General features: G+C 44.5%; 1 protein-coding gene and 1 long non-coding RNA gene across 4 annotated transcripts; one reads left to right on the top strand and one right to left on the bottom strand.

Annotated features, from left to right (window-relative positions):
• The first annotated feature begins 59,852 nt into the window (after positions 1–59,852).
• On the top strand, positions 59,853–241,811 carry ELFN1 (extracellular leucine rich repeat and fibronectin type III domain containing 1). 3 transcript variants are annotated; one of them, XM_033962693.1, is made up of 3 exons: positions 59,853–59,981; positions 71,088–71,216; positions 238,350–241,811. In XM_033962693.1, exon 3 carries the CDS (start codon positions 238,801–238,803, stop codon positions 241,186–241,188), a length of 2,388 nt encoding a protein of 795 aa, XP_033818584.1. In that variant the 5' UTR covers positions 59,853–59,981; positions 71,088–71,216; positions 238,350–238,800; the 3' UTR covers positions 241,189–241,811. The 3 variants fall into 3 exon arrangements, with proteins under 3 accessions (XP_033818584.1, XP_033818583.1, XP_033818585.1); XM_033962692.1 differs by lacking the exons at positions 59,853–59,981; positions 71,088–71,216 and adding an exon at positions 134,769–134,856; XM_033962694.1 differs by lacking the exons at positions 59,853–59,981; positions 71,088–71,216 and adding an exon at positions 134,770–134,877.
• Positions 208,222–283,557, bottom strand: LOC117368918. The gene is made up of 2 exons (XR_004541035.1): positions 283,412–283,557; positions 208,222–208,764 (listed from the first exon to the last, which is right to left on the bottom strand). It is a non-coding gene; the product is annotated as an uncharacterized LOC117368918 (long non-coding RNA).
• Positions 283,558–288,358: the final 4,801 nt, after the last annotated feature.

Genomic DNA, 288,358 nt, shown 5'->3' with positions numbered 1-288,358 from the left:
ACAAAAATTAAAAACCTGCATGTCCATACGCTGTCCCATAACATAAACCCCAAAAGACAATTCAATAACAATACACCCTCATACTATCGCACGACTTGCACCAAAAGCACACTCAAATGACACAATTTTTACTCCTTTTCTGAATTGCCAAAGCACAGTCAATTGACGCAATGACAACAGAAAGGCATTCCACAGTGCCGGACTTTGAACCGACAACATAGATTTACGGTTGCCAGTAAGCTTCACAGTTACCACTACTGTCTATGCTCTCAGAAAGTATAAAGAGTAAGAGCTATGCCACAAATCTACTAACTAGTACCGTGTTTCCCTGAAAATAAGACAGTGTCATATTAATTATAGGCCCAAAAAACGCACTAAGGCTTATTTTCAGGGATGTCTTATTTTTTTCATGTCCAACAATCATCTCTCCCTTCCTCTCCTCTACCCCAATTCTTCCTCTTTCCTTTCTCCCCCCCCCCCCATGTACAGCCTCTTTCCTCCCCTCTCACCCATCCCCTTGTGCAGCAGAACCCCTCCAATGCTATCATCGTGATACTGACATACCTCTGCTCCGAGGCCTCTTAAAGCAGCAGAGGTGGGGGTTACTGAATCGATGAGTCCGATTTTTTCAGCACATCGGGCAGCACTAGTGTCAGGGATGGAGTCAGGGAGTGTTGGGGACATTTGGGGGGGGGGGGGCTTCGAGGTCAATCTTAAGTAGGGCTTATTTTCAGGGAAACAGGGTATATATAAAACACCTATGGCTTGGCCGCCCTGAGTAGGCCCACTCTTATTATTGGAACCTAAACACAGTCAAGCTTGGAGACCACCTGGGTTAGGGTTACCATATTTTTCTGTGGGAAACCCCAGACACAAAACCCCGCCCCATCCCACCTCCAGCCCCTCCCAGTTCAGCCCCGAGCCCCTCCCCATTCTGCTGCCAGCTCCGCCCCCACAAAGCCTCCTCTCTGCTTCCGGACGAGCTCCGGCCGCGTCTGGAGGGCTTGGAGCTTGCGCAGATGTGTGCGCCGCCATCCATGCAAGCTCAGAGGTCCTCCAGATGCGGCCGGAGCTCGTCGCGGCTTTCCAAAACCCGGACAAATGCCGGGTTTTGGAAAGTCCGTCCAGGAGCCTGGACAGTCCTCTTAAAAAAAAAAAAAAAAAAAAAAAAGAGGACATGTCTGAGTTTTCCCGGACATCTGGTAAGCCTAACCTGAGAATGCCAGGTGCTGTAGGCTGAGCGGTCCCGTCTTGCACTGAGTTGTCTTGCGCTGAATTATCTTGCGCTCAGATGTCTTGCGCTGAGTTGTCTTACGCTGAATTATCTTGCGCTGAGTTGTCTTGCGCTCACTTGCCGGCGCTGAGTTTTCTTGCGCTCAGTTGTCTTGCGCTCAGTTGTCCCGCTCGTGCACATTACGGAAAATAATTTGCGCTCAATTGTCTTGCGCTATGTTGTCTTCACGCTCAATTGTCTTGCGCTCAATTGTCTCGTGTTCAGTTGTCCACGCCACTTTGTCTGCACGCAATTGTCTATGAACCGGCAAAGGCAAGCCACTCCTGTAATCTGCCATGAAACATCACAGAATGTATTCCATGAGATAGTGGCATCATCCATCCATATGTAAAACAAATTGGATAAAATATTTTTTCACTCAATGCATAGAAAACTTGTTGGCTTAGCTGGATTTAAAAAAAAAAAAAAAGGTTTAGACAAATTCCTGGAAGAAAAGTACATAACCAGTTAGAATAGACCTGGAGAAAGCTACTGCTTATCCCTGGGGATAAGTGATATGATGTCTTGCTTCATTTTGGGATCTTGGATTGGTCACTGTTAAAAAAAGGATATTGGGCTTGTTGCACCTTCAGTCTGTCCCAGTAAGGAGATATTTATGTTCTCATGTAAAGAAGAGTGTTTAGGTGGAATTTGTTTTGGCATTTACATGTTGATTGCTATTTGATATTCCACCCTATCTTGGAGAGGTTCAGAATGGTGTACAATTTTTATTTTTTGTAAAAAGGTACTCTAAGTAGTTTTCCCTATCTGTCCTGGTGGGCTCATGGTCTAACCACGGTACCCGGGGCAATGGAGGATTAAGTGGCTTGCCCAGGCTCACAAGGAGTAGTGCTGGGATTGAAATTATAACCTCAGGGTGTTGAGGCAGCAGCTCTAACCACTGAGCCACTTTTCCTCCACTAGTCTAATGAAATATCATGTAACTAGTCTTTAGTTACATTAACGGGTGCTAGAACATATGTGTGTGTGTCTGTCTTTATTTCTTTCTCTCTCTCTCCTTAGCCGCTTTCTTTCTTTCTGCCTTTATTTTTCCTTGGCTGTCCATCACCACCCCTTGTCTGCTCCCCCTGTCCATTTTCCCTTCCTTTTACCTCCCCTGTGTCCACCCCCCCCCCCTTCACAGCTCTCCTTATGCAGCAGCAGCCCTTCTCCCTTTGTTTTACCTCCCCCCTGTCCAGCAGCACCTCTTTCCTTCTCCCCCTGTCCAACATTAGTCCTCCATTCCTTTTTCTTCACCTCCCCTGTCCATCAGCATCTCTTTCCTTCTCCCCCTGTCTAGCAGTAGGCATCCCTTCCTTTTTTATCTCCCCTCCTCCTTCTTATCCCTATGATACTCTTACCTTGCTCTGCCCCTGATCAGAGGTTCCCGACAGCCACCCAGTTGCACCCATTGGAAAAGTTCCCACTGCCGCATCCCGCACCCCTCCTGACGCGGCTCCCGCTGTCCTTTCTGTCTGTCTCTGTCCCTGGCCCCCTTTGCCTGTCTGTCTTTCTGTGTATCTCCCTGCCCCTGTGTCTTTCTTATTTTCTTTCTGTCTCCCTTCCTCCCTCTGTCTGTCTGTCCAAAGCAGCATTCCATCCCCCTCCATTTCCCTCCCCCCCACCAGTTCCCTGTGCAGCAGCATTAGCATTTCCTCTACCCCCCCTTTCCCTTCCCGCGGTCCGGACTACAAACGTGGTGATTCCAGCAATGCTTGCATCAGTCTCCACACGCTGCTTCGGGTCCTTTTACTGCCCTGATTTACTCTGGCACGTCCCTGATGACATCATCAGAGACGCGGCAGAGCAAATCAGGGCAGTAGAAGGGCCCGAAGCAGCGTGTGAAGACTGATGCACACGCTGCTGGAATCGCCATTCGGGCCCGCGGGAAGAGAAGGGGGTGGGCGGCGGCAGGAGGAACGGAGATCGTCGTCTGGCTGCTGTCCAGCTTGTGCTGGTGACTTATTAGCGCGCATGCGCACTACTTCGGCCACAGACCTACAGCGCACGGAACACGCAAATAGAAGTGCGCATGCGCGGCTAGCTCTTTATTATATTAGATCAGTGCTTAATTGTGAGCTTGCACTTTAGAGAATTACCCTGTACATGCTTATGAGGGGCTGCAGAAAAGTTCTCAGCCCAACCAAGAAGAGAATGATGTAGAGCCATGAAACAGAGAATGACACAGGGACAAATTTTTCCCCGTCCCCGCTGGAACTCAATTTCCCTGTCCCGTCCCCGTGAGTTTTGTCTCTGTCCCTGCCCCATTCCCGTAAGCTCTGCCTTAACCTCACAAGCCTTGAACACTTATGATTTTAAAGCGTTTGAGGCTTGCGCAGATGAGGGCAGAGCTTGCAGAAATGAGGCAGGGGCGGAAAAAGAACTCTGCGTGACAGGATGGGAAAATGAGTTCTCGCGGAGATGGGGAAAAATATGCCCCCTTGTCATTCTCTACCATGAAACTTACAAGTTATGCCACACTTTTCATTTCAGTGAGGCAAATGCATCTTGTAAATGGGCACAAGTACAGTGAAAGCAAGCCATTGTGACATCACCGATGTGGATGGCTCTTAGGCATTGGTGGAATGAGGCATTATGACATCACAATAGGAGGGACCACTGAAAAGTTCTCAGCCCAACCAAGAACAGAATGATGTGGAGCCATGAAACTTACAAGTTATTCCACACTTTTCATTTCATTTCATACCATTGAAATAAAAAGTGTCAAGTTTCAAGTTTATTAAAATTTTGATATAAACGCAATATCAAATATTTTCAATGCATATAACAATAAAAAAAATTTAGGGGGAGGATAACATAAAACAATTTAAACAGACAAACATACCTTCAATGTACACAAACAATAAGTGATACATAAGGAAAAAGGATTGAACTACAATTATTAAAGAAAGTAAGAGACATTGAAGGAAAAACAACATCAGGAGGGTAATTAAAAATGTTTTACAAATAAAACAAGATCTAAAAATGAAAGGGAGAAATTGTGAACTATATATATAGATCTGGTTAGATATAAATATTTGAACCTGAAATTGTTGAGAAAAGAGTTATCCTGTTTATGACTTGAATGCATCTTTGTATAGGTGGCTTTTTAATGTGCTTTTAAATTTTTCTAAAGAAGTTTCACCACGCAAATAAATTGGTAACTTGTTCCATAGCTGGGGAGCTACGATTGAAAAAGTTGTTGCTCTTCTGGTACCTATCATGAAGGGCATAGAGAGAGTAGAGAGGGACAGAAAGAGAGAGAGAGAGAAAGGAAGGGAGACATAGAGAAATAGAGAGAGAGAGAGAGAGAGAGAGAGAGAGAGAGAGAGAGAGAGAGAGAGAAAAAAAAAAAGATTGGAGGAACTGGGACTCTTTTCCCTGGAGAAGAGAAGACAGAGGGGATATGATAGAGACTTACAAGATCATGAAGGGCGTAGAGAGGGACAGAAAGAGAGAGTGAAAGGGAGACAGAGAGAAATAAAGAAAGAGAGAAAGAAAGGGAGAGAGACAGAAATAGAGATAGATAGAGAAAGATTGGAGGAACTGGGACTCTTTTCCTTGGCGAAGAGGAGACTTAGAGGGGATATGATAGAGACTTACAAGATCATGAAGGGCATAGAGAGAGTAGAGAGGGACAGAAAGAGAGAGATAAAGGAAGGGAGACAGAGAGAAATAGAGAGAGAGAGAGATAGAAAGAAAGAGAGAGAGACAGAAATAGAGATAGATAGAGAAAGATTGGAGGAACTGGGACTCTTTTCCCTGGAGAAGAGAAGACTTAGAGGGGATATGATAGAGACTTACATGATCATAAAGGGCATAGAGAGAGAAAGGGAGACAGAGAGAAATAGAGAGAAAGAAAGAGAGAGAGAAAGGGAGAGAGACAGAAATAGAGAGAGATAGATAGAGAAAGATTGGAGGAACTGGGACTCTTTTCCCTGGAGAAGAGGAGACTTAGAGGGGATATGATAGAGACTTACAAGATCATGAAGGGCATAGAGAGAGTAGAGAGGGACAGATTCTTCAAACTTTCGAAAAATAAGAGAACAAGAGGGCATTCGGAAAAGTTGAAAGGGGACAGATTCAAAACGAATGCCAGGAAGTTCTTCTTTACCCAACGTGTGGTGGACACCTGGAATGCGCTTCCAGAGGGCGTAATAGGGCAGAGTACGGTACTGGGGTTCAAGAAAGGATTGGACAATTTCCTGCTGGAAAAGGGGATAGAGGGGTATAGATAGAGAATTACTGCACAGGTCCTGGACGTGTTGGGCCGCCACGTGAGCGGACTGCTGGGCACGATGGACCTCAGGTCTGACCCAGCAGAGGCATTGCTTATGTTCTATAATTTTCAGAGACGGAATGGTCAGCAAATGCTGATCTATTGATCTTAAAGATCTAGCTGGGGAATATGGTATCAAATAACGATGGAAAAATATTGGTGTATTGGTTTGTTGAATTTTGAAGGTTAAGAGAAGTGTGGAATAACTTGAGTTTAATGGCTCCATATCATTCCCTTCTTGGTTGGGCTGAAAACTTTTCAACACCCCCCTCGTACTTCATCAGAGGAGTGTAATTTTCAGCTACGTTATTTCACATTAATGCTTTTAATCTTTGTCCTCATTAGCATTAGGCTAAAGATGCACTTTTTCACAACTGTGTAAGTAAACTGATTTGCAAACTTTTTCTGTAAAACTTAAATCTGGCCCTACAAGATAATTTTATAATAGGGCACCTAGAAGGAAAGTCCAAGAATGCATCTGTTTTCTAAAGAAAACATATGAGGTGTGATTAAAAAAAAAAAAATCCCACACCAGTGAATCTTTAAATTACAAATATATATATTTTACAGTAAAAGACAGATTGCCATTAATCCCCCTCAAAATACTCCTCCTCGCTTTGAATATACTTATCCCATCATTCTTGGCACTTTCTGAAGCACTTCTGGAAGTTCGCTTTCACAAGTGGCTTTAGTTGCGTTGTCGTGGCTGCCTCGATGTCCTGAATCGATTCAAAAAATTTACCTTCCATAGTCATTTTGACTTTGGGGGAAGAGCCGGAAGTCGCAGGGCGCCAGATCCGGTGAATAAGGTGGATGAGGACACACCGTAATGCTTTTATTTGACCGAAATTGCAGTACCAGAAGCCATGTGTGGCACGGAACATTGTCGGTATGCCAATGCTTAGGATCTAACCATCAGGTGATCATTCGTTAGTGTTTATCTCAACCTCAGTCCTTCTATACCAGCTCGAGGGTCAGCGGCTGTGCCCATTCATCGATTCTTTCCTCTCTCCTTAAAGCATGACATGGGTATGGTTTCCTGTGGTTGTCCGTGAGAATGGGGATGGTGACGATGACAAATTCTGTCGCCGTGTCATTCTCTACGGGATATCCTTACATTCCACCTCAACAACAGTCAGATAGTGTCGGGACAGTCCGTAGATGGGGCATCCATCCGGTTACCTATCTGAATAGTATAATACAATAAATGTCACCATTATCCTGACAGCCGCAACACTGGCTGGGATGGTTAAGAGGGGCCGGAGTGAGCTTTGATGGAGACTCCAGTAGATGGGACCTAAGCACACTACCGGGCAGGGCTCTGGGTTTCTGGACCAGAAATATCTAAGAAAATGGACCATTCATACAAAATAATTAATTTATGGAGCATGTATGGTCGGGCAGACTGGATGTACCACTCGGGTCTTTATCTGCCGTCATTTACTCTGGTACTATGTTGCTCTCTGTCCAGATATTTATCACTGGCCAAAATCTGCAAACTGATGCTGAATATCTGGATTTATTTTGACATCAGCTAACGTCAGGAGGAATATTTATTTGGCTATTGCCCTGCATCTGCTATTAATTTTCTGTTTCATGGGCTTCATTCGCATCAGCGAAGTGTCAGTATGCCAAGAAGAGACAGCCACTGCATGAATTAAAGGCCCTCTGTTCCTTTTCTGGTTTGGTTTTTGGTTTGTTTTTTTTAGCACTCTTTCTGTCATTGTTTTCCACGTTTGCCTACCAAACGAAAGTATCAAAAGTTTTCCAGTTCACCCAGAAGTACAATTTCTCGCCAAGAACAAGCATCTCCCAGCCAGCTGCGCTTCTGTCTGTACACGAAAAGGGATTAGTTTGATCTCATCACCATTTTGTGGAACAATGCAGAGTCGGGGGCCAGACCGTGAACATCTGTTCTGCTCTGGTAAACTCCTGTCAGCTTTTCCTGCGCCTCATAAAGTCCCCCATCTCGCACCCAACTTCCAGCGTCACTTTAAAGAATATGCAAATTGTATCATTTACTCTGATTCATTTTGCTGATAGAAGTATTTGAAATGTAAATGTCTCTTCCTCACTGTCTGGAATTTGTTCAGTGTTATTGTGTCATCTTGCTCCAATGAAGATAATGTTCTGTTTAGGATGTTGGGGGGGGGGTGGACACATATGCCACCAGGGTCATAGGAGCCAACTATGTGGGTACTTGAACACCCCCAATATTGAAAATACTCCCTTGACTGTATCCAGGGAGAGGCAATTTTCATTGGGTTTAACACCCCCTCCTCCCTCCTCCCTCCCCCCCCCCCCCCCCCCCCCCCCCCCCAATAATTTTGAAAAGTTGGCTCCTTTGACCAGGGTTATGATTTCTTTCCTCATAAACTGCATTTTCTGATTACAGCTAGATAATGGCAAGTATTACTCAGTGGAGCTCTTGATAAGCAAAGCTGAGTGGGAAGCTGGATTAATTAAATCTTGCAGAGGAACATTGAGGTTATTCCTTTCTCTCGGTTATATTACATCTGTTGGGAAATCTTCTCTCTGTGGAAACACGCTGCATGCTCCTTCCTTCTACTGTATCTCTTTGATTAGCATCTTGGAAGTCTGAAACCCTCAGGAACAGCTACCCAGGAGAGAAAGGCACATTATCTCTTTGTCATTAGGGATGTGCAAGGAGGGAGAAGATTTGCTGTTTTTTTTTTTTCTTTTTTTTAATCATCAGATTTATCTTTCATTTTGTTTTAGTGCATACTAATGGCAGTATGCATTAAAACCACTATTATTGAGAGAAAAATAGTGAATACAGTGGTACCTCGGTTTACGAGTGCACCGGTTATGCGAGTGTTTTGCAAGACGAGCAAACCATTTGCAAAATTGGTGCTTCGCAAACCGAGCTTGCCTCGATGTACGAGCGCCTCCCCCCATGATCCGGCACCCCCCACCCACCCGAACACTTCGCTTACCCTCCATCTGGCACCCGGCACCAACGCACAGGACATGCTGGTGCCCGAAGATCTGCATTCCTTTTTGCTGGGCCTCGAGCATCTGCGCATGCTCAAGGCCTTAGAGTTCCCGCATGTCCTGTGCGTTGGTGCCAGTGCCGGGTGCCAGATCGCCGTGTGGGGGGGTGCCGAATCGCCTGGGGGATGCCGGATCGTGGCGGGGGGATTCTGGATCACGCGGGGGGGCCTTCTTGAGCGGGGGGAGCAATGCCGGTTCTCGGAGGGATAGAGCAGTGCTGCTGGCCTCTGGGGGTGGGGGGGTGGGAACGAATCAAGCGAGTTTCCCTTACTTTCTATGGGGAAACTCGCTTTGATATACAGTACGAGCAATTTGGTTTACGAGCATGCTTCTGGAACGAATTATGCTCGTAAACCAAGGTTCCACTGTTGTATAACAAAAATTGAAAAAAGAATCCTGTCTCAAAATCTCATATTATAAATAGTTAAAACAATGATAATTGTGCTCAGTGAATTAACACCACTATTTACCAGCTTTGTCATACCACACATCACTGCACCCTCCCTACCTCCATAATTATAACCGTTGTAAACATTTCAAGATGGAAAAATGCAGAAACTTATCTTTGGTAGAGGTTCGTTTCGTCTCTCTGGGAGGCCGCGATTGTGGTTCAATCTGAACTGCCTCTACAGTAATCCCAAACAAAGTAAATCCTTTTTGTGAAATCACTTATCCAATATCAAGTGTCCTTCCACTGACGTACGAGGCGGTCATATGTGGAACGTTATTACATGTTAAACCCCCTATGGATTGTTATAAATGCCGCCTTTTTCTTATCATGACCGGGATAGCCAAGCAGATGGTAACCCGAAAATGGAAGAACTATGACCGCCTAAATTTTCCTTTCTGGTGGGCAAATTTGTGCTCCAGGTATAGATATGAAAAAATGAATGCCAATAGTTTGGGGCATAGTAATTTATTTAAGCTGGTTTGGGGGCCGTTGACATCATATAATTACCTCACTATAGTAGGTCTTTGATTATGAGTCAGTTTTGGTTTATTGTCGTACACATCCAGGAAAGGGGGAGGGGGGCTATTTCTGTCCTAATTTGACTTGAGTATGTCCACCTGGAGTGGGAGGAGGGTGGGAGGATATTTTTAATCTGAATAGGGTAAGGTTATTGGGATAGTCTATGTTTCTGTGTTTTATTGAATAATCACTGGATGGGGGGAGGGGGAGAAAATGGTTGGTTATCTATATTTGTAAGTTGAATGTGCTTTTATTAACTTACTTGTCTTATAGCCCGTTACATTAATGGGTGCTAGAATATATTTGTGTGTGTCTGTGTTTATTTATTTCTCTCTCTCTCTGTCCTTAGCCGCTTTCTGTAGTTCTGTCTTTCTTTCTGTGTTTATTTTTCCTCGGCTATCCACCCATTCTCCCTTCCTTTTACCTTCCCTGTGTCCTCCACCACACCTTCACTGCTCCCCTTATCCAGCAGCAGCCCTTCTCCCTTTTTTTTTTTTTTTTTTTTTCATCTCCCCCCTGTCCATCAGCACCTCTTTCATGTCCCCCTGTCCAGCAGTAGGCCTCCCTTCTTTTTTCTTCCCCCGTCTCTTCCCCTGTCCATCAGCACCTCTTTGCTGTTCCCATGTCCAGCAGTAGGCCTCCCTTTCTTTTTCTTCCCCCCCCTGTCTTTCTTTTTCCTTGGCTGTCCACCCATTCTCCCTTCCTTTTACCTTCCCTGTGTCCACCACCACCCCTTCACTGCTCCCCTTATCCAGCAGCAGCCCTTCTCTCTTTTTTTTAAATCTCCCCCCTGTCCAGCAGCACCTCTTTCCTGTCCCCCTGTCCAGCAGTAGGCCTCCCTTCTTTTTTCTTCGTCCCAGCACCTCTTTCCTGCTCCCCCGTCCAGCAATAAGCCTCACTTCCTTTTTCTTCCCCCCGTCTCTTCCCCTGTCCATCAGCACCTTTTTCCTGCTCCCCGTCCAGCAGTAGGCCTCCCTTCTTTTTCCTACCCCCCTCCCGTCTCTTCCCCTGTCCAGCAGCACCCCTTACCTCGCGTCTGCCCTCCGCCGACAGCCACTGCAGCCTGCAGCTACCGACAGCCGCCGCGGCCAACAGCCTCCATGCCGCCTGAAGCCGACAAAACCCTAAGCTGCGCATGCGCACTCCTACCTGTGGGGACCTACAGTGCACGGAAAACAGGAGCACACAGGTACGAGTGCGCATGCGCGGCTTAGGGTTTTATTATATTAGATATATATTTGTGTATTGCACTTTTGAAGTTTAGAAAATCAATAAAGAATTAAAAAAAAAAAAACAACCCAACAATATCAAGTGTCCGATGTGCAATAATCAGAAGCGTCTCTGAAAGGTTCCCGTCTCCATACGGAGTCTGAAGTTCCATACGGAGACGGGAACTTTTCAGGGATGCTTTTGATTATTGCATGTTGGACAGTATGTATGGTATGACAAAGCTGGTAAATAGTGGTGTTAATTTACTGAGCACAATTATCATTATTTTAATTATATTTATAATATGAGGTTTTGAGACAGGATTCTTTTTCAATTTCTTTTTCAATTTTAGTATGCATTAAACCCCCTTCTCCCCCCCCAATAAAAAGCCCAAAGGCTCACGCGCCTTAGTAAAAGGACCCCGGAATCAACCCCAGACCATCCTCTTCTCTTCCCACCCTCCCCTATCTTATTCCACATAACTATTGGTCCAAAGTAGGTAGGAGCTTGAGCATTTGGGGTTCATTGCTGGCCCCTGCCATAGCTACAGGGCAAGAAGCAGTGGAGGCGAGATGAAGAACGGCAAAGCAGGAGGATGTTTTAAATTTTGGCAGGAGGGGAGACTGGAGCAGGGTGTTCAAGGAAAATAACATGAAATAAAAAAAATCTGCGACATTTCCTTCAATTTTCTTTCATTTCCATAAAGAATCTAAATGAAATAGTTTATTTACCACAGGGCGTATATCTGTATACTTTGGAGGAAAGGCGGGAGAGGGGAGATATGATAGAGATGTTTAAATACCTACGTAATCTCTTTCATTTGAAAGGAAGCTCCAGAATAAGAGGGCACAGGATGAAGTGAAGAGGTGACAGGCTCCGGAGTCATCTAAGGAAATACTTTTTTCACAGAAAGGGTGGTAGATGTGTGGAACAGTCTCCCGGAAGATGTGGTGGAGATGGAGACTATGTCTGAATTCAAGAAAGCATGGGATAGCACGTGGGATCTCTTAGAGAGAGGAGGAGATAATGGTTACTGCGGATGGGCAGACTGGATGGGCCATTTGGCCTTTATCTGCCATCATGTTTCTATGTTTCTATTAATTCTTTGCAAGCAAAGCCACAGCCCTGTACAGTATGTTATCAGAGTTGAGAGTTTAGGTAAATGATTTGGGGAGAGGGAGGGAGTTGGTTTAATTATGCTCATTTACTTAGAATGATGCAGAGTATCAAATGGCCCAACTGGGAAAACAACATAACTGGTTTAATGAAGGAGCAAGATACCATAGATCAGTGATCTCCAACCTTTTTTCATGTACAGGGCCGCAATGTGAATATTAAAAAAAAAGCTCCGAGGGCCACCAAAAGATTTCAAGCCGCCACATACTACTAATTTTGTAAACCACCTTGATCTGCTTGTTCAGAGTTGGTATTAAACATTAAAAATTAATGCTAATATTGATTCTACAACTCTTCAAGGATATATTTTAACAAAGCACTGTATTTTGGATTGTCACCAGTAGCAAATTCCATAAACGAGACACCTGAGTAACACACTTAAGAGACTGTTTGCAGTTACTATATCAAGTGGGCAAGACTGAAGTTAACGCATTTACAAGGGCTGGTAGAGCATTTCAGCCAACTGTTTGAGGGCTGCAGTGGAGGACTTCAGGGACCTTGTGTGGCCTTGGGGCTATGCACTTGAGACCACTTCCATAGGTCCTCATTGCCCTTTATCTGCGCAGTGGTTAAAGCTGTAGCCTCAGCACTCTGAGGTTGTGAGCTCAAACCCACACTGCTCCTTGCGACCCTGGACAAAGGCCGGGATTTTCAAAAACCCAGGTTAAAAAGCGCCGGTCTGCTAACGCAACCGTTTCGATACTGAATCAAAAAAAATCCCGAGACATTCTTTAAAAATCGCGCGTGCAAATAAGATCGGCGGAGAGCAGCAAAGATTTCCTACATTTGCATGTGCCCATCACTGATGAGCACATGCGCCGAAAAACGCCGAAAACAACAACAAACCCCCCCCCCCCCCCCCCCCACACACACACACACTCTCCTGCTGCACTATTGGATGAATGGAAGAGAGAGAAGCAACGTTGACTTTTTTCAATCACGCTTAAAACATGTTTTTTTCTTCAAAAAACTACTAAAATCTTGTAATTTGTTTTTAATATAAAATTCAATCAAGACCCACAGCCAGAAGCACACAAGACAAGGGTACATACACGCACTCAAGAAGCAACATCAACTTTTATCAATTGCACACAAAGCATGCTTTTCTCTCCAAAAAAACTACTATAATTCAGGTAAATCTTAATTAGTTTTTAATGTAAAATCTAATGAAGACCCACAGCCAGAAACACACAAGACAAGGGTATCATACAAGTGCTCAAGAAGAAAGTTGGCTTTTAACAAGCCCGCATGAAACATGCCTGTCTCTCCCATAAACTCAAAAGAAGCGTGATTTTACTACCCTCCATTTATAATATATATATATATATATATATATACACACACACATTTTTTTTTCATTAGCCACAGTCAAAACACAAGTGCTGGCACTGTAATGGCACCCCCGGACCAGTCGCTGCTTTTTGTTGCCAAAAAGCCGATGCCGTTCTTTGAAAATGCCTCGGTGATTTTTAAGAAACGCCGAGGCATTTTCAAAGAATCCACCAGAGGGCTCATTTCAATGTTAAAGAGCATATTTGCATGCCATTGTCAGAGACGGCTAGAAATCTCACTAAAGACGGAGATAATCCGTTTTGATAATCCGCCGCTAAAATGCGTGCAGGCTAAACCGTCAGAAAACAGTTCAGCGACCGCGTTAAAGTTTTGAGAATCTTGCCCAAAGTCGCTTAATCCCCCCACTGACCCAGGTACATTAGACAGATTGTGAGCCCACTGGGAAAAATGCTTGGGTACCTGAATAAATTCCTGTTCTGAGCTCCTCTGGGAGAGCGGTATAGAAAATTTCAATAAATATGTTCTCTGCTGCTTATTTTTGAAACTTAAGAACTTCTCAAAATGCCCATCTAAAACATCCACTATCTCCTCTCCCTATTGGCTACGGCTCTTAACATTTGCATCTCCTCTTCCTATAGGCTAAGACTCTTTACACCTGCATTGTGATGTCATAGCACTTTATGGTTATAGAAACATTGTAACATGATGGCAGATAAAGGCCAAATGGCCCATCCAGTCTGCCCATCCACAGTAACCATTATTTCTTTCTGAGAGATCCCAAGTGCCTATCCCAGGCCCTTTTGAATTCAGACACAGTCTCTGTCTCCACCAGCTCTACCAGAAGGCTGTTCCCTGCATCTACCACCCTTTCTGTAAAAAAGTATTTCCTTAGATTACTCCTGAGCCTATCACCTCTTAACTTCATCCTTTGCCCTCTCATTCCTGAGCTTCCTTCCAAATGAAAGAGGCTCAGCTCATGCACATTTACATCACGTAGGTATTTAAACATCTGTATCTCCCACCTTTCCTCCAAAGTATACAGATTGAGCCCTCCAGAAACAGAAAAATACTTATATTATCCACCTGCAAGTTTGAAGGCTATTGAAGTGGTACCTGCTCAGGTACGGTAGCTATTTTTCTGTTCCTGGAGGGATCACAATTACAAAATATAAGAGTTAAAGTGGAATCTGCTCACGCCATCCCAGAAAACAGCGACGATCATCCATTTTAGATATTATGAGCTGGATGCCTATTCAAAAATGCCCCTTCACAGCTCTAATGCAGGGGTTCCCATACCTGTCCTAAAGGACACCCCCTCCCCAGACAGTCAGGTTTTCAGAATATCCACAATGAATGAGATAGCTCTGAATGTGCTGCTTTTATGTTCAAATCTATTTTATTAAGAAAGTACAACAGCAATAGAAAACAGTGTATACAATTTCACCCAACAACCGCGGAGGACTGGACTCTGATGTCCTCCACGATCAAAGCAACACCCCCACCTCACAGAAAGATACCCCCCCCCTCCCTACCCACCCAAAGAAACATACAACTCACAAGCAGGGAACAACAATGTCAAAGAGATGCACTGAATCAAAGGCGGAGTCTGTTCAGGATACGGCTACGACTCTCGGGGGACAAAATGTTCAAATATGGAGTCCAAGTGTTAACAAAGTCTCTGCTCCGGCGACAAGAAGAACAGGCCAAATGGGCCTCCCAGCCCATAAGTTCATGAAGTCGATTCCTCCAATGCCAAAAGGAAGGGGGTTCAGGAGAAATCCGTGCTGCTTTTACTGCATGCAAATATATCTCATGAATATTCATTGTGGATATCATGAAGGCTCGATTGGCAAGGGGGTCTAATAGGGCAGATTTAGAAACCAGAGATCTAGGGTTATGTGTGCATTTTATTATTCTGAGTTTAGACCTGTGAATACAAATTCATTAAAGTAGGGAAGTGATGAGTAAGACCCGTGGCACTCAGATTTTGGTACTGTGAATCCTGGAATTAGTCTCCTCCTGTGTAACATATCATTTCAGGTTCTTTTCTTTACCCTTTATAATGAATTCCACTCTTTCTTTATGTTCTCAGTACCCTTGTCATTTTCTTTCTAAATCTGCCTCCCTGCCCAGTCTCTCGTTCTCCCTCCTAGCCCTCTCCTTTCTGCTGATTCTGCTTTCCCGTTAATTCCTTTTCTCGGCTTCTTTTCATATTTGCTCTATCTTAATCATTTCATTTAGTCAGACGTGAACATCTCCAGTCCCTAGGTTTTCCTTTTCATGCTCATGGAATGATGTGTGTGGGACACATGTATGTGGGTACAAGTGTACTTCCATATTTGCGTGGGTGTGTGCATGTGCAGCTTTATGTGTATGTGTGCATGCATGCATGTGGTATGTTTGCTACAGAAAGTGTTATAAACAGTTTAGACACAAAGAAAAGCAAAGGCTGTGCTATCCTGGCTTCTGACCAGCTCTGTTTTCTATCCCATTTCTGTCTTCTGTTCATTAAATTCTTTGCTAATTCTAGTCTTTGCAGAGCTGGCTCGGATGTGTGGAATCTCACTGATGGCAGAGGCAGTGCAAGGGATACAGCTAGTGCCAACAGAAGTTGTTAGTGTAACAGGGGGTTGATCAGAAAGAGGTAAACACAGCTGTTTAGCACTATTGAATCTAATGTCTCTTTTCCTATAGTGAGACAAATGAGATGCATTGGGAAAAGAAACTCCCAATACAGAATGAACATCCTGTCGAGTAAGTCCTTTGTGAAACATAGAGAAGATGTCAAGAACATAAGAGCTGCCATACTGGGATTGACCAAAGGTCCATCAAGTCCAAAATCCTGTTTCAAACCGTGGCCAACCCAGATCCCAAGTACCTGGCAGAAACCCAAAGAGTAGCAACATTCCAGAGCTGAGATTGTGATGCCATAATGCCTCATTCCACCAATGCTAAGAGCCAACCTCATCAGTGATGTCACAATGGCTTGATTATCCTACACTTGGCTCACATAAGAACATAAGAGCTGCCATACTGAGACAGACTGAAGGGCCATCAAGCCCAGTACCCTATTTCCATCAGTGGCCAGCCCAGGTCCCAAGTACCTGGCAAAATCCCAAAGAGTAAAACCGATTAAACTGCTTATCCTAGGAATAAACAGTGGATTTCTCCAAGTCCATCTTAATAATGGCTTACGTAGTGACTGCTACAACACCATCCTGCAATCTGTTCCAGAGTCTTCCATTCAGGTCTCCCAGGGCGCTTGAGTTTCAAAATCATCTGATGTTAAAATTAGCTTCCAAAACATCTTATTTCACATATCATGCAAGGCTGAGCAGAAATGAATTGAATCCATTAAACTTAGATCTTCTGCCCAACAAGTTGTGAGTTCGAAACCTTTGAAGAATTCAATCCCAGCAGCTCATGAGCACTCTATTTCTCTCAGAGAGACAGGTATGATCCTTCCAACATATCTAAATAGCATTTGGTTTTGAGCTTCTAGTAGGATGTACCACTTGAGCACTTGCCCTGGTGTCCTCTTCTCCAGAAAAACACAGCAAAAATGACTAATGGTGCTACCAACTTTATTCACTCAAAAGGACCCGACACATACTTGTTTTGGCCAATCGGCCTAAATCAGGGGTCTTGGATTTTCACAAATTGCATTGTCGGTGACTGTTTCCTATTATACTATTCGTAGTAACGTGGTGTTTTCTGCCACACATCCAGAAGAGATACGGAGCTTTACTCAGTTCCCCTTCATTTTTGATCAGTATTCGTTGCTGTATGGATATTTGTTCAAATTCGGAAACCAAGCAAACATTTAATTAGTATATGTCATCAAGACCCCCGATGCAGGCTGATTGGTTGAAACACGTACGTCGACTCCTTTTGAGTGAATAAACTTGGTTGTTATCTTTGCTCTGTTTTTTTGCATCCTGATCCTGCACAGGTGTTCTCTTTCTTCCTTTGGCTCTCTTCTCAGAACATATTCTGGACTGTGAAAGTGGAGAGTGGAGAAGGGAGAGCAAGACTGAACCTAACACATTCTAACCAGTCTTGGTTCTATCCCTTTCCATTTGTAGCTTTAAATAGGATGCCTGGTCTGTAGTCATTGTTTGAATATCTTGTATCTTGCCTCAAGTAAATATCTACATTTCGCCACTTAGGACCAAAATATTTTCTTTCTTTTTGACTCCCATTCAGGGAGTAATTTTATAAAATCATTTTTGCACCAATATGGCCACATATGCATTTATTCTCTTAGGCTTCAGTGAATACCCTGAAGAAAGCCATAGCACGAAGGCTGAAACATCAGTTCCACTTATTCAGATGCGGCAAGACCCAGACGACTGCAACAAACATATGCATATAAATAAGCCTTTATAAAATTCTGACTGGTGTAACAGTGTGTACATTGACATGATGGCGTCTACTTTGCCAGTTATGAGAAAACTATAAATAGCACTATGAAATAGGTGCATTAAAAAATTTATTTATTTAATTCATTTTCTCCCCAAAGAGCTCAGAACAGGTTATAGATTGACATACATAATATACAGTTAATAGATTGCAATTTGCCAGTTACAGTACAAGATTTTCAATACAACGTTTTATCGTAACTCGACATACTAGGGATCTAATACCAATATATATATATTATGCAGTTTATAGGTTAGATTTGTTACAGTTAAAGTCCAAGATTTTATCCTAATGCGACACATACCAAGGATCTTGAAACTTGAAACATGTCAAGTTTCAAGTTTCTTCCAGTTTTTGATTAAACGCTTATTCAAATATGCAAAGCGATTTACAAAATATAAAAAAAATAACATAAAAACAGATAAATATTTTGACAAACTGACCATAGCGGATCAAGATAACAAATCTACTAGGGATTTGACAAGTAAGACATACATGTCTAATTGACAAGTACATATAGGGTAATTGGGACTAGGGAGCCCCAAGAAACAATAGGAAGGGAGGGAGAAATACAATTATTATAGGAAAAAAAGAAAACAATTAAGGTAAATACATCGGTCGTGGGCAGGGGTGTTAAGTGAAGAGGTATGTTTTTATTGCTTTCCTAAAGTTGAGGAGTCCTTTAAGGGATCTGATCTGTGGGGGCAGTCGATTCCAGTGGCGCGGCATGAAGTGGGAGTAGAAACGTCATTTGGCGGTTTGCAGTCGAAGGGCATGACCAGAGGGCGTTTTAAGGCGTTATCTCATCCTGGGAGTGGAGGGACCTGTTCAGCACGTACGGAGGAAGCTTGGTCATCATGTAGCCAGGCACCATGTCGTGCAAGGATTTGAACCCTAGCATCAGGCCCTTGAAGACACTAACAGGCGCTCAAGGTTGAGCTGCTAGCTTAGAGCTGATTTGCACAAAGTTGGGCGCCAGCATCTACCCCAGTTGAAACCTGGTATAAATGTCGGAACCCAACTCATTGCATTTGGGTGCAGAAATTAGAGAATGACACGGTGACAAAATTCATCACCGTCCCCGCGGATAACCGCGGGAAACCATCTTCATGTCATTCTTTAAAGAGAGAGGGAAGAATCAGAGTATTAATGGCCACAACCACTGACCCTCAAGCTTTGCTTTGAAGAATGCTGGTGTAGAAGGACTGAGGATGAAATAGACACTAGAAAATGACATGGGATTATTTCCCGCGGTTATCCGCGGGGACGGGAACGGTGATGGATTTTGTCACCGTGTCATTCTCTAGCAGAAATGTCACTACTCTATAAAACTGCTTGCAACTTTTTGGAATAATAATAATAATAACAACTTTATTTTTCTATACCGTCATAGTCAGACAACTTCTAGGTGGTTCAACATCAAAAAAAGGCTGGACATTCAGCGAATTACCAATGCATGAGGGGAAGTTACAGGAGAAAGGGTTGTAGAAGAGAGAAGTGTAAGAGGGGTTGAAAGTGGGAGGGAAAGTGAGAGGGGAAGGAATTGCCTGAGGAATGCTTCGAGTTGTAGGGGAAAAAGTGTAGTGAGCGCGGAATGGTCTGTTTAGGTGATGAATTTGTCAAACAGAGCAGTTTTGATAGATTTTCGGAATGCGTTGTAGGTCTGTCTGGTTTTATTTATGTAGTTTCCCAGCCAGGATTGTTGTCTGTTTGCTTGGAACATGAAGGTTCCATCAAGGTAGGATTTGTATTTGCAGCCAATAATTTTAGGATAGGCGAAGGTGTTTTTGTTTCTGGTTGATCGTGTGGGGTTGTGTAGAGTAAAGTGTGTTTGCAGGTAGGAAGGTGCTAGGCCCCAGATTTGTTTGAAGCAGATGCATGCAAATTTGAACTGTATTCGCGCTTCCATTGGTAGCCAGTGCAGCTTTTTGTAGTATGGGCTAATATGGTCTTGTTTTCTCAGTCCGAAGATTAAGCGAACTGCAGTGTTTTGTACTAATCTCAGTTTTTTAATTGTTTTTTGTGGGATACCCAGGTAGACGATGTTGCAGTAGTCCAGGGTGGATAGGATCAGCGATTGCACCAGTAACCTGAAGGATGTTGTGTCAAAATATTTTTTGATAGTCCTTAGCTTCCATAGAGTGTAGAAGCATTTCTTCACTGTTAAGTTTGTGTGGTCGGCCGTGGTTAAGTGCATGTCTAGAGTGACACCTAGGATTTTTATGGTTTTGGAAATAGGATATTCGTGAATGTCTTTGCCCCTCTCCTGGCCACACCCCCTTCTGAGTTGCACACTAGGGGATCGAGGCACTTGGTCTTCGAGAATAGAACTTGGGAAAAGGCATACACAAATTCCACTTACTGCCAAATAACTGCAATACCTAATTGTTAGCATCAATGAATTGCTAGTTAATGGCTCATTAAAAAATTTATTTTCATGTGCACCATCACTCGTTGCCAAAATTTCAGTGGTCAAGTTTGGGTGCTGTATGTAGAATCCAGGGGTTGGTATATACAGGGACAGAGTTTGGGGTGAACATGAGTGGAATATGCAAGTAGGTATATAGATAGATTTATTGTGAAGGGTGGTATATAAAGTCTTGACTAAACTCAGTGGTGTAGTAAGGGTAGGAGGGGGTGGGGGTGGTGGCGGCCCCCGTGCCCCTTCTCTCTGCACCCCCATTCCTTCCACACACCCCACTCCTTTTCACCCTCCACTCTACACTCGTGCTCTCCCTTCCCCCTCCACCATACCTCTAAATCTTCGCCAGCGCGAGTGGCTTCTCCAGCATGCTCCTCATGCCAGCGTTGGATTTCCCTCTGACATCACTTCCTGGCCCTGTGACTTGGGAGTGATTCAGGGGGGAAACCAGGCTGGCGGGAGCAACAGGCAGGAGAAGTTGTTCGCGCTAGCAAAGATCTACAGAGGTACGGGATGGGGGAGGGATGGCACAAGCGTGGTGTGGTGGAGTGGAAAGGTGCTGGCGCCTCCACTGACACAGCACCCAGGGCGGTCTTCACCCCCCCTTACTATACCACTGCCTAAACTATAGGTACCAGGTCTAAATACAGACATCCATCTTTTTAGATATGGATGTCCTTTCCTGCAATCAAATTTGAATGTCCATGTTTTCGCCCTTCCCAGATCCCACCCACAACATACCCTGACCACGCCTCCTTGCCATATTGTCATGCTACAGTGTTAGATGTCTCTGTCTTGGCTTTATATAATTGGAATTTGGATGCCCAAGAAATATGACTGTCTGAATGTCAGTTTTCCAATGTCCAGAACAAGATGAGAGCTTCTAAAATCACCATAATCATGTAGCTGAAAATTCACTTTAATCGGGCTACATATTTAGTAGTAGAGGTGTGAATGAATGGTAAATGGACTGAACGTGATCTTCTTCTGTAATCCTTTTTTTTTCTGATCATTGTTTGATGTGAGGAAGTGCACTGCACTTGAATGTAATTTGCCTTGAGCTTCCGCTGAAAAGGCATAAGATAAATCCAATGAATAAATAAACAGTTTTGGGAACAATCAACCTGCGTTGTATTCATAAAGCATAAAAAGTGGTTGTTTGCCAGCCCTGACCATAAGGCCTTGAAGCGTAAACACTCCACCCGTGGAAAAAAACTCAGCCTCTCTCTCAGATGGCACTAACATTTAACCACTGCTAAACTTACTTCTCATCAACATCCTATGTTATCTTTTTCACCTTCGCAGTCTTGCACCTTTGTAACTCAAAGCGCAATCTCCTTTCTCTTCTCCTACTTATGCTCTGAATATCGTCGAATGTATAATGCTACTCATTGTGAAACCATGTAATACACAGACCCTGTAACTCTCCTGTTACTATCACTAGATGTTCAATGCTATACTCTGTAATTCGCTGTCTGTACAGTTTCTCTTCATTGTAAACCGCCTAGAAGTCGCAAGATTGTGGCGGTATATAAGAATAAAGTTATTATTATTATTAAACTGCGCTGGCGTATGAACTGTTCAATGTTTGCGTCGGTTGTGCCAATCTACTGCTCCATCTATCCCCCCACATTCTAGCCAAGAGAAATGTACATGCCAACATTATTCCACAATTTGATCTTAGTCTAGACCAGGGGTGTCAAAGTCTCTCCCTGAAGGCCGCAATCTAGTCGGTTTTTCAGGATTTCCCCACTGAATATGCATGAGATCTATTAGCATACAATGAAAGCAGTGCAAGCAAATAGATCTCATGCATATTCATTGGGGAAATCCTGAAAACCCGACTGGATTGCGGCCCTCGAAGAGTGACTTTGACACCCCTGGTCTAGACGATAAGAATGAGGTTTAAATCTCTGATCTATTTATATGACTTGTGGCTGAATGACCATAATTCACGAAAGAAACATTGCAGACAGCTTTGGTACTTCAGATAAGGCTTGTTTTATTTCTGTTGTGTCGAATGCCACCGAAATACAAACGTAGATATTAGCTGCTATTTCTTCTGGATGAAATCAACCAATTTTGACCGTAAGGCCCAACTTCAAGATTTTATATCTCCTATTTCATCACATCCAAGGAACCATCATTCTCCAATTCTAGCGTCTAGTTTTGGGTTTTAAGACCTAGGCAATTCACTCCTTAAGTTACGTGTCTAGTTCTGAATACCATCCTGTTTGTGATGAGTCAAAGGAAAGCAATAAAGTTGCTGATTTAAAAAAAAAAAAAAAATCTTTTTGATACATCAAAAATATCAACTATCTGTCAGCAAAGCAAAGCTCACCAATAGACATGAATGAATTTTCTACAGTTGAACCCAGGCAAAAAGTAGATTTCAGATTGCCTCAAGCTTAACAAAGTCTGTGGACCTTGAAGACAGATTTCAGATTTCTTTCCCCCCCCCCCCCCCCCCTGCAGATCTAAAGGATATTCATGAAGGATTATGACAGGATATATTGATTAAGCTAATCACATAAGCAGCCGACCTGGAGATTTCTGCTAGTTCAATGATAGGGCCCTCTTGGCTTTGGAAACAAAAAGGTTGCAGTCCCATTTGGAGAATAGGCTGTGCTACTGTACAAAGTTCAAAAACAAAACACGGAGGAAAAACAATTCAAAAAGGAAAATGTGGTGGTAAGCGTGTCCACGTTCTTTTTTTAGGAGCCACATGTGAACATTAGTGCAAGACCTTGGAAAAAAAAAAAAAAAGAACAATCTTTAAAAATAGTCCATGGTAAATCTAGGCTTAGGGGTCCTTTTATCAAGCTGCGGTAGAGGTTTTAATGTGCGGAATACCGCGCATTAAACCGCCTGCCGCGCTAGCCGCTAACGCCTGCATTGAGCAGGCGTTAGTTTTTTAGCCGGACGCAGGGGTTAGCGCGTGATGAAATGTCCGACGCGCTAACCCCGCTAGTGCGGCTTGATAAAAGGACACCTTAGTGTGCTAAGTCCAAATTTTGCCTTGGCTTAATAAAAGGGTCCCTTAGACTATAAGACCTCTGGCGGTCAGGGAGGGAAATACTGTTCCGGAATTTTTTTTTTTTTTTAATGCCAGCTGCCATGGGCAAAAAGTAACAGATAGTGGTTGCCACTAAATATCCAGATACAGCGATGACCTGCTGGCACTATCCGGATGCGATGATATTCAACACGTCTAATCTAATCTAATCTAAACCTTAAGTTTATATACCGCATCATCTCCACGAATATGGAGCTCGACACGGTTTACAAGAACTTAAATAATAGGTAGAGAAGGGTAAAGGTTTACATGAAACTTATGTGTAGAAGGGTGGAGGAAAAAGGGGGGAGGATAAAGTTACAATTTGGTAAAAAGCCAAGTTTTCAGTTGTTTGCGGAATAATTGGAGGGAGCCCAGGTTTCGCAACGGGATGGTGAGGTCATTCCATAGTCCTGTGATTTTGAAAAGAAGGGATTTTCCCAGTTTGATAAAAGGGATGGAAAACCTTTCATACGCTGAGAGGTTGGAGAAACTGGGTCTCTTTTCCCTGGAGAAGAGGAAACTTAGAGGGGATATGATAGAGACTTACAAGATCATGAAGGGCATAGAGAGTAGAGAGGGACAGAAAGAGAGAGAGAAAGGGAGAGGGACAGAAAGAGAGAGAGAAAGGGAGACAGAGAGAGAGAGATAGAGAAAGATTGAAGGAACTGGTACTCTTTTCCCTGGAGAAGAGGAGACTTAGAGGGGATATGATAGAGATTTACAAGATCATGAAGGGCACAGAGAGAGTAGAGAGGGACAGAGAGAGAGAGACAGAGAGCGAGAGAAAGAAAGAAAGAGAAAGGGAGAGAGACAGAAATAGAGAGAGATAGATAGAGAAAGATTGGAGGAACTGGGACTCTTTTCCCTGGAGAAGAGGAGACTTAGAGGTGATATGATAGAGATTTACAAGATCATGAAGGGCATAGAGAGTGGAGAGGGACAGAAAGAGAGAGAGAAAGGGGGAGAGAGAGAGAGAGAGAAAGAGAAAGAGAAAGATTGGAGGAACTGGGACTCTTTTCCCTGGAGAAGAGGAGACTTAGAGGGGATATGATAGAGATTTACAAGATCATGAAGGGCGTAGAGAGGGACAGAAAGAGAGAGAGAGAGAGAGAGAGACAGAGACAGAGAGAGAGAGAAAGAAAGAAAGAGAAAGGGAGAGAGACAGAAATAGAGAGAGAAAGATTGGAGGAACTGGGACTCTTTTCCCTGGAGAAGAGGAGACTTAGAGGTGACATGATAGAGACTTACAAGATCATGAAGGGCATAGAGAAAGTGGAGAGGGACAGAAAGAGAGAGAGAAAGGAAGGGAGACAGAGAGAAATAGAGAGAGAGAAAGAAAGAGAGAGAGAAAGGGAGAGAGAGAGATAGATAGAGAAAGATTGAAGAAACTGGGACTCTTTTCCCTGGAGAAGAGGAGACTTAGAGGGGATATGATAGAGACTTACAAGATCATGAAGGGCATAGAAAGAGTAGAGAGGGACAGATTCTTCAAACTTTCAAAAAATAAAAGAACAAGAGGGCATTCGGAAAAGTTGAAAGGGGACAGATTCAAAACGAATGCCAGGAAGTTCTTCTTTACCCAACGTGTGGTGGACACCTGGAATGCGCTTCCAGAGGGCGTACTAGGGCAGAGTACGGTACTGGGGTTCAAGAAAGGATTGGACAATTTCCTGCTGGAAAAGGGGATAGAGGGGTATAGATAGAGGATTACTGCACAGGTCCTGGACCTGTTGGGCCACCGCGTGAGCGGACTGCTGGGCACGATGGACCTTAGGTTTGACCCAGCGGAGGCATTGCTTAACCACTCTCCAGATAGTGACAATATTTTGCCGGCACTATCCGGATGCCATGATATTCTACCACTATCGAGATGGTGATGATATTTTGCCGGCACTATCCGGATGCTTTGATATTCTACCACTCTCCAAATAGTGACGATATTCCACCACTTTTACACTGAGAGAGGACAAGTGCTGCCTGGGTATTTGAATGCTGCCTGAATTGTGTGTGTATAAAAGACATTGCTTGTAAGGGGAAGTGTGTATTTATCCCCTACTAGCATCTACCCCCAATGCAGCCAGAAGGGAAAACGTGGCCATGGCAGGTTTTGTTTACTAAAGCACAACTTTCTTGGTACTATTAGTCTGCTCCCTGCTTTCCACCTGTGCAAGTGCTTGCAGACCATCGCCTCTCCTGTGTAGTGAAAATATTCAGCCACTATCCAGATAGTTAGAAACCCAGAGAAATCTATATATATATAAAATCGGAGGTATGTGTGTGTGTATGTGCCACGATCACGCAAAAACGGCTTGACCTATTTGAACGAAACTTGGTATGCAGATCCCTCACTACCTGGGATGATATGTTCTGGGGGTCTCGTGGCCCACCTGCACACGTGGGCGGAGCTACAAACATAAAATCAGATTTCACCCATTCATGTCAATGGAAAAAATGTAAAAAGCTGCTATTCTCATTGTAATTCAAAAACGGCTTGACCGGTTTGAACGAAACTTGGTATGCAGATCCCTCACTACCTGGGGTGATATGTTCTGGGGGTCTCGCGGCCCACCTGCACACGTGGGCGGAGCTACAAACAGAAAATCAGATTTCACCCATTCATGTCAATGGAAAAAATGTAAAAAGCTGCCATTCTCACAGTAATTCAAAAACGGCTTGACCGATTTGAACGAAACTTGGTATGCAGATCCCTCACTACCTGGGGTGATATGTTCTGGGGGGTCTCGCGGCCCACCTGCACACATGGGCGGAGCTACAAACAGAAAATCAGATTTCACCCATTCATGTCAATGGAAAAAATGTAAAAAGCTGCCATTCTCACAGTAATTCAAAAACGGCTTGACCGATTTGAACGAAACTTGGTATGCAGATCCCTCACTACCTGGGGTGATATGTTCTGGGGGTCTCGCGGCCCACAACTCTATGTTGCTTGCTCAAGGCTGGGTTCACCCAAGAATTTATATGTTCTTGCTCCAGGAGGTGAAACTAAAATTGTTGTTTATAATCACGTTTTGCGTTAGTTGTATTGTATTCATTTTGTCAAATATTTCACATTATTATTTGAATATTGTACTTTTTATTAAGCTGTAAAAAAATACTTTCATTCACCACTATAAAGTATCTTTATTTGAATCCATTTACAGTGTTATTGCTATAATTAAATACCCGTGCAACGCCGGGGCATCAGCTAGTATATTATAAAACGATGGGTCCTTTTTGTAACAATGAGATATTTTCTTCGAGATCTTTCATCCTCTCTGTGCTTGCAACCAAGCACGGTGTAAAAATCCAAGAATGAAATAAGCCATCTTGCAGGCGAGATTTCAAACACATAAAAACATCCCCCCCAAATACACTCTAGTGCGTCTAACTGTGAGCAAATCGTTTCCCCTTTCTTCTTGTAGCAATTACTATTAAAATATTTTCACACATGCCAGGGAGGAGAAGACATCTCATTTATCACGGCGTCTTCATAGCAAAATCTCCTCTGGGGATGTGCAAATTTGTATTTACAAGCTCCCAATTTTTATTTAAATGAGCTGGTTACTGGCATTTCCAATGTTATTAGGAAAGTATATTTAATATTCTATCGTTAATTCAATTAGCAATTAATTGAAGTGCTGTGATTCATTCACTTTCCCTTTCCTGCATAATTTGTGGAGGTATCGGCTTTCTTTGTTTCTGCCTGTAATGAATGCATCCTGTTCATTTCTTGTCTTCGTACACTTCCGCTTTTGGGCACGATCTTTTTGTAATTACAGAGCAGCCTCTTATAATTAGGTTTGTATTTTTTTTTTTCCCCAGTCTAGAAACAGTAGAAACGCTGTCTTGCGGGGGAGGCAAGCCAACATTTCACTAAGATCTTTTGTTGATCTCTAAACACAACACTTTCACGCTTTAAAAATCAAGTTCATTGTATACCTGTAGGAAGACCAACTGGCTCAGGGAACGAAGCAGTTAGGTAAATTCAGAAGATGAAAATTGCCTTTCTGTGTGTTGAAGTACTCCAACTGTTTCACAGTACAGATCATTTTTGCCTGTGTTCAAAGGAAGGGGCTTATTAATGTGGCAGCTCGACCCCTAGTGGTCATACTGTGTAATTAGTTCTAGCAGTCAACCATTTTCACAGGGCCGGAGCCAGAGGGATTTGCAACTACCCTATTAGAGAATGGCACAGGGAGAAATTTTTCCCCGCCCCCGCAGGAATTCATTGTCCCATCCTGTCCCGTAGAGTTCTTTTCCTGTAAGCTCTGTCTTCATCTGCACAAACCTCAAACATTTTAAAATAATAATAATAATAATAATAATTTTATTCTTATATACCGCCATACCCAGCGAGTTCTAGGCGGTTTACATTAAATTAGATTAGGATCCGCATAGACTTGTTAAAATCCTAAGTAGTAGTAGGGGGAAAGAAAATTTCTGGCCTCTAGGGCGGGGGAAGTGTAGAGAGGGGAAGGAAAGATGTTAGCCATCTTTGGGAAGACAGAAAAGTGAAAGGGAGATATTGGCTACCCAACAAAGATGATGGCCACCTTGGGGTGGGTATAGAAAGGAAAAGGCAAGATGTTGGCCACCTGGGGAAATAAAGATGGGGAGATAACCTATAGGGGGGAAGGGGAGATGCTGGAAACCTGGGGAGAGGTAGAGGGAGGAAAGGGGGTGGGAAGAGAGGAAGGAAAAATGTTGGCTTCTTGTGGGGTAGGGGGGTATAGAGAAGGAAAATGGATATGCTAGCCTCTTGAGGGGTTAGAGAGGTGAAGGGAAGGGGAGATTCTGGCTACCTAGGGGGTAAAGGGGGAGATGCCAGCTATCTAAAGGAGTGTAAGGAAGGGGAAGAGGGTAACTAGACTATAGGTAGGGGAAGGAAAGGGAAGACACTGTACAACTGGGGGAGACAGAGTTTTGAGGAGGTCAGTGTGCTGGGGAAAATGGTAGGCCTAATGGAATAAATTCAGATTTTTTTCTCTCACTAAAACAGGTGCTATACTGTTAAGTTTTTTGGGGCTTTCCTCGGTCCCTTTTGTATTCAAATGCTCACATTTGCTGCAGGCAGTATCTTAAAAACGTTGCTCAGTCAGATATAAATGGAAAATGATCTGCTTAATGACCGCTGCAAATAGATCTTCCTCTCACTACATATGTGTGTGTTTATAAATCAACGAACCCGTATCCTCTCATTTTATGAGCTTCACAGCATCCCTTTTGTACATCAGAGACCTCTGGAAACAACCCTGTATCACATCCCCAGGCTGTGGTAGTGAAAGCTGACTGGTTGTCAATAACGAAACGAGAGATCGTAGAAATGGGTTGTAATGAAAGCATCTATTAGCTCCTTTCAATAAGGAATACTGGTGATATATAGAAGTAAAACAAAAAAACAAAGGAAATAGGTAATGCCTTTTTTATTGGACTAATTCAATGTAAAAACAAACTTGTTTAACCAATTTGTAACCAAGTCCTCTTAAGCCCCACCTCTCTCTAACTGAATTGTTCCCAAGATCTCTCATGCCTCACCTCTGTATCATGCTCTCCTATATTCTGATGATCTTACATTGTACCTACATTCGCTGATTGTCCAGCTCTTCTTTATTGTAAACCGCCTCGAACTACCACGGCTTTGGCGGTATATAAGAATAAAATTATCACCTGATAGTTTGAATTTATCACAATTTCTTGAATCCTCTAAGGATATCATTGATAAACGAGCAACTTTATTAGTGGTCTTCAAAACAGGCTATTTTGAAATTATATTTCTTGAAAAAACAAGACCTGTTTTGTGGCCAACGTGCGATAATCTTTCCAGATGTCTCTAGACAAACTCAGTTTAAAAAGGAAGCAATTCCTCCAGCTAAAACCTAAGGTGGTAGCATTCTTTCTTAAATTTCCGTGCAAATGCTTAGTCTCGTATGGAAGCGATAAGTATACTTTTTTTGAACCAGTCCAGTTAGAAGACTTTATCAAAGGAAAACTTTTGCTGAAAGTATAATTTCTAATATTAATAACTTTATATATATTGGAGGATGGTGTATTATCTATATGGATTAGCCAATTACTGCCTGCTATGTTAAATGATAGATAGATTTTTACTTTTTTACTTCTTACTTAATGCTGGCGACCATTATAATGTGGACTATATCATGGATGATTTATTTCCTTTATATGTTAAGTTGTATCTTGTATACAGATTCTGATGGATATTCGTGAATATTTGTTATTATAATGAATAATCAAATAAAGAATTAAAAAAAGAATAAAATTATTATTATTTTATGATGAGCTTTCAAAGGCCACCCTTCTTTAAATGTTGACAAATATCAGTATATATATATATATATATATATATATATATATAAAAGGAAAACATGAAAGCATTTCAGAGCTAGTTTCACAGGAAGAGGGAGCAGGAGACAGAAAGATTACAAAGCACTTTTAAATGTCTTCAGGATTCTTATCCTTTAAGACAATCCAAGAATGCAAGATCTTTGAAATATTTTGACACCCACCATACAGGACTTTGGGCTTTCTTTCCAACTACAAAGACATTTCAAACTGCTTTGGTCACCTCTCTGTCTCCTGCTCACCCACCCAGCACTCCCTCTTCCTGTGAAACTATTCCTGAAATGCTTTCATGTTTCCCTTATATATATATGATTATGATGACAGAGGTTCTATACCGCTACTAATGACGAGGGAGTCAAGTCAGAGCGGACTATATGAGCCTCTGCAAAGGCACTACACTACATGAGCTTCTGTAGAGATGTTACCACAAGGAGTTGTGAGGTGTTTCAATGCCATGGGCTCTATACTGAAATACACGGAGCTCTGTGGTGGTGTAACAGAGTTATCTATAATAATAAAATGCCAAGCGCGCATGCGCACTCTTACCCCATGTTCCCTGAGTCCTGAACTGTCGGGCTGTGGCCACAAGAGTGCACATGTGCGCTTACCATGCATCTCTCTCTTTCACTCGCAGCAGGCTTCCCGGCTCCGGCCTGACTCACAGCAGGTAACACGCCGCCACTCCAGCCCTCCCCAGCGCCGACCCTACCCAGCACACTCGAAATCCCCATTGACCCTCCCAGCCGCACCTCCCACCGCGAGACGAACACAGCTCCAGCTCCGGCAGCTTCCAGGCACAGTAAACATGCTGCTTCGTGTCCTTCAACTGGCCTGATTTCCTCTGCCGCGTCCCTGATGACATCATCAGAGACACGGCAGATGAAATTAGGGCAGTAGAAGGCCCGAAGCAGCGCGTTTACTGTGCCTCAGATGCTGCTGGAGCCGGGAGGTTTGTCGGCCGTCTAGCGGTGGGAGAGTCGGCTGGGAGAGTCAACGGGGGATTCGGGGGGGGGGGGTTAAATGGAAACATGGGAAGGAGGCAGGCAGGCTGGATTCGGGGTAGGGGGTGTTAAATTTAAATATGCTGCTCTGATGGGAAGGAGGCAGGCTGGCTTCGGGGGGGGGAGTTTAAATGGAAATATGATGCTCAGAGGGATGGGAAGGAGGCAGGCAGGCTGGCTTTAGGGGGTGGTTTTTTTTTATGGAAATATGCTCCTCAGGGGGATGGGAGGTAGGCAGACAGGCTGGCATGGGGGGGAGGGGACAAAGTCTGGAAGATAGTGATGGGGACACAGGAAGGAGGCACTAGGGGCACTAATGATATAGAAAGGAAGCTCTGGGCGTACTAAGGACACAGTACGGAGGCACTGGGGGCACTAAGGACATGGTAAGGAGGTACTGGGGGCACTAAGGACATAGGAAGGGGTACTAAGGACATGGGAAGGAGGCACTAGGGGCACTAAGGACATAGGAAGGAGGCACTGAGGGCACTAAGGACATAGGAAGGAGGCACTGAGGGCACTAAGGACATAGGGAGAGACACAGACAGAAAAAATGACAGACAGACAAGCAGCGTCCAAGGAGAGAGAGACCAAAAAAAAAAAACCCAAAAAACAGAGACAGACAGACTCTAGCACCCGTTAATGTAACGGGCTTAAAGACTAGTTAATACTGATATTTGTCAACATTTGCTCATTTCCGATCTGAAGAAGAAGAGTTATCTTCGAAAGCTCATCATAAAATGCATTGAGGAACAGCGGGATCTGGCTAGGCCCTGCTGTCTGCCTATATACTCACCCCCACATCATAACCTTCCCCCACCCATTTTACCACAAACACACTACAGTCTTTATAATGGTAAAAATTAGCCGCAGCTCAGTTTATTAAACCATAACACATAAAACATATCTTAATTTTAATTAACGTCATATCAAAAGAGCTTCTCCCGAGCTACCAAAAGTACATAGTTTCAGTGCCCTCGTCTCCGCGCCCACAGCAAGGGTCAGAGGAGTGGCCTGTCCCTCATGCCCCTTTAATCCAGGTCACCTGACCCACCGGGCACAGCTCCCCGCTGTCCCAACGCTCATCACCTGATGAACCCCATGACCCAGTATTTTGAAGAGATCTGCCCCCCCCCCCCCCGAGCTACCACCATCTGCCACAGACAACGGGTGGGTGGGAAAAAGCCACTCTGGAGGACCCCAGAAGGAGCAGAGTCCTCCAGGGTCCCGGCTTTATGACCTCGCCCCAGTGCCCTTCCCTGCCTTCCACCAATTAAAACAAACAAACTATATTGACAGGCCCACCGTCCAATCCATCCCCAATTACTTCCCCCACGCCCCACTAACCCAACAAACCCCAGCCGATGGGCAGCACGAGAGCTTTACCAGCCCCATGTTACATTCTGCCCATCGACAAGGGGGATCTCGGGCTCCCATTTAGTCCAATAAAAAAGGTATCATCTTATTTTCTTTGGGGGGTTTTTGTGAACGAAAACGGCCACCACAGCATTTCAATCAATAAGGAATACAGAAACAGCGCCAGCTGATACCACACTTATGTAAAGATTGAACCTGTTTGCTTTTGTTCATAGCTTGTTCTGATTTTTATAATATTTTAAGTACGTAACTTTTTATAAACCGTTTTGGGGGGAAAAAAATGGTATAGAAATTTTAAAAATAAATAAATAAACTTTAGATTAACGCCATCTGAGAAAAATGCCATAGTAATCATGAAAACGTCATTTCAGTGGTGTAGTGAGGGGGGGCGCTCTGCCCACTCCGCCTCGTCCCACTCCTCCCCTCACCATTCGCGCGCATCCCGTTTTGTCCCCCCGTACCTCTAGTTTTTCACTGCCGCAAGCAACAATTTCAGCATGTTCCTCGCGACCGCGCCTGCTCTCCCGCCGACACCACCTCCGGGGGGGGGGGGGGGCGTGTTTAGGAAGTGACGTCGGAGGGAGATCCACCGGGGTCGCGAGGAGCACATTGAAATTGTTACTCGCGGCGGTGAACAACTAAAGGTACGGGGGGAAGGGAAAGGGGCGGAGACGAGGGCGGAAGAGGGGCATCTCCTTCCCAGGTGCCTTGCAACCTCGCTACGCCACTGTGTCATTTCTATCCTTTATTAGCTCATACAGATATCATCTCTACTTAATTAACCTTTTAGTTTTTATATAGCTTATACAGTGGTACCTCAGAATCCAAACACCCAAAACTCAAACCACTTGGAATCCGAACGCTGCTTTATAATGCGAACGTACAGGAACTGCAAGCATTGCTCAGCTCAAAGCTTCCCCTCTGACGCAGCTTCCTATTTGCTCCTGGGAGAAAGCTTTAGGCTGAGCAGCACTTGCAGCTGCCATTGTCGATCTTGCTGTCTATGCCGGTGGGGGACCTGATCTTGCTGCCTCTGAGTTTGTGGAACCAAGGAACGGATTAATCCAGTTTCTATTATTTTCAATGGGAAAAATTGTCTTGGAACTCTAACGTTTTGGAACTGGAACGGGGTTCCAAGTTTCCAAGTTTATTATATAGTTTGATTAATCGCCTATTCAAAGTTCTAGGCGATGTACAAATTGTTGTGATATCTAAAATATGGGTAACAGATCACTCAGACATACAGTAAGTCATATTAAGTTAAAAATATAGACATTCTTATACAGATATTAGTTCATTTTAAGTTAAATAATTTATATGTACAATATCAAAACAAAAGGAAAATTATTTAATGGTTACAATAAATATTAAATTCAATATATTAAGGTAAAAACATTAGGAAGGGAGACAATAACATTTAATAAGAAATGCTAGGTAAAAAGAGAGAAGAGAATCGTTTATTCACTAAAGGCGTTCTGGAACGGATTAAGTTCAGATTCCAAGGTATCACTGTATTCAGTATTTGAGCTTTATCTGTGGTATATGCCATAACACATTACTATCTTATGAAACATCCTATTTGCATTTTTTACACTCTTTCATAGACACAGCCACAATAGGCCAGATTCTGCAAAAGGCGCCAAGTCGGCAACCAGCTACAAAAAAGGTGCCAGCCACATGTCATTCATCTTTAGGCGACAACACAAAGAAAGTGATCTACAAATACAATATACCCCCCCCCCCCCTGCGAATTTGCAGTCTGCAATTCACGGACTCAGTAATCCGTGGGTTTTTCCGTGCCAGCGTTACCAAGATATCAAGTCACTCGCGTTAGGCTGCCCTCACTCGAGCACAACGATTCGGGGACCGCTCTCCCCTCCCCGTGGTTCACCATCACTTCCTGGTCTCCTTCCCGGGGAGCTTAGGAAGCAACCTCAGAACCCAGAGATGGGAAGGATGCAGGTGATCTCGAGATGAGTTTAAAGTACTGTGCAGGGTAATTTACAGTATTCGCGGTTTTTCCAAAATTCACGGGGGCTCCAGGAATGTAACCCCCGCGAATTTCAGGGGAATACTGTACATAAAAAGACAAATGACACAAAAAGAGTACACAAGCCTACAGAACTGGGATCACAGTTTCGGCCCACAGCTTGCATCAGGGGTCTTTAAGAATTGTCTGTTGCACGATACTTTTCTAAAACAAGTTTTCCCAATATAAAATACCAGTACACACGTCTGAGCTTCTTTCTCTTAGACAGTGTCGGGTCTTGGTCAAATAAAGAATCTCTGGTTCCAGTTCTGTAGGCTTGTGCACTCTTTTTGAATCATGTTTCAAGAATCACGACTAATGGCGTCTATCACATAACTTAGGCACCCATAACCATAGAAACACGATGGCAGACAAAGCCATATGGCCTATCCAGTCTGCCCATCCGCAGTAACCATTATCGTTTCCTCTCTCTAAGAGATCCCACGTGCCTATCCCACACCTTCTCTGTCTCCATCACCTCTTCCGGGAGACTGTTCCAAGCATCTACCACCCTTTCTGTAAAAAAGTATTGAAGGAGTTTGGGACTGGTTTTCCCTAAAGCTGAACTAAGCTTTCTCTTTACTAAGGATGCTGCTTTGTGTTTAGTCATAGCATCTGACTTATCTCACATATTAGTCTGCCTGTACTATGTGCCTTAGCTGCTTCCTGTTTGTGCTGAAACATGACCATATATGTGCTTTGCCCTCCTGGATATGTAATAATGAAACTGCAATGCTTAGAAAAGTAGAGCTGCTCCCTATAGGACTATAAGGTTAACCCCTGAACTAATAGTAAGTGCGGGCTTAGGACCAATGTTTATTGAGAAATGTTAGCAAAAGTAGCAAATGAGAAACTGTAGCTAGCATCCAACCGTCTAAGACAGGAAACGTATAAATGTCTGTTTTCGGCACTTCTGAGGCAGAATCTTTATTGCACAGAAGTCCCGCATAAACTGAATAAAGACACCTGTTACTTTCTTCATGTCCCTGGTTTTTGTGACTGACCTTTCAGTATTTCCTTAGATTACTCCTGAGCCTGTCACCTCTTAACTTCATCCTATGCCCTCTCATTCCAGAGCTTCCTTTCAAATGAAAGAGACTCGACTCATGCGCATTTAGGCCACGTAGGTATATAAACGTCTCTATCATACCTCCCCTCTCCCACCTTTCCATCAAAGTATACAGATTGAGCTCTTTAAGTCTGTCCCCATACGCCTTATGACGAAGACCACGCACCATTTTAGTAGCCTTCCTTTTTGATAAGACGGGATAACAAAATTTTAATAAACTCGGAAGCAGGGAAAGGGCACATAGTTGCCCTCCACAAGGAGGCAACTTGTTAGGAAACTACCCTCCACCTATGCCTTAGCTGGCTATTTGGGCCGGTGTGGCTGAACAGGGTGCATGGAAAGCTGGGGCATTACACAGCACTGACCTACAAAACCAACAGAATTGTGCTCAGATCTGTTATATGCCACCAAAAGAAGATCTGATAACCAGTGGATTAAGTACGGTAGTCAATTTTTTTTTTTTTTTTAAATAAATCTTTATTGATTTTTCAAGCTACAATTGTGCAATAAACGAATCACCAATATGGGTATTACAAACCAATCACAACAAATGTATAACATTAATGCTCTATTATATTTATCCCCTCCCTCCCACCCAATACAAATACAGTGGTGCCTCACACAACGAACTTAATTGGTTCCAGGAGCAAGTTTGTTATGCGAAAAGTTCGTTATGTGAAACGCGTTTTCCCATAACAATACATGTTAAAAAAAATAATTCGTTCTGTAGCATAAAATATGCTAAGATGACATAAAAAAAGATAAATTTTTTGTTGTTATTTTTATTTAGATACATCTAAAAACATAATTGTTTTTTAAAACAACACACATTTTTTAAATTTAAAGACAGACTAAGTAGAGTCTAATTTTACAGTGAGAGAGGGCAGAGTCTCAGCGGCAAAAACTGGGACTTAACTGTTCATTTTTTTTTTTTTTCTAGCATCGGGGAAGCGGCGAGAGTAGCTCCGCCCCCCCAACGCATCAGCAGTAGGCGCCGGGCCCCTGCGAGCCGACGGTCCGCCACTGCACAGGGAGCCAGGCGGAGAGAGGGCAGTTAAGCGCAGTGCCTGCGCGGAAGGATGCAGCTCGGGCGACTTCGTTGTGTGAAACGAAGTTCGTTGTAGGAAGCAAGACATGAAGTTCGTTGTGCGCAGCGTTCGCTGTGCGAGGCGTTCGTTATGCGAGGCACCACTGTATACTAAAATCTTCATGAAACTATTCATAAATTCCTATATCAATACCATTTCCGTTCCCCCCCCCCCCCCCAGGATGTGTATACAACTACACGGTTTCCATATCACATACATAAAACCTTGTTTCCCTCCGATTATCACATATAACATAGACATGTTAAGACAACATCGTTAATCGTCCCTGTTATAATAGGGATAGAGCACAAATTCAATCAATTTTAAATCATACATTGATGTCGGAAAAATTCTAAACGGCGATATCGACTGAAAATATCCCTTAGCATAAGAAGGCATTGGAAAATAATTGAGCTTTCAGCATTTTCTTAAAATTCATCCTCCCCCACACAAAACCGCAGGATACCAGGCAAGGCATGCCATAGTTCTACGCCAAAAACAATACCGGCATTAAAAATTCATTTAACCTTATAAATAATATGTGTTTTTATAATAACTTAGTCTTCAGATCATGCCAACCACCAGCCAATTTATTTTTAGGCTTATGATTCATCATCAGACCTTAAATAAGTTTTTTTTAAGTGCTCTTGTTCAATTCATATGTGCATTTCATTATTAAAGTCCATTGCAAAATATATTTTTTTTATATGTTCGGGTTTTTTTGAGTTAAAACTTTTGTACTTAGTTCTACGCCAGCCACAGATATCATTGACGCTCAGATCCTAGCGTGCATAGTCGACATTCTACCCTCCAAACTTAATTTCATCCCATTTACATCTCTACTCGGTTTATAGATCTGGAGGATCTGCCTTTTAGAACTCTTTTGACAGCAATGTAACGATTTCAAGCTTAAGATCTTTGGGGAAGCATGATATAATGTCTGATGTATAATCGCAACAATCTTAAACTGCACTCTTTGTCGCATAGGTAACCAGCGCAGTTTCTTCAACACAGGAGTTATAGTGACACGCCGGCAAGGGAAGTCAATGAACGAGGTCCAAGTGTAATGCAAATCAGTAGATTACGTAGTCAATATGCTAACATCTTTTAGAAAAATGAAGGAAAAGAACCCCAGAACCTGCTGAGGCAGGCCAAATATTGTTTTTCTCCTGGCTCAGTTACAATCACTGGTTTAAAAAAAAAAATTTTATTGATTAAATTAATGAGTGCCTGTGCTCCTATAAAGTGCAACATTTTTGAAAGTGAAATACAGTGGTACCTCGGTTTACAAGTTCACCGGTTTACGAGTGTTTTGCAAGACGAGCAAAACATTAGCAAAATCGGCGCTTCAGAAACCGAGCGCGCTTTGATTTGCAAGCGCTCCCCCCGCGAACTGGCACCCTCCCTCCGCGATCCGCACACTCCCCCCCCCCCCCGCCACGACCTGAAATCCCCCAACCCACCTGAACCCTCTTCTTACTTTGCTGTAGCCTCCGCAGTGGCACCGGCACCAGCATGTCCTGTGCGTGGTGCCGGTGCCTGCTTCCTGTGCTGGGCCTTGAGCATGTGCGTATGCTCAAGGCCTGAGAGTTCACGTCGAACGTGAACTCTCACGTCGAACGTGAACTCTCAAGGCCCAGCACAGGAAGCAGATCTTCAGGCACCGGCACCACGCACAGGACATGCTAGTGCCGATGCCACTGCGGAGGCTACAGCAAAGTAATAAGAGGGTTTGGGTCGTGGCGGGGGGGTGCCCGATGGCGGCGGGGGGGGGGTGCGGATCGTGGAGGGAGGGTGCCGGTTTGCGGGGGGGGCCTTCGGGGGGAGCAAAGCTGGTTCTTGTGGGGGGCAGCGGCGCTGCTGGCCTCGGGGGGGGGGGAACCTATCAAAGCGAGTTTCCATTATTTCCTATGGGGAAACTTGCTTTGATAAATGAGCATTTTGGATTACGAGCATGCTCCTGGAACGGATTATGCTCGTAATCCAAGGTACCACTGTAATAGCGATATAATTTGCCATAACACAGCTTTTTTAGTAGTGCCACAAAATTGACTTTGAAAGTTTGAGCCAAGAGAGAACAGACGATATTTGGTCTGACTCAGCAGTTTCTGAGGTCTTTTTTTTTTTTTTGTAAAAGATGTTAGTCTATTGACTACATAATCTACTGATTTGCATTACACTTGGACCCCATTCACCGTCTTCCCTTGCCGGTGTGTCACTAGTGAGCGGGGTGGAAGCGTTTGGGGGCGTGCTGCACAGAGTGCATTCACGGCTTGCGACGCTTCTTGCCAAAGTATATTTTGACACTTTATGTGTCTGAACTGCCAATGCACAGACAATAGGCAGTGCGGTTATGGCCGATAAATCCAGCGGAAATATTTCAGAGTGCCATCTGCCTGCTAATTGCTCAGAGCAGGAGATTTAGCTCCTGTCTCCGGTAATAATAATTCCCTCCTCCCAGGACATTACAAAACAAGAGAGAGCATGGCAGTTTTCGCCTGTTTTTTGTTGGGGGTTTTTTTTTTTTTCAGTCGCAGGTCTGCTATCTGAATGATTTCCGGGAAGCGTGCTTCCGTTGTCCCTCGCACCATTTCATTTAATCTACAGTCCACCAGCTGCGACTCATGAATATCTATCCAATGCCTCGGAACTTGATAATCCAGAGACCTTGAGCGTTAAAGCAGGTAATCGGTTTCTGCGCATTTCATGGACGCGTTCACAAGTCAGCCACATTAGGCATAAACTGTGGGGCTCTTTGATAAAAAGAAATAAATCACCATGAAGCCTTCAGTTCATACTCTGTGATGTACATTTGCTCATATGAACAAGAGACAACCATCTTTTATTAATATGACAAGTTAAGTACCAGTGCAAGACTGACAAGCCCAGCGGTATATACCCCTGTTGCCTACTGACAAATTAGCTCTCGTGTTCTTGTTCTGACAAATTACTCCAGGCATAAAAGTGTAAACTCTTTGCCCAATGTCACAGAATCGTACAATACGATGGCAAAGATGCTTTTGATATCTAAAAAATATTATAAGTCCTAGAATCAATCTTTTCTCTTCTCTCTTTCTCCCTTAAAATTGTGAATTTTCCTGTACAATTATCGATATAGAATTTGCACGTGGAGGGCCATTTTCAAAAAGGACGTCTAAGTATGATTTGGATGTTTTCCGCTAAATGTCCAAAGTCGGAAGCACAGAAACTTCCATTTTCAAAAGCTGAACTGCCAGACGTTCCCAAAAATATATATATTTTTGAAAATTGCCTACCTGATTGTCTAGGCCGACAGGATGGTCTAACCCTTAGGGGGGGAGTTTTGGAGGGCTCACCATAGGGGGTTATTGCGAGATGTACTTCGGGCATCCTTTATGTGAAGTTCACAATAGAGAATGACATGGGGACAAATTTTCCCTGTCCTCGTGGAAACTCATTTTCCCGTCCCCGCGAGTTCTTTTCCTGTCCCTGCCCTGTTCCTGCAAACTCTGTTCTCTTCTGCACAAACCTCAAACACTTTAAAATCATAAGTGGCAACATTCTAGAGCTCAGATTGTGATGTCATAATGCCCCATTCCACCAATGCCTAAGCTCCGTCCTCATCTGCACAAGCCTCAAACACTTTAAAATCATAAATAGCAACATTCTAGAGCTCAGATTGTGATGTCATAATGCCCCATTCCACCAATGCCTAAGCTCCGTCCTCATCTGCACAAGCCTCAAACACTTTAAAATCATAAATAGCAACATTCTAGAGCTGAGATTGTGATGTCATAATGCCTCAGTCCACCAATGCTTAAGCTCCGTCCTCATCTGCTCAAGCCTCAAACATTTTAAAATCATAAATAGCAACATTCTAGAGCTCAGATTGTGATGTCATAATGCCCCATTCCACCAATGCCTAAGCTCCGTCCTCATCTGCACAAGCCTCAAACACTTTAAAATCATAAATAGCAACATTCTAGAGCTCAGATTGTGATGTCATAATGCCCCATTCCACCAATGCCTAAGCTCCGTCCTCATCTGCACAAGCCTCAAACACTTTAAAATCATAAATAGCAACATTCTAGAGCTGAGATTGTGATGTCATAATGCCTCAGTCCACCAATGCTTAAGCTCCGTCCTCATCTGCTCAAGCCTCAAACACTTTCAAATCATAAGTGTTTGAGGCTTCTGTGATTAAGGTAGAGCTTACAGGAATGGGGCAGGGACAGGGACAGAAACATAACTCTTGGGGACGAATTTGTCCCCGTGTCATTCTCTAGTTCACAGCAGTGCCCTCTAAAGTGCCCCCCCCCCTACTCTGTTGGGATGTCTGTGCGGCCAGTCCATTAAGATGTTGGCCCTTCCCACGTCCAAATGGTCTGGATTTGGACATTTCAAAATTTGGACATTTTTGTGGTCAAAAATGGGCAAAAAGGTTAGGCGTCTTAAGGTTGGATGTCCTGATGGCCGAGATGTCTATGTAGGTAATTAAAAAAAAAAAAAAAAAAACAACAATTGGATGTCTAACGGTTTTGAAAATGGGCTTTTCTCTGCCACAACGTTTGAACGCCTTACAGGAAATGTCCAAGCCCTCCACGTGACTAGGTGAGACGTGCATTTGTTAAATAAACTTAAAGAGTGCCATGAACAGTAGACATTAGTGCACTGTGTGGTGTGTTTCTTTGTCCAATTAACTATATCCATTATAACACTTAGGGCTCCTTTCACAAAGCCGTGCTATGGCCTTAACGCAACGAATATTACGTGCTAAATTGCCGTGCAAACTAGCCGCTACCGCCTCCTTTTGAGCAGGCGGTAGATTTTCGGCTAGCGCACGCTAAACCTTCGTAAAAGGAGCCCTTCGCTATACTTTAACATCATTCTATTTTAAATCATCAGGGTTTGGGCAATTCTTTCTTTGTGGTTGCAAAAGAGTTTACAAGTCAGTATTAAAAAGGACTTAAACTCATCAGCCACTGCTAAACGCATCAGCTTATGTCCCCCTAATTCTTTGAAGAGCGCTGCAAATTGTGGGCAGAAATGTGGGCATTCGCCCAGTTTGCATGTGCCAACAAGCCAATCAGCAGCAATAACTCAGTTCTAAATCAATACACCCAGGAAGCGTGCAGACCACGAGCGAAGGAGCCCTTCCACCGGCAGGGCTTGGGTAGGTTACCAGATTTTCCGTTTGGAAAATCTGGACTCCTAGACACCCGCCCCCCAGGCCCACCCAACCCCGCCCCAGTCACGCCCCCAATCCCACCCTAGCCCCGCCCCTCCGCTCTCGTCAGGCAGGAGTGCATCCGCGCAAGCACAGATGCGATGCGACGACATCGTGTACGTATGACATCATCGCATCGCATCCATGCATGCGCAGAGGCGCTCCTGCCTGACAGTGATTTGTTCCAAGCTTTTCTAAACCCGAACAAAGTGCCGGGTTTTGGAAAAGCCGGACCGACCCCAGGACACTAAGAAAAACTTGGCTAGATTATCACTGATTCAGAATACGGGCAGTCAGACTGATTTATGGCCTGAAGAAGTATGACCATGTTACGCCATTTTAATGTGAATTGCATTGGCTGCCGATGGAGGCTCACGTCCTGTTCAAGTTGGGTTGTTTCTGTTACAAGGTTCTGTATGGCACTGATCCAATTTTACCTGGTTGATAGATTTTCCATAGCATCGTACAAACACAGTTGAAAATCTCATGCCTTGTTTAATTTTCCCTCTGTACAGGGCTGTAAAAGCGATAAATTTTTTGAACATACTTTGGCATTTCAGGTAGCTTCCCATGACAAAGAATTTCGATTTATTCCTTTCTGCTTATTCCTACAAACTTTAGGACTCTGTTGAAAACTTATCTTTTTCCAAAATACTTGGTTAAATTATTTATTCTATTTTTAATAATATTGTTCCTTTCTTTTGTAAACCGCGTTGAACTTATGGCTACACCGTTAATAAGCACGATGTTATGTTATGTTAGGATATGTCCTCAAAAGGAAGACAGGTCCGGTGAAATCCGGGGGATCCTTTAGTGTCCAATAAGCAGATTTCCTCTCTAAATCAACCTAGAGGACAGTCATCCCAATGTAAAAATTTCCATCAGATGACCAACAGTCTGTTCACCAAGAATTGCAACCAACTTCTGGGGGGGCGGGGGCAGGGGAGGGGGGCGGGTCTCCACTTCAAAGTGACCCAACTCATCACTGTTCTGTTTGGCCAAAGAGCAGCGACTAGTTCAACAAACCAGGCCCCTCTAACTGTCCCCATAGGTTATATTCCATGAACAGCAAAATTTAAGATGAAGTGATCCACTGTATCCTGTTCCAGGCTTTGCTATTTTATTTGGTTTACTGAGAAATCGTCATTTACATCTTAATTCCCCTTTTACTTTTTTACTTTTAACTGCAAGCATCAGATGTAACAAGGTAAAAATTAGGGAAATATTGTGAAATTATTACTTCAGGAAAAGTAAAAGTAACAAACCTTTACTTGAGTAACATAGTAACATAGTAGATGACAGCAGATAAAGACCCGAATGGTCCATCCAGTCTGCCCAACCTGATTCAATTAAAAAATTTTTAAATTTTTTCTTCTTAGCTATTTATGGGCAAGAATCCAAAGCTCTACCCGGTACTGTGCTTAGGTTCCAACTATTGAAATCTCCGTCAAAGCTCACTCCAGTCCATCTACAGAACCAGGGGTGTCCAACCTGTGGCCCGAGGGCCGCATGCGGCCCAGTGAAGTATTTTCTGCGGCCCCAGTCGAGGACGATGCAGTGTTTTCTTCTGCTGCCTCTGGGTGTTTACCGTCTTGCCGGCTCCCTCCTCTGTCTTGCTGCAGCATTTGCGCGTTTGTGCGGCCCCAGAAACATTTTTTTCGGACAATGCGGCCCAGGGAAGTCAAAAGGTTGGACACCCCTGATCTACACCCTCCTAACCATTGAAGCCCTCTTCAGCCCATCCTTCCCCCAACAGACACAGACCGTGCAAGTCTGCCCAGTAACTGGCCTTAGTTCAATATTTAATATTATTTTCTGATTCTAGATCCTCTGTGTTCATCCCACGCTTCTTTGAACTCAGTCACCGTTTTCCTCTCCACCACCTTTCCTAACATTGCCTTTGAATCTACCACCCCTCAACCTCAAATTATGTCCTCTGGTTTTACCATTTTCCTTTCTCTGGAAAAGATTTTGTTCTACGTTAATACCCTTCAAGTATTTGAACGTCTGAATCGTATCTCCCCTGTCCCTCCTTTCTCAGTCTAGGGTAGACATATTCAGTAATTAGTTACACTTACCCCCTCTTTTACTAAGGTGCGCTAACCGAATAGTGCGCGCTAATCAAATTAGCACGCACTAAACACTAATGCATCCATAGACTAACATGCAGGCGTTAGCATTTAGCGCATGCCAATTCGATTAGCACGCGCTAATCAGTTAGCGCACCTTAGAAAAAGAGGGGGTCCCTTTTACAAAGCCACAATAGTGGGTCCCCTGCGGCAAATGCACCGAAGCCCGTTCAATTGCTAAGGGGTTTATAAAAGGGGGAATTAGTTACTGTACAACATTGAATGGATGTTATTTTAAGTGCCATGGCTGGTGTTTAAAAAAAAAAAAAAAAAAAATAGGATCACTGCCACCATTTTTTTTTAAATTATTTTATTAAATTACAACAGTGTAATACATTTGATTAAAAATAGCAATATTACAGAGAATACACCATTTCATATAAGTATTATATAGAAGCATAACTATATCCCCCTTCCATCAATTATCGATAACACTAAACATCTTCATTACTTTAATAAAAAGATTTAATATCCATTTTTCCAGTTTCTTTCCCTCCCTTACCCCTCTCCCGCCCCAGATGTGTAATGAAAAAACTCAGAAGGTAATACATTATCCTTTATTATGAAGCTACAAATAAAGTCAACGGACTCCATACTTTATTATATAAAACACTAAATCCTGAACATTCCGCGTTCATCCTCTCATACTGATATGTATTACATACATTTGTCCACCAAAATGTATAATTTAATCTATCATAAGAACATAAGAAGTTGCCTCCGCTGAGGCAGACCAGAGGTCCATCTCGCCCAGCGGTCCGCTCCCGCGGCGGCCCATCAGGGCCATTGCCTGAGCAGTGGTCCCTGACTATTTCTATAACCTACCTCTACTCCTCTCTGTACCCCTCAATCCCTTTGTCCTCTAGGAACCTATCCAAACCTTTTTTGAAGCCCTTTAACGTGCTCCTGCTTACCACAGCTTCCGGAAGCGCATTCCATGTATCCACCACCCTCTGGGTGAAAAAGAACTTCCTAGCGTTTGTTCTAAACCCGTCCCCTTTCAATTTCTCCAAGTGCCCCCTTGTACTTGTGGTTCCCCATAATTTGAAAAATCTGTCCCCGTCTACTTTTTCTATGCCCTTCAGGATCTTGAAGGTTTCTATCATGTCTCCTCTAAGTCTCCGCTTCTCCAGGGAGAACAGCCCCAACTTTTTTAGTCTGTCAATATATGAGAGATTTTCCATACCCTTTATCAGCTTAGTTGCTCTTCTCTGGACTCCCTCAAGTACCGCCATGTCCTTTTTGAGGTACGGTGACCAGTACTGGACACAGTACTCCAGATGGGGGCGCACCATTGCACGATACAGTGGCAGGATGACTTCCTTCATCCTGGTCGTGATACCCTTTTTTATGATACCCAACATTTTGTTTGCTTTCCTTGAGGCTGTGGCGCACTGTGCCGACGCCTTCAATGTTGTGTCTACCATCACTCCCAGGTCTCTTCCAAGGTTACTTACCCCTAGTAGTGATCCCCTACTAGGGGTAAGTAACCTTGAAAGAGACCTGGGAGTGACGGTAGACACAACATTGAAGGCGTGACTTTTCCAATTCTTTGTGATCAATTGAATCGCAATTCCAGTCAAAATCAAGAAAAGACGGCTTTTAAATTTATCAAGGAGAGGTACCATTAAAAAATTGTCCCATTAAGTAATTTTGCTTCCCAAGTAAAAAGTTCATTGCTGACCCTGAAAAGGTGATTGTGGCAAATCTCTGGACAGACCATGGCCACAAATTTTCCCGATAACTGCAAAAAGCAAAACATCTCAGCAATCTAATGCCAGTTTTTGAACTCGAGGCCCAAAAGAAACTGCAACCTTTATAACTAAATTGCTAAGTTAAGGTTCATCCAATTGAATTGTACTATAGTGAGAGAGAAAATTAGGCCATGCATATTCTGGAATGAAGCCAAGTTAGTCAGTTCCTCTCTCCATCTCTCTCTCAATGGAAACAGGATGGTTTTATTTGCAATGGACTCAGGTGTCTCAATGTGGCCTTATAATTACATTTAAAGCAATTCACTTCTTTGCTTTAAATTATTCATGCATCAGAGAATGTAAAGATGATAATTTTGAGATCCAGCCAAACCTGGAGAAAGTCGCTCGACAATGCAACGGAAGTCATCACGAAGCATGAAATTCAATGGAGCTTTAATTCCAAGACACCAGACAGTGAATAGTGGTTAAGTGGTAGGTTTCTCAGCATGGAAGTAGGAAGTTATTAAAGGCTGTACACGGATTTCTTTTGAAGCCAGAATTATTTAGTAGGTTGAGTGAAAGAGTGAAATGTGCCGACAATATGAGATGGGAAATAGCAGTTAACGCCATGGAGGATCAGACTGGGATGGAATCTCGCATATGGTCTTTTCAAAATCATTTCGTATTTTTATCTGCTCACCAAAGCTAGTTGTGTTTTGACCAGGGGGATGCGAGACCATGACTCAGCACTATTTATTTATATCCATTTACTAGCAATTCCAACTGCTTTTCCGGTTTTCAAAAAGCAACCAGATTCTTCCTTCCTTCTGGTGATTCATAGTCATTTATTCCAAAAAGGAGAGTGTGCCAGTAATAGGCTCTCACACAATCTCCATTATTTACTTTTATGCTGGATACAAAGAAAAATCATCTTTGTCATAACAATAACATTCAAAATATCTCTAATAAAAATCCCAAGTCACAATATTAGGCTTTATTCTTCAGAACCAAATAGTCTACTTAAAGTTTGATAGGAAGCTTTAACATTAGCTTTTTACTAAGTTGAGGTAAAAAGTAGCTTTAGTAGGGTTGCCAGATTTTACTATAGTAAAATCCGGACCCCCAGGCTGTCACCCACCCGGCCTCCGCTGGGAAGGCTGACTAGGCCGACTGATGTGCGCCATTCTAAAGGGAGAAATGGCCCTTCAAGGTGAAAAAATAAACTGCACTAAGTTAGTTTCAATCCACACTGCAAAAATAAAACAATTCTCGAAACAAGGAGGAGTTTTGCAAGGTAAGTTCACATTTATTCATTCCTATTAGGAAAGGGTCAGTCCTAGGCCTTTGGATAAGTTTATCAGGTAGGCCTTATAATGCTGCCCTAAAGAGCAAACAACTAAAAGAAAAAAAAGAAAAGCTCAAAACTCTGGCTTTCAAGTATCCGGCAAAGTCTTTAGCCAGACTCAAATAGTTCAGTTTGTGATGTGTCCACAGTCCCAAATAGGCTCAAGAAGCAAAAATTGTCGCCGTACCTTAAGAAGGACATGGCGTTATTCGAGAGAGTTCAGAGGAGAGCGACACGTCTGATTAAAGGGATGGAAAACCTTTCATACGCTGAGAGATTGGAGAAACTGGGTCTCTTTTCCCTGGAGAAGAGGAGACTTAGAGGGGATATGATAGAGACTTACAAGATCATCAAGGGCAGAGAGAGAGTAGAGAGAGACAGATTCTTCAAATTTTCAAATAATAAAAGAACAAGAGGGCATTCAGAAAAGTTGAAAGGGGACAGATTAAAAACAAATGCCAGGAAGTTCTTCTTTACCAAACTTGTGGTGGACACCTGGAATGCGCTTCCAGAGGACGTAATAGGGCAGAGTACAGTACCGGGGTTTAAGAAAGGATTGGACAATTTTCTGCTGAAAAAGGGGATAGAAGGGTATAGATAGAGGATTACTGCACAGGTCCTGGACCTGTTGGGCCGCCGTGTGAGCGGACTGCTGGGCACGATGGACCCCAGGTCTGACCCAGCAGAGGCATTGCTTATGTTCTTAAAGCAAAATAACTCAGAACAGAAAAGTTCAAAACATTCCAGCTATATTGTGAGCTGGCAAAAAGGCCTCAGCCCAACAAGATACCTGGACTCCAATAGTTCAAACACAGTCCTCTTCACCAGGTTCTTGTATGCAATTGCAAACAAACCACATTTCAGTCAAGGTAAAACAGTTATTGTGCCCAATGCCTGCCTTCCACAAACATGGGCAGGTGTTTCTGCTTCTTAGAACTAATTGTGGGGGCAAAGGTTGCTGTGTAGCTTCTATCACTTTTTCTTCATGAAACATACGAGAAAAAGAGTCCCTCAAAATTATCCCACCCGGAGGGCACAGCATGCACATCCCCACAGCCTTATGCACTCCCCAGCAATCCCAAACACTGTAGGTAGGGCCTTTGGTCAGAAACAAACAAACAGAAGAGAGAAAAAACAAACCTCTTCAAAAGTAGCAATCTCTTGCTAGCAGCAAAAAGTCAGCACTGCTAGTAGCACAAGTCTTTCCTACAGAGTCCCAAAGGTTCTGGGAAGCACCACACAACAAAACCAGCCCAAACTCTGTTTTCCTTTCCCAAGCAAAAGAGAAAAAAAAACCAAAACATGCCAAAATGGCTACTTGCCCACTGTGCACAAGTTGATCTCCATTTCCTCTGCCTGGTTAGGAACTGGCTCTGATTCCACAAAGTCCATACTTTCCACTCCTGGGTCTGGCTCAGGAGTTTGAGAATCTTCAGAATTCAGCCATTCCTTTGGGTCTCCTTCTTGGACCCACTGCTTTGGCTGGAGAGCTTTTCTGAGACACTGTTCCTCAACTGCTCTAGCCGTTTCTGTAAGCTAGGCTTAAATCTGTTGGAACCACACCCAGACCTAGCTGAGGTGGCAGCAGGCTTCAGCTCTCTCTGGCTCCCCCGGTGGTCATTGAGGAGATTTTCCTCCTTTCTGCTAAAAAGTGTCTGCCTAGGCTGAAATGGAGGATAGACAGCTCTGGGTGGTTTATATTGCCTTTTACTATAGATCTGCTTCGCTCTGTGGCATGGAAGCACAGTTTCTTGCCTCTCCAGTGTCAGGACTGACTAACAGGTCAGAACTGTCACAAGGCCCACCCAGTTCCATCCATCTCCGCCCCGCCATTTTTACCGCAGCTGGAAAATGGAAAGTTTTTTTTCCCAGTTTTTGATTAATGGCTATTGCGGCCGGGCCGGTTCCTAGGTAGGTGGGAAGCCGGGCTCAGACCACAGGTAGATTTATGTTGTAGCGCCTTTTATGTGGCTGGTAAAGTAAAAACCCAGAAACCGGATTTTCATGGAACTGAGATTAAGTTTATTAAAGTTCAAAGGAAAATTAGTTGGCAATACATTATCAGCTGTGCACATTCTCACAATTCATACATCTTCCCCAAGTCCTTGGGCTTGGCCTGGCTCCTCTAGGTCCACTCCCCAGTGCAAATTCAAACACCAAAATGAAGAAAAAAACCCACAAAAAAGTTTAGTTTCCACCTTGCTGCTTAAACTCTTCAGGTCAGGGACACTGTTTCCCTTGCACAAAGACTCCTCAATTCATTCCTTTCCTTTTTGGGTTGAGGAAAGGCAACTTAAAGTTTTAAGTGATACATTTTCCTGCTTGAAGAGGACTGGTCCTGCCCTTCTCTAGCCGGGCTTGGGTTTGGGAACTCCAGTCTGGAACTGGATGCCTGGGGCCAGGTTTTCCCGGGCCTAGGACAGGGTGCATGCTGGGTAGTGTAGTTCTGGGTGCTGGAACAGGGGCTTCCCTGTCACACTATGCACTAATTTTGCCTTTAGTACACAGTCATTAAAAAAATTAGGCCCCGATTCTGGAGCGGTGCCAGAAGATAGATGGCAGTAAGCGCCCTATCTCCGCCTAATTTAATTGGTTTAATTGCCTATATGTGACATAGCGACTGATCTTGTCATTTAAAAGCAATTCAAATGGCATTTAAAAAAAAAAAAAAAGATAGGCACCCGGTTTGATTTAAATCTTCTACACAGTAACTTCATAAAATACACCCTAATCCTAGTACTTTTGGAAAAGTAAACAAGTGATTCACATCTACCTGTTCCACTCCACTCAGTATTTTATAGACTTCTATCATATCTCCCCTGAGCCGTCTCTTCTCCAGGCTGAAGAGCCCTAGCCACATTAGCCTTTCCTCATAGGAAAGTCGTCCCATCCCTTTTATCGTTTTCATCACCCTTTCTATCTTTTCTAATTCCGCTATATCTTGTTTTGAAATGCAGTGGCCAGAATTACACACAGTATTCGAGGCGTGGCTGCGTCATGGAGTGATGTAAGGGCATTATAACATTCTCATCTTTGTTTTCCATCTTTTCCCCGATAATTCCTAACATTCTATTTGCTTTCTTAGCCACCATTGCATACTAAGCTGTTTTCATTGTACCCTCAACAATGACACTTAGAGCCTTTTCCTGGGCGATGACTCCTAATATGGAACCCTATATCATGTGCCTATAGTTCAAGTTCCTCTTTCCCATATGTATCCCTTAGCACTTGCTCACATTAAACATCCTCTGCCGTTTTGACACCCAGTATCTCAGTCTTGCAAGGTTCGCTTGCAATTTTTCACAATCCTCTTGTGATTTAACAACTTTGAACAACTTTGTGTCATCAGCAAATTTAATTATCCCACTAATTATTCCTGTCTCTAGATCATTTATAAATATGTTAAAAAGCAGTGGTCCCAGCACAGACTTCTGGGGAACACCACTATTTGGGAGAATGATATAGAAAATTGAATAAATAAAATAAATAAATATTTACTCTTCTTCTTTGAGAATATTGACCATTTAACCCTAATCTATGTTTTCTATATTTTAACCAGTTCTTAATCCATAATAGGACATTTCCTCAGAATCTTTCATGGGGTGCTTTGTCAAATGTCTTTTTAAAATATTGACTCACCTTTATCCACATGTTTATTCACCTCTTCAAACAATATAGTAGATTGGTAGGACAAGATTTCCCTTGTTTAAATCCATGTTGGCTTTCTCTCATGAATCCATGCTTGTGTATATGCTCTGTAATTTTGTTCTTTATAATCTACCTTTTTGCCCTGCATGGACATCAGTCTCACCAGTCTACACATTTCCCAGATCACCTCTGGAACCCTTTTTAAAAACTGGCGCTACATTGGCCATTCCCCAGTCTTCTGGTACCATGCTGGATTTTAACGATAAATTACTAACAATATCTCTGCAAGTTCATATTTCAATTCTATCAGTACACTGGGATGTATACCAGGTACTTTAGTTAGATTGTGAGCCTTCGGGACAGAAAGGGAATTTTTTTAAGTACCTTTATTATTTTCTTATTTTAATTTTAATGTATATTTTCTGTAAACCGCTTAGAACTTAACGGATGTAGCGGTATATAAGAAATAAATTACATTACATTACATTACCATTAGGGCCAGGTGATTTGCTACTCTTCAATTTGTCAAATGCCCTATTACATCTTCCAGTGATACAGAGATTTGTTTTAGATTCTCTGACTCATCAGCATTGAAACCCATTTCTGGCACCGGTATCTCCTCCCCTCCCTCCCCCCCCCCCCACCCCCTTCTTCCTCGGTGAAGAATGAAGGAAATAATTCATTTAATCTCTTTGCTATGGCCTTGTCTTCCCTGAGTACCCCTTTACCGCTCGGTCATTTAGCAGCCCAAATGATTCTTTTCCCAGCTTCTTGCTTTTAATATATCTAAAAAAAGTTTTTACTATGTGTTTATGCTGCAACGCAATCTTCTTTTCAAGGTCTCTCTTTGCCTTCCTTATGAGCACCTTGCATTTGATTTGCCATTCCTTATGCTGTTTCCTATTATTTTCAGTCACTTCCTTCTTCCACTTTCTGAAAGATTTTCTTTTAGCTCTAATAGCTTACTTCACCTCACCAAACTGCCAACATTTGGGCAGCTCTACAAAGGGAGCTAAAAATTAGGTGACCAAAATCTGTATACTGAGATAGCATTCTAGTAGCATCCGAGTGCTTCAATATTTAGGCGCCAAAACTTACACCTTGTAAAAGGCAGATGTAAATGTTAATACCTAAATTTTGGTGCTTAGGTGCACAACTTGCAGTATTCTATTAGTTTGGTGCCTAAGTTTGTGACCCATCGAAATTCCACTCACATGCACACACCAAAGGCGCCTAAGTTAAGAGGAAAATGCCATTTAAAAGTGCTTTTAAAAGAAATTTCAAGGTGCCTACCGGTGTCTAAAAAAAAACAGCACCAGAATCATGCCTATGGAGACGCTTTATGATGCTAATGCTGGAAGTGGCGTTTGGTGCCATAAAGTGCCTCCTTAGGAGTGATTCACCTCAAAGGTAGGTGCCAGAAATGTAGGCCTTGAAAAGCCTGGCCTACATTTCTGGCGCCTACCTTCCCTGAAGGTGTGATTCTCTAAACAGCACGGTCATATGATTGACGCATGATCGGTGGCGGTGTTTAAGGTGGCCACCGACCATGGCGCCATTCAGAGAATCTGGGCATTACGTACTAACTTAGGCATTTACTGCACTTAGGAGCTAGTCTATAACTGCCATTTACCCCTATTTGGGCGCCTCACATGTAGTATGCATGAGTGCCTAAAGTTATGCACCTAATTTGTGGCACACTATTTAGAATTAGGGGGTTTGGTTTCTGGGGGATTGGAGCCTGCTTGTAGCATAGCAGCCTGGACACCCAATGATTTTTTTCCTTGTCACTTCTCCCCCTTGATTCTGTTCTGCACGGAGGGAAAGAGGGTTGTTTGGAATACTGCACCCTCTCAATCCTGTTCCTCCCACTGCCCTCCATCTCTCTCTCCACTGTGCTTGAATTTCATCACAAAACTCTATGCCAGCTCTGCAGATGGGTTATTTCAGGTATCTATTTCAAGCTCAGTTAAAAAAAAAAAAAAAAAAGACATATATATGTATTTTTTTTAATGTTTCCAGAACATTTCTCTCTAGCTTTATATCATGAACCCTTATCCTCGAGAGTCTTTTTCTATTGAAAATTTCCCCTTCCAGTAATCTACTGAAACCTGTTAAATCGTTGAATGTTCACTTCGTATCTCCTCTTTCCCTTCTTTCTTTCCTCCAGTGAGAATATTTTGAGTATCTTTTTGTCATGCTGATGATATCATTACTTATATGACCGAGCATTGTGCTAGCTTCTCCAATTGCTTCATTATAATGACTGGGGCCGGGTGGCAACCTTGAGGTCATCTGAATTGAATACAGCTAGATCTTTTTCTTATTTGATGGTTTCCAGATCTTGTCCTTCTAAATAATAAGCTTGCTAATGAATTTTGTGCTCTTCAAATGCATATTTTTACAGGTTTATGACTGAAGCTCATTTCTCAAGACGTTGATCATTCTCCTTAGCTTTTTTCGAGTTCACTTTTTAATTTCTTTTTATCTGTATTGAAATGTTTTAATACTTACAGAAGGAAAAGAGCTTGTTACAGAAAAGAAATCTAGTCAAAGAATTAACCCTTTAATTGGCAGATGATGAAGCTGATGAGGATAATTGTATTATGCAGAATATAAGGGGGGCATAACTAATATGTATTAGATACACTTTTAGTTAAGACTTTAAAAAACACTACACTTCTTCCTCCGCATTCGCTGTGATAGGGGATTAACAGACCCACGAATACAGAAAAAGCGCAAATAACTTTTTCATATGTTATTTACTGTTTTCTATTAAAAACCATCGTGAATATGGTGGAACTGCGAATAACACGGTGGGAGACCTGGCCTGTACCTGAAGGAGAGGCAAAACACGGTGAAGAACGTGGCGGGAATCAGTGATTTTCTCTGTAAACGCTTGGAATCAGTGATATCTCTATGCAAGCTGATGTAATTTGGGGGGGAGGAGCCTGCAAGCTAAAAACCGCAAATAATCGAAACCGTGATTGCTGAAGCCGCGAATATAGAGGGAGAAGTGTAATATTATATGAATAATAGAAATTCATCAGACACTTGTGACACAGCAAAAGTATAAACAGCACAGCTAGCAGAGTACATATTTTTCCTTCATAGAACAAAATATTTTGGTTTAATGTCTGGAACAAGATGTTGGAGCCATGGCAGTGGGCCCCTGAAAAGGAGCTAAAAGTCACGCTAGCACATCTGTTTATAAAAACCACAGCTTTACGTAACTTGATGTTGAACGAGATCAACAATGCCAAGGTAACAGGCATTTGGAGATGCAGATTCATTAATTAATTAATTCGTTTTCCATCCCGTTGTCCCCAAAGAGCTCAGAACGGGTTACAAGTTAAACATACATAATTTCAGTATAAGATTACAATACAAGTTTTTATCCTAACTTGGCACATAAAAACATAAACATTGCCGCTGCTGGGTCAGACCAGTGGTCCATCGTGCCCAGCAGTCCGCTCACACAGCAGCCCTTAGGTCAAAGACCAGCGCTCTAACTGAGACTAGCCTTACCTGCGTATGTTCTGGTTCAGCAGGAACTTGTCTAACTTTGTCGTGAATCCCTGGAGGGTGTTTTCCCCTAAAACAGCTTCCAGAAGAGCGTTCCAGTTTTCCACCACTCTCTGGGCGAAGAAGAACTTCCTTACGTTTGTACGGAATACAAAGGGTCTGATATTAATATACATAATATACGGTTTACCGGCTACGATTTGCCATATTTACAGCGCAAGATTTTCAATCTAAGATTTTCCTAATGTGACACATACCAGGATCTGGTACCAATATACATTTCTTTGTAATCCGTCCGTCATGGGCAGGGGAGTTAGGTGAAGAGGTAGGTTTTTATTGCTTTCCTAAAGTTCAGGAGTTCATGGGATCTGATCTGTGGGGACAGTCGATTCCAGTGGCTCGGTATGAAGTGGGAGTAGGACCGTCGTTTAACGGTTTGCAGTTGAAGGGCACGACTAGAGGGCGTTTTGAGGCGTATTTTGTCCTGGGAGCGGAGGGACCGGTTAGGCACATATGGACGACGTTTAGCCATCACATAGCCCGGTGCCATGTCGTGCACGGATTTTAACATTAGCATCAGGCCCTTGAAAATACAACATTTGGCTACAGGCAGCCAGTGAGCCCACGCTAGAGCCTGGTAGCAAGGTTCGCGGGCACGGAGGTTTAATAAATGTCTGATCGCCGCGTTTTGAATACGCAGATCTCCCACAAGAGCCATAGAAAACACATGTTGCTTCTGAGCAACTATAGCAAATAAAGGGTTAATCTTAAATTAAAACCATAAACAACAACAATAAAAAAAAAAATCACTCATAATAAGAAAAAAAAAAAATAATGCAGGTCATTCTTCTCCAAGTTTCACCCGTCCATCAAGGTTTTGAGTTCACTTTTTTCACCATTTCCACAGTGTACACTCTTTCACAGATTCGTATATCATCTGTAACATTTTTCCCCCTTAAGTTATGCAAAGCATACTCTAAAAGTTAATGATATAATATAATAGGCAATTACAGAAATAACAATCCATATGAAAGATACAAATGAACAATAAAATTAAATAACCCAAATCCTTTCAGAAAAGAATTAAACATATTGTATCTTTGGGAAACACATGTTAAGAAAATGCTCAGTGAGCAAAATAAATAGCCTGACATTACAAAATCTCAGCCAAGAAAGAAACCATGGGAAAGGAACTTGTAAACCACCTTTTTGTAATTATACAACCACACTCAAAGCGGTTTACATACAGGTGCTTCAAGCATTCTCCCTATCTGGCCTGGTGGGCTCACAATCTATCTAATGTACCTAGGGCAGTGGAGGATTAAATGACTTGCCCAGAGTCATAAGGAGCAGCACGGGGTTTGAACCCACAATCTCAGGGTGCTGAGGCTGTAGCTCTAACCACTGCACCACACTCTCCTCCAATAATATCAGACGTGAGCCAAGTATAGAACAGTGAAGCCATTATGACATCACTGATGAGGTTGGCTCTTAGGCACTGGTGGAATGTGGCATTATGACATCACAAGATGAGCTCTTGAACGTTGCTACTACAGTATTTGGGTTTCTCTTAGGCATTATAACATCAGGGAAAGGGACTGGAACTTGTATACTGCCTTTTTGTAGTTTGACAACCACACAAAGAGGTTTACATAGAGGTTCTTCAAGCATTTTCCTTCTCTGTCCTGGTGTGCTCACAATCTATGTAATCTACCTGCAGCAGCGGAGGATTAAGTGACTTGCCCAGGGTCACAATGAGCAGAGAGGAAGGCGTGGGGGGCGCTAGCACCTCAGGCACCACCTGCCCTCGCTACGCCAGCGCCAGGAACCAATTGCAGCTGGCTAAGTCTCACTGAATATCGGGCCGTCTGTCTTGAAGAGAACAGACATACTATTTATTTACATAAATGGAAGGGGTGGGAGGGGGGCAAATACTCATAACTCTGCAAAGAAGAGACCGAAAGAGCCCTATTTTATGAAGAGTGTTGGTATCAGAACTGAGATGTCCAGATCAGGATATGCTTTTATACCTGGTGGTATTTTAGAAAAAAGAATCTACTGACAGACTTCCACCCCCCCCCCCCCCCCAATTGTCTGGACTATGGGTAAGACAGTGCTCTATGCTGCCGACAATGAGAGAATGCTCTGAACAGGCTTCTTACGGCCCGCCGGAGCCATCCCTCTGCTGCGTCACCGATGACATCACTGATGATGCAGCAGAGAGAAGCCCCGGTTGGGCAGGCTGAAAAAAATCTCATGGTGGGATGGGGTGATGAATTGGTCAGGTCCAGAGGTGCTGTACAGGGGGACGGAAGGGAGGGCTAGGAAACTGCTACACAGGGGGATAGGAGGAAGGGATGGAAAACTGCTGCACATGGTGGGGGAGAGAGAGAATTGTTGGACATGAGCTGGAGAAGAGGAAGGGAGATGTAGCAAAGAGGAAGAAAGGGGTGAGAGGGAGAAATCCTGCATATGGTGGAGGGGAGGGAGACATGCATGGAGAAGAGAGAAGGAGAAATGTTGGACCTAGGGTGGAGGGCAGGGGAAGATGGGAGAGAGAAAGAAATGTTGCACATAGTAATGGAGGGGAGGAAGGGAGAGATGCTGCATGGAGGGGAATAGAGAGGGCACAAGGCAGGGAGAGAGAGATTGTAGACAGTGGGAAAGAAACAGAAATGTTGGATATGGCAGTGGAAGAGAAGGTACAGAGATGGAAGATGGAAGGTGAGCACAGAGAAAGAAGAAAACGTCTAATGGACAGGAGACTCTGGTGAGCGAGTTAACAGAAGATAAACAGAAACCAGAGCCTGGGACCAACATGATTTGAATAATAAGTTGACCAGACAACAAAAGGTAGAAAAAAAAATCATTTTCCCTCTCCTTTACAAAGCCACGCTAGCGGTAAGAACTCTGACGCTCATAGAATTCATAGAGCGTGGTTTTGTAGTGGACGGCCATTATTTTCTATTTTGTGATTACAATAAGTCAGATTTGAAATGTATATCCTGCCAGAGCTGGTGTTAGACAGCAAGCATGAACTAGGACCTAAAAGAGAGAGGAAAGCTGGTGTGGGATTGGAGAGGTTGTAACCCTATGTAATATTATATTGTAACCCATTCTGAGCTCTCTGGGGAGGACGGGATATAAAAATAAATAAAATTATTTTTATAAGGGGGGTGTAAAAAAAAATGAGCAGCCCTTGGTGTCACTTACTCTAGGTCCGCCACTGGGTAAGAGTACCAAGAAATGTAGGGCTCCTTTTACTAAGGTGCGCTAGCGTTTTTACCGCATGCAGGAAATTACCACGCGCTATGCGGAAAAACTAACACCAGCTCAATGCTGGCATTAAGGTCTAGCGCGGAAACTTAGCATGCGCTATGCCATGCGTTAAAGCCCTATCGCAGCTTAGTAAAAGGAGCCCATAGTCTAAGACCAAGAAAATTTGGCAGAAAGATACATCATTTTGGGTGCCACAGGCTTGAACAAATCGAAATTGCAAGCACATTTGGAGAAGTTGCTTATACATGTTACATCTTATGAATTCCCCATAAGAACATCAGAATAGCCTTTACTGGGTCAGACCAATGGTCCATCAAGCCCAGTAGCCTGTTCTTACGGTGGCCAATCCAGGTCCCTAGTTCCTGGTCAAAACCCAAAGAGTAGCAACATTCCAGAATCCCAAAGAGTAACAAAAGATTCTAAAACCAAAAAGAGTATCAAAATTCCATGCAGAATCTCTGAGAATAGCAAGATTCCGGAACCCCAATAAGAGCAACATTCCAGAGCCGAGATTGTGATGTCATAATGCCTCAGTCCACAGTGCCTCAGAGCCAACCTCATCAGTCATGGCTTAATTGTCCTATACTTGGCTCACGTAAAAACATAAGAATAGTCTTACTGGGTCAGACCAATGGTCCATCAAGCCCAGTAGCCCATTCCCACGGTGGCCAATCCAGGTCACTAGTACCTGGCCAAAACCCAAGGAGCAGCACATTCCATACAGAATCTCAAAGAAAGGCAAGATTCCAAAACCCCATTGAGAGCAACATTCCAGAGCTGAGATTGTGATGTCATAAAGCCTCAGTCCACAGTACCTAAGAGCCAACCTCATCAGTCATGTTACAATGGCTTAATTGTCCTATACTTGGCTCACGTAAAAACATAAGAATAGTCTTATTGGGTCAGACCAATGGTCCATCAAGCCCAGTAGCCCGTTCCCACAGTGGCCAATCTAGGTCACTAGTACCTGGCCAAAACCCAAGGAGTAGCAGCATTCCATTCAGAATCCTAAAGAGTAGCAAGATTCCGGAATCCCCAGAGTAGCAACATTCCATGCTACCGATCTAGGGCAAGCAGTGGCTTCCCCCCCCCCCCCCCCTCCCATGTCTTTCTCAGTAACAGACTGTGGGCTTTTTCTCCAGGAAATTGTTCAAACCTTTCTTAAAACCAACTATGCTATCCGCTCTTACCACAACCTCTGGCAATGTGTTCCCCCCCCAAAAAAAAAAAGCTCTTTTGGGCACAATGCAAGTGCTACAGCCAGCGTTAGAGGCACATTTGAGAGACTGAGCTCTTGCTCCATGTACCCTGGCTTAGGAGCGAGGTTCATTACCGTCATGGTATGCGCAAAACTGATCCATTTGGAGAAATCGCCCCCGTGGGAGAAAGTTTTAGTCTCACCTTTGTGATTTCTTCTGTGCATGGCGAGAAAGTGAGAATGGGCCCGTATTACATGCCTCGGGGCAAAGATGGTGATGAGAGAGTGTTCAAGTGGAATAGCTGAAGATAACCTAGGAAAGTTTTCCCGTCTCAGATTTCAGTTACTAGTTTTATTTTCCAGATGTCAAAGAAAAACATTCTTGTCCTTACACAATGGTTCACAGAGCTCCATTGTCCCTTTAAAGTTGTGCTTAGTCATGGCGACTTTATACCTGAGCTCTTTAAACAACAATTCCTGCGGTTCACAATGCAGTTTCAAAGCTTGAAACTCTCTTCCTCAGATCTTCAAATCCTGCTCTGACAGCCTTGTCACAAGGTGATAGGAAACCACAGAATCTGTGTAGTTACCGCTGCACACATGAAAAAAAAAAATGGTGTCTTTTAAGAAATACTTTCCTAGATATGGAATATCAGAGAGAATTTGTCAAAGGGGTTCATGTCTGCGCATCCACCCAGGGGCAAATAACTCTGCAAAAAAGAGACAGAAAGAGCCCCATTTTACAAAGAGCGGAGATCGCAGAATTCAGATGCCCACGTCAGGAAATGCTTACTTGGTGGCATTTTCTAAAATACCTGTAGGAAGGCATGTCCCTTTACTGGCACATAGAAGCAGAGAAAATGATGGCCTATCCAATCTACCCATCCATATTATCTGCTTTCTCTTCCTCCCCCTAAGAGATCCCACTTCCTTGTCCCATGCTTTCTTGATTCAGATACAGTCCTCATCATCACCAACTCCACCTTCTCACACTACTTATTTATTCAGTCTACTATGCTGTTCTCCCGGGGGGGCTCAGACCGGTTTACATGAATTTATTCAGGTACTCAAGCATTTTCCCCTTTCTATCCTGGTGGGCTCACAAATCGACCTAATGTACCTGGGACAATGGGGGGATTAAGTGACAAGGAGCTGTATGGATTTGAACCCACAACTGCAGGGTACTGAGGCTGTAGCTTTAACCACTGTGCCACACACTTCCCTAGGCTTGTTTTGTTCTGCTGCTACTAATTATTTCTGTTGTGCTATTAGATGTATGCTGCAGCACTATACGCATGTATGCAGGTACCTGTCCCCGGGGGTCTCACAATCTAAGTGTTGTACCTACGGCAGTAGAGGGTTAAGTGACTTTCCCAAGGTCACAAGAAGCTGCAATGGGAATCAAATCCAGTTGACCAGGCTCAAAGGCCACTGCACTAACCATTAGGCCACGCCTCCTCCTAAGGCAGTATGCAGAGTAAAGCCACATCGATTGTATATAGTGCTATACTCCATGTTTCAGAGAATTTGAGAAGGCATCCAGGCAAGCAGCTGAACTGATACAGGGATTGACGGGCTTTACCGTATACATGGTGTTTATGGTCTGGAGGGAAAAAAAAATCACTTGGTTTAAATATTTACAGGGGTTACAGGAGGAGCGATAAGATCTGTTTTCTCGGATAGGGAAAGGCACAGTCAAAGGAAGGAATATGAGCTTCAGTGAGGGAGAGCAGAATCAAATTACTTCAAATCTGAACCCGGCATGTATTAGGAGAGAGTGTAGCAAGCACTTGAGTTGAAACTATGAGGCTAGTTTTGTGAAAGGCTGAAGAAGAAATAAAGGAATTTGATGAGTCACAGGTCCACCTCATCTATTTAAACTGAGAGCTGTTACTTCAAAGTTGGCTGCACTGCAGGTAGGCACATTTACCTTCTATGGAACATCTGCACTAGCCATTTTAAATATTAGGATAAGATCACTCAGACTTGTTGAAGACAAATTGGGCACTAAACTACCAAACTCGGTTACTCTGTTATAATTTGAAGAGGTAAGTGTTCAAAAGCCATATACTAGTGATGTGCATGCCAAAAAATGGGGGTGGGGGGGGGGGTGGGGGGTTCTTTCATTTCCTTTGGCATTTACAAAATTTCTCATTTTATTTAGCTTAAACAGTGGGGCTTTTTTTCATTTTGGTGGCAATGACATCATGAGTGCACAATATTGTTCAAAGGAGCACAATGTTACAAAGAGTGCACACTGTGGCTTCAATAGTGTATACAATTGTACAATGGTGCACAGAAGGGTGCAAATAGCTCATACTGTGGCCTCAATAGTGCATGCTAATGTGCAAAGATACACAGAATGACACAAATACACTATTGTGTAATGGTGTACAGAATGTCACAAAGAGTGCACACTGTGGCTTCAATAGTGTGTATAATTGTGCAATGGTGCACAGAAGGGTACAAATAGCTCATACTGTGGCCTCAATAGTGCATGCTAATGTGCAAAGATACAGAGAATGACACAAATACACTATTGTGTAATGGTGTACAGAATGTCACAAAGAGTGCACACTGTGGCTTCAATAGTGTGTATAATTGTGCAATGGTGCACAGAAGTGTACAAATAGCTCATACTGTGGCCTCAATAGTGCACACTAATGTGCAAAGGTACACAGAATGACACAAATTCACTATTGTGCAATGGCGCACAGAATGTCACAAAGAGTGCACACTGTGGCTTCAATAGTGTATACAATTGTGCAATGGTACACAGAAGGGTACAAATTGCTCATACTGTGGCCTCAATAGTGCACGCTAATGTGCAAAGGTACACAGAATGACACAAATTCACTATTGTGCAATGGCGCACAGAATGTCACAAAGAGTGCACATTGTGGCTTCAGTAGTGTGTACAATTGTGCAATGGTGCACAGAAAAGTACAAATAGCTCATACTGTGGCTTCAATAGTGCATGCTAATGTGCAAAGATACACAGAATGACACAAATTCACTATTTTGCAATGGTGCACAGAATGTCACAAAGAGTGCACACTGTGGCTTCAATAGTGTGTACAATTGTGCAATGGTGCACAGAAGGGTACAAATAGTTCATATTGTGGCCTCAATAGTGCACACTATTGTGCAAAGGTACACAGAATGACACAAATACACTATTGTGCACAGAATGTCACAAAGAGTGCACACAGTGGCTTCAATAGTGTACACAATTGTGCAGTGGTATACAGATGGCACAAATGGTACACATTGTAGCTTCAATAGTGCACAATATTAAGCAGTAGGGTATACTATTAAGTGATAATGTGCAGAACAAGATAGAGATAAATATACAATTGTTTAATCATAATAAAGTGGATTCAGCTCTGGTCATCTTGCTAGGCAGACTGGATGGACTGTGTAGGTCTTTCTCTGCTGACATTTACTGTGTTATTACTGTGCTGCTCTGTAAAATTCACAGACGCAGAACTGCTGCTGACTACATCTTTAGGATTTTATTGATTATCAGCTGTTAGACCTGTCATACCAAATATGTTCTGAATATAATTCATCGATACTATTTATTAACTCTGCTTGAGCTAGCTTCGTAAATTCCTTTGGATATTGTTGGCTTCCACCAAATCACGGCAGCATGTTGAGTCCTTATTGTTATCTGTTGGAACATTTCTCAGTATTGAATTTGAGATTATCATTGTTTACAGGCTGGACTTTCAATACACTTTTATATTTATATATACTTTGTGTGTATTTATATATATTTACAATTTATATTCCGCATAATCCTACGCAGATTACAAATTATTCAGCTACTCAAGCATTTTCCCCTAACTATCCCAGTGGGCTCCCACTCTATCTAATGTATCTAGGGCAATGGGGGATTAAGTGACTTGCCCAGAGTCACAAGGAGCAGTGCTGGATTCGAACCCACCTCCCCTGGGGTTCTGAGGCTGTAGCTCTAACCACTGCACCATACACTCCCACTCTTGTGGAACACCCTTCCTTTCGGAGTCTTTTCTCTCTGGGGCTTACCCTACTTTTTTCTGTATAGTGTTGCCCCGCGAATTTGCGGTTCGCGAATCGCGAACTCACTCATTTGCGGTTTGCTCTGTCCGCCTCTTCCCGTAGTAAAGTCGGGCTATACCAATCAGGAGCTGCGTGTCAAAACAGCTCCTGATTGGTGTAGCGCGACTACTACAGGAAGAGCAGACCGCGAGTGATTTTCTTCACCCGCCGGCACTCCAGCTGCCCTCTCCTGCCTCCCCTGGAACAGAACCCCTGCAAATTTCAGGGGAGTACTGTATTTGGAAATCTTCCTAGGGGAATTGCAGTATTGTATATTAACTAAGGGCTCTTTTGACATACCTGCGGTAGAGGTTTGTACCGCGGACCAGCAAGGTAAAGGCTCTGACCCTCATAGGTATTCTATCAGCGTTGGAGTATTTAACCTTGCCGGCCCACACTAGAAACCTGTACCGCAGCTTTGTCAAAGCCAGCATAAGTAAATATAACTAATTACTTTACTTAGGTGAAAGGTCTGATATATTTACTTGTAAAGAAGTACAGGATAACATTTATTCCTTTCACTTTTTTTTTATTTATTTAAAAATTTATATAGAAACATAGAAGATGACAGCCAGATAAGGGCCATAGCCCATCAGGTTTGCCCACTCTACTGACCCACCCCCAAGTCTACTATCCTAGGGATCCCACTCCTGGTGACAGGTTCCCTTGTCTTAACCCTCTAAGGGATCCCACATGGGCATCCCATTTGCTCTTAAATTCTTGCACGCTGTTTGCCTCGATCACCTGCACCGGGAGCTCGTTCCAAGGATCAACCACTCTCTCGGTGAAGAAATATTTCCTGGTGTTGCCATGAAATTTCCCGCCCCTGAGTTTGAGCGGATGCCCTCTTGTGGCTGAGGGTCCTTTGAGAAAGAGAATCTCTTCTTCCATCTCGATACGGCCGGTAATATACTTAAACGTCTCGATCATGTCTCCTCTCTCCCTAAGTTCCTCAAGTGAGTACAGCCGCAAATTTTTCAGCCTTTCCTTGTACAATAGATCCTTGAGCCCCGAGACCATCCTGGTGGCCATCCGTTGCCCTGACTCTACTCTCTTTTCGGTAGTGTGGCCTCCAGAATTGCACACAGTATTCCAAATGAGGTCTCACCATGGTTCTGTATAATGGCATTATGACTTCAGGCTTCCGGCTGACGAAACTCCTGCGGATGCAACCTAACAACTGTCTTGCCTTAGATGAAGCCTTCTCCACATGATCAGCAGTTTTCATGTTTGCGCTGATGATCACTCCCAAGTCTCATTCTGTTGAAGTTCTAGCTAAGGTCTCACCATTCAAGGTGTAAGTTCTGCACGGATTTCTGCTGCCGAGGTGCATGATCTTGCATTTCTTAGCGTTGAAGCCCAGCTGTCAGTTCGAGGACCAAAGCTCCAACAAATGTAGGTCCTGTGTCATACTATCGGGTGAATTGCCGTCTCTCACTATATTGCATAGTTTGGCGGTGTCAGCGAATAACGTTATCTTACCTTGAAGCCCCTGAGTTAGGTCCCCTATGAATATGTTGAAAAGACTGAGCCCTGCGGTACTCCACTGGTTACCTCCGATGTTTTGGAGAGGGTACTGTTAACTACCACCCTCTGACGTCTGCCACTCAGCCAGTCATTGACCCATGTATTTAGTGTTTCTCCCAGCCCCATTGATTTCATCTTGCTCAACAGCCTGCAATGCGGGACACTATCGAAAGCTTTGCTGAAGTCTAGGTATATGACGTCCACGGATTCTCCCAAGTCTAGCTGTTTTGTTACCCAGTCAAAGAAGCTGATGAGATTGGATTGGCAGGACCTACCCTTGGTGAATCCGTGTTGACTGGGATCCTGTAGATTCTCCTCATCCAAGATTGCATCTAATTTACGTTTGATTAGTGTTTCCATGAGTTTGCATACTATTGATGTGAGACTCACCGGTCTGTAGTTTGCAGCCTCTGCCCTGCAACCCTTTTTGTGCAGTGGAACGACGTTAGCTGTTTTCCAGTCTATGGGGACTCTCCCCGAACTTAGGGAGAGATTGAAGAGTCCTGATAGCAGTTCTGCCAGGACATCACGCAGCTCACTGAGCACCCTGGGGTGTAGATTGTCCGGTCCCATGGCTTTGTTCACCATGAGTCTTGCCAGTTCGTAGTAGATGTCGCCAGGTGTGAACTTGAAATTCTGAAACGGGTCTTCCACGCTGGGCCTTGCCTGCAACTGCGGACCGTGCCCCAGTGCCTCGCAGGTGAAGACCGAGCAGAAGTATTCATTCAGTAGTTCTGCTTTATCGGAATCTGATTCTGCGCAGTTCCCATCTGGTTTTCTAAGGCGTACTATCCCGCCTGTGTTCTTTTTCCTATCACTAATATACCTGAAGAAGGATTTGTCCCCTTTCTTCATGTTCTTTGCCAGAGTCTCTTCCACTCGAAGTTTGGCCTCCCTGACTGCCGTTTTGACCGCTGCAGACCTCGCCCTATGTTCTAGTTTAGCTTCCCTAGTCTCCGTTCGTTTGTAGGAAATAAATGCTTTTTTCTTCTCCTTGACGAGGTGCGAGATTTCTGTGGAGTACCATTGGGGTTTGTTGTTTCTCCGCCGTTTGTGTACTGATTTAATGTAGAGGCTTGTCGCTTCATGTATGGTAGATTTCAGGGATGACCACATAGCTTCCACATCATCGGTCGTAGCTTGGTTCTGCAGTGTTCTGCGGTTTCCATATCACATGCATAAAATCTTGTTTCCCTGCGATTATCACATATAGACATGTCTAAACAACATCGTTAATCGTCCCTGTTATAAACAGGGATAGAGCACAAATTCAATCAATTCAGAAATACAAGCAAGCTTTAAATCATACATTGATGTCAGAAAAATTATAAAAGGCAGTTATCGACTGAGCTATCCCTTAGTATATGAAGGCATTGGTAAATAATTGAGTTTTCAACATTTTCTTAAAATTCATCCTGCCCACATAAAACCACAGGATACCAGGCAAGGCATGCCATAGTTCTACGCCAGCCACAGATATCATTGATGCTCCGATCCTAGAGTGCATAGTCGACATTCTACCTTCCAAACTTAATTTCATTCCATTTACATCTCTAAGGTCTCTTCTCGGTTTATAGATCTCAAAGAATTCTTGTAAGATCTTTGGGGAAGCAGGATACAATGTCTGATGTATAATCGCAACAATCTTAAAACTGCACTCTTTGTTGCAAAGGTATCCAGTGCAGTTTCTTCAACACAGGAGTTGTATGAGTACTTCCTGGAACCCCTGTGATTAGTCTTGCAGTGGAGTTGATAAGCATTTGCAAGGCCCTCAACTTCCTTTTCACAATTCCTAAGTATAGTGAATTACACTAGTCCACCCTACTCAGGATCAATGTCTGAACCACCGTACGGAAATCATATACAGTGGTACCTTGGAATCCGAATTTAATCCGTTCCAGAACCCCATTCGATTTCCAAAACGTTCAAGTTCCAAGACAGTTTTTTCCCATTGAAAAGAATAGAAACTGGATTAATCCGTTCCTTGGTCCCACAAACTCTGCAAGATCGGGCCTACCTGGCAGAAACAGCAAGATCGGGATCCCCAGAGGCAGAGGCGGCAAGATCGGGATCCCCAGCGGCAGAGGCGGCATGATCGGGATCCCCAGCGGCAGAGGCGGCAAGATCGGGATCCCCAGCGGCAGAGGCGGCAAGATCGGGATCCCCAGCGGCAGAGGCGGCAAGATCGGGATCCCCAGCGGCAGAGGCGGCAAGATCGGGATCCCCAGCGGCAGAGGCGGCAAGATCGGGATCCCCAGCGGTAGAGGCGGCAAGATCGGGATCCCCAGCGGCAGAGGCGGCAAGATCGGGATCCCCAGAGGCAGCAAGATCGGGATCCCCAGCGGGAGAGGCGGCAAGATCGGGATCCCCAGCGGCAGAGGTGGCAAGATCGGGATCCCCAGCGGCAGAGGCGGCAAGATCGGGATCCCCAGCGGCAGAGGCGGCAAGATCGGGATCCCCAGCGGCAGAGGCGGCAAGATCGGGATCCCCAGAGGCAGAGGCAGCAAGATCGGGATCCCCAGAGGCAGAGGCAGCATGATCGGGATCTCCAGCGGAAAGACAGCAAGATCAGCAACGGCAGCTGCAAGTGGTGTTCAGCCCAAAGCTTCCCTCCCAGGCGGAAACAGGAAGCTGCGTCAGAGGGGAAGCTTTGGGCTGAGCACTGCTTGCAGTTCGGATTCCAAAGCAGCGTTCGGATTCCGGGGCAAAAATGAAGAAAAAAAAAAAAAGGTCGGATTCCAAATCGTTTGAATTCTGGGGCGTTCGGATTCTGAGGAATCACTGTACTAGCAATATTGGCTTCAAACTATAAAGTATTTGAAGTTGCATGTATCCCACCCTGATTATTTGTAATATTTGGTTTTCCATTATCGGACAACTATCTAAGCACTCTCCCAGGACAGTCATCTCCTTTTTTACTGGTAGTTTCCCCCCCATAACCACCACATTTTCCAACTCAAAATGTTGCCATACTTTTACCTAGTTACATTTGATGTTTGCGGTTAAAAGTAAAAGTGGAAGGGGGATGTAATTGACCAAATGAAACAGCAAAACCGGGAGCAGGATTTTGCTATCGCAAACCTCGTCGTGCCAAAAGTGGATCATTTCATCTTAAATTTTGCTGTTCAGTGAACCCAGAGAGGTGCCTGCGCCCCCACTGACTTGGCACCTGGGGCAGTCCGCATCCCCCCCCCACCACATCCCCCATACTCAGCCACTGTGGTCATCTAATCATTTGGGTACCTTTTCTGCTCGTATTTGTTTTTAAGACAGGCCTAACTCCATATTTCTTGGAAAAGGTTCGATTATCCCTGCAAGATGTCCAAGCTACAAGGCCTATCCAAACAACACCCCCCCCTTAACATTTAGACGTCCCAGAGGGCGAATGCCCTGCAAGACATCTAAAAGTTTAGCTTCGAAAATCGGCACTTGGACGTTTTTGGTGATTAAAACATCCAAATGCCAGTTTATGCCATTTTCTGGGCAACTGTATTTTTTGAAAATGAGCCCCCACCCCCCTCTGTTCTGACACCTGCGTATTCTTTTCTATGTTTTCTATTCTTATGCCATCAGGTTGATTCCTGTGGTTTGCTTTCTCTATGTCCCTATCTCTCTGACGGGACAAAAGCTTATTTTAAAGGGCTCCAACGGAGTGTGTGGGTGAAACACCTCCACCACCACTTTACTTAATACTGTTCGCGCTGCCGTGTTGGGGGAGTGTGGGGGGTGTAACCCCCCCCCCCCCCATTATACAGAAAACTTAACTTTTTACCTATTTTTTCGGGGAAAAGTAAAGTTTTCTGTATAATGGGGGGTTATAACCCCCCCCCCAAATCACCCCCAACGGCAGCACCAACACTATTAAGTAAAGTGGGGGGGTTCCCCACATCCCCCCCCCCACCAGAGCCCTTTAAAATAAGCTTTTAGAGGGGTGCGCTGAAGTCTTGCGCTCAATTGTCCGCTCTCAAATGTCGGCGCGCGTTTGTCTCCCGCGCTTCTGACTGTAAACCCTCTGATAGGTTACTTAGTGTTACAAAGTGTCTCATTTTGCCTTCTTTTTAAGACTTTTATCAGCATCTGATTCATTCCTACATCATTTAGATACAATAAAATGCTGGTGTCTCTGGCCCCACCCCCCACACTTTGATGGTGAATTTAGTTCGAGCATCTATTCCCTTTATTTTGAACCTTGCTGATACCTTGACGTAGCTTTCCTCCATCTGCCTTTTCGACACTTGCCCCACTTTGCAGCAGCTGATTGACTTAATTTTCCCCTCCTTCTATTGATTTAACAATTGTCTTTAAGGTTATTGCTTTGATTCTGACATCTTCACTATTCTTAGATCTGCCTCGTGTCTTCAGTATTAATGTCGTTATTTTAAACTCTACCAAGGTTGGTTCTGTGAGTCTATTCAAAACAAGCCCTTAGGCCTTGATTCTATAAACAGTGCCTAACATGTAGGTGCCGAGAAGCGCATTTATAGAATGGCGCCCAGCGGTGACTAAAGCAGTCTTCGGTACCAGGAGGTTTAGAAACCTTAGCCACGCTCTATTTAAGCCACGGAGTTCTTGGGCCCAAAGGAGTGGGCCTAAGTTAGGCGCTTCCTGTTGCCTAAGTCAAAACACGCCCAAGATCCACCCACAATCCGCCTCCTAACCACACCTACTTTCTGGTAGGCGTCTTGGGTAGACACCTACCACAAAGTGGTAGGCACCTACCATCTATACCGCCATTTAATTGTCATTTTCAATTAATGACACAGATTAAGGCTTTTTAAATAATTAACACTCCCCCCCCCTCCCCACACACACACTTTTTACAAAACTGCGGAAGCGTTTTTTAGCACAGGCCGGCAGGCTGAATGCTCTGCGCTGCTCCCGACGCTCTTAGAGTTCCTGAGCGTCGGGAGCAGCGCAGAGCATTCAGCGCACTGTCCTGTGCTAAAAATGCTTCCGCAGTTTTGTAAAAAGGGGGGGGGGGGAGGCCTAACTAATCTAGGCCTAATTTTAGGGGCCTTTTATAGAATCAGGGCCTTATTACCCAACAATTCTAATATCAGATTCAGGTATTGAACCTCTCCTGTCAATTCCGTATCTGATTGACTTCTGACAAATCTGGTATCTCATCGAGGCTCATAATTATTAAGGAGTCCTTTTACTAAGCTGTGGTAAGCACTAATGTATGTTTACTGCAAAAAAAAAAAAAAAAAGGACTTACCACAGATTGCCACAGTAATTTTTGCATGTGCGCCTGCTACCAGTGGCATAGTAAGGGGAGCGGAGCGCCCTGGGTGCCGTCTTGGTGGGGCCTCTCTTCAACCCCCCCCCCCACCACCACCACCACCACTCTTGTGCCCTCCCTTTCCCAACCCACCTACTCTTTAAAATCATGTCAGCATGAGCAGCTACTCTGTCCTGCTGCTTGTGCTGGCCTGGCTCCCTTTGAAATCACTTCCGGGTCGCAGGGCGTGAGCAACAGGCTGGAGAAGCTGCTTGCGCTGGCGAAGATTTAAAGAGGTACGGGGGTGAGAAGGGAGGGGGGCGAGTGTGGTGTGGGGGCCCTCAGGGAGCGGGGAGATGGAGAGGAGGGCACGACCCCTCTGGGCACCTCCCACCCTCGCTATGCCACTGCCTGCTACCAATGCACTAAAATCTAAAATTTATTTTTAGTATTGGGGGTGAATCTGGGGGTAGAGAGTGGATGTGTTATGGGCTTTGGGGCTGATTCTATACGGAAGCGATTTATAGCACCAGTTGGTACGCTGAATGCTCTATGCTATTCCTATGAGCGTCGGGAGCAACGCAGAGCATTCAGCATGCTAGCCTGTTCTAAAAAATGCTTCTGTGATTTTGTAAAAGGGTTTGAACCCACAACCTCAGGGTGCTGAGGCTGCAGCTCTAACCACTGCACCACACTCTCCTCCAATAATATCAGAAGTGAGCCAAGTATAGAACATTGAAGCCATTGTGACGTCACTGATGAGTTTGGCTCTTAGGCATTGGTGGAATGTGGCATTATGACATCACAATATGAGCTCTGGAATGTTGCCACTATTTAGATTTCTGCCAGGCATTATGACATCAGGGAAAGGGACTGGGACTTGCATGCTGCCTTTTTCTAGTTTTACAACCACACAAAGCGGTTTACATACAAGTGCTTTAAGCATTTTCCCTGTCTGTCCCGGTGGACTCACCACCTATCTAATGTACCTGGGGCAATGGGGAGATTAAGTGACTTGCCCAAAGTCACAAGGAGCAGTATGGGTTTTGAACCCACAACCCCAGGGTCCTGAAGCTGTTGCTCTAACCACTGTGCCTTACCCTCTCCCTAATGCCTAAATGGGTGTTTCTATGGGTGGAGCATGATTTAGACACTGCCCTAAATGCTCTTGGCCAAAAACCTAGGCACTTGAAATGTAGGTCTATATTTCAGGCACCTAAATTTTTACATAGTCAACGCTAGCTGTGATTCTGTAAACAGGGACAGCGACAAAACTCATGGGGACGGGATGGGGAAATTTGTCCCCTTGTCATTCTCTAGATGTAACTAACTGCATCTTATTATCTGTCATTCGGTGTACGCGGGGTCCAAAAAATATTTCCTCTGTGTTAACTGAATGGCAAAATGCAGGCAACGTCCCCAGCAGTTAGCAGAGTGGCTTTGCAGTCACCGCGCCTTGATTTTGACAATGAGCATGCAATGACTGCAAAATCTTTTATTATTTTAACCTTAAAATTCTGCGGGCCCTGTTTCCAAAGCCGCGGTAGCAATTCCCATAAGGCAAATGTGATGCAGACCATTCAACTCCCGTGGGCTGTCTCGCCTTTGCCATGGCAGGATTCACTACTGCGGCTTTGTAAAAGGGGCCCTCGGTGCGACTTCTGTTTGTATTTCAAGGTCTTCCTTATTTTTCTGAAATCCAGTACAAATCAGTCTTAGCTTCTCCGCTGCTCTTCCTACATCAGCCTCTTTTCTTTGATTTCTGTATCGCATCTGCCTGATCCTCGTTCCAAGTCTATAATTCATCTCTCTAAAGGTTAATATGGGTAGAGAGAACTAATCAAAGCTCTGACCCCAGTTCTCTAATATTTTATTTAGTTCTCTGATGTCTCCCACAGATATTTTCTGTCCTTTAGATGGCTCTCTTTGGGTTTTGCCTTTCCTATTTCCCTAATTTCTGGTTCACTAAATCCCAGCTCTGACTCTTGTCTTTGAAGCCTGGTCCCCATTTTGATCTCTGATTCATATAACTGAGCTCGACGATGCTTCTCCTGTGCAAATTTCTTTAGTCCACAGAGCTGCTTCTCCTTTCCACTTCTTCTTCTGTGGTATGTTTGTAGCGATGGCTCTGCAGTGCCTATGAAGATTAATCCATGTTTTCTTATCTTTTCTAACTCTTTCTTTTTTGCAGGTTCTGGGCTCCCTCATGTCGAGACTACTGTGCCCTTCAAAGACCAGCAGACAAGGCAGCATTCATGGTTTCTACGAGGAGTGGACCTTTTAGCTGCTTAGAAAAGAGCGTCAAGAAACAGAAACAAAGGTAAGAAGTCCTCATCCAATTCGAGGTACCTTAGGTCACGTCAGTGGCGTACCTAGGGTATGTGGCACCCGGGGCCCATCATTTTTTGACACCCCCCCCCCCCCCTCATGGAAAATTTTTTTTTTTTTTTTTTTGCAATAACCATGAAATGGAATAAATGGTCAGAATAGAAACAGGCAGTGAAAATTTTCTTTTATTGAACCTCATTTATGTAACCATTATTCCAAACATAACATAACATAAATTATGTCGGAATTGTCATGACATCAGAAGTACATATGGAGTAGTTGCAGGTGATGCTTGGGACAGTTCTGATTATGTTAGTTTGGTTTTATGTGTTTTTTGAATAGAAGGGTTTTTATTTCTTTTTTTAAGGTTTTGTAGTTTGTGGTCGAGGTCAATAGGTTGTAGAGTTGGGGGTCAAGTGTTGCAGCTCGAATGGCTAGGAGGTTGTCGAACAGTTTTTTTCTTTTGACGTTTTTGGTTGGAGGGTGTGTGAATGGTGCGTGAGTTCTCCTATGTCTGTTTGAAGTGGATTGAATTATTTAGCTGAAGAAATTAGTTACCCCCCCATTCCACACACATTAATTCTCTTCCATTTTTGTTCCCATTATAAAAAAAACACTGATAAGTTCCCAGGAAAAAAATACATTAAAATAAGAAGTGAAAACAAAGGCCCCTACAGATGAGAACATAACATAAGAATAGCCTAACTGGGTCACACCAATGGTCCATCATGCCCAGTAGCCCATTCTCATGGTAGCCAATAGTGCTGCCCGATTCAGAGAAAAATATTTCATTCGATTCGATTCACCCTGTTGAATCGATTTTTCGATTAGATTCACTGTTAATGACACCGCTTTTTAAGTTTAAACAAAGTATAACAATAAATTTCACAACAACAATAAATTTCACAAAGTACTTAAAAAAAAAAAATCACATTTTTCCATTAAAGCAGTTCTGGAGACATTTGCTTGAACAGTCTTTTTTCCCAGTCCATAAGCAAGCAATATGAAAAAGATTTCCTTAATTATCTACTCAAACATTTTTGCTATTTACTTTCATTGTACCTAGACTATTATTCAGTAGAAAAAATTTAGTTTGTTCAATCAAGCAGAACATTCACTCATAGAAGTCCAATGTCCACACAGGATTTGATTGAACAAACCATATTTTTTCTACTGAATAATAGTTTAGGTATACTGAATAGCAAAAATGTTAAAGCCACACAGAAAAGCAGTAAAAGTCAATAGGTTCTCCAAGTGGGAACAACCTGATGTCTCAGCACTTGAGGAAAAGACCACGTAATAATGTTTATAAGATAAATCATATAAATGATTATACTGAAGCAGGGTGTCCTCAGCGTGAGAGGTAAGCGAGAGGAGAGAATTCTCCAGTGCTTTACACAATAAGGCTCCTCTGCCTGCAGTGCACACCATCATAGGACACCTCAGGTGTGCTCAAATTAATCAATGTGATAAATTAAACAGTGATAAACAATTGGTCAATCACAAGAGTGCAAGATCAAACAGGTTGTTCCCACTCAGAGAACCTATTGACTTTACTGCTTTTCTGTGTGAGTAGATAATTAAGCAAATTTCTGATAGCCTACAGAACTGATTCTCACCTTCCATCCCCAGCCCCCAAGACTTACCAGACCCCCCCTGCCGATGCATTTACTTACTGCCTGAACTGGATATTAAATCGTGGGGAAGAGAGGAGAAATGCGGGGAAAGAGCCAGCCAAAACTAGTATTTGTTGCTGCTGAGTGCACCAATCCAGGGCAAGCAGACGCTTCCCCCATGTCTTAATAACAGACAATGGACTTTTCCTCCAGGAATTTGTCCAAACCTTTCTTAAAACCAGCTACGCTATCTACTTTTAACATAACTTCTGGCCACTTCATTTTTAAGCTTAGATCTTTCCTTCCAAACAGAGACCTTGCTAGATGTCAAATACAGCACAAGGTAACTTCACATGAACTTAACTGTGCAGGAAATGAATCTCCTCATACACCCACCATATAGTGCAAAAATGTACAAAGGTCTGTTTTTTTCTTTCGATCACTACATAGCCTAATGCCACACAAGCAGCGCTGTTACAAACATATTCTGAAGGTCAATGCTAAGGTTGACAAAGTTTCCTTCCTTGGACCAGAAGGAGATACTGACAAACCACTGGAAGAGATTCTAAAACAACTACCCAGAAATAACACCCAAAGACCCACTCAGTGTGTGAACCAGTTGAGTGGAGTGGACTAACTGGGGGTGGAAATGGGCCCAGAGTTTGCTCAGCAGAATTTCCCAGACTACCTCTTCCTCTCAACACACTGACATGCTACCACCACCACCAACACTAGGAACACCTCACCGAGTATGCCAGCAATGCTTATAAACTTTATAAAACACATTATTATATTTTCTTATAAAGCATATATTTTAACTGAACTCAGCCTTGCCATTCACAAAAATAGAAAAGTTCCCATTTCAAGCTGTCTCATGTACACTTTTCAAATCTAACATATTGTAATCACAAAACAGAAAATAAAATTATTTTTTCTACCTTTTGTTCTCTGATCAATATTCAAATCTTGTTGGTCCCAGGCTCTTGTTGTCTTGCTTGCCAGGGTCTCCTTTCTCCGTGCTAACCATCCGTCTGCCATCTCTGTTCTCCCCTTCCGTTTCCCTTCCCTCTCCCGGAGATCTGGCATCTTTCCTTTTTTTTGTCTCCATCCACAGATTCACCTTTTCTCAACTCCCCACCACCCCAGGATCCACCATCTCTCCCTTTCTGTTCCCAACTATCCTCCTATCCAGTATCTCTATCCCCCCTCCACACCATCCCCTGTTTCCAAGTTCTCTCCCTTTCTGTTCCTTCCCTCCCTAAATCCCATTATGCACCATCTCTCTCCCACTCCTCTGTTTTTAGACCCATTATTTCTAACCCCCAAAGTCTGGCATATGCACGTATCTTTGAACCCCCCCTTCCCTCTCTCCCTCTGTGTACTTTTACACCAGGACCCCCCTCCCCCGAAGGTCTGTCCCCCCTCAGAAGGGCTACACCCCACCCCTGAAGACCTGCACCCCCCGAAGGACTTTACCTCCCACCCGAAGGTCTGTCCCCCTCTGAACGCCTAAACCCCACCCCTGAAGGCCTGCACCCTCCCCGAAGGATTGTACCCCCCACCCGAAGGTCTGTCCCCCCCTGAAGGCCTGCACCCATCCCGAAGGCCTGCACCCACCCCGAATGCCTGCACCCACCCCGAAGGCCTGCACCCACCCCGAAGGCCTGCACCCCCGAAGGCCTGTCCCCCCCCCTTGAAGGCCTGACCCCCCCTTGAAGGCCTGCCTGCTTGTCCCCCCTTGAAGGCCTATCCCCCCTTAAAGGTCTGCCTGTCCCACCCCCTTGTAGGCCTGTCCCCCCTTAAAGGTCTGCCTGTCCCACCCCCCTGTAGGCCTGTCCCCCCCTTGAAGGCCTGCCCCCCCCTTGAAGGCCTGCCTGCTTGCCCCCCCTTGAAGGCCTGTCCCCCCCTTGAAGGTTGGCACCCCCCCAAAGGCCTGCACCCCCTTGAAGGCCTGTCCCACCCCCTTGTAGGCCTGTCCCCCCCTTGAAGGCCTGCCTGCTTGTCCCCCCTTGAAGGCCTGTCCCCCCCCTTGAAGGCCTGTCCCACCCCCTTGTAGGCCTGTCCCCCCCTTGAAGGCCTGCCTGCCTGTCCCCCCCTTGAAGGCCTGCACCCCCTTGAAGGTCTGCATCCCCCCCCGAAGGCCTGCACCCCCCCGAAGGCCTGTCCCCCCACTTGAAGGCCTGCCTGCCTGTCCCCCCCTTGAAGGCCTGCACCCCCTTGAAGGTCGGCACCCCACCTGAAGGCATGCACCCCCCCTGAAGGCCTGTCCCCCCTTGAAGGCCTGTCCCCCCCCCTTGTAGGCCTGCACCCCCTTGTAGGCCTGTCCCCCCCCCCCTTGTAGGCCTGTCCCCCCCTTGAAGGCCTGCCTGCCTGTCCCCCCCTTGAAGGCCTGCACCCCCTTGAAGGTCTGCACCCCCCCCCGAAGACCTGCACCCCCCCTTGAAGGCCTGCCTGCCTGCCTGTCACCCCCCTCCCCCTTGAAAGTCTGCCTGCCCGCCCGCCCGCCCCACCCTGAAGGCCTGATGCCCCGACCCACCCCGAAGGACCATTCGCCCCCCTGGCCTCCCCGCACTACCTATGAAGCAGCCGCAGCAGGATCGCGACGTCAGCTATCTTTGCGCTGCTTAGGAGCTGCTTCCTGCGCCGGGCTACCTTAAGCTACTGCCCCCCCCACGCCCGAAGGACCGCTCGCCCCACTGACCTTCCAGCACACCTATGAAGCAGCCCGCAGCAGGATCGCGACGTCAGCAATCCCTCAGCTGCTTGGGCGCTGCTTCCTGCGCCGCGGTCCCGCCCCCTCCTCTGACGTCAGAGGAGGGACGGGACCGCGGCGCAGGAAGCAGCGCCCAAGCAGCTGAGGGATTGCTGACGTCGCGATCCTGCTGCGGGCTGCTTCATAGGTGTGCTGGAAGGTCAGTGGGGCGAGCGGTCCTTCGGGCGTGGGGGGGGACTGAGCGGCAAGGCCGGGAACACCCCCTCAGGGCTGGTACCCGGGGCGGCCCGCCCCCCCCCCCCCCCCCCCCTAGGTACGCCACTGGGTCACGTGAACTGAGGTTATCGGTGATATTCTAGGATTTGCTGCAAGTGGATGCAACTAAGGTAGTAACAGCGGGATCTGGATGGTCCCTACTGCCGCCCATACATACACACACCCACTCTTTCTCCTGTCCCAACTAACTAATAAAAAAACACACAGAATTATGGAACATAGCCGCAGCTCTTTATTAATCCACAATAGCAAATAAAATAACTTTGCATATATTAACATCATTAACACATTAAACATTAATTGAATGACATCAGCAAGCTCCTCCCGAGCTACCCGGTGTAAACATCAACAAATTTCCCCCGACCCCGCCACAAACAGCAAGAGTCTGAGGGGTGGCATGATCTCATGCCCCTTTAACCAGGGTCACCTGACCCCAAGGCAGGGCTCCCAGCTGGCCCCACCGCTCATCGCCGGATGAGCCCCAGCACCAGTAGCTCCCCAAATGCATTACTCTGCATTTCTTTGCATTACTCTGCATTTCTTTGCATTACTCTGCATTTCTTTGCATTACTCTGCATTTCTTCTTCCTTTTCTTCTCATTCCTCCCTTCTCACTTCTCCACACTGAATGAGAAACTACAAACGTTTCCTCTCATTCCTTAGTTCACTTCTCCCTTCTCCACACTGAATGGGAAACTGCAGACTTGCTTTGTCTTCTTTCCTCTATTTTTATCCTTCCTTCCTCTTCAGTGCTGGGATACTTCCTTTATCTTCCACCAGCAGTATAAGAATAAGGAAACATAAGAACATAAGAAATGCCTTCACCGGATCAGACCGAGGTCCATCTTGTCCGGCGATCCACGCACGCGGTGGCCCTTTTAAGTACACCTTTTAGGAGACCCGGTTTTCCCGTATCCCTTTCAAGAAGATGTGCATCCAACTTGCGCTTGAAACTCGGAACAGTAGTCTCCGCCACATCCTCCTCCGGGAGAGTGTTCCAAGCGCCAACCACTCGCTGTGTGAAACAGAACTTCCTAACATTTGTCCTAAACCTGCTGACACTCAGTTTCAGGCTATGACCCCGTTGTGTCCGTGTCACCTCCGAAAATGTTAGTAATGCTGTTTCCTGGTCTATTTTATCAAATCCTTTTAATATTTTAAAAGTCTCTATCAAATCCCCTCGCAATCTTCTCTTCTCGAGGGTGAATAGTCCCAGTTTTCTGAGGCGTTCTTTGTGGCTCAAATTTTCCATACCTTTGACTAGTTTCGTGGCTCGCCTCTGCACCCTCTCCAACAGAGCTATATCCTTCTTAAGGTATGGAGACCAGTGTTGGACACAGTATTCCAAGTGAGGTCTGACCATTGCTCGGTAAAGTGGCATTATGACCTCTTCCGATCTACTCGTGATCCCCTTCTTAATCATGCCCAACATCCTGTTTGCTTTCTTAGACATCATGCAGAGAATTTTAAAAAGGTAGCCAAGGATGCCTCCCACACCCAGGGATGACTGATCCTGCCACCTCTACGAGGTTACCTCTTAAATCTCTGCCTCTGAAAACGTGCCACTAGGTACCATCGCCATGCCTCTATTCTTATTCCAGAGCAGTCCCCTGACAAAGGAACAATTATTTATACATACAGGAGAATGTTTTATCTCCTGGGCTTCTGCCAAGTCCGGCAAGCAAAACACAAAAAGTTGCATAAAAGATGAAATGTATCCTTAACACGTGATTGCTATTATGATCCCTTTTTTCAATGCGGTTAAATAGAAAGGATAGAATATCCTTGCTGAAACTGTTGGGGGGGGGGGGGGATCTGATACGTATGCCTCATTAATCCTGCATTTTATCAGTCGGGATATTCCAGTATCACTTGTGTATCTATGGAAACAAACACAGCAGGAATCCCAGCACAGGTAAAATAAATTGTTCTTGTGGAGATTTGAAGAAACAGATCTCAGTCTGTATACTTTGGAGGAAAGGTGGGAGAGGGGGGGCTATGATAGAGACGTTTAAATACCTACGTGGCGTAAATGCGCATGAGTCGAGTCTCATGCATTTGAAAGGAAGCTCTGGAATGAGAGGGCACAGGATGAAGTTAAGAGGTGATAGGCTCCGGAGTAATCTAAGGAAATACTTTGTTACAGAAAGGGCGGTAAATGCGTGGAACAGTCTCCCGGAAGAGGTGGTGGAAACAGAGACTGTGTCTGAATTCAAAAGGGCTTGGGATAGGCACATGGGATCTCTTAGAGAGAGGAAGAAATTATGGATGCTGTGGATGGGTCATTTGGCCTTTATCTGCCATCATGTTACAATATTTCTATATATAGCCACACCAAATTGATATTCAAATAGTTATACTGTCAGAAATCGAGTGCAATACACTTTCTCACTTTATATAGACGGTAAAAGACCTCAGTGTTTCTCAGAACTGAGAAACTAACTATGCCAGTAAAAATACTGTACTGGCATAGTTAGTTTCTCAATATCAATTTGGTGTGGCTATATATTTGAAGATATTCAGCTTGTATTGTGTATAAACAATATTTCTATAACCATAAAGTTCTATGACATCACAATGCAAGTGTAAAGAGCCTTAGCCTATAGAAGAGGAGATGCAAATGTTAAGAGCCTTAGCCAATAGGGAGAGGAGGAGATAGTGGATGCTGTGGATGGGTCATTTGGCCTTTATCTGCCATCATGTTACAATGTTCCTATATAGCTACATGTATATCACAATATTACACTTATTACCTTAATTTTTTCTTTAAAACTTTAATAAATTAAATAGTGCTCAGACCCACAACTTAGTGTTCAAGTGTAAAAAAAAACACAACACCGGCTGCCATCAGACCATCATAGCACTATTCATGTCTGTACCACCAAATCAATCTCAAAACCACTTTCTATAAAAATAACATCTTTTTATGGTGGTAGGTTCCCAACAGATGGTCATGTAACAGGCAGCTTAGTGTTATAAAGTGCTCATGCATCTTATAAAAGACTTCTGGAAGCCGAGAAACACAAGTCCTCCCTTCGACTCGAGTTTCACATAGTGCGTACTTCCTCATGAAGGGATAACTTGAATCAGCCTCCATGAATAATCAAATCCAAACCGCTCCAACAGAGCAGGCCACTATTTGAACACTTGAACACTATAGGTTGTGGGGCTGAGCACTAGTTAATATATTAAAGTTTTAAGAAAAAAATTAAGTTAATAAGTGCAATATTGTGATATACATGTAGCTATTTAGTATATCATCACAATTAGATATCATATTGTTCCCTACATTTAGTAAACAATGTTTCTATAACCATAAAGTGCTATGACATCACAATGCAGGTGTAAAGATCCTTAGCCTATAGGAAGGAGGAGGAGATCAAGGTTTCAAGGTTTATTAAAAATTTGTTATCCCGCTTAATCTGAAATTCAAAGCGGTGTACAATAAGAGATGCAAATGTTAAGAGCCTTAGCCAATAGGGAGAGGAGGAAATAGCGGATGGGTAATGGCCTTTATCTGCCATCATGTTTCTATAACCATAAAGCCCTATGACCTCACAATGCAGGTGTAAAGAGCCATAGCCTATAGGAGGAGGAGATGCAAATGTTAAGAGCCTTAGCCAATAGGGAGAGGAGGAGATAGTGGATGCTGCGGATGGGCCATTTGGCCTTTATCTGCCGTCATGTTTCTATGTAATGTTGAGAGCAGGGAGACTGACACAGAGTGAACCTGAGAGGGAACAACAAGAAGTGACGAATTTACATTGTGATGACATATTCCCAGATACTCTTTCTTTGCTTTGCAAAGGAATGTGTCATTGTGACCGCATTTAAATGCAACAAGCTTTAAGTATCCAACCAGAGACCTTTCTAAGTGAAAGCCAAATTAAGACTGAGCTACGCAGTTATGTATGGAAACATGTGTAGGCAAAACGTGTTATGAATGCGCAGATCCCGCTTCTTAGCCTCTCGTATTGATAGGATCGCTCTATGTCTATAAAGGAGCAAGGCGATTTACAATGTCAAGAACCTGTGCATATCGCAGGGAGCTACAGAGAACAAAGTTAGCAAAAAAATCAATGAAAGTTCCAGTAGACAGTGAACTCAGAGGGAATACAGATGAAAGTTATAGCAAACTAGTTTCGAATACCATTAACAGAGTACAATATGGCCTGTTTGTGATAGTGTCAGAACTAATGAATGGATGTTCCATATGGTGTCAGGTCAAAAGCGCGCCGGGACAAAGGCGCGAGCAGACAATTGAGCACAGCGCGGAGGCGTGCGCCAAAGAAAATTACTGTTTTTAGGGCTCCGACGGGGGTGGGGTGGGGGGGAACCCCCCCCCACTTTACTTAATACAGATCGCGCCGCATTGTGGGGGGTTTGGGGGGTTGTAACCCCCCACATTTTACTGAAAGCTTCACTTTTTCCCTGTTTTTAGGGAAAAAGTTAAGTTTACAGTAAAATGTGGGGGGTTACAACCCCCCAAACCCCCCCACAACGCCGGCGCGATTTGTATTAAGTAAACTGGGGGTGCTCCCCAACAAAAACCCCCGTCGGAGCCCCTAAAAACAGTAATTTTCTTCGACGCGCGCCTCCGTCTTGCGCTCAGTTGTCGGCGCGCGCCTTTGTCTTCCGCATTGTTGTCTATGAACCGTTCCATATACTCCGTTGGAAGAGTTTAAGGCAGTTGATGCTGGATCTGTCCTGGGTGCTTAGCTTCCTTCTGAATTTTAGGTAGCAAGTTTCCTTTCTAGTGTCCAATGGCAGGTTATTCCATGTGTTGATAGCAATACAGTGCTCCCTCGCGAATTCGCGGTCGGCGGTTCGCGGTCCCGGTTATTCGCAGTATTTTCCGACCACAAATGACGGGGCAGGAGAGGGCAGCCGGAGCGCCGGCGAGTGAAGGCAATCACTCGCTGTATGCTCCGACCGCCTCTTCCTGTACTAAAGTCGGGCCTTACCAATCGGGAGCTGCGTGTCAAAGCAGCTCCTGATTGGTGAGGCCCGATTTTAGTACACTGAGCTCTTATTTCTACATTTTCGGATTTGACCAACCAGGCTATTCCACAACTTAACCCTTGCACATGTAAAAGTCATGGCATCTGTTTCCACATATTTAGGGTTATCTTTCGTTTTCAGCACTGCTGAACTTTCAGAGCGCAATGACCTTAATGGTTGATACTCAGACATCAAACCCTTAAAAAATTCAGGGATCGTACCATATAAAAATTGGACGTTCCCGGACATCTGGTGATCCTATGTCACTGCCTAATTTATAAAACTGATTCACAAGAGGACTGGTTCAGTGGCAAACTCAGGGCTCCTTTTACGAAGCCGTGTTAGTGGTTTAATGCACGTAATAGCGCCGCGCTAGCCGCTACCGCCTCCTCTTGAGCAGGCGGTAGTTTTCTGGCTAGTACGGGGGTTAGCGCGCGCTAAAAATGTGCCTGCGATAAAGCCGCTAACGCGGCTTCGTAAAAGGAGCCCTCAGTCTTTTAAAATCCCCTCCTTCCCGCCCGGATTACAGAGCGCTGGGGTCAGGAACTTCATAAAGAACAGCCACTGGGACGTTTTACACGAAATAGTCCCTAGATGGATAACGGGAGCGGGTTTTCACGGGTGTTATGTTAGAGTGCTCTATAGGGGCCTATTATAGAAACATAGATGACGGCAGAAAAGGGCCACGGCCCATCTAGTCTGCCCACACTAATGGCCCACCCCCTAACTACCTCCATGAAGAGATCCCACATGCCAAATAGAAACATAGAACATGACGGCAGAATAGGGCCACAGCCCATCCAGTCTGCCCACCCCCTAACTTCCTCCATGAAGAGATCCCACATGCCAATCCCATCTTTTCTTAAAATCTGGCACGCTGCTGGCCTCGATTACCTGTAGTGGAAGATTATTCCAGCGGTCAACCACCCTTTCGGTGAAGAAATATTTTCTGGTGTCGCCATGAAATTTCCCACCCCTGATTTTCAACAGATGCCCTCTTGTTGCCGTGGGTCCTTTAAGAAAGAAGATATCTTCTTCCACTTCAATACGGCCCGTGATATATTTGAACGTCTCGATCATGTCTCCCCTTTCTCTACGTTCCTCGAGTGAGTAAAGCTGCATAAAACTTACATAAAACTGGGCGTATTGATTCTCCTCTCTTTTTGAAATGCGGCCGAGATCCAATTACCTTCGCTCACTCTTTCTGGGACTGTTGGACTATACAAGCTTTTTGGAAGTCCATCGTCCAGTATATACAGGGTTTATTTACCAGTCCCCTCTTGGGAACAGTGGAGCAATTGGTTTTAGACCTACCTGGGGCTTTTAGTGGGCTCCCTCGGGGAGGGGAGTCCCCAATGGTGTCATAAGGTGTGTCTTCTTGCTCGCAAATGTATTTTACAATCTTGGACTGTCTCTGAACCACCTTTCTGGAGATCTATGGCGCGTACTTCAGCCTCTTGGGAGGCCTGAGAGGCGGTGGGTAGCCCTCGTAGGCGGCACAGTTTCTTCATTGTTTGGGGAGCTTATCTGCCTTCTTTACCGCCTAGAGGTCGTAGTCTCCTTTTGAACCCTCTTGCTTAGATTAGCTGGGGTGCACCCAGCTCTTTCTCAGGATCAGACACTGTAGGACCCTTTCCTTTTTTTTTTTTTAGTTGTTGTTTTGTGGGGGTGGGATGTGTTCTTCTGCTGGGGGATAATTTGTATGGCTGCCCAGGGGCCACAAGAGTACGGGCCTCTGGAGCGCTTGAGACCTTTTGGTCGCCTTCTGTAGCCTTTTTTCCTAGGGGGGGGGGTTGTATCCTGGGACTTGGCAACGGGTTTTCTACTCTTTTATACACAAATTCTGTATTGTTGGCTGTTGGTTCCATTGTCTTTGCTGTTTGTATCATTTTCTTTTGGATTCACAATAAAAAATTAAAAAAAGATGTGAACATACAATCAATCCCCTCTTTCCTTTACTGTAGTACAGAACTCCTATAAGAACATTAGCTTCGATTAGTGAGGTCTATAGTTATAGTTATACACTTCTCCCTCCGTATTCACTGTGATAGGGGATTGACAGACCCACGAATACAGAAAAACCGCAAATAACTTTATGTATCATTCGCTGGTTTCTATTGAAAAGCCATCGTGAATATGGTGAAACCACGAATAACACGGCGGGAGACCTGGCCTGTTCCTGAAGGAGAGGCAAAACACGGTGAAGAAAGTGCTGGGAATCAGCTATTTTTCTCCGTAAACGCTTGGAACAGCGATTTCTCTATGCAAGCTGATGTAATTTGGGGGGAGGATCCAGCAAGCTAAAAACCGTGAATAATCGAAACCGCGATTGCTGAAACCACGAATACGGAGAAGTGTAGTTATTTTATTTAATATACCGTAATTTTTAACAAAAAAGTTTAAGTCAAACTGGTTTACAAGAATAAAACCAAGGCACAAATTAAAATTCAATTAAAAAAAAAACACCACATCAAAACAGACAGGGTATGGAGACTAAGCCAAAGGAATGAACTAAGCAGAAATTTTATATTATTGTAACATTGTATACTTATGGGCATATAAGAAAATACTACAAAAATCGAGACTGGTTTAGAATATGGCTGTTCGCCTCATTTTTGGATTTAAAAAATGGGAGCATATTACTCCTTTTTATCAAAAACTTCACTGGTTGCCGGTAGAGTCCAGAGTAGAGAATGACACGGTGACAAAATTCATCACCGTTCCCGTCCCCGCAGATAACCGTGGGAAATAATCCCATGTCATTTTCTAATGTCTATTTCAACCTCGGTCCTTCTACATCAGCATTCTTCAAAGCAAAGCTTGCGGGTCAGTGGTTGTGGCCATTCATACTCTGATTCTTATGTGAGCCATTGTGACATCACTGATGTGATTGGTTCTTAGGCACTGGTGGAATGAGGCATTATGACATCACAATATCTGCTCTGGATACCAGAGACTGTCATTCTGTAGTGTCTGTTTCAACCTCAGTCCTTCTACACCAGCATTCTTCAAAGCAAAGCTTGTGGGTCAGTGGTTGTGGCCATTCATACTCTGATTCTTCCTTCTCTCCTTAAAGAATGACATGAAGATGGTTTCCCGTGGTTATCCGCGGAGACAGGAACAGTGATGAATTTTGTCACCATGTCATTCTCTAGTCCAGAGTCCTGTTTAAGTTTTCTTGCATCTGTTATAAAGCAGTCTTCGGGATGTTACCGGATTATTTCGCTCCTCACTTTTCCTTGAGTCGCTCCAAGAAGAGTACAGGTAGGATTAACCTATTTAATTATCCCTCTATAAAATCATGTCATTATAAGAAGCTCTTTGAGAGAACTTTCCCATTCCAGGCCGCTAAACTGAATACGTGACTTGGAAAAACTGTATTAGAGGCTTCTTCTTATTTTGATTTTAGAAAACTGTTAAAGAAACACCTGTTCAATAGGCCGATATCTTAATGTGTTCCGTTTTTTAATATATCTGTTTCTAATTGATGTATTTCAATTTTAACTGCTTGTTTTTACCTTTATGTTATTTTATTCCACACTGTATGTATTAACTTTCCTGTTGGGTTCATATACAAAACCGCAGAAGACAAAGGCGCGCGCCAACAACTGAGCGCAAGACAGAGGCGCGCGCCGAATAAAATGACAGTTTTTAGGGGCTCCGAAGGGGGTTTTTGTTGGGGAGCCCCCCCCCCACTTTACTTAATACAGATCGCGGCGGCGTTGTGGGTGGTTTGGGGGGTTGTAACCCCCCTCATTATACTGTAAACTTAACTTTTTCCCTGTTTTTAGGGAAAAAGTGAAGTTTTCAGTAAAATGTGGGGGGTTACAACCCCCCAAACCCCCCACAACGCCCCCACAATGTGGCGTGATCTGTATAAAGTAAAGTGGGGGGGTTCCCCAAGACACCCCCCCGTCGGAGCCCCTAAAAACAGTTATTTTCTTCGGCGTGCGCCTCCGGCTACACTCAGTTGTCGGCGCGCGCCTTTGTCTTCCGCGGTTTTGACCTGACACCTCCTGTTGTGAACTGCTTCAAACCTTTGGTATAGCGGTATATAAAAATAAAATTAGTATTATTATTATTAAATAGGCTAGCAGGCGAAGGAAAGATTTACAAAGCTTAGGGAAGAGCAAAAGGAAAAACAACAAATGGAAAAGGTTATAAAATAAGATTTTTTTTAAAAAAAAAGAAAGAAAATAGGCATTAACCAAAGTATGAATAATCTAATTAGGAGGTCATGTCGAATGCCATTTTAAAACAGTAGGGTACCATCCTGTTTCAACAACAAATGCATGAGGTGAAGTGGAAGGAAACCAGCTTAGTTTATTATCGTCAAATCGTTTTCTTGTGCACATTCTGCTCGGTATTTGGCCCTAATAAATGCTGAATTTTGACGGGAAGCAGAACAGAATTGAAAGTCTAAAAGGAATCTTTTTTTGCTCGAGACACAGCTTATCAGAAGCAGAGCCTCAATCAGCAATACTTCACCGAGGACAGAGACAGATCAATTTTTAAAAGGCCGCTGAGTGTCAAAGATAAGCCATTATCTTTAGGAAAAATTTCAGTTGAACCTAAAAGGCCAAGTTTTCAGCAGAAAGGGCACTTAAATCTAGCTGGTGAAAGTGATTTAGTTTAGCTATTTGTGTGACTGATGTTTCCTGGCAAAACTTAACTGCTTATCTCCGAAAATCAATGCTCTCTCAGACCTAAATCTGCCCCAGGAATTCCCATGGAGATGTCCCTTTTGTAATTGGACTCCTGTCCACTTAAATCACTTTTGGCCACCTAAGTGGTGATATTTAGCAGCACTTGACTGGATAGTGCGGCCGGATATCACCACAGACCAGCCCTGCACTAATTCACCACAGATCATACCTGCGGCCAGTCCATGGGTAGCATGTGGGAGGAGCCAGGACATAATCAGTCAGCGGCCATTTTCAGACTGCTAACTGGTTAAGTAAGCAGCTAAAGTTAAGAAAGAAAAAAAAACCTGTCCTAGCTTTAGCCACAAATATAACCGGGCAGTGGTCTGAAAATTGGCTGGTGCCCAGTTAGCTACCAGGTTCATGCACCAGTTTTCCCGCTGACCCTTCTCTTTCCCAGGACTCTGATTCCCCCTCCCTCTCAGCCTGGACCTAAATAAGGGCTGTCTGAGCCCCTCCAACTCTCATAAGCCTCCCCCCCTCTCCCCAGGCAAGAGTGATCCTACCTGCTTCTGCCCAATGCAGCAACTACAGCGAGGCTGCCTTTAGAGCTGCAGAAGCCATTTTGCAGCTACTGCTGTGACAGAAGCGAGTGACCATTTATCCTGCCCATAAGGCCTCACTAGGCCACCAGGCCTAGGGAAGCATACAGGCAGTCCTTACGTACGTCCAGGGTGGGAGCGAGGGGGGATCGGGTTTGTGGGGGGGAGGGAGGGGTATTTGGAGGAATAGAGTGCACCTTATAAAAGTCCTGGCCAAGACTCAACCAGGGTCTCATCTTGAATTAATCCGGGATATTTTAATGGCAATGCTTGGACATGGCTTGGAAGTGACGATCCAGGGCTAATTCTTCCGACGGCAGTCAGCATTTCATAACACAGTGACCACTGCAGAGTAAATCAGTGGCGTAGCACGGGTGAGAGGCGCCCGGGGTGGTGGCATGTACGCAAAGGCTTCAATACATTATGGAAGCTGAGGTCCATAAGGAAATACTTTGAAATGGCATCATTCCAACTCCTAGTCCAGGCACCAAACCTAACCATCCTTGACTGCGCAAACACTTCCTGAAACCAAGTCATGTGTCCGAGGTTTCCTAGGGACAAATATAATAATAATAATAATAATAATAACTTTATTTTTCTATACCGCCATAGTCAGGTGACTTCTAGGCGGTTCACACTGTAAGAAGGCTGGACATTCAGCGAATAACAAGGTCACAATACAATACAATAAGTCAACATGCAATACAAGACAAAACAATACAATACAGTACGATACAATACAATGAGTGTATACAACACAGTACAATATAATACAACGAGTCTAAATATACTACAATACAATAAGTCTAAAGACAACACCATACATAAGTCTAATACAGTATCGTACAATGAGTCTAAAATATAATACAATAGTGAAGAGGGGAAAGTTAACAGATTGGGGTTCAATGGGTAATGAGTAACTGAGTATTTCTTTAGAACTTCCATTTGAATTGGAGTACTATGGATAGCGAATATCTGAGTACATGAGGGGCATCTTGAGAAAGAAAGAAAGGCGTTTAGAGGGAGGGGAGTCCTAGTGCAGGAGGGGACAATTTTAGTCCGTGAATTTTTCGAATAGGGCGGTTTTGATCGATTTGCGGAATGCACTGTAAGACAGGTTGGGTTCGTTTATGTAGTTTTTCAGCCAAACTTGCTGTCTGTTCGCTTGGAACTTAAAGGTTCTATCCAGGAATGATTTGTATCTGCAGCCCGTAATCTTTGGGTATGCAAATATGTTTTTGTTTCTGGTCGCTCGTGTGGGGTTGTGTAGGATGAAGTGAGTTTGTAGGTATGAAGGTGCTAGTCCCCAGACTTGCTTGAAACAGGTGCAAGCAAATTTGAATAGTATTCGCGCTTCTATTGGAAGCCAGTGCAGCTTTTTATAGTAGGGGCTGATGTGGTCGTTTTTTCTTAGTCCGAAGATTAGTCGAACGGCGGTGTTTTGTATTAATCTCAGTTTTTTTATTGTTTTTTGTGGGATGCCCAAGTAGATGATGTTGCAGTAGTCAAGAATGGATAAGATCAGTGCCTGTACCAGCAACCTGAATGATGTTGGGTCAAAGTATTTTTTTATGGTCCTTAGTTTCCATAGCGTGTAAAAACATTTTTTCACTAGTGAGTTTGTGTGGTCGGTCATAGTTAGGTGTGTGTCTAGGGTGATACCAAGTATTTTTATGTTATTAGAAGTAGCGGTATATAAGAAATAAATTACATTACATTACATTACATTGTTTATTTTTATCGATGTTCTCGTAATTTTGTCATTAGGACTAGCCAGAAAGACTTTTGTTTTTTCTGCGTTTAATTTTAGTTTGAAATTGGTGGTCCATTTATCGATTTCGGTCATTACGTTTGAGAGATTGTCTACAATTTCTTTTGTGATGTCATTTAAGGGGATTAGGATGGATATGTCGTCTGCGTAAATGTAGTGTATAAAGTTTAGTTTTTGTAGGAGGTGGCCTAAGGAGGCGATATAGATGTTGAAGAGTGTGGGCGATAGGGGGGAACCTTGAGGCACGCCTGATGGGTTTTTCCATGGTTTGGAATAATTTCCATTGCTGATTACTCGGTAGGATCTGTTTGATAGAAATTCTTGGAACCATTTCTTTGCCTTTCCAGAAATTCCCATTATTTCAAGGCAAAGTAGCATGATTTCATGGTCTACCAGGTCGAACGCGCTGCTGAGGTCTAATTGTAGAATTAGTGCGCTTTTGCCTTTGCTAAAGAGATCATAAAGGTGGTTTAGTAGGGAGGCTAAAACAGTTTCTGTGTTGTATCCTTTCCTGAATCCTGATTGGTGTTCACTAAGGATGTTAAATTTGTCCAGGTAGTTTACTAGTTGAAGGTTGACCAATCCTTCTTGTAACTTTGTGAAAAGGGGAATGTTTGCTATGGGTCTGAAATTGGATGTCAGAGCAGAAGAGGTTTTCTGATCTTTGGGGATTGGAGTGATTAGTATGTGTCCCAATTTTTTGTTTAGTGTTCCGCTTGTGAAGGCGGATGTTAGCCATTCAAATAGTTCCTTTTTAAATTCTAGAGGGGCAACTGTCATGATTTTAGGGGGACATGCATCAAGTAGACAGTTAGTTTTGGTGTATTTGTTGAAGAGATTTAGGAATTGATGCCAATTTGGATATTCGAGGTGGTCCCATATCATGTCTACTCTGGTGTCTTGGTCGTGAGGTTCGAGGTATTGAAGAGCATTTGTTATGGTAGTGGGTAGAGTTGCTCTTAAGTTAGCGGTTTTATTTTGAAAGAAGTTGGCTAGGGTTTGTGCCGATGGAGTGGGTTCATTGTCCTTTTTCAGTATTTGTGTTGTATCGGTTATTGTTTTTACTAGTTTGAACAATTCCTTGCTGTTTATTTTGAAGTACCAATTTTTTTTGCATAATGCTTAGTGCGTTTTTCTTTGATCAGATTTTTGTATGTTTTCATTTTTTGTTTCCAGTTTGTCTTGTCTAACTCATTGTTTGTTTTTTGCCAGATTCTCTCCAATTTTCTTAGTTCCTGTTTGGTGGTTAATAGTTCACAGTCAAACCATTCGTTTGGTGGTCTATTTTTCTTTTTGTATGTTTTATATGGTGCTATTTGGTCTAGGAGTTCTTTGCTGTAAGTTTCCCATCTTGTAGGGAAATCCTGATTATCATTAGTTATGGGATGTAATTCATAGTGGGTCCAGAATTCTGTTGGGTTAATAATGCCCCGGCTGGTTATTGTGTTCGTATTGACGTTTTTGCGTTTTTGTTGTGTGTTCTGTTTTAGCCAGTGTAGATTGAACTTGCCAATGAAGTGGTCTGACCAGACGCATTTTTCCCAGGGTCCTGGGTAGTATTGTATTTTGGGATCTGTTGTTTCTTTGTGGGAGAAGGTGATTAAGTCTAGTTTGTGTCCTTTTTCGTGGGTTATTTCTGTGTCAGGGTTTGGAAAGTCTAGTGATGTTAGGAAGTTGGCGAATTCGGATATTTCTATTTCTCACTGTTGAAAATATAATAGTAAGAACATAAGAAATAGCCTTACTGGGTCAGACGAAAGGTCCATCAAACCCAGTAGCCCGTTCTCACGGTGGCCAATCCAGGTCACTAGTACCTGGCCAAAACCCAAGGAGTAACAACATTCCAGCATCTCAAAGAATAGCAAGATTCTGGAACCCCAATGAGAGCAACATTCCAGAGCTGAGATTGTGATGTCATAATGCCTCAGAGCCAACCTCATCAGTCATGTTACAATGGCTTAATTGTCCTATACTTGGCTCATGTAAGAACATAAGAATAGCCTTACTGGGTCAGACCAATGGTCCATCTTGCCCAGTATCCCGTCTTCAGAGGCCAATCCAAGTTACATGTAGCTGGAAAAACCCCAAATTGTATCACCATTCCATGCCACTGATCCGGGGCAAGCAGTGGATTCCCCCATGTCTGTGAAACAGCACCTCTCACTGGCAGGACTGTGGAAGACTCCAGTTTAGCTTAAAGGGCACAGCACGCACTCCCAGAACCCAGCGGTATTCATTCACTACGTCTCTGAGCATAACCTGCTTAAAAGCCCTTCTTTTTCTCATATATGCTTCTGTTCCAAACAGGAAGCCCACCCTGGAGGGGGAGAAGCTAGACTGCCATGGGCAGGGGTATAGGTAAACATCCAATTTCGGGCAGGCCTGGAACCCAGTTAGGTAGACAGAAGTTCCCATCTCTCCCTCTCCTCCATCATAGATATGACATCAATGGGTGGGCCCAGGCCCATCCATGACCACGCCACTGCCATGGGGCCCATGAGTGGCTCTCACTCTCTGAGTTCACAGAAAAGCTGAGAGAGGCCAGGAGAGATGGAAAGACCCTGAACGGGTAGGGGAGTTGGGAAAAAGGGGGTAATGGAGGGGTAGGAGAGGGGGAAGGGAAATGAGAAAGTGTCAGTGACATAGGCTCACATGTGGGCGATGCCAAAATTTGAAGCTGCCCAAGGCTACCACATTCTTTTCAGTGGCCCTGATATGTATTACTACGTGACCAATATAGGGCATATATTTTTTATTTGCATATTTTACTGGAGAATTTTGTGGTTGAAGCCTCCCCCCCCCTCCCAATATCTGCATTTCTGAGCTTGTGAAGTTTAAAAATAAACTGAAAGGAAAAGCAAGGAGCTAATTAGCAGAGGTTGTTGCTGGGATCTGTGCGTGACAAACAGCCCTTATGAAGTTTTGCCTTCGTGCAGTCGGATATGTGTGTGTGACATTTCTTGAGCAACTTTTCAGAAATGTCTTGACAGCCCATAAGACAAAAAAAGGCATCAAAGACAAATACAGCCAAGACAGCCACAAACCCAGCTGAAATGGTTATTGTTGATCTTAATATTTTATACCTTCGTTCACATGTTTAGTGACTACAAAATCTTCCAGACCTTCGGAGTCAAATCACCTTCTTTCTTTCTTTTTTTCTTTTTTTTAATCAAATTTTTCATCATTATCATTTATACAGATAATAATAAAGAAAGGAAAATTACAAAGAAATAAAGCATGCCAGACTTTAAGAATAAATGGGATACCCATGTGGGATCCCTACGAGGGTCAAGATAAGGAAATTGGGACATTAGGGCATAGACAGGGGGTGGGTAAGCAGAGTGGGCAGACTTGATGGGCTATAGCCCTTTTCTGCCGTCATCTTCTATGTTTCTATCTCCTCAAGTCCACATAATGGGAGAATATATCCTGATATTAGCTAATCAATAAATTCAACATAATCCTGATCAAAAAATCAAACATTTATGGCGCATCATAAATCCGAACTCCAAACTAATATTAAATCAGATGCCGACCTTACTAGTTTCATGAAGTTGTAAAAATTGTTCCAGTTGATTAGAGTCCCAGTATACATATTCACATTCTTTAAATTTAACTAAACATTTACATGGAAACTTCAAATAAAATGTGGGTTTCAAAGCTAAAAAAAAAGCTTTTCTTCTCAATTGTGTAGCTTGGACCAAATCTGGAAAAATCAATACATTATCTCCACAAAATTTCATAAGCTTATTCTGAAAATAAGCTTTCATAATTAAGGATTTATCTATCTCTCTTGCACAAGATATCAATAGGGTAGATCTAGTTTGGAATTATATTACATTAGGGATTTCTATTCCGCCATTACCTTGCAGTTCAAGGCGGATTACAAAAGAATTATCCAAAATGTATTACAACAAGAACTTACAAAAAAAAAAAAAAAAATTGGTCATTTTCAAAAAGAGTGAGAAATGGGTAAGGTTATTTGTTTGGGGTAGTTGGCTTTAGTGAGAGGTGGAGTTTGAGACTTGCTGTATTATTTCTTTTTTCAGAGTTTTCTTGAAGAGTATGGTCTTTATTTCTTTTCTAAAAGTCTTGTAGTCGAGGGATGCCGTCAGTAGATTGGCGATTTGGTTGTCTACTTTGGCTGCTTGAGTGGCCAGGAGGCCATCATATAGTTTTTTCCGTTTGGCCTCCTTAATTGGGGGGTATGAGAATGGAGTGTGAGTTTTCCTATGTCTGGTTGCGGTGTTGTAGATGAGGTGGTTATTCAGGTAGTTTGGACTATCTCCGTATAAAGTCTTAAATAGTAGGCAGTAGAATTTAAATTGTATTCTTGCTGGGATCGGAAGCCAGTGCGATTGGAGATAGGCTTGTGTAATGTGATCATGTTTCTTTAATGAGTAGATGAGTCTTAGTGCTGTGTTTTGGATAGTTTGTATCACAAGATTCACAAGATAGTTTATATCTTGTGAATCTTCCAGGAAACCAGTAACAGCGGGATCTGGATAGTCTCTGTTGCTACCCATCAACACCCCTTTTTCCCCATAACCCACCCCTAAATAAAAACCAACACACTTTATTATGGTATATAGCCGCAGCTCTTTATTTAATCCACCACAACAATAAATTAACATGAATAACTTAACCTCATAAACATATTGACCCTCAATTGACAAACAACATCAGCAAGCGCCTCCTGAGCTACCCCATGTAAACATTAACCTTTGCCCCCGACCCCGCCACAAACAGCAAGCGTCTGAGGGGTGGCATGACCTCATGCCCCTTTAACCCAGGTCACCTGACCCCAAGGCACGGCTCCCAGCCGGCCCGCCGCTCATCGCCGGATGAGCCCCAGCACCCAGTAGCTCAGGAGACCCGTCTCCCTGAACCACCAAGGCCACCACCGAGGGAGGGTGGGAGGGAGAAAAACCGCCCTGGAGGACCTAAAACAACTGAGTCCTCCAGGGTCCCGATTTATCCATTCCCTCTGCCTGCCCCTCTACCTCGACTTCACCCTATCCTAGCCCTGTCTTTAGGCGGTAACCCCTCCCCTATTCCTTCTAATAAGTTTCCCTAACTAACGGTCCTCTCCCTCCCCCCCCCCCAACTTGCCTCACGGGCAACACGAGGCCTCCCAGCCCCGTGTTACCATACGCCCTTCGAGACAAGCTCTCGGGCTCCTTCTTAAATCAAACTCTATTTGTTCCAACTGGTCCACATCCAGGTCTGCGGGATTTTTCTTTTTCTGTGGAATATAATATAAATTTGTTATGGGCAATTTCTCTGCGTCGGCCAACCCCAACACTTGTCACCCTCTTTCTTTAATGCATCCTCTCAATAATGCCACTTCTGCAACATTAAGGGGCCCGTCTATTAAAGGGCATTATGCGCTTATCCCTGGACTCTACAAAGATCACCCAAATTTGTGCACCCAAATGTGCGTACGATCCTGAAACGCGCGTGCAACGTAATTGGTTAATGGGCCGATTAATGGCAATAACTGAGCACTAGCAATCAATTATAATTGACGCCAATTCTGATTTGCAAATGGGTCTGGCTTCCCAAATCCCATAGCAGATAACCCGAAAGGGGGTGTGGCCATGGGAGGGGCATGGGCGGGGGAGGGGCATTTTGAAAATTTGTGTTGTATTGGTTTTATTGGTTGGTTTATTCATCTTGTTATACCGCTCATTCATTTTGCTGGTCAAGTTTCAAGTTCTTATTAAAATTTTATACTATCGCTTATACAACTTCTAAGTGATTTACAGATAAAATAAAAATGCCAGCAACAATACAAATAAGACAAAAATGAACGAAACTAACATGATACAGAAGGAAGATGAAGTAGAAATACAATTGATATAGGATAGAAAATAATTACAGAATGGACAAAAGGAAGGGAAATACTGTGATCTGATTCTTTTGGAACAGGAGCAGAGTAACCTAGGGAAGATTTAAATATTAAAGGCATCTTTGAATAAATGGATCTTAAGAAGGCGGTTTACTTGATATAATCAAATAAAAACAGGATTAAAAACAAGAGAGAACTCCATTGGTAGATAGAATAGATCTAACTCACACGACAACAAACATACAGGAATACATTCACTCCTAAATAAAATAATAATATAATATTAATATTTCAATGTGCTGATAGCATGGGATCACATTGAAAGGTCACTTGGACACACAAAGTCAGAGGCATGAAGAAAGTACAAGAGGTTTATTCACAGCATGCCGGACTCTAGTGCAGTTAACAGCCTGCCTACTAGAGTGTCAGAAACAGGAAATGCACGGACTTTTATGCCCTTTTCGCAAACTAATATATGCAAAAACTACAATTTTCATTTGTTACTTCTATAACTTTCTACAATTATTATTGGTCCTAAGCCAGCACTTATGATAGGTTCAGGGATACAACTTATAGTCCTATAGGAAACTAGCTCATTTCTCTGCTTATCTAAATCTTACAGGTCTAAATGTTACATGTACAGAAGGGCAGGGCACAACATGGCTCAAGCTCTTATCTATTCAGCTTACAATGTGGTAAGGCAGGGACATACATTTCAGGCAGATGAAGTCAATAGATTGTACACTGTTTTCAGCTATGTAGGCCAGAGCAATATTTTAAACAACAGTTAACTATTTCATGACCCTACAACGTCTTCACGAGGAAGCATTAATTGCAAAGGACTGTCTGGGCATGCCCCTAACATTTAAGGCACATTAAGTTCAAAAATATTTGCACACTTTAGTATAAGGACCCCTAAGAAAAGCAGGTGACAGACATTCTTCTCTGACTGAAAGAAGCTTCCCATCAATATAATTACCAAAGAAGGAGCTCAGAATGATTCAAGGTGTTCTATCCACCTTACATTATCAGTAGGTTAAGCATCAAAGAGTCACAGTTAAGTTTAAGTTTCAAGTTTAATTAATTTTAATATGCCGACCATCGACGTGCACCTGGCTGGTTTACAATACTAAAAATGAAAGGTTAAAATAAATTTTTGTAGGGGGGGAAATGTGAACATTAAATAGACAAATTACAAATACGAACATGAGCTTGAGGGGAAAGGGGGAGGGGAAAGTTAATAATTACATCATTAAAAACAAATTAATTAAAGGGAAGAGGGGAGGAGGATGAAACACCAGGAATGGGGATCGCTTCTTAAAAGCGGTTCGTGTTTATTTTGCAGGCTGTTGGAAAGGAAATATTTAGACGTTATGGGATGCGTCTTGGAATAAGAACGATTTTAGTTTAGTCTTGAATTTGTCGAGTGAATTTTCGAGGCGTAGTTGAAGTGGCATGGCGTTCCATAAAGTTGGAGCTACAATGGAAAAGTTAGTTTTTCTAGTGTAGTAGAATTGTTTGATGGAAGGGATGGTCAATAAATTCAGATCAGCCGATCTAAGGGTCCAGGGAGGGCAAAAGGGGTAAATATTTAAAATTCAAAAGACTCAGGTACCTAGCTTTAGGTGTTATAGGTGTTGTCAGGTACCAATGACTTGTGCTCAAGTTCTAACGACTTGATGAATTGCGAATCGAAAAAGAAATCGGTTTTGTGCTAGTCTGGAAAAGTTCTCCAGCGTCATCCCCATGGTTGTTTCAACATGTCCAGCCATCTGATTGCAGGGCGCCCTCTTCACCTGGTTCTTCCAAACATGATATCCTACTCCAATGATCTCTCTCTGCTGATGGTATCGCCAAAATAAGACAGTCGTAACTTCATCATTTGGGATATTTTGTAAACAATGGTGTTATTGTAGGCGCCTCTTCTGGGAACTATATCTGGCATGTCAAAGCAGCTCCCGATTGGTGTAGCCTGGCTTAAATTCCCAGAAGAGGCAGTCAGAAAATCCCGCGAAAGACTGAGTCTGCGATTCGTGAACCGCGAATTCACGGGGGCGTACTGTAGTCTAAAATGACGAGAAAGGTGCTTTCTGTCTGCAGATTTAAAGTGATAACAAGATAGTTTGGTGTGAGACCATACAATGTCTTATAACAGATGCAACCAAGTTTGAATAATATTCTTGCCTCGACTGGAAGCCAATGCAATTTCTGATAGAATTTCATCACATGATCAAATTTTTTTTTTTCAAATTAAAAATGAGAAGAACAGCTGTCTTCTGAATTACTTGCATCCTTTTAATATTATTATCGCAAGAGGCTAGATAGATAATATTGCAGTAATCTAAATAATTTAAGACCAATGATTGTGCCAGAAGTCTGATGGAGGAGAAATCAAAATATGATCTGATTGTTCGAAGTTTCCATAACATTAAATAACTTTTCCTGACTAGAACATTAATTTGAGCATCTAATGAAAGATTTCAATCTAAATGAATCCCTAGAATTTTAATAACTGGCATAATAGGATATATAATCCTGTTCAATTTAAAAGTATCCTTTTTAATCATGTTGGATGGTGAAGCTATGAAAAATTTGACCCCTCTTATCCCAGTACTCTCTTACCTTAAACCTGCAGCAAAAGAACACTGCCTTTTGCTAACATCATAGCCTCAAGGAACTTCTCTCAGTTTCTTAAATTAAGCTTTGCCTACAGTGGTCTTAATGGTGCTGCTGCTGCAATTTACATCCACTTGATTTGACTCCTAGGTATGTTAGCAATTTGGGCCAGATTCACAAGAACATCAGAATAGCCATACTGGTTCAGACCAAAGGTCCATCAAGCCTAGTAGCCTGTTCTCACAGTGGCCAATCCAGGTCCCTAGTACCTGGCCAAAACCCAAGGAGTGGCAACATTCCAGCATCTCAAAGAATAGCAAGATTCCGGAACCCCATTGAGAACAACATTCCAGAGCTGAGATTGTGATGTCATAATGCCTCATTCCACAGTGCCTCAGAGCCAACCTCATCAGTGATATTACAGTGGCTTGATTGCCCTATTCTTGGCTCACATAAGAACATAAAGAACCTTACTGGGTCAGACCAATCAAGCCCAGTAGCCCATTCTCACGGTGGCCAATGCAGGTCACTAGTACCTGGCCAAAACCCAAGGAGTAGCAACATTCCATGCTACCGATCCAGGTCAAGCAGTGGCTTCCCCCATCTTTCTCAATAACAGACTATGGACTTTTCTCTAACTTAATTGGCAAAATCCCCTTAATAGCCTCTATAATTGAAAAAGAAAATTAATTGGGTGATAAGCGCCTATCCGATTCTATAAAAGGTAGGCGCCTATCACATGGTGCTTAGCAGCGTCTAATGCCTAAGTGGGCGTTTTTATGGGCAGAGTGCCAAAAACATAGGCGCCCGAAACGTCGGCCTTTAAAACTCTTGCCTGCATTTCCAACGCCTACGTTTTTACCTAGGTGCCACTAAGCACGATTCTGTAAACAGCGCACAAGCATGACTGACATGCGGCTGGTGCCATTTTTCTAGGTGCCAGCTAATTTAGTCGCTTTTTACAGAATCCGGGCCTTCGTCTTTTGCTCCATCCTTGAAGTTCTAGTACCTTTTCACCAATAGGTATGGAGCCCCATGCGTTGGCCATGAAGGGAGCGGAGTACAATAGGGATTCATTCTCTCCTCACCACAAACTGTAACCATTAAGGGGCCAATTCCATAAGAAGCGCCCAAAAGTTAGGCGCCGAAATAGGCACCGCTAAAAACATAGAAACATAGAAAGTGACGGCAGAAAAGGGCCAAGGCCCATCGAGTCTGCCCACTCCATTGACCCACCCCCCTAGTTAATCGCACTCTGATGACCTTTTCCCTCATAGAGATCCGACATGAGCATCCCAACTGTTCTTAAAAACTGGCACGCTGCTGGCCTTTACCACCTGTACTGGGAGCTTATTCCAGCTGTCCACCATTCTTTCAGTGAAGAAGTACTTCCTGGTGTCACCATGAAACTTCCCGCCCATTTTTTTCAGCGGGTGTCCTCTTGTGGCCGAGGGTCCCCTAAGAATGAAAACATCATCTTCTACCTTGATCTTTGGTCTTTGGAACGACCTCACCACCCCGCTGCGGAACCTGAGCTCCCTTCAGTTATTCCGCAAACAACTGAAAACCTGGCTTTTCAGCAAATTGTAGCTCTATCCTTCCCCCCATCTACACATAAGTTCATGTAATCCTTTTTCTTCTTCTCTACCCACTATTTTAAGTTCTTGTAAACCGTGTCGAGCTCCATTCTCATGGAGATGATGCGGTATATAAACTTAAGGTTTAGATTAGATTAGATTAGATTAGATTGATGCGACCAGTGACATACTTAAACGTCTCAATCATGTCCCCTCTCTCCCTACGTTCTTCGAGAGAGTATAGCCGCAATTCGTTCAGCCTTTCTTCGGATGATAGATCTTTGAGCCCCGAGACCATCTTGGTGGCCATTCGCCGTCCCGACTCGACTCAGCGCGAATCAAATAAAATTGGCTGCTGTTTAGTGAATCGCGCTGAGCGGCACCTATTTTGGAGGCGCCCGATCAATAGGCCAGCTCTAGGCACAACTAAAAGTTGGGCGCCCATGCGAACGCTTAAGCACGCTTAAGAGCAGCGATTCTGTAACAAGGCGCCTAACACGAAGCCACGTCCAGCCCTAACGTGCATATTTTTTTGAAGGCCGCCTAAAAATTTTTAGAGGCGCCTTGATACAGAATCGCTCTTTCTTGATAGGCACCTAAGTTTCAATTATTGCTGATTAAAAAAGCTTAATTGAGCTTGTTAATCAATTTAGATAGGGGCCGATCTAATTTGGTGCCTCCAAACTAGGTGCCTAACATTAGGCCCCAGTTACAGAATTGCTTTTGCTAATTGCTAATTGCTTTTGTAACTAGTTCTATGATATTTATTTTTGTATGTCCTTCTTCCCGTTCATTATCTCTTTCAAAAAATATTCTGCTGGGGCTTCTGGTGACTTCACTGATCAAGATGGAGGGTTAAAGACAGCGCTCTGACTCTGTATAGCGATTGCCTCCCGTTCCCCCCAGATAAAAGCCATCTCAGAGGGCAGCTTTGAGCGTCAGCGGCCAACACTTTGCGGTGCACTGTCAGAAGGCCGTCTAAACGGAAAACGGAGGATATTCGGCAGCTGGAGAAAGGCGGAGAGAAAGGGGACTTACGCCACGTGCGCGGGACCTCCAGCCTGTCCGCATGCGAATCGGAGATCCTCAGAGGAGGAATTGGAGAAAGGGCGCTTCTCCGAGGCTGCGGCGGGAAGAGCGGGCCGCGGCTATTACTAAGGCGGACCTACAACAGTGGGTCTCTGAAATCAAATATGAAGTGGCGGAGGTGAAGGGGAAAAAAATATTCTGTTGGCTCCATCCATTCTCTCTTCTTTGTTTCTTTTTTCAATTCCCTTTAGCTCCCCAATTCTTGCTCTCTCTCCATATCTCTTCATATCTTTTCCATTATCTCACCATCTCCCTTCTGCTCCCTTTGATTTTTTTCAAACATCTCTTCTTCACCCTTCTGTTCTCTCTCTCTCCTGGCTTTTTTTTTTTTTTTTGCTTTCTCTCTCCCTCCCTTTGTACTTTGCCTCTGGTACTGTAATTTTCTGTTCCAGAATTTTAATTTGCCTTTTAACTTCATTACTGAATTTGTCACTTTCTTGCAACTTACTTAAGTCAAATCAAAATGGTAAAGAGAGCAGTACAGAAGGAATGTGGCACTAGAAAAGCTTCAAAGTAGAGCGACCAAGATGGTAAAGGGAATAGAACTCCTCTCATATGAGGAAAGACTAAAACGGTTAGGGCTCTTCAGCTTGGAAAAGAAATGGCTGAGGGGAGATAGGATTGAAGTCTACAAAATCCTGAGTAGAGTAGAACGAGTACAAGTAGATCGATTTTTCACTCCGTCAAAAAATAACAAAGACTAGGGGATACTCAATGAAGTTACAGGGAAATACTTTTAAAACCAAGAGGAGGAAATTTTTTTTCACTCAGAGAATAGTTAAGCTCTGGAACTGATAGCATAGCTGGTGTTAAGAAAGGTTTGGACAAGTTCCTGGAGGAAAAGTCCATAGTCTGTTATTGAGAAAGACACGGGGGAAGCCACTGCTTGCCCTGTATGGGTAACATGGAATATTGCTACTCCTTGGGTTTTGGCCAGGTACTAGCGACCTGGATTGGCCACCTTGAGAACGGGCTACTGGGCTTGATGAACCATTGGTCTGACCCAGAGGGCTATTCTTATGTTCTTATGTGAGCCAAGTATAGCATAATCAAGCCATTGTAACATCACTGATGAGGTTGGCTCTGAGGCACTGTGGAATGAGGCATTATGACATCACAATCTCAGCTCTGGAATGTTGCTCTCAATGGGGTTCCGGAATCTTGCTACTCCTTGGGTTTCGGCCAGGTACTAGGGACCTGGATTGGCCACTGTGAGAACAGGTTACTTGGCCTGATGGACCATTGGTCTGACCCAGTATGGCTATTCTTATGTTCTTACAGGAGCCAAGTATAGGACAATCAAGCCATTGTAACATCACTGATGAGGTTGGCTCTGAGGCACTGTGAAATGAGGCATTATGACATCACAATCTCAGCTCTGGAATGTTGCTCTCAATGGGGTTCCGGAATCTTGCTATTCTTTGAGAAGCTGGAATGTTGCTACTTCTTGGGTTTTGGCCAGGTACTAGGGACCTGGATTGGCCACCTTGAGAACGGGCTACTGGGCTTGATGGACCTTTCGTCTGACCCAGTAAGGCTATTCTTATGTTCTTATGAAATGAGACCTATTGCTGGCACGCTTGTTCCCATTAGGCATTTGAACCTTTGTATGTATTGACTGTTATCTGCTTGCTGAGCGTATTTCCACCTTGCCTTGATAACTTGTATTCTGCACCGTATTTACCAATAAAGAGATTTACAAAAAAAACTAATAACAACAACATGCCTTAATAGCAGCCCATGTTGCTAATTCTCCCCTCCTTCTGAATATCACAGCTATTTGGATTGTTAGCGTCAGTCACTACTGAAGACTTGCAACTGTATATTCAGCACGGCCGCTTGCGCAACTTGCAGTACTGAACAGTCGTGGACAATTGCTGACCATGGTATTTGACCATCGACCCAAAATAATAATCCTTAACCGCTGCATATTTGCATTCCATGCTCTATCTGGCTCTCAGCACTGGCCCCCTGCCACATGTTGAAGCAGCTTGGTAAAAAGAGAGCTGCCTGGGGTGATTTATCTTCCTCTGTCCCCGTTTTGGGTTAGCAGATAGAAATTAGTTTCTATTGCACCCCTGCAGTGTCTATGCCTCTGCTTTCTTTCAGCGTTTGTAAAGTGCTCTGGGATTCAGGGATTATAAACAGCGGAATATAAATTTCACTAGTCAACTAAAATTTAAGAGAGATTGAGCTCCCGGTCCTGATACTCAGAACTTAACCAGCCAGGTTAATCAAATAAATAGGACCGACTTTTATGTGGTCCTGTGTTTATGCGGTGACCCACAGCTGGTTAAATTGTGAATTTCGTACTTAACCAGCTATGCATTAGTCAGCTCTGCAAACCTGGAGAGGGGAGATATGATAGAGACGTTTAAATACTCCTAACTACGAGGCAAAAATACACATGCGTCAGCTCTCTGAATGAGAGGGCACAGGATGAAGTTGAGAGGTGATAGGCTCAGGAGTCATCTAAGGAAACACTTTCTTACAGAAAGGGTGGTAGATGCGTGGAACAGCCTCCCAGAAGAGGTGGTGGAGACAGAGATTGTGTCTGAATTCAAGAGGGCCTGGGATAGGCACGTGGGATCTCTTAGAGAGAGGAAGAGATAATGGTTACTGTGGATGGGAGGACTGGAAAGGCCATTTGGCCTTTATCTGCCATCATGTTAGTATGTTTCTATAACTCAAAAAAGCGAGGGTAATCAAATTATCAAAGGTGATATGTAATATATGCACTATCATTGATCACCTAAAAATATGTTTCTATAACCATAAAGTTCTATGACATCACAATGCAGGTGTAAAGAGCCTTAGCCTATAGGAAGAGGAGATGCAAATGTTAAGATCCTTAGCCAATAGGAAGAGGAGGAGATAGTAGATGCTATGGATGGGTCATTTGGCCTTTATCTGCCATCATGTTATAATGTTTCTATACAAATATATTCAGGAAGAAGATTCACTACCTTAGAGGTATAAAGAAATAGTTTCCTACCATAAACGGAGAAAAGACCTCAGTTTCTTCCAGGGATCATCATCACCTGAAAAAACTCTATACTAGCTGTGTTGTATTGTATAGCTGCATAGTGTCACTGTGTATCACCTGGGCCGGGCCGCGCCCAAGCGGGAGTGACCAAAAGAGCCCAGGGCACACGGTGCCGACCGAGCGGATTATCAGTACTGATTGGAGTTGGTGGATCAAATGAAAAACACCCCGTTCTGCTTCCAAAAATCCAAATTCTTTATTCCATTAGAAACTTCAGCTTTCCAAAATCTACAATTTGCTTTCACAGTTCCAAAAGAAAAATAAACTTGTGTTCCTTAATAATAGTCCTCATTACATCAAGGCAATAATAGTCCATGGATTGCAACTACTTTCAAAATACTCTCTCCGAGTTGGATACAGTCTCTGCCGGCAATCACTTCTGGCGGCTTTAGACTGGACCTGCCTATGAGCTCTCTGGATGCAGAGCTCAGGGCAGAAGGGACCTCCTCCCACAATGACCGTTGGCTTTGGTCCCTTCCAACTAGGGCCCCACAATCCAGTCTAAGACAAAACTTCCAAAAGGAAAAAGGTCTCCCACTATTGCCAAGGCTGGGCAGTGCTAATTGCCTCAGCCTAGAAACTGTGGTTCTTGCTCAAAAGAATGCAAGGAACGCTCTCACCAAATACAGCTTTCAGTAACCTCCCTTCTGGCTTGAAGGTTACAGAGAGAGTCAGCCCATTAACTGGCACAACCCAAACTCAGCCTAACTTCTTTAAACCCCATTGGTTTCCATAGCCCACTGGTCAGAATCATCACTTCCTTCTTTATAGTCCATGACTTCTTCCTGGTCTACAAAGTCTTCACTGTCTGAAGCTTCTCTAATGCACTCCTCTACCATTTCAGCTTCTAAACAATTAGATCTGACCTGGGAGTTAGGCTGAGGTACATTGCTCTAGGTTTTTGGAACAGGTCTCCTGTCTCCAGGCCTTCCCCTCCGGTACAGCATGGGTTGGTTCAGTGGCAGCCTCCTTTTTGAACACTGCTGCTGGTCCCTATAAGCCTCAGGATAATAAGCAACAGGTGTAGCTTGTTCCTGCCTAACTTGAGGACTGGAATGTTCCTGGTGTTGCTTGGAATTGTGTTCCCCATGAAGGTCAGGCGATGTGTGGTGCATCCTCCCCCTAGGAACATTATCCCGAGTACCTTTAGTTCCCTTTACCCATTGTTCTCCCTTCTCAAACTCCGGCGAAAACAAATAGGTACTTTGCGCCTCACTGAACCTTCCCTGCCTGGCGGTAGTTCTGGGCTGAGGTGTTGGTGTGGGTAGTGTTTTATCTCTTTGGGTGAGTATTTTCCCTTGCCTAGCCCTAGGCATAGGCGTCATTTCACTACCCTGCTCAGTCGCAGGGCCTACCCTGTGACAATAGGAAAAAACATCCTTGGTCCACAAAAATTCCGTATCTTATTTCAAATTTCATATACTAAATCAATAATGTATAAAGGTCAAAAAAGTAGGAAAAACTTATCTTCAGTAGTGCTTTTATCCTCTAGGTGTGATCCAAATCTAAGCAGTCCACACTATACTCCCAGTGCAGTTGTCACACTAATGCACGGGAGAAAAAGTTCATAGAACTCCCGACAGGCCCTGTTTCGCGATTACCGTATTTTCACTCATATACCGCGCACCCGTGTAAAACGCGCACACGGGTATAGTGCGCGGGAAACTGTAATTTATGTAAAGAAATTTTTATATACTGCGCATGCCGCCCCGACTCTCCCGTCACTGCCCGACTCTTCTTTCGCCCGCCCCGACTCTCCTCTGGCCGCCTCGACTCTCCTTTTGCCCACCCCGACTCTCCTCTGGCTGCTCCGACTCTCCTTTCGCCCACCCCAACTCTCCTCTCCCCCTTGAAGTCCTGTCCCCACCCTGAAAGCCTGATGCCCCCCCCCCGACATCCGATTCACCCCCCCGCAGGACCTCTCGCACCCCCACCCCGAAGGACCGCTCGCACTCGCACCCGCACCCCTACCCCCACCCCGAAGGACCGCTCGTACCCCCACAGCCTCCCCACCCACCCCCATCATGGAGAAGCTCCTACCGTTGTCCTGCTGCTTCCTCTGCCAGCGGTGCCGCCCCTTCTGTGAGCCCTGCGTCTGCGCTGCTTCCTCTTCCGGCGGTCCCGCCCTTTCTCTGACGTCAGAGAAAGGGTGGGACCGCTGGAAGAGGAAGCAGCGCAGACGCAGGGCTCACAGAAGGGCCGGGACCGCCGGCAGAGGAAGCAGCAGGACAACGGTAGGAGCTTCTCCATGATGGGGGGAAGGAGGCTGCGGGTGTGCGAGCGGTCCTTCGGGGTGGGGGTGCGAGTGGTCCTGTGGGGTGATTCGGACGTCGGGGGGGGAGGAACTATGTAAAAAAAAGTTGTAAAACGCGCTCACGCGTATAACACGCATGGTTATGCACGGTTTGTAAAATCGTGTATAACGCACGCGTTATATGCGTGAAAATACGGTAGTTGCTGCATCAGGGGAAATTCCACAAAATACAAAATACTGTTTCAAACAACCTTTTCTATCGTTTGATAGTTGATTGGCAATTGTGCGGAGTGACACCTACAAGTTAGACGCCACCAGGCGCCGTTTACAAATTCGATAAACGGCACCTTAACTTAGGCGCCGGCTGGTGCCCTATCGGCACCTAAGTTAAGAGAGAAATGCCGTTTAAGAGGTCTTTTAAAAGAGATTTCTAGGCGCCTAAAAAAAATGGCGCCGGAATCACACCTCCAGAGGTGCCTACCAGCGCCTAACACCACTGTAGGCGTGGCCGACGCTGGAAGTCGCGTTAAGCACCAGCAGGCGCCGCTGTAGCTGCGATTCACGTCAATAGTAGGTGTTTGAAGTGTAGGCCTTGAAAACCCTGGCCATCATATCTGGAGGCGCGATTCTCTAAACAGCGCCATCGCGTGACTGAGCTACGCTCGGCGGCCGCTTTTAAGGCAACCTCCGGCAACAGTGCTGTTTAGAGAATCTGGGCCTCCGTGCGCAAAAATAATAAACTGAGCACTGAGGCCGTAAGCGTGAATGGTCCATCCAAGAACAAAAAGAGCATAAAATTGTCTCACTTATTCCTAGTACATTTTTCCTCTGTTCCATTTTCTCCCGCTCTCTTTCTCTCTCTAACACCATTTCTGCTCATTTCTCATGGACTGTTGTGCTCGATAAATGTGTTCTGTGAATCTCTCCCCTCCCCTCCGGTGAACTAACTGCGAGACTGTAAATCTGACAGTTAAAGTGGGTCACCAAATATGAACAGGGTCCCAGGGAACAGAGACAGTAAGGAGATGCAGAATGAGCGGTGAATTGCTGTTATGCATGAGCTGTATCTGGACCAGGATGCAGAAATAAAAAATTAAGAAGAGAGGGAAAGGGACTTGCATGCCACCTTTTTTGCAGTTTTACAACCACACTCAAAGCAGATACATAGAGGTACTTCAAGCATTTTCCCTCTCTGTCCTGGTGGGCTCAAAATCTATCTAATGTACCTGGGGCAGTGGAGGATTAAGTGACTTGCCCAGGATCACAAGGAGCAGGGAGGGGTTTGAACCCACAACCTCAGGGTGCTGAGGCTGTAGCTCTAACCACTGCACCACACTCTCCTCCAATAATATCAGACGTGAGCCAAGTATAGAACAGTGAAGCCATTATGACATCACTGATGAGGTTGGCTCTTAGGCACTGGTGGAATGTGGCATTATGACATCACAATATGAGCTCTGGAATGTTGCTACTATTTGGGTTTCTGCCAGGGATACAGAGGGAGGATACTAAGTCTCTGATTGGCTCAAACGCCTAAGGCCCCTCCCAAGGGAAAGGGCCTTAGGCCTCCCCGTGCATCACATGATGCACTAGGGAAGGAAAGACCCGCCATTCTGGAGCAGCGAGCCTAAGAGCAGGATGGACTGAGCTTCCGTCCTGCGCCAACATCTCTGAGAAGGTAAAGGGGGGCTTGGGGGTGGAGGGGAATGATGGAGGACCTCCGGTGGCAGGAGGGAGTGGGCATCCCTCCTGCCTTTTTGTGAGGGGGGAGCAAAGAGGAGGGTAGAGAATGTTTTTTGGGGGGGACCTTCGGTGACAGGAGGGAGTGGGCATCCTTCCTGCCTTATCACTGCCATGGGTGGGAGTCGCATTGACAGGAGGGGGTAGGCATCCCCCTGCCATTTTCACTGCTGTGAGAAGGTAGCGGTACCCTAACAGCAGTGATAGGAGATTGCTTCGCCTGTCAGTGCTGTTAGGGCTCTGTGCATGTGTCAATCTCTCACTGAGCGATTGATCAGCCATGTTTTCATGCAAATGATTTGTACCTCTGTGCAAATCATTTGCATGCATACTTGATAGCGCATCGATCGCTACTGGAGGATCAGCCGGAGAATCGGCCAACAGCGATCGAGTCGGTATCTTTAGTGCATCTAGCCCATAAAAGGGAGATTTTGGGGGAAGGGGGAAGGATAGAGATACAGAGAGGGCAGATGCTGAACACTAGGAGAGCATAGGGATCGGGACACAGAGGGAAGATGCTGGACAGGTTGACTAAGGGTGCAAAGGAATGATGGATGATCAGAATTGAGAGAGAAGAAATTTCAAAAGGACAGGAGATCCTTGAAAGAGAGAGAAGAAATAAACTGAGAAATGCGACCACAGCAATGCTCAGACAACAAACAAAAGAACATAAGAATAGCCTGACTGGGTCAGACCAATGGTCCATGAAGCCCAGTAACCCATTCTCATGGTGGCCAATCCAGGTCACTAGTACCTGGACAAAACCCAAAGAGTAGCAACATTCCAGCATCTCAAAGAATAGCAAGATTCCGGAACTCCAATGACAGCAACATTCCAGAGCTGAGATTGTGATGTCATAATGCCTCATTCCACAGTACCTAAGAGCCAACCTCATCAGTGATGTTACAATGGCTTGATTGCTCTATATTTGGTTCATGTAAGAACATTAGAATAGCCTTACTGGTCCATCAAGCCCAGCAGCCCGTTCTCACAGTGGCCAATCCAGGTCACTAGTACCTGGCCAAAACCCAAAGAGTACCAACATTCCATGCAGAATCTCCAAAGAGTAGCAAGATTCCGGAATCCCCAGAGTAGCAACATTCCATGCTACCGATCCAGGACAAGCAGTGGCTTCCCCCGTGTCTTTCTCAATAACAGACTAGGACTTTTCCTCCAGGAAATTGTCCAAACCTTTCTTAAAACCAGCTAAGCTGTCCGCTCTTACCACATCCTCTGGTGTGTGTGTGTGTTGGGGAGGGGAGGGCTTCTGAATTTGGGTAATGTGTACATATCTCTATATTTTGCGTTTGTTTCTATTTCTATTACTAAGGTTTTCCATATACAGTCGGTCTGGAATGTGTTTCGTTTTTTGCAGGGTTTATTTACTGGAGCTCTGCGGGGGGGGGGGGGCGTCCTCTCTCGCCCGATTCTCACTACCTTGGGAGAGATGGTTTTATAGGGCTTGGTTCAATGTTTGTGCCAGGGGCCCATCTGCATATGCCACTGATCAGACAGTAAAACATTTTGCTAGGCCCATGAAGAATTAGAGAAAGCGAGAGACTTATGCAGCAAATTCTGGAGAGTCTTGGATGAGGACATTCAGTGTTCAGGTGATAATTATGTGACAAGTAATGCTTTGTTATGAAGAAAACCACACTTTCTCCGTCTTAAGGCCTGAACCAAAGGGTCAAGTGCCTTTGATCATCTACCACCTGGTAACAATACTGATAATGAAGAACTATCCTTGAGTGTCTTATTATTTTTTTTAATGAAATGTGCTACTGACAGTCATAAAGGAAAGATGAAGGCCAACAACTTAGGCTTACATCATTTGTTCGCTGAAGTGGGACTCGATGTCCATCACATTCAAATTTCTCTTAATTACTCTGACAGGTACGTGCTACACTTTTTATTAACAGAAATGTTAACGTGTCCCTCTCGCCAGTCTATCAGTCCCATAGCTCGGCTGCATAAAGTGTTTCATTTTGCAACGCAGTAGCTCCTTTGTGTTCAATAATGATTATGGCTTTGGCCCCTCGCAAACCAATCACTCGACGGCTCTTCACACAATCCATTAAGTCAACACAAGAAGCCCAGGGACATAATACCACTTACGGATATTGAAGCTTATTGAAAAGGGTCACGAACCGCGCACCCAGAAAACAGAACCCAACAGATTTGATTCACTTTATTGCGTGGCCCACGGTTCTATATTTTATCCGTTTACTCTAGTGTTCCACAAATGCATGTGCTTATTTGGGCAAAAAATTGAAGCAGTGTCTCGGCTCCGCTGTCAGGTGTGACACTGGGGGAGGGAAAAGGCCATTCAGGCCTGGAAAAGTGCCAGTGGTTCTGCCTTCATGAGGCACTGTCTGCTCTAAAAGACTTTGTTCTATTCATAATTAATAGGCTTATAACATTTCTGATAGAATAATAAGGATATCCATATTTATTGTAAAAGAATTATTTTAGTCCTAGCCTCCTTTGAATATGAAGAATAAAACTGCTTGTTCAGGAAAGCAGTATATGTGTACAGTAAATGGTTATAAGCATATAGACGCTCACATTTGGTCACACAATCTGAGCCAATCGGAGTGAGGTGATTAAATTTGCAGATGGCACGAAACTGTTCAGAGTTGTTATCACGCATGCGGACTGTGAAAAACTGCAGGAAGACTGGGATTGTTGCAGGAAGACTGGGATTGTTCTCCCTTGAGAAAAGGAGACTGTGAGGGGATCTAATCGAGACTTTCAAAATACTGAAAGGAATCGACAAAATAGAGCAGGAAAAAGAAATGATTTACAATGTCCAATGTGACACGGACAAGAGGACATGGACTGAAGCTGAGGGAGGGACAAGTCCAGGACAAATATCAGGAAGTTCTGCTTCACGCATCGAGTGGTGGACACCTGGAATGCTCTCCCGGAGGAGGTTATTGCGGAATCCACCTTTCTAGGATTTAAAAGCAAAGTAGATGCACATCTCCTTACGAGAGGCATAGAGGGATATGGGTGACTAAAATTACGCCAGGTGTACACCTGGCTGGGCCTCCGCGTGTGCGGATCGCCGGACTTGATGGACCGAAGGTCTGATCCGGAGATGGTGGTTCTTATGTTCTTATGAATAGCAAGATTCCGGAATCCCAGAGAGTAGCAACATTCCAGAGCTAAGATTGTGACATGGAGAAGAGGACATGGACTGAAGCTAAGGGGGGCAAGTCCAGGACGAATATCAGGAAGTTCTGCTTCACGCAACGAGTGGTGGACACCTGGAATGCTCTCCCAGAGGAGGTAATTGCGGAATCCACCGTTCTAGGGTTTAAGGGTAAGTTAGATGTGCACTTCCTTATGAGTGGCTTAAGGTGCTTAAGGTGGCTTAAGGTCTCCCAGTCTGAGAATTTCCCATTTATGCCCACTCTCTGCCTTCTGTTCTCCAGCCATTTGCCTATCCGTCTTAGTATGTCTCCTTCTATTCCATGCCTTGCAGTTTCCTGAGGAATCTTACATGTGGAATCTTTATTGATTTTTAAACTTAAATAGTGTAATACAAATTTTAAAAAAAATCATACAAACTGCATGAAAACACACTATTAATTATACAAATATTACATTAAACAATCATTTTCTCTCCTTCTTATCTTCATTATTAAAATAATAATACAAATATGGTATGGTTTCAATATTATAATGAAATAATTAAATCCTAAAAATACATTTCCCCTCCACCCTCCCTGGATGTGTAAGGAAATAGAATGAAGAAACATAACCTTATCTATAATGCAATAAAATTAGTCAATGGACTCCATATATCATTAAAGGACTTATTATTTCCCCGACGTTCTTCCGTCATCCTTGTGTGCATGCGCTAGATACGCTCCTCCCCTTTGATTTCGTCCTCATAGCATGCAAATAATTTAAACACCACTGTTGGTTTTAGCGCTGAACCTTTTAGCGTCAGGGCCTGAGAGTCCTGTGTTGACTGCTGATGCTGTTGTTGCCACTTTAGGAGATGCGGAAACGGATGAGACACAGGTTGGGGGGGACATCTGCGTCCCTAAATAAAATTCTGGGGTCTGGCGGCTAAAACTTTGGGAAGCATTGCTTTATTAAAGAGGCTCCTAATTCTACCTAAAGCACTTGCCCAAGATCACGAGAAGATTTGCTCCCCTAGTTCTCAAACAAGGGCACCAGCAGCATCGACGGGGAAGAAACACCCATTGATCACCACCATCGGTTACTGCTGTTTCTCCATCGATGCAGCTGTCGCCTTTCCCTAGTTCTCAACCACTAAGGTACTTCTCCACTCCAAACTTCCTTTTCCAGCATACACACAAGTCATATTTGTTTGGCAATAATATACATTTTATATCATGGTGGATTTATTTTATTTATTCAGTTTTCTAAATCGTTCTCCCAAGGGAACTCAGAACGGTTTACATTAATATATTCAGGTACTCAAGCATTTTTCCCTGTCTGTCCCGGCAGGCTCACAATCTACCTAATGTTCTTGGGGCAATGGGTGGACAATATTCTTTCCAAACTGCACTGGAGTATCTTCCACCTACATTCCGACATTCTGTTAACCGGGAGTGGTGCACCAATATCATAGTTTTGATAATAAGGGGCAGGTGGTTCCCCCCCCTTGTGATTGGAACCGCAATATTGATGTGCCTCCTTACCAGCAGGAATGCAGATGGCCGACTCCCATGAACCTTAGAGGGAACGTTGGACATGAGAGGGAATAGTCATTCCTCAAAGTCAATATTATTCAGTACTGATCTTATTTCTCATATATCTATATGAAAAAAAAAAAATACGACAACCATTTCATGAGGTTTAACCCTTTAATTGGCAGATGGTGAAACAGCTGCTTTACGCAACTTGATGTTGAACGAGAGCAACGGCGCCAAGTAACAGGCATTTGGAGGTGCAGATCTCCCACAAGAGCCATAAAAAGCACATGTTGCTTCTGGGCAACCATTCCAAATAAAGGGTTAAGGAATACTTCTCTGGAATCCCATAAATGCAAAGATGTGAAACGTGTTACAAGAGGAGATGAGTCGTCAGAGAGTGTCAGAAACTGAGTGAGGTTCACACTTGGTGGAATCTCTCGCCACAGAGGAATTATTTTGAGATCTGGAACTTTTAACGTTAAGAGAGATTTTACGTTAGCTCAAAAATTCCAATCTCAGTAAGAACATCACCTTGAGAAACTGAATGCTGTGCTTTCGCCTCACTGCTCTATGAATCACCTAACATAAGCCGGAATTAATACAGGTTGGAACAGCCTGTACTGTTGTAGGCTTTGGGTCAAGATCTGGAACAGAGAGAGAGAGAAGGTGGAGGAGAAAATCATTTTATTCACTTGGAAACAGCAATTAATATTGCATTACCAGTACATAGTGAAGATTCTCCGGCCAATACACATATTTTGCCTATCCATTTACTTTTAGAAAATTATTCAGATAATACACATCATTTAAATTGCTGATCAACTTCATACTAACTGTGCAAAAGTAGGTCAAGAGTAGGGTAGGGAGAGAAAGGCCCTAGAATTATCTGAATAGCGGGAAAGGGAACTGTGGAAAGGGATTGGGACTTGTATACCGCCTTTTTGTAGTTATAAAACTACTCTCAAAGCGGTTTACATAAAGGTACTTCAAACATTTTCCCTATCTGTCCTGGTGGGCTCACAATCTATCTAATGTACCTGGGAAAGTGGAGGATTAACCCCAAATCCTATAAGTGGTACCCAAGATAGGCACACAGCTACAGAACAGAATCAATGATGCATGCAACAAAAATTACCAAGCCTTTAATACTGTCCATAGGGTGATTGACTATAAGTTAAGTTAAGTTTAAGTTTATTAGGATTTTATATACCGCCTATCAAGGCTTTCTAAGCGGTTTTACACTCAGGTACTCAAGCATTTTCCCAATCTGTCCCGGTGGGCTCACAATCTATCTAACGTACCTGGGGCTATGGAGGATTAAGTGACTTGCCCAGGGTCACAAGGAGCAGCGCGGGGTTTGAACCCACAACCCCAGGGTGCTGAGGCTGTAGCTTATTCTGCTCCAGGACTAGCTTGCCACATACACTAACTAAATCAGTTCCTTGTACCTTAAGGGGCAAATTCTATAAATGGTGTTCTGATTTTAGGCAGCGGTGGGCGTCCTACCGCTTTCTAACCAGACAATTGGGTCACACATTTACTAAACAAAACCTAGAGGCAAGCCGTCTACATTTTAGGCATCTGTCGCAGGTGCAGGGAATCGCATCGGGACACTTAAGCTTGCCCAGGAGCTTAAGTGGCCCTAGGCATCTCCCTAGGGCTGTGATAGACGCCTGAAATGTAGGCACCCACCCCAAGCCTACCTTTTAATGTCCCCGGTGGTCTAGTGGCTTCTTTGGGAGCAGGAAAGAGCCCAAATCTTTCCTGCCACTGCTAGAGCTGCTGGTCCAAACTCTGAAGATTCTCAAAATGGCTGCCAAGACTTCATGGGCGTCCTTTAGAGAATCGCGTCTTTTTTTTTCTAACACGTGCCTTAAATGTAGGCCAGCATTTTACAGGCGTCTGTCATGCACCTATGGAGATGCATAGGGATGCTTACAGAAGCCCAAGGCCACTTCCGGTGGATACTATGCCCGTGCCGGCCTTGGGCTTCGATAGGACACCTTTATTGCAGGCATCCTTCACGGCATGGATTTTAAAATAAAAATGTGGCCTGATTGGCTAGTGAGGCAGCAGTAGAACGTCTACCGCTGTCTACAATCAGGATGCCGTTTGTAGAATCAATCCCTAAGAGTTTTCCTTTCTTTTTGATTTAGGAACACTGATGCATGCCAGCAGGTGATACCCATGCTAAAGCAACCTAATGTAGTCATTATCTGTTTTTAAGTCCATTATTCCAATTTGTATTTTATCTGTATCCCATGTATTAGCTCACCTTGTTGTGAACCGCCTAGAACATTTTCGGTATGGCGGTATATAAAAATAAAATTACATTACATTACTGACTTCTATTCCGCCTGTACCTTGCAGTTCTAAGCGGATTACATCAGAAGATAACTGGACATTTCCAGGAAAAAAATTACAATTAAGGAGCTGGTTTCATAATAAAGTTTTGAGAAGAGGGAACAAGATAGGTAGAAAAATTAGGAAAAAGTCAGATGAAGCAGGAAGATTATGAGGTAGTTAAAGAGTGGAAGCTGGTTACATTGTTGAGTCTTAGGGGGATAATACAGGTAGAGATGGTGAGAGGGGGGGGGAGTTGCAAGGGGGGAGGAGAAGGGGGTTAGGCTATCTGGATAAATTTTTTTGAATAGCAGGGTTTTGATATCTTTTCGGAACGCTTTGAAGTCAGTTGTTGCTGTGAGCAGGTTGGAGGTGTAGGGGTCCAATTTTGCTGCCTTTGTTGCTAGTAGGTGGTCGTACATCTTTTTGCGCTGAGTTCCTTTGAGAGGGGGGGTAGGAGAAAGGGGCTGGGTTCTCCTTTGTCTGGATGAGAGGTTCCGATTTAGGCGGTTATTCAGGTGGGTGGGTACAGTTCCATTTAGTGCTTTGAATAGTAGGCAGTATAGTTTGAATTGAATGCGGGCTTGTATAGGTAGCCAGTGTGAATCAAGGTTGGCGTTGGTGATGTGATCAAATTTTCCAAGTGAGTAGATCAGTCTGAGGGCTGTGTTCTGTACGGTCTGTAGTTGTTTTATTAAGTATGTGGGGCATGGTAGGTAGAGGATATTACAATAGTCCACTAGACTCAGGACTAGGGATTGGACTATAAGTCTGTATTGATCTGATTATTATTATTATTTTTTATTAACAAACAGGACTAATTCTATTTATATATATGTATGTTCATCGCTTTGAAAAATGACAAAGCGATTAATCAAAAATTTTAATAAACTTGAAACTTGAAACTTGACCCAATCAGGCTCACAAACAGCTGTCATCATCACATTCCACCTGGCGATGTATAATGATGTCACCCAATGACCAATTCTACTGTCTATGCTTCTTACGTCCCTGTATCTTTCATTTCTCCTCTCCCAGTTGCTCTCTTTCATGCTGCAAAGTGGGGGAAAAATGAAATCTACTTTCCACTCTACCACTGCCCTGTCATTTCTCATAGCAGCTCCCTGCTAGGTAAAGATCTTATGGTGTAACTCCTTCTTCTTGCTCTGTAGTAATATTGCCTTGAGATTTCAACAGTGTGAATGCCCTAGAACTAGGGAGACTAGGTTTTACTTTAGTAAAATACGGACACCCCTAGACCCGCCTCCCAGGCTCACCCAGTTCCACTGATCCCCACCCTGTTACACCCCAGTCCTGTTCCCAATCCCGCCCTAGCCCCACTCCAGTTGTGCGTGTGTGTGTCCCCTCCCCCCACGATTTTGAGGAAGCTTTTCAAAACCTGAACAAAGTACCGGGTTTTGAAAAGCCGTCCGGACCCCGGACATGTCCTCGAATAGGAGGACATGTCCGTGGAAAATCTGAACTTCTGGTAACCCTACCTAGAACAGTGTTCCACCAACAGTTCCAGCTGAGATTCCAGTGCTGGAAGCTCTGCTTAGCAATACCCAGGAGAATTAGAAGTGCGAGCACATGCGGGTTTCTCACATTACATAGTAACATAGTAGATGACGGCAGATAAAGACCCGAATGGTCCATCCAGTCTGCCCAACCTGATTCAATTAAAATTTTTTTATTTTTTTTTTTTCTTCTTAGCTATTTCTGGGCAAGAATCCAAAGCTTTACCCTGTACTGTGCTTGGGTTCCAACTGTCGAAATCTCTGTTAAGACTTACTCCAGCCCATCTACACCCTCCCAGCCATTGAAGCCCTCCCCAGCCCATCCTCCACCAAACGGCCATACACAGACACAGACCTGCAAGTAACTGGCCTAGTTCAATATTTAATATTATTTTCTGATTCTAGATCCTTTGTGTTCATCCCACGCTTCTTTGAACTCAGTCACAGTTTTACTCTCCACCACCTCTCTCGGGAGCGCATTCCAGGCATCCACTACCCTCTCCATAAAGTAGAATTTCCTAACATTGCCCCTGAATCTACCACCCCTCAACCTCAAATTATGTCCTCTGGTTTTACCATTTTCCTTTCTCTGGAAAAGATCGTGTTCTACGTTAATACCCTTCAAGTATTTGAACGTCTGAATCATATCTCCCCTGTCTCTCCTTTCCTCTCGGGTATACATATTCAGGGCACTGTAGTGCCCTGTGCACGCCAGCTGAGATCCAAGTGGCCTCTGATTGCTCCAAATAGCAACTCAGTATAAAAAAGTTGCATCCTTGGTTGCACATTAGTTTTCCCGGCTCCAACTGGTGTCCTAAGGCTCTGCAATTTATCAGGCAGACTTTTAAGAGAAAGTTGCTTTTAGAACTTATTATGCCTTAAAAAAAAAAAAAAATCTTTTAAAACTCATTGCCGGTGAAAGAAATCAATAAATTCTTTAATGGCAACGTTCCAGAATGCCCACAGAAAAAAAAAAAAAAAAGCATTTCAGAAAAAGAGGACTGTCCTTGATTACTGCAACACTCCATGAAACTAAGCAACAATAGCCGTTCTCTTTATGTATCCTCAGACGATGATCAGTAGGTTTCAAATCTGTACTATGCACACTGAAAAGAACATTTTATATTGAATAATGGCTGAGCTGGAGGGAGATATGGGGAGAATGCATCACTTCAGGACACCGTGAGGAGGTTTTCATGTCCTGAGTTATGAATGGATATCATTCATGAGTGGCGGAGCTCTCCATCAACGACTTCACTCATTCAAAAGGAATAAAGTCAGGTATGTAGCACTGATAGGACTGGCTTCATGAATTAATGTCCACGGCGTGTCCTTTATAGGTGTGATACATCAAATAAAGTGGAATATTTTTACGTAGGGGACTTGGTCACATCAAAGACTGTAAGAGCATAACGTAGTCAATTTAAGATGTCACCAGAACTTAAGGCAGAGAAATATTTATTAATACGATATACATGTCCTATTACTTAAATGGCCCCAGGATCGGTGATTCTCCTGTGCATCCATTCTTTCTCATTTACTGCTAGGAATCACATCCAATGTGCTGAATTATAGGCTAGAAGAAGTCTAGGGGGGGGTGGGCTTTATTATAAATACCCTTTTTATGTTCAAATCTTTTTTTTTGTGAATGCCAAGCAATAGACATCAAGGAATAGAACAAAATCAAAAGAACCAGCATCCAACAATACAACATTTGTGGATAGATCATAAAACAAAAGCAGCAATCCCCCCAACCCTACCCAACAATGACCAAGAGGTCACTAAGATCCCAAAGGCCCATACTCTTGTGGCCCTTGGTAGCTACTGTAAGAAGTCCTTCCCCCCCCCCCCCAAGAAAAAGAAAGAAAGAAAAAAAAAGGAGCCTGCAGTGACCAATCCCGGCAGCTAGCATGGTGCATAGCAACAAAGGTAAACATGAGGGTTCAAAAGGAGACTATGTCCGTTAGGAGATAGGGAAGCCAAATAGATTCCCCAGACCAGCAAAAAAACTATGACTGTGGCGAGGGCGACCAACCGCCTCTCGAGCCTCCCAGGTGGCCAAATTATGCACCAAAGATCTCCAGGTCCAGAACAGAGAGTTGCGCGGGGACAGAAATCCCACCCATCCCCACCAGGATCCTCTCCGTCCCCACCAGGATCCTCTCCGTCCCCACCCATCCCCGCAAGGAATTGCCTCCATCCCCGCCCATCCCCATAAAAAGCAGCAATTACTTCAGGGTCATCAATTCCACAGTTTCTTTTGTGTTTGCGCTGCTGTTTTCCTTGTGGAATCTCTTTGGTGGAACCCTTTTTTTTGTTTTCTGTTCAGGTAATTCACTTATAAACCCCCTCTTTTACTAAGGCTGACGTGTCCATTATATTATATGGACGAACCCTGCTTCCAAAGCCTTCCATCCCCACGGGAGTCCCGTTGGCTAGAGGGGGGTCCCCATGGGAGTCCTGTGGGTTAGGGGGGGATTACTGCAGGACCTGTGGGATTCCCGCGATCCCCATTCCCGTGCAGACCTCTAGTCCAGAAAGGATTTCATCAGCACGTCTCCAGACTACTTGCTTTTCCCATCTGCTCAATCCATCTAATATCAGAAGGAAGTAATCTAAATTTAGCAAAGTCATTCCAACGTCACGGTGATTGAACAAAACCCCCTGATAGGTGGCCTGAGGAGTTCGATTGGTGGGAGTCCACGCTTTGTTGGAAGGATCTGGGTAGCTTTAGGTTAAAACTTCAGTGATATTTTTATAGATGGAAGACAGCGCAGTTGTTGTAACGCATACTGATGGCTACGGAACTTACAGTTCCATTTAATTTCAATATATTTCACTTGAGGGGAAAAAAAAAAAAAGCTATGAATAATTGCTGGGCAGAACAGGTTGCTTAATCTTCCACATCCTATTCTGCCTTTATTTACAAATGCCTAAGGAATCTAATTTTAAAACTGAATAATGAAAGATACAAGTAATGAATAGCTAAGTTTCTCCACTGGGGTGGACGTTTTGTTTTGGGGTTTTCTTGAGGTATCAGAATCGTAGCACATTTCTCTTCACTCGTGTAGAGTAGTAAAGTCAGGGATTAGAGTGAAGAACTTTACATTGAAAACGAGAGTCTACAGCTGGCAGGGTTTTGCTGTAACAGATTCTGTTGGCTTGTATATTTTCCGCTTTGTCAATCTGAGCTGTACCGGATGATTTGGGGGTTACAGCGCAGTCCAGCCGTTCCTGAAGAAGGGGGCGTTCACCCCCGAAACGGAGTCCCGTTGGACGAACTTGACATCTGCTGGCTGTCTTTTTCCACGGAGAAGCTAAGTACTTCCAGTTGGTTTTTTGCTCTGTTGGATATGGACGCTTGATATCTCTATGTTGGCCCCCTGGATAAGGGGTAGAGACAATCTTAGTGAATGGTAGAGTGTGGTTTTTTTTTATTTATATATATATTTTTTCACACTCAGCACTATTGGGTGCACTTTTATCACTTAAATCAATACGGAGAGAGCCCGGGGATGTTTCACAGTGAACACTCTTCTGGGTGTAAGCCAGTGACAGCCATTACTTCTGGGAGTCTCCAGTGGGTGGCTGTGTGACTGAGGGCTCTCCCTAACACTCAAAATTACTTATTTGGTTGCTGTCAGAGTAGACTTACTATTTGTCTCTCCCCCTTATCCAGTTCCATTTCTTGGGGTTTGGGAGGTTTTCTGTATTTTTGTGATTTTTTATCTCCCATTATTTTTTGGGTTTTGTGATTTTTCTATAGGCTTGTATATTTCAACATGCACTTCATTCAGCCATTGTGCTTATTGAGAAAGAGCGTTAATACTGGAATGAGAGAAATTCTCGCAGCTCCATCGACTTATTACACATCTGTCTCCAAAGAGGTTACCGAGGATTGACAAATGACTGAAAGGTTTTCTGCTGGGAAATCTTATTTGGCTCGAGGTCACAACATTATATATTTTTTACATTCTATACAAAAGTGTAATCCATGTGTATGAGGAAAGACTACAAAGGTTAGGGCATCTTCAGCTTGGAAAAGAGGCGGCTGAGGGGAGATAGGATTGAAGTCTACAAAATCCTGAGTGGAGCAGAACGGGTACAAATGGATCGATTTTTCACTGCGTCAAAAATTACAAAGACTAGGGGACAGTCGATGAAGTTACAGGGAAATACTTTTAAAACCAATAGGAGGAAATTTTTTTTTCACTCAGAGAATAGTTAAGCTTTGGAACATGTTGCCAGAGGTTGTGGTAAGAGCAGATAGCTTAGCTGGTTTTAAGAAAAGTTTGGACAATTTCCTGGAGGAAAATAGTTTGGGGTTCCGAAATCTGTTGTTACTCTTTGGGATTCCAGAATCTTGCTATTCTTTAGGATTCTGAATAGAATGTTGCCACTCTTTGGGTTTTGGCCAGGTACTAGGGCTACTGGGCTTGATGGACCATTGGTCTGGCCCAGTAAGGCTATTCTTATGTTCTTATGGGTTGCATCTGTAGAAATGGGAGTAGTAAGTGAATCAACAGCCTTCCCCCACATCTTTCGAGAAAAAGATTAGATTTGATAAATATTATGGAGCCCTAATACATGTAGGGCTTCTTATTCTGAGGTAATGAACTAACTCTATTTTCAAAACAATTAGAGGCTCTGGGAAGGTACTAAAATTTGGCCTTTATCCACCATCATGTTTCTATGTTTCTATAGAAGTGGTGGAGACAGAGACTGTGTCTAAATTCAAGACGGTGTGGGTTAGACATGTGGGATCTCTTAGAGAGAGGAAGACATAATGGTTACTGCGAAGGGGTAGACTGGATGGGCCATTTGGCCTTTATCTGCTATCATGTTACAATGTTTCTATAACCATAAAGTTCTATGACATCTAAGGCAGGTGTTAAGAGCCTTAGCCTATAAGAAGAGGAGATGCAAATGTTAAGAGCCTTAGCCAATAGGGAGAGGAGGAGATAGTGGATGCTGTGGATGGGTCATTTGGCCTTTATCTGCCATCATGTTTCTATGTTTCTATAACCATAAAGTTCTATGACATCACAATGCAGGTGTAAAGAGCCTTAGCCTATAGGAAGAGGAAATGCAAATGTTAGCCAATAGGGAGAGGAGGAGATAGTGGATGCTGCGGATGGGTCATTTGGCCTTTATCTGCCATCATGTTTTAAAGTTTATATGTAAAATTTGATGTATATTGGTCTTTTTACATTGCAAAAAGTACAGTTTTAAATGAATTCCATAATTTTCACATGACTTCCCCCCCCCCCACACACACCTTTTACAAAAGAGCAGAAGAGGTTTTTAGCACTGGCTGGTATGCTGAATTCTCTGCGCTGCTCTGACGCTCATAGGAACTCTATGACCATCGGAACATCGCAGAGCATTCAACGTGCTGGCCGCGCTAAATATCTCTTCCGCGCTCTTGTTAAAGTAGGGGGAGTTATTATTTAAAAACTTGTACAGCAGCATTCTCTCATCTTCCCCAACAGCAATGCTCCTTACCAGATCTCTCATTCTCCGCCACCCCTCCCCCCCATCTCTACTCAATTTTCCTCACTTCCACCGTTAGAATTTATCTCTCGCAGTCTCTCTGTCTCTTTCTCTCCCTCTCCATTCCCCCTCCTCTTTCTCTTACTCATCCTCCCTGCCCCCTATGGCTGATGTCTTTCTTTCACTCTTTCTTCTCCTTCCTTCAATTGCAATTATCTTCTAAGTGGTACCATTTACGTCTCCTATTTTCTCTTCTTTTTTTTTGCAGTGGTTTTATGCTGACAGCTTTAAGCACACACCTGCTTCTGCTACTTCACTGACCTGCTAAGATCCAGATGCAGATAATGCAAAAACAGTGAATCAAGGCAATTATTTTTAAAAAGTCAGGATGCTGTTAAAACTATGGCAGCTTTCCTATAACAAGCTCCCTCTCTACCTTCTATTCCTCCCCCAAATCTGAAATGTCTCGGGTGGGGCCTTATTTCTAAGGCACTCCTGTGGAGAAGGCACCTTGCTACTGACCAGCATGCCTGCTGGTCAGCTCTCTCTGTCGTCTCCCTTCGCCAACATCTACTTCTTCCCTCCCCACCCCTTTTCTCCCACTGCATGTCTACCTTGATTGTCTTGTAGAAGCACAGCGCCGCCCTGCTGCCAGCCCCGGCGTCTTCTCTCCACTGTGGCCCACCCTCTCTGATAACTTCCCGTTTCCACTATGTCTGGCAGCAGTGCAGAAAAGACTCCGGAGCCGGCAGCAGGTGGTATTGTGCCTTTACAAGACATTTAAGGTAGACATGCGGCGGGAGGTGAGGGGAAAGGAGTAGACGATTTGCAGGCACGCTGGCCGATAACAAGATGCAGTTCCAAGGCTCACAAGAGGTGCTTCTTTCCTGGCAGGATTACCATCAGGCCGTGTTACAGTACTACCGGCAATTTTCGGGGAGGCCATGGTCCCCGTGGCCTCCCCCCGTTCCATCCCCTATGCTTTGAATACTCTTACATGAAAAGAGAAACTAGCCGGCAATCTCTTTTTGAAAAAAAAAGTCACGCTCCCCATCTTTTACTAAGGTGCGTTAGCTGTTTTAACGCCCGCTAAACGCTAATGCATCCATAGAATATAATGGGTGCGCGCCTTAGTCAAAGGACCCCGTAATGCACTCATAGAAAAGTGTGGCTGTCCCTTCTGATTCCAGGGACTATTGAATATTGCTCCAATTATTAGATTTTACAAGGGAGTGCTAAAAATTTCTCAGCCCAACCAGCTTCTTAAATTCTGCCACTTTAGCTGAAAAGAGAGTTATTCTATTTTACAAAGTCCCAATTTGCAGAATCGTATTGCTACGTTTTGACATTGTTTCAGATCATTGATTGAAACATGTTAATGAAAAGTGTGGAATTTTCAAGTGTGGAATTCCGAGCCATCATGAAGTTCCTATTCCTGCAGAAGAAAGCTCCAAAAGAAACCATGAATGTTTGATGCAAACATTGAGTGACAAATGCCCATCATACTCCACAGTGAAGAAGTGGTGTGCAAACTTTCAGCGTGGAGATTTGGAGACCGAAAATTCAGCAAGGTCTCAGAGGCTTTAAAGGGTGTCAACTCCTGGAATTGTTGACCATGTCCATAACTGCAGATTGGCGAATATCAGCTAAAACAATTGCTGAGATACTACAGATATCCAGGGAATGTGTTGGGCGTATCATCTACAAGCAGCTGGATACGCAGAAACTGCAAGCCAAGTGGGTGCCCAAATGTTTGAATGTTGACGAGAAACGACATTGAGGAGACACTTCCAAGTTGATTTTGCAGTATTTTCAGTGAGCTGGTGCCAACTTTTTGGAACAAGTAACTGTTGATGAAGCATGGTTATACCACTATGATCCTGAGGCAAAACAACAGTCCATGAAATGGCATCACTGAGGTTCTCCAAGGCTACGGAAATTCAAGACCCAAAAGTCAGCAGGAGAGGTTACGGCTACAGTGTTTTGGGATCAGGAAAGTGTTTTAATGACTATCTTCCAAGAGGCCAAAGTTAATGCAGACTACTAATGTAATTTGCTGTGCTGATTAAAAGAAGCATTGAAAGAAGAAAGGAGAGAGAGGCTGCAGAAAGGAGTCCTCTTTTTGCAAGACAATGCATCTGTTCACAAGGTTGGAAAAGCGATGGCTGGTTTGATGCAGTTGGGGTTCCAGTGCATAGACCTTCCACCCTACTCACCAGATCTTGCTCCATCTGACTTTTTCATTTGCAAACCTTAAAAAGAACTTGAGAAGGCAACAATTTTCAAGTGATTCGGAGGTTGATTGCAGCAGCGGAGCAGTATTTCAGTGACCAGACGAGAGTATTTTTGGAAGGGTTATAGAAACGTCATATGGGCGCCAAGTGTGTTGAACTTAGGGGTGAATATGTGGATTAACTTGTAAGTTTCATGGCTCCACGTCATTCCCTTCTTGGTTGGGCTGAGAACTTTTCAGCGTCCTCTCGTAGGCGGATACAGTGGCGTAGGAAGGGTGAATGGCGCCCCTCCACGCCCTCTTCCCTGTCCCCCCCTGCTGCGTGCGCACCCCCTTCCTTTTCCACATTCCTTTTTAACTTCTCTGGTGTGAGCAGCATGCTGCCCACGTCAGTGTCGGCTTTGACGTCACTTCCTAGGCGTGGGTCCAGGAAGTGACGTCAGAGAGCATCAATGCCGATGTAAGCAGCAACCTTGCACCAAAAAGTTACGGGGGAAGGCAAGGGGGCAGGCATGGGGGTGAAGAGGAGGAGGGTTGCTTCTGCACCCTTAGGAAGACTGTGCCTGGGGCAGACCGCACCCCCCTTTCTAGGCCACTGGGTGGGTATACTGAGGGCTTTTCCTAATGACATAAATACATTCAGCGCTAGAGAACAGATCTTGGCTCATTTCTCAGGCATTTTTCCATAAACAAAATAACAGAAACATTTTTCTAAGTTCTGTGCTCTGGGGCCTAATGACTTCTTATGGGAAATATTAAAGGATGTGACAAATCTTTTGCATCACTACTGTTTTACCAGCGGCTAAATGGTTCAATATTTATTCTAATCTTACATTATTCAACAGCAGTGTGTGGTGATACTCTGCATTGGTTTGATTTGTCGCAAGAATCTAGTAAGATGGATCACCTGTGGTGTCTGTCATAGGACATTTTCCCAGTTTAGAATATGTTTCATATGTTTTATGCTTCCACTGCACATATATTCGATATATGACTTTTTCATAAAACCTTTCAGTTGTACAAATGTATTGTTCGGAGCTTGGTACAGTGAGCATTGATTGAACATTGGCTGTAGGTCATAAGAACATAAGCATCGCCGTACTGGGACAGACCGAAGGTCCATCAAACCTAGTTAACAACAGTGGCCAATCCGGGTCACAAGTAGCAGACAAAATCCCAAAAGAGTAAAACAGATTTTGTGCTTCTTATCCTGAAAATAAGCAGTGGATTTTCTGAAATCCATCTTAATAATTGGCTTATGGACTTTTCTGTTAGGAAAGTCTATGAAGGCATTATAAGGACAATTATAGCAAGGCCAACCAAAACTGCTTTTCTTCAGTTTCAGCCTGAAAATCTGACTGGCTGGGGTGCCTCCATGACCAAGTTTGGGAATCACAGGCCCATGGGCTTTTTAGCAATTAACACGTGCAAATAAAAGGGTCTCTTGGACTGTAAGCCTTACTATACCTGAATATAACTTACCTTGAACCTACCACTGGAAAGGCATGAGTTAAACACTAAACCAAAAAAATAGTAGAAACTGTTTTTTCTTAACTGTCTCCAAAGTCTCCTGTCCCATTGATGCTTCTTCTCTGTATATATATCCAGCACTCATCTTTTCTGTGTGTCCATATCTGTTCTGTCCAGTCTGCCATCTGTGTCCCTATCCTCCCCCCAATTTTTAGCATATCTTCTCTTGGTGAACGAGAGGGCACTCTCTAAAGTTGAAAGGGGATAGATTCAGTACAAACGTAAGGAAGTTCTTCTTCACCCAGAGAGTGGTGGAAAACTGGAACGTTCTTCCGGAGGCTTTTATAGGGGAAAACACCCTCCAGGGATTCAAGACAAAGTTGGACAAGTTCCTGCTAAACTGTAACGTACTCAGGTAGGGCTAGTTTCAGTTAGAGCGCTGGTATTTAACCAAAGGGCCGCCGTGTGAGCGGACTGCTGGGCACGATGGACCACTGGTCTGACCCAGCAGTGGCAATTCTTATGGGTCTCTTTCCTTCCCTTTATGTCCAGTTTTGACCCTCTATGTTTCTGTCCCTGTTCCCATCTTTTTTTTAATTTATTTATTTATTTATATACCACATATATATTAAGTGGTTTGCATTCAGGTACTTTATCATATTTTCCTATCTGTCCCGGTGGGCTCAAACTCTATCTAGTAGTGTACCTGGGGCAATGAGAGGATTAAGTGACTTGCCCCGGAGCAGGAGCCAGGGATTTGAACCTATAACCTCAGGGTGCTGAGGCTGTAGCTCTAACCCAGTGGTTCCCAAACCTGTCCTGGGGGACCCCCAGCCAGTCAGGTTTTCAAGATATCCCTAATGAATATGCATGAGAGAGATTTGCATACCTGTCACTTCCATTATATGCAAATCTCTCTCATGCATATTCATTAGGGATATCTTGAAAACCTGACTGGCTGGGGGCCCCCCAGGACAGGTTTGGGAACCACTGCTCTAACCACTGCGCCACACACCTTCTTCTGTATTCCTGTCCCTTCCCATATCCAACTAATCTTTTCCCTTCCTTCTATACCTCCACCCCTGACCTTTCCCTCCATTCGTCCTGTCCTCCTCCCTTCTCTGATCCAGTATTATTCTATCTCTTCTCTCTGTTCCCCCCTCCAGTCCAGCATCTGCCCCCTCTTTTCCCTCTCCTTTTGCTCCAGGTCTCTCTCTCTCCCCCCACCCCCTCAGGTACAACACCTTCACCCCTCTGCCTCCTTTCCAGTCAGTTCAGCATCTCTCCATCATCCCTCCCACTGTGCCTGGATCCCTTCCCCACCTCTGCCCGGGTCTGTTATATCTCTATTTCCCCCCACCCCCACACCTTCCCGGAAGCTAAAGCCTGAAAGCTGCCACACTGTCTGGATGAGTCTACTCTGCCATGTCTTGCAGAGGCAGAACATGGCAGAGGAAAGGCCCCGTTGGCCAGTACAGCAGCTTTCGGGCTGTCACTGCTGCAGTTCACATACAATCAACTTGCATCTGGATCCAGTTGCTCAGGTCAGATTGATTGAATTCACTTTGATTGAATTCACTTTAAAAAAAAAAATCTATTTCATTTCATGTAAATTTTAAACGTTAAACAGCCCCTTATCACATGAAACAAGCAAATAAAGTATAATATAAATAGGAAAAATAAGAAATGAACAACCTTCATAGCCCACAAAAGCAGAGAGGTCTAAGCGCAAAACCCTGATGGAGGAATAAAACAAATATAAAAAAAGTGACTAGACAAATGGGTGCTGAAAAGCCTGCTGCATAGACAGATGAGAGAGAGTGAGGGGACTGTCAGTCTGTTGATGCAATTTAGAGAAATACCGAAGAAAAATGGCTCAAAAACTGTATAAGAAATAGCTGGCAAGTTCATAATATATTTACAAGGAAACTGAAGTATATAAGTAGCACCAGGATATAACACTTCTGGGAGCAAAGCCAAAAATCTATTTCTCCGGTCCTGTGTCTCCTTGCTGAAGTCTAGAAACACCGAGATCCCAGGGATACGCATTTATTGACTACACACTTGATTCATTGGTGTGTCTTTAAAGAAATTATGTTTGTTAAATCAATTTAACATTCAATAGCATAGGAATTAATGTGCTAAAAAGTTCTGTGGGGCATTATGAAAAATTTATTCAAATAAATGTATGAAACAAACCAAGCAATGTCTAAATATCGGGAATTATTTTTTTTTCTATTTTCTGCTTTTTGAAATTAGCTTATGAATTGTAAAATCGCTTCATAAGAGAAGGATTTCTTCTTGTAGTCTGCCTTCCAGCCTTGCGTTAAAGACGGACTATAAGAAAATACACTGCGAGAAGAGAATAGAACTCAACAGTATTTTGTGCATTCACCTATGTACCAAAGCTTGTAACATAGTAACATAGTAGATGACGGCAGATAAAGACCCGAATGGTCCATCCAGTCTGCCCAACCTGATTCAATTTAATTTAATTTTTTTTTTTATTTTTATTTTTTTTTTCTTCTTAGCTATTTCTGGGCAAGAATCCAAAGCTTTACCCTATACTGTGTTTGGGTTCCAACTGCCGAAATCTCTGTTAAGACTTACTCCAGCCCATCTACACCCTCCCAGCCATTGAAGCCCTCCCCTGCCCATCCTCCACCAAACGGCCATACACAGACACAGACCGTGCAAGTCTGCCCAGTAACTGGCCTAGTTCAATATTTAATATTATTTTCTGATTCTAGATCCTCTGTGTTCATCCCACGCTTCTTTGAACTCAGTCACAGTTTTACTCTCCACCACCTCTCTCTCTCTTTCTTTGTCTTTCTCTCTCGCTTTCTCTTTGTCTTTCTCTCTCTTTCTCTATTTCTTTCTTTGTCTTTTTCTTCCTTTCTCTTTCTGTCTCTTTTTGTTTCTCTCTCTCATAGTAACATATAGTAGATGACGGTAGATAAAGACCCGAATGGTCCATCCAGTCTGCCCAACCTGATTCAATTTAATTTTTTTTTCTTCTTAGCTATTTCTGGGCAAGAATCCAAAGCTTTACCCGGTACTGTTCTTGGGTTCCAACTGCCGAAATCTCTGTTAAGACTTACTCCAGCCCATCTACACCCTCCCAGCCATTGAATCCCTCCCCTGCCCATCCTCCACCAAACGGCCATACACAGACACAGACCGTGCAAGTCTGCCCAGTACTGGCCTAGTTCAATATTTAATATTATTTTCTGATTCTAGATCCTCTGTGTTCATCCCACGCTTCTTTGAACTCAGTCACAGTTTTACTCTCCACCACTTCTCTCGGGAGCGCATTCCAGGCATCCACCACCCTCTCCGTAAAGTAGAATTTCCTAACATTGCCCCTGAATCTACCACCCCTCAACCTCAAATCATGTCCTCTGGTTTTATCATTTTCCTTTCTCTGGAAAAGATTTTGTTCTACGTTAATACCCTTCAAGTATTTGAACGTCTGAATCATATCTCCCCTGTCTCTCCTTTCCTCTAGGGTATACATATTCAGGGCTTTATTCCTCTTGTGACAAGTCCTCTTGCCCCATTCTTCTTTGTGGTGAATTCTCGTATTTAAACTACTGTGAATCACTTAACTATTGTGAATCACTTTGACTTTTTATTATGAAAGGTGTTATAGAAAGTCTGAATTTAAACTTATGAGAAAAGACTATGTTTACTGTAGAACATGTCTATTCTTAACACTATTAATATCATAAAGACACAAGAATAACCATCCTGGGTCAGACCAGTGGTCCATGTAGCCCAGTATCCTGTTTACATAGTGGCCAATCCATGTCACAAGTACTTAAGAACCTAAGAATTGCCACTGTGGCGGCGAAAAGGGCGAACAGAATGCTAGAAATGATTAAGACGGGGGATCACGAACAGATCGGAAAAGGTTATCATGCCGCCGTACCGGGCCACGATACGCCCTCACCTGGAATATTGCGTCCAGCACTGGTCACCGTACATGAAGAAGGATACAGTACTACATGAAAGGGTCTAGAGAAGAGCGACTAAAATGGTTAAGGGGCTGGAGGAGTTGCCGTACAGTGAGAGATTAGAGAAGCTGGGCCTCTTCTCCCTTGAAAAGAGGAGACTGAGAGGGGACATGATCGAAACATTCAAGATAATGAAGGGAATAGACTTGGTAGATAAAGACAGGTTGTTCACCCTCTCCAAAGTAGAGAGAACGAGAGGGCACTCTCTAAAGTTATAAGGGGATAGATTCCGTACAAACGTACGGAAGTTCTTCTTCACCCAGAGAGTGGTGGAAAACTGGAACGCTCTTCCGGAGGCTGTTATAGGGGAAAACACCCTCCAGGGATTCAAGACAAAAGTTAGACAAGTTCCTGCTGAACCAGAACGTACGCAGGTAATGCTAGTCTCAGTTAGGGCACCGATCTTTGACCTAAGGGCCACCACTTGAGCGGACTGCTGGGCACGATGGACCACCGGTCTGACCCAGCAGTGGCAATTCTTATGTTCTCCCAAGTTTCCCACTTCCAGGATGGAGACCTTTTTTTTGGGCCAGGCCTATTTCCCAACGCAATGCGATGTTTGTGCCTCTGCTCATTGAAACTGGTGTTGCCAGTCCTCTAAGGGGGTTGTTAGAAATCCAGGAATGACCTTAAATCTTCCTACTGGAACTAGGCATCTTGGCTGCTCTGTAAGATGTTTTGCTGCAGAAAAAGGATGTGCTGTATAGATATAAAATGGAAAGGCTTTGGTATGAGTTATGGGCCTGTTTTTAGATGAGACGTACAGCACCGTGGCCTGCACTCTGAAGTGTTTTGATGTCTAGGTAGAAAAAAAGGATCAGCCATTAAGTTATACAGGGTATCTTTTGATTGAACTAACTTGGCACATCTATGACAAGCTTCCAAGAGCTTAAGCTTCCTTAATCAGGGTATTAACATAGGTTCCATCATTAGGTCAGCGAAGAAACAGCGTAGGTACACTGTGTTTAAATAATACAGAGTCAGCAAGGCCTTAGGCTGTCTGCAAGCGCCATTTGTAACTCAATATTAACTATTTTATGAGCGTCTTTGGACAGGCCTCCACCTGGTGAGTGTTTTAAGAAAGAAAGAGACAGAGAGACGAGGGCTTGACAGAAATGGCTATGATATTAAAACAAAAGACCTCCACAGGATACAGGGCGAGAAAATTAATGTCCCTCTTACGTTCAGCTCTGTTTCAAAGCGTTTTTCATTTTATTTCAAACTAGTTTTTTAGCCCGTTACATTAACGGGTGCTAGAATAGATGTGTAGACTTAGACATTTCTTTCTCTCTTTCTGTATGTGTGTCTTTTTTTTCTTTCTCCCAGCCCCCTTTTCTTTCTGTCTCTCCCCCCTGTCCAGCAGTAGCCCTTCTGCCTTCTTTTTACCTACCAATATTCCCATTTTCCCTTTCCTATTTCCACCTTTTTCCACCCCATCCAGCATCATTAGAGTACCTGTTGCATTGTTGGTGTTCCAGTGTCTCCTCTGCCTTGGGTCTGGGCCGACTACTGTGGGCCAGGATTGCCAGGGGTGCCCTGTGGGACAGGCAGGGGCAAGGGTCAGCAGAGGTGGGGGAGTTCTGGGTGGCAGCATGAGTTCACTCTGGTGCGGGGCCTCTGCCGTGTCGCGGGGAGCTGGTGTCTGCACTTCTAGCCACTTCCTCTAGAGTCCCTACTGCAGCGCGCAGGCGTCGCATCATGCGGCGGTGACGTTCAGGCCTTGCACTGCCACGTCTCTCCTGAGCCGTGACGAAGAGGGCAGGGGGTGCTAGCGGCTGGCAGCCGCCGCTCCGCACCGCCTTTCGCCTCAAGCCGCCGCGGCCTCCTCCCGGCAGCCGCCGCTCCGCACTGCCTTGCCGCGGCAGCATTTAAAGACACTTCGACCCGTAGCGCCGTATTATGAGGTGGAGAGCAGGGAAGCTTGTCTGGCGCGCATGTGCACTCATGCCGCCGCGACAGATCAGGGAACACGTGGCGCGAGTGCGCATGCGCGCTTAGCGTTTTATTATATATGAATGATGAAATTGGCCTAGGAAGGGCTTGGCGCTTGAAACTGAATGTCTTGACTTTGGTTTAGGGTGTGGGACACCATAGCGTAGGACCACATGGGTTGGGGGTGACGTGTCAAAACCATGGAAGACAACGGCGCGCTGACATTTGAGCACAGGACAAATGCATGCCGCCGCTTCTTCCACTCTGAGGCCTTCTCTTTTGCGCACTAAGGGGGGGTGTGGGGGAAACCCCCCCCCCCCACTATACTTAGAAGTCCTTGCGCTCCTGGGGGGGGAGGGAACCCCCAAATACACTGAAAACTCCTGAACAGTGAAAAGAACGGGAATTTTCATTGTACTGGGGGTTTCCCCCCAACGGGAGCGCGAGCAGTTCTAAGTGTAGTCAGGGGGGTTCCTCCCCACAGTCCCCCCATAAAATAGCAGAAGCGTCAGTGCGCATTTTCCCTGTGCTCAAATGTCGACGTGGGATTGTCAGGGCGCCGTTGTCCTCTGCGTTTTTGACGGCATGGGTGTCGTGTATATAATTGTAACCTATGCTAAGCCATTCTGTAGGATCCATGTGATACCCTTTGTTTTATAATTAGAGAATGGAGGTGGTGCTCAACGGCATAGCAAGGGCGGGAAGTACCCGGGGCGATGGTGCCCCCCTCTTTCCCCTTCCCCTGTAACTCTTTAACTTTCCCGGCTTGAGCGGCATCACCAACTTGCTGCCCACATCGGCGCTCTTCCTGATGTCAGAGTGAGAGCCGACGCTGGCATGCACGCCACGGGGAGAGTAGTGGGAAGGAGTGGGTGGGTGTAACATAGAAACATAGAAACATAGAAATAGACGGCAGATAAGGGCCACGGCCCATCAAGTCTGCCCACCCCAATGACCTTCCCTATCTATCTTTGCAGATAGATCCCACATGTCTATCCCATTTGGCCTTAAAATCTGGCACGCTGCTGGCCTCAATAACCTGAAGTGGAAGACTATTCCAGCGATCAACCACCACCACAAGTACTAGGGGTCACTCGGAGAAACTGAAAGGGGACAGGTTTAGAACAAATGCTAGGAAGTTCTTTTTTACCCAGAGAGTGGTGGACACATGGAACGCGCTTCCGGAGGATGTGATAGGCCAGAACACATTGCAGAGGTTCAAGGAAGGTTTGGATAGGTTCCTAGAGGATAAGGGGATTGAGGGGTACAGATAGAACTAGTGGTAAGTTATAGATAGAACTAGAGGTAGGTTATGGAATAGTCAGAAATCACTTCACAGGTCACAGACCTGATGGGCCGCCGCGGGAGCGGACCGCTGGGTGCGATGGACCTCTGGTCTGACCCAGTGGAGGCAACTTCTTATGTTCTTATGTTCTTAAGAAGAACTTCCTAGTGTCACCGTGCAGTTTCCTGCCCCTGATTTTCCACGGATGCCCCCTTGTTGCCGCGGGACCCTTGAAAAATAAGATATCTTCTTCCACCTCGATGCGGCCCGTGAGATACTTGAATGTCTCGATCATATCTCCCCTCTCTCTACGTTCCTCGAGTGAGTACAGCTGCAACTTCCCTAGCCGCTCCTCGTATGGGAGATCCTTGAGTCCTGAGACCATCCTGGTGGCCATTCTCTGGACTGATTCTAGTCTCAGCACATCCTTGCGGTAATGCGGCCTCCAGAATTGCACACAGTACTCCAGGTGTGGTCTCACCATGGATCTATACAATGGCATAATGACTTCAGGTTTACGGCTGACGAAACTCCTGCGTAGAGAAGGACCGGTGCCGACACCCCCACCAAAACGGCACTCGGGGAGACTGCCCCCCCCCCCCGGGTTACCATATGGTTTCAGAAAAAGGAAGACGAATTGAGACGTCTGGGCTTTACTTCCACTGCTTTCTTTTTTTAGTTCAGTCTTTATTAAGTTTTAACACGTTTCAGAATAAACAAACAAATATATCATAACATGTAATTATACTTATTAGGAAATTATTAACAACACTTCAATATCTTATCCCTCCATCCCTCCCTTACCCCAACCCCCACCCTCTCTCCCTTCCATTTGTCTGGCAGGTCATTCATAATATCACACGTACTGTTTAACAAAGCCCTCTATAGGGCTCCACACATCTTTAAACGAGGCCCTGTAATTCGGATCTTGCAGCCAAGTTGGCTTCATATCTATAAAAGAGACATATTGTCTCCCACCAAAAAATGAAGTAAAACCCGAATATCTCAATCCGTCCTCCTTTTTCTGGAGCCATATGGTATCCCTAACACCCACCCACCCTTACTGTGCCATTGGCAGTGCTGGAAAACAGAAAACTCTGAGATTGGAAGTCTAAATGCATTAAATCCCAGACCTTCAAGCATTGCTTCTTGCCTGGAATGCAGATACTTTTGATTCATTACTGGGAGGTGCATCTAAACAGAATGAAAACAGAAATTAATAGGTCCGTTCTTAATGTTTCTCAGGGCAGAGAACCCTATCCCACAGATAGCATACCACAAAATGAAGGTTAAGCTAATTCCTCAGTGTTTCCCCTTGCGTGCCAAAGTAATTGAAATATATCGGTTATCTGATTCTTGCAGAACTTTTCAGCACTTACAGACGAATCTACTCTTTTAAATTAGGTCAATTAACTCAGTCCCGCTTGGGCTTGCTTTAATTCTACACAAGCCACCAGTAACCTTTAAAACTGCTGACCTAAGCTGTGTGATATTGCGGAAGGACGAAAGAGCGCCACATGTGTTCAAAGAGTACGAGCAAAAACATCCCATCAGATATCTCTCTGTAAAGACCTGACATTCCATGAAATGCAGATTTATAGTTTTTTGAGCCCAAATGTTGCCTAGCTATTGAACAGTAAGATGAGCCAGTACAGACTTTAAAGTACCAGAGCATGGTACAGCTCCCATCGACTGCTCATCAGGGCTTCTAAAATAGAGCTTTATTGCTATGCAAATTTTTTACAATCAGTATAAAACTGAGTGCATGTGTCTGCATTTCTATGCATACAGCGTACCAATCTGTAACACAAAGGTGCTCAGAAAAAAATTCGCATAGGCCTCGGCATGGGATTTTCAGAAAGGTGTGGCATTATCTATAAATGTAGGGTTACCGCATCCCTTCAGACAAAGGAGGACAGATTGAGACATCCGGGTTTTACTTCCAATGAAAGCAATGGAAGTAAAACCCAAATATCTCAATTTGTCCTCCTTACTTCCATTGCTTTGAGTAGAAGTAAAATCCAGATGTCTCAATTAGGGAGTTGCGCGGGACCTTGGGCAGGTTAGTGAATCTAGCCCAAAGGACCTTGGTACAGCTAAGAGGTGCTAAAGACAGCTAAGATTGCTAAGATGTGTTAATGTTTGGTGCTTACGATGGACAGCTTAAAATATACAGTAAGCCCAGATGCATGGTCTGAGGAAGGCGTTTTTGCCGAAACACGGACCGTGTAGGGTCCGGTTGGATTTTTATCACAATATGTTTTAGCACTGTACTTTTTTAATTGATTTTTCATGGTTTTATATGTCAGTGTTTAATAAATTATCTCCAGAACATCTGTATCCACAGATTTTGTTTTCATAGGTTAATCAGAAACCATTCAGAGGGATACCGGAAATTCTCCCTCTTTTCTTCTCCAATCTCTCACACCCCACTCACCTTATTCACCATTGTTTCAAACAGTTTACTGGGACATACAATAGTTTCTGTTTTTAGTATAAGACTCCAACTTATAAAAGCCCCCTCTCTGTAACACCCCTCCCCCTTCTCTGTCTGGACATCACCCCCTCCCTTCCCTCTCTTTCCTCTGGACTCTGTAAGGCAGGTAAACTGTCTTTTCTCTCTCATTCACAAGAGCACAAAAGTAGTCTCTGAATCCACTCTGTATTTGTAAAGCTTATGTCTATTTCTGTCTGTCCATTTGTAACCCAGTAAAGCTTATGTATCTTTCTAAAGATTGCCTTTCTGTAATATTAAGCCTTTTTCTACATTATATTGTTTATGTAATCACTTCTGGCTGTGCTTATTATTTGATTTCACTTCCTAATGAGAATCTTCTACGAGGGTATTGAACCCGGGACCTGGCGGATTGTAAGGCCGCTTCAACATTACCCCTCCAAAACCTTACATTTGGGGGGGGGCTAAACTAAGTAATGGAGGGATCGGTGAAGAAACGATGGGTAAATCCCTAGCAATTATGAAAGTCTGAATCGCTAACGGGTGGCATCGCTGAGATCCCTAAAGGAAACTGAAGTTTTTTTTAATGAATGCTTTGTGAGTTGATTGATTGTACGAGTTTTGCTAGCAGGATCAACTCTGGATTAATACATTATTGAGTGGCCGACTTATTTGAATAATTGATTGGTAGCATAAGCATCTCAGGATAGCAGCAAGTTGATGTGAGATGGGTGGGAGCCGACGGAGCTGACGGCCATGCACAGGCGGACCGCAGACCCGCAACCTCTCCAGCATCCCCATGCTCCCGGCAACTGTGACAGGCTGCCCCTCCTGCCTAAATTATATAGGGTGGGGTTACCAAAAGTCCGGATTTCCCCGGACATGTCCTCCTTTTGAGTCCGGATGGCTTTTCAAGACCCGGCACTTTGTCCGGGTTTTGAAAAGCTTCTAAAATCGCCGTCAGACAGAACGGCATCCGCGCAGTTCACGGATGCCATTCTGTTCGAAATCAGGTAGGCGGGATTGGAGGGCGTGACGGGGCGGGGATGGGAGGGACAGGGTGGGCCTAGGGTGTCCGTATGTTCCAAACAGAAAATCTGGTAACCCTAATATAGGGCCTACTTACAGGCATGAGCCAGGCAGGTGCACTGAGCCAGGGCACCATAAGCTTATCTCACTGGCTCATCTTTCACACCAATGAGAGTGTGCTGATTTGTTCTCCTACTATACTGTCTTCCCTGCACTGCTGTTGGCACCAATACAGGTTGAAAAGAACCGGTACTTCCTGTTCTTGGGAGAAACAGGAAGCACCTGTTCTTGCTTTTAAACCTACGGTGGTGTCAGCAGCAGCAGCAGCGCAGGGAAGAGAGCACAGAGGCGAGAGCAGAGCAACACACTCTCACTGCTGTTTAAAGACTGTGGTAAGGACCTGATGCATGCAGGTGGGCAAAGGGGAGCTGGCTGGATGGGAGCTGGATGCAGGACCCAAGATGGGACCAAAGCAAAGGCTGCCTCAGGTCACCGCAACTTGCTGAGCTTGCCTTGAGATTATATACACACTGGCCCATATTCAAAACGATTTAAGTGGCCGATAGCAGGAGAGTCGGGGCAGAGAGCGAGGCGGCAGAGAGCAGGATAATCGGGGCATAGAGCAGGGAGGCCGACAGCAGGAGAGTCTGGGCAGAGAGCAGGGGTTTTTGCACAAGCAACTGGTTCTCAGCAGTTCCTGAAATTGTTTTGTGAATCGCGTCCTTCCTACTTTGCATACCGTTCCCCCTCATTTGCATGCAAGGATCGGATCAGGAATAAGGTTAGGGAATCGGGTCAGTGTCATAAAGTGGTCAGGACACAATTGGTGTCCTTAGTGAATCTAGCCCCTAATATCCAAATTTGAAAAGGGGGCATGGTAAGGAGAATCGCTTGTCCGTGGTTAACCATGAATATTCAGTGGCACTTAATTAGCAATACTAAATATTTGTGGTTCGCACCTTAGCTGAAACCGGCTAACCTGTCGGCGTTCGGGGGCAGAGCTGGCACTTATGCAGTTAAGTGCTGAGATTCAGTCCTATCTGTACGCAGTTCAGTTTACGCAGTTAAGGGCTGAATTTTGCATCAACTGCACAAGCTTTAGTGACCAGCCTATAACTGGATACTCGATGCCTAGAAGTGACCTGGCATTGAATTTCTTTTTTTTTTTTTTTTTAATTATCTTTATTAGCAACTGCAAAGGGAACATACAACCAGGAGCAGAACAATATTTTTGAATACAGTTGGCGTCAGACAAAAAAAAAAAACCCGCTGGCCACTTATTGGACAGACATATTACACCTGTCACTCTAGTATTTTGGAGTCCTTTTATTAAGGCGTGATAACTGAAATAGCGCACACTAAATGCTAAGGCGCCCATAGAATGGGTGCCTTAGCATTTAAGGCGTGCTCATCTTTAGCGCACGCTAAATCAGTCAGCACGCCTTAGTAAAAGAGATATCTACTTTCTTTTGTGGAATAGGCTCCAGATGGCTGTCCTCGAAGAGGCTGCCTTTTAACAGAATCTCCATCCTAACATTTGCATACGATTGTCAACCGTTTTTATGCGGTCTGCATTACGGGTGTTTTAAGATGACACCTGGAGGAGCTGCTTGATAGCCCAGTGTCATTTATGTGTATTGGCATTTTTTTTCGGCCGGAGAACATTTATGGGAGGCATTATGGGTTATCCCCCCCCCCATGAAAGGGGAGCTCCGTCGGGAGCGAATTGTGAAACAGCACTAAGGCACAGCGCTATTGGACTGGGTGAGTACTGCAGTACTGGAACTGTTTTGCATGTTGGTTCTGCGCGTTTTGGATCTTACTGCTTACCATTTGAAACGGTGACCCGTCAAAACCGCACCGGGCAATAACACGCTGACAATTGCACGCCGACAATCCCATGCAGGACTTATAGAAACATAGAAATAGACGGCAGATAAGGGCCATGGCCCATCTAGTCTGCCCACCCCAATGACTCTCCCCTACCTCTCTCTGTGAATAGATCACACGTGTCTATCCCATTTGGCCTTAAAATCAGGCACGCTGCTGGCCCCAATAACCTGAAGTTATGCGCTCCACCTTAAAGCAGTTCCTGTTAGCGCAGAGAAAGGGGGGACATGATAGAAACATTCAAATACGTCATGGGCCGCATTGAGGTGGAGGAAGAAATCTTTTATCCTACGGGTCCCACGGCGACAAGAGGGCACCCGCTAAAACTCATGGGGGGAAGATTTCATGGGGACACCAGGAAATACTTCTTCACCGAAAGGGTAATTGATCGATGGAATGGTCCTCCACATCAGGTAGTTGAGGCCAGTACCATGCTCGACTTCAAGGGACGATGGGACCGTCTGGTGGGGGGTCGCTCCAGAGGAATGCTTAAAAGATGGATTCTCGAGGAAGGAGGGTTCTTGAGTGGGCAGACTTGTTGGGCCGTCGGCCCTTTCCTTCCATCATACTCTATGTTTCTATGAGGTGAACTTACAAGTGTTCGCGCTGCCATTGGGGGGGGGTGTGGGGGGACTACACTGAAAACTGCTGAAAACCCCAAAAACAAAGGAAAACGGCAGTTTCCACTGTAATGGGGGGTTCCCCCCAACACCCCTCGTTCCCTCCCCCACACATACCTCCAATGGAAGCGTGAACACTTGTAAGTTTTACTGGGGGGGGGGACCCCCCGGGGACCCCCCAAGCATCCTTCAGAGCACTAAGAGGAACTATTTTAAGGCCGCACGATATTTAACTTAGTTTGGGGTCCATTAACATCTTTTGTAAAATTGTTATAGTTTGTTTAGCCTTCTTTTATTGGTGTAATTTAGACACATCGGGGGGGGGATCTTTAAGGTAATTGGGGGGAGGGCATATATTGTTGTACTAATACTGATTGTATTTAAGTGTTTATGTATTATTACTGATGTGAACATTGTGTTGCACTTTTTGTTAGTAATAACAATTAATAAAGAATTTTTTTTAAAAAAAGGCCGCACGCGTAAGTCCTGCGCACGATTGTCAGCGTGCTTTTGTCTGGCATGCTTTAGTTACGGTACCTTTGAAACATGTCCCTATGCTTTCAAAAACTGTTCCATGGATAATAAGAACTGACCACCGCTTTGATAAGCATTTCTTATTTGTGCTGGATCCTGACAAAGATTTGGTATTGTTCTGGTTATGAATGCATTACTTTTGTAGCATGTGATTTTGAGAATGTTTATTGTTTATTGATAGCTTCTATTCACTGGGGAGTCAATTCAGAGCATTTTCCACGAGCTTCTGTAAAGGTGTTACAATACATGAGCTTCTGTAGAGGTGTTACAATACATGGGCTCTATACAGAGTTACAGTGGCTTCTGTAGTGGTCTTACAATACAAAGTTATTAATACCGGCCTAATTATGCATAATCTATCATCTTACTTAAGTTACCGGCACATTGATCATTCTACTTATATGCTTTGTAACATAGTAAATGACGGTAGATAAAGACCTGAACGGTCCATCCAGTGTGCCCATTAGTTATACCCATTAAAAAACACATGATTAAATTAACTTGTCTTTTCTTTGCTATTTCTGGGTCATAGGCTGTAAAGTCCACCTGGTATCGTCTTAGGTTCCAACTGCTGAAGTTGCCATCTAATCAAGCCATTGTGACATCACTGACGAGGTCGGCTCTTAGGCATTGGTGGAATGAGGCATTATGACATCACAATCTCAGCTCTGGAATGTTGCTACTCTTTGGGGTTCTGCCAGGTCACATAGTAAATGACGACAGATAAAGACCTGAACGGTCCATCCAGTCTGCCCATTAGTTATACCCACTAAAAATACATGATTAAATTAACTTGTCTCTTCTTTGATATTTCTGGGTCATAGGCTGTAAAGTCCACCTGGTATCGTCTTAGGTTCCAACTGCTGAAGTTGCCATCTAATCAAGCCATTGTGACATCACTGACGAGGTCGGCTCTTAGGCATTGGTGGAATGAGGCATTATGACATCACAATCTCAGCTCTGGAATGTTGCTACTCTTTGGGGTTCTGCCAGGTCACATAGTAAATGACGACAGATAAAGACCTGAACGGTCCATCCAGTCTGCCCATTAGTTATACCCACTAAAAATACATGATTAAATTAACTTGTCTCTTCTTTGATATTTCTGGGTCACAGGCTGTAAAGTCCACCTGGTATTGACCTAGGTTCCAAGCCCACTCCAGCCTATCCAACCATCCTGTTTGCATTTGCAGGATATCTACCATAAAGTCTGGCCAGTAACATCCTCATGTTCCAAGTTCGTGGAGATCCCCTTGATGCCCTCCCCAGCCCATCCTACACCAAACCACCACTTATGGGGCACAGACCGCGCAAGTCTGTCCAGTACAAATCAATCGTCCTACGTATATTCACATATGCAGTAATACTAGGTTTAGTATTGCAGCGAAGTACATAATATTTACACATGATATGCTGTTTATAGAACAGTGAAGATAGTTAAGATTCTATACATATATGCCCTTGGTGGAGTTTTTTCAGCCTCTGATTGAAGGTGAGCCTCCTTGTTTTACGTTCCCCGCTGGCGTTTTTACCTGAGGCTTTTTCTCCACCTTCTGATTGAATATATTAATGGTGGCTGGTTCTGTTATGATTGCCTAGCGTTTGCATAGTGTGAGTGGTTTGTCCAGTCTCCTCTGTGTAGAGTGTGTTTTATTTTAAGCCCATTGTTAAAAAAAAAAAAAAGGATGTAAAAGGTCCCAATTACAGCAATGCATGAACCATAAAAGACCTTTAAAGGTTACTGTGACAATTTACACACCCCACAGATGGAAGAAAAAAGGATCTCAGAAATCATAACACAGCACCTTGTAGATTAAAATGCTAGCGATATCTGGTTAATAGTGTCTTTCATTGAGCCTTTAAAAAAACTGCCAAAATTTAACAAATCATATGTGAGTATTGTGACATTTCAAATGTAACTCATTCTTCAGAATAATAATAATAACTTTATTTTTATATACTGCTACACCACAACAGTTCTAGGCGGTTCGCAAAAGAGGCAACTGGCAACCAGTGAAATCCAGCAATAGAGGATTATCAAGTGACTAATTTATCAAAGAGATAAGTCTTCACTAATTTTCTAAAAGAGAAATAGGACAGAGCTTTTGAAACTGTTTCACTTAACCAGGCGTTCATTTTGCCTGCTTGAAATGAAAGTGTTCTAGCCAAAAATATCTTATAACAGCAAGATTTCAACGTAGGATAGGCAAATAAGGAAAAACTGCGAATAGACTTGATGGTTTGAGCCAGCTCAAAGTGAGAGGAAAGCTAAACTGGAGCCAAGCCAGTTAAGGTTCTGAAACAAATACAGGCGAATTTGAGCAAAACTCTTGCCTCCACCGGCAGCCAATGTAATTGTGTATAGTAAGGGCTGACATGGTCATTTTTCTTCAGGCCAAAAATCAAACCGACAGCTGAATTCGGAATAATACTCAATCTTTTAAAGATTCTCTTATAAGATCCCAAGTATATTATATTACAATCATCCAGGATGCGTTAATATCATACATTGCACCAATAATCTAAAGCAGGGGTGTCAAAGTCCCTCTTTGAGGGCCGCAATCCAGTCGGGTTTTCAGGATTTTCCCAATGAATATGCATGAGATCTATTAGCAGACCATGAACGCAGTGCATGCAAATAGATCTCATGCATATTCATTGGGGAAATCCTGAAAACCCGACTGGATTGCGGCCCTTGAGGAGGGACTTTGACACCCCTGATCTAAAGGACGTTGAATCAAAATATTTTTTGATGGTACGAAGCTTCCTTAACACAAAAAAGCAATCATTAATAAATGCTTCCAAAAAATGTACTTAACTTGCATCGTCCATCACCCAATGGGACCCGTTTTAATGGGCTAATTCGGCTTCTTCAGGGGTCAATAGTTTCAAGTTTATTATTCATTTGATATACTATATCATAAAGTCTAAGCGGTTTACAAAGTATAATCTAATATAATAAAACGCTAGCCACGCATGCGCACTCCATCTGCGTGTTCTGTTTTCCGTGCGCTGTAGGGCACCGGTAGAAGTGCGCATGCGCGCAAAGCTCTCTCTCTCTCCCTCCTCCCGCGGCAGATGTCGGCCGCGGTGGCTGTTGGCGGTTGCAGGCCGCGGCAGCTGCTGGCCGCGGCGGCTGTCAGCAGCTGCAGGCCGCGGCGGCCGAGCCCAGACGGCATGGCTTTTCAAACCCCCCACCACCACCGCCGCCGCTGTACCTTTTAAAACCCTCCCCCCCCAGCTTTGTGGATAAGGCCTGGCTTCTTCGGGCAGCAGCAGCGTTTAAAATTCGCTGCTGTTGCCGGCTTCAGGCCTTCCTCTCTGGCGAGTTTTCATGAAGTAGCAGGACCCGCCAGAGAGGAAGACCTGAAGCCAGCAACAGCAATGAATTATAAATCTATCCTCTGCATCCCTATCCATTCAATGTTTTCCCTCTGTATCTCTTTCCCCAGCCTACCACATGTTCAGTATCTCTTCTCTGTGTCTCTATCTTACTCTGTCCAGCATTCCCCTCTGTTCCACTATTCCTCCCTTGATGTCCAGTATTGCCTCTCTGTGTTCCTATTTCTATGCTCCCTCCATACCCAGCATCTCTTTGCTGTTTTCCTGAACCTTCCCAAGTTCACTTTCTCTTCTATCTCTTCCTTTCCTCATGCAACCACCACCCCTGAGCCCCCCCCCCTCCATAGTCCAGCATCTCTTTTCTTTCCTTCTCTCCCTTCATGATCCAGGGTCTCTCTCTCTCTCCCCTTGGTCTAGGATTTCTCTCTTCCTCCCTTCTTACTTCAAGGAATCTCTCTGTCCCCCTCCTTGGTCCAAGGTATATGTATCTCTCCCTCCTTGGTCTAGCATATGTCTGTTTTTCCCTCCCTCCTTCCTTGGTCCAGGATGTCTCTCTCTCCCCCCCCCCCCCTTTGCTTCCATGGTCCAGGGTGTCTCTTTCTTTTCCCCCTTACCTTCTTAGTCAAAGGGAAGTGGGGTGGGAGGGAAATGCTGCAGCACAGGGAAATGGAGGGGCAGAAAAAGGAACGGAGGTGTACTGCTGGGCAGGGGGAGCAAGAAAAAGGGGTTGATGTATAGGGGAAGAGGTGCTGATGGACAGGGGGGGGCAGAAAAATGAAGGCAGGCCAACTGCTGGACAGGGGGAGCAGGAAGGAGGTGATGATGGACAGGGGGAAGGTAAAACAAAGGGAGAAGGGCTGCTGCTGGATAAGGTGAGCAGTGAAGGGGTGGTGGAGGACACAGGGGAGGTAAAAGGAAGGGAGAATGGACAGGGGGAGCAGGCAAGGGGTGGTGGTGGACAGCCAAGGGAAAAAAGAAAGAAAGAAAGAAAGAAAGACAGAAATACAGAAAGCGGCTAAGGAGAGAGAAAAAAAATAAAGACAGACACACACACACACACACACATATTCTAGCACCCGTTAATGTAATGAGCTATAAGACTAGTAAAAACATATATGATAAAAGGGAGTTAAAATCAAACAAAAAAAAAAATAGTAACATGATACAAAATGGGTGGAGGGAATAAGTTTACATTGCTGTCATTAAAAAAACTAGAGGGGGGAAGGAACGAAAGGAAAAGGGGAGAAGAAGATTTTCCTAATTACTATCGACAAAGAGGTCCTCTTATATATTAAATGCATCTTTGAACAGAAATGTTTTAAGATATGATTTGAATCTGGATACACAGTCTTCTTGTCTAAGACGATGTGGAAGGACATTCCGTAAGGTTGGCGCCGCAACCGAAAAACCGGTTTTATGCGTGGTGTCGCAAACAGTCCTTAAAAACGGGGGCAAACTGTCATTTCTGTAATGCCTAGATATTTACAGAATGCAATTTCAGAATATGGAAGACGACCTCAGCATACGTAATACATACAATAATATTAGTAATCTCCATGCGTCTGTATTCTACATGACAGCAACTGGAGGGTAATTTTATAACACAGCAGGCTACTGTGCACCGATTGCAAGGCGCAGTCCACACCCATGCAATGCATTTAGGGGTCCTTTTAGTAAGGCGCACTAAACGATTTAGCGCACCCTAAATACATAAGAACATAAGAAAAGCCCTCACCGGATCAGACCGAGGTCCATCCAGTTCGGTGATCCGCACACGCGGCGGCCCATTTAGGTACTCCTGATTGGAGACCCAGATATACCATAGCCCTCAATACAATTTGCAAGAAGGTGTGCATCCAACTTGCGCTTGAATCCCAGAACAGTAATACTAGGGAGCCCATTATATTCTCTGGGCACCTTAGCATTTAGCATGCGCTAATCTTTAGCGTGCACTAAATCAAATAGCGTGCACTGAATTGGTGAGCGCGCCTTAGTAAAAGGACCCCTTAATGGGTAAATTAGCATGTTAATGCACTTTAGCAAAAAGACCCTTTAGACTTGTTGGCAGAGAAAACACTTGTTTAAAAGCAGACTGAAAGCCTTTTTGATATAGCTTTCAATCCCACTGCCCTCCAACCCAGCCAGCAGATTAACCGTTCCCCTTAACTGGATCCATAACATCCTGCTTGTCTGTCTTGGCTGTTTAGACTGTAAGCTCTTTGGAGCAGGGACTGTCTTCTTTGTGACTCTGTACAGTGCTGCGTGCGTCTGGTAGCGCTATAGAAATAATTCATAGTAGTAGTGTGAAGAGTTTCAGTCTTTGGGAAGCAGAGCTGAGATTGTGATGTCCACCAATAAGAGCCAACCTCCTCAGTGATGTCACAATGGCTTGATTGTCCTGTACTCCCCTCTGCCCTCCAACCGAGTCAGCAGAATAACAGTTCCCCTTAACTGTATCCACGACATCCTGTTTGTCTGTCTTCTTTGTAACTCTGTACAGCGCTGCGTGCGTCTGGTAGCGCTATAGAAATAATTCATACTGGTAGTGTGAAGAGTTTCAGTCTTTGGGAAGCAGAGCTGAGATTGTGATGTCATAATGCCTCATTCCACCAATAAGAGCCAACCTCCTCAGTGATATCACAATGGCTTGATTGTCCTGTACTCCCCTCTGCCCTCCAACCGAGTCAGCAGAATAACAGTTCCCCTTAACTGTATCCATGACATCCTGTTTGTCTTGGCTGTTTAGATTGTAAGCTCTTTAGAGCAGGGACTATTTTCTTATTCTTTGTGACTCTATACAGCGCTACGTGCATCTGGTAGCGCTATAGAAGTAATTAATAGTAGTATTTTTGTCCTGTTTGGATCCCTCTATTATTTTCTAACAGTCACATTTCAGGGACACTCAGGTATAGATGATCATTATTTTTGCAGTATTATCATTGTCATTGTGAGTCCCTAATAATCACAGATAACACGCTTCCTTGTTTTGTTCAGTATGTATTGGTAGATAGATTTAGAAAAGCAGGGGATTTGGAGGTAGTGTAGGTAAAGGCCCAAAGTGCACTCCTAAAAAGTGCATTCCTCGGTTTCCCCACTGCCTGAGTCCTTGAAGACAGATATAAATATCCCAGCCTTCAGAGTATGTGCTCACTTCAGTCATTTGCGCAGAGCAAAGGGGCGTGGAAGGTAAGCACGGAAAGACGATGGCCCTCGCGTGCGCTAGCGCTCCGTCCTCGATCGGCAGCATTGCCTATCCAGGAGAAAAAAATCGCATGTGGGAAAGCAGGTGCAGAGATCAAAGCTGTGAAAGCCCCAGCAGTTAGGAAATTAATGTATTCATAGGAAGGCAGAATTCTGAAACGACTTAATTACAGCATCGTAAAACAAACTTATTTACCTAAAACATTACAGCGGAGCCAGCTCACTAGTATGCTGGTGATCAGGCAGGCTCTCCTTGGAGCCCCCAATAAAATGCTCTAATGATGACCTATTTGTTTGGAGCAATTGACAGTTTGCCAAGGAACTCGCTCTCTGTGCTGTTGGGTAAATGTATTTGGCTTATGATACAATAATTAACTTGTTTCAGAGCACTCAGTGTAGACAGTCTGCACGGTAACGTCCAAAAAAGCCCCGTGACTAGGAACTGTAGAGTCTCCTGCTCCCAGCCACAGCACAGAGAAGCTATGCAGTGTGGTAAACTGGGAGGGTGAACTGGTGAATGCTAAGCTCCCTCTAGGCCAGTGGTTCTTAACCTGGGTTCGACCGAACCCCAGGGGGTTCGGTGAGTCAGTCTCGCGGGTTCAGTGGAGGTCAAAACACACCTCCGACTCATATAGCACGCAATCCTTTTCGAGGATGCTGGACATAAAAATGAAGAAAAGGAATAGACTTTGTTGCGAAAATGACATGAGAGTGGCACTTGCCAAGGTAAAGCCACACATTTCTGAACTGGTCTCTGAGAGGCAACAGCAGAAGTCACACTGATTTGCAGTAAATTTCATTATTATGTTATTATTATTCGAAATATAGGAGAACTTTTTTGTTTTCAAAAATTGATATTATTTTTTCCCTCACTGTATACCTATGTTTTGAATTTGTAAAAATCATATTTTATTTTTCCAATAAAGAAGGGTTCGGTGAACACGCATATGAAACTGGTGGGGTTCAGTACCTCCAACAAGGTTAAGAACCACTGCTCTAGGCAAACAGTCGTTGGAATTTTGCAGCTCAACACTTCCCGAGGATGCCAGTGGAAAAATATTCAAATGAGGTCTCACCGGAGTCTTATGCAGAGACATCGGTACCTCCTTTTTTCCTACTGGCCATTCCTCTCCCTGTGCACCCGTGCATCCTTCTAGCTTTCGCTGTTGTCTTTTCAACCCGTTTGGCCGCCTTAAGATCATCACATACTATCACTCTCAAGTCCAGCTCCTCTTTCGTGCACAAACGTTCTTCACCCCTCAAACTGTACCGTTCCCTCGGGTATTTTTGCAGCCCAAACGTTTGACCTTGCATTTCTTAGTATCAAAGCTTGGCTGCCAAATTTCAGACCATTCTTTAAGCTTCACACTTCACTAGGTCCTTCCACACCATCAGGGGCATCTACTCTATTGCAGATTTTGGTATCATCCGCAAAGAGGCAAATCTTACCAGTCAGCCCTTCAGCTGCATCGCTTACAGAAATATTTTTTTTTAAAAACAGGCCCAAGAACTAAACCGTGAGGAACACCCCTTTCCTCAGAGTGATCTCCATTGAACACTACACTGTCACCTTTCACTCAACCGGTTTCTGACCCAGTACGTCACTTTGGGGGTCCATATCGAGGGCACTTAGTTTATTTAGTATACGTCTGAATGGAACACTGTCAAAGGCTTTGCTAAAATCTAAATACACCACATCTAGCACTCTCTATCCAATTCCCTGGTCACCCAGTCAAAAAAATTGATCAGATTTGTCTGACAAGACCTGCCTCTAGTGAACCTATGTTGCCTCTGGTCCTGTAATCCACTGTATTCCAAAAACGTCACTATTCTCTGTTTTAAAAAGTGTTTCCGTCAAAAATTGACAAAGACTAGGGGACACTCGATGAAGTTACAGGGAAATACTCTTAAAACCAATAGGAGGAAATTTTTTTCACTCAGAGAATAGTTAAGCTCTGCAATGCGTTGCCAGAGGATGTGGTACGAGTGGATAGCGTAGCTGGTAATATAATATAGGGTTACCGTATGGCTCCAGAGAAAGGAGGACGGATTGGAAACAATGGAAGTAAAACCCGGATGTCTCAATCCATCCTTCTTTTTCTGGAGCTACATGGTAACTAGAATAATGGCGTTTGTCAGGGATAAACACAACTATGAATAATATTTAGAAATTTGAATTATCGTATTTTCACTCATATACCGCGCACCTGTGTAAAACGCGCACACGGGTACAGCGCGCGGGAAACTGTAATTTATGTAAATAAATTTTTATATACCGCGCACACCCATATACCGCGCATGCCGCCCTGACTCTCCCGTCGCCGCCCGACTCTCCTTTCGCCCGCCCCGACTCTCTTCTGGCCACCCCGACTCTCCTTTCGCCCGCCCCGACTCTCCTCTCCCCCTTGAAGTCCTGTCCCCACCCTGAAAGCCTGATGCCCCCCTCCGACGTCCGATTCACCCCTCCGCAGAGACGTCAGAGAAAGGGCGGGACCGCCGGAAGAGGATGCAGCGCAGACGCAGGGCTCACAGAAGGGCCGGGACCGCCAAGAGGAAGCAGCAGGACAATGGTAGGAGCTTCTACATGATAGGGGGGGTCGGGAGGCTGTGGGGGTGCGAGCGGTCCTTCGGGGTGGGGGTGCGAGTGCGGGTGGGAGTGCGTGCGAGCGGTCCTTCGGGGTGGAGGTGCGGGTACGAGTGCGTGTGCGTGCGAGCGGTCCTTCGGGGTGGGGGTGCGAGCGGTCCTGCGGGGGGGTGAATTGGACGTTGGGGGGAACTATGTAAAAAAAAAGTTGTAAAACGCGCTCACGCGTATAACGCGTAAGGTTATGCACGGTTTGTAAAAATCATGTATAACGCATGCGTTATATGTGTGAAAATACGGTACACTGTGCTAAACATTAGATTTCAAAAATTATTTTGTATAAAAACATTCTATCCAGTAGGTAGCCTAGTGATCAGAGCACTGGGACAAGACCCAGTGAAACCAGGATTCAAATCCCTCTTCTCTTACTGATGCATCTCTTACATAAGAACATAAGAATAGCCCTACTGGGTCAGACCAATGGTCCATCAAGCCCAATAGCCCGTTCAAACAGTGGCCAATCTAGGTCCCTAGTACCTGACCAAAACCCAAAGAGTAGCAACATTCCATTCAGAATCCTAAAGAATAGCAAGATTCTGGAATCCCAAAGAGTAACAAAAGATTCCGGAACCCCAAAGAGTAGCAACATTCCATGCTATCGATCCAGGGCAAACAGTGGCTTCCCTCATGTCTTTCTCAATAAGAGACTATGGACTTTTCCTCCAGGAACTTGTCCAACCCTTTCTTAAAACCAGCTACGCTATCTGCTCTTACCACAACCTCTGGCAACACGTTCCACAGCTTAACTATTCTCTGTGTGAAAAAAAAATGTCCTCTTATTGGTTTTAAAATTATTTCCCTGTAACTTCCATCGAGTGTCCCCCGAGTCTTCGTAATTTTTGACGGAGTGAAAAATCGATCTTAGACAGAGCACTTCACCCGCCATTGCTTTAGGAACAGTTTAAGGTTTTAAGTCCATGCGACTTTCTGTACCTGACTGCAAATTGCCCTCAGCGTGGATTGGGAAACGGCAAGCAGCTAAATCCAAAAACTGTTTTCAAAATCAAAAACACGATCTTAAAAGATGTTTTAAATGCAAAGCATCAAAATCAGAGCAAAGCCAAAGATTTCTCTGTGTAAATGAGAGCGATTTTGACTGTTTTTTTAAGGGTCAAACGACTTGTTGGACTTGTTTACAGGAGTATCCGTCTGCTTATCGAAACGTGCCTCTTGTATTCTCTTAGCTTGCTAGAAGTAATTAGCTTTGCTTTGCAGTCTTTAAAATCTATGTTGGGCAAAAAAAAAAAAAAATCTTCTTGTTTACCAAAGCCCCCCCCCCCCCCTCCCAGAGCACATGTTTAATGATACCATACAAATAATATAGCTTATCTGTTGGGATCACAGAAGCACAATGCTGCGTTGTCTGTTCCCCCAAAGTAGGGCACAGGTCTTATTCTATTATACTCTTAGATGTTTCAGCACAAATCCTACCGTTTCTGTACCCAAGCCACCAGCGTGAACTGATTAAGATGTTTAGTATTAGATCACTTTAACTATCTTTGGTCTATGAGGCAGCACACTGTGTTAATTTGCTGAAGGAAGGGAAAGGGTCCATCTGGAGCCCTTTAATTATCCCCTGAAGTTACTGTCTGGCCAGCTGTCTGCTCAAGGTCAGTGGATTTTAATAAGCTGCTTCTAGTGAAAGCACCAGGACCACCTCAGTTACTGATGGGCAAAAGTGGGGAAAATAAGCCAGAAGAGGTTGGGGGAGGGGAGGGGGAGACAGCCCGCTGAAGAATCTCACGGAATTTATCACATATTTTGAGATGCTGGACACAACAAGGGGGTGGAGAGTAAGACAGAGCATCATGAAGCAGGATGTAAGTTGGGAGAAACCATGAGGCACTGTGGGGTGGGGATGGGGGTCAAATAGGTTGTCAGATACCCTTGGGTCGGGCCTGGGTGCTATCTGATAGTGCATCCCTGGCTGGAAAAGCTTGGGGTGCAAAGAAGGATGAAATTAGAAGCTTATAGAATATTTTTAAAGTGCAAGATATATGAAGTACCAAGAATGAGTTTAGAATGGTATTAAAATTAACAAGCTCGGTACGTTTATCAAACACCGTACGTCTTCATAATGGTAGTTAACAAACCCAAATTAAATAATGGCAAGACAACAAAACTGGAGCTTCAGAAAGAGAGAAAATATTGAAGAAGGCAATTACTGTATATACTCAAATATAAGTCGAGATTTCATTTTTTCCCCCCAAATAGGAGGATCTGCACCCAGTGTCGCCTCCCTCACACCCTCCCCTGCCAGGTTCTGCACCCAGCCCCCTTCCCTCCCATCCTTGCCATGAGAACTGGCGGCAGCCATTCAGGGAGCGGCGCAGGGCCAGACGGGAGCTCGAAAAGCTCGCTCCTCTGTGCCGGTTGCGCCGCTTGCCGCGAGATCTGAAAGAGAGGCTCAGCGCGGGGCAGGAGTGTGAATAGCTCTGTCCTGCCCATACACCACTGGACCGCCAGGGATGCGAAAAAGGTACGGGGGGGAGGTATAAAAATTGTTAGAATCGACCGAGATGGGAGACGGGAGGGATCCCTCCTTTCCCAGCCTACCAGGTCATACGGCAGGCCGACAGAGGCCTGCAGCAAGTCCAGGAGGGGGATCGGGTAGTCACTGGGTGATGTCCCGAATATAGGACGAGACCCCCATTTTTTGGGCCATTTTTTGAAGCCCACAAAACTCATCCTATATTCGAATATATACGGTAAATACAGTACATGGAAAAGCTAAATTGAAATGGCCTGCCTTGTGCCAGGTGCAATGGCTTCTGAAGTATTACTAGCCTTGCCTACAAGAATTCATTGTGCAAACACTAGGCTGAGCTGCTTAGGCCCTGAGGGGATACTGCATGACTGAGAGCAGAACAGGTATGGGCAGAAGGCTGTCATTGACGTGTTGCAGCCTCTGTGTTTATGTCTATGGTTACATCTGCCTGATTTGACATTCCGGCAGCAAAGTCAAAGGAACACCAACTGTGGTAATGCTACAGAGTCTTCTATAGATGAAATATCAATGCAGGCCTCAATTTGTCCTTTGCCCACAGATGTTCTAGCTGGAGTCAGTAATATAACCAAATCGCAGAGGTTTCTTTCAGGTCGGTGTTTATTTAATATCGAATTGGTCAATAGCTTTTCACTGAACCCAAAAAAAAAAAAGATTTCTCAGAGGATTTCAACTTTGTCTCAGTCACCGTCTTTAACATTTCTGTTCGTGCACTCTAGAATGAAACAGCAACCACGTAGAATTCAACACAACGGGGAAAGGAGGCGACGATTTCTGATAGTAACGTTTGGAATGAAGCGCTCCCTTAAGAGAAACCCCCAAAAGTCGGAATATTGCACAAAGGATTCAGAGTGATCTCTCTACAATATTACTACTGATTTAGAATAGCTGATATAGCTGATTACTGGAGATGTGCTTCCACCCCCACCCCCCACCCCCATCTTTTCTCCCTAACATAGAAACATAGAAGATGACGGCAGATAAGGGTCATAGCCCATCAGGTCTGACCCACCCCCAAGTCTACTATCCTAGGGATCCCACTCCTGGTGACAGGTTCCCTTGGCTTAACCCTCTAAGGGATCCCACATGGGCATCCCATTTGCTCTTAAATTCTTGCACGCTGTTTGCCTCGATCACCTGCACCGGGAGCTCGTTCCAAGGATCAACCACTCTCTCGGTGAAGAAATATTTCCTGGTGTCGCCATGAAATTTCCCGCCCCTGAGTTTGAGCGGATGCCCTCTTGTGGCTGAGGGTCCTTTGAGACAGAGAATCTCTTCTTCCATCTCGATACGGCCGGTAATATACTTAAACGTCTCGATCATGTCTCCTCTCTCCCTACGTTCCTCGAGTGAGTTCAGCCGCAAATTTTTCAGCCTTTCCTCGTACGATAGATCCTTGAGCCCCGAGACCATCCTGGTGGCCATCCGTTGCACCGACTCTACTCTCAGCACATCTTTTCGGTAGTGTGGCCTCCAGAATTGCACACAGTATTCCAAATGAGGTCTCACCGTGGTTCTGTATAATGGCATTATGACTTCAGGCTTCCGGCTGACAAAACTCCTGCGGATGCAACCTAACAACTGTCTTGCCTTAGATGAAGCCTTCTCCACATGATCAGCAGTTTTCATGTCTGCGCTGATGATCACTCCCAAGTCTTGTTCTGTTGAAGTTCTAGCTAAGGTCCCACCATTCAAGGTGTAAGTTCTGCACGGATTTCTGCCAGGTTCGCTTTAACATCTTGACTCACGTCTTCAGTTCTGTCGAAAATTTCACAATAAAGAGGTTGTCAAAAAATATGTCATACCGTAAAAGTCTTCATACCATTGTACCCTTTAAATTTTATTCTCTAAAAAATACAGTGCATTAAGTAGAAGCTTTACACTTATTTACTCAACATATACCCCCCCTCTTTTACTAATCCGTGGTAGAGGTTCCTACCGCGGCCCGGAGCGCTAAATGCGCTGACGCTGCTCCAGTGCTCATAGAATTCCTATGAGCGTCGGAGCATTTAGTGCCTCGGGCCATGGTAGAAACATCTACCGAGGATTAGTAAAAGATGGCCATAGTGCATTTTCAACATGAAAGAACATTTATCAAAATATTCAGAAATTAAGAATAAAAGATCCCCAAACTCTCGATGGCATAAGTAAGTCTTCCTGCCCCTTGACTCAGTACAGTAAAACCTTGGATTGCAAGTAACTTGGTTTGCAAGCGTTTTGCAAGACAAGCAAAACCTTTGATTAAATTTTAACTTGATATACAAGCAATGTCTTGCAATACAAGCACATACTGTATACACACGTGCCACGTCATCACAACTGAGACAATGGTTCTTCTCTCTATGACGCTGCGGGAGTGTCGTGACTGTTCTAAACGAGCAAAGTCTTGCAATACGAGTACATACAGTATACACACGTGTCACATCATCACAACTGAGCCGATGGTTCTTCTCTCTCTGTCGCTGCGGGAGTCTAGTGACTGTTCTAAACGAATGAGGTCTTGCAATACGAGTACATACAGTATTTTGTATTAGTTTTTGGGTTGTGGAATGAATCGTCTGAGTTTCCATTATTTTTTATGGGGAAATTCGCTTTGATATACGAGTGTTTTGGATTACAAGCACGGTTTTGGAACGAATTATGCTCGCAAACCAAGCTTTTTACTGTACTTGGTAGAAGCCCCTTTTGCAGCAATAAGTAAGAACATAAGAACATAAGAAATGCCGCTGCTGGGTCAGACCATCATGCCCAGCAGTCCGCTCACGCCCTCTGATCCTTATTCATTTTTAAAACAGGACTAGCCCCAAATGTCTAAATGGTGCCCCGGACATTTTGTGAAAAGCTTGATTATCCCTGCAGAACATCCAAGTCCTAAGCCTACCCCTAAGCCCGCCCAAAACACTCCTCCCTGGTAGGAGCCTGGGAAGAGCCTGGGAGGAGCCTGAGGTTCCTCAGCCAATCAGTGCCTTAGGCCCCTCCCCATGCATCAGATGATGCGCCGGGGCATAGCTTAAGGCTGTTATTGGGCGGCGGATGGACAGACTTTCCTCCTGCTCCCAAAGATTGGCCTAGGAGCAGGAGGTTTCCGAGCAACCTTCCTGCTCCCGAAGATGAAGGAAGCCTGGTCCCAAGGAGCAGGAGGGACTGAGCACCCCTCCTGCTCCCAACTTTATGGTGCCAGGGGTGAGTGGGCCATGCCGGGAGGGGGGGCGAGGGCCGTGCCGTGCCGTGCTGGTCACAGGCACGGGCCGTGCCAGTCGTGAGTGAGGCGGTGGGGCCAGTGGGCCGTTCGTAAGTGAGGCTGTTGGAGGGATGTCGGGCAAGGCCGGTGGGTGGGGCTAGTGTAGGCTCTCCTGCCTGCCCTACTATGCCCCGATCTCTCTTGCCTGCTCGCCGGACTCTCCTGCTCTCTGCCGCCATTCCCCACAGTGCGGACCCGCTTTAAAACCACGGGCTTGCACTGCAGAGAACGTCGGCAGAGAGCAGGAGAGTCTGGCGAGCAGGCAAGAGAGATCGGGACAGAGCAGGGCAGGCAGGAGAGATCGGGGCTGAGCCCTGACAGCAGTGATAGGAGGCTGCTTCTCCTGTCACTACTGTCAAGGTGTGCGCATGAACGGGGATCGTTCTCTAGTGATCCTGGCCGTGGGTAGGGGGGCGTGATAATGATCGTCCCCATTTGCATGCAGGCCTGTAGTGAATTTGTCGGCCTGCATGCAAACGGAAAGGGATCGCACACAGTTTGGAGAGTTAGTGAATCTAGCCCTTAGTTAACGTAGCAAACAATTGACACATTTTTCACTAGCAACTTAAAAAACACACATAAAACTGTGAGGGTTCTTGTCCTTTATAGAGAATCCAGGAATAGCAAGAAGGCACTGAGAAGACTGGGTGGTGTCGTCAGGGCCGCCATCAGGGCAGTACTACCAGTCCTGCATTCAGGGGCCCGGAGCTGACAGGGGGCCCGGGCTCCCCCAGGGTCCTAGGCCATAGTCTAGGGAGAGGGCGGTTCTGCCCCACTGCACAGGAGAGAGCTTGACGGTGAACCCACGGAGTTCAATACATCTCGAGCCGCGAGGCTCGTCTTCTGTTCCTACCTGCCCTGCCACTCACATATAGCCGATCGGAAGTGTTCCCCGACGTCAGCGCTGACGTCGGAGGGAGGGCTTAAGCAAAGCACTGACGTCAGAGAATACTTCCGGTCGGCTATTTCTGCGCGGCAGGGCAGGCAGGAAACAGAAGACAAGCCTCTCGGCTCGAGCTCCGTTTTGCTGAGAAAGTTGCAAAGATGGGCTGGGAGGCAAACGCGGAACACAAAAGGGGGAGAGGGAGTGCGTTTTGGACACAAGGCATGAACTTGGGAGAGAAGAAGGGAGGGATAGAGATGCTGAGGTGGGGGAGGGAATGGGTTTTTGGACACAGAAGGCATGGACTTGGGAGAGAGGAAGGGAGGGAAAGAGATGCTGAGGTGGGGGATGGAATGGGTTTTTGGACACAGAAGGCATGGACTTGGGAGAGAGGAAGGGAGGGAAAGAGATGCTGAGGTGGGGGAGGGAATGGGTTTTTGGACACAGAAGGCATGGACTTGGGAGAGAGGAAGGGAGGGAAAGAAATGCTGAGGTGGGGGATAGAATGGGTTTTTGGACACAGAAGGCATGGACTTGAGAGAGAGGAAGGGAGGGAAAGAGATGGTTGTGTATACGGGGAATAGAAGAAAGGAGAATTTTTGGTCATAGGGAGGGAGTGAGGTACAGATAGTGGCATACCAAGGTGGGGGAGGGTGGGGGGGAGGGCGGTCCGCCCCGCCCCAAGTTTACGTCCCAAGGGGGTGCACAGCTGGCCACCCTCCAGTGTTCTCCCTAGGCCGGCAAACTGCGGCTCTTTAGCCACTTGAGTGCCACCGCCGCCATCGGGAACAAGCCGGCGCCAAGTTCTCCCTGCTTTTCCCTGTGGGGCCGACCAACTCTCGCCACTTGCGTCAATTCTGACGTCGGAGAAGACGTTCTGGGCCAGCCAATCGCTGCCTGGCTGGCCTAGAAAGTCCTCTCTGACGTTAGAATTGACGTCGGGTGGCGAGAGTTGGTTTGCCCCGCGGGGAAGAGAAGCAGGGCGAACTCAGCGCCGGCCTGTTCCCGATGGCGGCAGTGGCAGCCTATTCCCCAGTGGCGGTGGCAGCATTTTCCCAATGGTGGTGGCATAGGGGAGGGCAGGGAGAAAGAAAGAAAGGGGGGGGACAGGAAGCCAGAAAGAAAGAAAGGGGGCAGGGTGAAACAAAGAAAAATGGGGCACGGAGAGAGAGAGAAAGACAGACATACAGAACGAAAGAGGGTGTGGGGAGAGAAAGAAAGAAGGGGGCAGGGTGAGAGAAAGAGAAAAACAGACATACAGAAAGAAAGGGGATATGGAGAGAGAGAAAAAGAAAGAAGGGGCAGGTGAAACAAAGAAAAAGTTTGGGAAGAGAATGAGGTCTTGAGGAGAGGAAGCATACAGGAGGCTGAAAGAAGGGAAGAAATATTGGATGCACAGTCAGAAGAATAAAGTGCAACCAGAGACTGATGAAATTACCAAAGGTAGGAAAAATGATTTTATTTTCAATTTAGTGATCAAAATGTGTCTGCTTTGAGAATTTATATATGCTGTCTATATTTTGCACTATGGCCCCCTTTTACTAAACTGCAATAGTGTTTTTTAGCGTAGGGAGCCTATGAGCGTTGAGAGCAGCGTGGGGCATTCAGCGCAGCTCCCTGCCCTAAAAACCGCTATCGCGTTTTAGTAAAAAGGGAGGGGGAATATTTGTTTATTTTTGTATAGTTGTTACTGAGGTGACATTGCATAAAGTCATCTGCCTTGACCTCTTTGAAAACCCGTGGAATATAAATGATAATTAACATTTTCTCTGCGTACAGCGTGCTTTGTGTTTTTAAAATTTTATTGTTGGTAGATCATTTTGACTTGGCCACAAAGGTAAGGGGGAGGGAGGGAAGGGAGCTGCTGAAAGACATCTAGTAATCCTTGCAGGCTTGACTGTACAGGGAATTATTTTTGTAAAATCATGTTTTGTTATGTGACTGGCATTATTTAGACTTTAATTTCTATGAATGAATAGAATGAAAATTATATAAATTACTTGCTTGTTTTTATGTGTGTGCGCTGAAGGAAAGAGTGGGCTGAGGACGCTGAAGGGAAATGGGGAAGAGAGAGTGGGGAGAAGACGCTGATTTATAAATTGACAATTGTACAGAATATTGTTTCTTTTTTTTATATTCATCCATAGCTGCATGTTAATGATGTGCTCATATGCACTTATTTATCATCATAACATATACATCATCATTAACATGCAGCTGTGGATGTGTAAGGACAGGCTGAGGAGAATGGATGGGAAGGAAGGAAGGTGCACATATCAACATATCGTACATTTTTAACATGCATGATGCAGCTATAGGCAAGCTGAGGAGGATGGGATCATACAGATGTGTATGTTCAGATATGCGCTCAGATGTGTAGTTTTTTCTGATATATTTATTAAGCTTATAGTATTTATAAAAACACATTTAATACTTGTTACAAAAAATATTGTGCAATTGTGATCTACTTCTGGCCTACAAAGGTCAAAAGCAATCCTTAACTGAGATTTTACATTCAAAAGTGAATTATAGCTACTAGCACTATTATTTATTAGTTATTTATTATGCAGATGTTTGTTAGTTTGTTATTAGTTCAGTATTAGACATATGTTAGTTTAGAATAGATAGGTATAGATTAGTTTAGTTTAGGTTAGGTTAGGGCCCTGCTGAAAGAGTCTACCTTGACGTGGTTGCAGGCTTACAAATCTTTTGGTCAAAGAGTGCGGCGACAGAGAAAAGTATGTGTGTATTCGGCCCATGGAAGAAGGGGGGGTCGGGGGGGGGGGGAAGGGGTGCGTGGGGGGCCCAATAGGATTGCTCAGTAAGGGGCCCAGAAATTTCTGATGGCGGCCCTGGGTGTCGTCAGTGTTCTACTTTGTTTAGTTAGTGCATTCAGCAGCTTGATATACCACATTTCAGATGCAAAGAATAAGGTGCTTCCACCTTCACAGGTTTATTTAGACAAGATTCTCCTGGGAGCTGAGCCACCTTCAGACCAGTGGCAGAACTTCAATAAAATATATTTCTGAACGCTTCATGGGTTCTATACATATCCATATCCATGCAGCAAACTGATCCATCACATTTATTTTGCTATTGGCATAAATGTGAATCACTTCCTCTTGTTTGCATTTGAGCAGTTTGGTACAAAACAGTTACAGCTAAGTAACCATTTTACCCTATCTTGCCACCTCCCCTTGTTGAATCAACCTTAAGACCATGCAAGCATAAATACATCCCTCCCCCAACATCCCTACTACCTTCATTCAATATCCCATTCTTCTGACACTTTGCATTCTCAGCATCCGTCCCACTACATTTAGTCCATAAATTCTAGGCCTCTTACAGAGTACATAAAAAATCAATCTAATTATACAGTGAGCATTAATTATGGCTGAAGGACCAAAGATTGATTTAAAGGAGAGCGCCAGTCTTTACTTAGACCCAAAGAGTAACTGAATCACCAGTGCTCTGACAGTCCTATAGGAAAGTAATATTTCCATGAGGGTCATAGAAGAAGTACATTTTCCTAAAGAATATAGCCAGCCCTTGGCAATGTTTCCTATAAGCTGTGTAGGTATGCTACCAGTGGAGGGCGCTGTTACAGTATCACGCTTTCAATCGCGAGGGACAGGCTCTGCGGAACTCCAAAGAACTTGCCTGCCCCCTAGCAACTAACAGCATGATATGGCATCAATATGGTTGGATAACTCCAACACAGCTTAGTAGGAACATTTTTCATTGGCATCTGGGATGAAACTGGGCACCCTCAAAGTTATTGAGACTTTTTAAGGACTTATTTATTAAAATGCAGTTACCAGTGATAAGTCCCAAAATTATTGAATGGCAACAGCAGAGCCTTAGCACTATTAGGGGTGTTTTCAGCATCTTGCCATAGAGCTAACAGACAATTTCCTTACATGCATTAGTCATATTGCCAATACTGGGGTACAGTTAGCAATTTCATTTTAAGAATAGCCTTATTGGGTCAGACCAATGGTCCATCAAGCCCAGTAGTCCATTCTCACGGTGGCTAATCCAGGTCACTAGTACCTGGCCAAAACCCAAAGAGTAGCAAAATTCCAGCATCTCAAAGAATTGCAAGATTCCAGAATGCCATTGAGAGCATCATTCCACAGCTGAGATTGTGATGTCACAATGCCTCATTCCAACAGTGCCTCAGAGCCAACTTCATCATTGATGTTATAATGGCTTGATTGCCCTATACTTGGCTCACATAAAAACATAAGAATAACCAAACTGGATCAGACCAATGGTTCATCAAGCCCAGTAGCCTATCTTCATGGTGGCCAATCCAGGTCACTAGTACCTGGCAAAAATAAAAGTTTTTAATTCCTTTTAACTTCATCGAATGTCCCCTAGTCTTGACGGAGCGAAAAATCAATCCATATGTACCCGTTCTACTCCACTCAGGATTCTGTAGACTTCAATCATATCTCCCCTCAGCTGTCTCTTTTCCAAGCTGAAAAGCCCTAACTTCTTTAGTCTTTCCTCATACGAGAGGAGTTCCATCCCTTTTATAATTCTGGTCGCTCTTCTTTGAACCTTTTCTAGTACCTCTTGTACTGTTGGTGCATGGAGAAGGCTGATCTTTGTTCGGAGTGTTATTTCCTTGCCTTTGAATACTTTATCGAGAGCCTTCATTTATTTATTAATTGCCTTTATGAAGAGATTTGCCTACGTTGATACAGAGCAACCACAATTCAACATAAACTTATAATTTTGTTAACAGTATAACAGTAGCAAATAGACCAAATATAAATACAACGAATGAGGCAAAGTCAAAATCAGTAAACTGAAACTTATTAATAGGACTACCGTGAAACAGTTTCAAAAATATACTTATAAGAGTAATGAAATTCAAATGAGAGAGATATAATACATTGTTAGCATAATACATATGAAACATCTAATAAATACACATCAGAACATTCAAATACGGTGATGGAATGATCCCAAGATGGCGGACGTCTAGCTGTGACGATCCAGATGCTCCTTTTGCTTCTTAATTTATTGCTTTTTGCTTTCCTTTGAGACGCTACTAACATGCCCCATACTAAGAGGGAAGGGGCCGTGAGCGTGCCTCAACTCGTGGCCCTTACATCTTCACCAAAACAGCAGACACACCAGCGTTTCTTCGAATCGCGGATTGCCGCTGACCCTCAGACATCCCAATGGCGGCAGACTTCCGCATTGGTTTTGAGTGAGCAAGCACTCGAGCCATTGGAATTGGAAACATTTTTGTCACCGCCTACGATCTCTGTACCACTCTGTCCAGCGGGTGGGCAGAGTAGCGACTCGTTCTCCGGAGGGGAGGAGGGAGTGACTCTGGAGCAGGTAGAGGGTGGAGCTACACTCTCAGCTGGAGAGCAGGGGAGGAAGAACTCTGAGGGAGCTGAAACCTCAGGATAAACCCCTGCGAACACCCTGGATATCCTCCTGGAGGCCATAAGGAGAATAGAGGAGAAGGTAGAGAAAACTGCTTCAGATGTTCAGACACTGGTAACTAAAGCAGACTCCTTTACGACAACTATTGAAAAGGTGAAACAGGAATGTTTAGAGAAGGTAGATTCTGAGACTGTTCCTTTGAAAAATTCCATTACTACTATAATTAGAGACCACACCACTATTTCACGCAAGATAGAAATGATTGAAAATTATAATCATTGACTCAATATGAGAGTACTGAATTGTCCTACAATCCTTACTCTGTCGCCGACTGATGTCTTTAAAAAATTTCTGGTGGAGGAATTTGTCTTTTCTACCAGAACAATTACCACCTATAAATAAGGCCTATTATCTTCCAACATTAAAAAAAAAAAAATAGTGGCTCAGAAGATTTACCAGTTTCTGAAAATTTACGAGTTTCTGAAAATGTGCCAGGTGATATTGACTCGCAAAATGTAACAGCAGTTTTGGAAAATTCCTTTACGGATATAAAAGACAGAGCTACGTTAATTGTAAATTTCATATTCGAACAAGATCTTAATTCAGATATGAGACTATTCTTTGGGAAAATGGGTACGCCTTTCTGTGGCCAACGAATATGGCTACACCATGATGTCACAAAATTAACACAAGAAAGGCGTAAGCTATTTTTAGCTTATCCTTGTAAGTGCATAGTCAAGTATATGGGTTTAAAATATGTTTTTTATGCACCTGATCATCTAAGGTCCTTTTTGGACCTTAAGGGGTTAATCAGAGGTGGAGAGCCTAGCTCTAAAAATCAAATTCCAAGGGGTTGATGTATTAAGCCTTTTTCTTATTTTTATCATTGTTACTTTGATTCTGTAATTTAGATTGTTCCTCCTAATTGGGGTCTAAGAAATAGTTATCTCCATTAAGATTTGATTTGTTTTGATTAATATTATGATCATTGTTTATATGATGGATTATGACTCTGTATTACGTTAACAAGTTGAATTACTTGTGAATAATATGATAAATAATTAAAATTTTTTTTAAAAAAACATTAAAATACTGTAATGTAGATATGACACTAATACTTTTGTACAAAACAACATAGCCAAGAGGACAAGATGGGTGGTACAGTGTCTGCTGGATGCTTTAAAACAGAAAGGTTTTCACATATTATGTAAGCTGCCTATCGTTAGAACATATTTTGATGTTCAGACTGTTGGTATAATCCTTGGTGGGGAGCCACAAGTACAAGGGGGCACTCGGAGAAATTGAAAAAGGACAGGTTTAGAACAAATGCTAGGAAGTTATTTTTCACTCAGAGGGTGGTGGACACATGGAACGCGCTCCCGGAGGCTGTGATAGGCCAGAGCACGCTACAGGGGTTCAAGGAGGGTCTAGATAGGTTCCTAAAAGAAAAGGGGATTGAGGGGTACAGATAGAAGTGGATGTAGATTACAGGAATAGTCAGAAACCACTTCACAGGACGTGGACCTGATGGGCCGCCGCGGGAGCGGACCGCTGGGCACGATGGACCTCTGGTCTGACCCAGTGGAGGCAACTTCTTATGTTCTTATGTTCTGAGTCAGCTGGACTATTGTAATATTGCTTATTTGGCAGACACTCAAAAAGACCTTTATGGATTATGCATTATTCAGAATGCAGCGGTCTGACTTATTTTTAAGTTTGATCATATAACTCCTTTCTTTCGCGAATTGCATCGGTTGCCGACAGAGGCCCGCGTGAAGTTTAAGTTCGGTTGTATCTGTTATAAGGGATCATCTGGCCCCACACCTAATTACCTTGTGGACTTGTTCACGTTTGCTAACTTTAAACATTCTAGATGTTTACATGTACCATTTACTTTTCCGTCTGTCAAAGGGTGTAAACTTAAATGATATTATTAACGTCTCCTGTCTTATCAAGCAGCATCTTGGGACATGGACTTAAATCTTTTCATCGTGGCTTCCAGTTATTTAGGAGACATTTAAAAGCGTATCTGTTCACTTTAAGGTTGATTTATAATTTGAAAAAAATCGGATCATGTCACTCCTTTCTATCGTAGGCTGCACTGGCTTCCGATTGAGGCCAAGGTTATTTTTAAATTCAGACTACTGTGCTACAAAGTGTTGTTGGCCTTACAGCAGATTATTTAGTGAAACATTTTGTATTTGCTAGGTCTGAACCAGTGTTAACAGCGGGATCTGGATAGTCACTGCTGTTGACCCAAACCCACCTCCCTTTTCTCCTTCCCCTTAAATAAAACCAACACGCCTTATTATGGTATAATAGCCGCAGCTCTTTATTTAAATTTACAATACCAATAAATTAACTTTGCATAAATAACATCATTAACATAATGAACCTTAAATTGAAAATCAACATCAGCAAGCTCCTCCCGAGCTACCTCGTGTAAACATTTGCCCCCGACCCCGCCACCAACAGCAAGCGTCTGAGGGGTGGCATGACCTCATGCCCCTTTAACCCGGGTCACCTGACCCCAAGGCACGGCTCCCAGTCGGCCCACCGCTCATCGCCGGCACCCAGGAGCTCGGGATACCCGCCTCCCAAGCCACTAGGACCATCAACCAAGGGTGGGAGGGTGGGACAAAAAAATGCCCTGGAGGACCTGCAACAACTGAGTCCTCCAAGGTCCCGCTTTAAGTCTACCCTCAACCCGCCCCTTTTTCCTAATCTAACCACTCAAAAACCTGCCTTTTGGCGTGAGCCCCTCCCCCACAGAACCTAGTCTAATTCGGCATCCTAACGGTTCTCCCTGCTTGCCATGCGGGCAACACGAGGGCCTCCCAGCCCCGTGTTACAATCCGCCCGTTCAGACAAGCTCCCGGGCTACTCTGTCTCAAACTGTGTGCCTCCTGAGATTCCAAGGGTGCCACGGCACACTGAAGAGGAAGAGAGGCGCCTGCCAGCTGACTTCCCTACGCGGTACAGTGCCAGCGCTGCTCGATTCGCCAAAGGTCTGCATGTTTCCCCCTTCTCGCTAGCATCCTCCAGCTTCCCCCCTGGCCTCCTGGTCTCACCTTTAAAGCTAAAATGATTTTATTTTCAATATGGTGATTGAAATGTGTCAGTTTTGAGAATTTATATCTGCTGTGTATATTGTGTGTATATGAAAAACCAGGTTTTGAAAATCTGTGATCGAGTGAATTGATTGAGCCTGTGATTTTGAGTATCCTGGTGGCCCTGACGCAGCGGATGATAAAAATTCCCGCGAAACGTGGCCACGTCGGCAAATTAGACACTGGTGACTGAATATGGTATAAAGACAAGTCAAGTTCTGAGATAAGTCTTTTTGGTCTCACATTTTTTCAAATCCTGGCTACTACATATGTATAATACCCCTTTAAAGTTGAGAGGGTTTTAGCTTCATTAAATTGCTTTATAAAAAATTTTTTCAAAAAAAAGATTAAACTACTGGCCAATGATTGGAGCAGGAGCTGTATCAACTACGCGGATCTTCTCAGTTTGTGATTCACTGCTGTGCGTAGGCTCCGATTCTGAGGCCAGAGCCTTTCAAGTATGTTGGGCCTCTAATACTGATATGTATTGTCCAGTATGAGCAGTATTATATACTATTTTCCTAGGTGTACACCTGGCGTAATTTTAGTCACCCATATCCCTCTATGCCTCTCATAAGGAGATGTGCATCTAGTTTGCTTTTAAATCCTAGAACGGTGGATTCCACAATAACCTCCTCTGGGAGAGCATTCCAGGTGTCCACCACTCGTTGCGTGAAGTAGAACTTCCTGATATTTGTCCTGGATTTGTCCCCCCTTAGCTTCAGTCCATGTCCTCTTGTCCGTGTCACAATCTCAGCTCTGGAATGTTGCTACTCTTTGGGGTTCTGGAATCTTTTGTTACTCTTTGGGATTCTGGAATGTTGCTACTCCATTGATGAGGTTGGCTCTAAGGTACTGTGGAATGAGGCATCATAAGAACATAAGAACTGCCATCTTCGGATCTGACCTTCGGTCCATCAAGTCCGGTGATCCGCACACGCGGAGGCCCAGCCAGGTATACGCATATCCCTCTATGCCTCTCGTAAGGAGATGTGCATCTAGTTTGCTTTTAAATCCTAGAACGGTGGATTCCGCAATATCCTCCTCTGGGAGAGCATTCCAGGTGTCCACCACTCGTTGCGTGAAGCAGAACTTCCCGATATTTATCCTGGACTTGTCCCTCCCTAGCTTCAGTCCATGTCCTCTTAACCGTGTCACATTGGACATTGTAAATAATTTTTTTCCCTGCTCTATTTTGTCGATTCCTTTCAGTATTTTGAAAGTCTCGATCTTATCCCCTCACAGTCTCCTTTTCTCCAGGGAGAACAATCCCAGTCTCTTAAGTCGTTCCTCGTATTCCAAGTTTTCCATAGCTTTTATTAGCTTCGTTGCTCATCTCTGCACCCTCTCCAGCAGTTTTATATCCTTCTTTAGGTTGGGAGACCAATGTTGGACACAGTATTCCGAGTGTGGTCTGACCATTGCTCTATAAAGCGGCATTGTAACTTTCTCCGATCTACTCGTGATTCCTGTAAACCGCATAGAACGTAACGGTGCTGCGATATAGAAGTAAATTGTGATGTTATGTTATAAACCACAGGCGTCAAAGTCGGTCCTCGAGGGCCGCCATCCAGCCGTGTTTTCAGGATTTCCCCCATGAATATGCATGAGATCTATTAGCATACAATGAAAGTAGTGCATGCAAATAGATCTCATTCATATTCATTGGGGAAATCCTGACAACCCGACTGAATAATCCTGGTGCAGAATGAGTGTATAGTCCATCACCCTATGTATTAAAGATGTCTGTCACCTGATTGCTGAAGCAGAGGTAGTCTGAGTTGGACGATTGTTTAAATCGAATACTTTAGATTGCTGGGTACAAGAGTAAGGCTGTTTACCATCCCTAACTCTAAGACATCTTAACACTCTTTACCTACCGCATTTTATGTACCGGTAATCTGCTCTGAATCTGAAAGGAACAGAGCAGAATATAAATCACCTTTAGCATAGCATAGCAGAGTAAATCAGCTTTTTCTTCCCAGTGGAAATGGCACCCAGCCTTTCTTTTTTTTTTTAATAATTCTTTATTCATTTTCACAAATTACATTAAGTGTTAATATTTTCATTCACAGTCATAATAAATACATCACTTATAAACAATCATTGGTATATTACATATATTCTTATCCCTATCCCTCACCCATCCCCCCCAACCATATACTCCATTATTGTATGATATATGTAATAATAAAATACCCCCCTCCCTGCCTCATAAACTAATAAACATAAGGGAAATAATTTTACTTAATCCTGACAATATTTTGTTAATGGTTTCCACACATCCTGAAATTTCTTAAAATATCCCTTTTGTAACGCAGTAAATCTTTCCATTTTATAGATATGGCATAAAGAATTCCACCAAAAGTTATAATTTAATCTCCTCCAGTCTTTCCAATTATATGTGATTTGTTGAATGGCAACCCCTGTCATTATTAGTAATAATTTATTGTTATTCGCAGAAATCTGACTTTTTGCTCTCATATCCATACCAAATATCACAGTATCATAGGATAATGCCACTGGGTTCTCTAATAAATTATTAATTTGGTCCCAAATTGATTTCCAAAAATTCATAATATATGGGCAATGAAACAATAAATGATCTAAAGTTCCTGCTTCTAAATGACAATGCCAGCATCTATTAGACAAAGAACTATCTATTTTTTGCAATCTAACAGGGGTCCATAACGCTCTATGCAACAGAAAAAACCAAGTTTGTCTCATAGATGCTGACACCGTACATTTCATCCTCCAAGACCAGCCTTTCTATAATGACCGCTACACCACTGCTTCGGTGTTTCTTCCAGTTCTGTTATCGCTCAAAAGCAACCTAAATTCTGGATCCTCCCTAGTCCTAGTCCAAAACGTGCCTCTCACATGCCCTCTTGCTATTTGGATGAACGGCAGTGTAAAATGTTCAAATTCCTCGTTTCAGAAATTGTGATTTGGCCGTTTTCAGCAGATGGATGTTGTTTTGGCCATTGTGAGATGTCCATCTGCTTTGAAAATGAACCCTTATGTCTCCAATAAAGTGCTAACTTCTGATTCCCGAGGGTTATATGTTTTATGTTTTATTGGGTTATATATCCATATTTCTCTTCTTTGGGAGAGAAGATGCCTTAGTCAAAATTTATATGTTCATTTGGTTTGACAGATTTATTGGTTTGACCATGGGCTCATTGCCTAGGCTGAAGACGGTAGAAACACTGAGTAACCCTTTGCCAGGCACGCCATCCAGACCTATTCAATGTTAGGGCAGAAAGCCAAAAGGACTTTCATTCTGAAGCTATTTAAAGAAACAGGTCAACGCAGGGCTTAATTTGAAGACAACAAACCCCGAAGTGGAACGGCGGGTCTAGGGAGAGGGGGTGGGAGGCAGAGCAACTGGAGAAGAGGGGGCTGGATAAGGGACACAATCCTCTGCTTTGTTCCAGGTTTACCTTCTCTGCGGACCGCTTGAAAGGAAGGGCTGGAGCAAAGCATCCCCACTGCCCTGCAGTCTGATATGAAGAGGAGGGGAACTGTGCTCTTTGCTGTTCCCCTGGAAATTAAGCCCTAAGTCAATGTGCTCAAACATAATACTGTTGCACCTTTATAGGAGGAAACACCATTAGAAAATAAGGGAGGGCGGGAAAAAAAAGCAAATGGATGTATAAACAGCCCACCTCTCTTCCTCTCCTTTATCTCATTGCCAAGAAAGCATTAAGGAGACAGCCCTTGGTGCAAGGATCCCTGATTGATACTGCTGTATATCAGACATGGTTTTGCTTATCTCGCCGAAGATTAACTCTCTTTAAAAAGCTCTACAGTGCCACCTGGTAGTGCCATGTACAGAAACAACAAAGAGGTCCTGAAAGAACAAAAGAATTGCCGCTGCTGGGTCAGACCAGTGGTTCATCGTGCCCAGCAGTCCGCTTACGCGGACCCTTAGGTCAAAGACCAGTGCTCTAACTGAGACTAACCTTCCCTGCATATGTTCTGGTTCAGCAGGAACTTGTCTAACTTTGTCTTGAATCCCTGGAGGGAGTTTTCCCCTATAACGTTTGACGGAGTCTATCCCCTTTTAACTTTAGAGAGTGCCCTCTCGTTCTCTCTACCTCGGAGAGGGTGAACAATCTTTCTTTCTCTACTAATGATTTTTATGTTGGCCTCCCTACGTATATCTAAGATAAGTTGTACAGTACTCCCCCGATATTTGCGGGGGTTCCGTTCCAGGAAATTAGACTATTGTAATTCCCTCTTAATTAACATAACCCAGAAAGAAAAAAGACGGCTTCAAATGATCCAAAACACAGCAATTAAAACAATTTACAAAGCAAAAAAATATGATCACGTGACCCCATTATTTATCAAATCTCATTGGCTTCCCATTTCTCACCGAATCACTTTCAAAATTTTATTTCTGGTTTTCAAAACACTAATTTCCAACGAACCTTTATTTATATCAAAAATGATTATTCCATATAACTCTGCACGTACTCTAAGATCATCCTCATCAAACTTACTTTCAATCCCCTCACTGAAAATTATCGGCACCAGACGGAATGATATTTTCTCCGTTATGGCCCCTACATTGTGGAACTCCCTTCCTAATTTTATTAAAAGCGAAAAAGATCTAGTCTCTTTTAAGAAAATTTTAAAAACATATCTATTTCAAGACGCATTTGATACATGATACGATATACTCAAATTTGTTCCACGACACGATATATCCAAAATTCTTACATTTTACAATATTTAAAAATTTTTTTACCTTACCCCTTTATTTCCTACTGTTTTTTTCCCTTCTATGTAATTTCTAACAAACAACAAAATTGTAACTTTCCCCTTTCTCCCTACTCATTCATGTCTGTCTAAAAATTGTCTGTCCAATGTCTGACTTATTTAAATTTTATGTAATACCAACATCTGATGGTTTTTAAATTGTACATCGCTTAGATATTGTAATAAGCGATTCATCAAATGTGATTAAACTTGAAACTTTAACTTGAATATTGAAAAACCGCGAATACATTATTTAGCAGGGGAGACAAGAGAGGGCAGCTGTGCACAGGCGAGTGAAGGAAATCACTCGCAGTATGCTCCGACCGCCTCTTCCTGTACTAAAATCGGGCCTCATCAATTAGGAGCTGCTTTGACATGCAACCAATGCTAGCGCGACAGGGAAGAGGCGTGCATGCATGGCAGTGGGGGGCGGGAAAGGAGTTGGGGGTGGAGAGGAGGACGGCTGCCTGCTCCCTCACCAAGACGTCGCCCGGGGTGAACTGCCCCCCTTACTATACCACTGGATGCGTGGAATAGTCGTCTGGTAGAGACAAAGACTTTATCTGGATTCAAGAAAGCATAGGACAGGCACTTGGGATCTCTTAGGGAGAGGAGAAGATAGTGGATGCTGTGGATAGGCCATTTGGCCTTTATCTGCCATCATGTTACAGTGTTTCTATAACCATAAAGTTCTATGACATCACAATGTGGGTGTAAATAGCTTTAGCCTATAGAAGAGGAGATGCAAATGTTAAGAGCCTTAGCCAATAGGGAGAGGAGGAGATAGTGGATGCTGTGGATGGGTCATTTGGCCTTTATCTGCCATCATGTTACTATGTTTCTATAACCATAAAATTATATGACATCACAATGTGGGTGTAAAGAGCTTTAGCCTATAGAAGAGGAGAAGCAAATGTTAAGAGCCTTAGCCAATAGGGAGAGGAGGAGATAGTGGATGCTATGGATGGGCCATTTGGCCTTTATCTGCCATCATGTTACAGTGTTTCTATAACCATAAAGTTCTATGACATCACAATGTGGGTGTAAATAGCTTTACCTATAGAAGAGGAGATGCAAATGTTAAGAGCCTTAGCCAATAGGGAGAGGAGGAGATAGTGGATGCTGTGGATGGGCCATTTGGCCTTTATCTGCCATCATGTTACTATGTTTCCATAACCATAAAGTTCTATGACATCACAATGCAGGTGTTAAGAGCCTTAGCCTATGAGAAGAGGAGATGCAAATGTTAAGAGCCTTAGCCAATAGGGAGAGGAGGAGATAGTGGATGCTGTGGATGGGCCATTTGGCCTTTATCTGCCATCATGATTCTGTTTATATAATACACTATAACAAGGGGTGTTTCCTTAATTTAAAAAGAAAATGGTTTGTGTGTAAACGGCAGGCTTTTACGTGATTTGGTCTGCAATTAACATCAAAGCTTTGACTTGAAGGCCTTTCTTTTGAAAGACGCTTTCGGTGTATAACAGTCCTTCTAAGGACGGTAAAGGAAATCAGTTCCTTGCCATTTTTTAATCATTTTAGCCTATTTTACAAAATACTAACTAGACTATTTATTTAATTGTTCCCCTTCCTTTTGTTTTGGTCCTTCTCCCCCTCTTTTTCTTTATACAAATTGTATTTCTGCCCTTTTCCATCCTGTATCGGTAAGTTAATGTTTGTCGGTGCGTTCGAATGTTTATAGCATCATTTGTAATTTGTTTTTATATTATGTAAAACCGCTTTGAAGTCTAATAAGGTGGTATATCAAATTTTTAAATAAACCTGAAACTTAAAATCTTAACAAATGGAGTGAACTCTATTACCAATGACATTAATAGCATTTCTTTGTTTCTTGGAGTCCTAATCCAGTGAAAATTCTGCCATGTATCCAACACTTCACATCCTCTCACAATGGAGAGTTTTATCGGCTATGGTTCAGCAACCTAAAATCTTCCGATGTATCACATCCCTTCTCTCCTGGGTTAATCAAATTGCTCGGTTATCTAGATGCTGGTTGAAACAGAGGTAAAGTCTGAACATCTGTCAACCTGTCTGAACATCTGTCTGGCTTGTAGTCTGGTCATTAGGGCAGTCGATGGACAAAGTAGTATCCAGGGTAAGGGTCGATTTTAGCATCCACTTTTCTAATCGAGCTCACATGCTCACAGGATAACTCAAAAGGAAAAGGGGCTCCCTTCCCCCTCCAGTTTAGCACCCGAGGCAGCCATCCTGTTTGCTCACTTCTGATTTCTCCAATAGATTAGGAGTTGTGTGTCTCTTCCCACTATGGCAGAGGTAGGCAACTTTGGTCCTCGAGGGCCACTATCCAGTGGGGTTTTCTGGATTTCCCCAATGAATATGCATGATATCTATTTGCATACAATGGAGACTTCCTTTCATCTAGCTGCCCACCCCCCACCCCCGGGTATGCCTGGAATAAACAACCTGAGTTTGTCCACCACGTCCCTTCCCTTGTTTAAAAGCAGACTGAAAACCCACCTTTTTGATACAGCCTTCAATCCATAACCCCACTCCCCACTGCTCACCAACCTAGCTGGCAAATTAACCTTTCCCCTTAACTGTATCCATGACATCCTGTTTGTCTGTCTTGGCTGTTTAGATTGTAAGCTCTTTGGAGCAGGGACTGTCTTCTTTGTGACTCTGTACAGCGCTGCGTGCGTCTGGTAGCGCTACAGAAATAATTCATAGTAGTAGTGTGAAGAGTTTCAATCTTTGGGAAGCAAAGCTGAGATTATGATGTCATAATGCCTCATTCCACCAATAAGAGCCAACCTCCTCAGTGATGTCACAATGGATTGATTGTCCTGTACTCCCCTCTGCCCTCCAACCCAGCCAGCTGATTAACCGTTCCCCTTAACTGTATCTATGACATCCTGTTTGTCTGTCTTGGCTGTTTAGATTGTAAGCTCTTTCGAGCAGGGACTGTCTTCTTTGTGACAGTGCAGTAGAGAGTTGCACGGGGACAGAAATCCCACCCATCCCCGTCAGGATCCTGGATCCTCTCCGTCCCCACCCGTTCCCGCAAAGGAATTATCTGCATCCCCGCCCGTCCCCATAAAAAGCAGCAATTACTTCTGACAGGATCATCAATTCCACAGTTTCTTTTGTGTTTGCGCTGCTGTTTTCCTTGTGGAATCTCTTTGGTGGAACCCTTTTTTTTTTTCCTGTTCAGGTAATTAACTTATAAACCCCCTCTTTTACTAAGGCTGACGTCAATTATATTATATAGACAAACCCTGCTTCCAAAGCCCTCCATCCCCGTGGGAATCCCGTTGGCTAGAGAGGGGTCCCCGTGGGAGTCCCGTGGGTTAGGGGGGATTCCCGCGATCCCCATTCCCGTGCAGACCTTTACTGTGCAGCTCTGCATACATCTGGTAACACTATAGAAATAATTAATAACACTAGTAGTACATGCATATTAATTGGAGAAATTCTGAAAACCCGACTGGGTTGCAGCCCTCAAGACTGCCATAGTGCAAGGTTGCCCACCCTTGCACTATGGCAACAAAGACAGGCAAATTCAGCCTGCCCCCAAAGCCATGGATTCATCTACGAAACTTCCCCCGTCTCCCTCCCACCACCATTTTCATCTGCTAATTTAAGTGATCCAGAGCTGGATCTTCTCTCAGAATAAATGCAGTCTGGAAAAAAAGTAGATTATTTTTTTTCTTCCTGGCTCTGAATGACCTCTACTGACCTCTACTGGTACTTTGATAACGGTATCCTTCACGGGCTCTGAATAATGAGGGATAAGCTCCCCACCGGCAGGCAGAGACACATTTCATCACAATGTAACTAACTCCATCAGAAAACCTCCACACGTTCACAGTATGAGGCCACTCGCTATCGCATTCAGAAAAATAGGAGAACTATTCATCTTATGATTTATGCTGTTGCTGTGTGAAAGGAAGGGCCTGTAAGAGTTCTCCTCCGTAGGAAGAAGTGCTGCTTTTTTATTTAAAATGAGCCTGTTCAGACAGGAGGGGGGGATGGGGGTGGTATTCATGCGTTACACAGACACTGCACTATCATTCACAAATCGAAAGGATTACTTCTCTCGCACAAAATCTATTTATCTTTCAAGTAACTGTGTGCGTGCATGCACGCACGCACCGCACGCACGTAGACCCCGTGTGAGCCTGTGCTTTGTCCTGAACTGTATCTTATCACCCGCGATGAACTCCTAGGTTTCTCCTTGGCGTTATGCTCTCCTCCGTTGTAACTTGTCTGCTCCGATTCTGTAGATTTATTTATTTATTTAAATTTAATTCCAGCAATCAGTGAGGGGGGAGGGGGGGGAATGCCCATCCAGGCAGGGAAAATAAAAAAAAGACAGAAGAGCACGCATTATATGACCTCAGCTCCTGCTGGAAGAAGCAGCATTTTAAAAAACAGGGCTTCCGCTCCAGATTCAGCGGGAGAGAGTTCCAAGTAGGGGGAAAGGGAATTGACAGACCACCATTCTGTGGTACAAATCAATGTGGTTTACATTAGAGGTCTGCACGGGAACGGGGATCGCGGGAATCCCGCGGGTCCCGTGGGAATCCCCCCATAACCCACGGGACTCCCACGTGGACCCCCCCTCTGGCCCACGGGACTCCCACGGGGATGGAAGGCTTTGGAAGCAGGGTTCATCCATATAATATAATGGACACTTCAGCTTTAGTAAAAGAGGGGGTTTATAAGTTAATTACCTGAACAGAAAACAAAAAAAGGGTTCCACCAAAGAGATTCCACAAGGAAAACAGCAGCGCAAACACAAAAGAAACTGTGGAATTGATGATCCTGTCAGAAGTAATTGCTGCTTTTTATGGGGACGGGAGGGGATGGGTGAGGACGGAGAGAATCCTGATGGGGACGGGCAGGGATGGAGGTAATTCCTTGCGGGAACGGGTGGGGGCAGAAAGAATCCTGACGGGGACGGGTGGGGATGGAGAGGATCCTGGCAGGGACGGGTGGGGACGGAGAGGATCCGGGTGGGGACAGAATGGATCCTGATGGGAATGGGTGGGGACAGAGAGGATCCGGGTTGGGATGGAGTAGATCCTGATGGGGACGGGCAATGATGGGTGGAATTTCTGTCCCCACGCAACTCTCTAGTTTATATATTGGGCTGGATTCAGTAAATGGCGCTCAAAATTTGGCACAAATAACAATTGGCACTAAATGGTATTCTATAGGGTTGCCAGATTTTCCTTTCGAAAATCTGGACCATCCCTAGCCCCGCCCCCAGGCCCGCCCCAACCCCAACTTAGCCCCGCCCTCTTGTTGGGCAGGGAGGAAGTACCGGGTCTTGAAAAGCCATCCTGACTCCTGGACATGTCCTCAAAAGGAGGACATGTTTGGGAAAATCCAGACGCCTGGTAACCCGAGTATTCTATAACGGGCGTTCCAGGATTGACGCTCTTTATAGAATAGCTCATAGCGCTGGGATCTGAGCTCAACGTTGGGCATAATCGGAACTAGGTGTACATCCTAGCGCACGTGTTGGGCGCAGATCCACACTACTGTATAACGCTGCGCGCATTTTAAGGGAACGCCCCCGACCTGCCCAGGCCCCTCCCACGGCCACATCCCCTTTGCAGATGTGTAAGGAAACAATCAGGCACTACACTCTAAAAGGGTGTGTAAGTGTGTTTTCGTCCAGATCTGCTTTTTAGCGCCGAAGTAGAGCCTAACATTCGACATCATATTTAGAAATCCCTTGATTATGTCTAGATACTTTTTCTGTCCCTAGTAGGCTCACAGTCTAAGAAATTTTGTTTTTTTTTTCTTTTTGGTGCCTGGGACAATGAAGGGTTCAACTATGTATCCAGGATTCAAGGATCTGCATTGGGAACTGAACGCAATCTCTCTGCTGGTGATTCCTCAGCCACACTAGTTTCTTATCAGCAGATGATTTCCCATTGCTTTGCTACCAACTAGAGAATGACACGGTGACAAAATTCATTACCGGTCCCGTCCCCGCGGATAACCGCGGGAAATAATCCCATGTCATTTTCTAGTGTCTATTTCAACCTCAGTCCTTCTACACCAGCATTCTTCAAAGCAAAGCTTGCGGGTCAGTGGTTGTGGCCATTCATACTATGATTCTTCTGTGAGCCAAGGATAATGAAGCTATTGTGACATCACTGATGTGATTGGCTCTTAGGCACTGGTGGAATGAGGCATTATGACATCACAATCTCAGCTCTGGAATGTTGCTACTCAACCAGCATTCTTCAAAGCAAAGCTTGCGGGTCAGTGGTTGTGGCCATTCATACTATGATTCTTCCCTCTCTCCTTAAAAAATGACATGAAGATGGTTTCCCGCGGTTATCCGCAGGGACGGGAACGGTGATGAATTTTGTCACCGTGTCATTCTCTACTACCCCCCCCCCCACCCCCCCGGTTACCAGATTTTAGTTAAATAAAATCCAGACCCAAAACCCCACCCAGCCCTGCCCCATTGCCCCAGCCCCGCCCCCCTCAATGTGTTCTCATCGGTCGGGAGGGCATTCTTTCATTGTAGTTTCTTTCCTCTTAACTCTGTAAACCGTGCCGAGCTCTGTGCTTGTGGAGATGGCGCGGTATACAAACCTAAGGTTTAGTTTAGTTTAGTTTAGTCATGCACGCTTGCGCCTGATGTCACCGTGTTGCATCTGTGCATGCATGGATGCCCTCCCAACGCAGTCCCAAAGAAGACGTTTTTCAAAACCCAGACAAAGTGCCGGGTTTTGAAAAGCCGTCTCAAAAGGAGCCATTAACAAAATATTGCAAAGTTTGAAAGTATTGTATAGAATAAACATTACATTTTTTTCCCTTTAGATTCATATACGTCCAGGGTGGGGGGATGGGAATATTTTATGATTTCTTTTACATAGGAATAACTATAGGATACAAGGGAGGGGGATTATTCGATACAGTTTAGAGTTTGATGATATATTAAGTGTGATTTAAGTATATGGGAGCTTTAAAAATGAATAAAGATTAATTAATATAACAAGTTATGGGGAAGGGGAAACAATTGTTGTAATGTATTAATTATGTATTTAAAATGCCTTCTTTGTAGTGTTTATATCTAAATTAACTGTATGACACTGTCAAAGATTGAAAATCAATAAAGATTAATTAAAAAAAAAAAAAAGAAAGAAAAGCTGTGCAGACACCTGAACATACCCTCTAAAACAGGGATCTCAAAGTCCCTCCTTGAGGGCCACAGTCCAGTCGGGTTTTCAGGATTTCCCTAATGAATATGCATTGAAAGCAGTGCATGCACATAGATCTCATGTATATTCATTGGGGAAATCCTGAAAACCCGACTGGATTGCGGCCCTCAAGGAGGGACTTTGAGACCCCTGCTCTAAAAAGAGGACATGTCCGGGTAAATCCAGATGGCAGGTAACCCTGACAACCAGTACAGGAGCTTGGATGAAAGGGACAGAATGAGCATGGGACTAGAAGGGATAATCTCCCAAATCCATTGATACATAAACTAGGGGCAGGTCTAAGGGTCTGGATTTAAAATCTGGTAGCCCTAGCTGTGTTGGCTTTAGCATCATGGCCTCTATGCCTAAAAATAGAATTACTTTTTTAAAGTCCATGATAAACCAAGACTGTACCTGGCTACTTTCAGGAGTTTCCAAGCCTATTCTGTAGAACCCCCAGCCAGTCATGTTTTCAGGAGAGCCACAATGAACATCCATGAGAAAGGTTTGCAGTTATTGCCTCCAAGAAATGTAAGGTCGTGCACCTTGGCAGCAGAAATCCGTGCAGAAATTACACCCTAAATGGTGAGACCTTAGCTAGGACTGCAGCACAACGTGATTTAGGAGTAATCATTAGTGAAGACATGAAAGCTGCCAATCAAGTGGAGTAGGCTTCATCCAAGGCTAGACAAATGTTGGGGTGTATCCGTAGAAGTTTTGTCAGCCGGAAGCCCGAGGTCATAATGCCGTTATACAGATCCATGGTGAGACCTCATCTGGAATACTGTGTACAATTCTGGAGGCCACATTACCAAAAAGATGTGCTGAGAATTGAGTCGGTTCAACGAATGGCCACCAGGATGGTCTCAGGACTCAAGGATCTCTCATATGAGGAGAGGCTGAATAATTTGCAGCTGTACTCTCTCGAAGAACGTAGGGAGAGGGGAGACATGATTGAGACGTTTAAATATATCACTGGTCGTATCGAGGAGGAAGATGATATTTTCTTTCTTAAAGGACCCTCGGCCACAAGAGGGCATCCGCTAAAATTCAGGGGCGGAAAATTTCATGGCGACACCAGAAAGTATTTCTTCACCGAAAGAGTGGTCGATCATTGGAATAAACTTCCAGTGCAGGTGATTAAGGCCAGAAGCGTGCCAGATTTTAAGAGTAAATGGGATGCACATGTGGTGGGATCTCTAAGAGGGTAAAGCTGGGGGGAGGGTCTTCAGGTTGGGCAGACTTGATGGGCTATATCCCTTTTCTGCCGTCATTTTTCTATGTTTCTATGCATGCAAATTTATCTCATTTCATATTCATTGTGGATATCCTGAGTTCCCCCAAGGCATGTTTGGGCATCCCTATCCAAGTGACTATCAGTTGACCGTAGAACTAGCCCAAGGGCAGTGCCGCAAGCTGGTTAGATAGTCAAGATATCCACTCTGAATTTGTTATATTGCATGTCCCTTTAAGATCTTCAATTTTCATAACTGCCAATTTTCCTTGTCCTCATTCTTGCCTCCTTCCTCTTTGGTGGGTTAAGAGGCTTAATTCGACGAATGCCCTTGTCTTTTGTTGAACTGCTTCTGAATAAGGGAGTATTTGGGTTGTTTCTTCTGTAAATGTCTTATCGCATTATTTAAAATCTATGATACGCAAATCAAAATCTTTATGTAAGGTTTTATACATCAAAAGTTTGAAACATCCGCTTGACAAATCTTCTCATACATGACTGAGGGTAACCACGAGTAGAATAATACCAGTGAACATTTAAATAATCTTTATATAAGGTTTCATTCACAAATATGTGAAACAGCTGCTTGATAACTCTTCTACATTCCTTGGCGTTACCATGTATAAAACCGTATCACTAAACAGACTGCACACCGTGTAGCTCCTGGAACACAGCCAATATCGACCAATCAGATAACAGTGTATGTCTGAGGTCATTAGTGGCACAATTCTAAACAATCAGATAACAGTGTATGTCTGAGGTCATTAGTGGCACAATTCTGAACGTGGCTGCTCCCTTGAACTTAGGGAAATTGCAGCCCAAAAGCATTTACAGGTATAGTCATTCTGATGTGACTAGTATTACCAGACATTACCAGACATTCTTTTGAGGACATGTCCGGGGGTCCGGTCGGCTTTTAAAACCTGGCCCTTTGTCCGGGTTTTGAAAAGCCTCCTCAAATCACGTCGCGCAGGGAGGAAGTCCGCGCCTGTGCGGATGCCATGCAATGACGCACGCGTGGACTTCCTCTCTGCCCCGACAAGAGCAGGCGGGGGGGGGGGGGCTAGGGCGGGACTGGGGGCGGGATTAGGGCATTACTGGGCGGGGATGGGCAGAACTGGGCGGGCATGAGGGCGGGCCTTGGGGGTCCAGATTTTCCAATTAAAAAATCTGGCAACCCTAGATGTGACGCCACCCAGTACTATTTGCTATGTATGAGGCTGGTTTGATAAGTTTGGGAAAAAAAGCAAGTTAAACCACATAGTCTCGAGAGTTATACACTTAGGCCCTCTTTTACTAAGGTGCACTAACCGATTAGCGCGAACTAATCGAATTAGCGCACGCTAAACGCTAATGCGTGCATAGTAGTCTATGGACGCATTAGTGTTTAGCGCATGCTAATTCGATTAGCCCGCGCTAATCGGTTAGCGCACCTTAGTAAAAGAGGGGGTTAGTCCAGCGAGTTTCCAGTTTTTTCATTCTCTCTGAAAAGTAGGTTTTGTCAAACTGCAAAATACTCATTACTGTCATTGATGACTTAATGGACTGTGGCGCCATCTCATGGACATTTACCAAACTTTTCAAACCACTCTCATATACTGAAAATAGGCAGAAAACACATTCCAATGTGAATTTCCCAGGAATCCTACATATGAGCTTCAACTGGTTTTATTATAGACTTTCTGGCAAATCCAGTCCATATATTTACGGGGAGGGGAAAAAAAAAAGACCTTATTCTTTTGTAAGTCAGAAACGGGCTGATTCTATAAATGGCGCCTAAATTGGCCGGCGCCTGGAAAAATGGCGCTGGCCGCACGTCAGTCACACATAGGCACCATTTACAGAATCACAGCTAACAACGCCTAAGTAAAAACCCAGGTGCCTGGAATGTAGGCGCCTAAGATTTTGGAAAATCGCACTTAGCAGTACCTAAGTCACGCTCCGCCCATAGAAATGCCCACTTAGGCATTAGGTGCCGCTAAACGCCAAGCGATAGATGCCTGTCTTTTATAGAATCGGTTAAGAACCTATCGCCCAATTAAATTTTTTCACAATTATTGAGGCTATTAAGGTTTTTTTTTTGCCATTTATTTATTTAATATGTTTTCTATTCCATCCTCCCCAAAGAGCTCAGAACGGGTTACAGGTTAACATACGCACATAATATATAGTTAACAGATTACAATATGCCATAGTTAGAGTACAAATTATGGGCTTTTTTTAATAGTACAAATTTTTATTCTAACTCGATGCATACTAGGGATCTAATATACAGTTTTCAGGTGAAGAACATAAGAATAGCCTTACTGGGTCAGACCAATGGTCCATCAAGCCTGGTAGCCTGTTCTCACGGTGACCAATCCAGGTCCCTAGTACCTGGCCAAAACCCAAGGAGTAGCAACATTTCATTCAGAATCCTAAAGAACAGCAAGATTCTGGAATCTCAAAGAGTAACAAAAGATTCCGGAACCCCAAAGAGTAGCAACATTCCAAGCTACCGATCCAGGGCAAGCAGCGGCTTCCCCCATGTCTTTCTCAATAACAGACTATGGACTTTTCCTCCAGGAACTTGTCCAAACCTTTCTTAAAACCGGCTACGCTATCCGCTCTTACCATATCCTCTGGCAACGCGCTCCAGAGCTTAACTATTCTCTGAATGAAAAAAAAATTTCCTCCTATTGTTTTTAAGAGTATTTCCCTGTAACTTCATCGAGTGTCTCCTAGTCTTTGTAATTTTTGACGGAGTTAAATTAGTCACAGTTACAGCACATGATTTTACAATTCAAGTTTTTGTCTTAACGTGACATATACCGAGGATCTTATATCAATATGCTTTTCTTTGTAATCTATTGGTGGTGGGAGTTAGGTGAGCAGGTATGTTTTTACTTCTTTCTTAAAGTTGAGGAGTCCTTTAAGGGAACTTATTAGAGAATGGCCCTTCCTTTTACAAAGCAACGTTAGCGGCTGCCACAGCGGGAAGTGCCCTGAAACCCATTGGGATTTAAAGGGCTTTGGGGCTTTTGTCGATGGCTTTCCAAAAGAGGGTGTAAGAGGCGCCTCATTTGAGGCGCTCTTTATAGAATCTGGCCCGAAAATGTTTAAAAGCATTAGCAGCACAAGTGATATATTGGTAACATACAGCTATGTGGAACGTTATTGATCTGAAACTTTTAAGCAATTTCTTTCTGACAATATTGGAACCGATCCCTAATTTGATCGTTTCTTGTTCAGCACTTGACGGACTGCATTTCATCAGCAGAAACCTGACATTGCTGGCCCAGGCCGATGGATTCTTTCCATTACAGGAAACAGTAGGAGATAGCCTCTGAATTTTCAGGCAGTTCAATTCAAAGGCAGAAGCACAGTCCATTATGCAAATGAGGCTATAAGATGTTTAAAAGTCTGAAAACCTCATATTTCTTTATTTCATTAACATAAATACAAGGCGGTAAGTTAATAAGACAGAATGAAGCCATTCCAACCGTTATAAAGACTGTCTCCCATGTAATTTAACAAGATCAGTGATTTCCCATAAAAGACCCTGAGAGCGACAAGTATGAGCAGACTGGAGAGCGCATTCTGCGTCATGGCACAGAGACAGAACACACAGCCAGCTATGAAACTACATGTGAGGCCCCAAAACACTACCTAAGATGGAAAGACATTATAATCGATGTATCACCATAGTCCAAGCTAAACAGAGATGATGGGAGATGCAGGGAAAAATGCTTGAGTGCCTGAATAAACTCATGTAAAGCGTTCTGAGTTCCCCTGGGAGAACAGTATAGAATAGTGACTAAATAAATAGTGTGACAAGTTTCAGCCTCTGATAACCAGAGCTGGTATTGTGACATCATAATGCCTCATTCCACCAATGCCTAAGAGCCAACCTCATCAGTGATGTCACAATGGCTTGATTGTCCTATACTCAGCTCACTTTTACTACATTTTGATTTCTAGAGTGGCGCAGTGGTTAAAGCTACAGCCTCAGCACCCTGGGGTTGTGGGTTCAAACCCACGCTGCTCCTTGTGACCTTGGGCAAGTCACTTAATCCCCCCCCAGGTACATTAGATAGATTGTGAGCCCACCAGGACAGACAGGGGAAAATGCCTGAGTACCTGAATAAATTCATGTAAACCGTTCTGAGCTCCTCTGGGAGAACAGTATAGAAAATTGAATGAATAAACAAATCTTTAAACATAAAAGGAGGTCTGGCTCCAATTTCCTGCGCACATATCTTTCTGTTTCAAAAGTCTCATGACAATTAGAATCAGAAAATAAGATTAAATATTGAACTAGGCCAGTTACTGGGCAGACTTGCACGGTCTGTATCTGTATATGGCCGTTTGGTGGAGGATGGGCTGGGGAGGGCTTCAATGGCTGGGAGGGTGTAGATGGGCTGGAGTAAGTCTTAACAGAGATTTCGGCAGTTGGAACCCAAGCACAGGACCGGGTAAAGCTTTGGATTCTCGCCCAGAAATAGCTAAGAAGAAAAAATTAAAAAATTTAAATTGAATTAGGTTGGGCAGACTGGATGGACCATTCGGGTCTTTATCTGCCGTCATCTACTATGTTACAAGGAACTGCCATGGTTAAGACGGGCAAACAAGCATAAACTTCACTTTCTGAATTCCTATATGCTGCCCTAGAACAGTGGCTTTCAAAGATTTTGGCCAGAATTTTACATCAAAGAGATGGAATTTGTCATGTGAGAATCAGACCTGTTATCCATCCCTTGTAACAAGAACCATCTTTTATTTTAGATCCAAAACTTGCAGCCAACCACAGAGGGGTTGCAGGGAGTGTTAAGTGAGCTGCTTCAAGGAAGGAGGCTTAGGATTTCTGACAACCCTCTCTGGAGCTTCGTAGTCAGAGCTCCTGGTGTCCTGCAATTCCAGGGTTGCAAAACTGGTTGGTTGGAGACCAGAGTCCAGGTGGAATCAGATGCTTCATAGATGGTATAGTCAAGGCATCTTCTCTGTTCCTGATGAGTTCCCCAATAGTTCAGGGCACAGATGAGAGCAGCAGCAGTGTGGGACCCTAGGGCACATCCTCCCCCTCTGCTCCCTAGGTCTGGATTGTTGCTCTTTGTACCACATGGTCCAAAGGGTTGCACTTTAGCTAGTCAGAAGATGAGGAGGATATAACTCATGACACTGTGATGCAACCATTCTCCTCTGAGCCTCAAACTGAATGGAACGATGAGTCACAGGGATAAGAACATAAGAATAGCCTTCGCGGTGGCCAATCCATGGTCCCTAGTACCTGGCTTAAACCCAAAGAGTAGCAACATTCCATGCTACCAATCCAGGGCAAGCAGTGGCTTCCCCATGTCTTTCTCAATAATAGACTATAGACTTTTCCTCCAGGAACTTGTCCAAACCTTTCTTAACACCAGCTACGCTATCCGTCCTTACCACAACCTCTGGCCCTGCGTTCCAGAGCTTAACTATTCTCTGAGTGAAAAAAAATTTCCTCCTACTGGTTTTAAAAGTATTTCTCTGTAATTTCATCGAGTGCCCCCTAGTCTTTGTCATTTTTGATGGAGTGAAAAATCGATCCATGGGTGGAGAGAGCAACAAGAAGGCTATAATGAATATATAAGGGGGCAGTCATGGTGGTAGGCCATTGGAAAGTAGGAGGGAATTGATCGAGGAAATGTAGAGGATGAAGTGTGTGAACAGAGAAAAATTATTGCCTCACAGTCCTCCCACAAGGCCAAATTATGCACCAAAGATCTCTATCCCCAAAAGGATGGTGGTTCTGACACAGTTCAAGATTGTAAGATACATTTACGAGCAAGGAGACACAGCATACGACACCAGAGAGGACCCCCTATAGGTAAACCTCTGAAAGCTCCCGGGAAGTCTAGGACCAATTGCTCCACTGTACCCGAGAGGGTGCATGGGTAGAGGCGTTGGATACAAGTCATTATAGATGCCCAAAAGGAACTAATAGTCCAACAATCCCAGAAAGAATGAACAAATGTATTAGATTCCCGGCCACACTTCAAACAGAAAGGGAATGAGAGAATGCCATAAAAGTGAGAGACTGCAGTAAGGGCATTGGATGGAGTGTGAGTGAGGGAAGAGATCAGTCTCAAAAGATGCATCCTTTCCCTCCCCTCCTAATTTTGCATTTCCCTCTTCTTATTAATTGATACCCCTTGACTGGTGACCCTTCCTCCCTCTAATCACGGATCCTCCTTTTCTGCTCCTTCCTGAGATTCAGTTTCCACCTTTCTCTCTTAGATCCCCTTCCTAGCACTGATCCCTAAGTCTCCTTGCCATCCTCAAAAACAACCAAAGAAATTAACCAGACACACAAGAAATGTCAGGAAAGGCATTTTTATAAAGAAAAATATACATTTAGATTAATATGAAAGTCTGTCTGAATTTATGCAAATGTGCCTCATAATTTTCAAAAATCTGCCACAAGAAATCAGGGGCTGTGATTATAATACCAGTAGCACTGATTCAAATGGATCAAATACAGGACTACAGACAACAAGAAGTCTTAGAATGCAAATCTTTCTCTCCTTGAATTAGGTCATTTGATAGGTCTGGAGCTGCCCCATGATTCACGTCTGACCAAATGATCAACTTAGGGTTACAAGACATCCAGATTTTCCCGATACATTCCCTGTCCTTAGTGGGCTCACAGTAAGTTTTGTCTCATTTTTTTACTGGTTCAGACCAATGGTCCATCAAGCCCAGTAGCCCGTTTTCACAGTGGCCAATCCAGGTCACTAGTACCTGACCAAAACCCAAAGAATAGCATCATTTCTTTCTACCAATCAAGGGAAAACAGTGGCTACCCCTATGTCTTTCTCAATAACAGACTATGAACTTTTCCTCCAGGAACTATGCCGGACAATCAAAGGACAGTGAGGAACTCCAGAGTGACTTGAGTCGATTGGAAAATTGGGCAGATAAATGGCAGATGAAGTTTAATGTGGAAAAATGCAAAGTCATGCACTTAGGCAGAAAAAATAAGGAACACAAGTACAGTATGTCGGATGCAACTCTAGGGAAAACTGAACAGGAGAGGGACCTTGGCGTATTAATCGATAGGACCCTGAAGCCGTCGGCGCAATGCGTGGCAGCAGCAAATAAGGCGAATAGAATGCTAGGCATGATAAAGAAGGGAATCACGAGTAGATCGGAGAAAGTAATACTACCGCTATATAGAGCGATGGTCAGACCACACTTGGAATATTGCATCCAGCACTGGTCTCCATACCTAAAAAAAGGATTTAAAAGTACTTGAGAGGGTGCAGAGACGAGCAACGAAGCTAATAAAGGGCATGGAGAACTTGGAATATGAGGAACGACTTAAGAGACTGGGATTGTTCTCCCTTGAGAAGAGGAGACTGCGAGGGGATATGATCGAGACTTTCAAAATACTGAAAGGAATCGACAAAATAGAGCAGGAAAGAAAGTTATTTAGAATGATCAAAGTGACACGGACAAGAGGACATGGACTGAAGCTAAGGGGGGATAGGTTCAGGACAGATATCAGGAAGTTCTGCTTCACTCAACGAGTGGTGGACACCTGGAATGCTCTCCCGGAGGAGATAATTGCGGAATCCACTGTTTCAGGGTTTAAAGGTAAGTTAGATGTACATCTCCTTATAAGTGGCCTAAGGTAACAGAACATAGGTAAGGTTAAGCTAGATGCACATCTCTTATGAGAAGCTTAGAGTATGGGGACTAATACTATGCCAGGGTTCACCTGGCGGGGCCTCCGCTTGTGCGGATCGCCGGACTTGATGGACCCAGGGTCTGTTCCGGAGATGGCACTTCTTATGTTCTTATGTTATGTTATGAACTTGTCCAAACCTTTCTTAAAACCATCTACGCTATCCGCTCTTACCACATCCTCTGGCAACGCGTTCCAGAGCTTAACTATTCTCTGAGTGAAAAAAAATTCCTCCAATCGATTTTAAAAGTACTTCCCTGTAACTTCATCGACTGTCCCCTAGTCTTTGTACTTTTTGACGGAGTGAAAAATCAATCTACTTTTACCTGTTCTACTCCACTCAGGATTTTGTAGACTTCAATCCTATCTCCCCTCAGCTGGCTCTTTTCCAAGCTGAAGAGCCCTAACCTTTCCTCATACGAGAGGAGTTCCATCCCCTTTATCATCTTGGTCGCTCTTCTTTGAACCTTTTCTAGCGCCACTTTATCTTTCTTGAGATAAGGAGACCTGGAGCAGTGGAGGGTTGGATGACTTGCCCAGGGTCACAAGAAGCTGCAGGGGGAATTGAACCCAATTCCCCAGGATCTCACTCTGCTACACTAACCATTAAGCCCAGATCTTAATGTGTTGTGGTAAAAGGCCCTTCAGATTATAAACCCTCAGGATTCAAGGAAATATCTGATCTGAAGAAGGGGTTACCTTTGAAAGCTTATCATGAAATGCATTGAGTTAGTCCAATAAAAAAAAGGGTATTACCTTGTTCTCTCTGGGTTTCCACAGCTAGCATCGTGCTTGTTGCAGGTTTTCGGGTCTCATTGCATCTTGTCAGGTAGTAACCGACGTTTCAGCCATCATGCTGTGGCTTTCTTCAGGGTATATTGTGAGATCTTTGTAAATAGTGGGTCTACCAACCTGATTGGGAATAGGGCAGTCAGTAAGCCATAAATTTGAATTTTGGTGGGAAAAGCAGTTGGTCTCACGATTTACAAAGACAAACAGAAGACCTCACAGTATACCCTGAAGAAAGCCATGGCATGATGGCTGAAACATCGATTTCTAGCTGACAAGACGCAGCGAGACCTGGAAACCTGAAACAAGCAAGGTATTACCTTATTACCTCTTCATTTTTGTTATATTTCTATGTATTACAAGGAAATATCTGAATGTAACTCACCTTGGTCTATTACCGGAGAGGCCTATTCTAATTATGGCAGAGTAGTCTCATGGTTAGCAAAGCAGGCTGAGAACTAGAGAAGCCTAGTTAGGTTAGCGGGGTTTAAAAAAGGTTTGGATAATTTCCTAAAAGAGAAGTCCATAGGCCATTATAGAGATGGCTTGGAGAAATGCACTGCTTATTCCTAGGATCAGAAGCATAAAATCTGTTTTACTACTTGGGATCTAGCTAGGTACTTGGGACCTGGGTTGGCCACTGTTGGAAACAGGATACCCAGTATGGCAATTCATTTGTTCTTGTGTGAGCCAAGTATAGGACAATCAAGCCATTGTGACATCACTGATGAGGTTGGCTCTTAGGCATTGGTGGAATGAGGCATTATGACATCACAATCTCAGCTCTGGAATGTTGCTACTGTTTGGGTTTCTTCCAGGTACTTGGGACCTGGGTTTGCCACTGTTGGAAACATGATACTGGTCTTGATGGACTTCCAGCCTGTCCCTGTATGGTAATTCTTATGTTCTTAGCATTATATTTTCTTTTAATTTCTGTGTTGCAAACAGATAACTGTCCAAGACATAACGCATTTTTCTTCTAGGTCCATGAGAAGAACTTCAGTGCAATGGGAAAATGTTCTTTTAGATATAAAAGCCAGGCAGCACTGGAGAGATCCCACACTGCACCAGGTGTCTCTCCAACCCATACGGAAGCATCGACTGCAAAATATTTAATAAAGCAATCACCACCAGTCCCCTCTGGTCCAAAAAGATAAGAAAGGGGAAAAAGGTGCCTTGTAAATTCCTGGCAAGGAAGTCTGAGAAAAGACAGCAGGAAAGTGAGTCAGAACTCTTGAAAAGAAAGAATGAAAAAAAAAGGAATTTTCTCTACAAGCTGAGTAATCCCCAAGGAGCCTTCTGAAAGGGAGTGGAAACAAAGAAGCAGGCTGTCTACTTTCAAGACGGCAACGAGCGCATCAGTCCGTTACATCTCACACAGTACTTACTCTGCTACAGAATTCGGAGGGTTCCCGGCACAGATCCATTGACTGCTTCAGAGGGAATTTGTGACCAGCCGCTACCAGAGGGCTCTAAAACCTGGACATTGGGATTGATTGATTGATTGATTGATTTCATTTTCTATCCTGTCCTCTCCAAATAGCTCAGACCGGGTTACAGGTTAACATAAATAACATACAGTTTTTCAGGCAGTGGCATAGCGAGGGTGAGAGGCGCCCCTCCCCCACCCCCGCTCCCTCCATTCCTTCCGCCATACCTCTAGTTGAAGTTGTTGCTTGTGGCGGTCAACAACGTGCTCCTCGCGACCCCGTCGGCTCTTCCTATGTGGGGCAGCCGGAAGCGATGTCAGCCTACTGGGCTAAATGGACCGTTGATCTGACCCAGTCAGGCTATTCTTATGCTCTTATCTGCACCTAATTTTGGACGCTCAGATTTGGGGGACGAAGTGTAAGGTTAAGCGGCAACAGCACTGTTTACAAGGAGATGGTTAACAGGGGTTCTCAACCCAGGCCTCAAGATGTGGTCATCCAGTTGGATTTTCAGGATGCATAAAAAAAAAAACCAGTGCATGCAAATCTGTCTCGTGCATATTCATGAAGGAGGTCCTGAAAACCCGACTGGATAGCTGTGCTGCAAGGACTCAGATGAGAACCCCTGTCCTAAAAGATAGCAGACGACCTCCTCAAAGTGTCTACAAAGGCAAACCTAATAGATTTTAGAAAAATCGCAGCACAGCAGCATTTAAAAAAAATAGTTAAGCTCTGAAATGTATTACCAGAGGATGTGGTAACAGTGATTAGTGTAGCCAGGGTTTTCTGGATCTCGGAGCAAGCTTTTTCTGTCCGTTTGGGCTTCTTATTTGGATACTATGCCCCCTGTGATAAAGAGCCAGGTGGTCAATCGCTTGCGGAAGCCAGTTGTCCCCGTATTGCCAGTGGGTTGAGGGAGGGGTTTTGGGGGTGGGGGGTGTTGGGTTGGGGTGGCTGGGTGGTTGCTTCTAGTTTGGATCTGGAGGGCTCCATGCTATCAGAGTACAGGCCTGGACTCTCACTGTTATCTGGGATTTCTGGTTGGGTGCTTACCTGGTATTTCGTATTGTGACATTGCAATGAGAAAATAATTGTGTTCTCTCTGTTCTGTGTGTATCTTTCATTTTGGTGAATAAAAAAGTTTATATAAAAACACAAGATAATAAGGGAGTCGTTCTCCTTAAATCCTCCATTGTTAATTTTTATCTGAAAAACGAAAGAAAAAAAAAACTGTGACTTCACTAATTACGCAGGGGGTGCTGAAAGGTTCTCAGCCCAACCAACTTCCTGAATTCTGAGCTTTATTTTGCCATCGCAACTGAAAAGAGTGTTATCCTATTCCATTAAGTGCCAATTTGCAGAAACAAAATTCTATGTTCTGACATTGTTTCAGGTCATCGATTGAACCATATTCACCACTTCCATGTGGACTTGCCAAAATGTCCATGTGGAAGCTGCTGGATTTATGCCACTCCTTTTGGCTGTTTGTATTTTTGTAAAACGGTTGTCCCCACTAGTTATTTTACAAAAGGCTCTGCATTCAGTAGAGGCCTTTTGTGGAATATCTCAATCTGGACAATCTCCATATTCTATGTAAACGAGGTCCTCTCGTGTGGTTTTAATTTCCTGGAATATGTTTCTCTTGAGAGAGGATGAAGACCTGGGGCTCCTGTGGAAGCCTGAATCTTCTCTCATTTTGTGCAGACAGCTCGGCTTATCAAGAGCTATCTTGAGGGGAAGCCTGCATTAGACCCTACCAGTGTTAGTGGCAGCTGTCAGTGAGCAAGTTATCACTAAAGACTGGATTATTTACCGAGCTGGCGGAAGGATACAGGCTCGTTTACTTCAAAGGTGTCAGTTCAAATTCATCTTTGGTGAACAGGGATTTGAACGCCAAATGAAAATCATCGGGAGGCCTTTATTAAATTAGCCAAAGGCCTCGCTCCATTTTCCAGGGCTCGGGTAGACTATAACAAATACCAGTTCTCTGTTCCATTTCTTGGCAATTTCAGTGGATAGGCCACGGCAGGATTGAGGCATCGTGACTGAAACATTTTTACTCAATGGATAGTATCGCACAAAAACATGATAACAGCTATATTTTAACCTTGCATGCTACATTATTTTTGCTTTACTGTCAGTGAATAAGAAAATGACAGCAAGAGAAGCTACATTAGACAAATTTGATCTCCTCCTGTGCAGAACAAGATGATGGATGCTCGCTTGCACGTTTGGACAATTTTCAGCTCCACTTTGCTTTACAACCAGAGTAATTCATTTCCACTTAATTAGGACGAACGCCACCTGTGATCCAGTCTTTGACGTAGGACGTAGTGCAGCGGAAAAAAAGTGAGTGAACGAGGAGGAGAGTGCAACAGAAACTGGGAGAGAGAAGGTGGCCACAGAATTATGTCTCTTCTCGCCCCTTTCCTGATATTTTCCAACCTATTTCTCAACAAAATGCTTCAATCTTGACCGGTTAGTCCAGTGACAAGCGGGGAGTGCACCTCAACCGCCAGAGTGCTTTAAATAAATCCAACCAGCTTTAATCAAGGAGGAGGTCAGCGGAATGAAGCAAGACTCCTGGGTATTAAAATACACAACTGACTCACTCTGTCGCTCCTCTTTAGAGGCAAAGATCCCATTGGAATTTGCAAGTGAAACTCGTATCCCCTTCCTCTGTGATGCTGGACCCCAGAATCACCGTTAAATCCATCAAATAGAATAACGAGGAGATGGGAAACAGTGTGGAGAGTTCCAACATTGGCACACTGCACTGGAATTTATTGGGACCAATGTTTCCATTGTGGATCGGCCGGGTGAATTCAATTTTTTTCTCACAAGAGCGACATGCTCTTACAAAAAACCCCAACCAACCAATTTTCCAGATTTGCAAGTATTTTTGTGAGTGGCCATGCACTGTAAAATTTGTGAGCGATGCTCCTAGAATGTACGACGATTGCTTACGTGATCGGTTTAGAGCAGTGGTCTCTAACTCAAACCCTTTGCAGGGCCACATTTTGGATTTGTAGGTATTTGGAGGGCCTCAGAAAAAATAGTTAATGTCTTATTAAAGAAATGACAATTTTGCAGGAGGTAAAACTCTTTATCTATATATATAAAATCGGAGGTATGTATGTGTGTATGTGTGTGTGTATGTGTCGCGATCACGCAAAAACGGCTTGACCGATTTGAACGAAACTTGGTATGCAGATCCCTCACTACCTGGGATGATATGTTCTGGGGGTCTCGCGGCCCACCTGCACACGTGGGCGGAGCTACAAACAGAAAATCAGATTTCACCCATTCATGTCAATGGAAAAAATGTAAAAAGCTGCCAACGCAAAAACGGCTTGCCCGATTTGAACGAAACTTGGTATGCTGATCCCTCACTACCTGGGGTGATATGTTCTGTGGGTCTCGTGGCCCACCTGCACACGTAGGCGGAGCTACAAACAGAAAATCTGATTTCACCCATTCAAGTCAATGCAAAAAATGTAAAAAGCTGTGGGATCGATTTGAACGCAAATTGGTATGCAGATCCCTCACTACCTGGGGTGATATGTTCTGGGGTCTCGCGGCCCACCTGCACACGTGGGCGGAGCTACAAACAGAAAATCAGATTTCACCCATTCAAGTCAATGGAAAAAATGTAAAAAGCTGTGGGACCGATTTGAACGAAACTTGATATGCAGATCCCTCACTACCTGGGGTGATATGTTCTGGGGGTCTCGCGGCCCACCTGCACATGTGGGCGGAGCTACAAACAGAAAATCAGATTTCACCCATTCAAGTCAATGGAAAAAATGTAAAAAGCTGTGGGACCGATTTGAACTAAACTTGGTATGCAGATCCCTCACTACCTGGGGTGATATGTTCTGGGGGTCTCGCGGCCCACCTGCACACATGGGCGGAGCTACAAACAGAAAATCAGATTTCACCCATTCAAGTCAATGGGAAAAATGTAAAAAGCTGTGGGATCTCCAGTTATTTTACTTAGCAACCTTGACCCACCAAAACTTTGCAATGGCACAAGGCTTTGTGTAAAGAGGTTACTGTCCAATGTAATTGAAGCGACTATCTTAACCGGAAAGGGACAAGGTGAAACCGTATTTATCCCGCGGATACCACTTATTCCAACAGATCTTCCTTTTCAGTTTAAGAGATTGCAAATTCCAGTGAGACTTGCATTCTCTATCACAATCAAGAAATCACAAGGACAGACTATTACATACTGTGGAGTGGATTTAAGATCCCCCTGTTTTTCCCATGGACAACTCTATGTTGCTTGCTCAAGGGTGGGTTCACCCAAGAATGTATATGTTCTTGCTCCTGGAGGTGAAACTAAAAATGTTGTTTATAATCAAGTTTTGTGTTAGTAATATTTCACATTATTATTTGAATATTGTACTTTTTATAAAGCTGTAAAAAAATAATTTATTTCACCACTATAAAGTATCTTTTTTTGAATCCATTTACAGTGTTATTGCTATAATTAAATACCCGTGCATCGCCGGGGCATCAGCTAGTAGTTTATAAATCTTTCCTTTTGGCTAAGTCTTAATAATAATATTGTCATTTATAGCTAAAGAGACATATTACTTTTGTAATTATGATAAATATACCGAGGGCCTCAAATTAGTACCTGGCGGGCTGCGAGTTTGAGACCACTGCTATAGGCTAAGGCTCTTTACACCTGCATTGTGATGTCATAGAACTTTATGATTATGGAAACAGTAACATGATGGCAGATAAAGGCCAAATGGCCCATCCACAGCATCCACTATCTCCTCCTCTCCCTATTGGCTAAGGCTCTTAACATTTGCATCTCCTCTTCCTATAGGCCAGTGGTCTCCAACTCAAACCCTTTGCAAGGCCACATTTTGGATTTCTAGGTACTTAGAGGGCCTCAGAAAAAATAGTTAATGTCTTATTAAAGAAATGACAATTTTGCATGAGGTAAAACTCTTTATAAATCTATCCTTTTGGCTAAGTCTTAATAATAATATTGTAATTTATAGCTAAAGAGACCTATGATCAAGAAACTGTTTTATTTTACTTTTATGATTATGATAAACGTACCGAGGACCTCAAAATAGTACCTGGCGGGCCACATGTGGCCCCCGGGCCGCGAGTTTGAGACCACTGGTTTAGAGGGAACATAGATTGGGACCCCATTGTTCCTATAGTTTCTTTGCAACCTACAGCCACATTTATGTGGTAAGCAAAGGCTTCAAGAACTAGAGCTATAGAAATGATTGTTTCCCCGAAAATAAGACCTATCCCGAAAATAATCCCTAGTTAAGATTGACCCCCAAAGCCCCCCCCCCAAGTATGTTCCCGACACTCCCTGACTTCATCCATGACACTAGTGCTGCCTGATTTGCTGAAAAAAATCAGATTCGTCAATTCAGCAACCCCCACCTTTAGGAGGCCTCTGAGTGGAGGTATGTCAGTCTCACGGTGGGAGGGTCGGTAAGGTTCTGCCGCACAAGGGGATGGGTGAGAGGGGAGGAATGTTGCTACACATGGGGGGGAGGGAGAAAGGAAAGAGGAATAACTGGAGTAGAGGAGAGGAAGGGAGAGATGATTCTTGTAAATGAAAAAAATAAGACATCCCCGAAAATAAGCCCTAGTGTGTTTTTTGGACCCAAAATTAATATAAGACTGTCTTATTTTCAGGTAAATACGGTAGTAGTGATGGAATTCAGTAATAATGTCGTAAGGCAAAAATGAGAGGTAGAAAAGGGAAGGCAATGAAATGGGAGGATATTAGCAGATGGAATGTTGTGAATTACCAAAGCATGCTTTATAGAATCACGCTTAGTTCCAGTCTTACTGTGATTTATAGAATCCAGCCCTAAAAGATTTAGGCCTGGATTCTCTGGTGCTGATTTTTTAGGTGGCAATAGGCAATGACATAATAACAGGGGGGGGTGTGTGCAGAGAGGGAGGTCCGCCCCAGGCGTGATCCTCCTAATGACTCAGTCTTCCTAAGGGCACAGCACCCCTTCCCCTCTCCGCCCCTGTTCCTCTCCTTGCCATGCGCGCGCACCCCTTGCCTTCCCCCTACTGTTTTTTTTACTTCCCCGGCTCGAGATTGCTGCCCGCGTCGGCATCGGCGCCCTCTCTGACATTGCTTCTGGGACCCACGCCTAGGAAGTGTTGTCAAAGGGTGAGCTGACACCGACGTGGGCATGCTGCTCACGTCAGAGAAGTTATAAAGGTACAAAGGGAAGGGGGCTTGTGCGCGGCAGGGGAGAGGGGCTCCACCACCCCGGGCACCGCTCACCCTTACTATGCCATTGCTGATAGAAGCCCAAACTCAGTAAAAATATGCAGTTGAAACATGCCAGAAACATGCCTACATAGACTTCCACCACTGTGGGCATAGCTAATAGTGTTAGGTAGCATAACGCGACTAAGGAGGAATGGTTCACCTCATAGGTGGGCACCAGAAATGTAAGCCTACTTTTGCTGGGGGCATGATTCTGTGCCCGGCTCCATCGCGTGATTGACACGCGATCAGGGGCAGCTTTTAAGGCGGACGCCAGCAACAGCACCGGTTACAGAATCCGTAAGCCAGGGAAACCCCGGCCTCCATTTCTGGCGCCTACTTTTGCTGGGGGCATGATTCTGTGCCCGGCTCCATCGCGTGATTGACACGCGATCAGGGGCTGCTTTTAAGGCGGATGCCAGCAACAGCACCAGTTACAGAATCTGGGCCTTCGTGCCTACCATTAATACACATAACTGCCAATTACTGGTGTCAGTCGTGTACTCGAGCGCTACTCGGTTACAAATTAGGGTCACTGTGGGCACCTACAATTTTGACGTCAGGTTATAGGATTGCCTTTCAAATGATCTGGAGTTAGGAGGGACAAGTGAGGTGGTCAAATGTTTGGTCAACACAAAATGATTCAGAATCATGAAAACAGCAGAGGACTGTGGGATTGCAGAAGGGTTTATTTATTTTTAAAATTTCTATACCGTTTTTATCCAAAACGGTTTACAAGGAGTTACATATATAAAATGTTAAAAGTCTATGCAAAATAAGAAAATAAAAACAGACATATTCAGTCTAGCATAAAATCAATTGCTCGTTTATAGTTTATTTGATTATAAAGTTTAATGTGGAGAAATGCAAGGTGTCAGGTCAAAAGCGCGCCGGGACAAAGGCTCGCCCAACAATTGAGCGCAGCGCAGAGGTGCGCGCCACTCTAAATTACTGTTTTTAGGGCTCCGACGGGGGGGCGTGGGAGGGAACCCCTCCACTTTACTTAATAGACATCGCGCTGCGTTGTGGGGGCGTTGTGGGGGGTTGTAACCCCCCACATTTTACTGAAAACTTCACTTTTTCCCTGTTTTTAGGGGAAAAGTTAAGTTTACAGTAAAATGTGGAGGGTTACAACCCCCCAAACCCCCCATAACGCCGGCGCGATGTCTATTAAGTAAAGAACCCCCCACGCCCCCCCGTCGGAGCCCTAAAAACAGTAATTTAAAGCGGCGCGCGCCTCCGCGCTGCGCTCAATTGTCCGGGCGCGCCTTTGTCTTTCGCGCCGTTGTCTATGAACCGAAATGCAAAGTAATGCATTTAGGCAGTAAGAATAAGGAACACGAGTATAGAATGTCAGGTGCAACTCCGGGTAAGAGGGAACAAGAAAAGGACTTGGGTGTACTGATAGATAGGACCCTGAAGCTGTTGGCGCAATGCGCGGCGGCGGCAAAGAAAGCAAATAGAATGTTAGGCATGATAAAGAAGGGAATCACGAGTAGATCGGAGAAAGTTATAATGCCGCTCTATAGGGCAATGGTCAGACCCCACTTGGAATACTGCGTCCAACATTGGTCCCCCAACCTAAAGAAGGATATAAAACTGCTGGAGAGGGTGCAGAGACGAGCAACAAAACTAGTAAAAAGTATGGAGAAACTGGAATACGAGGATCGACTTAAGAGACTGGGATTGTTCTCTCTTGAGAAAAGGAGACTGCGAGGGGATATGATCGAGACCTTCAAAATACTGAAAGGAATCGACAACATAGAGCAGGAAAAAAAAATTATTTACATTGTCCAATTTGACACGGACAAGAGGACACGGAATGAAGCTAAGGGGGGGGGACAAGTTCAGGACAAATATCAGGAAGTTCTGCTTCACACAGAGAGTGGTTGACACCTGGAATGCTCTTCCAGAGGAGGTTATTGCGGAATCGACACCAAACCGAGAAACTCAGATTGAAACAGGTGGAGTTTTACAGGGTGTAATAAAGTCACTGGCATAAAAAAACCTCCTCAATAATATTTCAATAGAGAAAAGCCTTGTGCAATGCAAGTGGGATATACTCTGCCTTGTATCAGGACCCCTATGATCTGAAAATGATTTGAAAAGCCAATTTGGCTTTCAGATCATAGGGGTCCTGATACAAGGCAGAGTATATCCCACTTGCATTGCACAAGGCTTTTCTCTATTGAAATATTATTGAAGAGGTTTTTTATGCCAGTGACTTTATTACACCCTGTAAAACTCCACCTGTTTTCAACCTGAGTTTCTCGGTTTGGTGGAGGGGGGGGGGGGGATCTGAGGCTTTTTCCTCCTCTTAATAATTTTCACAGAAGAAGCGTTGCTGATGTGCGAATTGTGGGTTTTTCTGCCTCTATGCCTGTGGAATGTTTAGCACTTCTCTTTGTGGACTCTGCTGATCTTTCATGAGTACCAGTTGTGCTGTGCTGTAAACCAGGTCGAAAGTGTAGTGAGATTATATTGTTTGGTTTTTCAAGGGGCTTGTGTTGTGTTTGGAAGTAGGTAAATCAATCATTTAAATTCGAAAAACACCACTTTAGAAGGCTGAGTCTCTCTGTCTGACGCAAGAAAAAGCCTCAGGTCTCTTGGCTGAGCTGTGCTCATACCACCTCCGCCCACATCAGCCGCAAAAAAACTTCCGTCAGAAGTGACTTATTGCTTGCCCCAAAAGTTATACTGTTGGGATTTAGATTCTTAACGTTTCCAGAATTATTGTTTCATAGGAGTCCTTCATATAGCCAGCGTTTCACGGAATCAAGCCGCTTCCTCAGGGCTTGTGGACTTCCAGTTTCCATACACAGCTTGGACAGTTGTCTCATGACGCTGAAGAGATCGTAAGACAACTGTCCAAGCTGTGTATGGAAACCTGTAGTCCACAAGCCCTGAGGAAGCGGCTTGATTCCGTGAAACGTTGGCTATATGAAGGACTCCTATCAATAATAATAAAAAGCTAAGCGCGCATGCGCACTCGCGTCGCGTGTTCCCTGATCTGTCGCGGCAGCACGAGTGCGCCTGCGCGCGTATTACGTCACCACAGCCTCCCTGCTCTCCACCTCGCGCCGCTGCTTTCAAAATTCCCTGCTGAGAGGGCACGGATGTGGGAGTGTGAACTACTGGAGGGCCCGGTAGAGGTCGGAGTCGCTCCGGGGGAGGGGGCGGCTGCCGAAGAAACAAGATGAAGCGGGCGCGCTTTCCTTGAATGCGCGGCTCGCGCCTCTTTCCCTCCGTCGATGGCGCCAAAGCCCCGGGTCGACGAGAGCCCCGTGCGCGTGGCGGTGCGCGTCCGAACCTTGCTGCCCAAGGAGGTGTCTACACGGCTACCATTCGTGCCTGCGGGCGGACCCCCGGGGCCGGCGGGTTGAGGCTACCATCCAACCCTCCCACCGCGAGATGAACACAAACCTCCGGCCTGCAGCAGCTCCACAGCACTCTAAACATTCTGCTTTCAGCCTTCTACTGTCTTGATTTTCACTGCCGAGGAAATCAGGACAGTAGAGTGCTGTGGAGCTGCTGCAGGCCGGAGTTTTGTGTTCGTCTCACGATGGGAGGGTCAGTGGGGTCGGTTGCTTGGCAGCGGTAGTGGCGTGGGGGGGTAGATAGAAATGCTGCAAATGCCGAATTCTACTGTATGGGAGAATGGGGAGTGAGTAGAAATTAAAGGTTCTACTGCACAGGGGGATGGGAGGCAGGCAGGCTGGCTTCGGGGGGAGGGTGTGGGTGGAACAAAGTCTAAAAGGCATTGAGGGGGGGCATTGGAAGGAGGCACTGGGGGCACTAAGGACATAGGAAAGGGCACTAAGGACACGGGAAGGAGGCACTGGGGGCACTGAGGGCACTAAGGATATAGGAAGGAGGCACTGAGGGCACTAAGGACATTGAATGGGACATTAAGGACATGGAAGGCGGCACTGGGGGCACTAAGGGAAGACAGAAGGGGCCATGGAGAGACAGGGAGAGGGAAAGGGGGCTGCTTTGGGGGGGGTGAAGTGTGCTGGGGACAGACAGCTTTGCTGTGGGGGGAAGACAGAAGGGGCCATGGAGAGACAGTTAGGGAAAGGGGGCTGCTTTGGGGGGAGGTCTGTGCTGGGGGAAAACAGCTTTGCTCTGGGGTGAATACAGAAGGGGGCCACAGATAGACAGGGAGAGGGAAAGGGGGCTGCTTTGGGTGGAGGAGTGTGCTTGGGGAGGGGGGGGAAGATAGAAGGACAGAGACAGTGGCCAAGGAGATAGAGAGAAAGAAACACAGACAGACACATCTATTCTAGCACCCGTTAATGTAACGGGCTTAAAGACTAGTGAAACAATAATTCCTATCACAGTTCTCTGTAAACGTTGTTAAGAATCTAAGTCCCAACAATATAACTTTTGGGGCGATAAGTCACTTCTGACGGAAGATTTTTTGCCGATGATGTGGGTGAAGGTGCTGTGAGCACAGCTCAGCCAAGAGACCTGAGGCTTTTTCTTGCGTCAGATAGAGAGACTCAGCCTTCTAAAGTGGTGTTTTTTGAATTTAAATGATTAGTTTATGCTTATTAAAATATGATATACCGCCATAGCATACAACTGCTCATGGCAGCTTACAATATAATATATTACAAAGAGAAAATACCTGTCTTAAATAGAAATATCATTTTACATTGCTGCTTTTGTAGATTAATCCCCTGGATCCAACCCGAAAAGGATCAATACAAACAATCAATAAATATGCTCATTCTGAGGAATATCTTGCCCAAATGCTAAAGTGAAAAAAAAAAAATGTTTTCAAAAGAGTTTTAATAGCTTTAAAATTCATCTCTAACCGAATCCAAAGACTAAGGGCTCTTTTTACAAAGGCACGCGCTAGGGCCTTAACGCACAGAATAGCGCACGCTAAATTGTCACATGCGCTAGCCGCTACCGCCTCCTTTTGAGCAGGCGGTAGATTTTCAGCTAGCACGCGCTAATCCGGCGCATGCATTAAAAACGCTAGCGCACCTTTGTAAAAGGAGCCCTAAGTGCTACATTTTTTTTATAAGCGCCTTTGAACGGGTAAATTCCCATTTAGACCTTTTAACTGATGGTGAAACCAACCTATTTTTTTTTTTTTTTTTTTTTTATTATTTATAACTTTTCTTATTAACAATCAACAAACAACTTGAATTAGATGAATCCTTTCCAAAGACAAAAGAAAAAACAAAACAGAAAAGTTTCTGTTCACTTATATCGACCACAATACTTTGAGAACGGACTTCAGGAAATAAGTGAAACCAATCTATTATCTTGTAACGATCTTAATATTCATAATGGAGTATGATATGGTTAAAGAATTAAGATAACTTGGCTGTTGAAGATGAGACGATGTATGTGTCTAGGACGCTGGACATTTACAGATGAAGTTTTTAACACGGACAACTGAAAAGTGATGCATATTCGTAGGAAAATTAATCCCAACCATAGGTAACGAAATGCTTGATTCTGAGTTAAAAGACATAAATTTTCAGCCAAATGCATCACAACTATTTAAAAAGCACATAAAATATTTGGGATTATTTGAACTAGGATGGAGATCAAAGCTAAACATATCATTACACCTCCATAGAGGTCTCTGGTGCACCCTGAGTTCTGTATGTAAATCTGGTCAATCTATCTCAAAAAAAAGAATACAGTAGAATTAGAAAAGATTCAGAGAGGGGTGACAAAAATGATAAAGGAGATAGAAACTAGAGAATGGCATGGGGACAGGAACTCAGTTTCCCTGTCCCGCCCCTCTGAGTTTTGCCACTGTCCCTGCCCCATTCCTATAAGCTCTGCCTTAACCGCACAAGACTCGGACACATGATTTTAAAGTGTTTGAGGCTTGTGCAGATGAGGACGGAGCTTAGGCATTGGTGGAATGAGGCATTATGACATCACAATCTGAGCTCTAGAATGTTGCTACTTAGGATTTTAAAGTGTTTGAGGCTTGTGCAGATGAGGACGGAGCTTAGGCATTGGTGGAATGAGGCATTATGACATCACAATCTGAGCTCTAGAATGGTGCTACTTTTGGTTTTAAAGTGTTTGAGGCTTGTGCAGATGAGGACGGAGCTTAGGCATTGGTGGAATGAGGCATTATGACATCACAATCTGAGCTCTAGAATGTTGCTACTTGTGGTTTTAAAGTGTTTGAAGCTTGTGCAGATGAGGACGGAGCTTAGGCATTGGTGGAATGAGGCATTATGACATCACAATCTGAGCTCTAGAATGTTGCTACTTAGGATTCTAAAGTGTTTGAGGCTTGTGCAGATGAGGACGGAGCTTAGGCATTGGTGGAATGAGGCATTATGACATCACAATCTGAGCTCTAGAATGGTGCTACTTTTGGTTTTAAAGTGTTTGAGGCTTGTGCAGATGAGGACGGAGCTTGCAGGAATAGGGTAGGAACAGGAAAAGAACTTGCAGGGATGGGACTGGGAAAAATGTGTTCCACCACGTGTCATTCTCTAATAGAAACCTCCTTTATAAAGAATGATTAAACAAGTTAGGACTCTTCAGCTCAGAGAAAAGACAACCGAGAGTGGGACACAGAAGTGTATAAAATTATGAGTGGGATGTAATTGTTAATTCTTTAACCTTTCAAACGCCACCAGAACAAACAGCGCTTTATGAAACAACTGACGACAAATTATAGAAAGTTTCCTTTTTTAAAATCTTGCAGCACCTAATTTAAGCTGTAGAATCTGTTGTCAGAGGAGGTGGTTGAGGTGACTAACAGAGCGGGATTCAAAAGAAGTTAGGGCAAGTTCCTGGAGGAAAAGTCCATAAAAATGATAGCAGCGTCATTGCTCATCCCTGAAAATTATCTATAAGAGACAGACAGAGCTACTCTTTTGTGATCTGGCCGGTACTTGCAACCTGGACTGGCCCCTTTCAGAGAGAGGATGCTGGGCTCAACGGACCTTGATCGCACTCAAGCATGGCTTTTCTTAAGATCAGAGGGCAAAAACCTTCTCTCTGTGCCATCTTTGAGGATCATCAATGCCCGTCAGGATACTGGCCCCACCAACCTGGAATTCATTGCCAGCATATTTGAGGGAGGGAAAAAAATCTAGACAGATTCAAAGGAAAACTAAAATGCTTTCTGTTTAAAGATGCATTTATATAAGAACATAAAAATAGCCTTACTGAGTCAGACCAATGGTCCATCAAGCCCAGTAGCCTGTTCTCACAGTGGCCAATCCAGGTCACTAGTACCTGGCCAAAACCCAAGGAGTAGCAACAATTCATTCAGAATCCTAAAGAATAGCAAGATTCCGGAATCCCAAAGAGTAACAAAAGATTCCGGAACCCCAAAGAGTAGCAACATTCCATTCAGAATCCTAAAGAATAGCAAGATTCCGGAATCCCAAAAAGTAACAAAAGATTCCGGAACCTCATGGAGTAGCAACATTCCATTCAGAATCCTAAAGAATAGAAAGATTCCGGAATCTCAAAGAGTAACAAAAGATTCCGGAACCCCAAAGAGTAGCAACATTCCATTCAGAATCCTAAAGAATAGAAAGATTCCGGAATCTCAAAGAGTAACAAAAGATTCCGGAACCCCAAAGAGTAGCAACTTTCCATGCTACCGATCCAGGGCAAGCAGTGGCTTCCCCCATGTCTTTCTCAATAACAGACTATGGACTTTTCCTCCAGGAACTTATCCAAACCTTTCTAAAAATCAGCTACGCTATCCGCTTTTACCACATCCTCTGGCAACGCGTTCCAGAGCTTAACTATTCTCTGAGTAAAAAAAAAATTCCTCCAATTGAATCTTAGGAAAGCAAACGAGGCTCTTCCAGATATGTACATCCATACCTTTTGTTGAATCCTTTCCACTCCTTTCTTATGACGATTGTAGTTCTTTTCCTTCTCCTTTTCTTCAATGTCATGTCCTGGTATCTGTATATTATTTTAAGGGGTTTCTCCTCCCCTTCTTTTTAAATTGTACATCGCTTTGAAATTTTGTAAAAACGATTTACCCCCTCTTTTACTAAGGTGCCCTAACCGATTTGCGCAAGCGAATCGAATTAGCGCGCGCTAAACGCTAATGTGTCCACAGACTAAACTTGAAACATGAAACTTCTAGTATTTGGCAGGAATCCCAAAAAGAAGATTTGCTTGGTGACCCCAATAAAGTATTGGGGATTACTGTTAAATGCTTGCTGCGGGTTTCCAGATCTCGCTGCGCCTTGTCGGGTAAAAGCGACGTTTCGGCCATCGTGCTGTAGCTCTCTTCAGGGTATGCTGTGAGGTCTGCAGCGAGACCCGGAAACCTGCGACGAGCATGAGGCCAGCTGCGGAAAGCCTGAGAGAGCAAATATCGTTATATGACGCTTTGAGGTTTCTTCATTACAGAGTGATACCTTTTTTCCCCCCACACACGTAAAAGGAAGCTTAAATGCTAAAAGGTTATCACCCTACTTAGTAAGCATCAAAAAATTGAAAATTCTGCGTCTGGAAAGTTGCATCTCGGCCTGAAGTATGAGCTGTATGCATCCTTTAATTTCCATTTGCATTTAAATTAGAATTTGTTGCCAAATGAAGTATTCTACAGCTAGTCATTAAACAGTGATACAGCTGCGTGTGATAAATGATCAAGGCTTTTGACTAAAATTGTTTCACTCGTACCATCTTGAGGGTGGGGAAAGGGCCTTGAGAGACTTTTTTTTTTTTTCATAGGGAAAGTTGTGAGTTGCCAAATTATGACTTTGGAGTTTGAATTTATTTATTATTCACTTTTTCCAAATCCAAGCTCAAGGTGAGTTATGATCCAGCACCGTGGTGATTTCCTACTTCTAGGCAACTTACTTTCTAAATTGTTCCTAAGGTAAGGAAGCATTTTGACCATGCTTGGTGGAGGGGGGTGGGGGCGATATCCAAGGATTTGTATAGAGGGGGAGGAGAGAATCACAGTAATTGCTCTGGGCTTTTAAGGGCCTTGAAATGCGATGGTAGCTCTGCCTCTTGATAGGACATGTCCAGGGGTCCAGACAGCTTTTCAAAACCCTTGCACTTTGTACGGATTTGGAAAAGTTTTCTCGAAATCGCGTCGGGCAGGAAGGCATCCGCGCAGGCAGCGGGGAGGACGGGTGGAGCTAGGGTGGGATTGGAGATGGGACTGGGGCATAACAGGGATGGGTGGAACTTGGCAGGCCTGGGGAGCGGGTCTAGGGGGGGGTCCAGATTTTACCAAAGTAAAATCTGGTAACCCTACTCCTTGTGAAATTATTTGGGATCACATCAGTACCAGGCCAAGAGGTCTTTGCCAGCTACTTTCCCTTCTCTGCTCCTAAATATCTTGGCATTCAGCTTGCCTTGGCTCAATCACCCTGGGCTCTATACCAGCCTAGGGTCAGCCCTATTCATATATTTGGGAATGTATATGCAGTCTTTAAAATGTTTCATACATTTTAAAGACTGCATGAAAACCACTGAAGGTGATTAGCTATTTTAAAAAAACAATCATTTTGGCTTTTTTTGTTTTTTAGTCAATATTTTTATTGAAAGGTTTTCAATTATACAACATAAAAACATAAGTTCAAAAACAATAATACAACACAGAACAAGCAACTTGGTTCTGTATCACGTATTCACATACAATACTCGTATTTGATACCCAACGTAATCTGCTCCTATTAACAAGAAGAATATATAGAATATAATAATTAATTAGTTAAATCAGTATATAGATTGGGTTTCACTTCAAAGTGCGGTAAATATATAAGATAAGCATTTATCAGTGAAACGTCAATACGCCACAGTAATGTTCCAATGGTATTAATGTCAAAGGATCGGTAATTAACGTGTCAAGTACTATACAACTATTCTTATGGTGATGTCAAGATATCAGCAAGCAAGGTATCAATCACAATAATTAACTATAGGTGACCATATTTTATCAAATGACGCTAGCGTCTTAGTTTTAATTGCGATCACTATCTCATATTTGGCCATCTCGGCCTTAATAAACCTAAGAGCTTAGATGATAATCAATGCAAACTGCTCTACATACTCTTATCACTAGCAATCAAAAATATATTACACTCTTGGAAAGACCTCTCCAAAGTTGATTCAACCACTTGGTGGAATTATAAGAACATAAGAATTGCCGCTGCTGGGTCAATCCGCTCACACGGCGGCCCTCAAGTCAAAGATCAGTGCTCTAAATGAACCCAACATCACCTGTCTACGTTCCAATTTAGCAGGAACTTGGCCAACTTTGTCTTGAATCCCTGGAGGGTGTTTTCCCCTATAACAGCCTCCGGAAGAGCGTTCCAGTTTTCCACCACTCTCTGGGTGAAGAAGAACTTCCTTACGTTTGTACGGAATCTATCCCCTTTCAACTTTAGAGAGTGCCCTCTTGTTCTCTCTACCTTGGAGAGGGTAAACAACCTGTCCTTATCTACTAAGTCCAGTGGCGTACCTAGGGGGGGGCGGGCCGCCCCGGGTGCCAGCTCGTTAGGGGTGCTCGAGCCTTGGAGTCATGGCCCGGGAACTTCCCTGCTATGGCCCGACTCCAAGGCTTCCGCGAGTCCCCGAAGTGATCCTGCCTGAGCCCTCTCTCTAATTCCATTTACCCACGGCCACACCCCCCGTCGCCGTCGGAGCTTGGTCAGCAACTTCCGGTTTCCGGCTGGGTGGAAGCAAGAAAGGGAGCCCGAGCCGCGTGGGACACTGCAATTAAGGCAGGAACTGAGGGTGAGTATCGCTGGGCTGCTTGGCGGTGGTTTTATTGTTATTTTATTTCTGCCCGAATCAATTTTTAAAAAAGCCCAAAATCGGCCTCCCGAATCATCAACTGACCCTCCCCCCCTAAAGCAGGATCGGCAATTTCCTCTTGCTAGCCGGCTCCTGCTTTAGAGGGCGAGGGGGGAGGGTCAGTTGGGAATTGCTGCAATGTCCTGCTTCCCTTCTGGCCTCCTGACCCGTACCTAATTGCATTAGACAGTACTAGATGGGGGGTGTATTGTAGGCCTTAAGGGGTGGGGTGTAAGCCTTAAGAGGGAGGTGTAGGCCTTAAGGGGGGGTAGGCCTTCTGGGGGGGTGCAGGCCTTTGGGGGGGTGTAGGCCTTTAGGGGGGGGGACATACCTTTGGGTGGGAGGTAAAGACCTTGGGGGGGGTGTAGGCTTTCAGGGGGGGTGCAGGCCTTCAGGAGGTACAGACCTTCGGGGGGGTGCAGGCCTTCAGGGGGGTGCAGGCCTTCAGGGGGGGCAGGCCTTCGGGGGGGGGTGCAGGCCTTCGGGGTGGGTGCAGGCATTCGGGGTGGGTGCAGGCCTTCAGGGGGGACAGACCTTCGGGGGGGATGCAGGCCTTCAGGGGGGTGCAGGCCTTCGGAGGGGGGTGCAGGCATTCGGGGTGGGTGCAGGCCTTCAGGAGTGGGGTGTAGGCCTTCGGGGGGAGGACAGACCTTCGGGTGGGAAGTAAAGTCCTTCGGGGGGTGCAGGCCTTCAGGGGTGGGGTGTAGCCCTTCGGAGGGGGGACAGACCTTCGGGGGAGGGGGGTCCTGGTGTAAAAGTACACAGAGGGAGAGAGGGAAGGGGGGGTTCAAAGATACGTGCATATGCCAGACTTTGGGGGTTAGAAATAATGGGTCTAAAAACAGAGGAGTGGGAGAGAGATGGTGCATAATGGGATTTAGGGAGGGAAGGAACAGAAAGGGAGAGAACTTGGAAACAGGGGATGGTGTGGAGGGGGGATAGAGATACTGGATAGGAGGATAGGATGGGAACAGAAAGGGAGAGATGGTGGATCCTGGGGTGGTGGGGAGTTGAGAAAAGGTGAATCTGTGGATGGAGACAAAAAAAAAGAAAGATGCCAGATCTCCGGGAGAGGGAAGGGAAACAGAAGGGGAGGACAGAGATGGCAGACGGATGGTTAGCACGGAGAAAGGAGACCCTGGCAAGCAAGACAACAAGAGCCTGGGACCAACAAGATTTGAATATTGACCAGAGAACAAAAGGTAGAAAAAATAATTTTATTTTCTGTTTTGTGATTACAATATGTTAGATTTGAAAAGTGTACATGAGACAGCTTGAAATGGGAACTTTTCTATTTTTGTGAATGGCAAGGCTGAGTTCAGTTAAAATATATGCTTTATAAGAAAATATAATAATGTGTTTTATAAAGTTTATAGTATTGCTGGCCTACCTGGTGAGGTGTTCCTAGTGGTGGTGGTGGCAGCGTGTCAATGTGTTGAGAGGAAGAGGTGATCTGGGAAATTCTGCTGAGCAAACTCCGGGCCCATTTCCAACCCCCAGTTAGTCCACTCCACTCAACTGGTTCACACACTGAGTGGGTCATTGGGTGTTGTGTTGGGATCTCTTCCAGTGGTTTATCAGTATCTCCTTCTGGTCCAAGGAAGGAAACTTTGTTATCCTTAGCATTGACCTACAGAATATGTTTGTAACAGCTCTGCTTGTGTGGCATTAGGCTATGTAGTGATCGAAAGAAAAAAACAGACCTTTGCACATTTTTGCACTATATGGTGGGTGTATGAGGAGATTCACATTTCCTGCACAGCTAAGTCCGTGTGAAGTTACCTTGTGCTGTATTTGACATCTAGCAAGGTCTCTGTTTGAAAGGAAAGATCTAAACTTAAAAATGAAGTGGCCAGATGTTATGGTAAAAGCAGATAGTGTAGCTGGTTTTAAGAAAGATTTGGACAAATTCCTGGAGAAAAAGTCCATAATCTGTTATTAAGACATAGGGGAAGTGTCTGCTTGCCCTGGATCGGTAGCATGGAATGTTGCTACTCTTTGGGTTTTGACCAGGTATTAGTATCCTGGATTGGCTACCATGAGAATGGGCTACTGGGCATGATGGACCATTGGTCTGACCCAGTTAGGCTATTCTTATGTTATGTTCTCATCTGTAGGGGCCTTTGTTTTCATTTCTTATTTTAATGTATTTTTTTTCTGGGAACTTATCAGTGTTTTTTATAATGGGAACAAAAATGGAAGAGAATTAATGTTTGTGGGATGAGGGGGTAACTAATTTCTTCAGCTAAATAATTCAATCCACCTCAAACAGACATAGGAGAACTCACGCACCATTCACACACCCTCCAACCAAAAACGTCAAAAGAAAAAAACTGTTCGACAACCTCCTAGCCATTCCAGCTGCAACACTCGACCCCCAACTCTACAACCTATTGACCTCGACCACAAACTACAAAACCTTCAAAAAAAAATAAAAACCCTTCTATTCAAAAAACACATAAAACCGAACTAACACAATCAGAACTGTTCCAAGCATCACCTGCAACTACTCCATATGTACTTCTAATGTCATGAAAATTTAGACATAATTTATGTTATGTTATGTTTGGAATAATGGTTACATAATTGAGGTTCAATAAAAGAAAATTTTCACTGCCTGTTTCTATTCTGACCATTTATTCCATTTCATGGTTATTGCAAAAAAAAAAAAAAAAAAAAATGATGGGCCCCGGGTGCCACATACCCTAGGTACGCCACTGACTAAGTCTATCCCCTTCAGTACCTTGAATGTTTCGATCAAGTCCCCTCTCAGTCTTCTCTTTTCAAGGGAGAAGAGGCCCAGTTTCTCCAATCTCTCACTGTACGGCAACTCCTCCAGCCCCTTAACCATTTTAGGCGCTCTTCTCTGGACCCTTTCGAGTAGTACCGTGTCCTTCTTCGTGTACGGCGACCAGTGCTGGACGCAGTACTCCAGGTGAGGGCGCACCATGGCCCGGTACAGCGGTATGATAACCTTCTTGGATCTGTTCGTGATCCCCTTCTTAATCATTCCCAGCATTCTGTTCGCCCTATTTGCCGCTGCAGCGCATTGCGCAGATGGCTTCGACTTGTCGATCAGAACTCCCAAGTCTCTTTCCTGGGAGGTCTCTCAAAGTACTGCCCCGTTTTGGCTTTTTCATATGACAGTGATCGTCAACCTTTTTCAAGTAAAGGGCCACAGTGTGAATACCAAAACGTTCTGAGGACCACCAAAAGATTTCAAGCTTACACATCCTACTAATCTTGTATAACACCTTGACCTGCTTGTTCAGACTGGATATTAAACATTAAGAATTAATACTAATATTGATTCCACAGCACTTCAAGGATATATTTTATAAACTTACTTTATATCCGCCTTCTGAAAAACCTAGGCATCCGCGACCATGTTACCCCTGCATTAGCTTCCATGCACTGGCTGCCCATTCAAAAATGCTGCACCTTCAAGGCCCTGCTCCTCGCTTTCAAAACCTTCCATGAAACGATTCCGTACTACATGAAAAGTAAACTACAAATCTACTTCCCAAAACGACCACTGAGGTCCCAAGGAGAAAAACGACTGACCATACCTTCTGGCCGCTCCCTCAAAACTGAAACTGCCCGCAAACGCTCCTACTCACATTTCATCCCCAAACTTTGGCACACAATCCCTCCATCTGTCAGATCACTAGATGGACTCTGGAACTTCAGGAAGGCCGTGAAAACCTTCCTCTTTACTAACCCAGCGCCTTAAAGTCATTCACCCTGAAATGCCACCCAGTCAACTCACCTTTGTCACTTAATTTCACCAGATGCTACTTAGTACATATGTTTTATTGTCATGTCTATATTGTAATTTATGTAAACTGTCATCTCTGCTCTGTCTGGATTATTATGGATGTACTTTGTAACCCGTTCTGGGCTCTTTTGGGAGGACGGGCTAAAAATCTAATAAATAAATAAATTTATTTTGGATTGTCGATAGCAACAAATTCTATAAATGAGACACCCGAGTAACATACATAAGAGATTGTTTGCAGTTAATGTATCAAGTGGGCAAGATTGAAATTAACGCGTTTACAAGATTTGAAGGGCATTCCAGCCAATTATTTGAGGGCTACAATGGAGGACTTTGGGCGCCGCGTGTTGTAGACCACTGACATTAAGTATCGAGTCTTCGACATGCTGTTTCTGAAGGGACAATTCTTAGTGAACATACTGATATCTGTGCAGAAATTTAGAAACATAGAAACATAATGGCAGATAAAGGCCAAATGACACATCCACTATCTCCTCAATTCCCTATTGGCTAGGGCTCTTTACATCTGCATTGTGATGTCATAGAACTTTATGGTTATAGAAACATGATGGTAGATAAAGGCCAAATTGCCCATCCACAGTAACCATTATCTTTTCCTCTCTCCAAGAGATTCCTAGCCTATCCCAGGCTTTCTTGAATTCGGACACAGACTCTGTCTCCACCACCTCTTCCGGGAGACTGTTCCACGCATCTACCACCCTTTCTGTAAAAAAGTATTTCCTTCTATGACTCCTGAGCCTATCACCTCTTAACTTCATCCTAGGCCCTCTCATTCCAGAGCTTCCTTAAGTTGCTCTCCTTTGCAGGAAATGGAGCAATGCTCGTCATTCTTCAGAGAACAGACATTTTAGCCTAAAAGTAAACCAGCAAAACCACAATACATTGGTACTGGGGATGTTCATTATTCATTCTTAAAAAATCATTTTATGATGTGCTACAAAATGGGCTTAGCATGTTTTAACTCAGCACTTTCTCATATGCAAAGCCCATTTCTTGACCACATTTTTCTCATGGAAACCCCGGACACATGATTCCGCCCAGTTCCGCCTCCATCCCCGCCCTACTCCGTCCCAGCCCCGCCCCCACAAAACCTCCTCCCCTCTTCCTGACGAGCTCCAGTCACATCTTTGCCTAACATCATCCGCGCATGCTCAGAGGCCCTCCAGATGCAGCTGGAGATTGTCGGAGCTTTCCAAAACCCGGACAAATGCCTCTAAAAAGAGGACATGTCCGGGTTTTTCAGACGTCTGGTAACCCTAACTATGCTGCGTGCATGAGAGCGACCAGCGTCACTGACCTCAGGGTGTTTTGTCTAGACCTGAGAGCCCATGTTTTCATGAGGCTCCCCTCACCCCACTTCTTTTGCTAGCTGTGAGGAGAGGGATGTTAAAACTGTGGGCCTCAGCAAATATTATCATCAATTTTGACAAGTACTTTCTCACTTCAAGCACTGCTGCGGAGATACCAATATAGTGATTTTTGTTTACCCTTAATTGTTGATGTTCTTCGCCTATAATCCGAGGGGTGTCATATTTTGGTTTCCCCCAGATGCTCTTTCTGGGAAGTTTTTCCTGGATGAAGCGTGACCTAATCAGATCCCAAGGTTGACCGGCTCATTCCAATCTCGGACCCCCCTTTTCTGCTGTTTTCTGACATAAAGGATCGATAGTAGACTGCACTGCTTCGTAGAGCAGAAGCCTGTTTCCCTAATATATTGGGGGGGGGGGGTTCATGATTTACAGTGCATACGAGAAAAAGAAATGCTCTCAGCCTTTCTTCAAGGCCATGTGAGCTAGCCAGTATGAGATGGCTGAGGCTGCTGACAGCATTTTTAAAACTTCTCTTGTAGGAGTTCTGGCTGTCCCTTCCTACATCGGGAGAGCAGTCTGTTGTTAAATTGCTAAATTTTTTGGATTGCGTTGCCCCTGTAGGGGGGCTGGGTGCTATCTCTTCCAGCCTATGGTATGCCCTTGTGGCTCTTTCTCTCCTGCTTCTGACAGGGAGCTTGTTGCTGTTTTCTTTTCCTATACTTTTCTCGGGTGTGCTTTTCTTTGGTTTTCTCTGTCTCTCTTTCTACTTTTCTAGTAGTGTTGTCAACTTACCTCACAGGTCTGAGGGGGGGGGAGTTGGGAGGATTGGGTTATCTGGTCTTCTGTAGGGGAGGGTTGGCGGGGGACTTTATAAAAACTTTTGTTTTGGGCTGATTTTGCCATTTTGCGGCGATGTGATTGTTGTTTACCCTGTTTGTGAGGTTGTCCTGGCTATGTAGATGTGTTTTTGCTATTTACTGTTCAGTATGCTGTTGGTTTTGCCCAATAAAGAAACATTATACTAAAAAAAAAAAAAACAACCCTTCTCTTGCGATACGAGCTGCTTCCACTTCTTTTTTTTGAGTTCAATCATTTTTTATTGACATTTTAGAATATTATAACAATCAGGTAGGAATGACCACAAGCTGAGACAGTAGTGATGACCAAGTACAATCAGTCATTCACACCAAACATAGTAGCATAATATAGCTTATAAAAACAAGAACAGAGAACAAAAACCAGTGGAACTGGCCAGACGTGGATAACACTGTAATAAGTGTAATAATTGAAATATCATATCCATACAATCTATGTAATATGAACTTAGCATAGTAGTGAAGCTGAAATATGAGGAGCAGAACAGCAGCAGTGAAATAATAGTACCAATGTCACATAGGTAATATTAGAGTCGTCGATAGTTTCGCAGGAGCTGCTTCCACTTCTGATATGGGGAAGTCATGAAACTCACAACAAAACCTGGCTCCTGAAGGATTAGTTGCGAGTGTTTTTCTCTGTCCTCCATCCTAAGGATTCTTGGAAGTGAATGTTCGCTGTATCAGCAGGCACACCTTCATGGGCCGATGTTCTCATTTCAAACTTCACTAGGCTGGAATCCATCTGCCACCCTTGGAAATTAATAGCGATCGTTAAACAAAGAGAGAAGGGCGAGAGGCAGCATAATTTTTTTATTTTTTTTTTGGTTAGAAAAAGCAGCTTTTCCTGCCAACAAAAAATTAAAACTATTTAGATATAGAGCAACTCATTCATTACGGTAGACTACTCCCCCCCACCTGGGGTTTTAAATCTCATTACAGTTTGTCCAAAACAGATGTTACCCTTTTAGCGGAGTGTTATTAACGATAAACTCTATTCCCCTAGAAAGGAGCTGAAATTTTCGTTGTCTGTTTTGTCTTTTTCCTTTTTGATTTTGTTTTAATTTTTGTGGTCTCAGAGGGACACGCTGATGAATTTTATGGCAATTTCCTGTTCCTTTATCATACGTTTCACTAATTTGAAAATATTTACAGAAAAACTAGAAGAACTTTCCATTCTCATATTGTGACATATGTGTGTGATCAGGGCAGCCTGGAACCTAGCGCCATATTTTTTTGAATGGCAGAGTTTTGGGCATCTGAAAGTTCTGATGGGCGGCATTATAAAAGGCAAGCTATACTTCTGGCGGAATTTTACAAGTGCGGAATTTCTCATCCCCTCCGGATGCATAGGATTCTTCATATGATGTGCAGACACGGGCAGTAGAGGAGGAAGTGATGCTAAATAAAGGATTACTTCCTGCTCCTGTGCCAGCTTAGACCTGACTATGTGAACCACAATCTCACATTATGCAGAATTATGCCAGGAGCAAAGCTAGAATGACTCCTTTATCAAACCTAGTAGCAGCCATAAAACTAACCCCCCCCACCCCCACCCCCTTTAATGAAGATGCATTAGAATTTTTTTTATCACAGGCATCAGAGCTTTTACCACTGTGGCCTGTGACAAAAAAAACCCCTTAAGGTGGCTTCATAAAAATCACGTTAAGGGTGGAAGATATCAAGCTGTGTTAGGGCAATAGCCTGCAATATTTGCCTTTTGTCATGACTTAATAGGCGCTAATACAGATTACAGTACTCGAATACACTGTAATTTAATTCAAAGCAGGGAACATGGTAATGAGATGCAAAACATACAAATGCATGTAAATCCTATATTATGGTGCATACCACAAGCCATGGTATAGCCCAGTAAAATAACCTCGGCCAAAGGCTGGGGCTATTTTATCTCCCTAAAGCATCTGGTCACCAAGCTATGGCCCAAATGTTCCCAGCCATCACTTCCTAGGGCTCCTCCGCCTCCTGATGATATCCCCAAATCCACGCTCTCACCGGTAGTTCGTGGATGTTGAATCCTGGGCATCGATTCTTTTGCAATGTGGTTTTGAACACATGCACTTTCCCAGTGGCGTAGAAAGCGTTGGTGCCCCCGCCCTCTTCCCTGCGCACGCCCCTTTCCCTTTCCCTGTACCTTTTTAACTTCTCCGACGTGATCAGCACGCCCACGTCGGCTCGCCCTTGGATGTCACTTCCTGGGCGCAGGTCCAGGAAGTGACATCAGAGAGAGCACCAATGCCGACGCGGGCAGCAACCTCAAGCCAGGAAAGTAAAAAAAGGTATGGGAGAACGCAAGGAGCAAGCGTGCGTGGCAAGGAGATGAGTGGGGGAAGGGCAGAGAGGAGATGGTGTGCTGTGCCTTTGGGAAGACCGTGCCCATGGCGCACTGCCCCCCCTCACCTCCCTCACTATGCCACTGCACTTTCCAAGTGTATTTTCTTACTTCATTTTGTATAGTAAATTACTGTGTTCTTGCGTAAAGCCAAGTGGTATAAACCAGTGGTCCCCAACCCTGTCCTGGAGGACCACCAGGCCAACCGGGTTTTCAGGGTAGCCCTAATGAATATGCATGAGAGAGATTTGCATATAATGGAAGTGACAGGCATCCAAATCTGCTCCATGCATATTCATTAGGGTTAGCCTGAAAGCCCGATTGGCCTGGTGGTCCTCCAGGACAGGGTTGGGACCACTGGTATAAACTATAACCCACCTAGAACTCCGATCTGCAGGGATTCAGCAAGATGTAAGACTACATGCAACATAACTATAAAATCCTAGTCAAACTCCCTATCTCCCATCCCCCAAGCAATTCCCCCCTCCCCCCGATCCAGCTCTCCTCAGTCAGGCCTCCCAGTCCCCAAAGGCAAGCCCCCCACACACACTTCATGGTTACACCTAATGCCCTGGTGGCAGGAGCAATTCCCAGTCGATCCTACCCATGCAGCTCCGTCCCCTCAAAATGGCACCCTAACCGCAGTGTCTCACTACTACTGCTAGGGGGGGTCATGTTTCCCTACGCTTCTAAAATAAGGACCCTAGGCTGCTTGAAGTTTGGATATGTTTCTAGAAGAAAATCCATGAGCAATTACTACTCAGACTGACTTCTGCAATCCATCACCTTTCCCACTGAATAACCAATAATGAATGGATTTTATGTTCTTATGTCCTGTTTTATTTTAAATCTAAATTAGGTATGTTCGTTCCAGTGAATACAATTCTAGCAGCACTTATACAGGATAATTCTATAAAAACACGTTCATGCCTAAAATGCTGTCTAGACCAGGGGTAGGCAATTCCGGTCCTCGAGAGCCAGAGCCAGGTCAGGTTTTCAGGATATCCACAATAAATAGAAGCGTGGGATGAACACAGAAGATTTAGAATCAGAAAATAATATCAAATATTGAACTAGGCCAGTTACTGGGCAGACTTGCATGGTCTGTGTCTGTGTATGGCCATTTGGTGGAGGATGGGCAGGGGAGGGCTTCAATGGCTGGGAGGGTGTAGACGGGCTGGAGTACCGTAAGTCTTAACAGAGATTTCGGCAGTTGGAACCCAAGCACAGTACCGGGTAAAGCTTTGGATTCTTGCCCAGAAATAGCTAAGAAGAAAAAAAAAAAAAAAAAAAAAAATTTTAATTGAATCAGGTTGGGCAGACTGGATGGACCATTCGGGTCTTTATCTGCCGTCATCTACTATGTTACTATGTAAATATGCATGAGATAGATTTGCATCTCAAGGAGGCAGTGCATGCAAATCCATTTCATACATATTCATTGTGGAGATCCTGAAAACCTGACCTGGCTCCAGCTCTCAAGGACCGGAATTGCCTAACCCTGGTCTAGACAGATAAACGGGCTCTTTTAAAATCAGGTCATGCCCAAAAGCACAGATGGCGGCAGCTGGCGTATATATTTATAGAGGGGTGAAACATGGGTGGAGTCACAACTTTGTTGGCAAGTCCAGCTAATAAGATTAAAGAAAATTCTTTAACGTTGAATGGAATTAATTATCCTATCAGTCCACTTATTAAAATCTTAGGAGTACATCTTGACCGAAACTTATTGTTCGATGCTTATCATGATGCTTTGGTAAAGAAAACTTTTTTCACACTATGGAAGCCTCGCACAATTAAATCTTATTTTGACTTGTTGTCTTTTAGATTGATTGTGCAGCCTTTGGTTCCGAGTACTTTAGACGATTGTAACATCATTTATCTAGGTTCTTATCAAAAAAATAATCAGGAGGATGCGAATCATCCATAATATGGCTGGGCGTCTAATTTTCAATCTAAAAAAATCAGAACATGTAACACCGTACTATCGAAAGTTGCATTGGCTTCTGGTAGAGGCAAGAATCATTTCTAAATTGGCCTGTATTTGTTATAAAACATTATATGGTCTTACTAGTCTTATAGCCCGTTACATTAACGGGTGCTAGAATATATATATGTGTGTGTCTGTTTTTATTTTTTTCTCTCTCTCCTTAGTCGCTTTCTGTATTTCTGTCTGTTTTTTTTATTGTTTTTTTTTTCCTTGGCTGTCCACTACCACCCCTTGCCTGCTCCCCCTGTCCATTCTCCCTTCCTTTTACCTCCCCTGTGTCCTCCACCACTGCCCACCTTATCCAGCAGAAGCCCTTCTCCCTTTGTTTTACCTCCCCCTGCTCCCCCTGTCCAGCAGTAGGCCTGTCTTTATTTTTCTGCCCCCCCTCCCTGTTCATCAGCACCTCTTCTCCTGTCCATCAACCCCTTTTCTGCCCTCCATTTCCGTGTGTTGCAGCATTTCCCTCCCACCCCACTTCCCTGTGCAGTATTTGCCTCCCCCCCCCATACATTGCTTCTTAACTCCATGCCCTACTTATGTGTTTTCCGGGTTTGGCTGCCGCGGCCAGCAGTCGCCGCAGCCAACATTTGACTCGGGCCGTCGGGCCGCAGGAGAAGCAGTACCCAACTTAAAACCCGTAAGGGCGGTCGGAATCCAGCTCGGGAGGGGGGAGGAAGAGAGAGAGCGGAGAGGCGGCGACCGCTGCGTCTTTGAAGATCGTAAGCCGCGCATGCGCACTTCCTATGTGTCGCTACAGCTCACGGAAAACCGGCGCACACATAGGAAGTGCGCTTGCGCGGCCTAGCGTTTTATTATATTAGATACCAAGTTACTTTTCCGATCATTTTGAACTAGTAGAAAACAGACATTCTTCACGAAACACAACCTTGGGTTTTTTTTCCCTCAATAAAACGTTGTGTCTACAAAAGATTTCTTAATAGAACCCTCTCCTTTCAGGCAGGACTTTGGAACAAAAGTTTTAGTGGTTTGATCTTCAGTTCTTCCTCTTACCAGGTCTTTAGAAGATCATTAAAAACTTCTCTGTTTGATAAATATGTATAATCTAGATAAGTTCATAATTTCTTAATGTTATATTTTATATATAATGTACTGTGTTTTGTGGTGTAAATTCATTGGGTTTGTACAGTTCTTACCTCTTATTGTAAACCGCACTGAACCTTGTGGTACTGCAGTATATAAATATATTTTTTTTATTATTATTATTATATTATCATTTACATCTGCCCTGGGGTAGATTTAGGGCTTCTTTTGCTTAACCCTTTCAGGACCATAAGGATCGTAGGCCAATTTTTGTGGTTTTGATGACATTTTTATGGTAAAAAGGGCTTGCAGATGCCAAAAAATTTATTTTTTTTGTGAAATATCATTATTTTTTTTTTTTTTAAAAATCAAACTTCTGGCTTATGGACAGTGTGGCAAGTGAATCTTCTCGTCAATCTGGCAACGACGCTAATGAATGAATGTCGGAACCAGTTTGTTTACATAAAGGCAGTATCATATGGAATCCGTACATATCAAATTTAGAACTGTAGACTATCCCAATCAAAATTTATAGGATTTTAAAGTTATGGGACAAATATGTCCCTTGGTCCTGAAAGGGTTAAGTACTAATGCAGGCTTACCATAGCAAAAAAGAGCTCACCACGGGGCATGCTCAGATATCCCATGCTAACTTTTGCATGTGCGCGTGCTACTCACGTGCCAAAAAATTAAATTTATTTTTAGTGGTGGGGCAGATCTGGGGGCATGTCCTGTGCTAATTGGTTAGTTTCACGTTTATTAGGTTTTTATATACCGCCTATCAAGGTTATCTAAGCCGTTTTACAATCAGGTACTCGAGCATTTTCCCTATCTGTCCCGGTGGGCTCACAATCAATCTAACGCAGCTACATTGCCACGTGCTAACTGATTAGCGCATGAGCTCTTATCTCCTACATAATGGGTGGCGGTAGGAGCTCATGCACTAATGGCAAAATTAGCGTATGGCCATTAATACAGAAAATGGAAAAATTGGTTATTTTACCCCCTGCAATGGCACCGTTCTTCCAACAACAAAGGCACCCAAGGACGCCTAAGATCAAAGATAGGTGCCGGAAAGTTAGGCCTTTAAAACCCTGGCCTACATTTCCGGTGCCTCTCTGCGATTCTCGAAATGGCCCCATTGCACAATTGACACCTGCTCAGCGCCGCTTTTTTTATAGGCAGCCACCGCGAATGGCGCTGTTACAAGAATCTGGCCCTCTGAGTTTATTTATCCCAGTCGGTTTTGCTCACACAGCTCTCTCAAAATTCCCACTTTCCCAGGCGAAAATTCCTTTCATGCACAGAAGCTCTTCTGTGCATTGCTTCGTCTCTTCACAGGGACAGTTAACTTTTACCCACTTTTTCAAGCATAAACCTCTTCCGCAATAAGCCTCTCTCCTGCTTCACAACGTCAGTTACTCTCCACCAACTGTGACTTGCAATAAGGCCTCCCAACTGACTTCTACAACCAATCAGATCCATGCACTGAAATTTGAACGTAAGCTCATGCCTGCAGATTTACAGTAGAGAGCTCATACTCGCAGAAATGCAAAAAATTAAGCCTTAAACCCCCTCATTATTGGATAAAATCACTTTAAATCATGCCATAGCACTGCATTAACTTGAATTATGTAATTAATTTTACTTCCAAACTGCTTAAATCCCTTAAATATTTTAAATTATTTGCCAATCTCCACTGACTGCGCTAAGCATTTGTGGGAAATCATGCCAAAAATGGGTGTTCGTGGGCATTTCTGACCCCTCCCCCCTCCTCCCCCCAGGCTCCCAGCCTCCTCTGGGGTTTGTTTATTATAAAAATATTAACCACAGATTACATTTCTTTAAATCTAAAGCAATTTCTGGACAAATCTAGGATTTACTAATAATCTTTCCTAATCTACAGCTACAGCCCCTGATAACTGGAATCAATTTAATAGCACTGACAGCTTAGATATTGAGTAGCATATATTGGGAGCAAATGCAAGTTTTTGCCCTTTGAATTCATTATCTGTTGCTGCGATACAATAACTCAGGTTTACTGGAAGTTACGCTCTGAGCATTACAAATGGCATAAAATTGCGGCTGCCCGACTGATTACTGAGGTACATCATTTTTTTTGAACATATTACGCCTATTTCGAAGGACTTACATTGCCTTCCGATTAAGTTTTGGAACCAATTTCAATGCTTCTGTTTGATTCCTAAAATGCTGTTTCCATTTCCTACTGATGAATTGGTTTCTAAATTGCAGCTTTCTAACACGGTAGGCACTTTACATTCTAGTTAACAAGAGTTACTGTTTGTTCCCTCCTGGTGTCTTTAGCTCACAAAGCAACCACCTGAGTCCAAGCATTTACTGTAATTGGCTCAAAAAATGTGGAATGAGTTACCAATGGAAATGCAAATCAAAAAGAAATCCAGCGAGTCTGCAGTGAGGGGCGAACACCAAAAACAAAGAGAGACTGCAGAGAGGAATGTACAAGGTGCAGACGGGCTGATGCTCAGTGTCAGCCTGTCTGAAGTTTTGCCTTCAATTCACATATTTTAAGGACTTTACACCACATCGTTGTATTCCATATGGTTCTCTATTAGTAAAGCATCGGATAATTTGGACCCCTGAAGGAGTGTTTCTCTAAAACACGGACCGTGTTAGGTCTGTTCTCCATGTAAATGAGAGCTATTTTCTGGATTACAATATTTTATTGACTTTTAATTTTAATTAAAAAATTCCAGCACCAATGGAAATGCAACACGGAAGGAATTAGGTGTAATTTTGAAAGACTCATCTGTTTAAACTGACATTTCAGTCTTAAATTTTTACTATTTTGTCTTTGTTCCTTGTTCCTTGTCTTTGTTCCTTTGTACTATGTTTCTGGCGGATGTATACTACGTACTCTGTTCAGAAATGGAAAAGGTCAAAAATGGACGAAAACTGGAAAAAGCACAAGCAGCATCAACGCAGGTGCCATAAGACGGTAAAAGGGGCCAAAAGAGACTACGAGGAAAAAATAGCCAAGAAGGCAAAAAACTTCAAGCTGTTCTTTCGATATATTAAGGGGAAACGACCTGCGAAGGAAGCGGTAGGACCGTTAGATGGTCATGGAATAAAGGGAGCGCTAAAGGAGGACAAAGCCATCACCGACAAACTGAACACATTTTTTGTGTCTGTATTTACCGAAGAGGATATACACAACATACCGGAAACACGACAGGCTGGAAACGAAGATGGAAACTGACAGGGTTGATGGTCAGTTCCTGATTGGTGAGGCCCGACCTTAGTGCAGGAAGAGGCGGTCGGAGCATAGTGCGAGTGATTTCATTCACTCGCCGGCGCTCCTGCTGCTCTCATCCTGCCACTCTGGCTGCCCTCTCCTGTCTCCCACGCTGAAAACCGTATTCGCAGTTTTTCAAGATTCACGGGGATTCCTGGAAAGGAACCCCCGTGAATATCGGGGGAGTACTGTACTACGTCCAGCACTGGTCGCCGTACATGAAGAAGGATACGGTACGACTCGAAAGGGTCCAGAGAAGAGCGACTAAAATGGTTAAGGGGCTGGAGGAGTTGCCGTACAGTGAGAGATTAGAGAAACTGGGCCTCTTCTCCCTTGAAAAGAGGAGACTGAGAGGGGACATGATCGAAACAGTCAACATATAATGAAGGGAATAGACTTAGTAGATAAAGACAGGTTGTTCACCCTCTCCAAGGTAGGGAGAGCGAGAGGGCACTCTCTAAAGTTGAAAGGGGATAGATTCCGTAAGGAAGTTCTTCTTCACCCAGAGAGTGGTGGAAAACTGGAACACTCTTCCAGAGGTTGTTATAGGGGGAAACACCCTCCAGGGATTCAAGACACAGTTGGACAGGTTCCTGCTGAACCAGAACACAGGTAGGGCTGGTCTCAGTTGGAGCGTTGGTCTTTGAGCTAGGGGCCGCCGTGTGAGCGGACTGCTGAGCACGTTGGACTAAAGAATGACACAGTGACAATTCATCACTGCTCCCGTCCCCGCGGATAACCGGGGAAAATAATCCCATGTCATTTTCTAGTGTCTATTTCAACCTCAGTCCTTCTACACCAGCATTCTTCAAAGCAAAGCTGGGCCCATTCATACTCTGATTCTTATGGGAGCCAAGGATAATGAAGCCATTGTGACATCACTGATGTGATTGGCTCTTAGGCACTGGTGGAATGAGGCATTATGACATCACAATATCTGCTCTGGAATGTTCCTACTCAATCTCTTCACCAGCATTCTTCAAAGCAAAGCTTGCGGGTCAGTGATTGTGGCCATTCAAACTCTGATTCTTCCCTCTCTCCTTAAAGAACGACATGAAGATGGTTTCCCGCGGTTATCCGCGGGGACGGGGACGGTGATGAATTTTGTCACCGTGTCATTCTCTACGTTGGACCACTGGTCTGACACAGCAACGACAATTCTTATGTTCTAAGATGATGGGCAGATTATAAATGTTAAATAGAGTGAATGTAACTATTTCACATCAAAAGTCACCAGGATATTCCGATCCTCAGAGCTGCTGGTTAAACCTCTCTGCTGGGTCTTGAGTAGGGTTACTAGATGTCCAGATTTCCCCGGACATGTCCTTCTTTTGAGGACATGTCCGGGGGTCTGGAAGGTTTTTCAAAACCGGGCACTTTGTCTGGGTTGTGAAAAGCTTTGAAGAAATCAGTGTTGGGCAGGAGGGTATCCGTGCATGTGTGGATGTACTCCTGCCCAATAAGAGCAGGCAGCGGGGGGGCGGAGCTAGGGCGGGGATGGGGCATTACAGGCCGGGGATTGGTGGAACTGGGCAGGCTGGAGGGGGGGCGGGTCTAGGGGGTCCGTATTTTCCGATTGGAAAATCTGGCAACCCTACCCCAGCATGTAGAAGTTTGACCTGTGGCTCATTGTTTGGCCCAGAGGAAACATTTGCTTCCCCTTTCTTTTTGACATATGGGGGAAAATTATTGGCCGGAAATATCAATCAAAATAGCTTTCACATCAATCATGATGAATTAAAGATGTTCAGCCTACGTCCGTCCGTATAATGTTATGCTGTTAACAAAATTGTAAGTTTTATGTTGAATTATACCTGCTGTACTCTGCCTGGGTGAATCTCTTCATAAAGGCAGTTAATAAATCTCAATATAATATAATATAATTAGTATAGGATTTGCGTCCCGTTTGTGGAAATAAGTAATATAATTCACACATACAGTAAATTGAAATGATCAAAGGAAAATTGCAATTTTCTAATACAATTACTGTAGTCAATTTTCCTTATTTGATTTTTATGTGGTACTGAACATATAATAATAATAGCTTTATTTATATCCCATCATACCAGTTCAGTACATGCATGAATGCCCTCGCGACACGATCCCATAGAAGAAGCTTTTCAAAACCCGGACAAAGTGCATCTGGACGTATGGTAACCCTAGGGGAGACTTACTCATTAGGCACCACAAAAGAGACATCATAAGATTAATTTAGAGTGCTCTTTCATAAAGCATTGGTAGAAATTTTATTTTATTTATTTTTTTTAGTTCAAATAGTTTTATTGATTTTATAAAAGAAGAAATACAAAGCCAACAATATGAGTGCTCCAACAAGGAACACAGTATAACAATATCATTAACAAATGTGAAGTGCGTCCATAATTAAACAAGAATCACAAATGAATAAATGCATCGGAAATAAAATAGACATGAGAGAAGACATAAGTTCAAGAAAAGGAGATAAAACACATTAGGAGACATGTTCTAACGATGTACCAAATTAATCAATCTAATAGTTCCATCATAAAATAAATAAAAGAGATTGGCATAGACAATATGAAATATGAAGCATGATTTAAGAAATTTTATTTTAATTCTCTCACTCCACAAGAGCAAATGCTTTATTCTTCCTACATTCACAAAGACAGCAATTTTCTTTCAAAACAGATTGCTCTGCTAGATTTTAACAATCACCCGCAAGGTCACCTGAAACCATCATAGGCCAACGTTCGAGAAATAAGGCCTGTGTCCTATGGGAGAATCACAGTCGAAACCTAGCACATGCAGACTGTGAAAAATTGCAGGGAGACCTTAGGAAATCGGAAGACTGGGCAGATGGCAGATGAAATTTGATGTGGACAAGTGCAAGTGATAAAACCAAATATACAGGAGTGGAGGAATCAAAAATTGTCCATATAACAGAAACAAAGCTTCTCCACTTTAACACCAAACTGCCTTTTTTTGTGATGCCCTATAGAAGGGCATCACAAAAAAGGAAATCAGACGGCTTCAGATTGTGCAAAACACAGCTCTTAAGATCATTTGTGGCGCAAAAAAATACGATCACGTTTCACCTCTTCTGTTTAACGCACATTGGTTACCAGTTGAACATAGAATCAGTTATAAAATTCTACTTTTAGCATTCACGACGAAAACAAATAATCAACCTGATTTTATTAACAGACTTTTAATTCCTTATAATACATCAAAATCTCTACGTTCGTCGTTTCAGAATCTCCTTGTTATACCTTCTCTAAAACTGATTAATACATTGCGCTCCAACAACTTTGCTGTCACAGCCCCCTCTCTTTGGAATTCGATGCCTAACTATTTGCGTAGTGAACCAGACTTTGGATAACTACTGTCCTTTTAAGGGCATATTTTAATACTTTATATTTCAACTAGTTGTTTAGCCCGTTACATTAACGGGTGCTAGCAGCCCTTCTCCCTTACTTTTACCTCCTCCCTGTCTAGCAGCACCCCCACCCATTCCCTGCTCCCCCTATATAGCAGTAGCCCTTCTCCTTTTATCTCCCCCTGTTCAGCATCACCCCATTTCCAGCTCCCCATATCCAGCAGTGGCTCTTCTCCTTTGCAGGAACCCTTCTCCCTTCCTTTTACTTGCCCCCCCCCCCCCCCCCGTCTAGCAGCACCTCTTCCCTGCTTCCCCTATCCAGCAGTAGGCCTCCCTTCCTGTTACCTCCCCCCTTGTCCAGAATCACCTCTTCCCTGCTCCTCCTGTGCTGCAGCACCCCCTTACCTGCTCCCCCTGTCCAGTCCGGTGATCTCCAGCCATCAGGCTAGCTCCTGCAGGGAGTCTAGTTCCTGTCCGGTCCCTGCCAGGCGTGCGAGCATGCTCCGCCCCCTCCCGACTTGCCGAGAGTATTTGAATTAGACCCGACGGTTCCTGTTGAGGGAAGCACTCCTCACCAGACTCAGCGGTGAACTCCAGCCATTGGGCCAACATCCGCCTTGTTTTTTGTTTTTTTTTAGTTGAAAGATGCGGCGGTGGCTCCTCTCAATGATCCCCACCTGCGTCGGAAGTCCAACGCAGGTGGGGATCGTGAGAGTAGCCACCACCGCGTCTTTCAAAGAATCGTAAGCCGCGCATGCGCACTTCCTATGTGTCGCTACAGCTCACGGAAAACCGGCACACACTTAGGAAGTGCGCATGCGCGGCTTACCATTTTATTATATTAGATATTTTAATACTTTAATATTCTATCTTGTTAAAGTTTTATAATATAATATTTTGATAATTTAATATTTTAAAATTTTCAAAAATTTAAAATATAAAGTAAATTGTTAATCTTTTACCCCAGCCTATTGTACTTTCCCTTTATGTTGAATCTTTTCTATATAAATTGTAGTTCTCTCCCATTCCCCTATTGTTGGCAGTTGGTCTGTACGTCTTGTGCTTTTAATAATCGGATTGTCTTCCAGTTCCCCTTGTTTTATTTGTTTTTATAAAATTGTAAACCGCTTAGATATTTGATTAAGCAGTCTAAAAAATCTTTTAATAAACTTGAAACTTGAAACAATGTAATGAGCATCGAAGGAAAAAGCCTCAGATTTCTGGTAAGAAAAGTACAAAAAGCTCTACCCTTTGAAACGTCACAAGCATAAAATACCTCCGGCGCTCACTGTGGGAACACCACCCAAACGCACAGACACAAAGTAAACAAAACTCAGTCCCCCAACGTAGGCCTGCGTTTCGTGGCAACAGCCACGTCTTCAAGGCAGCAGAATTAGATAGTGAGTGCTGTAGACACGGTAGAAGGGATGAGGTGTTGTAGAAGTGACGAGGTGTCTACGGCACTCAGAGGGGCATAATCGAAAGTGTGTCTAAATCTGAGGTTGGACGTTTTGTGCAAGACATCTACAAACCCAGTAGGAAAAATGTCCATTTCCAAAGCTGCCAAACGTCTATCTTTTATTTTTGGAAATGAGCCAGGTATATGTTTTGGTCCTTAGGACGTCCACCTTATTTGCCCATTTTCAAAAATAAAAATGTCCACATAAAAAACATACAATAGCAAGTTTTCTAGACGTACCCACCAACTGCCTTGACTGATCATGGTAGAAGGAATCCCCATCAGCTGAGCGGGATTCCCCCTTCCAGGATCAGCTGAGCCGCGGAGCCCTATAACTCTCCCCCTGAAATGCCTGACATCCCCCTGTCATCCCAGACCTCCCCGACATCCCCCTGAAATCCCCGATATCCCTCTGTCATCCTGGACTCCCCTGACATCCCCCTGAAATCGACATCCCCATGTCATCCCGGACCTCCATGACATCCCACTGAAATCCCTGACTTCTCTGCCCCTCCCCCACATCCCCCCCCCAACATTTCTGGGCCCCCCTCCCACATCCCCAGATCTCCCCGTACCTTCAGATGAGAAAACGGCAGGAGGGAAGGTCACTCCCTCCTGCCTACAGGACCGCATGCTGCAAATGACGGGGCTTCCCCCTCCCAATGCATCTTTGAGATGCAGTGGGAGGGGCCGAAGGCCCTGACTGGCTCAGTAAAGTGATAAATTTCAATATAATATAGAACTGGAACAGTGAGGGAAATTAAATTATAGTAGCAATAATATCGTGCAATATTAACATTCATATTCATATTTTTCCTCTCCACAAATATATATATTTTATGTGTGTTTTATTGTATATGTGTGTTTTATTGTATATACACACACATCGTATATCCCGCACACAGCTTTTTGTGGGTTACAATAAAACACACATAAAATACTTATATAAAATATAAAATTACAAAAACAAAATATGAAAACAAAAGCATAAATCAATAAACCCCTCCAATTCTACCCTCTCAATACACCCCTCCAATTCTACCCTCTCCATACCAGAAGAGAGCGACAAGGGTTCAGAAGAGAGCGACGCGTTTGATAAAAGGCATGGAAAACATTTCATACGCTGAAAGATTAGAGAGACTGGGGCTTTTTTCGCTGGAGAAGCGGAGACTTAAGAGGGGATATGATAGAGACTTATAAGATCATGAAGGGCATAGAGAAAGTGGAGAGGGACAGATTCTTCAAACTTTCAACAACTACAAGAACGAGAGGGCATTCCGAAAAATTAAAAGGAGACAGATTCACAACCAATGCTAGGAAGTTCTTCTTCACCCAAAGGGTGGTGGACACGCTTCCAGAGGGAGTGATAGGACAGGGTACTGTATTGGAGTTCAAGAAGGGATTGGACAATTTTCTGAAGGAAAAGGGGATAGAAGGGTATAGACAGAGGGCTAGTATACAGGTCCTGGACCTGATGGGCCGCCGCGTGAGCGGACAGTATTGGATTTCAAGTAGGGATTGGACAATTTTCTGAAGGAAAAGTGGATAGAAGGGTATAGACAGAGGGCTAGTATACAGGTCCTGGACCTGATGGGCTGCCGCGTGAGCGGACTGCTAGGCATGATGGACCTCAGGTCTGACCCAGCAGAGGCACGGCTTATGTTCTTATGTTCAATCTCTCTTTCTCTCTCTCTTCTCCACCACTTCTACCAGAATGTCATTCCATGCTTCCACTCTGGTTTTTCCACATTCCATGCTTCCACCATCCTTTCTATAAAGTAGTACTCCCTTAGATTACTTCTGACATGTAAGGGAACTTCTGAAATATCATGCACATCATGACATGAACAACCACCAAGCATGACAAAATGCAAAACGGACGTGATCCAGATATTCCAACACACATTGTGACTTCTTGCAGTGTTGCAGAGAAAAGTACAGTGTGAGGTCTCTCAAGCAAAACTGGCTGTACCTTTCAGTGGAATACTATTGCAGAGAGGATGCATTCTCATGGGACGCAGTCAGGCTGTTACCGTATGCTAATGCCAAGATTATGTAAAATATTGCAGCCTGGAGCATCAAATTACAAAGATAATACATTAGAATTCTGGATTTAATTTGATTTTACCCTTCTAATTCTACATAATGAATGTGGTTACTATATTAATACTTTACACTAATAAACAGATTAATATTCAAAACCTGTTAACTGAATAAGCATGGATGGAATAACAGGACAAGAAAGAGCTATAAAGGGGGTTCACAATCCAGCCCCCGGGACACACCTAGCCAATCAGGTATTCAGGGTACCCACTACGAATGCTCATTCTCCCGTTCTCTACCTTTTTTGGGATAACATTCTCATTAGAGAATGACACGGTGACAAAATTCATCACCGTCCCGTCCCCGCGGATAACCGCGGGAAATAATCCCATGTCATTTTCTAGTGTCTATTTCAACCTCAGTCCTTCTACACCAGCATTCTTCAAAGCAAAGCTTGCGGGTCAGTGGTTGTGCCCAATTATACTCTGATTCTTTCCTCTCTCCTTAAAGAATGACATGAAGATGGTTTCCCACGGTTATCCGCGGGGACGGGAACGGTGATGAATTTTGTCACCGTGCCATTCTCTAATTCTCATCCTCCCTGTCTCAACAAGGCCACCGTTGACTTCTCTCTCTCTCTTTCTCTGCACAAATCCAACAGACCGCTAAAGCCTGCCATTTCGTTCTTTGTAATATCAACAAAATCTGTTCCTTCCTTTCTGAGCATGCTACTAAAACCTTTATCCACTAAATCTTTATTGATTTTCAAACTTTGATAGTGCAATACAATTGGTGAATCATAAATACTGCATAGAACGCACTAATAACTATAAGAACATAAGAACATAAGAAGTTGCCTCCGCTGAGGCAGACCATAGGTCCATCCTGCTCAGCGGTCCGCACCCGCGGCGGCCCATCAGGCCCATTGCCTGAGCAATGGTCTATACCTATCTATACCCCCCAATCCATTTTTCTTCTAGGAATCTATCCAAACCTTCTTTGAAACCATTTAATGTTTTCTTGTCTACAACAGCCTCTGGAAGCGCGTTCCATGTATCCACCACCCTCTGAGTGAAAAAGAACTTCCTTATATTAAACAGTCATTTACTTCCATCCTCATCTTAATTACTAATACAATAATACATATGATGTGATTTCAATATTATAATTTAACTCCTCAACGTATATTTCCCTCCCTCCCCCCACCCACCAACCTTCCCTGGATGTGTAAAGAGGTCCTTCTTCATGTTCTCCCCATCTACTCTATTGCAGATTTTTGTAACATCTGCAAAGAGGCAAATCTTACCCGACAGCCCTTCAGCAATATCGCTTACAAAAATGTTAGAAAGAACAGGTCCAAGAACAGAACCTTGAGGCACACCACTGGTGACATCCCTTTCCTCAGAATGATCTCCATTGACCACTACCCTCTGTCGCCTTCCACTCAACCAGTTCCTGACCCAGCCCGTCACTTTGGGGCCCATCCCAAGGGCACTCAGTTTATTTATTAGGTGCCTCTGTGGAACGCTGTCAAAGGCTTTGCTAAAATCTAAATACAACCCCTCTATCTAATTCTCTGGTCACCCAGTCAAAGAAATTGATCAGATTTGTCTGACAAGACCTACCTCTAGGGAATCCATGTTGCCTCTGGTCCTGTAATCCACTAGATTCCAGAATCATCACTATTCTCTGTCTTAAAAGTGTTTCCATTAATTTACTTACCACTGAAGTCAGACTTACTGACCTGTAATTTCCTGCTTCTTCCCTACTTCCATTTTTGTGAAGAGGGACCACATCCGCCCTTCTCCAGTCCTCCGGTACTAGGGAAGCATCGAAAAGGTCAGCCAGCAGAGCTGCCAGAACTTCCCTAAGTTCATTCACTACCCTCAGATGTATACCAACAGGCCCCCATCGCTTTGTCCACCTTTAGTTTAGCTAGCTCCTCACGAACACAATCCTCTGAAAATCGATCAGGGTCTACCACACCTCCATCCCTATTTACATTTGTCTTCTTCACTCCCGCTCCCGGTGCTTCTGCTGTGAACACAGAACAGAAACATTTGTTAAGCAATTCAGCTTCTACATATTTCTCCCCTTCACCTTTGAGTCTCACAATGCCACTTTTACACCTCTTCCTGTCACTAATATACCTAAAAAATGTTTTGTCCCCTCCGTTTTAACATGTCAGCTATTTTTTCTGCCATTTGCACCTTTGCTTTCCCGACTACTCGACCAGCCTCTCTTAACTTTTCCAGATATTTTAGCCTGTCTTCCTCTTTCTGCGATCTCTTGTAGTTTATGAAAGCTAACCTCTTTTTCCTTACCTTTCCAGCTACTACTTTTGAGAACCAAAGCGGCCTTCTTTTCCTCTTACTTTTACTTGCCTCATAAAAAGGTTTGTCGCCCTTACAATCGCTCCTATCAGTTTTGTCCACCGCATTTCCAATCCTTCCAGACGTTCCCATCCAGACAATTCCTTGATGTAATCCCCCATCTGAACACAATTAGTTTTTAAAAGTCTAGAACCTTTACATTCGAAGGAGCCCTCTCTACACTTGTCTTAATAAAACCACGATAATATATTCTTAAACTTACTAAACCACCTGAATTAATTTGTGTGGCTTAATATTAAACCACACAATGCGGTGATCACTGGATGCCACATGGTTACCCAATGTAACATCAGAAACACTGTCCCTTTTGTAAGCACTAAATCTAGTATGACCCCATCCCGTTTGGGTTCCATTACCAACTGCTGGAACAGTTCTCCTTGTAGAGAATCCAGGATCACCCTACTTCTAGAAGATCCTGGAATAGGGATACCCCAATCAACATCCAGCATGTTAAAATCACCTATCAGTAAAACTTCCCCTTCTACAATGCCTTCATGTGCTAATGCTAATGCTTTCCCATCCTGTAAATGCTTTTATGGGATTTTTCCCCCCTCTTCTACGAAACCGCGCTAGCGTTGTTTTAGCGCAGAGAACACACAGAGAGCCGCGCTGAATGGCCCGCACTGCTCCCAGCGCTCATTGAGTTCCTGTGAGCATCGGGAGCAGCGCGGGCCATTCAGCGCGGCTCCCCGCGCTAGAAACTGCTAGCGCAGTTTCGTAGAACAGGGGGGGGGGGATTGTCTTTCCATCTTGTAGGATGAATTTAATAATGATATCGTTAGTTAATGTTTTCTTGTGTTTGTCTTGTTTAAACATGTTTTAATATGCATGCATGTAATTTTGTAAACCGCGTAGTTTTCAAACGGTATATACATTTTTCAATAAATACAGCTGCATTCTGAATATCTACTATTAAATCTCGGAATTAAATTTCTGAAATGTTTTCATTAATTTATTTACCAAACAGATCAGACTAATGGGCCTGTAGTTCCGAACTTCCACCTTGCTTCTTCTTTTGTGGAGAGGGACCACATCTGCAAATAGTTGTTAATTTATCACCACAGTTCTTGCATTTATCTTGTTCCTTTCCCTACTTAAGGCCAAATTGACCTGGTCAGTAAATCTGATTCACTTGCATTCTTTAAATAACTCACTCAGCTACACAATATACATCATTGCAGGACCTGCTTCTATCTTTCTTCACCTCGCAGTCCCAGGATGAGCTCTCCGTTTGCTCTAGTAATTGATTTCTTGCTGCTGATCAGTTGAGGAGCACAAGAGCAGAGGAAGGGTTGCGTCTCACTGGCTGAGCTGCTCCTCTGCACCCCGAGGTTGGGAGGTCAAATCCCGGTGCTGCCCCTTGTGACCCTGAGCAAGTCATTTAATCCTCCAGTGCCCACCGCTTTGCATGTCAGCTTTGAAATGCCAAAGCCACATAAAGGCAGCGTACAAGTCCCCATTTCCTATCATCAAGTAGCCTGTGGGCCAACCCTAGGTAGGGGATGGATGAGGAGGTTTTGCAGCTGCTGAGTTGTTTGTGAGCTCAATGATTCTCGTTTTTATAGGTCTTCAATTCTGTTCACAGTTTTGATTGCTTCTGTAAAACCTTGTGAGATGTACGTAAAAATTTTAAATATATAAATCAGGATGTTTGGGGGCCGTGCCCTTCAACTGCAAAGGACGCTCGTACTCCCACTTCATACCGAGCCACTGGAATCGACTGCTCCTGCAGATCAGATCTCTTGAAGGACTCCTGAACTTTAGGAAAACAATAAAATCCAACCTCTTCACCTAACTCCCCTGCCCACGACCGATGGATCAAAAGAAATGCATATTGGTACTAAATACTCAGTATATGTCAATTCCGATAAAACTTGTTTTGAAACATCTTAAACTGTGACTATGACAAATTCAACCTATAAATTGTATATGATGTATATTGGAATTAGATCCCTAGTATGTATCAAGTTAGGATAAAATCTTGTACTGAAATTATGTATGTTTAACCCGTATCTCGTTCTGAGTTCTTTGGGGGAAAACGGGATAGAAAACAAATTAAATGGGAAACAAATAGTGAAAGTGTGGCGCAATGGTTAGAGCTACAGGCTCAGCACCCTGAGGTTGTGGGTTCAAACCCCATGCTACTCCTTGTGACCCTGGGCAAGTCACTTAACCCAGGTACAATAGATAGATTGTGAGCCCACCAGAACAGACAGGGAAAAATGCTTGAGTACCTGAATAAATTCATGTAAACCATTCTGAGTTCCCCTGGGAGAACAGCATAGAAAATTGAATAAATAAATAGTGTGAAAAGCTTCAGCCTCTGATAACCAGAGCTGGGATTGTGACATCATAATGCCTCATTCCACCAATGCCTAAGAGCCAACCTCCTCAGTGATGTCATAATGGCTTGATTGTCCTTTACTCAGCTCACTTTTGATACATTTTGATTTCTAGAGTGGCGCAGTGGTTAAAGATACAGCCTCAGCACCCTGAGGTTGTGGGTTCAAATCCACGCTGCTCCTTGTGACCCTGGGCAAGTCACTTAATCCTTCCATTGCCCCAGATTGTGAGCCCACCAGGACAGACAGGGAAAAATGCTTGAATACCTGAATAAATTCATGTAAACCGTTCTGAGCTCCCCTGGGAGAACGGTATAGAAAATTGAATGAATCAATTTTATGAAAATGCAGTAGGTTTTGCTGCTACCGCCTTGAAAATTAATGAGTGGTAACTGCAGATCCTCTGCATGGTCTGACCTGACCTGCATTGACCACACGCAAGGCAGGCTGAACCCTAGAGCACTGCAACACGGAGCGTGACCCCAGCACCGAAATAAACAACAGGTCCCAGTTCCCCCCCCCCCACCCTCTTTATCACATATTCCATCCTCTCAAAAGCACTCTATCTAGGCACCGTCTTGGTGAGGCCACAAGCACCTGGCCTCCTCTCTGCCCCGCCCCCACCGCATGTGCGCCCTTTCCCTTCCCCCGTACCTCTAGTTCTGCCCCACCACGAGTAACAACGTCAACATGTTCCTTGCAACTCTGGCGGCTCTCCCTATGACATCACTTCCTATGCACCTGGAAGTGATGTCACTGGGAGAGCTGTCACGGTCGCGAGGAACACGTTGAAGGGGAGGGGGAGTGCGCGGGTAGCGAGGGGAGGAGTGGGAAGATGAGGCAGGGTGCCGGCTCACCCACCAACATGGCCCCCCCCTTACTATGCCACTGCCCCCACATACACAAAGCCCCAATCAACACAAATGCACTCCCCATAGTCTCAATCAACACCCCCCCTCCCACCTTGAGCAACACATCAAGTCCCTCCCCCAACATCCCACTCCCCCAACATCCCAACCTCTTGAACACTGCTTCCTCCCCCACGGTCAAGCAGTTTCTCTGCCAGCCTCCCCCTTCACTTTCCTCCCCTATCCCAGTTTGCCCCTCTCCAGTGTCACAGCAGGGCTTTCCCAGGCAAGCCTTGCGATAGCCAGATAGCATAGTGTTGAAATAATTGCTGGACTGGCAATGACATTCTAGCTGGCGAAGGTAGGCTTTCTGTGCGCCTTTATGATTAGTCTAATACTTCTTTTTTTTATGACTAGCTTGCGAAACTTAGAACCTTCTTCATCAGGGCAGGACGATTGTCCAGATTTTTTAAATGGCGCTCAAAATTGAATACTGAAAAAAGTCAGTGCTAAGCCCTAGTCTATAAAAAGAGCTCTGGGCAGAGGGTCCTTTACAGAATAGCACGTGGCACCGATTCGTGCCCCCAAATTTGACCTCCTCGTGCCCCTCCCATGGCCACACCTGCTTTTCGGTGTACACAGATTCAAATTAGTACCAATTAACCTAAAAAAAAACCGCCCTCGACCCATGGACTACAAAGACATGTATGCTGGCACCAGAACCAGTATGAGTCACGTAAGGAAAACCTGCATTGTAAAATCTGGCACTGTAACAATGGCACATCTAACATATAAATTGTCAAATTAGGATCACACTTGTACTGAAAACCTTGCACCGTAAGGATAACTATGGCAAATGGTAACCGGTAAACTATATATTATGTGCAGTTTAAGATTGTTGCGATTATACAAAGATCTTACAAGAATTCTTTGAGATCTTTAAACCGAGAAGAGAGCGTCATAGTTTAAGGTTTTTTTTGTTGTTGTTTTTTATTTTTATTTATTTATAAATTTCAAATATTCAATTCAAGATTTAACTTGTACAGAAAGTGATTACAACAAAAATAAAAATTTTTCTCCCAAGTTATATAAGACTATAGGTATTGCTTAATCAACTCAAGTCCACAATAGGATCCAAGATGTAATATAAACGGAATAATAAGGAAATGCTAACATAAGAAACGTGGTACGGAGTTAACTGATATACAGGCGTCTAATATATTAAAGCTCTCATTTCTTTTCCTTCTCTAAGGGAGACAAAGAGAGAAAGGCCGTTAGTTGATATGGCTCAAAGAAAACATATTTCTGAGAATTATATTGTATTACTAGTTGTTTAGCTCGTTACATTAACGGGTGCTAGCAGTCCTTCTCCCTTACTTTTACCACCTCCCTGTCCAGCAGCACCCCCCCTTCCCTGCTCCCCCCATATAGCAGTAGCCCTTCTCCTTTTATCTCCCCCTGTCCAGCAGCACCCCCTCTCCCCCATTCCCTGCTCCCCCTGTCCAGCAGTAGCTCTTCTATTTTACGTCCTGCTCCCCCCCTGTCCAGCAGTAGCCCCAGGAAAAGAGTGAGGATCGCAGGACCAAAGCTTTTACTCCAATCCTCTTGATGCCTGACATCCAAGTAGGGGAAATCCACTCTCCCCACCTCCTTGCTCCTGCTGCACTTCCTCCTTGGCTATACACACTTACACACACATTTACATACAGCTCTCCGGCTCCTCACGCCCCTCCTCCACCTTCCGCTTCTTCGGCGGGGGCCAACGTTTTCTTTATTTTCTTTTCGCGTGTTAGCCGTAGTGCCGTAGGAGCGCGTCTTGGTGCGGGCCAGGCTCTGGGAGAGCTCGCGCAGACCTCCATCACGGAAAAACAGCACTACCGGCCAAAGTTTATTTTAAAGTTTAAAGCCGCTGCGCACTCTCTCCCCTCCCTCCCGTCCCCCTCCAGTCCACTAAAAATGCTCAGCCTGTATTCCAAATCCAAATGGTTACCACAGAAATACTGCATCATGTTATGTCAAATCTAGAGTGCCGTACCATAGCATGCCATATCCAGAGAATTATCAAAAAATACTGCATTGCCCTATTGTGAGGTAGAGAGCAGGGGAGAGCGGGTATGTGGTGCAGTAGCAGTATTTCCCCCCCCCTCTTTGTCCCTTACCGGATTTGTTTTTTTGTGTAAAAGTGCCCAGCGGCTTCTCTCAGGATCCCTGCCTGCCTCCCTTAGTCCCTTGCCGCCCCCTTCCCGCAGTCCCGACAAACGTCCTTACTCCAGCAGGGGCAAAGCAAACGTCCTTACTCCGTGTCGGGCAGAGCAAATCAGGGCAGTAGCAGGCCGCGAAGCAGCATATTTAGAGTGCTGCGGCCCCTGCTGGAGTAAGGACGTTTGCCGGGACTGCGGGAAGGGGGCGGCAAGGGACTAAGGGAGGCGGGACGGGAAGAGAAGAGGAGCGGCGGCAAGGGACTAAGGGAGCCAAAGGTAGGGTCGGATGGGAGGCTGAACAGGGGTTGGGGTGTGCCGGGGAGAGGAACGAAGACGACGCCGACGACCGGCCAGAGAGAGAGAGAGATTTGCGCGCATGCGAACTCCTACCTCAGGTGCCCTACATCTCACGGAAAACGGACACACGCAGGTGGGAGTGCGCATGCACGTCAGAGCTAATACTCCAGGTTTTAATAATAGGAATTCTCTTCTACGCTTTTGTGTGTCTCTTGCCAAATCTGGGAACTTTTGTATCTTAAAATCAAGAAGCTTTTTCTCTTTGTTTTTAACCCTTTCAGGACCATAAGGATCGTAGGCCAATTTTTGTGGTTTTGATGACATTTTTATGGTAAAAAGGGCTTGCAGATGCCAAAAAATTGATTTTTTTTGTTAAATATTATTTTTTTTTTTTAAAATCACACTTCTGGCTTATGGACAGTGTGGCAAGTGAATCTTCTCGTCAATCTGGCAACAACGCTAATGAATGAATGTCGGAACCAGTTTGTTTACATAAAGGCAGTATCATATGGAATCCGTACATATCAAATTTAGAACTGTAGACTATCCCAATCAAAATTTATAGGATTTTAAAGTTATGGGACAAATATGTCCCTTGGTCCTGAAAGGGTTAAAGTAAAGTCTCAAAAGCCAATTTTTGTCCAGTGTAAGAGCCAAAGTCACTATCAATGTTGCTGGTATTGCACTTCCTTTATCTGATAATTCAAGTAAAGCCGACACATCAATTGGATCTTCATTTCTTTCCTGTTGATTCTGATTTTTATTCAGCAAGTAGTAGACCGGGGTAAAAGGAGGCAATGAATCTTCTGGCACTTCTAATATCTCCAAAAAATAACGTTTTAACATTTCTCTCGGGGTAACTGTTTGGCTTCAGGGAAAATTAATCAATCTAAGAGTTTATTTAAGTTTTGATTAAACGCTTATCCGAAAGTACAAAGCGTTGTACAAAGTATTTAAAAATAACGGAGACGAACATTTTTTAAAAAATTAATTAGACATACATGAACTAAACAAACATACTTAGGACTTGAAAACAATGGGAAAAGAGGGAAGAACTGCAATTTTAGAGAAAGTTAAAAATTGCTGGAGTAGATACGTATGTAAGAATCAGTTATAGGCATCTTTAAAAAGCAAACATTTTAGGCTGCTTTTGAATTTCTGCAAGTTTCGTTCAGTTCTAAGTTATATATATATAGAGAGAGAGTTCCAAATTAAAGGGGCAGTGACTGAGAAAATGAGGGTACGACGATGGGATGGGACATTAAGGGAATGCTGGGAGGTTGATCTTAAGGTTCTGGGAGGGTCATAGGGGGCTCAGTGGTCTATCTATGAATGCCGGGGCATTAGTTTGCATGGTTTTAAAGGTCAAGAGGGCAATTTTATATGTAATCCTATGCAGAACAGGCTACTGGTGGGCTTTTTGTAACAAAGGGGCGACGTGATCAAATTTTTTTGAACCCGAAATAATTTCGATAGCTGTGTTTTGTATAAGTCGAAGACGTTTTATATCTTTTAGACATATCCCTTTGAATAATGAGATGTAAATGGGATGAAATTAAGTTTGGAGGGTAGAATGTCGACTATGCACGCTAGGATCGGAGCGTCAATGATATCTGTGGCTGGCGTAGAACTATAAAATGCCTTGCCTGGTGTCCTGCGGTTTTGTGTGGGGAGGATGGATTTTAAGAAAATGCTGAAAATTCAATTATTTACCAATGCCTTCTTATGCTAAGGGATAGTTCAGTCGATAAATGCCTTTTAGAACTCTTTTGACATCAATGTATGATTTAAAGCTTGCTTGTATTTCTGAATCGATTGAATTTGCGCTCTATCCCTGTTCATAACAGGGACGATTAATGATGTTGTTTAGACATGTCTATGTTATATGTGATAATCGCAGAGAAACACAATTTTATGGAAACCGCATAGTTGTATGCAGTAAATAATTTTTTTAATAAATAAATATTAATATTAGACCCCTAGTATGTATCAGGTTAGGATAAAAACTTGTAAACTTGTACTGAAATTATGCTTGTTTAACCTGTAACCCATTCTGAACTTTGTGGGGACAACGGGGGTAGAAAATGAATGAATGAATTAAATAAATGATTGTTAGCATCAGGGCTTAATTTGAGGTGAAAAAGGAAGTGGAGCTGGGGGGCAGAGTAGAGGTCTACACGGGAACGGGGATCGCGGGAATTCCCCCCCTAACCCACAGGACTCCCACGGGGACCTCCTCTGGCTCACGGGACTCCCACGGGGACCTCCCTCTAGCCAACGGGACTCCCACAGGGATGAAAGGCTTTGGAAGCAGGGTTCGTCCATATAATATAATGGACACGTCAGCCTTAATAAAAGAGGGGGTTTATAAGTTAATTACCTGAAAAGAAAACAAAAAAAGGGTTCCACCAAAGAGATTCCACAAGGAAAACAGCAAAAGAAACTGTGGAATTGATGATCCTGTCAGAAGTAATTGCTGCTTTTTATGGGGACGGGCGGGGATGGAGGTAATTCCTTGCGGGGATGGAGAGGATCCTTGCGGGGACGGGCGGAGATGTGTGGGATTTCTGTCCCCGTGCAACTCTCTAGGGCAGAGCAGAAAGACTAGGGGCAGCAGCCTGAGGCACAACGGGATTGAATTAAGGAGGAAATGGACTGTTTTCTGCTCTGCTCCATCTCCTCCTGCTTCCTGCAGGCTTTCTGAAAGGGAGGCGCTGGACAAACCCTCCTGCTAGTCTGGAGTTCGAGATCGCTCCCCTAGAAATTAAGCCCCGCTTAGCATCTAATTATTGATTGTAATTGGCCCATTAACTAAGTTATCAGTGCATCTCGGGATTGCACCCAAATTTGGGTGACCTTTATTGAATTTGAGGGAATAAGAGCAAAGTATGGTCGTATCCAGTGGGGTAGTAAGACCTCTCCCCCCTGCCACACAATGCCACACTTGCACCATCCCTCCCTCCATCCCATACCACTGTAGATTTTCGCCAGTGCAAGCAACTTCTCCTGCCTATTGTTGGCGACGGTCTGGCTCCCCCTCTGAATCGCTTCCAGGTCACAGGGCCGGGAAGTGACGTCTGAGGGAAACCCAACGCTGGCGTGAGCAGCATGCTGGAGAAGCCATTCACGCTGGCGAAGATTTACAGAGCTACATGGGGGGGAAGGGAGAATGGGAGTGTGGAGTGGGGGGGGGGCAGGAAGGAGCAGGGGGAGGCGCGGAAGGAGCAGTGGGGGCAGAGGGGGGTGCAGGGGGAGGGGCCACCACCGCGGCCGCCTCCTACTCTCGCTACACTACTAGTTATATTGGAAAATATCAATGAAATATAAAAGCATCCCAATGGCAGTCTTAAGAGAAAAGGTGTGGGGGAGGGGGAGAAGGAACAGAAAGAAAAATGGTGCATAGTCATGAAACCGAGACACTCCGTAAAGAGCTCATTAAAGAAGTCCTTACCATTCCCCCTTGCAATAGGAAGAACCTTATCACACCGAACATATTGCGAATACATTTCTAGGAAGCACAAATGCCATGAGAAGTTCCCCGTGCCAAGGCGTGAGGCCTCAGGTCCCTTGTCATGTCACAGCAATCTAATAAACAAAGAGCTAAGCCCCACTCGCCCTTGTGGCATCTCCTGAACGCTGTCATTTCGTTCACACTTTGCAAAGTAAATGAGCGGCAAATTGCTTCCTGTAATGAGCTGAAATTAAACCCTGATCCTGATAAAATGCATTTATTACTTTGTGTTGGGGGAGAAAACTGTCTAATGGGCAACATATCGGAGAATGAAAAGATACAGACAGTGTGGTAAAAGTTAGTTACCGTGTTGGTAATTCATTTACTCTTATTCTCCCTCTGGGTCAGGCTGGGGGAGCTTTAGAACTCAGTACGCTTTCCCATTCATTTATTCTTGATGGTGTTGACTTGATCTCTGATATGTTCTCAGATGACTACCTCCTATCTCTGTAACTCTTTAAAAAAATTTTTTTTTAAAATATATATGTTACAGAATAAAAGCAAAACTATTGGCCACCAATTGGAAATGGCACATGGGATCTATTCACAGGGCAAAGGTAGGGGAGGGACATTAGGGTGGGCAGACTGGATGGGCCGTGGCCCTTATCTGCCGTCTATTTCTATGTTTCTATGTAATTTATCTCCTTTATTATTTCATACCTCATATATCGCCTTTCTGAGGGGCAACCAAAGTGGTTTATATATTACATACTCTCCCTAGTGGGCCCACAATCTAAGCCAGGGGTGTCCAACCTGCGTCCCGAGGGCCAGGGCAGGATTAACCAATAGGCCAAGTAGGCACATGCCTAGGGCCCGAAAAGGTCAGGGGGGCCCGATGAAGGAAGGCATCAACATTGGTTTTTTCCAAACGGTGATGGGCCCCTCCAGCACTGATCGGCAATGCAGGCCCCACCCCGATCGGTAACGCGGCCCTTCCCCATCGACGGAAAGTAAGACAAGCAAGCAACGAGGGTAAGAAAGGCAACAGGAACTGTAATTGTGCAAGTGGTGCTGCTTGCTCAAAGCTTCCCTCTGATGCAGCTTCCTGTTTCCGCCTGGATGCATGGCGGGGCAGGGGGTCCAGTGTACTTGTTTGCCTAGGGGCCCTCGACAAATTAATTCTGCCCTGCTGAGGGCCGCATGCGGCCCCGTGAAGTATTTAGTGCGGCCCCGGTCGAGGACGATGCAGTGTTTTCCATTGCTGTCCCCTGGGTGTTTACAGTCTTGCCAGCTCCCTCCTCTGCTTGCTGCAGCGTTTGTGCGGCCCCAGAAAAAAAATTTTCGGCCAATGCAGCCCAGGGAAGCCAAAAGGTTGGACACCCCGATCTAAGCGGTCTATTTACTGAGCTGTGTTACGTGCCAATGCATCCTACACGCAGCAAAAATAGCCTAGCATAGGACATGTTAGTTTTGGCATGTGCGCATGCCAAGGGGCTCATTTTCAAAAAAGATAGACATCCAAAAGACAGCATAAACTGGCACTTGGACGTCTTACTAGTCAAAACATCCAAGGGGGCATTTTCAAAACCGACTTTCTGGACATCTAGCAGGACTTCTTACCCGCTGTGCATCCAGAGTAGAAATGGGTGTCTTGGTAGGTATGAAATGGGCAGGGAATGGGCGGGCTTTGAGCAGTCTTAAACTTGGACGTCCTGCAGCTATGATAGAACCTTTCCCAGGACGTCCTAGATGGAACTTAGACGTTTTCAACCTGTAGGAGAAGCATTTAAGTGCCAAAAGGGTACCCAAACTGACTAGATGACCACTGGAGGGATTAAGTAATGAGCCCTACACACTCCCCCTAGTGGTCACTGACCCCATCCCACCTCCCAAAAGTTTGAATGAAACAGTACCTACCTGGCTCTGGAACAGCAGCACTTGGTATGGGAAAGCCTAGTAGAGCATCACACAAGTGTCTTAAGTATTCAGGTGGGTGGGCTAGTGAGCCATAGAGAGGAGAAGCCAAACCCATAAGCTACTCTAACTACTACATTTATGGTGGAAAGCGTGAGCCCACCAAAATCCTACTATACTGCCATATTGGTGCCACCTGCAGCCTTAAGGGCTATTGGGGAGGTGGACCTACCCCGAAAATAAGCCCTGAAAACTCTACTGTTTGACAATTAATTCCTACAAGATTCCTATAGACACTTGTCTTTGCTTAGTATGACTAAGATCTCTACGGGCACCTGCTCTGCAAATATGATTAGGCTATTAGTCGCCTTTCCCCCGTCCTTCCTCCCCTCCCCCCTTCTATACCCCAGCTACCTTTTTCATTCTTCAAGTCGTCTAGAGCCAGTTTAGGTTTGTGCACAAATATTAGATTAGAGTAGATAAGCCCTACCCCAAAAATAAGCCCCAGTTGAAACACTGGATTAGCTGACAGCAGCGCTTCCCCCACCCCCGCCACGCAAACACCCCCCCCCCCCCGCTGACCCTTCCATCCTCCCATCAGAACCACCGACCGCGAGACCGATATACCTTTTTGCAAATGGCAGCGTCGGCAGCAATCTAATCAGGCTGCTTCGCAGCCTTCTCCCGCTTGGGCATTCCTCTGCCCCATCACTGATGATGTCATCAGCAACGCGGCACATGGAACGTCCCAGCGGGAAAAGACCGCAAAGCAGCCTGATTAGATTGCTGCCATTTAGAAAAAGGTATATCGGTCTCATGATCGGTGGTTCTTATGAGAGATGAAAGGGTCAGCAGTGGGGGGGGGAGGTTGCACAGTGGGGGGATGAGAGGGAGGGAGGGATAGAAGCTGTGCAAGGGTTCTGCTGCATGGAGGGATGGGAGGGAGAGAAGGATAGAAAGAGGCTGCAGAAGGAAGGCACAAGGAAATGGGTGAGAGGGGAGGAAAGATGCTGCACATGGGGGGGAGAGAGAAAGGAAAGAGGGAGAATTGGGGTGGAGGAGAGGAAGGGAGAGATGATCATTGTAAATGACAAAAATAAGACCTACCCTGAAAATAAGACGTAGTATGTTTTTTGGGCCACAAATTAATATAAGACAGTGTCTTATTTTCGGGGAAACATGGTAGTAGAACCAAAGGTGTGACAAAAGCTCTGTCCATACACCAGCCCTGCCATGGGCCCATCTGTTTATATGATCTAATGTTGGACAGTGGATTTCTCTATAGCACTGAAATTCCTTCATCTTCAGAAATCCTAACAGTATCTTTCAGGAAAAATATAAGATAGTAATTATATATTTTCTCTTTCTTTTTTTTTCCAGGAAAATGTGCTCCACAGACAGACAACAAAAGAGAATTTAAGGAAGAAGGCAATCACTTTTTTCTGATCAGGAAATGCAAAGTGGCAGAAGGAAAATCGGCTGAGGTAGCATGTGAGAAAAAGGCCTTTAAAAACTCTTCCGAAATGCTCCTTCCTTTCCTCATCATGACCTTGATGTCAGTTTGGATAATGCAAAGCGAGTCCATACGTTAATGGCGTCCTGAATGAATCTCCCAAACTCGAACCCACGTGTCTTCCTAAAGAACTGGCAGAGAGATTTCCAGCATGCTTGCACACTTTTGATTTGTAGAAGACTTGATTCAAACCATGTGGAAAAAAGAAAACCAAGGGCAACTCTCTTGGAAAATTTAAGACTGGATTAGTCCAGTCTTGGCTTCTTCCTGTCTATACCAAGAGATAAGAGAATCCCTCTTCCAGGATCTTTTTCCCTGATGGCAGGTCACAGTGGGGTGGTGACATCAGCATTCTGTCTGTGGGTGGCTGTCATGTCTTTTTTGTATACAGGTAGGGTTGCCGGAGACTGTTGGTTGATTGAAGGTGACAAGGGTTTTGTTTGGCTTGCTATTTGTAGCCAAAACCAGCCCCCATATGAGGCTATCCCACAACACATCAACAGTACCATTGTGGACTTGCGACTCAATGAGAACAAAATTAAAAGTGTCCATTATTCCTCACTGAGTCGCTTTGGCAACCTGACATACCTCAACCTGACCAAAAATGAGGTATCCTATATTGAGGATGGAGCATTCTCGGGGCAATTCAATCTGCAAGTGCTGCAGCTGGGCTACAACCGACTTAGGAACTTGACTGAAGGGATACTCAGGGGTCTGGGCAAGTTGGAGTATCTCTACCTCCAAGCTAATCTTATTGAAACTGTAACACCCAATGCTCTTTGGGAGTGCCCAAACATCATGAACATTGACCTCTCCATGAACAGAATACAGAGACTGGACAGTAGTACCTTTGTGGGTTTGAACAAATTGTCTGTGTGTGAATTGTACAACAACCCTTTCTACTGCTCGTGTGAGCTCTTGGGCTTCCTGAAGTGGTTGGCCATATTTACCAATATGACACGCACTTACGATCGCATGCAGTGCGACTCTCCGCCAGACTACGCCGGATACTTCCTGCTGGGTCAAGGACGATCCAGTTACCGTAACGCTCTGAGCATGCTGTCCTCTCTTTGCACCGATGGCTCCTATACTCTGATGCCTCGATTTATGCCTCCCAGATACCAAGCCACCACGGGTCCTCCAGATGTCTCATGTTCAGAAGATGATTGTTTTTCTGGAGATGGCACTACCCCTCTGATCTCCTTAAACACCCCCCCTGCGGATTCCAAGGTCCGACTCAACATCAAACTGAATAAGTCAACAGCCACATTGGTGGTGGAAATCCCCCACCCGTACAGCAAGATGTACAGCTTGGTCCAGTACAACAATGGCTTCTTCACTGATCTCCAGAAATTGACTATGGAAAAGGAGACTATTAAAATCGATGGACTAAAACCACACACAAAATATACCTACTGTGTAGCCTCTGTCCGCAACGCCCTAAGGTTAAACCACACTTGTGTAACCTTCCCCACACCAAACCATACCCCAGGTGAATCGGTGTCTAACCCTTCTACTGCCACTCACTATATCATGACCATCCTGGGGTGTTTGTTTGGTATGGTAATCATTTTAGGAGTAGTATATTACTGCTTGCGCAAGAAACGTCAGCAGGAAGAAAAGCACAAAAAGGCAGCTGGTAGCATGAAGAAGACAATCATTGAACTGAAGTATGGACCTGAACTGGAAACGTCCAGCATTACTCAGCTTTCACAGGGTCAGATCATGAGTGGCGAGACCATTTCTCGCATTCCTTATCTGCCTTCTGCAGGGGAAGTGGAGCAGTACAAGTTGATAGAGAGTAGCGAGACTCCAAAAACCACTAAGGGAAACTATATGGAAGTGCGGACTGGGGAACAATCCGAGAGGAGGGACTGTGAATTTTCAATTCCACCAGACAGTCAAAGCTCTGTGGCTGAGATCTCTACTATCACCAAGGAAGTGGACAAAGTCAACCAGATTATCAACAACTGCATCGATGTGCTGAAATCGGAATCTACGTCTTTCCAAGGAGTGAAGTCGGGAGCTGTGTCCACTGCAGAACCTCAACTGGTCTTGATATCCGAGCAGATCCCCAGCAAGCATGGCTTCCTTTCCCCAGTTTACAAGGAAAGTTACACCCATCCTCTTCAGAGGCATCACAGCATGGATGCCCCACCAAAACGCTCCAGTACCTCTTCCAGTGGCTCCATACGCAGCCCTAGATCCTTCCGGTCTGAAGGCTCAGGGGGCGTTGGACATAAGTCAGAAGCCAAATATATTGAAAAAACATCCCCAACAGCTGATACCATTCTCACTGTGACTCCAGCAGCTGCCATCCTCCGTGCAGAGGCTGAGAAAATACGACAATATAGTGAACACCGGCACTCATACCCGGGTTCACACCAGGGAGAACAGCATGATAGCATGACAGGGCGCAAGCCATCCATTCTGGAACCTTTGACCAGACCCCGCCCCAGGGAGCTAGCCTACTCACAGCTCTCTCCTCAGTACCATAATCTGAGCTATACCTCCAGCCCAGAGTACACATACAAACCCTCACACAGCATCTGGGAGCGCTTCAAACTGCATCGCAAGCGTCACAAAGAAGAAGAGTACATGGCAGCCGGCCATGCCCTGCGTAAAAAGGTCCAGTTTGCCAAAGATGAGGACCTTCACGATATCCTTGATTACTGGAAGGGTGTATCTGCCCAGCACAAGTCCTGAGTCCTCAGTGTAGATCCTGCACGTGACTTACAATGACTGGACCAAAATCAAAACCCCAGCAGCTTTTTTTTTCAAGACAGTATTATTTAAAAAAATAAAAAATAAAAAATTACCCTAAAGAGTTTTAAAAAAATATATGATTATTATATATATAATATATTATGGATATAAAAACAGGTCTCACTGTTGTGAGTTTATGCACCAAAACCTAAAAAAAAAAAAACCCAGACTTTAAAACTGTGAGAAAAAAATGTTTTCTTTAAAAAAAATTTTAAAAATTTAAAAAATGAGCATAGAAGTAAGGGAGAGAGAAAAGGATGAGAACCATGATCTTGAGTATTCCAGATCCGACCCAATGTCACAACGCATGATAATTTCATTCTGTAATTTTGTGGATTCTTGTGTACAATTCATTCCTCTCTCCCTTTTTAGCGGACGAGGAAACACATATGTCCTTTTTTTTTTCTTTCTTTCTTTTTATTTGCATAAACAAGAGAGTCTTCCAGTGCAGACTTTTACCAGATCGAAGGCTCGGTCATGGATGTTTCACCACACTCGCTGCCACTGCTGTTGTACAGATACAAATTTCTATATTTGCAACACTTGCTGTAAAAAGTAAACAAAAAACCCGCACATATGGAAAAAAAAATATGCTTATATTCTAAAATTCACCCTGTTTGTACCAGGTTTTAATCATGGATTTTAGAAAAAAAAGATTTTGTGGTTTTTTTTTAAATTTATTTTACATAGAAAAGAAAAGTTTGTTGTTTTGGGCTGGGTTTTTTTTTCAATGAATGATTGTCTCTGACTTCTGAATGAGACAAACTGCACTGAGTAATGAAAAAAAGACACATTCTTACAGAAACGCTGTGTTTCTCTTGTTTTTGAAATACAATGGCAGTGGTGGAAAACTAGAAAGGGAAGTGAGACCATCTTCGGGAGGAGGCAGTGTGGCATTTTGCTGGGTGAATGAGGTACAGGATAGGAGGATGTAGTTGTAGAACAAGGGTGTCCAACCTGCGGCCCCGTGAAGTATTTTGTGTGGCCCCGGTCGAGGGCGATGCAGTATTTTCCTCTGCTGCCCCCGGGTGTTTACCGTCTTGCCATCTCCCTCCTCTGTCTTGCTGCAGCGTTTGCGCGTATGTGTGGCCCCAGAAAAAAATTTTCGGCCAATGCGGCCCAGGGAAGCCAAAAGGTTGGACACCCCTGTAAGACTATGACTGAGGTGCAGAATGGGAGGAAGCAGGATGTGACCTTCTGCTGTTTGACCAAGGTAAAGTATAGGAGAACGTGAAATGTGACTTTCTGCTTTGTGAATGAGGTCCAACACAAGAGGAGGTAATGTAGAGCAAGGGTGGACAAACTTTATATAGAGAAGGTCGCATGAATGTAATATTATGTAATATTGGAACCAGAAAAGGGCCAGACCACTGATGGAACTGATGGAAACAAATTGATAGAGAGCTATTCTGAAAATATTTGCAAAATATAGGGGTCCTTTTACTAAGGCGTACTAACTGATTTAGTGCATGCTAAACGCTAAGGTGCCCATAGAATATAAGGTGACCCATCAAAAGTGCGCCAGACATTGCCACGCCGACAGTCCCGCCCCGACATTTGCGCACATGACAAATGCGTACTGCCATATGACCTTTCTTATTACCTTTCCGGTTTGCGCTCTAAAGGGAGGTTTGGTGGGAACCCCCAATACACTCGGGCTCTTATGGGGGGGGAACCCCCCCCCACTACATTTACAACTCTTGTTCTCCTCAGCGAACTCCAAACTTTCCCTTTTCCGCTCTGAGGGTGTGTGTGGGGGGGAATCAGGGGTATGCCAGCGCCCACTCAATTACACCATTGCCGCAACCCCTCCCCCATCCCATCTACTTACAATTTCTCCCTGAAGTGAAGGCAATATGGAAGCGCATTTCTCCTGCGCCCAAATGTCGGGGCGGGATTGTCAGCGCGCCAATGTCCGGTGCGCTTTTGACAGTGTAACGGATATAATGGGCGCCCTAGCATTTAGTAGACGCTCAGTCGGTTAGCACACGCTAAATCGATTATCACACGCTAAATGGGTTAACGCACCTTGGTAAAAGGACCCCATAGTATTTAAAATTGCCCAAAATCTGGTTAATGACATTTTCGGTGAATACTTCCCACGGTCTTATGGGCCACCTAAAATTCCGTGGCACACTACATTAGGCTCCTGAGCTGCAGGTCGACCACTCTTGAGGTAGAGTATGACTGAGGGACAGCATGGGAGGAAGCAGAGTCTATGACCTTCTGTTGTGTGACTAAAGTACTTTTTGAAAGTACGGTATCCAGATGCTCTCATTATATTTATGATTTTTCTGGGAACGGATCTCAAGAATGCGCAGTTCAGACCTTAAAGACTGTGCCCTGAAGCAGAGTTTCTCACAAAACATGGCCAGTGTCGCATGCGGATCCTCATTTATTGTAACAAAGCTAAATAAAAATCTCTATGATTATTAGAAGTATGTATAATTGGAATGGAATGGAATATTGATATGAGACCAATGATGATGTACCTAAGTCATGAGGTATTCAATCCTCATGTGAAACGAGCCACTTCCAAGGTTTATTTTTATTATTATTGCATATCAAATTTAGCATATCACCAATCCATAGAAATATACAGAATCAGAGAAATAAGGACTATCCCAAAAAAGAAAAAGCTGGCCATCAGGTAGCCCGACCAGAAAAAAAAATATTATTAAATTGTCCACAAGTGAAGTAATGGATCCAAGATCTATATAATTAACAAAGGGACTATTATAAAACTTCAAGGTTATTCAGAATCAACCCCTCCCCCCCAAGCCATCCCTTACAATGACAATAAGATTCTTATACAATTACATTAACATCTTCTCTAGCCTTAAGAAAATCATCCAGTTGTTTAGGATCAAAAAATTGAAAATGATTACCCTCAAAAGTTACAAAACAAACACAAGGAAAACGTAAGACAAATTCAGCGCCCAGGGCTAAAACCTTAGAACGATAGGCCACAAAGTCCTTGCGCTGGATTTGTGTACCTCTAGCTAAGTCAGGAAATTGTCTAATTTCTGAGTCAAAAAACAAAGCATCAAGAAATCTGAAGGAAAGTTTCAAAATATTGTTGCGGACATGCTCCAAAGGGAAAGTTACTACCATAGTCGCTCTCTTTGAAACTATTTCCAAAGAGGATTCCAAGAAAGATGTTAAATTCATTTCAACATTTTTAGAGTTCACTATATACTGAGCTCTAATGGTCGGTGGAACTGAATCACTTGGAATCTTCAACGTTTCCACAAAACATCGTTTCACCAGAGATTAATGGAGATTTTGGAAAGTTCAAAAATCTTAGATTATGCCTTCTGACTTGATTTTCCAAATGCTCCAATCTATGTTGGGTTATAGGTTTTCTCTTTAATTGAGGCAGTCTCACAGCTCCAAGGTCTGACTAATTATAAACATAAGAAGGAGAACATTAGGATATTGTACTTTCAACAACTTTTTGGGCCCCCACTTATTTGACCTACTAAATGTGATTTATCAAGTGTGGCTGAGGTACAACATGGAAGGCTGAGTGTGACTTTCTACCTTGTGAATGAGATACAGCACAGAAGAAATCAGAGTGTGGCATTGTCCTATATGCCAAATATATAGCATGGGAGGAAATAAACTATGACCTTCTGCATTGGGAGTGGGAAGTACAACACAAGAGGTGTTACAAGAACTTCTACAGTGTGAGTAAGATATAGCTTGGGGGTAGAGGGTAACATTCCACTATATGTCTAAAATTTGTTTGTTGGGCATGGTAATCATTTTAGGAGTAGCATATTACTGCTTGCGCAAGAGACGTCAGCAGGAAGAAAAGCATTACTCAGCTGTCACAGGGTCAGATCATGAGTGGCGAGACCATTTCTCGCATCCCTTATCTGCCTTCTGCGGAAATCAGGGATGGTGCGGAGAAAAACTGAAAGGGGGGGGGGGGACTTCCTTTGAAAAGCCTTAAGGCGAAATATGTAGGAGTTTTTGGTCCCCTCCCGACATTGATGAAATTCAATGCAGCTCACAAGCTAAGTTATTTTTATTATATATATATATATATATACACAGAATGCATTAGAATGTGATTTTTCTGCAATAGGACCAGTGGCATAGTAAGGGTGAGTGGTGCCCCTCCCCCCCCCGCGTGCACCTCCTTCCCTTTCCCCACACCTTTTTATCCTTCTCTGGCGTGAGCAGCACACCCAGGTCGGTGTTGGCTCGCCCTTTGACGTCACTTCTTAGGCGCAGGTCCCGGAAGTGACAGCAGAGGGAGCGCCGCTGCCAACACAGGCGACAACCTCGCACTGAGGTAGGGAAAAAAAGTACGGGAGAAAGCAAAGGGCTTGCATGCATGTCAAGGAGAGGAGCGGGGAGAGGGCGGAGAGAAGGAGGGGGTGCCATGCCCCTAGCAAGATGGCGCCCGGAGTGGACTGCCCCCCCCCCCTTTAGTATGCCACTGAGTAGGACATGAAAAGCAGCATGGAGGCAGAATGTAACCTTCTGCAGGCAAACTGAGGCATAGCATGAACGGTGTAACAAGAATGCCCCTACTGGTACTAAGGAGAACAGCATGAGAGCTGGGATAGGACCTTCTGCTCTGTGACTAAGGTACATTCCCTCAAACTCCACCTGCCAAGTAGGTACAGAAGAATATTGGTGCATACTTCCATAATAACACTTAGCTACCCATATTCCGGGAGAGCCACTATACTCACGTTACCCCTCTCCTAAAGTCACTTCATTGGCTTCCCATCCATTTCCGAATACAATTCAAATGCCTCTTACTGACTTACAAATGCACTCACTCCGCTGCCCCTCACTCTCTCTCTTCACTTATCTCCCCCTATGTTCCCTCCCCACCTCCCCCGCAAAGCTCCACACAGCTGGTAAGTCTGTCCTATCTGTGCTCTTCTTGTCAACTGCCAACACCAGACTCCATCCCTTCTGCCTTGCTGTGCCGTATGCTTGGAGCAAGTTGCCGAAGTCCACAGGCAGGCTCCGTCTCTGGCAGTGTTGAAGGCCCACCTCTCCTCTCACCTTGGGTTCTGCTTCCCCCCCCAACCCTATACGTCATGTCTGTCTGTCCAAGTTAGATTGTAAGCTCTTCCGAGCAGGGACCGTCTATAAATGTCAAAATGTACAGCGCTGCATACACCTTTCAGCGCTATATAAGTGATAAGCAGTAGTAGTGGGGAGTCAGAGTAGGACCCGAAGTGGGACTGAGATGTACAACTTGGGAGGTGGTGTAGATCCATTTGGTGTTTGGACTGAAGGACAGAAGGGATCGTCTTGTGCAACTGGAGTGAAAATGGAATAACTAGGTGAATGGGGAAAGACCATTCCTGATAAGAGTCTGATAAGGGGATAGAGGATCATCTCAAATTGAGCAAGAGAGTAAGAGAAGAGCATCCTGGTGTGGAAACAAGAGATGAAATGGACCTGCTTCTCCAGGGGCTTGGAATGAGCCGAAGGGTTCGTGCCCCAAGTCAAACAAGAAGAAATTAAAATGCTTCTTCGGCTGACTTTTGATTTGCTGGGTGTTGCACGAACAGGAAAAATAGTAACATTCTTATCAAATCACCCAGGTTTGTTGGTTGATGGTTTTCAGGGCGTTTAGTCCTTATGATTTGGCCAGGGTTCAAACAGTTCTGTGGTCCAAGTGAGATAAATGACAGAACAACAACTCCCCCTCCTCGCTACATTCAGTACATGCTCAAATTCAGCCAGTAGGCCAAGAGGAGACCATCCTCAGTTCTTGACTCAAATCTTATATTTCATCGTTTGCTGTATGCATTTTTTGCATTTGTAAACTGCTTGGACTGAAAAAGTAGCACAGAGATACAAAAAAAAAAAACCCCAAATCAATCTTAGACAATTGAGAAGCAATTTTGCCCTAATGGCCTAACTGAAATAGAACTGGGCTACCACACCAGAGACTGATACCTCTTAATGTGAACTCTGAACAAGAAAATAAATCAACTTATTTTCTCTCAGATGACTATTAACTTCAAGAGTATATAATAATCCTTCAGAGTCCTTTCAGCAATTCTTAAGCTCCAAGAAAGACTCTTGGCCTTCAAGAAATGCTCTGGTACAAAGAAAATTAGTGAAGCCCCTCAGGTCGGGTACCTAGTATTTAAGAAAAGGATGAGAGCAGGAGAAAGCAGTAGCAAGAATTCAAGTTATTGACGACCAGCAGTCTAAATTTTACTAATCAGGTCCAAAGGCCAAGAAATAAGATGCCTCTGATACCTGTTATTGGACACATTCATGACTCATTTTCCAGAGCTATTCACAAATTATTTAACCCAGTAAAAGATCTCACCCACTGCCAGGGTTAGATTTAGTTCCCAGCATCCATAGGGAATGAGGGGAGGAAAGAGGTGCGCCACTCCCCCTTCCCGAGCCGGCTGCCTGTTCCCTTCATCTACCAATGGGGGAGGAGGAGAGGTGCTTTGTGGTCCACTCATCCCCGGTCCTGCCGCTCATCTTTACTGGATCTGAAGCCACGGCGGCAGCAACAGCAGCAGCAAATACACTGCAAAAATTCACTACAGGACCTGCAAGCCCTTGTGCTCTGGACAGCTCACTACCACGTTCACCCCCTCCACTAGCTTGTGTGGGAGGAGACGGAAGAGGAAGGATGCCGCAGCACCAGTCCAGAGCACAAGGGCTCTGGCCATTCCAAATCCGATCAGTGGAGGGCAGTCTAAAGGGTGGAGACGATAGTTATGTGGGTGCCAGAGATATTCAGTGCCTGTACCCGCATAGCTGAGCATCAAGAGAAGGCCAAATATAAGGAGGTCTTAACTTCAGCCGCTTAGCTATGTGGGTGCCAGCACCCACATACCTACCAAGCAGTAGACTCACTAATCTAATATCCCCTCCCCCTCCCAAATGAGTGTATCATCCTGCTGGCCCCAACCCAAAAGCATGAGCACCTCCTGAACCCAACCCCCCAGAAGAGTTGGCCCTCCAGGAGCACAGCCCCTTCTTAACTCTTCCCCCCCAACCCCCAAAGAACTGGCTCCTCCTGAAAACTGTGTAGTTCCTTAGGATAGATTTGGAAGCCTTGGGCTAAAGCAGGGGTAGGGAACTCCGGTCCTCGAGAGCCGTATTCCAGTCGGGTTTTCAGGATTTCCCCAATGAATATGCTTTGAAAGCAGTGCATGCAAATAGATCTCATGCATATTCATTGGGGAAATCCTGAAAACCCGACTGGAATACGGCTCTCGAGGACCGGAGTTCCCTACCCCTGGGCTAAAGACTAAGGCTTCCTTTTATGAAATTGCGATAGCAGTTTCTAGCACGGGGAGCCTCGCTGAATGGCCCGCGCTGCTCCCGACGCTCATTGAGTTCCTTCTGAGCGTCGGGAGCAGCGCGGCTCCCCCTGCGATCGCAGTTTCCTAAAAGAGGGGGTAAGTCTCAGAGTTTAGGCAGATGTTTTTGGGGAGTTGTTTCGTTTTGTTTTTTACTCGGCCCTAGATCAACAGGAGAGGGTTACAAAATAATGGCTTCAGAACAAGAAATAAAGCTGAATTTGATATTCACACACTAACCTGCTTCCTTGGAACTTATGAACTGGTTTTTCATATTACCCAGGGCTTCAACACTCCCTGAAGAGCCTTGCGTAAGAACGTCAACAGCATGCAGTGGCGTAGTTAGGGGGTGCGGTCTGCCCTGAGCACGGTCTTCCTAAGGGCGTGGCAAACCTCCTCCTCTCTGCTCCCCACCCCCCGGCTCCTCTCCTTACTGCGCGCCCCTTGCCTACCCCCGGTAACTTTTATTACTTCCCTAGCATGAGGCTGCTGCCCGCATCGGCATCGGCACTCTCTCTGACATCTTTTCCAGGACCTGCGCCTAGGAAGTGATGTCACAGGGCGAGCCAACATCGACGTGGGCATGCTGCTCACGTCAGACATATTAAAAAGGTACAGGGAAAGGGAAGGCGGTGTGTGCACAGCGGGTGGGGGGGGTGGGGGTGGGGGCAGGGAAGAAGGAAAGGGATTGGGACTTGTATACCGCCTTTTTGTAGCTTTATAACCACACTCAAAGCAGTTTACATACAGGTACTTCAAGCATTTTTCCCTGTCTGTCCCAGTGGGGCTATGGAGGATTAAGTGACTTGCCCAGGGTCACAAGGAGCAGCACGGGGTTTGAACCCACAACCTCAGGGTGCTGAGGCTGTAGCTCTAACCACTGCACCACACTCTCCTCCAATAATATCAGAAGTGAGCCAAGTATAGAACAGTGAAGCCATTATGACATCACTGATGAGGTTGGCTCTTAAGCATTGGTGGAATGAGGCATTATGACATCATAATATGAGCTCTGGTATGTTGCTATTATTTGGGTTTCTCTCAGGCATTATAACATCAGGGAAAGGGACTGGGACTTGTATACGGCTTTTTTGTAATTATACAACCACACTCCAAACGGTTTACATATAAGTGCTTCAAGCATTCGCCCTATCTGTCCTGGTGGGCTCACAATCTATCTAATGTACCTGGGGCAGTGGAGGATTAAGTGACTTGCCCAGGATCACAAGGAGCAGTGCAGGGTTCGAACCCACAACCTCAGGGTGCTGAGGCTGTAGCTCTAACCACTGTGCCACATTCTCCTCCAATACGGTAGTATTAGAAGTGAGCCAATTATAGAACATTGAAGCCATTGTGACATCACTGATGAGTTTGGCTCTTAGGCACTGGTGGAATGAGGCATTATGACATCACAAGATGAGCTCTGGAATGTTGCTACTATTTGAGTTTCTGCCAGGCATTATGACATCAGGGAAAGGGACTGGGGCTTGTAGTGCAGGGTTTGAACCCACAACCTCAGGGTGCTGTAGCTCTAACCACTGCGCCATACTCTCCTCAAGAGGGCGGGGGATGGGAGCTGCCACCCCAGGCACTGCTCACCCTTACTGCCACTAACTGCATGAAGTAAAAAAAAATAAAGTCTTTGCAAAATACAAGAGTTGTCTTTCACATCATTCCACCACAGTCTTCTTTAGGGGCATTACACTAAGAGGTGAATTTTCAAAAGAATGTCCAAAAACACCATCCATCTCACAGGAAAAACATCGGGATATCGTGTTCAAAAATATGTGAAAAGGATGTTCTTACACTGAGAACCTCCAAAATGTGCCACCATTTTCCAAAATGAAACACCTGAAATATGAATGTAAACTTGTAACCCTATCTGAGCTCTCTTGGGAGGACGGAAAGAAAACCAAATAAATGGCCACCCAGATGTTCCTATAGAGCAGTGGTCTCAAACTCAAACCCTTTCCAGGGCCGCATTTTGGATTTGTAGGTAATTAGGGCCACAGAAAAAAATAGTTAATATCTTATTAAAGAAATGACAACTCTGCATGAGGTAAAACTCGTTTCGGCTATGCACAACATGCAGAAAGTGAAAAACTATCAAAGCATCAACTGCAAGAGAGAAGATTTTGGACCAACTAGGTAAAAAAAATAAAATAAAAATTATATATAGGAAAATTAATTTTATTACCTTCCCTTATGCTCTTTCTATTTACGTTTTTTTTCGTTAATCTAGCTTAACACCAATTCTATAACTTTACCCCTTTTTTCCTCCTGTATCCAAGTTTGTCAGTACGTTTGTTCGTCTCGCCCATTTTAAATAGTATGTAAATTTTATGACTTACTTTTATATTTTGGTTGTAACTCGCTTAGTAAATTATGGATAAGCGATTTATCAAATATTGTTTATTGTTTATTTAGTTATTTGATTAAACGCTTTATCGATTCTACAAAGCGTTGTACAGAGTAAAAAAAAATTTTCCTTTAGACAAACAATATTACAATTAATACATACTTTCTAAAAACTACAAAGCGAACGATAATACATGCAAAGTTATTATGGACGAACGAACAAAAGACACACAAGGTAAAGAGGGAGGAAGTACAATAGCTATAGTAAATGGAAGAAACATTAATGGCAAGTACAAAAGGGCAGGGAGTTAAAAAAAACAAAACAAAAAAAACTAAGATAAAACATCAGTTAAAATCAACTTTGAAATAAATACAAATAAACTTGAAGAAACGAACTTGAGGCCCTCGGTATTATAAAGAATGATTCTTTATGGAAAACTTGTGCCTTAAGTATCCGGCGGTCGCGTCCGCAACCGCCTTCGGCTCTCACCTCCTCCAGCACCGGACACACGCACAAGCTGCACTGCCTCCAGTGGTTACCTTACGTTCTGCAACGTTGCCCGCCTCTCTGCTTGCTCTACGTCTATACCCTACGTACCCTACGTACGTCTGTACCCTACGTACCCTACGTCTGTACGCGATTGTCCTCTCCACTCCACCTCACAATCGCGTAGAGATGCAGGAAAGCGCTTGCGTGAGGTTACAGTGACTGCCGGATGCAACTGCTGGACACTTAAAGCACAGGTTTTCCATAAAGAATCATTCATTATAATACCGAGGGCTTCAAAATAGTACCTGGCGGGCCGTGAGTTTGAGGCCACTGCTATAGAACAAAAGGGGCAGACTAATAGTCTTTAAACAATGGGATCCGTGTTCAAAACCTACCTTAATTCCTTTATATGTTATTACGAGCCCTCCAGGAACAGATATAAACCTACTATACCTAAAGGTATGCTAGTGGCGTAGCAAGAGTGAGAGGCACCTGATGCCAGTCCCTCGCCCTCGTCTCTGCTCCCCCCCCCCCGCTTCTTCCCCAAATCCCCCCTGCTGTGCGCACGCCCCCCTTCCTTTCCCCCACACCCTTGTGACCAACAACTTCAACGTGCTCCCCGTAACCATGTCCTCTCCCTCTGACATCACTTCCTATGTGTGGCACTCGGAAGTGACGTCAGCGGCAGCCAACGCGGTCACGAGGAGCACGTTGAAGTTGTTACTCGTGACGGTGAACAACTACAGGTATGGGGCAAGGGAAGGGAGGAGGAGTGGGAAGAGGCGGAGGGGAAGGAGTGGAGGAGGGGTGCTGGCGCCCCCACCAACATGGCGCCCAGGGCGGACCGCCCTGCCCTTACTAGGCCACTGCAGCAGAGCTCATACATTTGTACGGAAATAAAAGAGTTAAAGTGGGAGTCCCAACTGGGACCTGTTTCTCAAAGTCCAATGCACTGATCACTAGGTTGTTCCTTCCACTTTGCTTAGCAATGGCCATAATTACCTGAAGCTGTCATAGAGCCTGGTATCCACATCTTAAGGGGGTGGGAGGGGGTCAGAAACCACTAGGAGATTAAGGAGGGGGTCATACCGTCATCCCTAGAGTGGTCAGCTGCTCAATCAGGTCACCTTTTGTATTCTGGATGTGATGGGAGAACGGTGTTGAAAACTGAATAAAAAAATAAATGGAAACAAGTCTAGATTAAAAAAAAAAAAAAAAGTCATTTTATGCCTGGACGTTTCTTCCCATCCCATTATTGCTGAAAGATGTCCTAATTTGGGGTGCGCTCTAGATCCATCCAAAACACATCTCCGGCTTGCTCCCTCGCTAGTCGAACGAACGTCAGTGTAAAATGTCAAAATTCTTCCATTTGAAAATCACAATTTGGCCATTTTCGACAGAGGGACCTTCTTTTGGCCTTTTCGAGATGTCCATTTGCTTTGGGGAAAAGAGCACCTGAGGGGAAATGAAAAGCCAAGAACAATTTTCTCATACAACTTCTTCACATCACAGGGGACAACGCTGCCAAGATGAGTCAGGATAAAGACTCACGGGTTAGCAATGCTAGGTTAAGAAATGGCTCTCAGATACACTCTGAAGTATTGCAACCCCCTGGGAAAGCTATAATGAAAGAATATGCGTTGTCCAAACATTCCATGCCCGACCAAACATCTCCTCTTACCCTCAAGCAAGTCATGAACTAGGTTGGCTTGAATAAGATTACCTGCTTCTGTTGAGAATATGCATTTTCCGCTCATTTCAGATACAAGGAACATATGACACGGTGACAAAATTCAACACCGTTCCCATCCCCGCGGATAACCGCGGGAAATAATCCCATGTCATTTTCTAGTGTCTATTTCAACCTCGGTCCTTCTACACCAGCATTCTTCAAAGCAAAGCTTGAGGGTCAGTGGTTGTGGCCATTCATACTCTGATTCTTATGGGAGCCAAGGATAATGAAGCCATTGTGACATCACTGATGTGATTGGCTCTTAGGCACTGGTGGAATGAGGCATTATGACATCACAATATCTGCTCTGGATACCAGAGAATGTCATTCTGTAGTGTCTATCTCAACTTCAATCCTTCTACACCAGCATTCTTCAAAGCAAAGCTTGCGGGTCAGTGGCTGGGCCCATTCATACTGATTCTTATGGGAGCCAAGTTTAGGATAATGAAGCCATTGTGACATCACTGATGAGGTTGGCTCTTAGGCATTGGTGGAATGAGGCATTATGACATCACAATTTCAGCTCTGGAATGTTGCTACTCAACCTCAGTCCTTCTACACCAGCATTCTTCAAAGCAAAGCTTGTGGGTCAGTGGTTGTGCCCAATTATACTCTGATTCTTCCCTCTCTCCTTAAAGAACGACATGAAGATGGTTTCCCGCGGTTATCCGCGGGGACGGGAACGGTGATGAATTTTGTCACGGTGTCATTCTCTAATACTGATATCATTTGACTTTTGTCACTAACTCACCTGTCGTCCAGTCAGGTGACCATTTACTTTACCATCAAAGTTTTATGTTAAATTCAGCTGACTCTCCCATGAGGTGGATTAAGCAGCAAGGCAGTGCGGAGGCTTTTTGATATTTTGTTACCACGATTTAGATTCTGCCAACCTGGCTGATTACAAAGACTGTAAAGATTGTAGAACACGTTCCATTCAATTTTGTTTCGTTACTGTATACATCAATCTGACTTTAAGTGCACAAAAACGCATGTCCGTGCATAAGGTACAGAAATGAAATTGTGCAAAATGAACAAAAAATGAATCCAAAAAATAAAGGAGAAACAAAACAAGAATAAACATGTCAATTCTTGTGCGGCAGACCCCTGGAGGGCATCCCTGGTTGATCGCTGGAATAGTCTTCCACTACAGGTGATTGAGGCCAGCAGCGTGCCTGATTTTAAGGCCAAATGGGATCGGCACATGGGATCTATTCACAGGGCAAAGGTAGGGGAGGGACATTAAGGTGGGCAGACTAGATGGGCCGTGGGCCCTTATCTGCCGTCTATTTCTATGTTTCTATGTTTCTATCTCTCCGAAAAGCAAGCCTCAGATGGGAAGCCCCGCTGGGTGGCCGTAGGTCTGGATGCAGCATTGCCAAATCCCTCCTCTGCTTCCATTACAAACCTGTCTTAATCAGGAATGGCTTCTTTATACTTCATGACAAGCCCTGCCTGGTTTAAGAGTTGAAATGACATCATAGACAGAGAGATGAACTGGGGGGGGGGAAGGTATAATTTTATTTAATTTTTTATACTGTTCTCCTAGGGGAACTCAGAATGGTTTATATGAATTTATTCAGGTACTCAAGCATTTTCCCCTGTCTGTCCTGGTGGGCTCACAATCTCTCTAATGTACCTGGGGCAATGGGGGGATTAAGTGACTTGCCCAGGGTCACTAGGAGCAGCGTGGGTTTGAACTCACAACCCCAGGGTGCTGAGGCTGTAGCTTTAACCACTGCGCCACGCTAGAAATCAAAATGTAGCAAAAGTTCAATTAAGCCATTGTGACATCACTGATGAGGTTGGCTCTTAGGCATTGGTGGAATGAGGCATTATGATGTCACAATACCAGCTCTGGTTATCAGAGGCTGAAACTTGTCACACTATTTATTTAGTCAATATTCTCTACTGTTCTCCCAGGGGAGCTCAGAATGGTTTACATGAATTTATTCAAGTACTCAAGCATTTTTCCCTGTCTGTCCCGGTGGGCTCACAATCTACCTAACGTACCTGGGGCAATGGGGGGATTAAGTGATTTGCCCAGGGTCACAAGGAGCAGCATGGGGTTTGAGCCCACAACCTCAGAGTGCTGAGGCTGTAGCTTTAACCTCTGTGTCACCCTCTCCCCACTGCTTTCAATGGAAGTAAAATCCAGATGTCTCAATCTGTTCTCCTTTTGCTGGAGCTATATGGTAAACCCTACCTAACTTGTCATCGCATCCCATCCAAGCATACTCAAGAGGCCCCCTCCAGATGCGGCCCCGAGCCCAGGGCCTTCCAAAACCCGGACGAACTGTGGGGTTTTGGAAATCCATCCGGGCACCCGGAAAGTCCTCTAAAGAGAGGACATGTTTGGGGTTTTACCAGACATCTGGCAACCCTGATGTAACTTTACTAAACGTAAGGTCCACTGGTGCTGGATTACACTAGTTCTCCATATCGGAATCTGGTCATCCAGCTATCGAATCATAACAGCGGGATCTGGACACGTCCCGTTGTCACCCTATAACCCAACACCTTGGCCCACAATACTCCCCTGCCATTACTACAAAAACACACCGACTACTATTGATGGTAATTAGCCGCAGCTCAGTTTATTAATCATAACAATTAACATAATATAATCTCAATTATAACATTAATTAACATAAACTCCCAGAGCTCCTCCCGAGCTACCCATAAAAAACATTCAGTGCCCTCGACCCTGCCACCTCAGCAAGGGTCAGAGGGGTGGCATGTCCCTCATGCCCCATTATCCGGGTCACCTGACCCACCAGGCACGGCACCCCGCCGGCCCACCACTCATCACCTGATGAGCCCCAATGACCCAGTAGCTTGGGAGATCCGCCCCCCGAGCTACACCATACTATCGAAAAAAACATGGGGTGGGTAGGAGGGAAAAACCCGCTCTGGAGGACCCAAACGGTTGAGTCCTCCACTGCCTTCCCCTTAAGTAGATTCGCTCCCCCACGCGCCCTAAGACTCCTCCAATTAATTTAAAGCTTGGCACCTGATCACCACCGGCCAATCACGCCGCACCCGTATTCACCGCCCCCCGACCGCCCCAGCCGATGGGCGACACGCAGGCCTGACAGCCCCGTGTTATCCTTCGCCCATTGACACGGGGTCTCGGGCTCCTCTAAATGGTGCAGCAGAAAAATGCCTAAAAGGAGCCACTCACTTTAGAACAGCCACCGTAGGCATCTATTTGTTTTTAGAAAGCAACACCTACTTGTTCTGTTAAACTAAGTGACCCCCCTAATAAAACAACCCTCTAGGCCGGGATGTCCAACCTCAGCCCCCACCCAGAGGCAGAGTAATAATAAGAATAACTTTATTCTTCTATACCGCCAAAGTCAGATGACTTCTAGGCGGTTAGGGGAGGGTGGGGGGTGAGCAGCTAGCCTTGCTCTTAGGTGTGTAAAGTGTACAGGAATGATGGCCAATGACGTAAAATGTTCCAAAAAGTTTATTCATTTTATTTATTTCCATAACGACTATCAAAAGATCATTTGCGTCATTGGCCATCATTCCTGTACACTTTACACACCTAAGAGCAAGGCTAGCTGCTCGGGAGGGGGGAAGGGGGAGTCTGCTCCAAATGCCATTTTGGTGGGAGCGCTGGCATCAGTCCTCCTCTCCATGCACCTCCCCCCCACTCCTTCTCACCCTCCCCCACCCCCGCCATACACGTGCACCCCTTTCCTTCCCTCCCCTCGTGCCTCTTTAATTTTCCCTGTGCAAGCAGCATTAAGAACTTACTGCCCGCGTCGGTGTCAGCTCTCTCCGATGTCCCTTCCGGGCCTCGTGACGTCAGAGGGAGAGGCAACACGACACGGGGCAGTAAGTTCGTGATGTTGCTCGCACCTGAAAAATGAGAAAGGTACGGGAGAAGGGAAGAGGGTGTGTGCGTGACCCTGGGCGCCAGTCACCCTCGCTACGCCACTGCCCTCGCCAAGTCACGTTTTCAGGATTTCCACTATAAATATGCACGAGACGGACTGCCCCAGTCTAGGTGTTCTGTTACTTTTTAAGTTTCTAACATAATGGGCTTTAGGACCCCCAAAGAACACCCCAGTTCCAATTTTTTTTTTTTTTAATTGAAATACGTCAAGGTTTGCACAGATTTTTACAGAAGGTTATGTTTGCTCTAAGAGAACATTTCCTAGCATTGCTGAGATGGAAGTCTAAACAGCTGGAAAGCCTTCGCCTTCTTTCCCTGGAGTTCTCCGTCTGCAGAGCCGGAGCTTAGAACAGTGTTTAGGTTTTAAAATGTGAACCAGATTTTCAGGAAAGATACTGTCAGTTAAGGTAGGTCTCAACTTCCTGTCTGCTAGCATACAAAACTGGTCGGAAATGTCTGTTCAACCCCCCCTGTCTCTCTTACATCCGAGTCAGCATAAAGTCAAAAACATCTGTCTTAGGGACTCCATAACTAGTCAAGTATTCAGGGTATATCCTTGATGAATATGTATGAGTAAAATTTGCATATGCAGTACTAGGTTTCCAATGTACACTAATTTATCTCATGCAAATTTATTTGTAGATATTCTGAGACCTGACCGTCTGTGAGGTCTCTAGAACAGATTTCTAAAGTTTGGGTCTAGAAATCGAAGCAGTTTTGTTCCTATAGAAATTAGAGAATGACACGGTGACAAAATTCATCACCGTTCCCGTCCCCGTGGATAACCGTGGAAAACCATCTTCATGTCATTCTTTAAAGAAAGAGGGAAGAATCAGAGTATGAATGGCCACAACCACTGACCCTCAAGCTTTGCTTTGAAGAATGCTGGTGTAGAAGGACTGAGGTTGAAACAGACACTACAGAATGACAGTCTCTGGTATCCAGAGCAGATATTGTGATGTCATAATGCCTCATTCCACCAGTGCCTAAGAGCCAGCCTCATCAGTGATGTCACAATGGCTTCATTATCCTTGGCTCACATAAGAATCAGAGTATGAATGGCCCCAACCACTGACCCGCAAGCTTTGCTTTGAAGAATGCTGGTGTAGAAGGACTGAGGTTGAAACAGACACTACAGAATGACAGTCTCTGGTATCCAGAGCAGATATTGTGATGTCATAATGCCTCATTCCACCAGTGCCTAAGAGCCAGCCTCATCAGTGATGTCACAATGGCTTCATTATCCTTGGCTCACAGAAGAATCATAGTATGAATGGCCACAACCACTGGAGCTTTGCTTTGAAGAATGCTGGTGTAGAAGGACAGAGGATGAAATAGACACTAGAAAATAACATGGGTTTATTTCCCGCGGTTATCCGCGGGGACGGGAACGGTGATGAATTTTGTCACCATGTCATTCTCTAATAGAAATCCATAATGAGAGCCGTGTGACATACTGGTGCATTTCCCCTTTCCTTCAACCATAGAAACATAGCAAATGACAGCAGATGCTCCCAATAAAGGAAAATGGGAATATACTTCTCCCTCCGTATTCGTGGTTTCAGCATTCGCGGTTTCAATTGGTTTCGATTATTCACGGTTTTTAGCTTGCTGGCTCCCAAATGACATCAGCTTGCATAGAGAAATCGCTGATTCCAAGCGTTTACAGAGAAAATAGCCGATTCTCAGCACTTTCTTCATCGTGTTTTGCCTCTCCTTGAGGAACAGGCCAGGTCTCCCGCTATGTTATTCGCGGTTTCATCATATTCACGATGGTTTTTAATAGAAAACAGCAAATAACATATGAAAAAGTTATTTGCGTTTTTTCAGTATTTGCATTTCTTTTAAGCCCCTGTCACAGCGAATACGGAGGGAGAAGTGTAGTAACTTTAAGATGGAAGGGTTGAAAAATATAACAAGAAAAGAGAATTGAGGACTGATCAATTTTCCAAAACTACCTACAGTTTCTGCGTTACACATGTTCAAACGATATCTTCTGGGGGTTCTGAAAGTCCCACAAAACTCTTTCCAACCCATTTCAAAAATCTATTACATTTCCTTGGTAAAGAAGACGACTCCGGAAGGCCAGGAAGAACCACAATTCGATTTATTGGACATGCTAAATATTCTTGAAACATCAGAGTCAGAACAAATTAGTATGACTACTCTCTTTGTTCAGTTAGCACTTGATTCAGATAGAGAATGGTTATTAAAAATGTTTTGTTTTTTTTAATATAAAGATGTCACATTTCAAAATTAAAAAATTAGAATGTACCCAGACGTCTCTAGAATAACACCAAAAAAGAGGACACAATTTTTGCTTTTCAGACCCCAGGTTCTAAAATTGGGAGCTACTTTTGTACTAAGATTCCCATGTAAACGTTTGGTTAATTTTAAATAAATCAGGTATATTTTCTTTGATTCCACACAGTTAACTAGATTTATTGTAGATCATGGAGTGGTGATAGTGAGCACCCCTACCAGTAACCAAGGGCAGAGTGTGGCGCAGTGGTTAAAAGCTACAGCCTCAGCACCATGAGGTTGTGGGTTCAAACCCACGCTGCTCCTTGTGACTCTGGGCAAGTCACTTAATCGCCCCAGGGACGTAAGATAGATTGTGAACCCGCCGGGAAAGAGAGGGAAAAATGTTTGAGTACCTGAATAAATTCATGTAAACTGTCCTGAGCTCACCTGGGAGAACGATATAGAAAATTGAATGAATAAATAAAAACGCTCATAGTTAGGAATCTTTGGGTCCATTTCAGGCTGTCTTTCTTTTTTTTTTTTTTTAATTTGATTTCTTTATTATGATGAAGTAAATAATATCCGACTTTTTGTAACTCCTTCTCCAAGGATTGTGGACTAATGTACGGTAGAAACATATTATATTTTCCTTTGTACTTATTAGGAATTTGTTATTTCCAATATGATTAGTGATATCATAAAAATTTGAAATTAAATAAAGAATAAATGATAAAGAAATTGATAGCAGATAAAGGCCGTATGGCTCCAGTGGTGCAGTAAAGGGGGGAGGGGGCGGCCCACCCCCGGATGCCATCTTGATGAGAACGCAGTCACTCGTCCTCTCTGCACCCCCGCCCCTCCCACTGCCATGCGTGCGCACCACTTCCCTTCCTCCATACCTATGTAACGCTCCTGGCGCGAGCAGCGTCCCCCCAACCTGCTGTCGCACCAGCATCGGCTCTTTCTCTGATGTCACTTCCTGGTCCCGCGCCTAGGGAGTGATGTCAGAGGACGAGCTGACGCTGGTGCGACAGCAGCTTGGGCGTTGCTGCTCGCGCCAGGTGCGTTACAGAGGTATGGGGGATAGGAAGCGGGTGCGCAAACTGCAGGGGGGGACGGGGAAGGAGCGTGTGGAGGTGGCGGGGGAGGGGCATCACTACCCCAGGCGTCTCTCACCCTCACTACACCACTATATGGCTCATCCATATCATCTATCTCTTCCTCCCCTTAAGAGATCCCACATGCCTATCCTGTCAGCGACGCGGCGGAGGGAAGGCCCCGGCGAGGAAGGCCCTGAAGCGGCCCGTTCATGGCACTGCCACTTCTGCTGTTTTTTGGAGGCCTCGGAGCGGAGGTATGTCGGTCTCACGGTGGGGTTCTGCTGCACAGGGGGATGGGAAGGAGGATATAGAAGGATCCTGCAGAGGGAAGGCCCAGTCCCGGTGAGGATTTAGTGGTCGCAGTTACTGGCGGTATAGTAGTTAGGGGATAAGCCTTGAGAAAGCTGTGCAAGCGAAACATGTCGGCATTGAAATCCCTAGCCAGAGACCATAAGAACATAAGAAGTTGCCTCTGCTGAGTCAGACCAGAGGTCCATCACGCCCAGGAGTACGCTCCGCGGCGGCCCATCAGGTCCATGACTTGTAAGGTGATCCTTTGTCTAAAATCCTTCAATTCCCTTTATCCTTCTATCTATACCCTTTCATAATCCTATCTCTACCTCTATCTGTATCCCTCAATCCCCGCATCCATCAGGAATTTATTCAATCCTTCTTTGAAACCCCGTAATGTACTTTGTCCTATCACAACCTCCGGAAGCGCATTCCGGTTCATAGACAACCCCGCGAAAGACAAAGGCGCGCGTCGACAACTGAGCGCAAGATGGAGGCGCGCGCCAAATTAAATTACAGTTTTTAGGGGATCCGACGGGGGTTTTTGTTGGGGAGCCCCCCCAGTTTACTTAATAAAGATCGCGCCGGCGTTATGGGGGGTTTGGGGGGTTGTAACCGTCCACATTTTACTGTAAGCTTAACTTTTTCCCTAAAAACAGGGAAAAAGTTAAGTTTTCAGTAAAATGTGGGGGGTTACAACCCCCCAAACCCCCCACAACGCCCCCACAATGTGGCGCGATCTCTATTAAGTAAAGTGGTGGGGGTTCCCCCCACACACCCCCTTCGGAGCCCTAAAAACAGTAATTTTGTGCGGCGCGCACCCCCGCGCTGCACTCAATTGTCTGGGCGCGCCTTTGTCCTTGCGCGCTTTTGACCTGACACCGCGCATTCCAGGTACCCACCACCCTCTGAGTGAAAAAGAACTTCCTAGCATTGGTTCTAAACCTGTTCCCTTTCAATTTCTCCGAGTGCCCCCTTGTTCTTGTGGTTCCCGATAGGCTGAAGAATCTGTCCCTCTCCACCTTCCCTATGCCCTTTATGATCTTGTAAGTCTCTATCATGTCTCCTCTGAGTCTCCTCTTTTCCAGGGAAAAGAGCCCCAGCCTTTCTAACCTGTCTGCGTATGAAAGGTTTTCCATACCTTTTATCATTTTTGTCGCTCTTCTCTGAACCCTCTCAAGTATCACCATGTCCTTCTTAAGGTACGGTGACCAATATTGGACATAGTACTCCAGATGCGGGCGCACCATCACACGATACAACGGCATGATGACTTCCTTCGTTCTGGTTTAGGCTAAGTATATGTTTAAAATTACAATAAAGTAGTAAATATAAGTAAAAGCAAAAGCTAAAATTAAATGCATAAATAAGATTAAGAAGGTGAAAACTGGATCCAATGACGATCTGACACGTAAAGCTTAGGGCAATGAGACAAATCGAGCTCTAAGTGGTGCTGCTGAGGATCTTGATAAGGTTGCACAAAGGGGTTATAGAAACATAGAAACATGATGGCAGATAAAGGCCAAATGGCTCATCCACAGCATCCACTAGCTCCTCCTCCTCCTATAAGCTAAGGATCTTAACACCTGCATTGTGATGTCATAGAACTTTATGGTTATAGAAACATAGTAACATGATGGCAGATAAAGGCCAAATGGCCCATCCACAGCATCCACTATCTCCTCCTCTCCCTATTGGCTAAGGCTCTTAACATTTGCATCTCCTCTTCCTATAGGCTAAGGCTCTTAACACCTGCATTGTGATGCCATAGAACTTTATGGTTAGAGAAACATTGTAATATGATGGCAGATAAAGGCCAAATGATCCATCTTGTCTGACCATTTGCAGTATCCACTATCTCCTCCTCTCCCTATTGGCTAAGGCTCTTAACACCTGCATTGTGATGTCATAGAACTTTATGGTTATAGAAACACTGTAATATGATGGCAGATAAAGGCCAAATGACCCATCCACAGCATCCACTATCTCCTCCTCTCCCTATTGGCTAAGGCTCTTTACACCTGCATTGTGATGTCATAGAACTTTATGATTATAGAAACACTGTAATATAGCCACCAAAAGATATTCATATAAGAAACCCAAACACCAGAGGCGCGGGGGAAGGGAAGGGGCGCAGGGGACGGAGAAGATGGGGCTGAGGGGTGGAGAAGAAGACAGGGAGGGGCGCCACCGCCCTGAGTGCCTCTCACTCAACCTACGCCACTGCTAGTATCAAGTTTCAAGTTTATTTAAAATTTAGTATACCGCCCACTCGAACCTTCTCTAGGCGGTGTACAAAAAACGCCATAACAATGTGCCAATTAAAATACAGTGTAAACAAAAACAAACCAAGGGAAAAGACAATATTTTTAAGGACAATGAGAAACGGGAACAAAAGGGAAAAAGGAGTTGGAACTACAACTGATAGAGAAAAAAAGAACACTTAAGGGGAAGAACAAAAGGATTGGAAACTGTAAGGAGAAACCTTTCTTGAATCTAAATCATCCTTAAAAGGACAGTTTAAGTTACAAAAGCATCAAAGAAGAGGATTGTCTTTAGCTTCTCCTTAAAATAGATAAGAATTGTATTTTCGCACAAGTAATTAGGGATATTGTTCCAGAGAAAAGGAGCATTAATGGAAAAAATTGTAGCCCTCATTTTACTGATATGTTTCAATGAGGGAATGGGAAGGAGATTATGAGCAGTAGATCGTAAGGTCCTAGTTTGATTATACGGGACTAGTCTTTAAGCCCGTTAACATTAACGGGTGCTAGAATAGATGTCTGTCTGTCTTTCTTTCTTTCTCTCTCTCTACCTCCTGCTGTATTTCTCTCTCCCTGACCCCCTTTCTCTGTCTGTCTTTCTGTCCCTCTTCCTGCCCCTGTGTCTTTCTTCCTTTCTTTCTTTCTGTCTCCCTCCCTCCCGCTGTCTGTCTGTCTTTATTTCTATCTGTCTCTCTCCCTGCTCCATATGTAACATTCCTTCCCCCTTCATTTCCCTGTGCAGCAGCATTTCCCTCCCCCAACCTCACTTCCCTGTGCAGCAACAGCAGCAGTATTTCCCTCTCCATCCACTTCTCTGAGCAGCAGCAGCAGCGGTATTTACCTTCCCCTACAGATCCCTGTGCAGCAGCATTTCCCCCAACCCCCCCCCCCCTTTGCTTCCCACGGTCTGGCCTACCATCGCACTCATTGTGGTTAAGGAGATCGAGAGGGCACAACAGGAAAAACGGCAGTACCAGAAGAAGTTTATTTTTAAGTTTAAAGTTGCTGCCGCAGTTCCTCTCACGATCGCTGCCTGCGTCGGAAACCTTCTCCGACACAGGTGCGGCTCGTGAGAGGAGCCACTGCAGCACCTTTAATCTTAAAAATACCGGTAGTGCTGTTTTCCCTGGATTTAGGTTTGCGCGAGGTGGAGAGCAGGGAGAGAGAGAGAGAGCTTCGGGCGGCCAGCAGCCGCCTCGGGCCGCCGACAGCCGCCGTGGCCGACATCCGCCTGGAAGGGGAGTGAGAGAGAGAGAGAGAGCTAGCTTCGCGCGCATGCGCACTCCTACCTGCAATGCCCTACATCTCACGGAAAACGGACGCACGCAGATGGGAGTGCGCTTGCGCGAGTAGCCTTTTATTATATTAGATAAGTAAGTTATTAATAAATTCTGGCTGGTTATTTACTTTAGTTTTAAAGGCTAGTAATAGAATTTTGTAAGTGATCCTATGCTCTATTGGTAACCAATGAGCTTTATGTAAGAGAGGAGTAACGTGATCATATTTTTTTTGCATTAAATATAATTTTTACTGCAGTGTTTTGAACCATTTGCACTGTCGCTTTCAACTCTGGGGGATTGGAGGGGTCAGTGACCCCCTAGGGTCATGCCTTTATCCCTTCAATAGTCATCTAGTCAGTTTGGGCATCTTTTTGGTTCCTAGTTGTTACTGAAAACAGGTCTATCCAAAAAGTCTTATTTTTTCCCCTGAACATTTTTACATAGAAAAATATCGAAAAAGTAAGCCAGCCCTAGTCTTTGCCCCTTGAGATTTAAAAGAACTGCATAGAATAACATCTGAAAATGAGTTTTGAAAATAGCAATTTGGACATTTCTGCAAAAAAAATAAAATAATAAATTATCCGCCACTTTGTGCCATTTCGCGGTTGATTTTCTGTTTCAAAAATGAGCCCCATGGGCTTCTTTTCCCATAGAACTTGCAGATAAAACGCACTTGCGCATGCCGCCACCATAAACTCCACCCCAGCTTGGGCCGACCTCAAACACACATCCAAACGCAGGTGATCTTGCTTCATGCACACTTAAACATGTGGGGTCGTTTCATAAGAGGCTTTTATGCGTGTGCATGCACAGAAATCATTTTATAAAATTAACTCCCTAAGAAGAAAAGAGACATGGAGGAAAGAGAGCCCATGAAAGAAAGCTGGGGTATGAGGAGCAAGAAACAGGAGGGGAGAGTGAGAAGGAAGGAAGATGCAGCAGAGTCCAGGAGACATGAAGAAAATGAGGCGAGTGCTGAACGGCAGGAAAACAGAAAAAAAAAAAAATGTACATGAATGAGATAAAAGTGGCAAGAGAGACCAGGGGGAACGAAGAGGGACAAATGGATAGAGAAAAATCCTATCTTTTCAGCACTTATTCACATTTCCAGACGGCTGCAAACGGCCATGCGAGCAGCAAATAAAATTCAGCCCCATGTCAGAATATTAAAGGTATCCTTTCAGGAAAGGCACAACCCTGATGCTGCCAAATCCGGTTCGCACTTAGAAGCACTGTTAGCTCTGCATTCCAAAAACCGACATAATGAAAAGAACGCGTGCAAACGAAGGCAACGGATTTTGCTGCAGGACAGCCTTGCCTCAAAGGAAAAGAGGACAAGGCCGGGGTGGTGCCTGCTTACAGACGAAATGAAAAGCGGCGTATAGGAAATCATTTTCCAATTAAAGAGTTTGCAACAGGAGCTATTTTCCTGCTCAGGTTTCTTGAGGACCTGGGCTTTAGAGGGATCTTGAGGGTAATTTGATAAGGGCTTCTGCACTTGCAGTAAAGCACGTGCCCTCTCTGGGGCATTTCAGTCACTTACTGATGAATATGACTTTTATTTATTTATTTTGATTTCTATCCCGTTGTCCCCAAAGACCTCAGAACGGGTTACAGGTTAAACATACATAGTAGAGAATGACACAGTGACAAAATTCATCACAGTTCCCGTCCCCGCGGATAACCGCGGGAAACCATCTTCATGTCATTCTTTAAGGAGAGAGGGAAGAATCAGAGTATGAATGGCCACAACCACTGACCCGCAAGCTTTGCTTTGAAGAATGCTGGTGTAGAAGGACTGAGGTTGAAACAGACACTACAGAATGACAGTCTCTGGTATCCAGAGCAGATATTGTGATGTCATAATGCCTCATTCCACCAGTGCCTAAGAGCCAATCACATCAGTGATGTCACAATGGCTTCATTATCCTTGGCTCACATAAGAATCAGAGTATGAATGGCCACAACCACTGACCCGCAAGCTTTGCTTTGAAGAATGCTGGTGTAGAAGGACTGAGGTTGAAACAGACACTACAGAATGACAGTCTCTGGTATCCAGAGCAGATATTGTGATGTCATAATGTCTCATTCCACCAGTGCCTAAGAGCCAATCACATCAGTGATGTCACAATGGCTTCATTATCCTTGGCTCACATAAGAATCAGAGTATGAATGGCCACAACCACTGACCCGCAAGCTTTGCTTTGAAGAATGCTGGAGTAGAAGGACCGAGGTTGACATAGACACTAGAAAATGACATGGGGATTATTTCCCGCGGGAACGGTGATGAATTTTGTCACCGTGTCATTCTCTAAATTTTACATAGCATATAGTTAACAGGTTACAATTTACACTAGATTTGCCATAATTTCAGTAAAAGTTTCCGATAGAAGTTTTTTCCTCGTTAGACACTTATTAAGGGCTCCTTTTACTAAGGTGCGCTAGCGTTTTTAGCGCACAAAAATTACCACACGCTACGTGGAAAAACTAACGCCAGCTCAATGCTGGCATTAAGGCCTAGCGCATGCTATTCCACATGTTAAAGCCCTAACGCAGCTTAGTAAAAAGAGCCCTAAGGGTCTAATACTAATATATATAATATACAGTTTTCCGGTTACAATGTACCCTGGTTTAGGGTTGCCAGATTTTCCAGTCGGAAAATCCGGACCTCTAGACCCGTCCATCCCCGCCCTATAATGCCCTAATTACATTACATTACATTAGATATTTCTATTCCGCCATTGCTTTGCGGTTCAAGGCGGATTACAAAAGAATTACAAAAAAACGTTTTACAGGAAGATATCTGGCAATTTCTAGAGGAGATAAAGAGTAGACGAGGTTGGTTTGGGGAATCGTAAAGGTATTGGGAAGTGGGAAGGAGCAAGTGGTATTAAGTCGGTGGCAGGACTTTCTTGAAAAGTAGAGTCTATTTCTTTTCTGAATGTTTTGTAGTCTGGGGTCATAAGTAGTAGATTGGAGATTTGGTTGACGGGTTTTGCTGTTTGTGTGGCTAGGAGGCCATCAGATAGTTTTTTCCGTTTGACTTCTTTGATCGGGGGGTGCGTGAATGGAGTGTGGGTTTTCCTATGTCTAATTGATGTCGTTTGGATGAGGCGGTTGTTCAGGTAGGTTGGGCTGTCGCCGTTTTTGGTTTCAAATTCCGCCCTTTTGTCAGACAGGGAGGAAGTTCGAGCATGCGCATTTATGCCACATAGGTATTTAAGCCATCTACACAAGTTCCTCCTATTTGCTCGTTAAGATCTTACAACAAAATGTCACAGAGTTCACAGAGTAATAAACCCAAAATCATGAGTTTATATTGGAGGTTCGCAAGGGTATCAGACCGCCCTACAAGCTAATATAGCTTGAAGGGAAAACCATTCCTCATATACCCGCGATTCCTCCTCCTCCGTATTAATATTTTCTCAATGATTTCTTTTTATATTATTATCTTTTTATGTTATTGTTTTTTATTTTTCTACAACATATTGTAATTGTTGGAGCTGTTTGGTAAATACTTAGCTTTCAGCCTTATTACCAGTCCCCTGAACGCCAACGCGTTTCGAATTCTTTATCAAGGCGACATGGGGAAAGCTATTGGCATAAATATACTCTGCATATCGTGGTACAGCTTATCAAAAGACCCTTGCGAACCTCCAATATAAACTCATGATTTTGGGTTTATTACTCTGTGAACTCTGTGACATTTTGTTGTAAGACATAGGTATTTAAACATTTCCATCATATCTCCCCCCTATTGAGAACATTGTTAAGTGAATGATAACATTCATGGTCAATGTAAGATTCTCACAGTGAGATGCAACAGAAAGACAGAGAGAGAGAGAGAGAGAGAGAGAGAAACAGGAAAGGACGGAAAAAGAAAGTCAAGGCAGAGAGAGTGTGGAAAGCAGAGAAAAATATCTACAACCGTAAACGTCCGATTCAAAGCTACATTAAGGACTCCTTTTATCAAGCCGCGCAAGCGGGGTTAACGCGCGCGACATGTCATCATGCCTTAACCCCCGCGCTGGCCTCAAAACTACCGCCTGCTCAAGGGAGGCGTTAGTGGCTAGCGCGGCCGGCAGCTTAATGCACGCTATTACACGTGTTAAACCGCTAGCGCGGCTTGATAAAAGGAGCCCTAAAGTGCATTAGCGGTGTATTGGGATGCGTCAGCTACAGAAAGGCACATTCTTAATAATATTTATGAATTCTGGGTCAAGACAGCGAGGGACGTGGAAGAGGCAAACCACAGTATCACGGGCGGAAGGCAATCTCAGGAGAGGGCAGAGAACACAAAGCAGGAACAGCGGTGGCCCTTTGGCAATGAGAGGCAGAGCGAGTCCTGCGATCCCAGCCAGCACTCCACCTTCCTAACCAGCTTGCGATGCTAGAGCCGGGTTCCTAAGGGAAAAGACGAAGAGGTGCCCTGGCTCGACGCTGTTGCCTGCCTGATGCTTCTCAAAGCATCTTCCATCAAAGGAAGAGCACGAATATTGAGACGCGGATGACAGCGCTGGTGTTCCTCATGCCCACCATCCCCTTAATTAGGTAAGATGCTTTCTCTACTGCTGATGTCGGACGCCGTCTCGTACGGTGAAGGCAGCATGGAAACTTGGACTTTCCTTGGATGAAGAGGTCCAAAACATTTCCATAAGTACGAAGCAAAGAACAAGTGCTCCGCGCAAACGGTTCATTCTGCATGTTGGGAACATCTAAAAAAAGATCTGACGGATCGATGCTTGAACTCTGCAGCTGGGATTGGTTTTAAACGCTGGCTGTGGGGTTTAACTCTGCACGACTCTTCAGACAGCGAACAGTAATATTCATGCAGCGTGCAGAGCCAGTGTTAAATATGCCGGGGACTGGGGCAGAAATTGTGCAGGGAGCCTCAGAGCCTACCACCATGCTGTAGCTTCAGCTTTAACCCTTTAATTGGCAAGGTGGTGAAAACGGCTGCTTTACGTAACTTGATGTTATAAGAGAGCAACCGTGCCAAGTAACAGGCGTTTGGAGATGCAGCGCGGACAATTGAGGGCAGACAATGGTGCGCAGGATGTCAGCGTGCTGGATTCAAACACTATTTCACAGCGGTCCGAGGGGGAGGTGTGGGGGGGGAACCTCCCAGTTTACTTAGAACTGTCGGGGGGGGTTTGAGAGAAAACCCCCCCCATTATAGCCTTTTCCCCTGTTTTTTAGGGAAAATTGCCCCCCCCCATGGGAGCGCCAACAGTTCTAAGTAAAGTGGAGGGGGTTCCCTTACACCCCCTCGTACCGCTGTAAAATAGTGTTTGAATCCAGCGCGCCGACGTCCTGCGCGAGATTGTCTGCCCTCAATTGTCCGCGCGCGGTTTTGACTCGTCACCAGATCTTCCATTAGAAACACAGGTTGCTTTTGAGCAACAGTGCCAAATAAAGGATTACATAGGCCTTGGGGAGCCCATTTTATCATGGGGTTCATTGCAATTGCCCTGTCTGCACCCCCTCTCCCCCCACCCACCCCCCTCGAGGACATCTGGATATTGCCGCTAACTCTATAATTCCCTGCTCTGTCTGTGCTCTACCATGGCTCTATCAAGAAAGTACAGCACAAAGGCAGGAAAACAGTACATAGGAAAAGCCTCTTGTGAATCGCCTAGAACAGGGGTGTCCAATGTCGGTCCTCGAGGGCCGCAGTCAAGTCGGGTTTTCTGGATTTCCCCAATGAATATGCATGAGATCTATTTGCATGCACTGCTTTCAATGCATTTTCATTGAGGAAATCCTGAAAACCCGACTGGATTGCGGCCCTCGAGGACCGACATTGGACACCCCTGGCCTAGAACCTGTACTGGATAAGTGCGATTAAGAAATTCTGATTAGATTTGCAAATGTGTGGAACACGCTCTGAATGTAATAAATATTGGATATCTTGAGATAAATTCACCTAACTAATATGCTTAGAAACATAGAAAAATGACGGCAGAAAAGGGCCACAGCCCATCAAGTCTGCCCACTCTAATAACCCACTCCCCTGACTTTACCCCCCTAGAGATCCTAAAATCTGGCACACTATTGGCCTCAATCACCTGCAGTGGAAGTTCATTCCTATGATCAACCACCCTTTCGGCGAAGAAGTACTTCCTGGTGTCACAGCACAAAGGCGGAATTGTCCCCATCAGAATGGTGCACAAAAAAGCGTCTTTCAACTCATCTGATGAATCCAAATGCCTTTATTCTCCCAAAATTCATAAAATGACCCTATGACTCGACAGGCGCATGTTTCGGCCCAAACGGCCTTCTTTTGCAGCTACGTCGCAGCGTTTGGCAACGCGATACGTTTCTCCAAAGCAGCATTTAGTGAGATTGCGCACTTTTTTTATACAGTTGAAGGCTCATAAGACTCCTGAGGCAGGCCGTTTGGGCCGAAACATGCGCATGTCGAGTCAGAGAGTCATTTTATGAATTTTGGATGAATAAAGGCATTTGGATTCATCAGATGAGTTGAAAGACACTTTTTTGTGCACCATTCTGATTGGGACAATTTTGAGGCTGGGCTTTTGAGGCTGTGGTTTTGTTTCCCCTGTTTTATCCTTCTCTATCAAGAAAGTGCCAGGCTGTCTGTAAGGATATTCAGAGCCACCATCTGAATAGTGGCACTGAATGGCCCATGCCTAGCAACTGTCATTATTAGCGCTAATTGACAGCAATTAAAGTTTATGTACCCATCTTTGTAATCGGTATTGTATAAAGATGCATGTGTATCTGAAAAGGGGGCATGGCAGGGGTGGTCCTAGAATGTGTAGGGTTACCAGATTTTACATATGTAAAATCTGGACCCAAAGACCCGTCCCCCCATCCCACCCACACCACACCGCAGCCTCACCCTAGCACCGCCTCCCTCAGCCTGCTTGGCTCAGTCGGTAGGGCATCTGCGCATATGTAGATGTGATGCAATGATGTCACCGCGATCAGCTTTGCAAAACCCGGGTTTCAAAAAGCCGTCCGGAAGCCCGGAAATGCCCTCTAGAAAGAGGATTTGTCCGGGTAAATCTGGACGTCTGGTTACCCTAAGAAGGTGCACACAGTATTATAGATTAGGACAGATCTGCACCAAATTTAGGGACACCTTTACTGAATGTACCCTGTACTAGAGAATGACATGGGGAAAAAATCCATCACCGTTCCCGTCCCCGCGGATAACCGCGGGAAACCATCTTAATGTCATTCTTTAAGGAGAGAGGGAAGAATCAGAGTATAATTGGGCACAACCACTGACCTGCAAGCTTTGCTTTGAAGAATGCTGGTGTAGGAGGACTGAGGTTGAAATAGACACTACAGAATGACAGTCTCTGGTATCCTGAGCAGATATTGTGATGTCATAATGCCTCATTCCACCAGTGCCTAAGAGCCAATCACATCAGTGATGTCACAATGGCTTCATTATCCTTGGCTCACATAAGAGTCAGAGTATGAATGGCCACAACCACTGACCCACAAGCTTTGCTTTGAAGAATGCTGGTGTAGAAGGACTGAGGATGAAACAGACACTACAGAATGACAGTCTCTGGTATCCAGAGCAGATATTGTGATGTCATAATGCCTCATTCCACCAGTGCCTAAGAGCCAATCACATCAGTGATGTCACAATGGCTTCATTATCCTTGGCTCACATAAGAATCAGAGTATGAATGGCCACAACCACTGACCCGCAAGCTTTGCTTTGAAGAATGCTGCTGTAGAAGGACTGAGGTTGAAATAGACACTACAGAATGACAGTCTCTGGTATCCTGAGCAGATATTGTGATGTCATAATGCCTCATTCCACCAGTGCCTAAGAGCCAATCACATCAGTGATGTCACAATGGCTTCATTATCCTTGGCTCCCATAAGAATCAGAGTATGAATGGCCACAACCACTGACCCGCAAGCTTTGCTTTGAAGAATGCTGGTGTAGAAGGACTGAGGTTGAAATAGACACTAGAAAATGACATGGGATTATTTCCCACGGTTATCCGCGGGGACGGGAATGGTGATGAATTTTGTCACCGTGTCATTCTCTACCCCTTACGACGGCCTCCTAGCCACTCAAGCAGCGAAACTGGATAACGAAATCTCCAATCTGCTGATAACAACCACGGACTACAAGTTATTCAGAAAAGAAATAAAGACCGTACTCTTCAAGAAATCCCTGATTAAGTCTTAACATCACGATTACCTCCTTCCTCCTATCTTCTTCTTCACTCCCTGAAAATGCCCGCCCTATTCTCTACCTTCACCAGTCATAACCACTGATCTCTTCTTGTAACAGACCAACCATAAATCTTTTGTAATCCGCCTTGAACCGCAAGGTAATGGCGGAATAGAAATCTCTAATGTAATGTAATATATACCTAAACTAGTCTTTAAGCCCGTTAGATTAACGGGTGCTAGAACATATGTGTGTGTGTCTGTCTTTATTTCTTTCTCTCTCTCTCCTTAGCCGCTTTCTTTCTTTCTGCCTTTCTTTTTCCTTGGCTGTCCTCTGTTCCTTTTTCTTCACCCCCCCCTGTCCATCAGCATCTCTTTCCTTCTTCCCCTGTCCAGCAGTAGGCATCCCTTCCTTTTTTATCACCCCTCCTCTTTCTTATCCCTATGATACTCTTACCTTGCTCTGTCCCTGATCAGAGGTTCCCGACAGCCGCCCAGTTGCACCCATTGGAAAAGTTCCCACTGCCGCATCCTGCACCCCTCCTGACGCGGCTCCCGCTGTCCTTTCTGTCTGTCTCTGTCCCTGGCCCCCTTTGCCTGTCTGTCTTTCTGTGTATCTCCCTGCCCCTATGTCTTTCTTCTTTCTCCCTCTGTCTGTCTGTCCAAACCAGCATTCCATCCCCCTCCATTTCCCACCCCCCCCCCCTACACCAGTTCCCTGTGCACCTGCCCCTGTGTCTTTCTTATTTTCTTTGTGTTTCCCTTCCTCTCTCTGTCTGTCTGTCCAAAGCAGCATTCCTTCCCCCTCCATTTCCCTTCCCCCCCACCCGTTCCCTGTGCAGCAGCATTAGCGTTTCCTCTACCCCCCCCCCTTTCCCTTCCCGTGGTCCGGACTACAAACATGGTGATTACAGCAGCGCTTGCATCAGTCTCCACACACTGCTTCGGGTCCTTCTACTGCCCTGATTTACTCTGGCACGTCCCTGATGACATCATCAGAGACGCGGCAGAGCAAATCAGGGCAGTAGAAGGGCCCGAAGCAGCGTGTGAAGACTGATGCACACGCTGCTGGAATCGCCATTCGGGCCCGCGGGAAGAGAAGGGGGTGGGTGTCAAAGGAGGAACGGAGATCGGCGGCGGCAGGAGGAACGGAGATCGTCGTCTGGCTGCGGTCTGGCTTGTGGAGAGCAGGGAGGCTGTGAGGAAGAGAAGGGGGTGGGTGGCAAAGGAGGAACGGAGATCAGCGGCGGCAGGAGGAACGGAGATCGGCGACTGGCTGCGGTCGGGCTTGTGTATAGCAGGGAGGCTGTGACGTATTAAGTGAGCAGGTGGTGACGTAAAACCCGCGCATGCGCACTCATATTTTCGCGACTGATCAGGGAACACGTTTTTTTAGTGCGCATGCGCGGCCTATCATTTTATTATATTAGATGGCCTTTTATAGAACATTGACCAATGGAACAGTATTCTCTACAGTGGTGGTCTCCAACCTTTTTCATGTAAAGGGCTGCCATGCGAATACGAGAAAACTCTGAGGGCCACCAAAGGATGTCAAGCTTGTACATACTACTGTGTGCCGCGGCGAGATTCCGGATGTGCCGCCAGGGATTGAAGGACACATGACGTATACCGAGTGTCACCTCCGGCATTGGCGCCTCTCCGCCCCCACACGAACCTCGTCTCGTTTTCCCTGAGCTCGGGACCGTGTATGGAGGGCTTCTGAGCATGCGAGGCCGTGTGGGGTGGAGCTGGGGGAGTGGTGGAGTGGGGCTTGGCTGGGGGTGAAGCAGGGAAAGGTTGTGGGTGTGCCACAGGAAACCATTTGCTCCGTTACTGGGTTCATAGACAACGGCGCGAAAGACAAAGGCGCGCCCGGACAATAGACATCGCGCCAGCATTATGGGGAGTTTGGGGGGTTGTAACCCTCCACATTTTACTGTAAACTTAACTTTTTCCCTAAAAACAGGGAAAAAGTGAAGTTTTCAGTAAAATGTGGGGGGTTACAACCCCCCCACCCCCCACAACGCCCCCACAACGCGGCGCGATGTCTATTAAGTAAAGTGGGGGGGTTCCTCCCCCATGTCTCCCCATCGGAGCCTTAAAAACAGTAATTTAGAGTGGCGCGCACCTCCGCGCTGCGCTCAATTGACTGGGCGCGCCTTTGTCCCGGCACGCTTTTGACCTGACACCCCGTTACTGTGCTGGAGCACAAAAATGTTTGCGGGACACTGCCTTTGTGTTTGTGTTGTCTCTATATAATTTATTACTTAGGTCTTGTTGAAACCCACCCAGAATAATAATAATAATAACAGCTTATATACCGCAATACCGTGAAGTTCTATGCGGTTTACAAAAGATTAAGCAAAGGTACAAATTGACTGACTTTGACAGGCAGGTTATAAACTTTTGAAATAAATTACATTTTTAACCATTTTTTTTGATAATTATTTTCTTCTTCCTCTCCCCCCACCAACAGTTTTTCCCACTTTTAGGCTTCCAGTCCAATCAGACCCAGCTTCTGTTGGGCTAGTCTGATGACCCTTCACTCACAACATGGCAGGGATGACATCACGTACAAGTGTGTGACATCACCGGTTGACATCCACACATGCTCAGAGGCCCTGTAGATGCAGCGCCGAGTTTAATGTGCTGCGACAGGAAACGTTTGTGAGACACGGGGTTAGCATGTGCTAATGTCACTTTATCGACTGCAGGATCCTTTTCTTCCAATGGGCCTGTGCCAGATAGCGTTTAATAACGGAATTAGCACAAGCATTTAGTAAACTTCCCCCTCTGGATAAATCCTGTATCTTTAATTCATAAAACATGAATGTGCTGTTATTATAAGACAGGGAACCTATGACATTTGTTGCATATTTATTCTTTGCTGTTTTCCATCCCAATGCAAAAAAAAGACAAATTTTTATCTCCGAATTCCTGCTAGAATGCAGAAATGGGAATCCAAGATGGCGACTTGAACGGACGTGCGCTGAGAGCCCCATCCTAGAGTTGTGCTTCTGAAAAAGTTTTCCTACCTGGCATGCCGACACGGAGGGGCCGAAGCACCGTTACTGCCTCGCGGCGCTCCGGGGTGCCCGTTGTCGGCTCTATTGATGATCTCCTAAGACGGATGCGGCAGGTGTCGGCGGAGTCGGGAAGCAGCCTGCTGAGGACGCAGGGAACAGGCGAGGCCACTGCAGTTCCTCCTGGGCTAGAAACAACGTTGAGCCCCGACATTAGGGCCCCGCCCCCGCAGCCTCGGAATACTAGCTCCCCCAGGGGCGAGGAAACCCTGGAGCTCGGAGTCTACTCTTCCCCGGAGACGAGGGACATCTCGGAGGTGAGCCTGGAGGCTGGAACTCCAATTCTAGGAATTCCAGATAGATCATCTGAGGCTATTACAATGTAGGTGTACGGTTTGGGCCAGGTGGCTGAACGACATAAGATTCACAGACTGGTGAGAGTATTCTTAATATTAAACCCTTGATTTTATCTGAGAAACCAGCAGTGGTAACCCTGGAGTCTTTATGGGTCTTATGGCTGGTTTTGTTAAGGCCATAAGTCCCAATCTTCAACAAATTGAAGGGAAACTACTGGAACATTCTAAAGAGCTCAAAGATATGAAAGTTGAAGTGACTGCTTCTAACCTTTTGCTTCAGAAGCATGACCAGGACATGATAACTTTTAAGCAATTGCATGAGAACTTGATAAAAGATAATGTTAATCTTAGAAGAAAAGTGGAAATGCTAGAAAATAACTCACGGTATAATAGTTTCAGATTGATAAATTTCCCTAGGCTTACGTCTGTAGCTCCTAGGGAAATGCTCAAAAGATATTTACTGGAAATATTGGATATTTCAGAGGAGACATTGCCTCCATTTTCTTCAGTATATTATCTTCCTGGAAAATGTCAAGTTCAAAAATCTTTAAATGTAACTGAAATGTTGGAAACGTCTGATAAAGAGGCAGCGGTGCCATCCACTATGATTATATCAGTAGCTCTTTCAGTTGATAAAACATGGTTGTTGAAATTGTTCTTCAAAAATAGGCAATAGGAATTTATAGGTCTTAGAGTACAGATGTTTCCTGATTTGACACGAGAGACGCAGAAGCGTCATCGAGAATTTTTGTTAATGAAGCCTGGGGTTATATCTTTGGGTGTCACTTTTTATTTGAGGCACCCCTGTAAATGTATTGTTCTATATCAAGCTGTCAAATATGTCTTTTATGAACCAATCCAACCGACAACCTTTTTGTCTTTATCTGCTGTGGTTTCTGCTTTCCTCATCTTCTTGTAACTCTCTTCCTTCCATCCACTGTCTGCCGTCTCTCTTCCCCTATATGGCATCTTCTCTCCTTCTATGCCCCTTCCAGAAACTGTATGCCTCCCCCTTCCATCTCTCCTTTCACCCCCATTGGTCTCTCCTCTCCCACACCTCTCCTCTGCAATCCCTTTCCCTTTTTTCCCTCATTTTCTTTTTCAATTTATTTTCTTCATCTGTCTAGATTACGTTCTTACTACCCTCTCATCAATGTCCAAGCGGGATAAAGACAAAAAGCCCTATTTGATGGAATATAAACCTATCTCAATGCTTTGTCCAGTCTTTATGTTTTAAATTTGCCTTTTGGATCCAATTAGAGGACATGAGCATAATTAGCCTAACTTATTTCTGTTTTCTGGATATTGAGTAATGATGGAATAATAATCGAAAGCCTAATTTTGCTTTCTGTACAAGTTATGCTTGGTAATTAAATTGAAAATCTATTAAATAAATAAATGGGAAAAAAAAGAATGCAGAAATGAAAAAAAAAAACCCCAAACTAACCTAAATGAAATGAAAGTTTTGTCGTGCTCACTCCTAGGGCTCTTTTTACGAAGCCGCGTTAGCGGTATAACGCGTGCTAATTTGCCAGCCGCTACCGCCTCCTCTTGAGCAGGCGGAAGTTTTTCGGCTAGCGCAGGGGTTAGCACGCGCTAAAAAGGTGCATGCGATAAAGCCGCTAACGCGTCTTTGTAAAAGGAGCCCGTAGTATTTGATAAGATTCATTAAGTTACATTAAGTATTCCAGAATCTGTTGTATTTTTACACAGCCGGTGTCAGGTCAAAAGCGCGCCGGGACAAAGGCGCGCGCAGACAATTGAGCGCAGCGCGGAGGCGTGCACCGCAGAAAATTACTGTTTTTAGGGCTCCTACGGGGGGGGCGTGGGGGGGAAACCCCCCCCCCACTTTACTTAATAGAGATCGCGCCGCATTGTGGGGGCATTGTGGGGGGGTTTGGGGAAGTGTAACCCCCCACATTTTACAGGAAACTTCACTTTTTCCCTGTTTTTAGGGAAAAAGTTAAGTTTACAGTAAAATGTGGAGGGTTACAACCCCCCAAACCCCCCACAACGCCGGCGCGATCTCTATTAAGTAAACTGGGGGGCTCCCCAACAAAACCCCCCATAGGAGCCCTTAAAAACTATAATTTTCTTCGGCGCGTGCCTCCGTCTTGCGCTCAGTTGTCGGTGCGCGCATTTATCTTTCGCGGGGTTGTCTATGAACCACACAGCCCCCCAGGGCTGAATTCCCTCAACTCAAGCACCCTTGGCAATAACCAAACTTCACGCCCAGGCTTTTGTATCATGCTCATTTTCATATTGCAGAAGTCAAAATCAGTATTCTTCTGTTTCTGGAAGTCAAAATAATGTCACCCTAATACCCCAGGCGCAAAAATGTTAGTCACTTTCATCTTTTATCGAGCTGTGAAATGCAACCAAATTAAACTCTGTTGCCGGTACTCATGATGTAAATTTAGCGAAGCACGACTGCACTTCAACATGGATTTATTCCTTGTAGTATTAATTATTATTAGAGAGGCTCTGGGCCGGGGTGTGATATTAAGTGAGTGAAAAAGCATATAGGAGGGCGAATCAAAAATTAAACGCAATTGTTAAATTATGTGATATCTGGAACAGAGCTAGTGAAATGCAACATATGTACTCATACATTGCCTGTTGGATAGTTCATCCGTGCACAGTGCAACGCTCGGCCTTTAGTCGTGTGGCCGCCATGATGTCGGAAACATGGACGCTCCATTGCAAGAATGCAACATCAAAGGACAACGTATAGTACACGCCTCGGCCCGTGAATATTGAAAATTCGCAAATAACTTTTGGGCCAGCTCTGATCCACCCCTCCTCCCTCCCGCCTTCTCCCCGGCATCCCGGACCTTTCCTGGTGGTCTAGCGGTCTTTCAGGGCAGGAGTGATCTTCCTACGCTCCTGCCCCGTACAGATCAATCATAGAAAATGGCTGCCGTGAGTTCCCGTAGTCTCTCAAGACCACGATGGGAACTCACGGCAGCCATTTTCTATGAGTGATCTGCACGAGGCAGGAGCGTAGGAAGATCGCTCCTGCCCCGATAGACTGCTAGACCACCAGGAAAGGTCCAGGGAAGTCTGGGAGGCGGGAGGGAGGTGGAGGTGATTCCGGTTTTAGGAGATCGCAAATAATCAAATTTGCGAATCCTAAAACCGTGAATCGGGGGGGGGGGGGGATGTGTAGTGTAATTTCTTTTGGGGGCAGAGGGAGTGAAACCTGTGGAAATTCATTGTCAGATATTAACTCAGTGTGGACTTAGCACCATGAATCAATGAAGGTTTATGAGTGGGTAAAAAGGTTTAAAGGTAGGGTTACCAGACATCCGGATTTCTCCAGACATGTTCCTTTGTCCGGGTTTTGAAAAGCTTCCAGCTAGGAGCAACATCGGGACGGCATCTGGGCACATTATCACGTCACGCCAGTGTATTACGCAGACGCCCTCCCGACAATTGAACAGGTTGAGAGGGGGAGGGCTGGGGGCACAACGGGGCTTGACTCAGGTGGAACTGGTCGGGCCTGGGGGCAGGGCCATGGTAACCCTATCTAAAGTGGAAAGAACAAGTGTAACCGACGAAGGTCATTCTGGTCGCCCATCGACATCATGCTCACAAAAGCACATTGACAGGGTGGATGCCTTGATCAGAGAAGACCGGCGGCTAATGGTGTCTCAGTTGGCTGCAAATTTGGATATCAGCTATGGATCTGCATTGGCGTAATGTACGATGACTTGGGAAACAGGAAAGTTAGCGCACAATGGGTTCCCAAACAGCTTACCGATCGGCACAAGCAACAGCGCGTGGAGGTTGGTACGCAGTCCCTGAGGCGGCACCAAGAAGATCCAGGTATTCTGGAGAGAACTGTCCCCGGCAACGAGACTTGGGTGCACCACTGCGACTCGGAGAGCAAAAGGCAAAGCACGCTGACGTAAAGGAAGCGGCGCTCACCTGGCTTCGCGAGCAGCCGCAAAACTTCTTCTCCGCAGGAGAGCAGAAGCTTGTTGAACGTTACAACAAATGCGTCGTCTTGCACGGGGAGTATGTGGAAAAGAGATATGTTCAATTGCTCACAGCTACTTCTATTAAAGCCTCCTTTTACGAAGGTGCGCTAGTGTTTTTAGCGCGCGCTAGCCGATAAACTACCACCTGCTTGAGGAGGCGGTAGCGGCTAGCGTGCGCTATTCCGCACGTTAAGGGCCTAACGCACCTTCGTAAAAGGAGCCCTAAATGTATTTCGCCTTTTTTGATTTACCCTCTTATACAGATTTCAATAATTCATGATCTTACTTTCACTGGTCCAAGCAAAAAGTAAGATATACCGGTACATGACCAAAATCACAGCCTCCGTAGTGTCCTATTTGTGCCTGGGAATCCTGCAGGAGCAAATATTTTTAATCCGTACGATTTATTCTAGGTTCAGAGTCTCTGTACGTGCGCGGAAATGAACTCAAGAGCGAGCAAAGACAATCACAGCGAGCCGTAAACGGTAGAAGCGGTCAGGGGAGAAGCCTACACCTTCTAACATGCCAAATCAGGTGGTTCCACGTAGAGGTCTGCACGGGAACGGGGATCGCGGGAATCCCGCTGGTCCCACGGGAATCCCCCCTAACCCACGGGACTCCCACGGGGACCCCCTCTGGCCACGGGACTCCCACGGAGACCCCCGTCTAGCCAACGGGACTCCCACGGGGATGGAAGGCTTTGGAAGCTGGGTTCGTGCATATAATATAATGGACACGTCAGCCTTAGTAAAAAAGGGGGGTTATAAGTTAATTACCTGAACAGAAAACAAAAAAAAGGGTTCCACCAAAGAGATTCCACAAGGAAAACAGCAGCGCAAACACAAAAGAAACTGTGGAATTGATGATCCTGTCAGAAGTAATTGCTGCTTCTTATGGGGACGGGCGGGGATGGAGGTAATTCCTTGCGGGGATGGGTGGGGACGGAGAGGATCCTGGCGGGGACGGGTGGGGATGGAGAGGATCCTGGCGGGGATGGGTGGGATTTCTGTTCCCGCGCAACTCTCTAGTTCCACGTCCCAAGCTGTTTGTCATTCATGAAAGCCTCCAACGTCAAAACCCTTTAATCATAAAAGTCAGGACATAATTTTTTACACAGAAGGTGGCCTCTTTGCACTTGTAGACTAACGCCGGGCTATGATCGACTACTGCACTTCTCTGCAACCCAGCACTTTTCTTTCAGCCAGAATTTTCCAAGTATTGTTGAGGCCAAGGGGCCGGCGTATTTACAGTTTAGTATGAGATTCGATTGGGAGTGAGTCTCTGGGGGGAAAAAAAACAACAAACCAAACCCCGTTTGTTATTTTCTGCAGAACTGCGTCAACTGGTGCTAGATTAATTAATTGCTGACAGCATGGGGCACAAGAGCCAGGAAACTGTAACGTTCAAATACACACGCCTTTTTAAATCTTATTCATTTATTTATTACGGTTTAACTGTTTCCCTCCTTTGTGTTCAAGAAAATCGTAAAACAAATGCTGGCATAAATTACCATAATAACCAGCAGTACTCCAGAAGAATACAATAAAGGAAATTTTATAATCCTTGTGGAATATAATGGAGCAATGATAAAATACAATTTTTTTTAACATAATTTCTATCCTACCTATCAAATATAGTCCTAGGTGGGCTACAATAAACATGAACATAAGAACATAAGCAATGCCTCCGCTGGGTCAGACCTGAGGTCCATCGTGCCCAGCAGTCCGCTCACGCGGCGGCCCAACAGGTCCAGGACCTGTGCAGTAATCTTCTATCTATACCCCTCTATCCCCTTTTCCAGCAGGAAATTGTCCAATCCTTTCTTGAACCCCAGTACCGTACTCTGCCCTATTACGCTCTCTGGAAGCGCATTCCAGGTGTCCACCACACGTTGGGTATAAAAGAACTTCCTAGCATTCGTTTTGAATCTGTCCCCTTTCAACTTTTCCAAATGCCCTCTTGTTCTTTTATTTTTTTAAAGTTTGAAGAATCTGTCCCTCTCTACTCTCTCTATGCCCTTCATGATCTTGTAAGTCTCTAACGTGCTAACGTGTAATGCACAATGGGAAAATATCTCGGGCAAAACTAATTTACTGTTGTCGATAGCGATTCCACCGCCTGGAAAAAAAAAACAAGTTATAGACTGGGATGAATTTACTTCACTGCTGGAGTAGATTTAGCAACATCCATTAAGGGTTCATTGCAACATCTGTAAAAACACAACCTCAGAAACCAGACCTTCTGCCAGACATCTTTTTACGGTGATGGGACAAAAACGCGCGGGACAAAGGCACGCCGACATTTCAGTGCAGACAATTGGGCGCAAGACTCCAGCATGCTGCCAAAAAAGTTACTTTTAAAGAGCTCTGACAGGGGGTGTGTGGGGAGGAACCCCCCCCCCACTTTACTTCATACTGTTTGCGCTGCCGTTGGGGGGGGGAGGTGCAACCCCCCATTATACAGAAAACATAACTTTTTCTTTAAAAAATCGGGAAAAAGTTAAGTTTCCTCTATAATGGAGGGTTCCAACCCCCCAACCCCGCCCCCCACGGCAGCGCAAACACTATTAAATAAACTGGAGCTCTTTAAAAGTAACTTTTTCGGTGGCACGCTGGAGTCTTGTGCTGAAATATCTGTGTGCCTTTGTCTCGCGCGCGAATGACTGTGAACCCTTTTTACAGGAAAGAGCCCATTTATCCAAAAATGTTTGGCCCAAGATTTACAAAGAGCCGCAAGGTGTAGCTTTTCTCTCCTCCAACCCCACGCAGGTGTCTGCATCTCTTATCCCTCCCTCCCTTCCCTGCCCCTCCCCCCAACCCATAGCCAAGTTCTCTCCTCTCTCCAGGTCCCAACCTTTTAATCTGCCCCCCCCCCCCCGTGTCTACTGAGGTACCTGGTGGTCCAGCGGGAGTCTTTGTTGCAGGAGCCTTCTAAAATGGCTGCCATGACCTCTCGTGGCAGCTCGCGGTACTACAGGAAATGCTGCGAGCCGCTGTGAGGAGCGAGACAAAGACCCCCGCTGGACCACCAGGTACCGGGGAGAATCGTGGGGTTGGGAGGGAGATTAAAGGGTCGGGGCCTTGAGAGCCACAGCCACATGCAAAAAGACCCGCAGCTTGATGACCCTTGTGCTAGGCTAACAAACAGCTTAAGGATGCAAGCTTTTGGAACTCCCACAGTCCCCTCCTCCTTCTACATGTTGCAAATGAGACTGGGGATTTTTTTTTTTTTGGGGGGGGGGGAGATGAATGAACGATGTGATGCAGAGATCCACTTCATATACGCACCACTTAACAGGATTCCCAGCGACTGCAATTTATGAAAGATAAAAAAGATGACCAGTGCCTTATAGGTGTGTGAGTTATGTTTCACAAGATAAGCCCCAGCGGTTGAAACATAAGCAAAGAGCCTGGGATGAATTCTTGGGGAGAACTAAGTGCCTTTCCAACAAAACTAATAACCATCCTGCCCAGTAGCTGCTTTGCTCCAGATCTGAAGGGCGCCATAATTGGTATCATTTGTCCAGCAGATAAAGACCTGAACAGCCCATCCAGTCTGCCCAAAAGTCACAAGCATTATAAATTCATGAAAAATTCACCCGGTACTGTCCTTAAATTCCAACTCCAGCAGTTATTTATTTTTGCATGTATTACCTGTTTGAAGGGTTGTACTCATTGGTATAGCAAGAATAAGTCAAGCCATACCACACCATACTGTTTCTTACACCCCGCAAATGTCGACTTGGAATCATTGCGACTTACATCTAATATAATAAAACGCTAGGCCGCGCATGCGCACTTCCTATGTGTGTGCCGGTTTTCCGTGAGCTGTAGCGACACATAGGAAGTGCGCATGCGCTGCTTACGTTCTGTCCTGCTCCCTGTTCAAAGACGCAGCGGTCGCCGTCTCTCCGCTCTCTCTCTTCCTCCCCCCCCCCCAGGCGGATGTCGACCGCGGCAGCCAAACCCCTGTGCCGCTCACATCAAAAGCCAACCCTTCCGGGTTTTAAGTTGGGCACTGCTTCTCCTGCGTCGTGGCGGCCCGGGTCGGATGTCGGCCGCCTCCTTCCCTCCCCCCCAATCCGGGCAGAGGCGCAGCCGACAAACCTACCCGGAGCCGGAAACGAAACGCCGAGGTAATCTCGCTGTGGGAGGGGCGGATGGAAGGGTCAATGGGGTCGGATGCACGGTGGTGGGGGCGGGGAAAGATGGAAACAGGCTGATCACCGGTTCTACTGCACAGGGGGGGATGGGAGGGGGGTACAAATTTAAAGATGCTGCTCATTGGGTCTACTACACAGGGGGATGGGAGGGAGGCAGGCAGGCTGGCTTCGGGGGTGGGGTTGGGTCAAAGTCTGGAAGGCAGTGAGGGGGACATAGGAAGGAGGCACTGGGGGCCACTAAGGACATAGGAAAGGGCACTGAGGGCACTAAGGACACAGGACAGAGGCACTGGGGGCACTAAGGACACGGGAAGGAGGCACTGGGGGCACTAAGGACACAGGACAGATGCACTGGGGGCACTAAGGACATGGGAAGGAGGCACTGGGGGCACTAAGGACATGGGAAGGAAGAACTGGGGTACTAAGGACATAGGAGGCACTGAGGGCACTAAGGACATAGGATGGGACAGTATGGACATAGGAAAGGGGCCACTGAGAGACAGGCAGGCATGGCACAACAGAGAAATACAGAGACAGAAAGAAAGATAGACAGGGGGCCAGGGACAGACACAGACAGGCAGCATCCAAGGAGAAAGAGACAAAGAAAAAAACAACAACCCCAAAATAGATGTCTACTCTAGCACCCGTTAATGTAACGGGCTAAAATACTAGTAATATTAATAAAGTCAGCAACAGACATTATGAATCACAGTAAGACTATAATGAAAACAGATGGGTTTTTTAGCACCTTCCTAAATCCCTCTCCAGCCCATCCTGAACCAAATTGTCCTATACCATTCATTTTCTAATTGGAGATCCTTTGTGTTCATTCCACACTTTTTTGAATTCCATCACCATTTTCATCTCCACCACCTCCCTTGGGATGGCATTCCAGGCAACAGCCACCCTTTCCGAGAAAAAAGAACTTCCTAGCCTTATTCATAAGAACATAAGATTTGCCGCTGCTGGGTCAGGCCAGTGGTCCATCATGCCCAGCAGTCCATTCACACGGCGGCCCTTAGGTCAAAGACCAGTGCCCTATTTGAGTCTAGCCTTACTTGCGTATGTTCTGTTCCAGTAGGAACTTATCCAACCTTGTCTTGAATCCCTGAAGGGTGCTTTCCCCTATAACAGCCTCCGGGAGAGCGTTCCTAAGTCTATCAACCCGCAACCTGAGTTCATGCCCCTTGTTTTACCATTTTCCCTTCTCTGTAAAAGATTTGTTTCTATATTAATACCTTTCAAGAATTTAAATGTCTGTATCATATCTCGGTCACTGCGGAATTTGAGAGATTTTCTTCCAGAGAGGGAATTTCAAACAGTAATCAGTGCAATATCGATACCGATTCTGGACTATTGCAATGCCATATATTTGGGGTTGCCAAAATATGTGAATGCAATGGAAGTAAAACCCGAATGTCTCATTCCGTCCTTCTTTTTCTGGAACCATATGGTAACCCTACCTTCTACGGATATCAGCATGGGCAGGGGTAGGCAATTCCGGTCCTCGAGAGCCACAGGCTGGTCAGGTTTTCAGGATCTCCACAATGAATACATATGAGATGGATTTGCATGCACTGCCTCCTTGCGATGCAAATCTATCTCATGCATATTTATTGTGGATATCCTGAAAACCTGACCTGGCTCCTGCTCTCAGGGACCGGAATTGCCTACCCCTGAGCTAGGGGAGAGTACTGAGCATGGAGCTGTCAAGAGGATGACCGGCAAAGGGTGCCTGTTTGTTGACAGAGAAAATGAGCCCAAATCCTCCTTATGTTTGCAGCAGATCCAGTATGACATAGGGTGATGTATTTCAACTGAAATCCTTATGGTTCCATAGATGCCCTTATGTCATCCTTTCAATCAATTTTGTCTATGTCAGGGTTAGGCCATTCCAGTCCTCGAGAGCCGGAGCCAGATCAGGTTTTCAGGATCTCCACCATGAATATGTATGAGATGGATTTGCAAGCACTGCCTCCTTGAGATGCAAATCTATCTCATGCATATTTATTGTGGATATCCTGAAAACCTGACCTGGCTCCGGCTCTCGAGGACCGGAATTGCCTACCCCTGAGCATGGGAATGGAAGTATTCTACAACGCCATACCTAAATCCTGGGAACACTCATGCCCCTCCCTTGACCACATTCCCTTTGGAGATGCGCATGAGATGAATTAGGTACTCAGGTTAGTGATCAGGAATGCAGAGCAGATACACATGTAACCAGTAATTAGTTCCAGCTAGTACTTGTTCAGGCAATTATTGTTTGTTATCACCAATTTAGCCAATTACTTTGCAAAACAATACTGAGTGACATAAACCTCCTCTTTTACTAAGGTGCACCCTACCGGTGCGAGCAGCATCTTCCATGCTTGCCTTGCCGTTGTCGGCTCCCTTCTGATGCTACTCGAGCCAGTGAACAAATAAAGAGATCTGCAGGGGGGGGGGCAGAGAGGTGCCGGCACTCCCCACAAAGATGGTGCCCAGGGCGGTCTGCCCTTCCCCCTTACTACGCCACCGATTGTGATCACAGAAAGGCGGTATATCAAATCCCACCCATGCTCCCTTTCCCATTTTGCACTTATATCTGTATTTTTACACATCTGATTACACACTTACTAACATACTTAAGACGTGGTCCAATTAAAACAACAGAAAATACAACTAATGAATAACCTCCCCTACTTCAAAAAACATTAATTTCATAATTAGAAGTATCCAAACAAAATCCTATTGCTGGCAGAGGATAGCATATTTCTAATACCTTCACGAGGTAAAGAGCACACTTATGAAATGTCAAAAAATTGGTTTGAAAACAAAGGAAAGGCATCACAATGCTGAAAGCGCTTTGAACTACTCAGGGTTCAGGTACCCACAGGCCAGACTCATGCTATGTTTTTGCTAAAAGAAATGGAAGCTGACAGAAGCTGCTGAACGGGCAAACTCTTCAGGGACAGAATGAAGATCAACAATTCTTCTCAAAAACTGCTATTCTGTACAAAGCTGCAAGGCCGAGACGTTTTTCTTTGCTGCTCCGAACACCCAGAGACAAGCGTGCTGGCGAAGGCAAAAATCTTTCTGGAAAAGTTCAGAGGCAAAGTCTAGCAGTAGCTCAACATTTCCAACGTCACCTGTGAAGGACAAGTTTCAAGTTTATTTAACTCTTGATATATCGCCTATTTAAATATTCTAAGCGATGTACATAATATCATAAAACATAGAAACATTAATAAACATTTAAAAACAGCAAATTTCAATAATGACTAACAGGAAAGCGAGGGAAAGGGGGCAAAGTTACAATAAGGGCTTAGGAAAAAAGGGAAAAAACGAAAGGTTGGGTAAATAGTTACAAGGCACTCGTTGAGAAAATTAATTTAAGCAAAGAATATCCATTAGGGCTTTAAAGATCGTAGGCATCCCTAAACAAATAGGATTTTAAAAGTTTGTTAAAAGCTGAGATATCGTGTGCTAATTGGTAAAAGTACAAGGTGCCCACAAAAACGCTCCTTGATTTTAAATGGTTACAAAGCCAAAATGTCGTGGAATATTCTTTCACCTTTGAGGCTACCGTTTCATCAACTCATAAAGTTCCATATGGTATCTGTTGATTACATACACTCGATGTGCGCCCCCACCTGTTACTCGGCACACATCGACGCGTTAATTGAGCTCGGACCAGACTCTCCGAAGCCTATCCGGCGTGATTGCGTTTATAGCTTCAGTGATGCGTTCCCGCAGATCATCCATAGTTGCGAGTAGCGGAGGTACGTACTCTCCGTCTTTCACGTACCCCCAAAGGGAAAAGCCACACCCAGTCATGTCTGGTGATCTCGGGGGCCACTTGAGGAACCCCTGGTCATTTTGTCGCGTTGCATTGTCTGAAGGTTGTAACTTCTGCACCAATTGTGTAAAATCTTGCTAACCGTGCTTTTTGGGACTTGTATTTACTGTCATCTTATTTATAAACATATTCCAATAAGTTTTGATTTTGTAACCATTTAAAATCAAGCAGTGTTTTTGTGGGAAACATAGAAACATAGAAGATGACGGCAGAAAAGGGCCATAGCCCATCAAGTCTGCCCACTCTAACGACCCCCCCCCTTGATTTTACCCTCCTAGAGATCCTACATGTGTATCCCATTTCCTTTTAAAATCTGGCTGCTGGCCTCAATCACCTGAAATGGAAGTTCATTCCAATGATCAACCACCCTTTTGGTGAAGAAGAACTTCCTGGTGTCGCCATGAAATTTCCCACCCCTGATTTTCAGCGGGTGCCCTCTTGTGGCCGAGGGACCTTTAAGAAAGAAGATATCATCTTCCACCTCGAAGCGGCCCGTGATATACTTAAACGTTTCAATCATTAACAGCGAGATCTGGATAGCTCCTACTCCTGCCACAAACCCCCCCCCCCCCCTCTCTTTCCCTTATGCCTTGAACC

Source organism: Geotrypetes seraphini, chromosome 11 (assembly GCF_902459505.1).
Source record: "Geotrypetes seraphini chromosome 11, aGeoSer1.1, whole genome shotgun sequence".
Lineage (NCBI taxonomy): Eukaryota > Metazoa > Chordata > Amphibia > Gymnophiona > Dermophiidae > Geotrypetes > Geotrypetes seraphini.
The sequence above is the reverse complement of the archived record's forward strand: the minus strand, read 5'-3'. Positions and strand labels throughout refer to the sequence as shown.

Bases quoted from the DNA above. Each gene is read 5' to 3' on its own strand.
- ELFN1 (XM_033962693.1), top strand. From the start codon at position 238,801: ATGGCAGGTCACAGTGGGGTGGTGACATCAGCATTCTGTCTGTGGGTG.